Source organism: Anarhichas minor, unplaced genomic scaffold (genome assembly GCF_050575085.1).
Source record: "Anarhichas minor isolate MPS153535 unplaced genomic scaffold, ASM5057508v1 ptg000074l, whole genome shotgun sequence".
NCBI classification, from domain to species: Eukaryota; Metazoa; Chordata; class Actinopteri; order Perciformes; family Anarhichadidae; genus Anarhichas; species Anarhichas minor.
Window position 1 is genome coordinate 8,427,581 of NW_027466520.1, and position 288,358 is coordinate 8,715,938.

Sequence of the window (288,358 nt, forward strand, 5' to 3'; positions counted from 1 at the left end):
TATCCCGTTCCTTCCCGTTGCCTTTTGCGCGCACGACGTCTGCAGCACAGTGATTCAGTGAGCCAGTCCTCTCCGTACGCTGCGAGCTTTTGGATGAAGGCAGGACTCTTTTCCACAGTGTGTTCTGATGGCGAAACCTGAGCTGGTTCCGTCTCGGTGATCATTTGTAGAGGAAGACGTTCAAGCTTTTTTCTTGTTTTTTCTTCTTCTCCGCTTCATTCTTCTCGACTCATTTCCAACAAAATGTGGGACGCGCGTTCTCTGCGCGGCGTCCGCGGAGTGCTCTCTTCAGTCCCGGCCGCTTGACTTACAGGGGGATCCCGGCTCCCTTTTCCCTCCTCTGCTCCCACAGGAACAACAGGAGTTTGCATGCAAAAGGTGGTTTATCTCGGCAAGGTGAGAGAGGCTATTTCTCTGTGACAGTGTTTTCCTGTTATTCGGATACTTTGAAAAGAGTCGAACACCGAACTCGTGCGTTGCGTGTGCAGGTTGTTTAGACTCATTTGCACAGGGGGTGTTGTATTTTAAAAATATTACTGACATCACAATACGTTGTAGAGTAACAGGGTGCAGTGCTTTTGAATTTATGGGACTGCAGAACAAGTCAAGATTTACAGATTATCAACGTGATGCCGCTTTACATATCTCCCTATTCATTTTAGCCCATTTTCATTGTAAAATTGTCTTTTTTTTTGTGGCCAACGTTTGGTACAAATACTCAGTCAGTGTCAAATGTAACTAAAATTGTTGCATTCAAGAACATCGGCTGATCTCAATTCTGCACAATGATGAGCCCTGCTCCTAATTTAAAATGGGAACTTGACTGCCTCAATAAATGATTGAAGACTCTAATTTTTACAACTTTTTAATATATTGTTCAGGGCTTATCCAAGTGTGTGGGGCATTTGGATCATTCTGTTAAATTAAAAATACTACACAGTGGCTCTTTTTCTGTGCAAAGAGGTTATATTTGTCAGGAAATGTGATTATAATTACCTAGACGTGGTAAGGGAACAGATATTAAAGAAATAAGGTAAATGAGACTCCAGAAATTACTGTCACACTTGCCTCCTCCATTAAGAAAACATGAATGAATTTGGCGGCTTCTTTCAGTTCATTTGCTTCCTGACCCACCATTGAGTCCTATTTTTGACCGACGGGGCTGCATCCGGCAGGAGTTCATTGCCTCACTACACAACCACAACAGTGCTGGAGAGGAGTGCAAATCAAAGCAACCATATTGACTGTTAAAACAAAACCATTGATTCCGCCTTCTTAGAAATGTGATGAAATGGATCAATAACACTCCACAGCTACTATTTTTGACTGATAACTTAAAGTAACAGCTGACTTTCTAAGTGCCTCTGGAAAAGAGCTGATTTATGTTTTTGCCTTGAAATATGCTTAACACGTCAACAAAAAGAGACGTTAAATTGTGTAATACATCCAATTTTAGATAGCAAACTGACATTTAGTCATCTCACAAACTGTCTCTTTTTTTTTCTCAGCCATGGAGGGACTTGCCTAAAGAGGATCCAACATAGTTAAAAACTTTTTGACTTTTTTTTTTCGTGTCAATTTTGAGACATCTTCCCCAATAAGTCTCCTTTTCCATCAACATGGCTGAGAAGCTTGGACCAGAAGGGCTCAAGCCCACCAACATCGAAACCGATCCCTCCCTGCCCCCAGAGCCCATCGACATCATCCGCACTAAAGCCCGCTCCCGTAGAGTCCGCCTTAACGTTGGGGGTCTGAACCACGAAGTCCTTTGGCGGACCCTGGACAGGCTACCCAGGACCCGGCTCGGCAAGCTTCGCGACTGCAACACCCACGACTCCCTGATGGAAGTCTGCGACGACTACAGCCTGAACGAAAACGAATACTTCTTCGACCGGCACCCGGGGGCCTTCACCTCCATTCTGAACTTTTACCGCACGGGCAAATTACACATGATGGAGGAGATGTGTGCCCTTTCTTTTGGCCAGGAGTTGGACTACTGGGGGATTGACGAGATCTACCTGGAGTCCTGCTGCCAGGCCCGTTACCACCAGAAGAAAGAGCAGATGAATGAGGAGCTGCGGAGGGAGGCAGAGACAATGAGGGAGCGGGAGGGAGAGATAGAGTTTGACAACACCTGCTGCCCAGACAAGAGGAAGAAGCTGTGGGATCTCCTGGAGAAGCCCGGCTCCTCTGTGGCTGCCAAGGTAGGGAACCGAAACTGGAAGTGCGATCACACCGCCCCCATCTCACATTTCCTGATCACATTCAAAGCCGAACACTCTGCCTTGATCATATCACATTACAAGCACACGTATTAAAGGCCTACTCCCACCTGTAAAGAAATAACCACGAGTTCATCAGTTTGAATCTTAAACAGACGTGCACTGTACTCTCGCCGGGTTCCTTGTGCCATCTGCCTGCTTTCCATCTTTGTAAGAAGCAACAGTTGTTTGTGATGGATTAAATATAGAGAAAGCTGCAGCATTTGTGTTACAATTTGTGTGGATGTAATGGATGGAACAGAAGCAGAAGATGAGGAGTTGAAGTAGGTGTGTGATGTGCAAGAATTGTAAAATAAGATTTATAGCGCTGGCGATGCTAAATTAGTAGTGGAATCACTACAGGAGCTAGATTTAGACTCTATTTGCTTTGACAAAATAATTGGTGGGTGCGTCAGCTTGTACTAGTGTTGCTTTCTTTGTAGGGATAAAGTAAGTCGGTGTAGATCTGTCAAGTCTCTGTGCCATTAAGTGTCTGTGTTCCTCGCTGATTGGATGAGTCAGCGAAATGACAGGATGCTGGCAAAAGTTTGTTGCAGGTGCATCAATGAACACCGTTGATTCTGGAGCTGTTTAGTATCCTAACTTTGAGACAATGTACACTGTTTGATGAGGTAGTCGTCGATGCTTCTCCCCATGTACCACGTGTTTAGATGACTGCTGCATCAGTCAGGTGCCGTTTTCATTCGTACACGATGAATCTTTAAATAAATCAGATGACGGCGTAGCAATGTCCAGGCTGTCCCTGGTAACATGAGGACATCTCTTTTGACTCCCCCTAATCCCAACCCCACTCGGACTTGCTCCCCAATTAGATGGGTCACCCTAAATGAAATCCAATCACTGGCGATTTACCTTTGGTCTCCAGTATCCTGATCTCATCATCGTGGTAGTGCAGGGCAGGGCCGGGTTTATATTCCATGTCAGGATATATTTCATGTCAGCATAAACCCAGTGTCCTGTGTGTGTGTGTGTGTGTGTGTGTGTGGATATGATCATCCTCTCTGTGGGATATCAGGGATCTCATGATGTTTTGTACGTGTGGTGCAGTGTTGAGGCAGTTCTGAAATCCTGCTAGTAGTGCAGCATTCAGCTTTGAAAATGGCAAAACAAATGTTGACAATACTGATTACATAGGTTTCAGATCACTTTATAAGGCTGCTAGACATCTCTTCCTTCCTGTATTAGTCCTGCATGGCTTGTTTACCGAGCATCAACCAGTGATTTGTGATTGACAAAGATCCCGCCTCAGCTTAATAATTGTATTTCCGCCTGCAGCTGTATATCACAAGAATCCATAATAAGGAGGCCACCTCTATCTAATTCAAGGCAAAATCAGGTGACAGCGGTGGGGTGATTTTATACGCTCTGTGATATTTAAAATGATTTACCTCCTCAATGCAGTCACCGTCATTCTCCAGAAACACTTGAGTTTCGCTGACCTGTTCACTATCGCGTGGGGGAAGCCTGTGAAACCTTAAAAGGAAATCCCACCCTAATATCAAATTGACATTCCACTTTGTGCTCTACGTGGAGATCTTGAACGTGACTCTAATGGCTCACCCTTGCGATCGCACTGAGGTTATCTGCAGCTGAAAGAACATTTGTAAATGGACTGCCGGGGGCAGCTCCCCGAGGTCAGGGAAACCTTTTATGGGGCATGCATCGTGCAGTGAGAACCCTTGAAAGCCCTTGACCAAGGAAATGCCATTACTGGGCTGGTACACAGCCATGCGCTTTTATACAAAGCAACCTGAGCCCTTTGTTAAATGCAATCACAGAGTCTTCTGGCATACACACATTCTCTCTCCCTCTCTGTCTTTTTCTCTCACTTCCTTTCTCTTGCACTGCCGTAATCAGATGTTAGAGCCCATTGTGCTGCTATATAGCACCTATGGCCCTCTCTGGCCTTAAATAAAGGTTATGCATGAGAGGACTGACCTTTTCAGCAGGGTCAATCAAGCTAGGATTACATTCATCAGCTATAACAATCGTGCATGCATTGGGAGTACGGGCGAGGGTTAGGCAAGCCCTGAGAGAGAGAGAGAGAGAGAGAGAGAGAGAGAGAGAGACACAGAGAGAGAGAGAGACAGACAGAGAGAGAGAGAGACACAGAGAGAGAGAGAGACAGACAGAGAGAGAGAGACAGACAGACAGAGAGAGAGAGATGTAAGAGATGCAGTCATGTAAGTTATGCCTCGGGATGCTGAGCTGGATCTTTGCAAACATTTCTCAATGAATAATGAATGAAATGGTCAAAACAAAAAGGACACTGGCTAATGCAGTGGCTTCTTTGTGTTACTTCGTGTCTCATGGTTGAGTGCCCCCCGTTGTGAGAGGAGGTGGGGGGGACTTGGTTTGTGTTCAGTTTTATCTGGTGGGTGGCTTGTCACAGGTGACCCTCCAGGTCCCAGGATCTTGCAAGCCCTGGTGCTCTATGTGTACACCTACTGGAATCTTTTAGACCTGAAATATCCTCAGTTGGACTTCCGTCACAATGTTTTGGAAACTTTTTTGAAAATACAATTACAAAAAATGGCCTTTCTTAACATCTCCGTTCTGTTAAGAGTATCTCCACAGCTTATAGCCACTGGTAAAATACTGTCATGTGCTATTAAATTATAGAAGATTAGAGTGGCACTCATGTTTGGAAAAAAACATAGCATCGATGTTGCCGTCGTTTGCTGACCGCGGGGCTATAATTTCTATTAATCCAGTAGAACGTTTCATCCTTGATATTGAGCCAGAAGGATTTGTGCTGCCCTGACCCTTTTGTTTACAATGAGTCACGAGTGTAGTTGCACTGCAAATACACTTAGCACGAGCTCATAAAAGGAAGTCATATCCAAATTGCCGGAGTGCTGTAAGGAGTCTGAAATACAGTGACTTTTCCCTGCGTAAATATATGACCATCATTCCTGCAAACATGGATCTTGGTTCATATAACTTGTATGTAAATGTCCTATCCTGCCTTAGTGTTTCCACTGGAGGCGTGTTTCGTCTACGTGACGGGAAATGTAATGAGATGCATTTCTTTCAGGTAAGCACAAAGATATGCAGACAGCGTGTAATAAATATCCGGACCCAACCGTTTAGCAGACAATTACTGATTTAGTGAGAGCTTCAACATTAACATATGAGTCACGCTGTGTTCCTGGCATCATAAATTCATTTCCAGGTGTTACATGGATGCCTACAGTGCTCAGTTGTAATATATGTAAAGCGTAGTTTGCAATAGCAGCATCTCTTTATTTTTGATTTGTGTTCATGCAAAGCTTCTAGACATGAAAACATTCCGCTCTCTAGGGGTTTCTTCACTTTAGAGTCCTTCCAGTCTGGGCAGTCTGGGAAAATACCGGCAGAGGATTCAGAGCATTTTAAAGAGATCAATGTTTCTACTTGCCAGACATTTCAAGTTGGGTTTTCCATTTCCCCCCTCCTCTCTACATCAGCCATGTCCAGCCTAATGTGTATGTGCACCATTACTCTCCCCTTTATCTAATAATCCAGTCAAGCTAGTGGGAATGCTGAGCAATGGGCCTGTATGGGTGCAGACTCCAGCTCTTTGGTCCTCCCACGCTTGGAGGCAACCAAAGTCAGTCCACCGACCGCAGACACTGTTCATGATGATGACATAATAGCATAATACGGTACTGTAACAGACACCTCAAATGGCAATATTTCTGTCATTCATGTCTTAATGCGCAATACAACCATTTTGTTTTGTTTATTAATTTGCTGAATCAGTGAGAGCAAATTCAGTGAGCACACTGTAACTCCACAGCTGCCTGTTGTTTCAGATCACTGCAGACAGCCTCTAACTCTCCATCCGTCTGTTTCCTTCCAGGCTCTTATAGCACTGGAGCAAAGCATTTGGCTCTCGTGTGTGCGTATTGATGCAGTTTCTGATAGTGGGAGAGTCAAAAAAATAAAGGGAAGCGGGGAAAGTGATGGAGAGTCCTTTAGTCAGCGTTAAGTCAAATATTCTGCCCAGTTGAAGCAGCAGGTCTGCTCCCTTGTGTTTCATGATCAGCCTTTCATCTCTGCATGGATTGTGGTCAGTCTTCAGAGGGATAAATCGATACGCGTTGGCATTTTATGGAAATTTTTTTATTTTTTCAGCTTGTTACTTTCGCTTATTTTGTGATGCAGACGTGAAATCAGATTTTGGTGTTTGTGGGTCATAACCCTGTCACGGTGATGCCTCCGTGCAAGAAGCAGAGCAGCTGATAACAACGCCACCCTGTAGGAGTTATCGTTTAACCACATTATCTTATTTGGCTTTCAGCAAGTTATTGGGATGCATTAAAAAAGGAGTGTAATTTAGGTAGAGCACACCATCTTCCCTCCTGCAGCCTCCTAGTTACATAAGTCCTTCACTGGGCCTCTAATCAGTACAGCCTAGCATTTAGACAGCAGCACCTAAATCCTCTTTACCCTGCAATCATAATCAGATAAGAGAGAACCTCCTAGACCTAGATTATAGGTGGGATGAGTTCTTATAGTCCCTGCATGGCCAGAGGCAGCAGCATTTATCATCTGGATCTAACAGGCCACACTTTAACCCAGTAGCCCTGCTCACTGCTGCCTTTCTTCTCTCTTCAGAAGTCACCTGCAACATCAGTCTTATCTTAAGTGGAAATCAGTTCTGTAATGGTTCAGATCTGAATTAGTTATTATGTAATATTGGGGTTGAAATGATGGTGAAAGCGCCTTCACAATGCACTCTGGTGTCACTTTCATAACTTGTATACGCCAGCTGTTTCATTTGTTTAAAGCGTTTGTAACGGTGCCTTCTATTGTTTTCATGAAAAGTGTCTGAATTGTTGTATATACTCGTTTGTTCTGCTATTTACTCACTCTAAACACAAATTTCCTCATATGGACAGCAAACTGCTCTAGTGGTGTAAGCAGTGGGTAGAGCACTTTCCACTCAGTTGGTGCTGTTTGAATATATGGTTATGTTACTAAGCAGCAAATATCAACTTTCATAACAATAGCGCCGCACGCTTACTGGGGTTGTGATATCTGTTGGCTGTGAACCACTAAGGTCACCTTAAGATCTATGGACTGATGTCGTGTAGCTGAGTTTTACACTTGCATTTGATTCCTGATGTAGTTGATAGACCACTGTATGTAAAAATAGAAATGTGTGTGCCAAATAATACACAAGGGGAACATTAAATCAGCAGTTCATATCATAAAAGCATTTCTTACTGCCTGTGTCTGATTATCTGTCACTGTTAAGAGGCAGACTTGATCTCATTCGGGTTTTCCGGCAGAGGTATACCAAGGTCATGTTTTAAATGAAGTGGAGGTTAGGAAACTGCAGCCCTTTATTGATCTGACTAAAGCAATGTAGTATCTGTGAGTTTCACCCGCAGAGTTGAAAAGGAATTTGAAATGAAGCGAAGGACGTTGTTGAAGATGAACCAGGTGGAGCTATCGATGCTGCTGACCCTTAAAATTGATCTCATGAAACCATGCCGTTGTACATTTTTTTATAATTCCACACATTGGTCATTGATTAATGTTTGCAGTAATGGCAAATCACACGTCCATCCTCTTCTCTCCCTTTTGCTTTGCTTTGCACAAATAGCCCGCTGCTGCTTTTTTCCCATCCATTTTCATGATTACCAGTGGGAACTCGCATGCAAAGGAATTACAGTCTGGATGCAGCTTACCGGCAATGGTGTCCCTACAGAGCCCACTGGCCTGTCTTAAGGCTTATTACACTTGACCATGCATGTGGCGATTCATGAATAAAGACATCATTAAGTGAAACTCACGAGCCACGACCAGTATACAGTATGTTATTCGCACACTTTAAGGAATAGAGATGGGAGAGAACAACAGGCACAACTGGATTCAGTGGAACTTAAGTGGAACAAGAAAAACTCACTTTAGCACAAGTCTAATATGGCCAATGCAAGCCAAGGCTAATGAGTGGCCAGATGGTGTGAGAAGCCTGATGGCTGAAACCTCATAAGTAATTAGTCAGTAGTCTTCTACTGTCATCCCCAGAATACACCCTCACATTTCCTAAGTGAGCAAAGCTGCTATGACAAGGGCTACAACTAAGAATTATTTTCATAATCAGTTAATCTGTCAAGTAATCATTTAGTATAATTGATGTTCATTTTCCAGAGCCCCTGTGATATCATAAAATAGCTTCTTTTGTCTGACCAACAGTCCAAAGATTATTTTTGAATGACATGAAAGATACAAAAGCAGCACTTTTTCATTACTCAAAAGCCAGAACTAGTGGATGTTTGGCATTTGGTTTTGATAAAAGACTTGAATGATTAACCAATTATGATTCCTGTCACTTAACTAATAAATGTCTCAACATCTCCACATACCTATGTCGCTCTCTCCTCAGCTCGTACGCGAAGTAAGTAAAATAAGGAGGCAGCGGAAACCAGCTGTGAACAAAACAGATGTTTTGACGTTTCAAGTTGAGATGGCTATCTTGTTCGCAAACAGTTTGCCATTTACACACCCAGCACAGATGGAGCAACATCAGCATTAATTAGGAGTTGTGTTTGTGTCTACCCGATGGATGTAAGTCCAATAGCTCTGTTTTGGTCTCCACCAACTCCTGAGGGAATCATCTGGCTATTCATCTGTTCACCAGCTACTCGCTAACTTTATCTGTCCGCTGTTTTGGTGCTGAGCAGGTGGCGTACAATAACACTTTTTTTCATTGAAAATAATGCTATGAGGGCTGTTAGAGGGAAACAAAATATGCTGAGTAAAAAGATGCTAAACGCTCCATAGAGCTAAGGGGAACTGCAGATCCAGGAGTTAATTCTCTGTGGGTTCATCACTATCACTAGTATTTAGAGAAAAACTTGTTGCCACTTTGAGTAAGCACTACTCATTACCCTACCCATTTCTTGTTGCACACAATGAGTTGCATATATCATGCCTGTTCAGCCTGCAAAAAGCCCAGGAGATGAAAATAGGCATAAAGCTCCAGGTTTGAGCACCGTCAAAGCGTGACATAAATCCCACTCAAGGCTGGGAGTGGCTGTGGACCAGCAGTGAGCAGCGCTGGGTGGCACTGCCAGCTTGAGTGACACTCCGGGTAAGAGGCTAATGTGTTCCTTCCTCCTCTTGCCTTCCTCATCGCCCCCACTGTCCCCCCCGCTCATGAGGTCGGCTCACCCTGTCTTCTGCGGTTGTCCTCGTCCCAGAAGGCATCAGAAATAGGGGGAGATGTGGAGACTAGGATGCTGGCGGGAAGAGAGACATCATTCTAAACACTTTGAACATCAGGTTTCTATTACGTGCTTCAGTGAACCCCCTTCACACACACTATGTACTCTCGGCATGTCTTCCACAAGTCTGCACAAACATACAATAGTACACACATTATGCCCTTCATAAGTACGGCAAAAGAACGGACGTGCCCATATGCAGACGCACGCACACGCACACACACCTCTTTATCTGAGAGCCTTCAAATACTGCTGAGCCAGCTATCTGAGGGTGCCACAACACAGTGAGTGCCACACTGTTGTCCCCCTCACTCTCCCCGTGCCCTCTCTCTTTCAATATCCGTCACCTCCTTTCCCTGTACCACCACAGCAGCTTTCATAGCCTCCTTTTACATTCGCTTTTTTTTCTATCACCATCGCCCTGCAGTCCTCAATTTCCTCTTATAACTGCGGCCTCCAGTGCCCCTTCATCTCTCTGCTGTTTTCCTCGCAGGGGTGAAAGCTGAATTGTGAACTTGCCCACCGCTCCATCATGGAAGCGGTGATATGAGACTGCATTGGTATTCATTGTGGTGTTTTTACATTCGTCTCTTTATCAATCATACTTTTGATTCAGTACCAGTGGTCGGAGAAGTACTTCCTGAGGGGGTGTCCCCTTCCTGCAAGCGTAGAGGTGCTCTTCCGCTTCTCAATACAAAAGCCGCGCAGCTTTACATGCGATAAATAAACAAACAATGCAGACACGTTGAAAAATGGCGCAAAAGTCCTCACTAACAAAAGGGGATATCCTCTGGAGTCCTGGCAGTCTCCCCTGACCAAGAAAAACCCTCCAAGGAGCTCTTGAAAGGAAAAAAATAATAATGTGTAATCAACGTCATTCTACTTGTTTCCTCGGAAGTGCTGTGTTTGCTTAGTTTCCATGGTGACCGTGGTGGGCCTGCCATGGTGACTTATCGACACCCAAGGAGCAATTCATCTCTATACAGCCTGTGTGAGAGGCAGAGCAGCTGGTACCTCAGCCCCCACAAATAACCCCTTATGCAAATGTACGGGGAACACTTATCAGCACAGCTCAGGTCTCACTAAACGTGCCCTCAGATTGTATGCTTTGTCACTGGGATGATTTTCTTTTTTTTCCCTGATGAAGCGTCTTTGGTACTTCTCTGTTTGTGTAATTTCTCCTCAATGCTTTAACACCGACACTGAAGTTACCTGCTTTCGTGCGACGGAGATGAGTTCACAAACAGTTCATATTCGGCGCAGGAGCTGCTGTTTTTATACGAGATGGAAGAATCTTTTTGTTCAAGTTCAAGTTGGGTTTGTGTTCATGTGAAGAAAAGAAGAACAATGGTGTCTCTGCCTTTTTTTCGCAGCCCGGCTCTCCATCTCCAGGCCGATCACATGGGTCTCCAGAGCATCAGCAGCAGAACAGGGAATTGGTTTTGTCGGGTATAAGGCATTAATTATAAACCTCTGCTCTACGACAGAGACTCCGAGGACGTAAACGACAAAGGAGACAGATAGCGCGGATTAGTTAGAGGTTCAGAAGGGTTAAAGCCACTTGTTAGCTATTACCCCATGGATACTGGGTGACAAAGCAGAAGCTCTTCTGTCCTATTTTTGCTCCTCCGTAGGACCGCCTCCGTTTCCATGCATTGTCTTCCCCTCTTTCTCGCTTCACTTTTCTCTTGTGTCATCGTGCTGCTGGCGTCACTGTGGGCTGTGCTGCCAGCTGTTTGCTGTCTCCCCGCACCCCGGGAAGTGACAGAAGAAATTATTATATTTCGTGCTTTTTGATGTGTGTGTGGGCCTCCCGCGTCTTCTGCTGAACCACAGGAGTTCTTCAGTGCTGACCACAGTAACTCTGCCTGGCTTCAAATGCTCTAATCCACCTTACATTTTGGTTCTCCTATATCTGACATCCATAATGCAACAGGTTCATCTTAAATAGTGTATTCTCATATTCAGTCATAAAAGTTTAAGCACAACATTTAACAATTTCTGCCCACGGCAGGAGATATTTCTGCTCCTTTTAAGAGTTTCTTTACTTGAATTTTCTTGAGATATGTTCCAGTGTTTGTTGTTCAGTCCACTACTTTGGTTCAGACAGAAACATCTCAACAACTACAGATGTCCAGAGAATGAATGTGAAAAATATCATGTTGCATTACACCGTATTGTTTAGGATTTAACAAAAGTTTGATATAAATTTTGTGCTGCTCCTCTAAAAAACAGCGTCCCTGACAGTAATTGAAATCTTTATGTAGCTCAAAGTCACAGCATAATCCTCCTAACAGCAGTGTGTGAAATTTTAGCTAAAAATTAACAACCGTATATGTTCTATTCATTCCATTCATCCTGTGCCATTCAGTTTTTATCAAAGCCATTCATAAAACCAGTAAATCAGTGAAACACATCATTAAATGTGCACTCAACTGGAGCTGTCCATCTGTGTGTCTAGTGAGACGAGGTGACAAGAGGTATTGATACCTTCAGCTCCCTATCATCGTAATCAGCTTACTGCCACTGGATGAAAAGACACGGCTGGCCAGAGGGCACACAGGGATGAAGAGCACATGGCCCCATGTCATCGTCAGGAAGCCAAGCAATGGGCCAAAGGATCAGCAGCTGACACACCCTTGGCCTTCTGCTTTTCTCTGGTGTGCTGTGTGTGTAGATGTGGGTCTGGTCACCTGTCTGTAGTCAAGACATGTATGTGTCCACGAAGTTTAAAAAGGACCGGTCACCCTGGACATTTTCTGGTGTCAGATAATTTGAGTTTTTATCGGTTGCTGCCAGCTCAAGAAGGATCTGTCCTCCATTATTGCAGGATCAGGGAAGATTTTGGTCTGTTGGGTGTTGACATTTGGTTGAAGCCTTGCCAATCGATAGGATGACTCTCAGGTATTGACCGCTGTGTTGAAAGGCCCAACTGTCTGGTTGTATTTCAGAGTACAAGGCTGTGTAGTGTGTGCAGTGTCAACCAAGAAACACCATCGAGCTACCACACTATGCTTGTGCCAATGCTTTTTACCTTGTTTCTGATATTTGCTGTTTCACTCCCTCGACTCCAGCTGATGTTGTGTATTTATGTCTGGATTTTTATTTATTTATTTTTCTGAACTTGGTGCTACTTTTACAGCAGCTCAGCTCTTTTCTTGATGTGATTCACCTTCAGTGACTCACTGGTAAGTTTATTCTCTTCATACCCTTCATTGATTATGCACATCTCTGGTGGGAAATATGCTTGTTTACCTTTTCTTCTCTGCCTTCATCTTACCACAGTGTCCTCCAATCATTTACCCTTTCTCCCATATCACTCGTTTCCTCTTAAGTCTCCTCTCTATTATTTCATACAAAACTAATAAACATGTATGGCACTTCTCCCACCTAAATGTATTTAATTTACAATGCATGCTGGGATATGAATCAGCCAAACCCACTAGAAGTCCGTGCACCCAGACTTACCGGTGCTGACCGCTGCTTCTGGAATTGACCCAACTAAAGATTTTTAAAGTATACTTGTTTTGCAATAAATCCCCCTTAAATAGCGTGACAGTATCTAAAGGCCACCTAGCACTCTTAAGCATCCCTAGTTTTCGCCTCCTATTCCAAGGTATTGAATAAGGTGCCTGAATGCGAATAACAATACTAATATTGATGGATGACTGTTGATACAAAGCAAAGTAGTACCGGCCTTTGCCACGTTTCCAGTGTTGCTATTCTCGCCTTTTTGAGTGGTTGCTTTCACCCACTCTACAGTCCGTAGTCTCGCTCTATGTGGATCACCCTAACACCGCTTTAAAACTGCATTAATGTTGCCATAAAAGTAACGTTATGCCACAGATATACACAGATAGACATCATTAGGCCTAGCATTATAAAGTCTTAACATTTAAAGGCAGATGTAAAGGAAAGCTCACTTCTAAAAATACCCACAAGGCGACCAGTCTCACCACTTTTCAACACACTGAGCGAGAGTAAGCAGCAGTGTGTGCAATCATGCAGGAAATAAAACCGGAAAATCTAGATTATAATCTTCACTGGTTAATATCTGGGAATACAGGGGGAGATTAGGAGGTCTCATTTAGACATATAGCTTTATTGTGAATGGGTAAAAGCTCATGCGGATTATAAAGCGAAGTATTAAATCGGGTAAGGCTATGAATCATCCACCCTTGGATGCATGATTCATCTCCTCTGGTATTACTTCAATATGTATTTATTCCCTTTCTTCACATGTCACAGCTGACAAAACCCTGGCCTTTAATTCTAGTTAAGGCGTGTAATTTTATCAAGTGACGCACTTCCAGGGTGACCTTTTGGCTCCGTGTGCCTGTGTATGTATGTCTCAGAGGTAGTCTCAGGCACACAATAGTACATACACAGATACATGTATATATGCACAGACACCGCACCGACTGAGAAATATTCAGATGACGACAGATGAAAGACAAGATAGCGTTGTGTCAGTTTCATTTCCACTCCTTAGGCAGCAATTTTGTTAACTTGACAGATCACTTTCTCTCTCAGGCCGCTGAAGAAGTACAGGGATGTATTCATCAAAAGATTCATATTTATCTGTATTTTTCTTGACGTCTCAATTTCTTTTGCAGTAATACTTGTATTTATTTTTTGTATTTGTCTCATGCCGCCACTTGAGATTCACTCACTGCTCTTATATCTATCAGCTGATGAATCTCCTCAGAGTTGGAGGAATGTGCCAGGAGAAACAGCACACACTTTGGCAGCGGAAAGTTGTGACAGAGGAATGCTGTTTATGTTTCATAGTTTAAAAGTTTGATAAATATTCATTTTAAAATGTTTAACATTTCGCTGTGTATAAGAGGTGCGCCGATTTAATCACGGCGGTGTAATTTCACCGTGTAAATTCCACAAATTACTCTTTTCCTAATTGAAAGCTCAAGTCTGTCTTCTTGCTAGGATTAACTCTGGTGAGAGGTATAAATACAGCCTCCGTCAGTCAGGAGTGTCTGACTGACAGGCAGACACTCCCCCAACCTGATGTGCTGTTACCCGGCCTAATCCCCTCTGACGACACCACAGAGTCTGAGGACACAATTTTACAGCCCTGTAACATAGTGTCAGCTGCGACGTCCCGTCTGCTTCCCAACGCAACAATCGCACCCTCATGACGATGGCGAATCAATTAGCATTGCTGGCATATATCAGTTTAAGCTAAACGGGGCCAAAGGCGGGCTCATTAAAACGGTTTGTCTGTTTAGCCTGTTTGATAGAAGGCCAAGCAGAGGCTTAGAGTCGTTGTGGGACGCTGAGGACGCTCTGAAGCGATTGGCTTTTCTGTCTCCAGGCGGAACAAAAATCAGAACATGGGCACGAGCAGGTGGAGGTGAACATGTATAAAAAATAGATGTTGCTTTAACTTAAAGCTGCTTTAACCACTATATTTTTATTAAAAAAGGATCAGATGATGATTGTAATAATAATAGTGATGTGAAAGACGTCGCTTGTAGTGACAAACCCACAGACAATTATCACCCAATTTTGTCTCTGCCCTCAACTCTACGGCACATTTTAGCATCTTTTAACTTATTGATTTTGATTTCACAACCTGCAACTTTGCTGTTTTGGTTCATTCTCACTGATCTCATCAGCGTTGTTTTGCAGCAGCAGGCCGCTGATTTAACGAAAAACAAAAAAGTGAGCGACTACCCGGTGAACGTATTACAGTAATGCTAATACTGCTCTGTATCTCGTGGATGTGTCAATAGACTTGCTAACACGTTAGCCATACATACTATTATCACGCAGTGTAAAGTTTGCATGCCATCACAGGGCCCTGTACTGAAAGATGCAGGCGGATGACATTAGTGCACGCTGCACGCACGTGGGTATATTGCGTGTGTAGGACCGTGTAGGACTGCAAATGCGGCACACTGTAGCCAGCCATGTAGAACATTGCACGGACAGCATCATGCAAAGCACGTTGCAATTCAAGTGCTCAGCAAAGTGTGGGGCTCCATTTACAAGAATACATTAAATACCATCTCAATAGCAAATGTCAAACAAATTTAGTTCGCAGTCCTTTTGATTAAACATGAGCTCTGGTTGAGCTAACGTTTTGCTGAGACAGTTTTTTTCTTTTCTACGTGCTTGAATTGTATGATAATGAAATCCCCAATCGCATTAGCCATAGATATCTCTGCCGCCTTGCTCTGACAAAGCACTCATTTGTATTTGGTGGCACCGGCGAGGCGCTGCTATAAAGGATTTTGATATGAAATATTGATAGCCAGGACATCTACTTGAATTGCAAAGAATCTACAAAGTGCTCGCAGACATTAACAGGGAGTTTTGGCTAAAGAAAAGAAAAGGAAAGATCGAGCAAGGACAGGGAAATACCACAAGCAGAGAGAGAGAGAGAGAGAGAGAGAGAGAGAGAGAGAGGTGATCGACAGTGTATCAGAGTAACAGACTGCAGCAGTTGGAGGGATAAAAGCCTATTATAAAGGAGAGCCATAGACACAGCTTCACAGGGATGGTGCTTTGGTTAAGGTTGTGACTCTGTGACCATAAGAGCGAGGTGGCTCCTATCCAAAAGATTTTACAGATAGCTTCAGGGCTCGTCTCGTCTCCTCTCCTCTCCTGCTTGCAACTGCAGCCAGACCCCCTCACAGTGTTTGTTGCTATAGGCCACATACTGTGGAAGACTGACAATGGGAAACAAAACACACCACTGAGGTACAACAATCGATAGTCCATAAATAATTTCCTAACTCTATTTATTTGATGCTTGGTTCGATCCAAAAGTTCCATCAATATTGCTGTCAAATGGATGTTAGCTGGCGACTCCCCCCTCTCTCACTCTTGGTCACTGCAGATTGAGGTAAATGTTTAATGACCATGTGTGTTCAGCCTGCTTGGAGTGCACCACTCTATGCAAGGCACATGTTCCACTCCTGATTTGTACAGTAGCACAATAGAAACCCTGTGCATTTCCCTAACTGTGAGTGCATGTACAGTAATCTCCCCTCTTACGTGTCTCTCCTTCTTCACGTGAACTCTGTTTCAACTGAGCAGTCCCGGTGGTGACTCTTATTTTAGAGTTCAGAGTTTAGATTGTATCTCATATCTGTGTTTATGTATATACTAGACATGTGTGCATTTAGCTGACTGTGCCTAAAGTGTGACAGGGCGTAATGTCCAGTAATACAAACAGAGCCGAGTCAGGTTCAATTTGGGACTGGGACACAGAGTTGTCGACACATCAGGGAATATACAATCTGGAATGTGGGGCAGTGATTCACTGTACCTGTACCCATAATTTATTGATGCCATAAAACACCAGAACATCAATTCTTTAAATCCCTTTTTTAATTCATTTCGTTAACTTCTCCATCCTGCTGCTTCATCTATTTTTCTCTTCTTTTTCTTCCCTTGATGCCAATTTGCATGGCCTCCACCCACACGCCCACCCACTATCCTCCGCTCTTCTATCCAGCAGAGAAAACTGCCCTGAATGTTAACTCTTCCCCTGTGGAGGACACCGCATGTAACCTCTATCCTCCCAAATAGTACGTTACGTTTTGTACTTAGAGCTAGTTAATATTTCATGCAATTGAAATAGAGCTTGAATGTGTTGCTTTTAGAATGTGACCCTGCTTTTTTCTGTGCCTCCTCTACCCCCTGAGTGAACTCTGAATGACAAAACCGCAGGCTCGTGCAGCAAGAGTGCAAGTCATCACACCACCTAATCTGACGCCACCGCGTAAGACAATTTAGGCAAATTAGCCAGTGAGCCGTGCGTGCGAAGGTACTAATCTGGCATAAACATAGAGTGGGCTATTTAAAGTTCAGTTTCCACTGCGACAAGTCAAATTTAGCGCAGCTACAGAAGTCTACGGATATCACTTTATCATCCTGATAACTTAATCCCCTCTTTGTGTTGTCATGCAAGAGACAGCGATGGAGGGGATGGAGTTGGAGGCTGGAAGGGTGTGACTGGTGTGTATTAATAAGCTCATGGAACTCTGCCTGGAGCAGAGCAAAAGGAATACAGGAAGGTGATGGAGAGGGAATGTCTGTGGTGCACTTTAATGGACAACAACTTGTATTCATGGTCTTGGTTAAAACAGTTGTTGTTTTGGGGTTCTTTTTACCAAAAAATGTTCAGAGAGATTATGAAACTTGTCTGGGGTTAAAGTTGAAGCAGCTTCAAAGGAGTCAGGGAGTGCTCGTCTCAGATAGTGGGGCGTTTTAAATACAACGCTCTCCCACACAACGGCTTCCAAGAAACTGAACAACCCAGTGAAAGTGATGTTTACTTTATTCCAAAATACACTCTCAGGCTACTGGGATATGTGTATGAGGTTGTGTCTATGTGTGAGTGTGATATCCACATTTCTCTGAGTCCTATCGCTACTCTCAGTGCCACTGATTAGCATTTCATCTCTTTTTGCTGCAGTGTTCATTTGACTATGATATAATTATGCTTGTATCCTCATGCAGGGCCGTATCATTCTCGGGCGGAGCATATTTATTGCAGCGCAGGAGAGGTGAGGTGGGATGAACTGTAGCACAGAAAAAAAGAAATGTTCATGTGGGGATATAAGATATAAAGTGGGAGAGGCGTGGAGAGAAAGATTGGACGAAATAGCAGGAAGTGAAGGAGAGAACTGAGAGAAGAAATCATGATGGTGGGATGGAGGGCGGGGGGGGACTAATGTGTCCTTCATGGGGTGAGGCCGGACAGAAACGGCTCAGCGTGGAGCTAAATTGACTCCATTACAGGAGCAGCGCACCGGAAAGCGTCAGTGACATCACCCACCCACCCCAGACAGGCAGTTACAACTCTCAGAAGGACTGATGGGAGCAGCAAATTTGCAGGATGCAGCAACCACTGTGGTTTCTGCGTGTTCACTGCTGCTTTGCTTGTTTTACACGTGACACTCGGGGAAAATAACATTTTCACTGCCGCTGGTGTAGTTTCACCTGCAGTGGAATACCCAGGCACAGCTTGACTATGAGATAATTGATATGTTGAGATTATTTGATAATTATGATTTGAAGATTTTGCATCAATTTTCGATGTATCAATGTTGAAAAATCATCCTTATTGACATTGAGTTAAACCAGTATCTGTAAGCCTCGGCAACCTTGTGTGCAATTGTGTCTTCACGGCACCTTGTCGCCTTATCTCGACGCACATCAGGTCTATATAGCCTTGGTTCCACAGTAAACAGGTGCAGTTTCTTACACACTTACACTAAAAGCAGAGCGACTAAATACAAAATGCGCTAAATCCTACCTGCAAGCCAGGATCAACAGTCGCACACTGGAATCCTATCGGCTCACTTCCAGGGTCAGATTTCTCATGCACAGGTTTAAGAGAAGGTCATGCTACCACAAGTATGGGGATCACATGCCATTGTGTCATGTTGCTTTGTTTATTAGTGCTCTAATACACTACACGTCTATGTTCATTGTGTGGTTTATATAGATCTCTTGTGTCCCAAGTCATCTCCTAATCTGGATCAATACACGTAATCTGAGGATGTTCACTTCACCTGGTTTCAAATGTCATTTTTTTGCATTCTGCCATTCATTTTTGCTACTTGATGCTTCACACTGTGTTCCAACTGTTGACTCATACCAATGGGGGCTTCCTCTGAGTTCACACCCTGTAGTGTTATTTATAGAGGCAGAAAAGACAAGAGGGAAGATGTAACCAAGACAACAGTGAATACTTTCACACTTCACACACTGGATTGGGCTGAATGGAAAAGAAAGCATACAATTATGTCTCTTCCCTTACTGCGATACAGCTGCCTGATTATAGAGACAGAACATGCACAAGCTGGTGAATACATCCGAACAGAAGGGACCGTAGAAAAGAGTGTGCAGCATGTAAACGCCTTTCAGACAACAACGTCTTGTAAAATAATTCCACCAGTCTTTGTCTCCGTCTCGAAAAACTGCTCGCGTATCAAGTCCGTGCCAAACTTATACGCGAGCAGTATTGCTGTTGGCGTAGCGTGCGATCCCTGTTGTCCAAAACTCTCTGAGTTGTTGGATGAGCATCATGAGCAAGGTAATGGACAACGAACAAGGGCAGAAAAATATGGTACGCACCAGCGAGCGAGTGATAGGGAAGGTTAGAGGAGTAATTATGCAGCTGTATGGAGAAGTTAATTAACAGGAGCTCTTGGCAGATCAAGCGTGTTAGACACACAGAGCACAAGATGGCCAGGACAGTGGGAATTGTGCAGCTGCGTTCTTTCTGGCCACTGGCCCAGGCATTAGTTGGTGCTCACAGCCTCTTCTCCATTTCCCCGGGCAATCCCAGTTCCTTCTCCGAAGCCAGAACACCTGCTCTTTGTTCTTACCCAGACACATTTCCATCTGTTCTTTTTTTGGATTTCCTGCAGTAAATAAAGTAAGCTCTATGGGATGACAAAGGAGGGAGACCCTCTCATGGTTAATGCAACATAACTACATTGTCTGCTCGTCTCATCTCTCAGACCCTTTCCATTATAATGCCTTTTTCTAGAGGAATTGTAGGGCTACTGATTTCAGCCAGCTGGTCTTGATCCATGAGTGACAGTCATAGATCATAGGTGTCCTTTAGAGGCAAAGCTCTGCACAAAATGTCCGACTATCCCTCGTAGCCGAAGGCAGTGCATGTCCTGTGCATCATATTTCAAATTTGATCCGTCCTACTGTGGATTATTCCCTTGAATCTTTTGTTCCTGCATGATATTTGATACCTCTTAGATCCCAATCCTCATGTTTCTCACGTTGTCGTCTTTTGTGTTGGAGAGAGCAACAACAATAGAGATTATGTTATGGGTTTGTGTTTGCTATGGTGAGCACTATAGTAATTAGTGCACCAGAAGAATACAGGGGGACATTCTGGTCTTTACAATTCACTTAACCCCCATTATCTGCACTGATTTGATCTGATCCCTCCTTCCTCTTATTAGCAGGGTAATTATCAAACAGAGCCCCAAGATACAGAACTGGAGCACAACATTTGGTGGAGCAGGATGGCTCTGTTATCATAGCTCTAATAATTAGACACATCCTGACTCAGCATTTGTTCCCTGAGCGAGTCTCCTGTAGAATGGGAAACTTCTCACACCTGCAACGCTGTGTCTCTGTTGCTGCGCTATCAGTGCCCCTTCCTCTCCTCATTTGCTGATAACACGGTGACCCTGCTGCAAGAGTGATTCTTGTGGCCCTTATTACTGCAGGGCGGCACTCCGTCAGCACAATTAAAGCTTTATGTTTGGGGTCGCCAGGTGTCCTGCTCCATAGGAGGGGAAATGAAAGACGCTATATGTTAAAAGGGGACTCATGGGGAAGCCGGCATTGACGAGGAAATGGAAGGAGGGCGGGTGCGCATTCAAGGAGTAGGGGAATTATATGTCCTTGCATTTATGCTAATAAAGATGTTTCCTACTTCACAGTATTTGACAAAGAGGGGACGGGGTTATTTCATCTGTGGAATGAGAAGAAAAGAAACTGGCTGATGAAGGGAAATGGGGAAATAGAGGAAGAAGTGAGGGAGGGAAGTAAAGCAAAAGAGTGACAGTGAAAGGCAAAGGAAAGGACTGAGCTCCTTTTATGTAAAGTTGGTTTGGCTCTGGTGAGAAGCTCACCTATATTGTTCAGGTGCACTTTGCCCAGATCTGAAACGAGCTGACTCGGACGTCTCTTTGGAGTCCTATGAGGCTTATTTCCTTATCGAAGAGCGCTACCTCTTAGAAACCTTAACTGTGGGGCTGGCACACTGTCTGCCCTGTAAGTTTATTTAAATGAATCCAGCTTTTATGCAAGCTAGTCAAGAGAACAGGACGTGCATTTCATGCAATTACATTTCTGTCTTCACAATGAAGGACCGCCTCACTCCGCTCTGCTTTGTTGTTATGCCTGGCAATGAAACTTTTTCGGGGGGTGGTTTGCATTCAAAATATTCACTTGTATAGCTAAACATAATGTCATTTCATGAAATACAATCCATTGTTTGATCCTATTTATGGTCATGATTTTTTTCAGTAATAACCATGAATTGTATTATTTCTCTGTATAGTAGTTTTCATTGTTAGTGGAGTTAGTTGATGCCAGCCTCACTGTTTACTTTCCACTCACTACAGCCGTATCACAGCTGTATTAAGTTCCTGTCAATGCAAGCCGAACATTTCCAGCATGAAAATGGCTGGAAATTCTAATAGCCAAGCTGCTCAAGGAGTATTTGATGTCCCCAGAATTCTAGGACTGCACTGTTAACACCAGCAACTGATGGGGTTTGCTAAAGCAATCGTGACTGAAATGTTATGGTTTATAAATTCAAGATATGGATTCTATGGAAGCTGATAAGCCTATCCTTATTAAGGTCTGTCCCTGCTCTGTATCCAGTGGCTGAATAATTAAGCTAATTACAAGCTTGCATTTTTGTAAGTGCGTTTTGGCTTTTGATTGTCAGTCATTCATAGTTTAAAGCAGAAATATAGGGAGAAACATGAACACGCCTGTATAGTCTAAATATATGTATAAGGTGGAAACAGTCAAGGCTGTCCCTGTGGGCACTCTGTCCCAGGCTTTATTTTTATGTCTCGGCAGCAGGACTGACTTTACTGCGCTCTACCTGTCCTATGAATGTGGCAGACTCCCCCTCATCCTTCTGTGATCCCGCCCACACAACAGCAAGCCGACATGGCCGTTGGCAATGTTAGCTTTTGCACATCCATAAGAGAGTGTACAAATAAAAAATAAAAAAAACGGACAGAGAGAGAGAGAGAGAGAGAAATAAAAGAGAGTGAGACGATAGAAATGAAAAACATGAACCATCACCTGCAAGATTGATAAATGGATAAAGACAACGGAAAGAAAGACATGAAGAAGAGAAGAACCTAAGTGGATAAACAGATGGAGAAAGAAAACAGCAGGAGAAAGAAAGAAAAGAAAGGAAGAGATGAGACGATAGAATACAGTAGAGACAGCTGAGTCACTTGGCTTCAGTCTGAATAATCAGATATTGTTATTCATGTGGAACAAGCTGCTCCACATTGCCACGGGCCATGTGCAAAAGCTGAATGACTGTAAAGAAAGCGCATGACAAGCTAATGGACTTCTGTTGGAGTGCGAGGAAGCACTCTGAGGGAAGCTGGAGATGTGCACACTGTTTCCTGGTGACATTTGCAACATCATCAGGGCTCTTTATTGGTTTGTTGTTCTTTTTTTTGTTGCATGTTGATCAGTGAGCCTGTCCAAATAAAAGAGAGGCAAAGATAGAGAAAGTGCAAAGGGAGCTATGTGTTTTCTCCTATACTATATACAGACTGGGAGTATTAACCTGTTTTCAGTGAGATGGTGTTGGCAGTTTAGAAAACAATCTCTCTTAGATTATTCCTTTCTCTTCTATTTACTTCAGAGAACAATAACTTCATATTACATGACCTGACCACAGCTGGGGCGTACACACATATACACACACAGACCTACACAGATATACACCCACACCTCTATGTAGAAAAAACATAATGGCTCCGACAATATACTGCAGAGATTCACATTGATATACATACAGTATATAAAGAAATCATCACTGTATGCATAAATGCACATGCCCCTATTACCTTTCTCTTTCATGTTCGAACTCCAAGGTGAACAGACCAAACCAGAATATTCAGACATTTTATCTGAAACCCCCAAGAACAGCAGAATCAGGAGCTGTGAATCGTGTGCGAAGATACTTTCTCTTCCAATTGAAAGTCCGATTTCTATACTGCCTCTTTCTCTGCCACCCCACCTCTCCGTGACGTGAGCCAATGTAAGGTGCCACTTAAAACACATTGAGTGCACCATCCTGATGTTTAAAACCAAACATTGAGAAGGTATTGTATCCTCCTCTTCCAAGTCCCACGATACTGCAGATCATCAATTATGAACAAAGGCAGGAGTTTTGATGTGATACCGAACAGCTGGATATGATAGAAGAGAAGAGTTGGCCAATGTGTTATTCTTTGTGTAGTGTGAATGAATGACTTTGTTCCCAGACTCCTGCGAATTTCTTGCTTCACACCTCATGCAAGTGGATATAGGTTATTACATAAAGTAGGCCGATTCATAGTCAAGTGTTGGAAGAGTTAGCTTAATTGAAAAATGAGTTAGGCCTCTCATAGCCAACTCAACAGCAGAAGTTAATAGTTACTAGTTAAGTTTCAGTTGAGCCTAACGTTACAACATGACTTTTGTTACTTTGTCAAAGCATATAATTATGCTAAATTACATAAAAACTTTTTTTTAATTTTTATTTAATACAGAAAACTTTTTTTTCCACCTTTACCCTTGAAGGTAGAGTATAAAGGTATTGCAAGTTATGAGCTGGTTGGTCTTTTCATCCGATTATGTCTTGCTGGGTTTTAGACTTTCAAAGCATTTTTCAAAGCAATCCTTACTTTGGTGTGGATTTCCTGTTTGTTTCTTGCCGGCAGGCATAACATTATGAATACTAAGATTCACTGTGTATACCCTGAGACCTCTCACAACAGTGAATTGCAGTGAAATTAAGTATAACCTGTCTTTTTTAATAGAATTGTCAAATGAATATCATATGAATTCTATCAAACATGTGATGCGGTTGTCTAATCCATTGAGAAAGGCCCGTGTGGCAAAGGGGTCGTGTAGACTCTAAGTCCGGCTATGGAGAAAGGGTGGGAGGGAAGTTACAGTATGAGGGCCGTTCTATCCCATATTTCCCTCATCACGGAAAACCATTATTCTCTTTCATTTGTCTCATGAGGCGTGCAGGACAGCCCTGTGATTAATGGTGGCTTTATATGGGTGTGCACATCTACTTCATTTTCCTCTTACATTCCTGTCTTCATTTAATCTCTCTCCTTTCTCCTGTTTCCATATGTCCTCACTCTATTTGTGTAGGCATGCTCTGTTTGACAGAAACAGGTGAGCATCTGGTCAATGATGTGTCTTTCGCTCTGTTTTGATGACACTCAGGAGGAGTGTATTGTGGGCAAACAGCTGCCTCCACCTTATAAAGCATACATTACATAGATAGATAGATCAGTTCAAAGCTGACTGATATATTACATGATTAACAGATTGGCAAATAAATGATGTGCTATGCCCCGTTTTGGACTCATCGGTGTAATCCATCAGTGTAATTTGACATTTTAGGAATGCCATGGTGCCCGAGGTTTGGCAAAATTCAAATACAATATATTATAGTTGTCAGATGGATGAGATCTGATCCATAGTCCGTCATCCAATTTCATTTTGTAAGATGATAAAATTAGTCGGTTTTCCTTCTTTCAAACTCTTTGACTTTGTTGTTTTGTAGACAAGCTCCTCTATTAAAGTAACGATGACTACCTCTCCCTCCCTGTGACCTCACATCTCCTGGGGATGAGAGGACGGGTGACAGTAATTAGCCCCCCTGTTGAGATTGGGGTGACATTAACCTTGATCTAATTTGCCGCGAGCTGATTATATCACACACTGACACACCTGAAAGGTTTCATCGCTGGACAAGAGGATGCGAGCGGAACGGGCGCATTGATCGACTCTAGTATGAAGAATGCCCGCAAACGGTGTCTGAGGTCCAGTGCTGTTATAGCAGCTTTGTCCTTGAGCGAGGGGTTGAGAGATGTAGTGAGGTTCAATATAGAGCCTGATACAACCAACTCATCATAGAACATCAACCAAACCTGCTTCCCACCAAAACTGCTGGCTGTTAATAGAGGTAACATCCTCCATGTGGTAGTTTCTCAATGATGGGAGTTAAATATGCGTGATGTGTGTTTGGCAGATTAATGATCGAGAGGCCCCCCCGCTGTGATCTCCAATTACTATTGAATGCTGTAATTTGCTGTATTCAACATGAAAGCCGTCATTAACGCGAGCAGCTGAATGACACTCTGTTGCTGATTGCAGGAAACAGCGCAGAATAACTAACTGTTGCAATGCTTCTTTTAATAGATTCACATGCAAACGCGCTTAGCATGTGCATCGTGTGTTCATTAGGCCATGATCACACAGGATTATCACATAACGCAGCCAGGCGCGTAATCAAAACCACACATACAGATTGCAAAGATGATGTGAGAGGACTGTACATAGAGAGGCTCATCCCTGTCTCAGCAGTGTGTCCCAGGAAATATTGACTTTATTACTGCACCACTGACGGCTCCACCCGCTGAGAACCATCAGCTGCATCAGCCGCTGGTCTCAAGCACGTCTCACTTCATTAACAAGGCCATTATCACTGACGATGCTAATCAGAATGGGACGGACACTGAGCATGGATGTGTGTGTGAAGGTATACAGGGGAAATCATTTTTCGCAACTGTCAAGGACTTGATGACTTTTCTCATCCAGATCCGGACGTCTAATGTGTTTGTGTGTGCGTGTGTGTGTGTGTGTGTCTGGTCTTGTCATGGTCTGACATATAGGATGCGCCAACCCATTCAACAAACAGCGCAGCAGGTGTGGCACCGCGTGAAAGGATCTGTTAACTGAGACAGATAGTTTGTCTGTTTCATATGATGAGACCCATTTTGGGAAGTTAGAAAAGCAAGCCATCGTCAAAGCACAGCACCATTGTCCATCTCCACAGCAATTTGCAGATCCAGTCCAGCAGCCAGCACCAGCGTTTGGTTTAGCACAAGCCAATTGTGATTTATCCATGGCTCGCATGAAAAAGATTCATGGCTCTACTTTATCCAAACCCATGCAGCGTGCATGGAGTCTGGCACACTCCCTGTAACTGCCTGCAATCATAAATCATGTTCTGAATATGTATCGAATTGCTTTTATGGTAGAACTTCATATTGTTTATACGTCACACAATTCAGTGTAGCATCCTCCCCTGGTGTGCCACACCATTTACTGACAGTAACACAGATTTTTGTGCCATTACTTTTTTTTTGTTGCCTTACTTGTTAAAGCGGTTATTAGCTTTTTGCTATGTAGTTAGCCGAGCTATAAAATGATTAGAAATCTAATGACAGTTGGGCACCTTTTGGGTTTGTGTGTAATACATTAGGATGGGCAACACATGAAAACGTGTGCGGTGGCACGATATGTTTTTGCTTCTGCCGATAAGATAACAGATAATAACCTGCTTCTCATGGCTGATACAATACGGTAACTGGTAATTTCACATTTTTGTATTTTAAAAATAAGCTGTTATAGTAGACTTGTTATGCTTAATACATAAATGTATTTTGGGGACAGCTATGCTACTTTTAATGCATGAAAGCTGAAGTACGTTTTCATAGAACATAAAGCCAATCAAATGTTTTACTTAAATAATTCAAAATAGATCAATGCACTGAAATAATAATCAAACTATGAAGCAAGGAATCTCTGTCTGTCAGTATATGTGTGAGTATGTCATTCGCATGTCTCAGGAACCGTTCATGCGATCAACGTTCAATATTAATAGACTTTAAACAAACAAGCAACCAGCGCTCTGGGAGGCGGCGGATGTGAGGCTTCGGGTAATGGTGGACAGAATGCTTCAATCAATGTCTAAATCAGTATTCAAATGCATTGTTTTTCTTCTTTATATAGGCACCCGTGTTTCTGACTTAAGTCATGTTGACCTCTGACTGTGCATTCTTTCCTGTGAACCTGATTGTATTTTGCCGGAAAAAGGCGAGCACACAATCGATTTGGCTTTGATTTATCAGCTCTATTTATCGACCAGATAGTTTATTGAATCATATATGTATCGTGCATCCCTAAAAATGTGCATTAGCGTTATCTATCCCACAAAAAATGTTTTTGTGGATATTAATGATGCACTTTGGTATCCCTATGAGGAAGCTGCTAATTGCTAGATATTGGAGCCTCCCTAAAATGTGTTCTGGGAAATAGAGATGGTAAAAGCTCTTACAGATCACTGCCATCACAGAGGAAAGCTTTCTCATTACAAGTGGCCCTCCTCGCTCGCCGGTACAACTGCTCAACGTATTCTTCAGTCAAAAGCTAAATACACCGTCGGAAGAGATGCACAGAGGGGAAGATCATTATGGGTTGATTGATCATATATTAGTCCATTTATATTACATACTCTTCCATTATTATCTTGAGATGCATTATGCTTACACTCTCAGGATATTACCAGGGTAGTTCCTTGTTCTTTAAACTACCCGACCATTTGTATTTGAGTTTATCTGTGAATTGAGGGATTATTTGAGCAACATCGGAGAGTTTACAATGTTCCTCTTTTGGTGATTCTCTCAACAGTTTAGAGAGAACAATGTCATGACGTACTTTTTGCGTGAGCACAGGTCCCTCAGTCTCAACAGTTGATGCAGGGCCAGTGAGTCGTGATGTCTCCAAGCTCATCGTGCCTTTTATGTTTACTGTACTGAGTGCCCTCCCGAGAAAGACTCCAATGACATTTAATAAGAGGGTGTTGGCATCCAGCCTTCCCGTCACTTTACTGAGACTTGACATAAAGTAACACCCAACATGTGCACACAGTATGACAAAGTCACCTAAACCACATAGTGTGTAGTAACTAATTCACATTTACACATGTATGTACAAAAAACATGCAAGTATACGTGTTCTTATATGTACATATATATACAGTATATATATATAAATACGGTAGATAGGTACATATCGGAACGGTTAAAACAGAGTAGATATGAAGACTTAAAGAATCCTCTGCCCCCTCCCCTGAGATATGACCCAATAGTTGGCACTGCATTGCCTTTTCCACATTCACTACAGACAGTGGTGCAGGACATCCATAATTCATAACATCATTATGGATGTACAGAAGGATACTCACTTTGATTTCTCTTTGCACGTGTGTGTGTGTGTGTGTGGATGTATGTATATGTGTGTGTGCAAGGGATAGTTGGGACATGTTAACAAGCATCATGGTCGGAGTTGCTGTACAGCCCGTCTCAGTCCGTGTTGCATGTTCACTAAGCGTTAAGAGGTTAATCTAGTTAAATGGGATTGCCCCACGCAATGTGTGTATATATGCATGTGTGGGTTACGGCAGTGTTTGTTGCTTTGCTCTTTGGTATAAAATATTTCAAAGAAATAAGTTGGGAAATGTACTTGTGATGCAAAAAGTTCGTTTATTTCAGAAAAGGAAAATGCTTCTATTCCTCCTAAGGATAAATACAGGCATAAATAGGTTCCTTAGGTTCTTCAGAAGCCATTTATAAATGACAGTAACCTGTGAAGTGTGTAATTAGCTGCTTGTGCACTTTTTAACACACAATAAAGGAGAACCTCTCTGGTTTACTAGCAGCAGCTTCATCCATTAAAAGATCAGTGTCCTCCCTCCTTCAGTGGAACAACACCTCAGATGAGACTGTCGCCAATTATAGAAGCCAAACGCCAGAGAAGGGAACTGGGCTCCGGTGTCCCTGAACCACTGAACCACTATGCTGTGTTGGAGGTTCTTGGCATCTACTTTGATATCCTACCACCTCTTCTTGATTTGCAGAGTGCTTCAGCTCAGTGAGCTGGAAGTCACAGTGCTGCTGTGACATTATGCCACCTAATAAACCTTCTCATATGACAAAAAAAAGGATGACCTGTGAACTATGAACTTTAACGAGCAAACAAATACGACGTCTGCAATCACCTCTGTTTCACACCCGATTCTCAGTTCTCATTTACAAAGAACTGAAAGAAAAGCTGATGTAATTCATTTCATTTATTCATTATTAGTATCGACAAAGGTGTTTCATGAACCTTTTCTACTTTAAAGTTGGATATGGGTTATGTTCCTCTACTGTTAATGTTAAACATTTTAAACTTTATTATTACTCCTAAATGCTAGCAACCTTATATAGCATATTTAGCTAGCCTCGCTGTATAAAAATGGTAACAAAGTTTCCAATCAGCAGCTCTAAAGCTCACTAATTCACATGTTAGATCATCTTTGTTTCATTTGTGACAAAACGACACATCAAACGCTCCCACTCAATGAAATCATTCTACCACCACACAAAATTGATTTCACACTTTAAAGTTTCTTTAAGGTTCCTTTACATATTTATCATTCATCTTTTCGAATTCCACATGAACCACTTAGTATAGATTAGATCCAATGCACAGCATTCATTTAAAAAGAAAAGGAGTCGTGTCTTCATTAAAACTAAATTATGACTGTTATGTTAACTGCGTGCCAAAGTAATCAGAACACACGTGCCACTTTCCACTCCTTACATGCAAATTGTCATTTCAAAATAAACTTCCGTCTTTGTTAAGTTCAGGCAACAAAACCACAAGAGCGTGGGTGACGATAGCTTAACGACTCGACTAGCGAATAAAATAAGTCACGGGACTAACAACGCTAACAACTCACTGACGTGATCAAATGTCAACGTTTAATTTTTAGTTTCGCACGTGACACGAACAGCTGTCCCCTGGACAAAAGTCCTGTGTTTGATTGACCCATACACCGCCCCTCTCTCCCGCCCTGTGTGAACTATCTTGGTCTTGATACGACAACAGTTGCTCTGATCGTCTAATAATGATGCATGTGGGTTTACGTGGAGTTAGTTAAAAGCCCAGTGCGTCGCACAGTATTATAAGTGAAGCAACATGTCGTCAAATGTTACTTGAATTTCTTGAGTTAGGTGTTAAAAGGAAGACAGTTTAACAGGCAGAGAAACAATCTTCTTGTGTTCCAAAAGCAGAGCTGATTTGTTCCATCTGTGATTTATGCAGAAGCAAAAAAGTAGGAGCCAGAGAATAATCTTTATGACCTTTATGAGTGCAAGAACAAAAAAATCCTTCTTTCTACTTAAACTTAGAGCTTTTCTCTCATTGTCTGTCTTTCTCTCTCTTTCTCTTCCCATGCTTTGGAGCTCATCTTACACAACCCTAATCTTGTGTTCTGATGGGGATTAGCCCCAAATTCAGACAGTTCTTAAACCCTGGCATCACCGTCTTGCCTCAGCAGGCAGCTCCAAACACATTATGTCGCAAGATTAAGATGTGGCTTCTATGGTTTATTCTCACAGCTCTCTGAGCCTGAAACCAATTCAATTAAAGAACAATTGCAAGCCTAATTGTATTCTAATTGCCATTGAATAACTGGCTTGTTTGCAGAGTCACTAAGATGTCTTGGTGTGTTTTCCGGAAAGCTGCCCACCCGCATAACATGGAGAGATTGTTCCGGAAGTTTTGAGTGGATCGAGAAAGACCCACTCAAATTGAATTACTTTGCCATTACTGACCACTTAACAGTGGAGACTTTGGTTTTCCCCCCACACCGTTGCATCTGGGTTATGAAAGTCTAGATGATAGGCACTCTATTCCATCCACTTTCCGAAGACAGAGGTTGGAGAGAGAAAAATAAGAAATACACATCAACCCCAACCAAAGTCTACTGTTGGGACTTCAAATTCTCTAATGTAACATAAAGGTCAGAACTGCAGGAGACATTGCATCGGAAATTATCAATGTTTGATTCATATTATGACTAAATTGCTCAGGAAGCATTAGAGCTGTGGTTTTTGGTTGATTGATGGTTAAAGGATGGTGGGGTTTCATTATGAGGCATTCATTATGTTTGTGAATTCAATCTAAGTGTTTCGATTATAACCCGCGAATCATCAGATACAGGATTGTGAGCGTTTCGGTTTGCCTCTCGGCTGCCAACATGGCGACGGTGAGCCGCCGTCTCACAAGCTAACAGCGCTAACAGTGCAAACAACCGCAACAGTCCTGAAAGAGCCAGCAAGTGTTTACCTGAGTTGGAACCAGAAAGTGGGCGCTATGCTTCTGTGACGACTCTGTAGGTCGGGACGGCCTTATCGGCTGTAACCGCTGTATGAGAGCCGTGCAGAGCGGCGGCCGGCTCACATGCAGGAACACGCACTAAAATCATCTCTTCTCATTCTGCGCTCGCGACACTTGTGCTAAGGGCAGTGTAATTTCTGTCAAGACCAAACATAAAACCCCTTTCCGATGAGCAAGTGGATTTCCATCAGCAGTAATGATCTGCAGAGAAAAGTGTCTTTTTATTTGGCAGGTCACCTGCTGTTGTTTCCAGTCTAGGGCTCTTATCCTGGATTAGTGCGTTTATGCTGAGGTGACATCGCCGCACAGGTCGAATCCTTGAAGAGAATTGAGGTCAATTGACAAATAACAAAGACCTTCAATGGTGTGCACTGATAAGTCGCGTTACCATGGGGACAAAACGTAAGGGCCCCTGAGTTCTGCCATTGTCTAATGATTTGGATCTTGATGAGATTAAGTGACGGTGCTGCATTGTTAAAGGGACAAGGTGGTTCGTGAAAGATTCACGTTTTCGTCATTTTAAAGACACAACCCAAGAAGCATTTAACTGGTGATTTGAAGGTCAGGAACATGGATGTATCGGATAACAGGTTTAAAGATGCTGCCCCAATCATTCCTTCTTCTCCTTCTTCTTCTTCTTTTTCTTCTTCTTCTTCTTCTTCTATGAAAGCTGCTCACTGAGTGTTGAATGCACTTCCTTACTGGTTTGTTAGACCTCAAGGATACACACAATGAGTTATGACGAGTTACTTTTTGAGTAAGAATTGTTTGTTTAAGAGAGAACACATTTATCTTACCTGTAAGAGGAAAACAACTCTCTCCTCTCCTTCTCTTCATTTACCTGGAGCTGTTTTGCTCTCATTATTTAAGCAAATAAAAGCAACAAGGCATCACCGTGTTTGCACATTTCTCAGTTCCACGGACTGAACCTCCTACTTTTCCTCTGAAGTGATTTATTCATTAATTAGTGCAATGTAGAGACAGAGCTTGTTAGCCCGCTGTGCGAGAATATCATTTATTTTGAGTGGGCCAGCGCTGCTGACCCTTTGCTTGCTGCGCGGATGATTGTTTGCTCCTCGCTTGGAGTAACACATTGTTCTATTCAGTTAGGTCAGCATGGAGACACACTTGTTGTATTGGTTATATAAGTGCTGGTTTTGGAGAATGAATACTTGATTGGGGCCCTTAATGCACAGTGAACGTTCAGATGAGGAGGCGGTCAGTAGGCGGGGAGCAGCGAGCTGCATCGCTGTCCAGGGGCTGGCAGTATGCCAACACAGAGGAGAGCTTTTACTGTACCCACTCTTCTACTCTTCCATCTACTTTCCAATATTCTTTTCCGCTTTTCTCCTCTCTTCTCCTCTCTTCTCCTTCATTTCTTGGCCCGTCATCTTTCTTTGCACTTACGCTGTCAGTTTTCACTCCTCTTCGCCTTTAGATGTCGTCTTTACTGCTGATTTGCGTCTTTCGTTACCTGTTCTCAAACTCCAGCGTAGTCGACACAAAGTCAGTGGGCTTTTGAGTGTTTTTCCAAAACATTGAAGAAAAAAATTTGACATCCTTGCATGAAGAGGTTGTGAAATCTGCATGGTTAGAATGTGGGATGTGTGGATGGGTATGACTGCACATGGCTGGGCAAGTGCTCATGTTTATGTATATGACTACATGTGCATCACAGCTTGGGAGAGACTGGGGGAGTTCGATCACATGTATGACCAGTGAGGGTTTTACGCATATCATTTAAGGTTGTCTGTGAGTAAGCTGAAGCCTGTTTACAATAATATGTAAATGTTAAAAGAGTTATGTAAACATGATTAACATAAAAATAATTGTGTAGCTGATCAGAAAACGAGGAATGCTAAATTAATTGTTATGATGAGATTTAAGGCTAGTGGTGGAGGGCAATCCCTGCGGGTCTTAGCCTTCTCCGAGAAAGGGGTGACAAAGGAAAGCTTTCTCCTGTAATTATCTTTTGATGCTGTTCAAATCCTGCCCAAATAATAGAGGGTTGAGCCACGCGGAGAAGGGAAATAAGCCTCAGGGCGGCATTCAGTTGTCGGAATAGTAAGTGACTTCCCACCTATTGACAGAATGCCGAGCACGCTCAGATACCTCTCTATATTTTCAGATATCCAAGCTGAATCTGCATCATCATGGACATCATTTCTTGAAACAATTGAAGATTAATTGGCTGATTCAACAATTTTGTTGTTTAATCGATTGGTGAAGTAATTTATCAAATAGAAATTAACTGGTTTCACCCTCTTAAATATGAAGATCCTCTGTTGTTTTTTAATATCTTTGGGGTTTCTGACTAATTGAACATGTCATCTTCGGCTCTTCAAAATTCAAATGGCTATCTTTTGCTATTTTTGAACACTCGATAGGGTAAACGATTAATGAAAATATACAGTTTGCTCAGTTTTATTGCTTTGGACGGTGTGTTTGGCTATCAGCTATAACAGCTAATGACACACACACACACACACGCCGCCGCTCTGTCTCCACTCTGCTGCTCGGCAATTGAGAATTGTATTAATTAATTAAAGCAGTGGTTGTTGCAGACACACCTAGTGAGGATCTGTGCTCTACTGAGTTCGCCTTTATAGTTCGATACATATTTATTATTTTTAACAGGTCTACACCTATGTATTTGTTTCTCCAAGATACTTAAGAAAATCAATATTTAAATTTGTTGAATATAAATTTGTCATGCCAAATTGTTCTTTTATTTGGATAAAATTAAATTGGGGATGCATAGGCATAGACTTCCATAGGTAGGCGTTTTTCATTTTATTTGTGTTCCTGCATTGTTAGTGGTGTTCGTGTTTTACATTGTGCTCTACAATGTTACCACTGTTTTTCACATATTCATTGTTCTTATACAATTAGTTATTTCTGTAAGACTGAGACCGGTTAGACGGTGAGTGTTCATCAATGCTGAGATGGTGGAGTGACTCAGGTAGAAGACTAGTTGGTGTAAAAACCCTGGCTCTTCCTCATATCCTACTAACTTCAAAGGAAGGCTCACAGGAACCTTTCCAAGTCATTTTGATGTTTGTTATTTTTTCATTCACGGCTTAACAAAAAACTGAATTCCTGAGAGTAAAGACATAAAAAAAAGCACAAGCCAGCCAGATTAGGCTTTGGTCAGGTGTAGCTGGTGTACTCAAACAATGGGGGGTCAGATTGGGGCAGCTAGAAGTTGTATCACTCCCTTGACTTCCCTTCCACTGTGGACACGGTTGGAAATTTGGACAGCCACAGTGTGATGCATCTATCTCTGTCTCTCCTTTTGTAGGCAGCGTCATTTAGGTGGTTTTATTTTTTTTCAAGGTTACAGCCTTCCAGGAAGGGGTGCAGCTGTGCCCTGTGTGCTGGCACTTTTTCAGCACTTCTCTCTCCTAAGTCACCCGCTTTCCCCATGGGGGAAGTCATGGACAGAGGAGGTTTGACTCACGAGTTTAATTTCTCCCTAATTGTAGCTCCCGTGTGGATGTACGCATAATAGGGAAGCGAATGGGGGGCAATTATCTCACAAAGACTAATGATAGCTTCCCGGACGCAGAAGGACAGACAGGTATTCATCTGTGTGCCCACCCAGTCGGCTCAGACTGGTAAATGAGCAACAAAGAGGGTCCAAAGACACCAGCCTCGGTCACACGGACCTTCACTGCGCAGACAGCTGGCCATATGGAGAGACTGGAGAATCAGCACAACACCGGATAAACATGCATGGACAGAACGATGTAGGAAATGAGAGGGTAGAAGTGAAAAAGGGACAGATGGTGAAAGGTCAACAGCATCAGCGCTTGTATGGATTTATGGTTTTCATAACACATCGGTTTACAATAAGTGTTGCTGTTATGTCACCGTCTTGAATAATCAGGATTTAGCGCAGAGTACAACTCGTTGATGCGTCCTCTTGAATTAATTCCTTCACAATCCAGATTTGTTTAAGACAGATCAAAAAGGACAGCAGTGTTTGTTTTACTTCATCTGAGTGAAATACTTGATTTGAATATTCTTTTTCGAAAAAAGCTTCCGCACAATCAAATCTGTGCAAATATCTTCTTTTTTTTTTTAAATCAGCGAACCAGGGCAAAGAACTGCCCTTGCCTCGAGGAGGGTCTCTGACCAAAAACTCTAGTCTACAGCTCCAGCACCTACGTCTGATACCGGGTGGGCAGTGCTTTTTCTCGTATTTTTAATTTGAATATTCTTTTGATATTTAGTTAGATTTGTGGTGTGAGTTCCCAGTGGGTAAAATGTGCTCCACTTGTGCTGTTGCATTTAGCTGTGGCCATGGTCCTGTACCGTATTTTGCGACTGCGGGCCACAGTGAGTTTATGACAGCTGACAGTGTGTGTGTGTGTGTGTGTGTGTGTGTGTGTGTGTGTGTGTGTGTGTGTGTGTGTGTGTGTGTGTGTGTGTGTGTGTGTGTGTGTGTGTGTGTGTGTGTGTGTGCATATAAGCCCAGGGTTGGGCTTGTGTTTGCTTGTGTATTTTGAGATGTGTGAAATCAAGTTTTAGGAATGTTATGATTGTGTGTCTGTTTAAAGCTCTCCTCTGCCCCTGATGTTCTGTCCTCTAAACTGCTCCCAACAAAGCCACTTCCTATATGAATGCGAATATCTACATAAAGAAAAGGAGTCAAATAACTTCCTGGTATCATAATTAAGAGTGATTGATTTTCTCTATCATTTTTATGAATTTCCTCCTGAAGGGATCATTATGTAAATTACAAGGACTGCATTCATTAAAATGAACTGTCAACGTGAGAGGAGAGACTCATTAACTGGTGCAGCAAATGTTTCTTGTGAATGGTTTTCTGTAGCCCTTGCTCCAAAATCGAGTTATTCTTAGCTTTGGTAGCTCCGGGCAACTGTTGCCATGCATACATATCCATAGATACGCTTGGTAGCTTTCTTTTATTATTTCAGCAGTGGGGGGGGGGGGGGGGGGGCACAGTGGTAAGGCGGTCGGAAAGAAGGTGATTGGTGAAATGAACCCATGGGGACCATTGATTTCCGAAGAGTGGGAGATATAGCAGTTTGTTTCCATAGGGTGTGGAAGGATGAAATGTCCATTGTTTAACGGTGATGCTTGGATTGTCGCTTGGTTCGATGGAAAGGGTCCCTGGTGGTGTGCAAAAGCATGAAATCAAGTTGTAAATAAAATTACGAGGCGTGGCAAAAAATGTACGGGAGTAGTCGATTGTGCAATCAGTCCGGTTGTGTGCGAGCAAGTACCTGTGCTTGTGTTTTGTGCTCAGCTGTGTTGCATGTGTGTATGCACATGTGAGCGTATCAAGCACGGCGGCTTAGTTGTTCCTCCTGGCCTGATGTGGGCAGATGTTTGCGAAAAGCTTCCCGGAAAAGAAAGCTCCCTCCCTCATGTAAACATTTCAACAATACCTTAAGCTTCTTATAGACTTATATGTCATAGCTGTGTTTGACCCGCATGGCTTCTAGTTTACTTTCATTAATCTGCTATAACTCTTATCATCTCAATAGCTATCACTTTTTAATTATGGGGAAATGCAGCTGCAGTACAGCAGCAGTTTGAAAAGGAAACTTGTGATGGAGAGGATGTAAGAGGGGCTGTTTGTAATAAGCCCCTGAGTACATTTACCGTTTCCTTTAATAGAATTCTGTTAGATTACGAGTTGGCTTTCTTTTCGATCTGAAAGTGAACTCTGCAATCGAACACTTTGACAGATCATGTCATGAATGTGATACCGTTGCTATTCTGTTGCACATCATTTCTTGTCATCAAATTTCAGGAACCCAGCTTGAATAAATAGTTTTCTTTGGAACGTGGGCAGTTTAGGGTTAGTGTTTTCTTACTGACAGCTTAGTGGACCACCAGAGCAACACTATGACTACACCTTTCACTTCAGTTTTCTATAACTACTCGGCTGACTGCTTGTACTCAAGTGCACATTGATGTTGAACTTGTTGACTTACGACAACATGGTGCTTACATAAGGCCTCGCTATGCAACTGACCTGAAGTGTGCCTCAACTGCTGTCTTGAAAATGAAAGGCTGCGATGTTATGTTATTTTTCTCTTTTTTCCATCTTCTTTTTACTCCCTCTTTTCTCTTGCTCAGTTTCAATGGCAACGCACCCTCTTGAAACTCTAACAATATGATCACTATTAGAGGGATAGTGCAGAGGGGAGTTTCCAGTTCAAGCCTCACTTACCCAGTCTGAAGACATTCAGATTAGGCTTTAGGTTCTTTTTTGGTTGGTTGTTCTCCCCTATAACTAGTGGATTGATGGAAGGAGGCTGTATCGCCTAAACTCTCTAATGTCTGATGGCCAGTGATCACAAATGAAAAGGGAAGGAGAGGAAAGCCTGTGTGTTAGCTTTGGCGGTAAAGGTTAAGACAGCAGATTGAATTTCCTCAGCTTTGCTTTATCTATACATGGATTTATCCCAAGCAAGGCTTAAGCTGGCATTCTTACCTCATTAATTCTGTTTCGGAAGTGTGTGTGTGTGTGTGTCTGTGTGTGTCTGTGTGTGAGGCCGGTGCATGCTGACAACATGACGTTCCCATTCTTCCTCAGATCAAAGCACAGCAGCAGCATTTGATAGAAGGTGGCAGTGTGGGAAGCGAGGGGAACTCGTCTCTGCCAACTTTTAAACTCATTGATCGGCTCCTAATCAATTTGATTATTTATCTTTCAATTTCATGGTGTGTGAGCTAAGAGACATTCGAAAGGGAGGATGAGGAGGCGTTATTTCCCTATACTAGTGCTGGTCTTGCACTGCAGCACTAAAAAGTGCTGAAAGACAAACCAACCTTGTGTGGTGACATTATTTTCAGATTTAAAAAATGTGTGTAAATGGTTCATAATCATCATAACCCTGCTGCCATTCTGGGACACAGAACATTTTTTGGTTTTACTTCATTTCTGCATGCACTGAGAGACTAATTGTCCCTCCCGACAAAGAGAAACATACTCAGCTAGTTAGTCTCACGGGATGCCACGTGGAAGTTCAGCAAGCACAAAGCCGGAGTGACAGTACCTGCATTTGACTCTTAATTTAATCACATACAATGTAATGTAATCACGTAAGCCATGTTATGGCAGCGGCAATATGCTCGGTGTCATATCAGATTATGGTTCGTTTATATCAGGTTTTCTCACGTTTTTAGTCCAAGAGAGTGAGAGATGATACATCTTCTCTAATGTTGCACTGTACCAACTGTAAACTGTCTTGACAGTGCTTACCTTTGAGGGAACGTAGAGCTAGAGTCCAAAATGAAGGGAAGGTACTGTATTTTAGCGTATTAGCTGTGTGTTTTCATCTACCTTTATCTATTCTATCTAATTACATCAATTTATCTGGATAGCCTTATAGCAAGTTTAATAGGTTTGAGAGTTTTGCAGGGCTAAACTAGAAAAAAATGAATTAAAAGCCACAGTAGTAAGCCAACTAGTCCTATGCGAGTTTCAAAACAGGCTATTCCATGTCTTTTACTTGATCCCATCGTCGTAACTGACTCAACTCTTCATTGCTCAACTCTTCATCAACCAGGTCTTGAAATTAAGCTTTTTAAGATGTTTTATTTGCCAGATAGCCAAACTTAGCTGTCCGAAAATGGAAAACGTAGCACACGAAGCAAAGTTTGACTCCTGAGTATAGAATTCAGATGAAAATACCCAGATCTTCTGGCGATCTTCCGCATCCATTGTCCCGAAAAGAGGAAGCATGTAGCGTTTCCACTTTAAAACTTTAAGGACTGAATGATTTAAATCATAAAACTACTCTTGTGTTCATACTTGAAAGTTGATTGAACTAAAAAAAAAAAATGTCTGCGAGTTACAGACACTTTCCCAATATAAGTATATGGGAAACAGTCTGTTTGGGCGCTCTTCCTCGGGGCTTGCCCTCCTCTTTTCAATTTCAACTGATTTGTTGTAGCATTATCAGGGATCGGCAAATTAAAAGCATTAATCTCAAGATCGCATATTTTGACCCTAATTAAGATCACATTTATTTTTCTCTTGCCTGATTGGACAACTGCATGAGACATTCCACTTGCCCAAACACAGAGTTTACTTGCCCCGGGCAAGCGGGCGAGCGTTGATGTCAAGCCAGATATTGGGTGGGCATGGCTCAACTGGCTCACCTTTCTCTTCACCTCTATACTTTTCTAGCCCAGCCTAAAGAAACACAGTTCAACATCCTAATCCTTCACCTATTTCCATATTGCTGACTGTCTCTTCTTAATCACTAGCCTGCAGTTATGTCCCTGACAATCTGGCCTGACTCCGCCTCCTACCTTGTCATGTACTCTTTGGCCTGAGGGTTCATTTCACCTCTGAATTATTCTACTACCATCTGTCTTCCAGGAGACTCCTAATCTTCCAGTAACTGCCAAGCAATGGCTACATCTTTGTGATTATGCTTTTGAGTAAACATGACGGGACCACACACTACACACACACACACACACACGTTTCGCTACATGATAATATCAGAGAGCTGCAAACCTGCAACCTAAAGACAGGCAAACCACCAGGAGTCTTTTCTTTGTATTTGACTCCCACAACCTACAAAAGAAAGTCCTCTGTGACTTCAAAGTTATTTTTTGAACTGTAATTGTGTCGTCTGCAGTCGGAGCTAATGTTAATCTTTTTTTCATGTGTCAAGCTGGTTTCGACAAGCTTATCATAAAACAAGACCGATTAATGCAGAATTTTACACAACCACGCTGGCATGAAGCGTCATAACTATTTCTACTTATTCTATTTATATTGCTGGTTGGTTTTGTATTATTTATAGCCATCAATTTTGTTTTAAACCGAAACAACACTTTGCCAAATAGAGATATACAGAGTTATTGAAAGCATAAAAGACCGGCTCTCAGTATAAATAATACGACCACTTTGAGTGCTTTGTTTTGCCGTATTGTGCCTTGTGAGTTACATACTGATCCAGATATACGCAGGTGATAAAAGGACTACATGGAGAGTAACTATCTGTCACGCTACAAATCTGTATTTATGATCGTCTGGTGCTGGGGTTAGAGGGTTGAGCTGTGTTGGTCTGTTTGTTCATCTGCTCTGATATTAACAAACCCTGAAAAGATGATGTGTCTTGGCATGGTGCACTGATATTTAAAGCTGCATTAAGCTATATTTCTGAATAAACATTGAGTCAAATGATGGCCTGTAAAAGTCAACAAACCAAGTCAATGCAAGGTCCTATAAAGCTCAGGGCAGCCACTCCCAGGGCAGAGGCCCTCATAAACTGCTTGAATGCTACCTAAGCTGATGCGGTGTAAGGGTCGTTTAACTGTAGTTTTTAAAAATGCTTCGTGCAGCTTTAAAAAGTATGGATGAATGGAGCTCGAACAGTGAGAGAAAAATAAAATTTGGAATTGAAAAATGAAACATTGGCATAAAAAAAAGGTTCCACTGAGATATGCCATTGAAAAACACATCACAATGCTAACATATATAAAAGTAATACAACATATATTTTAATGGCTGTGTTTTATCTTTCAGTGAAACTTTTTTCAGTGCCAATGTTTCCTTTTTCAATGTTTAAAACAACTGTCACTGTTCTAGCTCCATATCTCTCCAGATTTAACAAAAGCTGCATCAACTGGACTGATGGAGTTAAGATTTTAAGTTTTGTCCAACAACTATTTCCAAGGTTAAAGGTTAACTTTGGTATTTTTCAACCTGGACTTTTTTGTGGGGATTTTTATGCAAAAACATCCACTTACACTCAATTTTAAACTGATCAGAATTTGGAGGACAAAGGTCGCTGTAACCTCACAAAACAAAATGTTAATTATGACCATTCTTACACAAATGTAAGATAAAGAATAGGATACAATTATAAAGTGATGTTGTTTTGAAAAGAGATGGATGTAGACTGCAACATGGCGATTGGTGGAGGCATACTACTGTGTGGCAGTAGTAGTGTAGTTGAATTTGGTCCAGTATTGAAGGAGTTAGCTGCACAAAGTAGCAGCTATACAGGCTGCAATTTAATTCCTCGGGGCGTACATTTACGTCGACATAAAGTGCTTGTTTTTGCCACTGATTGTTATAATCAGATAATAAGCAACATTATGGAAAGAAAACCGTTTCTCTAAGTTGATTGGTTATAGAAATATGACTGCCATAGCCCATGTATACTTGGTCATCCTTACAGGCTGTAATGGTCGACTGTTGCCGCTAGTTCATACAGTGCGATAGATGATACTGCTGTACTCTGGACACTTTATCCATCCTCCTGGACTCGGGGCTGCAGAAAACCGTAACCATGGTCACCTCATTAAAGAAGAAGAGGAAGAGAAAGGAAAAAAACGAGAAGAAGAGACAGGAATACAGCTCTACACACCTACACACTCACAAGCACTCTTTGAGTTCATACATTACTGCCACAGTGTTAAATGTGAGTTATTTTGAGTAAGTAGTTACAGGTATTGAAAGCGGTGAGACTTCAGGTCAGGGATATTTTACGGTGCTAATTGAATGCCTTTGAACAAATATATTAGATCTCCAAGACAGTTGCAATGTTGACCTCATAAAAAAATGTGCTTGCTCAGGCAGTCGTCTCCCACCAATGCATTGCCGTTTTAAAAGCGTATCAAAAGAACCGCTTGTTGAATGATTCAAGGGAAACCATCTCTCTCGGACCAAAATGTGGAAAATTCAATTCACCCACTTTGTCATTGTCCCTGGAATAGCTGTGGCAGTATTGATCACGGTATTCTTCCATTTTTGGCAAGGAGTACCGGTCTCTCACTCTGGAGGACAGAGCACTCAAAAAGTATTGCCCCAAAATACACCATCCTTCAGCCTTCATACTCTTACAAACTTGCAGTCAAATGATATCGTTCCATTTTGGGGGTTTTGAACTTAGAAATGGATGTGAATCTTATTATCTGAATTGTTGTCGTATCTTACAAAGTGAGGTCATTGGTTTAATGTTGCTATAATGCTGTGGCTACTTTTAGGAACATTTCATGAGCCTGCTTCACAGTTGCTCTACAACTGATAAATAATTGATTGGGTTTGGAAAATCAAGATGGATGAAGTTTGAAGGTATGTCTATATTTCTCACCACTTTTAGATTAGATTGAAGTTTAATCAGCCCCTCCAGGGAAATTAGGAAATGGAAAACTTTCAAGCAAAATTTGCTTAAAAGGATGCTAATGAAAAGGTAACTTTAATGTAATGTGTTGTAATATATTTTAACCACGTTACAGATATGAAGCAGCTGTAGCATTTATATTAATCAACAAGGTCTTCAATACCTAGATTACTCCAATGACACAGTAGCCTGCACCAGCAACATTTCATACAGATGAAAAAACAACAGGTCCTTTCAAACACAAAATGCAGCATATACAGTAACACAGTACGATCAATAAAAACCCCCAAACGTCCCATTGGCAGCGCAGGTATTTTATCCCCACAATCCCCTGTTAAAATGTTGTCTCCTGATGACCCCTCAGATCTGTCATTTCCCAGGGAAGGGTTATAAATTGATCTAAACCGCTGTGAGAGTAAGGTTGAGAAAAGAGATATATTTCTCCTAGCCATCCTTTGCTCTGGAAATGGGACACAGTGTTTCAGTCAGAAGAGATTCTACAAGGTGGATCAAACAGTGTTTCCCACAGAATTAACTTTAACTTATAGCTATCCTTACTAGCTAGGCTCCTTATATGCTAATAACTTATTTAAAGAGTTGGGTCTCCGAGATTGTTAGTATTGAGTTTAGAACATAGATAAATTAACTTGAATGCATCCGGTTTTGACAGATTTGAGCAGAGGTGGTCATGATACTAACCATCTCTGAACTCCGAATTGATTCTGTCCTGGTTTTCATGCACCTGTCTTCGTGGTGAGGAATAGCCAATAATAATCCTTCCTCCTGTGCATGATCATGTTTTGATTTAGATCCGCTGTCAATGTGTTTATGAGAGAGAGAGAGAGAGAGAGAGAGAGAGAGAGAGAGAGAGAGAGAGAGAGAGAGAGGCTGAGCAAATCAATGTACTGCGCGCAGCTCTACAATAAGATAAGATTTTTACCATTTTTCGTAAAACAAGCCAAAAAGAAAAGTAGAAAGTCAATACGAGGCAGTCAATTCTGATATTGAACGCTGGACTATTTTTCTATCGTCTCTGGTGCCTGACGTTGAATTTATTTGTTGTGTCACAAAGTTAGATTTCGTGTTACTGGATGGATAAGTAGAAACATCTTGTTCCACGCTGACTCTGTACATCACAGTGTGGGAGAGGAACAAGATTACTCTGCAGCAGTGAAAAATTCAAAATGTATAAACACTTATGCATAAGCCATATGATCATTTCAAAGTACGAGAGAGGAGGGTGCAGAACAAAACTGTACGGCCCTCCTGCAGTAGCTGGTTATTAATGATGCTACTTTATGCTGTTTGTTGTGCAAGAATGTTGTGTGGACAAGCTGTTCAGTCCAGTCTGTGCATGATGTGAGGGCCGGCTCGGTGCTGTGCTGGGACGATGTTGGATGTTGAAACTGCATACGGTAGTATTTATTTTTTGTGTCAGGGTTACTGGTTGCTTTAAGTATGCAATTCAACCCTGTAGTTATTTTTGTTGAACACTGGTGCACATTTTATGATCAACTATGCACACCGCTGTTGTCACTGTCAGTGTTAAAAGGAATAGTTTGACGTTTTGGAAAATAACATTCAGAGAGTTACATGTAAATATTGATACAAATTTTGTACATGTGCGCTAAATACGAAGGAGGATTACGACTCTTAGCTGCTAGTATTTAGGAATTTTGGACAGTCCATTCAGCTGTTTCACCCTGCGTCTTTATGCTAAGCTAAACTAAGATAATGATCTCCTGGCTGTAGCTTCATTTTCAACTTATCGATATGTTCTGTACGTTCAAATATATGAACATAAATGAATGTTTGTGAATGCATTCTTCTAGCAGGATGTTGTGTCCCTGCAGCTGTTCCTGCAATTTGGTGTCTCAATTTGTGCGTATGTGTACGGGCTATGTGTAATGTGTTTTTTTTGTTTTCATGATGTCATATGTGGTGCTATGAGAACAATGTGTTCCCTGCAATCTATTGTTGAGTACTCATGATATTGCCGTAACAAGTGATTGCATAATTCAGTGAGAAAAATTTCAAATTACTAATACGTATGCAAAAGTACAAAATGTCCCCAAAACACACACATAGTTTGCGTTTTCATACTACTTTCTCTCTGCAACCTTTTTTGTCCAATTCTGCTTGTAAAAGTGCTTTTGACGTGTGCGCATGCACACCTAAACTGCACACACAGTGAAATCCTGGAACACACACTTATCTCTCCACTCAACCAACTAATTGTAACAGGCTGGACCATGAGGCAGTAAAGTGAAGGTCACCTTGTGTTTGGCCCCGGCTGATAAGCTGTAATGTTGTTTTTTTATGTGATGCCACGCTCTCCAAGGATCCTCTGCAGCCTACAGCGGCTGATCGATGCACCAAATCAGTCTCATTATGGCACCAATGGGCAGGTGTTTTATGTGGGAGTCTGCACATGTGTGCCATGCAGGATTTCATTTTATGCAGGATGTAGTTTTTTGCATGTATATGAGCATTTTGTATAAAATTAGTCAAGGTGTGTGTGTGTGTGTGTGTGTGTGTGTGTGTGTGTGTGTGTGTGTGTGTGAGAAAGAGATTGTACATGCAATTATTTGCTCAGACATTAGCTTGCACAGAATGTATTGAATTAAAGGCAGTTTAAGGTTGCTGAGCTGGATTTGTCTCACTTGACATTTCAAGGAATTCAGCGCTGTTAATATGGTAGGAAATTATGATTTTCAGACAAAATGTCACTTGTATAAGCCATGACATTTGACATTCTTTGATAGCATTCTTCAGTTCATCAGCGAATTGTAGTCTAAGCCCTCTAAATGTTGGATAAATGACAATCAATTGACACGGAAATGGTAGCAAGAAACTTTCCTTTTCACGGAAAGTCTATGCGTAGGTGAGATTTTGTGGTTGTGTTTGTGTTTACATGTGGGTGCACGCGTGTAGGTCTCCATGCACTTTTTTTTTTTGCGTGTGTGTGTGTGGAAGAGTAGAGTTCAGCAAAGTGCCCAGAGCTTGTAATAGCTAAGGTTCACCTTCAAAACTCCAGATTACAAGTTGTACCTATACCTCTTCCTCTCCTCTGATTTCCTCGGCTCTCTTTATGCCCCTGTTCCCCAGTTTCTTTCATCTACCTTTGATGTAATTCATGCATGTCCTCGAAACCCATCACCTCGCTGTCTGGGAATATCACAGCAATGAATGCAGGAAATGCTCCTAAGAATTGTGTCCTTCAGTCTCATTGGACGGTGTGTATGTGTGAGATGCCAGTCTTAAGAGACATATCGATATGAATAGTGTCATTTCTTTTTTCGCAACCCCAATCTCACTGCTCTGTTTCAGAAACTATCGTAAAAGAATCTCATTTAGCACATGGGTAATGTGGAAAACAAGCATTTCATTGTACTGTGGGGACATAAGGATTGATCATAAGTTTATGTTTTTTTTATTGCTCATTGTGTCCTCATCTCACACACCCAGACACACAGGCCTGTAATTTCTCCTGCCAGCTTGTTTTTTTATCTCCTCTATAAATGATAAACATAATTCTCCAGGAGGCTATGTTGCGGGATGTGTTGCTGTAAACAATCCCGTGTCAGTATTTTTGTGTCTCTTCATCTCAGACTTCCGCAGTGGTGTCTGTAGCTGGTGCAGGTGGATAGAGCTGTGTGAGTAAAGGTTGAGAGATTGTGAGCAGGAGTGGAAGAAAGGAGGAGAAAGTCTCGGAGTCAGCCAAGCTAAATGAAAAGAAATCCAAATCTTTCAATTAATCTGCTTAGCTCCGCTGTGGGCAGATGTTGGAGAGACTGCAGCAGGGCAAAGGTCAGAGAAATAAATAGACAAGGAGAATCAGAACTTCATCGCTGCCCCTAAGTTGTTACATACCACGAACAGACATAATCTTGTCTGCCCTTCCAGCCACCTTGTCTAAATCTTTTCTTCTGTTTTGTTTTTTTCTATCCACACCAACCATCTGGGTTCTGTGTGGTACAAATAACCCACCAGTAATGCTGAGTGTCTGTCTTTGTGCCCTAGAAAATAGTTCATCCTTGACTGCTTACGTGTGCTTGAGCACTGAGACAACCTGGATCATGAGACTTACCAAATAATCATGTAATGAAAATGTATCATTTTTAGAGCTGGACAATAAATCAATCAAAAACACTATATTGGCCAATTTTTTTTTACATACACAAACAATCTTGATACGAATCCCTTAATATTATAGGTCTGGCTATGAATGTAATATCGAAATATTTATTGTATAATTAATATACATATATTAATACAAAAACATTCATTTTCACATGGTTGGTTATTATTCTGTCATAATAAATGTGGACATCCTAAAGCAGCCATTATGATTCCCATACTATACTATAGGTTAAAAAAAGATCATGGTTTAGGTTGAATACTGAAATTTTAAACACATACTGTCACTGTTGAATTTTCTAATATTTAGCAAAAACAATAATCTTTCCCTTAATTTAACTAAGTGCTTTGATTTGCCTGAGCATTACATTAAAGTTGCATGAGCAGATAGGGAAGACAAATGAGTCAGCGTCACATTGTGCAACTCTGCAGAAAGATGTATTAAAATATCTCTTTATGATGTAGCCTAGTTAAGAAATCGTAGGCCGTTCTTACTCTTGTCTTTTTAATGCGACTGGTCATTCGATCACGCCAGGATGCATTTACTGTCAAGTCTGTATGCTTAGAGATCGGATATTGCTCGCATTGGGTCAGTTTATCGACCATAAGTCTTTCATCATCTTCCCCCCCCACACTCCCGAGCGAGAGCAAAGGGCAGACAGGAGGTGCTGGAACACTGCTGAGACCCGCTGTCTGTGACACGTTCGGTTACTGCTGATGAATAAATGTAAAATAACAGGGGAAAATGCATTGTTATCCAACAAAATGCGAATCAGATGAGCTTTATTATTGGCCTTTCTTCAACAAAACAAGTCTACTGATACTGGGAGGAAGAGTAAGCAGCAAAGATAAGGGGGGCTTTTGTTGCACAGCCTCTCCTTTGACCACGGAATATTCAATCGCTATTCAATCAGTGTGTGGACACACATCCGTTCACAAAAGTCACACTGAAAAGACAAGAGTAACCACGGCCAAAAATAATTTCTAGGAGAGAGCGTTGATATTTGAGTTTCTCTCAGGATTGCCCAGTGCTATTTCACATGTGGTTATTTTATCAATAAATGGTTTATAAACTTAATTAAATGGACTCAATCACAATAAAATAACATTAATCTTGATAGGAGATTTCATTAATTGATTGATCAACCCTACTGTGCATGTAATGCTCCTGTTCAGCGGTCTCCTCCCATGTTGTATGTCATCACACCACTCTGTTTTTTCTTCTTCTTCCTTGTCATTGTTCATTATAGCATGGGTATTTTTCCTTATTAAAGATATACTGTATGTACACTTAGCATTCATTGTAATCGGAGAATGCAGCCTGATTTTACAGTATCTGCAGACAATAAAAAGGTAAAAGCACTTTCCTTTCTTCCTCCGTCTGTGTAACCAAGAGATACTGAGGCACACTCTGTCTTCCAAATAGCTGCATAGCACTGACAAAGAAGTTAATTTCCTCACCTAGCAGGGATCATCTCAGACTTTAATCATTGAAACTAAAATTGTGCACGCAATTATTAAAATTACATGATTAGATATTACATGATTTCCGAGTGGGGAACTCTTATCCTTATTATTTTCAACGTGCAGTGTAATTTAACATACAGGAGTAGTCTCTCATTTTTAGGAACCCCCTTCTTCTCAGGCAGGGGGTCAGCCTGTAGCATACAGATCAATTTGCTTTCCTGAGGAATAGAGATTGATCAGCAGAGCTTTAATCAGCCCTGACACGCTCTCCACTATCTGATAAACAGGCTAACTTTATTTGAGGTGGATAGCGCTGACAGGGACATCAGATAGGGAGGGGAGGCGGACAGCTGGGAGTTGTGGGTGGCATGAAGGGATGAAGAAATAATAGAGAATCAGGTGTATTCAGTGAGCATATAGACTTGGGACTGCATGAATAGTCTGTTATTTACTTGAATGAGGCTTTTGAATTATAGTAATTATTTCAACCAATAAGCTCAGTTTTGTTTAAAATAATTACCCTCCATACCGCAGTTGATATTTTTCTTGACCAATAATGTTCATCTCCCAAATAACAAGGCGAAGTAAGCTTCACAAACACTGTTGCTATTGCTCAGTTGAACACACAGGAGCTTATACCTCTTGTCTGCAGTGAAGGATTTGAGTTCTTCTTTCATAAGCAATAACATTGTGATAGGTGTGTGAAATGGCTTTTCCTAAGGCATATATCTGCTGAGAGCTCACCACATGTGGATTATCTCTTCCTGAATGTGCTGAAGTAATACCCCGTTTGATAGCGTGCGTCTGTGAGACGGCCTAGGTGTGACATTGATATCGTTTCGACTGGAAATATTCGTAGATCTATTTTCATGGCGAGCAAACCATATTGAGGGCGTGAAAAGAGTGTCTTGAGTAGAAAGAGCTTTGAGGCTCTAAAGAGAGATAGATTAAGCCTGTATTTTTCCTCCTCGTTGCAAATGGAAATGATTGATTTGGCCATTATGTTTCATAGGAAATAAAATTACGTTTTTCTGACCCCAAAAAAAATCTCCTTTTAGGGTTTCCATTAACATTGTCTGGTTTCAGCCAGTCTGTGTGCTGCATTCTCACTGTGGATCATTATATGGATTAGACGAAATCTCAGTGTACATAAATCTTTTCATCAAGGCTTTCCTATACACGCTTCATCACATGGCATCGTTATCTTATTTTATTCTCACTTGCTTTTACAATTTATCATTGTACAGTTTTTGCCACGTCCAAATTAAAGACTAATCTTTCATTACAGATTCAATCCCATCTGCATTAGCAAAACATGCTTGTTACGATAAGGCCTTTCAACCCATTGTGACTAGTAAAGGCTGCAGCAGACTTAGTGTCTTGTCATGTGAGAAAACAGATAAAGAGTCTACAGCCATGCTAGCAGCTCTGTGAGGCTGTACTTGAGCTAAATGCTAATGTAAGAATGCTGACACACCCACAGCGACTATACTATTGATACTTTTGGGTTGTTTTTTTATTTGACTTGTCACTGATCGACTGTGCGCACAAATCCGTTCTCCTCCAGTTTCAAATCTCAAATGATAAACGTCACTATATTTGTTGAGTTGCATATTTTGTAGGTTGTCTTTGGCCTAGATGTCAAGCAAACATTGGACGTCCAAGTCAGTCCTTCTCCCACTCATGTTTCTCGTTTTCCTGTGTACATCTCAACAAATCCCGGCGTGGGCAGCCTTCATTTTGGTTCACTTTCTGTAATTGGGATGGATTATGTTGTCACTGCAGTCGAACCACACTAGCGCTCGCTTGGAAACGGTCAGAGACCATCTCAGGCGAGCATCTCGGACCGGTTGTTTTTGTGCGCATTAAAGTACGTTCACAGCTGCCCAAACAAACTGCACCAAGGGTGTAACCGCACCAGAGTTCGATTGAAACAGACTAGGTGTTGACTTGTGAAAGCACCCTCAAACTGACACTGCTATCCCTTGAGCCATGCAGCTTTTAGCCGTGCTAGCCGCACTTCCTCAAATTCTAGCTTCCCAGCTCACCTATTTATCAGCCGGTCCCTCCGCTCTGTGTGTAGCCATGTTGTGCTTGCTAGCACCACAGCTTGCAGCCCTATTAGCACCAACAAATTTGTTCTTGACACTAATTACAGCTTCACAGTAAGCAGTGCAGTGGGCTAGACAAATGAAAGGCAGCAATCTCCCCATCACCGAGGTCTTTTTGTAAGCACGAACAGTGACAGGTGTGGGGGAAGAGGGAGGAAAACAATGGATCCTATTCAGGCTGCCGGGTTAAAGGTGGCCTCTTCAAAGGAAGGAGAGGAAGAAGTAAAGGATAGAAGGGTGACAGAGGGGAGGTTATCCAGGGGGAATGTCTTTTTGTCTTTATAGAGGGTTGACGGAAGTCAAGAGGAGGTTCCCTGGGAGATAATGCTCCATGCATCACTGGAGAGGCGATGTGTCTGTGTCAGGATCTGTCCTCCCCTTGCTGCAGCTGTACTGCTATAGAGTCCCGCTTTCATTTCATGTGTTTCCTCTAACAGGCTTTTATAACCAACAGTAACAGGAGCTCACCATCTCAGGATGTTTTTCATCGCTGTTGGGTGAGAACAGTCTGCGTTTCCTGCTATAGGTTTCCATTCCAGTCTGTATAGGTGTATCCCCATGTGAAATGATCATTCACTCAGTACTTCCTGAGGAGCAGCGATGCCCTGTGACTATGCAAGTATCTAAAAATGGAACAGTTCCCCTGGTGTCAAGTTACTCTCAACCCTCCAAACATCCACCGTGAAGGCTAACGGTGGCAAAATGTTGGCATCGGTAATGGGCTCACTCACAGGACTTACTACTTTAGAGTAGTCAGGATGCAACTGATGATGAGGAAGGTGTGTAGGCGGGCCCACCAACGCTGCTGCAGATCAGTGGAGAGAGCAGCAGGCAGGAGGAACTCTGCAGTATACACACACATGCAGATGCCAACTTGTGCTCCTATACTCAGCTAAGAGAAAAACAGTGAGAGGGATGAGGCTGCGTTTGTGTGTGTGTGTGTGTGTGTGTGTGTGTGTGTGTGTGTGTGTGTGTGTGTGTGTGTGTGTGTGTGTGTGTGTGTGTGTGTGTGTGTGTGAGAGTGTGTGTGTGTGAGTGTGCTGGGAATTGTAGATCATAAAGAAGATGCTTGATGCCTGTGCTTGTCTCTGGTCAGGGATCATAAACCAGGCTTCAGGATGCCTGGATCACAAGCTGGACAGTGGACCAGCATGCTCGGTCTGGTCTCTTATTTACAGCTGAAGGTGCTATAATGTCACACAAGGGTTGTTATGGTTTGTTTGAGCTGACTGTGTTGTATTTTAGCTGCCAAATGGGTCGGATTTGTCACAAAGGCACCTAGCACCAGCTGGAGTCACAGAAAGTGCAGCCGACCCCTGGAAAGTATGTTTCAGTTAGTTTAATATACATTTCTGTAAGCGACAACATCTGGCACATCTGAATTGTGCTGATATCGTAAATGCCAACCTTCAGACTGTCCACGCAGGGTAAAACAAACACTGGAAATTATTTGGAAAGGCCTTTTATCCAAGGTCCACTGGATGTACACACTGTACTTGAAACTTGGCTTGACTGACAGCGATACTTTGAAGCACCAAATATGGCGTGGTTGCGGCACAAGACTCTTGGGGAGATTCCGTGGTACTCCCACATGTACTTCCCTCTGCTGTATTTTGTAGTAGCTTGTGACTCCCCACTCGCCCTGACCAACTCTCACACACACACATTTGTGTATGAGAGTACAACCACATGTGCAAACAGCCCAAGCCCACTACAGCAAGTCTATCACACCTCCTGCAGATCTCTTATTAGCAGGTATTTGGTCACGTGGCTGTACTCCCTGGTATTTACAATACATCTGAAATAAGAGACTGTGGAAATTTGCTTAGAAAGTTGTCAGTCCAAGCCTGTAAGTGGGTCTATTTTTTTCAGAGAGAGGGAGTTGCTAAAGATATTTATACTAATGTCCTCAGACAGTTGTGCTTATCTTCTCTTCTTTCTCTGATTCCCTCTGTTGACACTCTTCCTTTCTGGATTTCTTCCCCACCCTCATCTCGTTCATAGAAGCATTCAAGAGTCTATTCTCTCTGGGGATTGTTTTTATACTTCATTTATAAATCTGCACACACACCCCTGAAAAAATAGATAAATACAAACGTTTGCATATATGCAAATGTGCACATAGTCTTTTTTCAAATATGTCTCTATTGCAAATGTCCAGTAAACAAACAACTAACGGTCAGTCTCTGTTAGTCCCAGATAAGCATTAATTGTAAATAAAGATAGAGCCAGTTGAGGGTATTTGTAACATTTCCTGACAGGAGGATTAGCATTTTATGTCTCTGTATCCATTTAAGCCACAGTAATTGCACACTTGGAAGATTGAGAGATAAAGTTTCATGTTTTCGTCCCAAATTAATAATTAAGAGAGATTGATATTTGAGTAATGAAAGCTTCTCCAATTCTATTTCAATTGGTCATTTGTCTCTGATAATCAGTTTCTGATTCTCTGAAGGTCCTGAAGGTTTACTTCAATGGCGTTGTGGGAAACAAGCAATTTAACTAATTAGAAAGAATACAGCAGAAGAAGTGAATGTTTCAGCATATTTTTGGTGTTTTTCACGTGTGCACGCTTACATGCTTACGTGTGTGTTTTTGCACGCACATGCAGTATGTAAGCAATCGAGTGCCTAAAAGGCTGCAACCCCCTTTAACTCACAGGCGTACACATCTTCCAAGTTCTCTGGCTTGCCTCACTTCCCAGCGTAGCCTCACAAATCATCACACAGACATCAGAGAAAAGAATATCGCTCGTTTATTCAGCAGCCCACAGTGAAGCCGAACAGTCTCCGGCGCACTGCAGCATATGAGTGGTGCCACTTACTATCATCAATATCTGCCTTGTTGATGTAAATAAACTTCACTGTGACACACAGAGTCATAATGGGGTTTGCTTGACTGGCGCGATTGCTCTTCATCCTCCCACAGATGGCTTGTCTCTTTTCTTGTCCCGAACAGAGACGTCGGAGAAAACAAAGACAGTGTCACACTGTGTGATTCTTCATCCAGACCGTCACTCACAAGTGAGGATGTGTTATTTGGATGCAAGACACGGCTGTTAGGAGTTGGACTGAAATGAGGAGATGAATTGAGAGGAGAAAGGGAAGGAGGCAACCCCAACGGTAGTATTAAGAGAGGCACATTCATTACATGGCATAGCTGTATTAAGCAGACTATTTTTATGTAGCGTGGTAAAAAAGGAAAGGGAGGGGAAGCAGAGGTGGATGGAAAAATAGTTCATCAGACTTCCTTGCAGGAGACTGCAGTTCACGTTGTGTCACAGACATTTATTGATTACAATCTTTCCCTGTGTGTTTAAGTTGATCATTAACCATAACCAAATTGTATTTTATTTATCATAACCACAATCTTATACTAACCTTGACCGTAGTTCCCTGATATTATAGATCATTTTATAGAGTTTTTTAAACCGTTGCCTTTGGATGTAAAGAAAAAACTTGAAATTGTATGTAATCCATGATTCTGCAGAATCATTCTCCTGTGTCGACACACTGTTACCTAGCCTTCACCATGCAACTTTGACCTTAAATTAGAAAGAAGAATTGTATTCGATAGATGCAGGTTTTTGGAGGGGCGTCTAACAGCACAACTCTAATTGTCTTGATGTCCAAAGTCACTCAATATGTGCTCCTCTCTGACTACATCTCTGTCGGGATTGATGAATCTGTGTACGATGGGCAGGTGGCCCTCTATTTCATTTGTGGTGTTTAGTAATAGGTTGCCAGCAAGTGTCAAAACAGACAGAGTTCCAAAGTGAGGAAAAGTACGAGGAAAGACATAGAGTGGATGAATTAGGGAGAAGAGGAAAAGTGGGAGTGTTGTTTCTCATAGAGGTTGTAGCAGGACAGTTTAATGAGACAGAGAAAGGAGGGGATAGGTCGAGGGAAATGCAGTGTTGGAATGTAACGTTATTTGGGTGCCAAGGTTAAAACCACTGTTGTTCATGTAGCAACTGTTCTTAGAGCCTTAGTGACATCAGTGTGTGGTCTGTTGTCTCCAAGCCTAATTTAGCCACATAAACTGGCAGCCATGGGATCTACTGTTCCTGTTTGTCAAGCAGGGACCACTGATGCCAGCAATGACATCATCCTTCAGATGCACAGGAAAGCTTTTAAACCAAAGACATGCACAGACACACACACACACACACACACACACACACACACACACATATACATTAGCACACAGGCATTCTGGATCCCTACAGGAATATCATCCTCTCGTGCTAAAATAAAACTGACTCATTGGACCACTAGTCCCTTTGGTACACCTGATATTTCATACTGTCCTAAAGCCATTATTCCAAACACACGCCTCCAAGTTCATGCGACCACATTTACCAACCAATCCCCATTAATTCTGATGGAAATTTCAGATGGGCTTTTCAGAGTAAAAGCTGCACGCTGGGAGGGCATGTGACTTGACTTAATGAAAAAGAATCAATATTTGACATTGATTGTGGGATTTTCTGAGAGTACGTTCTGCCTCAGTGGGCCGTTCTAGTAGCATACATTTTGTATTTTAACTGGACCTTGAAGCTGAACAGTAAGAGGAGATCACCACAGGAAGTTAGAGGCTTCTAATGCTGCTCATTAGTACTGAGTAATGGGCCAGTTGCTAAGAGCTGCATTTACTGGAGTTTTCTGATTGTCATTCACACACATACCCGAACACAATAGCACATGTACTTGTATGATTTACTTGTAATATTCTCACACAGAAAACCCTGTTGATACTGTAGATTGAACCATACCTCACTATACTGTAAGCCAGAGGTCTTCAACAGGGGGTCCGCGGAGATACTGCAGGGGGGTCGTGAAATCTTTCATATTTTTTTATATAAAAAAAAAAAGTAATTTGTTTTTTTTCTCCAAACATGAATCTGTCCATTATTTTAATAGTTCAGTATTATATGCAAGATAACAGGTATCTTTATGCATGGCAGTGTCTCTAATAGGCCATCACTCATTTTCCGTTCCCACATTTATGTTTAAAATAAAAACGTAAATTTGAATAGCTTGTATGCATGATTATCATGCAATTGACAGACAATGTTGATGTTGGCATTGGTATCAGTTGACAAGGTATGTTTATAAATGGCAGTGGCACGGCCACCCTGCTCACTGTACCTTGCACATGTTTAAAATAAAAACATGAATATAGGAACCTGTGTTATTTGAATAGCTTAGTATTGAATGCACAATAAAGAGGTATGTTTATACATGGCACTAGGCCCAGTTTAATATAAAACACAATTTGTTACAATATATATAGTCGGGGGTCCCTGCTCCATCTCTCTATCAGTTTGGGGGTCCTTGGCCTGAAAAACGTTGAAGACCCCTGCTGTAAGCATTGTGCAATAAAGTCACATTTAAAATGTCTCACATCCTATAACAAATATCCTGTAACAATATTTGTCATTTTAATGACTTCAGTAATTTGCTATGCTATTTCTCATAATAAAATATGAATGTATTCAACCTTGTAAGCCAGGGGCAGAGGTTTGCACTCATTATATTGTACATTATTCAGTTTCTCTGCGTGTGTGTGTGTGTGTGTGTGTGTGTGTGTGTGTGTGTGTGTGTGTGTGTGTGTGTGTGTGTGTGTGCGCATTCTGCAAGAGAGAGCCTGCTGTTACCTAAGACTTGCCCCCAAGCGTATCAATTGTGTTAAGTTAAGTGTCGTAGAGAGTGGCTGTGTTTGTTTGCTCAGCGAAGAATTACTTTGTGAGGTGTTAGCTCGATGTGCATCACTAGCAGGGTGATATAGAGGGGACTTATGTTATTGTAGCCACGTTTATATTATGAAGAGGAAGAGCTCCCCTGCTGTTCGGGGGCTAACTATAATACGTTGTTTACCTGCTACTACACAGCTGACTCAACGTAGCGGAGAAAAAGAACAAGATAAGTGACACCAGAAGAGACACAGCCAATTATTTTGACCTTGAGTTTCTCCCGCTAAGGCAGCTAAAGCAGCCTCACAGTGCGGTGTGTTGTACAACTCTTTTCTTACTCAGATTTGCAGGGCCGGGGCAAATACGTGAAAAATACAAGTTAAAGAAGCAGGCCAATTACTGCAAGCCTGAAAGTTTGAAAACTCTTACTAATAATCCTCAACTTGTCTCATGCTCAATAAGAGTTGAAACCACGGGTATAAAATATACATAACTTTTTGCCTTTGAAAAGAATGACTAAAGCTCTTGCCTCCCTCAAAGCAATGCAATGCGGCAAATATATATATATATATATATATATTTTTTTTTTATATGTCTAGAAGCTGTTACATCAGAAACAAACAAAGTGGTTTATGACGTTAATAAGTAACAACAGCTGCAAAATGAAATACTTTTCGCAGAAATTCACCTTCTATATGAATTGGCCTCATTGGCTCGTACGACTGTTTGAGATCATTCAAGCAAAAGAAGAAATGCTCCTGGCTGCTTCTTAATCAAGATATAATTTACCTTCAATCCAACATTGGCCTGTTTTATAGTGTTTTCTCTCCATGGTACGTAGGAATTATTAGGCTTTTAAAATGTGATAGTTCCCTACAAGGTAGCAGTGTTTGCTTTTTATTAGTCTATGCAATATAAATGATTAACAGACCCTGGCAGTGCGTTGTTACACCAACACAATGTATTATCATCTGACAAAAGATCTGTGATTGCATATATCATGATATCAAAAACCTTTAAACTATGAAAAGGCAGCTAGCAGATATACTGGAATATTAGTTGACATCTTTTGATCAACAGAACGTCTTAACTAAAAGCAGTCCTACAGACTTGAAAGAACTGCTGATTCACTGAATTTAGAGAGGATTGCAAGAGTTTCTATAGCAAGAGGATGTCCTCTGTAACCCTGATGATCTGACAGTAGCAGACACCCTGACCTGGTACACTTCAAGGCCATATTCAGCACCAGGCTCACGCTGATTCCTGAGTGCATCAGGTTCTCAGGAACTGACTGGCAGCATTAGAAGGAGCCTGCGTAGAGCTCATGTTCTCACGATCTTTTCTATTAAGAGTGACCCTCCGTCTCTGAAAGAGTGTGTAAATGATATGTACTAAGTTTACATCATCTTTGTCAACACTGCTGATCCTTTCCACAGTCCACAAATGTAGCACAGGAGTTGCCTCAGTAATAGGATTACACATCCAAGAATGTTAGTGTGTAAAGGTTTAATTGTTTGTTCACTTCCCAGCAGCATGAGCACTGATTATTTTCTGCCCTTGTTTCTGTATTATTTTGTGCATTCAGCTCTGTAGCGTCTTGTAATTTGTTTTACATTTGGTGTTGCAGTGACAACGAATGCATTATTGTTGTTGGGCAATTTTGTTGGGACTTTTAGAATAATATCTATAAAATCCGTTCAAACTGTCCTACATTTTCATCCTCTCCCTCACTTCTCTGGTGCTGATTGCATGCAGTCATCTGTGTGTGTGTGTGTGTGTGTGTGTGTGTGTGTGTGTGTGTGTGTGTGTGTGTGTGTGTGTGTGTGTGTGTGTGTGTGTGTGTGTGTGTGTGTGTGTGTGTGTGTGCGCGCCTGTGAGAATTGCAAGTGTGTCCTCATTTGGATTAATTAAAGGAAATCTCCCGTGAAGAGTGGGGGCGTCCCAATCTGGCCTTCTCAAGGACAGGCAACCTATCAATAATACCCGAGCCTCCACCCCAACCTACACACAAAACTACCACCCACTCAGATGTACACGCACACACACACACACACACACACACTGGCCTACCTCATTCTAACGCCATGGAAACAGTCACCCAGTGCCGCTCCCAAGCCTGGTGATCATCACTCCCATTTGCAGGGGAACAAAGGCTGTGAATTTCTGTCTGTTATTACAGCTCCCTTATCAGCGCTCCCTGCTTTCATCTAACATGAAGCAGCACTCAGCTTAATTGCTCAGTCATTCATACCGCTTCTTTTTTTTTTTCAAAAGTCACATTTCTATTGTGGTTTGTTGGCTGTTCTTTTGTTGCTGAAGACCAATGAATATAATCCAGCATGAGTCATTACTAAAGTCAGCATCATGGCACATTGTGAGGGAGAGAACGGCATGTTTTTTTGTTCCGTAAAATAGTTTCAGTGACAAAATAAGATATCCAAAGCCTTGATGGGCGCAAAACCTCTTCTGATGTTACAGTTTGTTTCTGTGATGACTGCCGCCTTTCAGAAATGACAACCGGGGATTCCATTCACAAGTTTCTATGGTTACGGAGACAAGCGTCAATATGTTGTTGACGCCATGGTCGCTAAGCCTCTCTCTCTTTCCACAGGAGCAGACGGCAATGTCAAGGTGTTGTTTGGTAATTGGGATGAAAAAGGACCAAACTGAACATGTTGGTGCAGGATTGGAAGCATCCACAGTCATGTAGGCTCGTGATATATCAATTCACATGTAGCGGGACAGTTGTATCAAAAGGGGAAGTTGTATGTTTATTTCTTAATTAGTTTTCCTCTTTGCTATTTTTTTGGTGCTGCTATTGTGAATGTCTTGTTTCTCCCCCCTGTGTCCGTCTCACACTCATGAATATATTCATCCAAACATCGTCAGGCTGAATCTCATTAGAAAGGAAACCCTGTGTCAGTTCGGTGTGTTGTTTTTCGTGGTAAACATAGTTTGGGTTCATATTCACCCCAGTCTCCCAGAGGAAAGACAGAACAAGATATTCAAGTGTGTGTGTGTGTGTTTGTGTGAGTGAAGTGAAGTGTTCAAGAGGGATAGTGATGAAGGTGCAGGTCTGCCCTTGGAAGTGATGCTGAACAACAATAAATCAGCCAAGCCACGTTGGAGAGCTTTGCAACGCAAGCACATAACTTGAAAGAGACTTTGTGAGAAGTACAATTGAGATTGACACAACGTGCACGTTTGAAGCCAATAGTCAACAGTCGGGGTAGATGCCGGATGCTGATGTGGTGCAGAATATAAATGAAGGGGAGTGCCATTCAGGACTCATGGTTGTGATTTATTCTTTATACTTGATTAGGATTAGCTGACTCCTCTGTGACCACTCTTCCTGGAGTCCCAAATGAGACAGAGAAAGAAGGAAAGTGTGTGTTTGTAATTCTCTGCGTGAAGGATAGAGAGAGTAGCCAAGGGATTATCTCAACTCCTCTTTTGCGCATCAAAACTGAGGAGCTTGAAAGTGGAGTTTTCTCTCCACCCCCAACTGACCTCCTTGCAAAAAAAGTTGAGAAAATCAAATTACTATGTCACAAAAGGGCATTTCCACTAGTTGAATTCAGCTCCACAGGGAGGAGAAGCTCCATCTTGTGGCTATAGGTACTCTTTGTCAAGCTCTACCTAAACCACAAGGGGACTACTCAAGAGAATTTAAAGCCAGCGCAATAAATGTGGCGACAATTAAAACGTTAAACAAAAGTTTCCCCTGAACTGCAAATGTTATCTCACGTTGTTGGAATTCATGATAGCGTTCATCGGAGCTGACCGTTTTTGATTTGAATTCCAATGTGCTGAGTAACCTCTCTTTACCCTGAAATCTGTCAGCATCATCCCGCTGCTCGCAGGGCTTCTGTGGATCACTCAGCTGAATGGTAAAATCACAAAGCTGCTTTCTGCTCAACTTGCGCTAGTAGTGCTGGGAGACATGCCCATGGTTACAGAGTTTGACTCAGACAGCAAGGTGACGCGTATCGTCATTGAGGATAACAGATAGAGGTACGAGTGGAGAGGGGAGGAGGAGAGAGCGAGCTGGGGGTGGGAACTCTCTTTTTCATGTGAGGGTGTAGCGCCGAGAGCCTGCTGAGAGCAGCTGAAAAGAGAGAAAAGGGATTGTGAGAGAGTCTTTTACAAGCATTTGCGCTGTATGTATTGGTTTGTTTGCGTGTGTGTGTGTGTGTGTGTGTGTGTGTGTGTGTGTGTGTGTGTGTGTGTGTGTGTGTGTGTGTGTGTGTGTGTGTGTGTGTGTGTGTATGCATATGTGTGTGGGAGGTGTAGAGAAGAGTTTTTCCTGTGAGGTTTTCCCGAACTTGTCTGTGAAGGAAAAGCACCCCAGAGAGGTGGCAGGAGAGTACATTTCTGGAAAGCACCACACACACACACACACACACACACACACACGCCTCTTCACCACCTTCCCATCCTCCCTCAGCCTCCAAGCTCAGATGGATGATGTTACCAGAAGACTCAGGGGTAGAGGAGCTTGTAAGAGATCCTTTCGGTGTTGTTATCTGCATACGTACAGACGAAGCTCTGGAGCAGCCGAGCGCCCAGCGAGTTATTTGCAGCACTCAAGGAATCATGATGAATATTAACTGTTACGGGGTCCGGGCTGCGTGTTTGTTTCTCCTTCCTTCCTCTGGCATGTGGCTCAAGGAAGTGTCGATTATGTGGCCTTGGCCGGATGATTAACACAGTGATCGCATTTAATTACACTTAGCCCTGTTGACTGCTCTCTCTGGCGCTCTCTCTCTCTCTCTCTGTCACACATGAAGGCACAAACGCCTGTGGGAAAACAGAGCTGCTCAGCTAACAATTACTCCAGACATAACAAAGTTATCTGTTGTGATTGTGTTGTAGTCATTTGGTGTTATGGCTTTGAAAAATTCATCTTTTGTGCATGCATATATAGTATAATGGCCGCGTGTTTGTATAGTTTGCACAAATGCTGTACATGCATACTGGAAAAACCCTCATGTGCATGTGCATAAGTGTGTGGAGGGAACTGGCTGTACCTCTGGTCTGCCTGCTGTTCTCTTCTCTCAGGGGGAGTAAGAGGCATATAGGTTAATAATGTTATCACGCTATAAGGGCCGAAGGCTTGTACTCCACATGCACAGAAACATATGCACACGCACACATACTTTTTCCACATCCACCACCATCTTTCCTGGCGGGGAAAGGACACGCAGCGAGGACATTGTTTAAATTGTTTTCCAGTGTAAATATATATACCTAGATCATCAGAAAGATTTATTGTGATGGTAAGACATTGCCAAAGCAATTACACAGCAACAAAGTAATGTTAACAGAATACAGAGGCATAGGAACAAGCAGACCTTTAGCCCTGGCTGTCTCACAGCTCACGGCAAGTTCTTACATATTTCACCACAACAGAATTAGTTTTATTGGATTTTCGCCCACTGGGATTAGATTACTGCTGGTTTTAAAGTTATTAGGAATTAGTTTTGTTTCATGAAAGAAATTTGCGCCAATATCTTTGTAATTTGAATGCTGCCTCACATTTAGTACAGCCTTCGCTCCCCTGCAATGCCATGTCTGCCTGTGAGTGCACATTCTCGCTGTCTCTGTTTTCGTTTTTTCTGACATTTGTGTTGTGAAAGTCACGGCCCGTGATTTGCTGCAAGGTGACTTAGAGGGCAATAGTGATGGACGGATTACAGAGGAAGGACAGAGAGAGCCAGATAAAGACAGCAACAAAGATTGACGTGATTGGAGGTTTGCTGAAAGTGAAAAGAGTTCGAAGTGATGATCTCACTAAGACTAATCAAGACATCATAAATGTCAGTTTGTTCTTTGCATGAAATGCTTTGTGGCACAGTGTGCATGACTTTGCTCACCATCCTTCCTGTGAGACTTGGTCTCAGCTGGAACCACTTTTACGTCCAACACTTAATTCACAAAACTGCTGAGTCGTCCACGGAAATAGCATCAGCACACTGAGTGTAATCTTTTTTTAATACCCTGATGAAGTTTTGTTGAACTGCTATATCTGTGCCGAAGACTATACTTGGAGTAGTAATCTGATATCAGAGGAAGAGGGCTATGTTACAGGATTTATAATAGGGCGGACCAAGCATTCGGTATCTTTTTCAGTAAGCGGATGGCTCAAGGATCCTATCGGAGCTATAAATACATTGATCAATACACTTGATTGAGATGAAGAGTTACGGAATGTTGATGTTTTATTTGCATACAGTTAATACATGCATGTGAGTTTGGAGGGTTGTGTCTTTTGTTTATCCTTACAAAAAACACAAGTGGAAAATTATTTTAAAAAAACAGTGCGTTTATTTGCTTTAAGCCGAAAATGTTAGCTCAGCTAACTAGCTTATCACTATAGTAATCTAGCATTAGCCTACTATTAAAGTCTAGTAGTATATCACTAGCAAAGTACATTCTTTTTTGGATTACAATACATTAAAACATCTCAGTTTTAGCTAATTAAAACTGCTGGTAAACCGTTGTCATTTCAGCCGACAAAGTTGACAATATGACAGTAAGATTTCTGTAATCGATTCGTTTTTTTAAAGCTTTTTAATGCTGAATGACTTCATTTCAAGAAATATTTTACATATCTGTTGATTTAATCAACTAAATGATTAGTTAACAGAATCGACGAGGAATTTCTTTGGTCGTGGACAGCCCTAATTCAGTTAGTGTTTGTATTTGACACAGTAGAAAGAAGAAGTGGACAAACATCATTATGGCTGAACTTTTCAACTTCTCGTGCGTATTTAATTTAGGTCCATGTGACTGCAGAGTTAGGCAAAGAGTTTGAAAATGTATCTTTTTTTTCTCAAAGTTGCAGGTAGTCTGAATGTTCTACCAGTGTCACTCCTCCCCTGATAACAACAAACTTCTGGTTTCTCCTCCATACCACTGCATTGGGACTGCAGCATCACAATCAAAGTCTGATTCTTCTCTATGCTGTTGCCAACACTCAGCACTCACAGGGATTCATACACTGACACATTTCCCTGTAAATTAGCAACCGTCTTATTTGGGATTCTGGTCATTTGGGTAATTTGAACAAACACTGACTTGGGAATTGTCAGTACAATGTGTTAACTAATACGTAATGTTTTATGTATAATCGTTTAACCTAAGGTCATCTGTAATAGAGCGCCACATGCTGACCCACACGGCTGTGTTGCTTGTTCTAACCAGGCTCTTTTGTGCTGGCCGGACGCGTGATCGCACTCTATAAATATTTCATACTAGCCCACTTTCCTCCCTGTGGCTACAAAATAATAAAAAAGTAACACAACAAACAAATATCAGTGTAAATAAAGCCTGGAAAGGAGTGAAAGGCCCTTAAGGGGGGGAGAGAGAAAAGCACACGAAAAATGTGTTTACAAGAATGGGAAGAAAAGAGGACACAGTGAACTTTGGTGAAGAGATCAAATGAAACATAGTACAGTAACCAGGAAGGAATACACTCCACCAGTAGGAACAGTGGAAGAACGTGTGCATGGTGGAGAGACGTTCCTTAGTAATGTAGAGGGGCCATTTTTATTTTATTTATTTGTTGGTTCTTCCTCTGTTTTCTCTCCTATAATATGGTGGCGAAGAATTAACTCAAGCACTCTGGAAGCAAAGTTTGTGCGAGGCCTGTAACGCTGCTGAAGAGAATTGGTTATTGATTAAGGCTCCTCTCAAAGGCTGTCAGCCCAATCACCCATATTCTGTGCCGCTGAAAGAACCTCACACTCTCAGCATACATAACATTGGCTGAAAACCCTCAGCATCCCTGCTGTTGCATGCCTCCACCAAAGACAATATGAAAGTGAGAGAGATTTCAGTGTGTAAAGCTTTGTGCTGTGCAACAAGAAAAATAGTTTACTTGCAAAGTTTGTCTGTCATGCTGATTGTCACCTGAGATCGAAAATGTGATCATGCCAATACTCCCGATTAAGGTTGTCAAGCACAGAGGGACACGTAATAGAGTTTAACTGACAAATTAAATTGTAAGTGACGCAGTATGGTGATGCTGCATTATGCAAGACAAATGGATTATATCCACTGCAATTATTGACTGCACTGAGAGCTGTCAGAGATATTATGAAAAGCTCAATAGTTGTTCTTGTAATGATAAGCCTTTGTTATTATGCACTAAACTCCCACTGGAGTTGCCAAAAATAGTTTGCCAGATGGATACTGGAGTGTTTTTTTTTTTATCAGATATTGCAACGTTATAAAAAAAAATAAAAATGGACATATTTCAATTGCACACATATCACACCGGTTTCAAGGGATTCAGTCAAATCAGTTTTGCTATATTTTTATGAACTCAATTATATTGTCGATAGACTAATGGCTTTAGAATTGAGGCCCGAATTGTAATAACTGTGGCATTCCTCCAAACCTATCGGAACCTCGCAGGAGCAGTGGGATAAAACAGTGGACGACCACCAAATATCACATTCCCCCTCTGCTTTTCTCTCTCTGTGAAGTCTTTGGAAAGTAGCCATATAGAAAAGGCACTCAACCAGCAGAAAAATGAGAGAGTGGGAGGGAAGATGTCTCTGCTCCTTGTTTGATTAATGATGAATCCCTCTAAAGGTGCATGTATTCAAGTCATACCCTCAATATCCATGCCTTATAAATCTCTTAAATTATGTGCCAGGTTCCCTAAGAAGCCATATTACATATAGACTCAATTATATAATTAATTGCTGGTAACGGCGTGTTAACAAAATCTGTGTACATCTTAGAGTCAGAGTTTGCCATTTGGGACGTACTGAACCTTTTTCCAGCATATGGAGCCATTGGTCTGAAAAGCGAAATGAAATTCCCCACTGGTTCATGGAAACACAGTGTGATAGTTCATTAAATTAACAAATTATTCTTTGTTTTAGAGCATGCACAAAGCTGTGTAGCCATGTGACACCCAACACTAGTGCTTGCTTTGGTGGGGTCATCCAATGGGAAAAGACACAGTCTCAGAAGATGAAATAGTGCACTGGTCCAGGGATCAATCCACATTACCATAACCATAATCGCCTGGATTGATTCTGCAGGAAAAAAATTATCATACCTGACGAATGGCTCAATTTGTCCAGCACAAATTGATGACACAAGGGGAAGTAGAGAGGATCAGTGGGGACCTCAGAGGTGGATCATGGTCCATAAGAGCTCTGAGTAAGGAGATCAATAGGGGCCATAATCTGATGTGCACACGATCAATAGCCTCCCCATAGCTGGCAGATGGGCCACTGGTGTTGAAGGTGGGTTTTTTTCTTCCACATAGCATCTTTTTTTCCTCAAACTAAGGAATGATGAGGATGCAGGCAGAAGTAGGAGTGTCAATGTGCGGCCACAAGGCTGTCACTAATGACAGGGCATTTAGAGAGAGGTTAGCAGGCCCATTGACTGCCTCCTGCGGGAACTGAAAAGGAGGGGGAAAGGTGATTCTCGCAAGAGAGACCCAGCGAAGAGGCTCAAGAGGGCTCTTAACTCAGTGGCTCTTTTGTCTTTTTTCCTCTGGATCAACTTCATACTCCCTGCTCAGGTCTCCCAGGGGATCTATTATTAAAGGAGCTGGAGAATTGAAATTGTGAGGGTGGGTGTTGGTGGATAAAGCGTGTTCACTCCCTGGATGCACAAAAGATATTCTCCTAAACTGCTGCCGACACTGTCACATGCACTATTTTTTTAAGCTGTCCCTTGAGGGATTTGGCCAGCTGTTTTTTCTTTTTGTGAAGACATTCGTCAAGTGATTTTTTTTTTTTCTGATGTGTTATATAATGTGCTCAGGAGTAAAGACCAAAGTATTCAGGGACGTCCTTAGAGTATTGAAATAAAAGTCATGTGACGTTGAATCATTTTCTCTCTTTCTCCATCTGTCTTGTAAGTCTCAAAGTGAAGCAGTTTTCAGCAGTCATGCTAAGCAGTCTTTGCAGTAGAATTGGTGGAGGGACAGTAAGAGCACCTGCATAGCCACAGACAACTAAAGCATGTCACACATGCCCTAATCATCTGAAGACATTAACCTCTCTAAGCCAATCAGTCTCATGACTGGCCTGACCTCAACCTGACTGCATCCTGAGGTCAAAACCTCCACAGGGACAGGGACAGGGAAGATAGACAGATATTTCAAAGTATAAATCATGGCTTATTATGACAGATGGTCCATGATTTGGCATATAATTTAGCCGTTTATCTTTAAATTGAGCAATTTTGTATTCACCAGTTGTAATCCCGGTTATCTTAGTCTTTGAACTGTTACTCAAAGAACTTTCCCAGAGATTTGAAATTGTCCGGTTCAATGAAATATCTACTGTCTTGTCTCTGTTAGTTTTCCTCTGCTGGGTCACTTCCAGGTCAACTGGCGTGGCTGCACTCATTTCCCTCCTTCAAGACAGCACTCCGGGCATTAGATGCTACACTGAATGCCACCGCACATGCAAATCAGGGGCAAAGAAGACCAAGCAATGTATCTTCTTAACTACTCCCACTCAATTACAGCAGGTTAATGCAGGCCAACTCAGGATTGCTCATCCTCATGTTCAAATGCCTTTTGGTGGTGTCCGTGAGCAAGGCATGCATGGGTGTGTAGGAAGGTGAGATTGCACGGGTGTGGGTCAGTGAAAACATGAATCACTTTACCTCTCTGTCTGTGAGCGTCTTAGTTCTGGAGTCCATCCATTCAGCTGCCCACAGTGCAGTTTTAGAGGGTTCACTTGCTCCAAAGTGTAGATTAAATGTCTCTTCTGAGCCAGGTAATGTGAATCTATTTAAAGAATAGTTGATCTCTAAAGAATGAGTGACCTTTAGCATGTGTTTTCTTAAATCAGGTTTATTCTTAAACCTGTATCTGTAAAACTCAGCTGCGCAAGCAACGCAATTTACCGCCAGTAAGCCTATAAACTGATCTCAATCGTTATCTCATGCTCTAATGTACTCTTCTACCTTTGGTGCTGACATGGTGCCAAGGTGTTCAGCAGCAGGAACACAAGCAAAGGTCCTCTGATCGAGTGGCTTGGCAACAGGGGGTGAGCTTCAAATGTGCTTGCCAAAAAGGTTCAGGGGTATGGAAACTGTGTGCGTCCTTACTGTGACGCCAGTCTTTCAACTCGCTGCCCGGCCAGGCCCAGGTTGCCTCACTTAGCCGCTAATAGGTTTAACCTAATCAGCAGCAGCATTCATTAAGTGATAACGCTTCCTCTGCTGAGCCATGACACCCCTTTGTCTCTATACTTTGCAATCTGTCTAAATCCTTTTTTTCTCTGTTTTTCGCCCCTAATAGAAGGAAGTTCTTACCTCTATTTCAGGCAGTGTCACAAGGCTACGGCCCAGCGTGTCAGTGTTAGCTAGGGGCTAATTGATAGACTATAGAAGTGGCTGAAGACTTTTGAAAAATCCTTGAGCTCCACCCCTGCATGATATTCACTAGTACGTTAGATTTGCTGAATTATAAAGTCTCTCAAGACGCACTGCACACAGACTGCGCTGTGTACATTTATGTAAGATATTCAGTGTGTTCTGCAACTTGATGCAGCTTGTGATTAGTATTCAGGGTGCCTTGTTTTCCTATCTTCACTGAGACTTTCCAATCTTTGTTCATTAGATTTTTATAGGATTTACATTGCTTGTGTTTTAGAGGCCTTTACTCAAAAGAATGCAGATTTCTCCAAGCGCTGGATTTCAGTTGATTGTTGTGGTTATGCTGCACTACAGTGTGTAGGACAGAGACCCTTCACCTGCGTGGGTTGAGACTCCTGGCTGAGCAGAGTTAAGCTGTGGGAAAAGGACATCAGCCAATCCCTGCAGCATTGTATGGATATATCTTCCCAGTGGGGTAAGGCAGAGGCACAGATAAAACATGGAGAGGTGCTATAAAAAAGAAGGGACGAATGATGAGGGAACCATGTAATACGTGTCACCCATACTCATTACATAACATGATGTTACAGTCAAACATTCCCCACGTATTGCTTACACAAACTCATTTTATAAATCACCCAACCCCAGTCAGAACATCTAACGTCAGATTGAATCTATCAATGTCAATAGATCCTGGTCAATGTAAACAGCTGCAGTTGAAACACAGCCTCATGCTGCGCTGACCTCATAGGATAATGCAGGATGTTCTCATCGCTTTTTACTGAGAAGAAGGCACAGGAAACAATATCAAAGCACTATAAATTACAGTACAAACAGAAGTTTCCAAAAACTTGTTTGCAGTTACTTTCCTTTTATCACTGAGAACAATAAATTAGATTCTGAGACAGATAAAGAGGATTTTAGACTGTTGCCAACAGGTGGAGCCAAAATCCTTTTATCCTTTTATCTATTGTAGATGGGTCCACACACACAAACACACTCCTCTTCTTCCAAAATAGATTTGTGGCCTAGTTATTTCCCCTTATTTAAATTCCCCCCTCATTTAATAACTATGCAATGCTGCATTCATTCAAAGATGAAGGTAGTCATTTGCTACCTTCTTTTGTCATTTCACAAATTGCCACGCTATCTTCCATTTGTCCATACAAACAATACTGTGACATGCATTCACATCAATTAGATTATACTCCACACCTTTCAGCCTTTATTAATACAATTTGTTCTGTCCATAACTCAAATCAGACACCTGTGATTAGTCAGTGTATCCCATATCTGTAACTAACTACTTAGCCATCACATGCTGATTGAGAAAGAGAACAAAAGATCTATATCATAAGTCAACATTTTATAGCTCATGCCTAGTGGCTATTTACAATAATATGTATCCTATTTTTCTTTTCTGTTCTCTCTTGCAGATTCTAGCCATCATCTCGATCCTGTTCATCATCCTTTCCACCATCGCTCTGTCTCTCAACACCCTACCAGAGCTCCAGGTCACAGACGAGTTTGGCCATGCCAGCGATAACCCCCAGCTGGCCCACGTGGAGGCCGTGTGTATCGCCTGGTTCACCATGGAGTACGTCCTTCGCTTCCTCTCCTCTCCCAACAAGTGGAAGTTCTTTAAAGGCCCTCTGAATGTCATTGACTTGCTGGCCATCTTGCCCTACTATGTCACCATCTTCCTAACTGAGTCCAACAAGAGCGTGCTGCAGTTCCAAAATGTGCGCCGTGTGGTGCAGATATTCAGGATCATGAGAATATTGAGGATCCTGAAGTTGGCCAGGCACTCGACAGGGCTCCAGTCTCTAGGGTTTACTTTGAGAAGGAGCTACAATGAACTGGGGCTGCTCATTTTATTTCTTGCCATGGGCATCATGATATTTTCCAGCTTGGTCTTCTTTGCTGAGAAAGATGAAGATGCCACCAAATTCACCAGTATCCCCGCCTCATTCTGGTGGGCAACCATTACAATGACTACAGTGGGTTATGGTGACATTTACCCACAGACGTTACTTGGAAAAATTGTGGGTGGGCTCTGCTGCATTGCAGGAGTGCTGGTAATTGCCCTACCCATCCCCATTATTGTCAACAACTTCTCTGAGTTCTACAAGGAGCAGAAGAGGCAGGAGAAGGCCATCAAGAGGAGGGAGGCTTTGGAGAGAGCCAAGAGGAATGGCAGCATTGTGTCAATGAACCTAAAAGATGCCTTTGCCCGCAGTATGGAACTGATGGATGTGGTGGTGGAGAAAGGAGAGGAAAAGTCCTCCCTGGACAACCACCTGTCACCTAGCCGATGGGGCAGCTCAACCCGGCACGCCTCCTCAGAGACTGACCTGAAATCTCCAGTTAAAAGAAAGCTTGAGCCGCAAAGCTCTCCCCATGGTATAACCATCAACACCACTGGAAGTCCCCAGCTGACAAACAGGACCCCACAGCACCTTAATGTGCAAAAACTGGAGGAGATGTACAACCAGATGACCAAGTCACAGTCCTTCACCAACCTCAACACTACAAGCTCCATGAGCACTATGAGCACAACTATGACCGCCCCTGTCTCGCCTAAGAAATCTCAAAGCCCTGAATTTACATTAAAAGAGGAAGTAGAGCTGGAGATGAAGGAGGTCCAACCCTCCTTTCCAGTCTTTAGAGAACAAGACTCCAACTCAGATGAAGAAGATGCTGGGCCCTGTCAGATCAGACACCCCAGGGCACCACCCCCACTTGATTTAAGCCTACTGAGGGCCATTGATGACCACAGCTCTCCTGGCATCATACTCAAAGATGGCCTCTATGAATCCGTCGACCCAAGTGACGGATCGGAGCTCCTCATAGAGGAAGGGGAGAGCTTTAACAGTGCTGTGGAGAATATCCAGAGCTCTCCAAGAGGGAATAACCCTCTTAAAATAAAGGAGTTGAAGATAAACTTCACCAAGACCTCTGCTGAAGGCCCGCCAACACCGCCCAGCACTACCTCTCCTGGAGACATCAGCTCCAGCATCCTGGAAGACGAGACTCCGGAGGGAGAGATGTCACCGCTCATCCCCAGTACAGAGGAGCTGCTCCTAGTCACAGAGGAGGAGACCTGCCCGTTGTCCCCTAAGAGGCTGGTGGTCGACACCCCACCTGGAGATGAAGATCAAGCCACAGAGAACCACAGGGAGAAGCATCTGATGGAAGTGGCGGGAGCTGCAGTTGCACCATTGTCACCTAAGACAGCAGCACAAAATTGCACCCAAGGTGTGGTCGGGGCAAGCGGGGAAGTCAATGCTGACAGCAACCAAAGTGGACACAAAGTAGAGAACCACATGTTTACATCCGATATCCACCTGATACCCGGGGATGGAAGCCTCTCTCCGACCTGTGAAACCAGCATGTGACTGTAAGAGAAGCTCAGAGGGACAATAGACCCACTGCAACCTCAGCCTGGCGTGTGGGAGAGCAGGAAAGAAAAGACAAGGGTTTAGTTGTAATGAAAGATATTTTTGCATGGCATGACAAGTCCCTTTCACTTGTGTTGTTGTGTTTTGCTGAAAAAGAAACTGCAGTGCTCCGTGCAGATTTGAGAATGACTCTGGGGAAAACAGTGGGCTCAAAGAGGAGGCTCTTGAAAAACAGCTGGAATTCAGCAACTTATGTTGACATTTTGGTCCTCCCAATGTACATAATGACAGTCTCCTTTTTCTAGCAAAAGAAGGAAATGCACAGAGGGACTTATCTGTATAAAGCATGCATTTAAAAAAAAGACAGATAATTTATGGTGCTTAGTTTGCTGAAAGCGCTCCACTGTAAATACTAGGACATCTAAAGCAATGACAATGCACAGGATAGCATCGGAAAACTGTCACTGAAGGTACAAATATTTGTAATGTGAAAGGGAGGGGTGGGGGGTGGTGGGTGGCGGGGGTTGAGTTTGAGAGCCCTCAAACTGGGTGTTGCATCGTAGCGACCTATAAAAAAACATATCATTACCTTTTGTGGAAATGCAAAGTGTTCCGATGATGACCCTGTAATGTTTTTTTTCGTGTGAAAAATGGTGTATGAAACTGTAACGTTGACATTATTACTTTTGGTTTTCATAACGACTGTTGAACTTTCAGTTAAGCGTCCGATATTCAGTCTTCGAAAAACACATAATACGTATGTAACTAGTGAGGGCAGGAACTAGCAGATACTACTGCTACTGAAAATATTTATTATGTGGTGTCAGAAGTTACGACAAGGTTTAAGATGTTTTATTCCTTGTTCAAGCCTTTTGATTCCATCCCAATCACAACAATAAATCGCATTTACTCTCCGACATCAGATATATACATCTAAAAGTAAGTTTAAGAATAAATTATGAAATACGTAGGTCTAGATCGGTTGTAAAAAAAATCTATGGTAGGTAAGTGAGATTCCATAAAACAGAGTTAAGACTATTTATTTATTCAGCACAGTAGATCTGGTCATTAAATACACATATATATGCTTTACACTATAATTGTCTATATTGGCAATTCAAAAGAGATAGACTACCACAAAAAAATGACAATATTCCTTCTGATATCAACGGACCAAATCAAGCACACTGACAAGCTTTCAACTCTCTCAGCTGCATAGTAACACATACAGTAATAACATGTATTATGACAGTAGTTATGGGTTTTGTTTTGTTTTCCTTATGGTTTGTTTACCTGCATCGTGTTCATTTTCCTATCCCCAGCGCCCTGATGTTGTTATTGGAATTTTTGTTAATACTACTGCAAGTTTATCCCATTCTGCTGACAAGTTAATGGCATCTTTTTTTTTTGTATATCCGTAGTGTCTTGGACTGTAATTTATTGTGTTTTAATGTGAACAAAACTATTTTCAGTCAAACTTAAACCCAAAGGAGTTCTTTTTTTTCTCTTTTCTTCTTTCTCGCTTTTGTTTTACACTGACTGAAAATATCTGTTGTATGTTGCCTTTGATTCCAATTTTATTGTTGGAATATTTGTTTATTGTTGCAGCATGACACTTGGATGAGTGTACTAGCAGTGTGTTTGTGAAAGCCACACAAACCAGACTGGTACCGGCAGTAAGTACGTCGGTGAGTTCTTTGTTGTTTGTTTTATTGTTTTCTTTTCTTTTTCCCGCATTATTATCATGTTTTTGTGTTCTCACAGAGAGGTGTGGAATGTGCAATACCGCATACTGCAATCTATGCAGGCCAAGAATTGTGGCACTTTATTTTCTGTCTATGGGATTTGTAAGTGTACAGGCAGAAATTACTTGTATTTTTCAAATGTTGTATCTTTAATATGAGGCAAAACAGTATTACAACTACCAGAATCTCAACAAACACTGCAAATGAGAATTTGACTTTTCCTTTTTCGTATTATATGGCTGGCATATGCTGTCTCGCATCTTAATGCCAGATATCAATGGACCTCAAATTTGATTATCTGTGGGAACAGGGATCCAAATTGACCACTTTGGGCCTTTTATATTGCTGTTAGATTTACATAATCTAATAAATGTCTGAGGAAGATATTAAGATAATCTAATTCCAATGGCCACACAAAGGATTTTATGTTTTTTGTGAATTAACGTTGAGAATGATTCTATTTTTTCTAAACCAAAATGGAGCACGACCACAATTTCCTGCCATATGGTGGTTGAAATGATGCGTGCCTTTTCATAACACTGCTGTTTATGAGAAGGTAGCAAGTCATTTTGCTTTGTTCATATAGCACTGTACAGAAAATTCTAATTTTATAGGAGAAATCAGGTCTTTATGTAATACACACAAGTAATGTTATTGAGTTCTCAGGTTTTCTATAACTCTCTAATGTTCCTATTGGATAGATTCTCTGTTTTTTTTTTGTTTTTTTTTCTTTAACAGCTATTGTCAAGTAGTTACTTCTGTACTTTTTGAAAGGTGATGTTGTCAAATCCACATTGATGTCTTGGCTCCCGGAGTAAGGAGCGGCAATATTTCTTCCTCCTCCTGGGTAATCCGTGCACCACCGTTCAGTATCCACCCCCCATCAGTCTTCAGTGAGGCAGAAAGGAGCCCCAACAAAGGGACAGAAGTTTGACTGTTAAGAGTTTAAGATAAATAGCCAGAAGGAGAATGTCTAACTGACCATAGACAGACGGGAAGAGATCCCTACTGTCACTGAAATGATACATCTGATTATTTCCCATGCTGACAGCGCTGAGTGCTCCAATCCCTACAGCTTCAGGGGCTCTAAGTCCATAGCATGTCCTCAGGCATAGTGATCGATGGGTGAAAGGAAGGCCAAGATTAAATGGAGTCGTCCCAAATGGTTCCATCATATCAGTGATCAGCTGTGGTCCATATTTTCTTTTGTCCGTGTACATACTGTATGCCCATACTCCGTAACCAGAGATTCACGCGAGAGCTCGTGGAATTATCTTTGAAATGATTGATCCCTCATTGGAAACACAGATTATTTGGTACTCTCCAAAGTAAAATGCGGGGTCAGCATAGGTTGTTGTGGTTTGGGGTTTTCATTTTTTTTGACGATAACCTTCTTGTTAAAGCTATTTTTTTCTGTACCTGTACGTTCACTTTAACATTTTTCCTTCCATCCCTTGTTTGTAGTGATCATGTCTCCGTGTGATAGCCTCGAGTAATCCTTCACTTTGACAGGTAGGGTAGAGAAACAAGGGATTTGGATTGATCAAATAAATTCCCTTGGGATGATGTTTGTGTGGATACTGAAATGAATTCTGCGAGCTGACAGTGAAGCGACTGTGCTCTGCCATACTGTGTCACAATGGCATTATCATCTGTGATAGCGTGACGAGTGGAAAGGCTGTGTCTTTATTTTCTCTGGGAGAATGGGTATTGTCTGTGTCACTCATGCGTGCTTACCAAACCGTGCTCCCCTGAAATGCATAAAGCTACATTGTTTCTTCTTAAGTCTCTGTGTATTCTGCCTCTTACAGTTTTTGATTTATTTATTTATTTTCTGTTCAACTTTTAGAGAGCATTATCATTAGACACATTCTGAGCTACAGATTGTTTCTGTATGAAGCAACATCATTGTAGGCCTATGCATGTAGTAGTCCGAACAATTATGTGACCACTGAACACTTCGTTATGGTACATGTATGTCAACATTTCTGTAGAGCATTGTTCCCCATTACGTCTATTAGCATATGCAGAATAACAAATAAATGTGTATATAACTCATGTGTTTGTGTGTCTGGTGTGTCTACTTTACAAATGAGTTGTTGTCTAAATAGCATTTTCCACATGCATGTTTTGCTTAATAAGGATCATTGCATAATATGATAAAAATATATCCGTTTATAAATACATAGAATTAATTAAGACTGTTTGGTGTTTGCAGCAAGAAGGTATGCATGTTTTTTTACATCCAAAAGTGCAGACAACTCAGCAATCTGGCGAGACTGGCTGAGCAATAATTGATCACAGAAATGTATTCCATTCCATTAGATGCAATTAATTGATCTCCACATTGCTCTTGTGTACTGCTGCCAAACATCCCTCCCAAAACTCAAAATGAAAATGGCATGTAAGGTCTTTAATATGAAAAGAAAAAACTGAAGGAACCTGAGCACTCTCAAAATAAGTACAGATGTTATGCATTATAGTAATGTGTTTTGGACTATTGTCGGTGTATTTATTGTATCTCATGGGGCTAGAATGACTGTATCTATTACATCCATTGTGTCACATAGGATTACAATAACAGTATCTATTACGTTCCAAGTGTCGAAATAGGTCGGTGGGGATGTTTGTCTCAGTTGTATTGTAAACCGTAAACATGCACACTTTATAGAAAACAATGCCTACAAGGTGCCATCTGAAATGTCATGACTTTTCTTACCTGAGTGAATCCCTTTACTTTTTTACAGTTTTTAAGATTGCCATTAGGGACATTTAAAGTAAAATGAACAAGAACAAGTCTCATTATGTGGCAATATTGTCCTGTCAAAGCCCTAAAATGTTTAATTTTTGTCGCATTTTTGGAAAATGGCATAGTAGAGTTAATCTTATTTTTATGGACTGGCTGCCTGAAAAATAATGTATCCCCTGACTGTGTTTACATACACATATTTCACTGCAATGCAGCCAAAAACAGTAACACCGCTTAAAAGTTTAGAATAATTGCTCTGACATAGTCCAAACCCCCACAAAAAAGAGAAAGGTTCACAGAGGAATTATATTTTGGTCAATGTCATACTCATTTGTTTAAAAGTGGTAGTTACTCCTCCCAACGCCAGAGGGCGCTGCAGGATATCAAGAGGCGCTAAATGGGCAATGGCGCGCGGAAATCAAACAACCACAACAAAGGGGAAATGAATTGAAATATGTAAAACAAAACATGGAACCTGAAATTAAGGATGACAACGCTACAGCTGCAAATCATACAGATGAAAGTGTCAGTTTTTCCCAAGTTACTACTGTTGCTAATCGGTGGATTTTCGACTTTTTGTTTGTAAGTCTGTGTCGGCGGTTCAAGGGAGACAAATTTGATGAATTCAATGAAACGCTTTCGACTTTCCAGGGTAAGTTTTCAAAGCTAGCAAAGCATTAACAGTTAGTTAGCTAACATTACCTTTGCTTATTTAAAGCGTACAGGCAGCATCTCTGCCGAATGTACAGATATCAGGGGTAACTTTTACCTTTAGCGATAAAAGTGTTTAAAATTAGTTTATTCGAATTAACGTCAATAACTCGTGCACTCAAATGGACAACAAACAAGCTGATGTTAAGTTATTAACCGGTAACGTTAACGGTACATTTGTACTATATTCACAGCCCCTAAGCATGTATAATGGCTGCTGAACCAATGTAGAAGTAACATTGTATAAAAACGGTAAGATTAGCCAAGTTAATGCGTCAATATAAAGACATTATGAGGAGTTAGCTTCCTTGCTAAAACGCTGGGTCCTGCTTTAGCGTCAACAACCTATAACAGTGAATTGTGAGTTCCATATAACAACAAACATTTATTTAATTATTTTAAAAAACATAATGATGAAAGTAACATACGATTTACCCCTGATACATGCATTGGAATTCTTTTAGTAATTAGTATTGAAGAATGAAATGGTAATTTCGTTACATTAATGTTAATAATACACTATCTTAATGTCTTTGTTGATTTTGAAAACCTAGTGGCTAACACAGTTTTGTAAATTGTTGTTTACTTTTTGATTTTAGCCATTTGTCCATCACTGAAAGGAAATGGCCATCGTGAGAAAACGATTATTTGTGCCTTCCTTGCAAGAGTCATGCATGGAAATCAATTGGGTAAGTTGTCGAAGTGAGCAGCTGGCTCAGGCCTCACTCTGAAACATCTGTCTGCATCTGCGTTTACTTGTTGAAGTTAGTACTGCATGGAGGTCAGAACCTACAGCAAGCATCCCCATAGCTAGCATCCCCAAGCTAGGCTATAATGGAAAAAATATATATATATATGCAGAAGTTTTCAGCCACTCTTTGAATTTCTAATGAAAAACCTTCTTACTCATGTGTTGGATACTTAACTGGCCATTGTTTAAAGATCCCATTTTGGACATGGCCCCAAATTTCTGATTCTGGGTGTCTGTTTACAGTTCATCCCAGCTGACATTAAAGCTCATGTAAAACACATAGATAATGGAGTCATGGATTTCATGACATGGTTTGCTGTAACAACTGTAATATCAGAAAAGTAACTTCAATCTTAAATTGCTGGTTTTAAAATGTATCCTGTGCTTCTTTACTCTGCATACACACATAAGTACTAATGTCCACACACTCACAAGCCCTCTGCGGCCTGTTTTAACCATATGATACACTGGTTTCCCCCAGATGTCCTGTTTGAAGAGGAAGACCATGTGATGCCTCTGATGTCTGCTTCCAAAATATGGTCAGACCTAGAGGACACTGTGGAAGACGAAAGTTTGTTCAAAAACATCACCCATCTTTTGCTTGTCCAGGTAATCTTATCAATTATTTTTGGGGTGTATTAACACAAGATCAAAGAATGTCCAGACATGGCTTTAAATGTGACTGAAAGAATCAAATTAATTCTGGAGAACGCTACAGTCTGCTGTTAAAGTCCTGATGTCACACAGGGATGCTTTTGATTAAGATTCTGATGCATTTGCCCATCTTCCCAGTCTGTGGCTGTGTGCTTGGAGAAAGGCAAAAGATCTTCCGCCTCCTCTGCCCTCAAGTGGTTTGAGAATAACCATGAATTCCCACAGGTCTGTATGTCCATTACTGTCTCTCTTTTCTTTTCAAAAGCACCGGGTCAATACTGGAATATTTGCTGGCCTAGAATGATTGACTTCAATGCTCAACAACTAATATTTCTCAACAGAACATGATAGTGAAGCTGTCGACAATAGTGACACAGAGGGAAACCTACCACCCGTTCCTCATGAGCTTCAGCTTCAGCCGCCTGCTGGAGACAATCAAATCTTACTTGGACGCCTACTTGGAGAAGAATCCCTCTGACTACCTCCTCAAGGTACAGCGCCTGAGCCAGTGTGTTGTAGGGCCCAACCTGTGTCAAAATGTCTCTCGGTCAAACACGACACAATACATTTCCTGTATTTTTGTATTACCTTAATTGAATGTGTTTCAACATATCGTACACCAGTAGACTATTTGGAAACTGAAAATGTGGGAGAGATGATTGACAAGTGCTGTTTGTGAGATGGAGAATATCTTCGGATACACGTCATTTAATTGGCCAATACATCAGGTGACCAATATTTAGCTAGAGCCAACATTATCAGTCATAGTTAATTGACAATTTGTCATCAAAATGAGTTGGAAGGACAAACCGCCACATGCATCAGAGACCTCCTCGGGGTCGAACAGACTCGCTCTATGCAAGAAAGTTTCAGAAATGATTTACATAGAAGCCGCTGACCAAGGTTAAACGTAGAAGGCTATTATAATGACAGGCCTCGTTAGCTTTGCTTTCACATTATAGCAGTACTTAAAGGAATACTTCACCCACTAAATGACCATTTGTATATCAATCACTCACCCCGTGTTAGCTTGATCTTGAAGATCAAATAATATTTAGTAACTAATATGTTAGTGTGTGTTTTTGTCTGTCTCTTCTTCTATCAGGAAGCCACAAAGATGGCGCAGTCGTCAGAAAACACTGAGGGTTTGGAGGACGTGGTGACACAGGACAGCTCTCTGTCAGAAGAAGCCAACAAATCAACAGAGAACAGAAAGTAGGAAATACTTTAACGCCCTCAGGTTTATTTATTGAAATGTGCACATGGTCCATTTCTGTTCTGTATTGAACAATATCCTGTACATTAATGTCTTAACAGGGAAAGGAAGAAGAAGGCTGTTTGTTTGAGGTTAGTAGAAATTGGTGTTTGGGTAAAAGCAGACATTCGGCCAGCTGTGGGGTTACTAATAGTTATGTCTCACTGTATGACACTTCCACAGAACAAAACGGAAACTGCTGTCAACAAAGATTTCGGACATATGGCAAACTGATTCATGCAAGAAGTCGTTTGTCTCTCTCAGAAGAATCTCCCGCAGCGGTAGGTTTTTATCTTTTCTGTTTTTTCTTTTAAAAACATTGTATTTTGATTTGATCTGATGTATCAATACTTTTCTATAAAATAAAGAACTAATGATAAAGTTAAACCTCCCACCATCAGAGTTATCTGAGTTGACATCCGCGAAGTCAACGGACACCTCGAAGATCGAAAAAACAAGAAAACCACCTCAGGTAAATTGAAGCGCACCGCTCATTCATGACCAGTATATTAATCCAAAATCAAGTGAATATATGAAGCTCAAATGCTAACTTTGGCTCGGATTTCTGAAAATTGCATCCCTTATGTTTTACTTTGTTTAGAAATGGACATACGAGCTGGACAGGTACCTCAAGATTGGCGTTCGACGTCACGGCCAGGGGAATTGGTCTCGCATATTATTGGATTTTGACTTTGACGGCCGCACTGGCACCATGCTCAAAGACCGCTGGAGAGTTCTAATAAAGACAAACAAAGTAGGCTAAAGAGGGGGAGTCACTCTCTAACTTTTACTTTGTAGCAATGTACCTGTAAATAAGGCTTGACCTAACCTTTTATCAGCCCAGAGCTTAATGGCTGAAGGTGTTATCAGTGTGTTGCTGCTGCTCTGTTTGCACCAAGACAATATACCACCAGAGGGCACTCAACACATAATGGTTAATTGAGCTACAGCCATGGCCTTCTATGACGAGATAGATTTAACAGATAGTTAACAAAATCTGTAAGTAGTCACCTCTAATTTATTGATACATGGGATTAGCTACCGCACTCATTCAACCCCTTTAAACACATTGGCTAAACTCTTGAAATAGATCCTTTATGTTGTTGGAGTCAAAGCTATTTCATACCACTAGAGGGCACTCAACTCACTGAACTCAGCTGTCAGTGTTGCCTCATCATCTGGAACAGTTCATGTTTGTTTGGTTTTATTTTCTTGGGGGGGGGATCAGTTCACAAATGTAAAATATTGTTATTTTAAGTTAAACATTTTTGCTATAACACTGTAACAAACGAATACAACAGTGGCTTGTTACAATTAAAATGATGTAAAATCTTCTTTTGATAAATGCTTAATTTGTAATAAAATGTGAAATACTGTACAAGTTACAACCGTGTCTTTACATAGTGTGCTGCAATGGGAACGTGCATGGTGATTGCAGAGCTAAACATACTTTTTTTTTCATATCAGTAGCATATTATTTATTAGAGACAAAATTGCATCGCACAAGTCTTGAGTCTCTTCTTCGAGCTGAAAGCCTTTTTTGAAGCATCTGACCTGAACACAGTGTTTCAGTCTCGCTGGTGAGCGGCGCTCGGCTGTGAGGTGTCATCGTGGACTCCAGATCAGAGAGTGTTGCGCGGCGCTTCGTTTAGATCAGATGAAGACGAAGCTGTGTTGTGGCGGACAGTTGCACTGCTGGGTTTGCTGGATCTTCTTCCAGGTCCCGCTGCACTGATGGTTCCCCACCGCCTGCCAGTGGAGCAAAGCTTCTCTGCAACACAGTCACAGCCACTAATGTTTTTATCACCGCCATGTGCGTCATTTCACACATTCACATCTATAATGGCAACAAAACATGAAATGTAACGTGCTCTTGTATCAAATCTTTAGTAAACCAGGTTTGTATGAACCTGAAAGAACACACACATATATATATATATATATATATATATATATTTGTTCATACTTGTCTGATTCCAGACCGTCTCCTTGGCAGCTGCCACTATTGTTGCGCATGGCAGGAGGTTCACATGCCACACACACTTTAAATCCTTCTGTTATGTAGCGCGTCCAGTGTGTGTGTGGCCGGTTCTCCACTGTACAGTGGGGTGTCCGGGACTCCAGCGTGAATTCCACACAGAACCTGAGGGGAGTAGGCGGCAGGGTCACGAGGGTCACACAGTCGTTCCTGGGATGTTAAGACCAGTGAATCGAGCTGGAGGACTAAAGTACATTCACAGGGATCATTTTCCACACCAGTCAATGTATGAGTATGGAATGATCATTCGACCAATGGGGACCCAGTACACTGCACACAATACCTCACGTACTGTCATCGAGGCCTTTTGTGCGTGTGCTTTTCATGTGACGGTCTTTATTAAAGAATAGTCTCCCATTTCAAAAGGGTTGCCGGCAGCCTCTCAACGTTTGCTATATTTAATGGCTTGTAGACAGACGTGCAGGTGAGCAAACACCTACTGGTACATGGGGACATAGTTGAGCTGTTATCTGGTTGTTGTTTTTAAAGGGTTTAGGTTACAACAGCATAATGCTCAAATGAAGTTTAACCCCTGTTAGCATTCATGAACTTTTGAATTTTAAAGATTTCCAAGTACGTGGGGCTTTATAGGAGCAGGATGTGAAACCTACCCGGGGTCCAGGGGGTTTCCGTAGTTGTCGTGCTTCGGCCTTCCCTTGCCAAACTCCATGCTGGTGATGAATGCAGGACCTGATAAGAAAAAGAAAAAAACAATTCAAAGAAAAACAGTTTGCAGGTACAGTAAAGCAAGGTGAGGATCGTGTATTTGTGTACCTGAGTTTAGTCCACAGTGGCCACCCTTCTGGTCTCTGTACTCCCTGCAGCCGCTTCGTTGCTCCAGACTAGGACAGGGCTCTCCACTGTTACTGGGCTGCTGCTCTACGTGACGAACACGGACCCGCACTGAAGCCTGGCAGGACTTGGCACAGCCGCTCCAAAAGCTCCAGTCGCTCACAGTGCAGTCCTGAGCTGGATGTTGGCGCCCATGTTGTGGGAGAAGGAATATTACAGGATATCCTTTTGTGGTAGCAAACAATCAGAACTGCAGGGAAACTCATAGAAATTGGACCCCAGCACCAACACTGATTGGTTTAGTTTAGTGTGTGCAGAGGTGAGTCACAGCAACAGTAAAAGCTTGCAGCGTTCTTGCCGACTGCATAATTACAATCTCCCTGTGAAGCCGCGTAATGGAGCTAAATATCCAGGAAATCACTTTAGATCAATGAAGCATTGATTGTGACTTGTGGAATTAGTGTTTCCTGCTCTACTCCGAGTGGTTTGAGATCATGCCAAGTGAGCAACCCATTCAATCACCAAATCCTGTGATTTATTTTCTTTCTTTTCAGTCGCTCCCTGTTTTCTCGATGATTAAGCTTTGCTGCATTAAGCGTGCAGATTTAGTCTCTTATTGGCCTATAACGCATATTAGGTACGCTCGGCTTGTTTGCCTGGAACTGTAATTGCTACGACTGATTGACAGAATCACATTCTTCAAATATTTTTACTAATTCCATTATGTGGGCCAGTCCGCTGAAATGAGGTTAGACACAGAGCACACAACTTCACATGCACAGCTCTGTGTCATCAGATAAGCAGCCCAGGTACTAAAAAACAATCTTCTCCAGCTATGTTTATCTTCTGTCTGCTAATCTGTCTTTAGCGAGGGTTATCTCATGCGACAGGTTATCTCTCACTGGTTTCGCATAGTTATGTGTGTGTGTGCACAGAAAACTCCACTTGTGACTCATTCGCACTGAGAGCGATCCCTTCCTGTCCTCCCTCACCTGGGCATTCTGTGAAGTAGTCGAAGCAGCAGTCGTTGGTCCTCGCACAGCCCTCGTCGCAGTAGCACGTCCCGTACACACGGTCCATCCTCCAGTCGGTGGTCAGACAGCTCAAGTCTCTGCCTCGGCAGCATTTCCCCGAACAACCCCCGGACACCAAGTGGTTCTTTCCCAGAGTGGAGACCACCAACAGCAAACAAGCAAACTCCACAGAGGATCCCATCCTGAAGGGGGTCAGGTCAGACCCTTGAAGTTAAACACTAGCCTCTGAGTTTGTAAGTGATTAGTCCCTCCCTGGTCCTACTCCACATCTGTCACACTCATGACCGTGAGAGGGAGAGGTGGGAATAACCAGCCCAACCCAGCCAAGACAGGAGCCCTTGTGACCTGGAATTCCTGCGTCCGTCTCCTGCGTCCAGCCCCTCTTGTTTCCCTCCAGGGACGGGTCTGCAGAGTAACCTACAGCACAGGACGACCCGTTCCAGCGCTGATCAGACTCCCGTGTCTCTCGTATTGTGTGTGTGCGTCCTCTCCCTTCAGAGCTGGTGACTCTCTCCTTGTTCCCAGCTGAGCACCTCCCTCCAGTTGATCGCACACGGGAGGAGACAGTGAGGGCAAGGGAGGGGTGAGTGGTTTTGCCTCCTACTTCTGTTCTCTCTCTCTCTCTCGCTCTTCTCACCTGTCTTATTGTTGTTTACCCATTTTCTTTCTTACCCTCTCCCTGCAGATTTAGTGTGACCCTGATGCCAGTCTCGCCCAGCCACTCTGCCACCCCAGACCTCTGAGTCCCAAAAGAAAGGCAGGAATGTGAGCAGTTGGCAGGTCTCCAGACAATTGTGCCAAGGGGCCCGCTGAGCATTGTAAAGCCACCCTTTGGTTCTCACCTCTCTCTCTTTCTCTCATTCTCTTTCAGGCTACTGTAATCTTCTAAATATCCAGACACTTCTTTGTTGTGCACTGTACCTTCATGTGATCAGGTAATTGAGTTATCAGATTTCTTTTATTTAGCTGTTGATATTTTGGGAAATTCAGGCTTATTTCGCTTTCTCGTGAGTTCAATACCTGAACTATCTGTACACGAAATAGGAATATACAGCCAGTAGCCCGTTAGCTTAGCTTAGCATAAAGACAGTGGGAAGCAGCTGAAAGAAAAAAAAACTACTTATCTGCCTTCCAGCACCACTTTTTAAGAAGTGTAGAAGCAACATGTTATTGCTTGGCAAGATCCCAGGTGCCAAGAAATAGTCCAGCACATAACCCGCCGTAAAACTACAACCTGAAGTCTTTACACTTCTGTTTTTATTTTATTTTTTATTATTATATTATTTTATTTATATGTTTTAAATGGATTGAAAAAATGAAATATATACATGTTAATTAGCTTCATAGGCATAGCTAACTCTTTACAGATTCATTTCATACTGACATTGTAGAGAGGCATGTCTATGACAATCTTATCTCATTAGTATTATTGATTACCCTCTAATGTGAAGATTACAATTCACAAAAGCTGATAACATCATGTTGCTTTGCCCTATTTTTAGGCCTGCTCTTATTCATGCGGTGCAAAAAGATATTTTTCAGATCACTGCAAAACCCAATGTCCAAAAGGAAGCTTTCCTTCATGCGTATTCATTTTAGGAAAACATTGCAAGACATTTTGCAAGAATTTGTCATGTTTTGTTTGCTCAAGGAGCCTGAATGTCTGAGGATGTTGTGAACTCTGCAAGGTCAGCTTTTATTTGAGCAGTTCCTCCTTCATCTCATGGGAAACAAACGAGGCCTCTGCAGGGAGCACTAGCTGGGGATGAGGCCCTCCCTATGCTGACTGCTATAGAAGGAGCCGATATCTGTAATAATCTGGATGCTTTTTCTTCTTGAAAAAACAGCTTGCGGAGGGGGGTCTGTTTGGGTCCTTTGATTCTTCTTCTCGCCATAAGCGGGTAGGTCAAGCGGCAGTAATGGCCTTCATCTTTCACCATAATCATCAGCAGCAGCATCACTGGAGGAGCATGTGTCTGAATCGGTGTATAGTGAAGTTTGAGGGGGTTGAACCCAGACTGACCTCAGAAGTAAAAGTAAAAATGTATTTTGAAAAGTCCCCTAAAATGTCACTAATTCCAACACACACACACACACACACACACAGATTACATTTTCAGTGCTGATTTGATCTGTCCACTGATGCAAGTCTTGAAAGCTGCATCAGTGTGCTGTGGCTCCAGCACGTTGGAAGTGCACATCAAAGCCTGTGTGTTTTACATCTGACAGGCCCCCAACCCTGGACCTCCTGCCCTCGCTGTGCACCTGTCAAAGACAATCAGCCTTCCTACAGTAACGCACCCTGCTCCGCGTAGAGAGGAAAGGAGATTACGCCCATGGTAGCTGTCTCAAGTTGTCTTGAGATGGTGAACAGTGTGTGTGTTTACGGCCTTCAAACTCTGTCACCAGCTGCCCTGTCAGAGGCTGAAGTCACACGACGAGTTTATTTGACGAACCCGAAGAGGTAGTGACGGACGCAGAGAGAGAGGTTGTGTTTAGTGTCTTGAGTTGGGCGTCGAGCAGACGGCAGGGTGAATCCTCGCTCAATCTCGCCTACGTGGGGAATGCAAACTGTGGCTGTCGCCACGGTAACCGCTGACCTGGGTTGCTATAGTTTCAAAACCTTTTGTTGACAAATGTTCACCTTTTCATCTCTCGCCCCACCTGTTGTAAAGGAACGCGGATGAAGTCACCTCCCAACGCCGTATCTGTATGTTACATACACACACACAGAGGTGTGTGGGCCATTAAACACAATAGTACAATGTAGGACAAAAAGACTCTTTAACTAATATGTTGTACATGGTGGTACAGTGTACCATGACCTCAAAAATATTTAACCTAAAACAAATATTTAACGAAAGATTAATAATAGTTAGTTTGTTTCTTCCTGATGAGTCCAGTCAGTTTCTGTCCCATGAATGGAAGCCTTTGTCCACTATCATCTGAATTCACTCAGCTTCCTCCCTCCATGTTTACATCTGTACATTTGCTGTGTGTGTGTGTGTGTGTGTGTGTGTGTGTGTGTGTGTGTGTGACGTTAAGGGAGTGTACATCTTAGAGACAGATAAGTGAGGCTGAGCAGGTTACAAGTTACCTCGAAGAACACAGAGAATTGTATGCGGCAGTGCCTGCTCTGTACCGGAGGAGTACAACTTAAATCATGACCCTGAGTGAGTCTCTTGCTCTTCCCATCGCGCTTACATCATCTATTTGACAAACCATTCTAGTGCGTCCCACTAATGATGCTCCATTCATTAGAGGCAGTTACAGTTTGATAGATTTTGGATGATAACATGCTTCTCCACTGCACTGACGTCACTGATAATTGTCCCCTCATCAGTCAGCTACCTCGGCACACAGTCCCATTTGTGTGTACGTCGATGCGGACATTAGGAGTAGGGCTGGGCTAGATGAGGCAAGACGTGTGGGTGGGGAGATGAGACTGATCCCGACCTCTGAGAGAGGTGAGACGTCAAGTGAGCGAGGTGCATCTGTCACTGTGGAGTCGTAAATCATATTGTGAAATGTCAGAGAGCAGTGGAAAGGTTATAGGCCCCTAGATTTCGGCGCGTGTATACAGATTTGCGGCACAATAAGCCCAGTTGCCATAGATTTGCCATCGTGTTTGGCTCTGCTGTGATGGAAAAAAGACAAAGATTTGACCTCGGAGTGCCCCTCTTGAATACACAGACACACAGGTTACTATGGGACCAGGAGCTGTTGTCGCTTGTTTGCTCTATCATTTATTTCTCATCACTGTGTAAAACTATCTTTTAGGATCTTTTAACAAGGTTCTTTGGAGCCCAGACTGGTTTCACAATAGAGGAGCCATCAGTTGGTGGGTTTTAGCCGTTATAAAGCAGGGATTTTTATTGGTTGACTAGATGTCTTTTATGTTCATTTCTTTGTAAATAGAAGATGTGATGCTGTTGGGTATGTGAGAGATGACTCGCCTGATGAAGACCACACTGCAATGAGCTTGGCAGTCCCACATCTGACGAGAGCCCGTGGTCATCAAATGTCTTGTTTGTCCGAGCAACAGTTTAAAACCCCCAGATATTCAATTTACTAAAATGCAAGAGAAGGAAAAATTACAAATTCTGAGAAGATGAAATCCTAAAATGTGAACCGCTGCACTCTTCGCCTGGCACTGTCCTGGTTAAGTCCTGTGGAACTACAGTGACACGATAAACCACTTGTGGGCAGGCCCCAGTACGGCTCTTATTAAAGACCTGTTTGTTCCAGGTCATTTTGTTTCACTACACTTGAAAGGGACGGTAAAAACCCTGACCGTTTGAGCGTGAATGCAACCCCTTCACTTGAATAAGGGGATGGCTCTGTGTTTCTAGGTCACTGTGCGTCCCCGAAATGCACACCTCTCTATCCGCAGGGAGGGAGGGAGGAACACAAACAGACCTCGACATTTGACAACATCACATTTGCATTTAATAGGGAGCTTAGGGGATACACTTCCTGAAATGAAACACTGTTAACGGCTGAGTTACAGTGTGGCATGTCGACCAAAACCCTTAAACTTAAGCATTTTAGTATTTTTTTTATTGTGTAGAATGTCCTAAAACATGTAATTGTATAGAAATATGTCATAAAACTCATTTTATATTCGGCCATAAAATTCTTACGTTATTTTATGACTATATGATAACTCCTCCACTCCACTAGGTGTCTGTGAGTCTTTGTTTCGCTGACTCTTCTTTGTCTTGCAGGATCCGGATCGTCGACTTGATGAGCCTACCTGGGCTCTATGTGGTTCTGATATGAGAGCTCACCACCCTTCCACGGGCTTTCCTTGCCGGCGCTACTCGCATTTTTCTTTTGTTTGCTGCAGACCTTTTCATAATTCCGTACATGATTCTTGACTTTCAGGTTTGTTCTGTTCTCTGCTGTTTTGTGAATAAATATGCTTATTGATGACATTTAAACTTGTCTGGTCTCCCAATTCCCGGGCGTTGACATATACTTTATTATTTTATTTTTTCGATATTTTCATGGCACATTATAATGTGACTTTTGTTACGACCCTCTATAGCAGTGGTTCTCAACTGGTTTAGCTGCGGGACCCACCATCACCCCTTAATGACAAGCCGCGACCCAAATCAAGGAAAATTTTCAACTTCTCAAATGTATTTAATGAAAAGATGGTGTAGTTTGAACCTGAGCTGAAAATGTCCTCTGCAGTAGTAGTAGTAGTGTCACGGTTTAGGCTTTGCCCCCTGTGTTCCTGTGGCTCCGCCCCTGGTCTCCTCCCGGCTCCCTCCTGTGTCTCTGTGTCTGAGTGTCTCCTGATTGCTTTCATTCACTTCACCTGTGCTCAATCGCCTGCCCCTGGCTCGTTCCTCTGCCAACCCCACACTGCACTCATTCAACTCACCTGCCTGCAATCTACTCATCACCCCACACATACATACTCCCCTGCTTTCCCTATTCTGGTTGTCAGATCATTTTTGTTCTTCCCCCATGTTTTTTTGACATACTATACTATGAGTGTATACTGTTGACTTTTATCGACATGCTATACTATGACTGTTTTTGACTTTTTTGGACATGCTATACTATGACTGTTTTGGACTTTTTTGGACATGCTATACTATGACCGTTTTTGACTTTTTTCGACATGCTATACTATGACTGTTTTTGACTTTTATCGACATGCTATACTATGACCGTTTTTGACTTTTTTCGACATGCTATACTATGACTGTTTTTGACTTTTATCGACATGCTATACTATGACCGTTTTTGACTTTTATCGACATGCTATACTATGACCGTTTTTGACTTTTTTCGACATGCTATACTATGACTGTTTTTGACTTTTATCGACATGCTATACTATGACCGTTTTTGACTTTTATCGACATGCTATACTATGACTGTTTTTGACTTTTTTGGACATGCTATACTATGACCGTTTTTGACTTTTATCGACATGCTATACTATGACCGTTTTTGACTTTTTTCGACATGCTATACTATGACCGTTTTTGACTTTTATCGACATGCTATACTATGACCGTTTTTGACTTTTTTTGACATGCTATATACTATGACTGTTTTTGACTTTTATCGACATGCTATACTATTACTTTTTTTACCACCAAAAAAACATAATACATGCTATGCTATGACGTTTTTTCATTTAAATTTTCGACATGCTATTGTCACAGCACGGCTCAGAGACTGCAACAAAAACAGGGAGACCAGCGAGCCTGCTGCTAAGAAAAGCATTTGACATGCTATACTATTACTTTTTTACCACCAAAAAAACATAATACATTTTTCGACATGTCTTCATAAAGATTGTCCACATGCTATACTATGACTTTGTTTCATTAAAATTTTCGACATGCTATACTATGACTTTTTTCATTTAAATTTTCGACATGCTATTGTCACAGCACGGCTCAGAGATTGCAACAAAAACAGGGAGACCAGCGAGCCTGCTGCTAAGAAAAGCATTTTAATTTCCACAAACAAAAATGAAACAATACAAAGGGTTGTCAGTCTTGAAGTTCATTGTGTGTGTGTGGCAGTGTATAGCAATATCAAAATATGAACCCAAAAGAACAGTGTCATGTCGGTGGCAGAAAGTATATCCTCTCCCAGGCTGCCAAAAGAAGAAATTATTCATGGACAAATTCACACCGGCTCAGGTGGGGCTCATCCAGCTGATGAACCTCCAATCAGCACCTGCAAAAGACAACATCATGCAACAGGGACACCTAGTGTATGGAAGGAGGAGGATCGTCACATTGTAATATGACTTCTTTTATTAAAATTTTCGACATGGTACACTGACTTTTTTTCATTAAATTCTTTGACATGCTATACTATGACTTTTTTTCATGAAAGATTTCAAAATACTCAAATTTTTCTTTATTTCATGGCATCATTCAACATGACATACTATGACTTTTTCATGAAACCTTTTGACATATTACACTATGACTTTTTAATTTCTAAATACTATAATTTGACTGTATTTATGGCATTATTCAACATGCTATAGTATTTTTTTTCATTCATTTTTCGACATACTATACTATGACTTGTTTCATTAATATTCAATGACATACTACAAAGACTATTTTCATTGCATTTTTTTAACATGCTAGACTATGACTTATTCTCATGACATTTTCTATCATCTGCCATTCACACTCAGATGGCAACAGGTCAATCATCTAAAATGAATGACTTTAATTCACACATTAAATCACATCTCCTGTATTTCTGCTTTCGATATTCACACTATGACAACAGGGATACAAATAATTTCATGGAAGACATGATATAACAAGTTCAACTTTTGTCCTAATTGAATTATTACATGTTAAACAACCATGATGACTGCAGCTGCTACATCTTCAAATAATAATGAAGTCCTCATTTCTCTCTTAACAAAAAGATTATGACTGCTGTCTTTGTCAAATACAATGAACAAGACTATTCAGAGACATGAGCTGCCCTCCATACAGCAACAAAACAATGCACTATGTGGGAAAGTACCACATTCTGGGATCTGGGGGCACAGTTTTGTATCTGTTTTGTAGATATGGAATGCAGATTATGTTTCATCGCAATCTTTTAGGCATTCTGATTACCGCACTAGTTGATATGCAGTGTATGTGCCAAAAAGAAGGGAAAGTTCCCCTTACTAGCTCTCTAGAAGCGAAAGAGCAAAAATCATGACCAAAAAATGGAAAAAAGTTCTAAACAAAAGGAGTAACAATAACAAAAATAAATGTATTTAATTCAGGATAACAAGGCACAAAAATGGTAAACTAGTTAATATATACATAAATATTCCAATTACTTAACTGCAATGTGTGAAACACTGTTGTATTGAGATCCAAGCTTGACAGCATCTGCAACATATGCATGATACAGAGAGAAATATGGCAGTATTACATAACAGCCATTTCAAGCCATGAGAAAGATAAAATAAATATATTTTTTATCCATATGTTGAGTGGGGAAATACTAACAGCTGTGAGTCAGAATAGAAAATATTCATCATCACCAGGTGTGTAGCAAATGCTGCAATTTACCACAGTAAATACTACTGGAGAGGAATAGAGAGGAATAGAGAGGAACTCAGGTCAGGAACCCCAAAATGTGAAGAGCAGCCATGTTAAGCAGAAAACTAATACCACTGAGGACAAACAAGCAGTCAGAACAAGCCACTGAAATGACCATGACGCCCCAAATGTTTTATTTTCTTCAGATGTTGTTGGCACAGACTCAAAGGTTTTGATCCTTGACCAGTGTGACTGGGAAGACGGTGATTGTCAGGATGGAGTTTTTTTTGGTTTCCTCATTTTCTTGAGCTTTTCTTGTCTCACTGCCTCACCCTCTAAAGAGGACAGCTCAGTTATCCTGTGGATGAAAGAGCGAGAGGCTCCGACCACTGGGTCCGGATAGGACTGGCCTGTGTGGCAAGAGGCAAGAGAGAGAGGAAAAGAGACAAAGAAAGAGAAAGATGAATGGAAGGGAGAGAAGAAAGAATATTAGGATGAGATCTATGAAAAAGAACAATATATAAAAGGTGCACTACACAGAGTGCAGATGTCCTCCAGCTGAGTCTGCAACGACCACTGCTGTATCGTGTGATTGAATGAATACAGCCAGGGCTGTAAAGCGTTCTCAAACAGACTCGATACAAATTCAAAAACAAGCAGCGATGTAACGTCATACAAGCAAAGAGTGTGTAGAATACACACAGAAGATACTCAAATTCTTGGCTTCACAAATAACTCACTCTTTTGATGGTCTTTAACGTTCGGTAGGTTGTAGGTGGTAGGGTACTTCACCTTAGGCCTGCAGAACAGAGGAAAAGCAAAAGAGGTATAGTTGTGGGAAATAATTAAGAGAACTATTGATTGGCCTGGTGTGATTTAGTTTATACAAGGGCAAAAATACCTGCTGAGCTTGCAGTTTTCCACTGTGAAGGTGTTTCTGCCATTGAGGACTAAAGTGGAGGGAAAGAGGATGGCTGGAGTTGTATTCAGTTTATATCTTTCAGGGTAGCTGCAAGACAGAATGAAGGGCGTTATGAACATATGAAACATAGGGCTGTAAATGTAGATTTGGGGATATAACCTTTGTATTTGGTTTTGTTACTTCCTGTGTAAGCATGAGTCAATTGTATTTATATCTATCTTTAAGAAGACCCACCTATTTTCATATAAAAGGAGAAGATATGCATGTTCTCCCAAATTGTTTAAATTTGTTTATCAAACTAAACTGATAAATTAGTATGACCTCATCATTGTCTAAGCGAACAATGATTCAGTTTTAGCTATAATCATATGCCCGGATGTTGCCAGAATATTAAACAGGCAATTGGCTTAAACCCCTCCCTTTGTGACAGACAACTAATGTGTGTCTAAACATTGTCTGGCCACTTTTTTTCTCTGTTCATATTTTTGTTATTCTTTTCATATATGAGACAGTGACTTAAGTGTAATTAGTGCGATCTGTGCAGCTGCCCTCACAAATACGCTGTGAAGAGTACAGCTGCAACTACAGGGCTGAGTGACATTAATCCACTGGTTACCCCAGGGTGAAAGGCCGCCCTGAATGGCTGTGGGAAAGCTCCTTGGAGAGGCTGAAGGGATGCAGGTTGCCAGGTCTGTGCACATGGTAGTTTCTTGACAGCTGAGGAATCACAGTTCTGGTCCTTTCTAAACTTGCACCTAAAAATAATTGGATGTAGATATTCAGAACTAACATCTGATCTTCAGACAATCATTTTCTAAAAAGGTAAATCAAAAATTGTATGTATGCAAAATGGCAAATGTCTCGTTTTTAAAGATACTAATAGCTTTGATTGCATTCATGCATCAGCGTTATACATGCAGTCACTGAAATGAGACCTGTGCTCATTATGTGCGAGGACAACTCCACCTACTGGCAGTCCGGTTACTATCCAGGAAATGGCCTCAAAAATCATCAAAATGTGTATCCAATTCAATTCTTTAAGGTAAATTCATCAATTTAAAAATAAAGATAATCCTATAAATACACTCTGAAATGGAAACATTCCTATTGTGTGATTCTTACACGGTTTATCAAAAAGAAAGTGTCTCCCACAGATGTCCTTCAGGTCGTTGTTCTCTGGTTCCAGTCTGACCTCACTGGCCAAGTTAGGTGACCTACACAGATGAAAAGAAATAACATAGCAGCACACATGGACTCTAAAGGTGAATACAAACCCAGAATAATGGCACACAGTGTGCCATTTGTGTTTTTATCCTTGGATGCTATCAAGTGTATTACCACTAAAAATATCTATACATTGTGCTTTTATGTCCAACTACTTATACTTCTGTGTCAGACTAACATATTTGCTTGCACAGCTTGTCAAGTAGAAGCCAAATTCAGGACACTTATAATGAAAATGGAGCGCGTAACATCGGGACGCAAGGTGATGTCAAAATGCTAACACATCTTACCCTCCAACTATAAAGCCGTTAACCAAGGTGTTCCACTCCCTGGGCTCTACAACAGAGATGAACGGTGCTCGGCATTAATTTGATGGCAACATCTGAATGAATTCAGCAGGTATACGTCGCACGCTTACTTACTGCTCAAGGGTTGTATCGCAGGCAGTTTCACCATGGTGTTATTTTGTCCTCCAGCAGCCCCCGTCACATAGTTCCTGCACGCTAGAAATCTAGCCGCGTCAGGGCCGCGCTGCGCGTAACATGAGCTCCCCTCCGATGTTAAAGCCTCTGCGGCAGGTAGCGATGGATTAACCTGAACAGTCATCATGGTGGAGCTGCCGTACGATACGCTAAAAACAAGACGCGGTTACAGACCAAATATACGACACGTGGCCGTTTTTCCGGCGAACTCGTGCACGCTACACATCACCGAGAAGCGATGCCAGGGTACAGCTGACCGTCCTGAGTGCAACCGAGTCAGAGGCTCCATGGAAACACGCTTCATGAAGACCGTTACCCAGTATGCAGGTTTTCAAACAAAGTTGTTTTTTCCCTTTTATGTCCCGCCTTAAATCTTTTAGGATTCTTTTAATTTTCACCCCACAACTTGTTATTTATGTGCAATACTGCTGTTATATATTTGTTCATACTGTCCTCCACTCGTCCTGCTCGGGATCAATAATGAGCTTATTACTTTGGAAAAAAAACACCACTACTGTAAACATTTTTTAAAAATTGAGCTATTCTATGCATGAGATGGCATATTGATGAATGAAAACTGGTACAATGACAATAATCAGAATAAGACAGGTTTTTGTCCCAAGTTTTTATTGTACAGTTCGAGTCCTTGAAAACCTGAAAAAAGACCAAAAAGCACATGGATAAATTCAATTGTTCTGGATTTGATACAAAACAATGTCCAATAAATAAGGTCAACAAGTACACAATGTTCATTTTATGTTCCTTTTAAAGTATGTTATTGGAACATTTGTGACAAAGGTGGACGATACGTTTCCAATAAAAGACTAGAAGATATATTTGGCAATAAAATAATTACCATATTGCCTTATTGGATGTCATTTGTCTTGCACAGACTGAAGCATGTGGTAGATCATTTGAAGTTGAATGGCTAAGATGTGGTTTCAGACATAATTGGCTTAATTTCAGCTGGTTTTCACCATAGTCGATAAGATGGGGAAAAAAGATTATGCATCATTAACCACAGCTAATAAGCCATTTATACTTCCCTACAATATTCCTACAACTCACCATAACTTTAGTTCATCCTCCTGATCATTCTGTTGATCTGGTCCTCCCTGTTGCCGGCGTCTCCTCCCTCCACAAAGTGAGTGGTCTTCTTGTTCATACCGCCGCGGGGTGACGACAGCTTGAAGGGCCACAGGAAGTTGTTGGCGGGCTTGAAGTTCTTTCCAACTGTGTAAATCTCATGGATGAGGTCTTCAACACAGATGATGCCATATTTGCCTAAGGATCAAAACGCAATGGGCTTAACTAATTGAACTGCATAGCTTTTGGCACACTCAACGACTTTCACTTAAAAACATATCAGTGAATTGAGCGTATAAACTGAGAACGTGTATATTGGACGACTTTATTTTACCCAGACTGGAGGAGATTATTGTATCCAAACATTTAAGATATCTACCAAGTTATACTGCAAGTTCAGACACTCTTAAAGCTCAACATACAGTTTGCTTTGTGACAAAGTTCGGTCGAACTAAACAAGTCTGATGAGTAAGAGTCTGCCAACAAGAAGTAAAATACATCCTAATGTTCGAGTCACTGTTGGACTGACTTGTGGTTTCAGAAACAACTGGCTTAGTTTTCAGTTTTTTCACCATGGTCGATAAGACGGGGAAAAAATTGTGCATCATTAACCACCTAAAAAGTCAGTTCATCCTGGAGTCCAGGTGGACCTTCGTGCTAAATTTGAAGACCATCTCTAGACTTCCTGAGATATTGCATTCAAGAGAATGGACCAAACAGACAGGCAACCCAAAAACATAATGCCTCTGGCTCCATGCCTGTCGCCGGCACATAAGAATGAAGTTTACATACCGAGGGCCTTCTCCACCAGAGCGTTGTCTGAGAGGGCAATGCGCTGTTTCCTCATCCTGCCATGTCCACGTTTGTAGATGAGCTCACGCACAGACTTCAGGTTGGGGTATCTGGGGGACCAACAGGTAATACACAGTTATGAAATGAGCTCAAATCAGATCTGAGCAATGTAGTTCGCCAAACAGGAGGATTTGCTTATGGGTGTTATAGAAAGTATAGTCCACATGGATTGATTAATTATAATTAGACCATATGTCCAAATTATATCTTGTAAAATGTAGTTCAACAAATAGTTTTAGATGTTTTTACAGCAAAATAAGATTGATATTAGAGAGAATTGACCTGTTTAACATCCAAACACTTGATTGTTTTTAATCAATACAAATAGAGTCTTATGCCCTAAACATTTGAATTGTGTGTTTTTAATGGAACTAACCACTATAGATGACAAAACACATGATTGAGGCGTGACTAAGTTATATTTCTTGTTAAAACAGTCTCCATCAAGACAGTCACACAACTAGTCTTCATACATTAAATCCAAACAAAGAACATTGGACCAATTAACTTACAACTCTCTCAGAATAAAGATGTGTAAATACTGCACACTGCTGTACCAAGGAATGTGGTTTCAGACCAAACTGGCTTAGTTTCAGTCGGTATTCACCATTGTCGATAAGATGGGGAAAAAAGTTGAGCATCATCAACCACATTCCAAAGATAAAGCATGTATAGTCACTAGTACGTGTCGATTTCAGCACACAATGAAGTGCGTCTATTATGAGGTCGGTGATGTCGGCCTTAATTACCCCCAAGCGATGTAAGGCTCTGCAATCCTGAGCATGTTGATGGAAGCCTTGTTCAGTCTGACGAACACACCGTTGAAGATCTGGCGCAGACGCATCAGCTGCAGAACTTTGCGGACCTTGGGGCTGACACCATTGATACTGGAAAACAAATGGGAGGACAATGATTAGCACATAGCTTAGCATCAATGTACAGCGGTCTCATCAATTCTGTCGATTGTGGTTTCAGAATAAATTGGCTTATTTTGCATGAATGTATCATCATAGTCGATAAGTCGGGGAAAGAATTGTTCATCATTAACCACGCAACGGACAACGTATTTGCAGACAGTACATTTACATGGATTGTTAAAGTAACCAAATTTTGGCAATGAATGAAAATGCCTTAACAGCAGCTCACACTCCCAACTAAATATTTACCATACCCGTCTTGTAAAAAGAGGCTCAACTACTACACATGTTCCCATACCACTACATACAGAAGAGCTTGAAGCAAGTCACGAGTAGCATGCAAGACATAGCCACAGTCGTAACATAGAAAAGGTATTTACAATTAGCAAACAGGCAACACAGCATGTGAGCAGGAATAGACACTGCTGCTATAACTGATCCACGTCACCAGCTTGAGCATCATGTCTTATTGGAAATCTACTAATCCATGTAAATGTTACTGAATAGGTTTAGCCTGCCATGCGGTACAAGTCTGTGCACAGATAAGACACCGGCTGGGCAATACTCACCCTCTGATCCTGACAACAAAGGCCAGTTTGGGCTCAGCAGGCACGTAGTAGTTTCCCACTTTGCGAGCAGTACGGCCCAGGCGAACCTCACGCCTGTACATCTGCCTGTACTCCTTGTGGTACTTCTCAGCCCTCTTGTAGATGAGCTTCCTGGTCACTTTGCGGTCCTGAGAAAACATTAGGAATAACGAATGATCATTCAGGGCAATAATTGATGAACCCATTGACATATAAACGAGTCAAACGCACTTATTTTTAGAGCCTAATACACAGAAATGTGATAGAATCTGAATTGTAAGTCGCTTTGGATAAAAGCGTCTGCTAAATGACTAACGTAACTAGTCTTCATAGATTAAATCCAAACCAAGAACATTGGAGCAACTAACTTAAAACTTTTTCAGAATAGATGTGTAAATACTGCTGTACCAAGGAATGCGGTTTCAGACCAAACTGGCTTAGTTTCAGTCAGTATTCACCATTGTCGATAAGATGGGGAAAAAAGTTGAGCATCATCAACCACATTCCAAAGATAAAGCATGTATAGTCACTTTGCAGTCCTGAGAAAACATTAGGAATAACGAATGATCATTCAGGGCGATAATTGATGAACTCATTGCCATATAAACGAGTCAAAAGCACTTATTTTTAGAGCCCAATACACACGCTGGACACGTACCTTTTTTTCAGACAGCATCTTCTTGACGCGCATGGCCTTCATGGTGGCATAGGCCTTTCGCCTTTTTAAAAGGCTCTCAGGGACCGCCTGCACTTTTTTTCTGTTGGAGACAAACAAAACGTTAAGATCAATTTGAAACACATTGACAAACACCGAGAATTCCCATACGGTTTAGTTAAAATGGTCAAAAAACTCATCGTCGCTGGTAGATGCTAGCATGCTAACTGGTCATTTACCGGCTCCCATACACCGTGTGTTGTCTCACTCCAACGAAGACTAGCCGACGTGTCTTGGAAGCATTAACAGCACCACGAAAGTCAACGACATATTAGGTCAGTTGATTCTTAACTTTGTTCTCCTATATGGCACTTTAGCTACCTTCCTATTGAGTGCAGGGAGGCGGTAGAGAAAGCCATGTTGTATTACTACGGCTACACACAAGAAACCATTAAGTGACATTAACAACAAAAATAACCACAATTCTACACAATACAGCTAGGATCACGGTGTATACAAACTAAACAATCTATCATGGACGTAAAATGAACAAAGATGCCTATTTTAACAGTGGATGTGCTTAGATTGTCACAAGGCACAAAACACTCACTCTGCGTCCGCCATTGCGTCCACCGAGAAAGAGGAGGTTTCGTCTGCGCATGTCCGAGTTATGGGATTTAGGACCTCAACTGGCTGTCCTTCCAGCTGCCTGACTTGTACATTTATTTAGCAAGCCAAGCGTTACCATATAGACGTTTTCTAAAGCAATGTGTATACTTTTGTATATTAAAAAGTGGCATCAAGTTGCTAGAGTGCTTTCTTGTAATGTGATTGGTTGAATGGCCTGGAAATGTACGGTGTCATATCTCAGTAAACTTGCTTTTATTTTATTTGGATAGTGGTATTAAAACTTCAACAGACTAGAATGCTAACATTAAAATAACTTTAATATGTTCATTCTGTCATTCATGATCATATTCTTGGCACAATATGCTTTTTATTAATCAATGACAATATACAATTCAAATAGGCAAGGCCACAAGAAGACACACAAAGTATAACAAGGAAAATAACGAAGGACAACAAGGCTCTTCATTCACAAGAATAAATCATAGCATCAACTCCAGTCAAAGATGCTCTAAAATCAGTTGAATATTTCATGGCATTCATGTATACACTGAGTTCGCTGTTAAATACCGGAAATAAGTGATGGTTGTGTTGTGCGTTTGCTGACCCGGCAGAGGGCGCAAGCACTTCATTTTGCAGACCAGGATCACAGAGCGTCTCTTCTCTTTCTACATCCATGGTCTGAGGGGGAAGTTCCATTCGCTGAACCTTTCTGCTTGATCCTGGATCTCACTGGAAAAAAGGCAATCTATTTCAGGTTTTAAAACACAGGCAGTGTGATGCAAAGAAAGGTAATAAAAATAAAAACTGATTTTAGAGGCCATATTTTCCACAAGCCCAAATGCATTAAATTCATTGAATATGATTCAAAAGTGAGACCCAAGTACAGTTTTGCCACACTTTACTTCCCATGTTGGGCTTCTTTAATGCTAAGCATACTTTTGTCTTTGCAAGATCTTATGTACATATATTGACATGCAAAAATAACATACTATGCATATAAAGCTTATGAGCTTATAGGCGTATATAGTTTGGAGAGCTAAAGTATTGTGCGTAACCCACAATATTAGCCTTCCCATCAATAATGTATTGCTGTGCAAGGGAACCTCACATCACTTTGCTTTTACTACTAGACTACATGTTGCTGTTGATACTTAGGCGACTTTTCTGAAGCAACATTTAGAATGATCTTTCACTGAATGCAGTATTTACATTTTGGTATTACATTAGGATCTGAAAAGTCTTCCTCCAGTGGTTTGTCGTCCACCCCCCCCCCCCCCCCCCTCCCAGAGACGCCCATCAAACGGGGGCAAACGCATCTCAAAGGCTTCTGCAAGACGTTGCACAACGTCGTAAGCGCACGTGAAATAAAAAAATGTTGCAAACCGGTGAAAACCATTTTTTTACATTGGGTTATTGTTTTTTTTTTCTAATAATCATAATTATATTCATGTTAGGAATAAAAACAATATATGCAATTGATTTGCCCATAGGAACATGCGGCATACTATTGCCTTAGCCTTGTTACGTGTGTGGGTGCGTAGCTTTCATTATCGGTCCACTATCACTTTACGCAATGAGTAAATCGCAATGGATCATTGACAGTAAATAGGTGGTAGTCTGAGACTACGGATTTGTGATTTTAATTCAGTATTGCGTAAAAAAAACTTGCTCAAATGCCAACAAGTCGGGGAATTATTTAAGGAACAACGGTGGTTTTGCTTTTCCCACGTATGGACGGACATTGACCTGGACTTGCAGCATGTGGTCGGATCTGTGGCATTTCGTGGTGGAAAAACTCGGTATTAGTATGTTGAATGTTCCTTAAATCCTTATTTCAATCCCATTAAAACAATGAGCTATTGAATAACAAATAACTTAAAAATAAAAAATATCTATAGGCCTAATAAAAGCCAACAGATACAAACAGCAGTGGCTTTAAAAAAAAGATGTGAAAGCTTCGCTAATTACTTTGGGACAAAAATCGCCACAGATTAGTGCTAGGTAGAATCTTTTAGGTTACATCACCTCTGAGTGTAATGTATGGACCTGGCGCTTCATTCTGACAGGCGCTCAAGTCTCAGTCCTATTGGGTCCAGGCGTTGATGGGAGGACTGAATAAATAGCGAGTGAGATGCGAGTGAGGATGAGATGAGTGGAGGAGCAGCAGAGGAAGTGGGAGGAACAGTTCGTGGTCGCTGCTAATAACTCACCGCAACTGGACTCTGACTTAACAGCAACCTGAATTCTCTTTCCACTCTCTCTCTCAAGTTGCGGTCCTTCTTCGGCACTTTTTTTATTGCACTAGCGTTGTTAGGGTTTCTGCATTGTGGTGCAAGTTTGCCGGTGTGCCACTACCTGCAGGGGGAAACGTTCCCTGCGCTGCTTCCGACGCTTGTTTGAATTGATTTGAGAGCTCGGTCAAGATGATGATAATAATTGCGGAGTTCTTCGTGGTCATTTTGAAGGTGCTCTGGGCTATTGTAACTGCCGGGGCTAAGTGGGTTGTGCGGCCAAAGGAGAAGAGCGTGGCGGGACAGGTGTGCGTGATCACCGGGGCTGGAAGCGGCCTCGGGCGGCTCTTCGCCAAGGAGTTCGCCCGGAGACGAGCGATACTGGTCTTATGGGACATAAACAGCCAAAGCAATGAGGAAACTGCGGAGATGGTGCGGCAGATATACCACGAACTGGACACTCCCATTACCAAAGACGGTAAGTCTGCTTTCTTTTACTGCAATTGGGATGTCACCAAGTTTTTACGCACGGTCTGTTTCAGCGAGGTCACGTTCTGTTTTGCTTAGGCAGTGAAACATTATATTTCAAGGAGAGAAGTTGCAGTAGTATCGTAGGCAGAGTGTTGCAATGAACACACTGAAATCTTTCAAATGGCAAGATGTGCCTTGCAGACATCTTTGCACATAATCTCGGATCATTAAGGCTGACCTAAAAATAGGCCTTCAGCTCAGGTGGCCTCATTATTTTCCAGAAGTGTGCAAAAAAAAAAGGAGATCTTAACATGCATCATAATCCCTTAATAATTAATTAATGTGCAGACCAATCGTTTTACATCTTTAAGTCCATCTAAGTTTACTTAATAATTCAGATGAACAACTGGCCCGCTGAACGAACATTTTCATTGATCACTTTGGTCATCTCTTTTCCCCCTGCAGGACCTGTTGGAGGGGTAGAGGAGGTTCCTCCTTTCCAGCCGCAGGTCTACACCTATGTGTGTGATGTAGGAAAGCGGGAGAGTGTGTATTCTACAGCTGAGAAGGTGCGTCGAGAGGTGGGAGAGGTGGACATACTGATCAACAACGCCGGCGTCGTCTCCGGCCATCACCTTCTGGAGTGCCCCGATGAGCTGATCGAGCGCACCATGGTGGTCAACTGCCATGCACACTTTTGGGTGAGTTGAGGTCATCTGAAACGAGTAAACTATGCTATTAGGATCTGGGTATGATGGTTTGCTATATCTGCCTCGGTTTCCGTGCGCACAGTTTCAAATGTGTTTACTGTGATGCCAGGTCCACAGGAATGTTTCTAGTCTGACTTGCATCACTATTTATATTCTTATCGTTCTGTGTGCCAAACTCGAGATTTAAAGGTAGGTGTGTGTGTGTGTGTCCGTGTGCCTCCAGCATTGAGAAAGTATGTCCATAAATGGTTGCCTTGCATGTTCAAATTTCAGCTCCGCTTAGTTTCAATCTGCTAGAGGAAAGTCACGGGCTTGGCTTCTTAAGGCTTGCCTTTGCCGCTCTTTGCCAGCCCTTGTCAGTGATGATCCTCGTGGTATGTCAGCCCTTCCCTCTCCTCTGCTCTCCTTTGCCGCACAAATCTGACTTGCGTGATGGAAGCGGGGGTTCTGTACGCAGGTAGGATCTGTGTTGGATCACCTCACCACATTTTTTTGGCAGGCAGTGATTTGTTGTGCATCAGATTTCCCTCTTACCTCTGTTCCTTGGGCCTTTTTTGTCGGTGTAAATATTTATCTGAAAGGCTACGTGGAATTGATGGAGTGAACATGTTGCACTTCAGATAAGCATTTGCTGCAGTGTTGAACAGGCCAGGTGCTATTATAGTTTTTGTGGGTGTGCCCATTAGAAATGCATTAATAGACACTTTACTGAGGGTAATGAGAGTTTAGTGTTAAGCATTTCAGCCCCTCTCCTCCAATCCAGAATTAACGACCACCTCTGCGGGATTGTGCTCAAGGTTTGAGAATGTATCCTTTGCCTGGTGGCATAGCTCTAAAGCTGACAATTTCATCTTTGATTGTATTTGTCACGATGTATTGAGCAGCGTGTCTGGTGAAGCGGATGATGTTCATTTTGAGACTTTGGCCCCCGGCTCTTCTTTTCACGGAGGACTCTCATTCTCAATGATACCATGAAACCACAGTGATTGGAAGCTCCCTAATTGAGCATGGAAATCTCTTGTGTTGTCAGCCAGACAGGTTGTGTATTTCCTCCTTAATGGATGCTCCATTCAACTATTCATGTGCCTCTCTGCTGGTCATCGCCACATTCTTTTATATTCAGGTTTTGGAGTCAGGATCCAGTGGTTGGGTGGCAGATTTAGGATTTTTTAATAGGGTTTTGTGTTTGTGCTCTCCCATCTGTGTTTGTGTTCTCCCATATTCTTTGGAGAGCGTGGTTCCTCTTTAGGGGTGGGGTGGGGGGGGGGGGGGCGGCAGATGAAAGAAGGACTTAATGAATGGCGACAGCCAGAAGAGAGGATGTGGTTCATTAAAGACACAAGCTAGATGAATAGAGCTTAGACTAACAAGGACCTGTCCACTTTCCTCTCTTACACAAACACAGTACAGTTACTCAATGCATTCAGGTGGTACTTCACACAAACATTTTATTTTATTTTTCTCCTTTTTGAACAACAAAATGGCTTAATTGTGGTTTATGACTCAACCAATACTATTAGGGATTAACCATACAAAATTGCAAGTACATTTTAGAAATATTTATTTAGGTTCATGCTTTCAATGCGTTTTATAGAATGCGGGCACTAAAAGGACGTTACAAAAGAGTTTTTCTTTTCTGAAGACAAAGTTTGAGATTATATCAAAGAGTCACCCGGCTTGCTCCCCCTTGTCTTTTCAGCAGTGAACATAGATTATCTGGGGAGCATTCTTCTTGAGGAGTGTTCATTATGTTCAGCTTGTCAAGAGTCACTATTTGGCAAAACATCATAATGAGTTTGGCCACTTAGGGAGACATAAGAGCAGCTATGTCAACCTCCAAAACTTCTCAGCCTCCCTACATTTCATCCCACCCAGTTTCCTACGACAGCAGGTTCAAAATCTAAACGGCACCACAGAGTGGAAAATAATCAAAAGGAAGGCCGGAGTTCAGATGAAGAGAGGAAGACTTGTATTGTTGTAAGTTCTCATATGTTGGACAGTGTAGTGGGAACGAGGCAGGGATGGAGGCGTGAGCAGGAAAAGGATGGTAATTGTAGGGTGTGTGTGTGTGTATGTATGCGTGTGTGTGTGCGCGCAGAGCAGCCGGCCCAGACCCCACACTTCTTCTGTTGTCCTTCCACAGGCCCCTCTGACTCCTCCCAACCTGATTTTGGAGGCAGTGGGTGCAGCTGCATGGCAGTCACAAGGGAGGCCTGCTCTGTTCATCTGGCTCTGCCACACACACACACACACACACACACACACACACACACACACACACACACACACACGGCTATGATTCAGTCCCTCAGTCTTTTAACGTTATTATGAGGCAGGGGTTCACAACATTTAATTTGACGCTTTGATTGGACCAACTGGTGATTTGTGATGTTTGAGCTTCAGTTGTTAGTCATGACAGGATGGGGAATTTGCCTGCATCTCAAGAAGTGTCACCAGAGTTGTTGTTTGAGGATAAGTGTGTGTCTAGTGAGATGACATGAAAGGAAATCTTCCTCTGCATCGTGAGCTGGTTACCCAACAGGTGGTTTGTGAACAATAAGCGGCAATTCCCCTCACGTGGAAATCCTACCGCTCTTGTGCAATTACATGAAAGCGCAGAGCGCTCGACAGTGACATGGCGGGAAAAGAGCAGTGGAAAGAAAAGAGGAAGGAAGGCAATGCCTTCCCATCCACAGGCGAGGCGAGAGGGTAATGGTAAGCTGCTGCTGACCCACTTTATCTGACAATTGGTTTCTTGTCTGTGGATCAGCTTGACAAGATGCCAGGCGACAGGAGCCAAGTTCTGCAGGCTGCATTCCTGCTGTAGTCGGAGAAAGGATGCAGCCAGGCAGAAGGGTCCTACTTGACTGGTTTTATATGGGCCCCTCCTCAGGCCTGGTGCACCTGTACCCTTCACTGAAAGCGAGCCACGGCTACTCCCATCTTGGGCTTTTCCCTGCGCATGTACCTGTTCACATCTCAAGAGAATGGATTGCGGGGGGGGGGGGGGGGGGGGGTTTAAGAGGAAAGAAAAGTCAAGAAATCCATTTGACCATGAAAGTCTTTTTAAAAAGTTGGCCTTGAGGACCAATATTATATCTTGTGATCTATGAATAATTGGTCTTATCTTCCTGAACTTCCAATACTGCATTCATACATAGCTTTTATTTATGGAACACCTCTTAAAAAAACGTGTTTTAAAAACGTGGTGTTAGTAGTGCATTGGCTCTTCCTCCACGGCCTATCGATGTGGTTGCTTTCCAGGTAAGTTGGATACCCGTTGTACAACCAATAGGGGGTTTGAGGTATAGTCAACTGTAGCAGTGGCTTATTGACTAGCATGGCCACCAAAAAGCGACCAATCTTCATCCATCATCCCTGATGACCTGTAAATCCAACCCACTCAAATTCCATGATCTGTTGTAGGATCAGACGAGCGCTTGAGCTCAGGGGTTTTTCTCCCTCTCCTTCATTCTCCCGTCCAGGGAGAAGTCAGCCCAATTAAATGGCCATCTGGTCCGACGCAAAGGCCAATATTTTGTTCATATTCCTGTTGGTCAGGCGTTAGTACTAATGCAGCCTGACACCCCAGCTGCAAGAAGCTTTGTTTGGCTTAAATGCTCCTGGGGGCACACACCAATTAGGGGGTGCAGCGGGCAAGGCACCCCCACATAGGCCAAGGAGGCCCGACTGTGTCGGTGGGTAATTTAGCGGAACAAGGGAGCGTTGAGACCCAATTACGGCAGCTCTGATGTAAGACACGAGCCCCTGGTTGCCTTCACACATTTTGTGTCCGAGAGGTCAGCGGGGGTCATACCCACATGCCAGAGCTGCCATGAGAAGCGGGACATCACGGGAGGGTGGGAGAGAGATGGGACGTTTGTTCACGCTTTAGCCCCGTCCTCCAGCGGAGGGAATCAGCCTTTCCTCCATCAGTTCCAGTTGTTTTCAGACCACTCAGCAAAAATTGTCCAGTTGCATCCGAGTGTTGGCTTTAGTCGTAGAGTATTGTGCCAGATCAAGTAATTTCCCTGCTCTCTGAAAGTTGCTGTGGGAGTGGGAAACTTTGGCATAAGTCAGGTATGGGCATATCTTAAGTTAATGCTTCATTTGCACGCAACTCTCTCCGTCATCCACCGCTATTCTGGCTTGCAGAAGCCTTTCTCAGCTTTTGCCCAGGCCTCATGTTCTCTCGCTCCCTCTCTTTGGGCCCCGTCATTTGATGAGTTGAATATTGCCGCAAACTTGAAGATTTATGTCCTGAAAAGGCGCAGATGTTTGGAGCGGAGTCAGATCAGTTATACTGTAGCTTGCTGTAAAATAAAACTCAAAACGGTGAAGTCATCTGCCTTACACCAGGCTTTCTCTGCGTAGATCGGACTTATTCCTTCCAGTTTTATTTATGGCACACAACAAGGACAAATATGCCTAAATGGTGAAGATTACACTAGAAGTCAGTAGGTCCGATGCAGTTAATCTCTGGTGGCAGTTTTAATGAGGCTTTTCCTCCCCTGCCAGTGGTTTCATGGCTGTACTAGCTGGTACCAAGCGCTCTCTGGCTCTGTGCTCCCCGCCTGCAAATCTTTACAAAGCAGGCTGAATCATTTCTCTGGCCAGGCTTATATATTGTACCAAGCAATGAAACTGTTACCTCTTTATTTATATGACCACAGAATTATTGGAAACTAGAAATTAAACTGTCAAAAGTAATAACAAATGCTCACCCCCAATTCTCCTGAACCCAAAGTGAGTCTTAAAAGTTCTCACAGTTCATACTGTAACCAGCATGTTATAAAGGTGTCGTCTGTGTTTGTATTTGCCTCCCTGACATTTAAAAAGGCTGTTGTAGTCTCCATGCATTGTTCTTCACTATGGCAGCGCACATCTCGCTTGTATGGATCTAGCAGTGCTACCAACAAAAGGCCTGCTGGTTTGTTTGTAGACCTCCTAGTGGGAGAGTGATTGGTCAGTTCCTGTCACTGCCGTCACATGTCACACCTGCTGATTGGCTCATGCGGAGTCCAAAGTCAGCAGACGGGCAGAATGAGGAATGGATCCACAGGTTAATCAACCGCTAACTCTCCCCGAATCCCCTCCGCTGGGCTGCTCTTCTCACCACCTCGCTAACTCTCAATGGACCGGCCGGTGAAACCACTCACGCTCTCACGTGGCACTCCGGTGAAACTCTTTCATCTCTTTGCTCATCTCGCTGCCAATTGTTCTGCTGACTGCTGCTCGGGCAGGGCGCAAGGCTGTGTGGGTAGACGAGGGGCTGGATTGTATTGTTGTTGAGTGAACGGAGGTCTATGATTGGTGTTGTCACCAAGTCTTTAGAGCCAGGCCCAACGATGGGCACCAGATCTGTGTGGGAAAAGAACAGATTGTACAGCAGCGCGCACACCACACACCTGTTTGTTCATTGAATACCTAAGAGGGGAAAACCCTCATCTTTCTCTTCCCTCTACATCAAATTCACACCTACCACAAAGGAAAAAACTCCCCTCAGAAATTCTTCTCCTTTTTATGCACGTTATGAATTCTCATTCAGACGCCTCTCTCTGCATCACCATGGAGAAAAGGGGGAAACAGATGGAGAGGGGGAATAAGAGGGAGACAGAGAGGATCAAAGGGCTTTGGCACAGACAAACTGCACAAGTGAACTAACCTTCCTCTCTCTTTTTTTTTTCTCTTTGCCCTTCTGTCTCTTCTGTCTTCCCCCCCCAGACCACCAAGGCGTTTCTCCCCAAGATGCTGGAGCTGAATCATGGTCACATTGTCACGGTTGCCAGCTCCCTGGGTTTATTCAGCACAGCTGGAGTGGAGGTTAGTATCATACACAACAACACATACACATCCCATCGTTCCCACCATCTGAAACCAGTGCTTTTTTTTTTCTCCGAAGCCCTCAGCGTGCCAGCTAGCACACTGCGCCGGGGGAGGTTAGGCCCCCTTTCTCTAGTTGTCCCTCCACCCGCTAAATTAAGGGACACAGATGAGCATTGGGGAGCCTCTTATAGATTTCTCTATTTGCAGCAGTGGGGGTGTGGGGGGCCCCTATTGGGCTCTGGCCCCGGGGCCAGAATGAGCTGACAGCTCCCCAAGGGACAGAGACATCTTCATCACTGCTTTGTGAACAACTTTGTGCTCACTCAGTATTCAGCTCACAGCAGCTTTCAAAGGATAACGTTTTGGTTTTCCTTCCTATGGTATTATTTTTTTTTTTTTATCTCCCCAGAGCGGATTCATTTTGTTATTGTAATGCATATTAAAATATTAAGTGGAGTCATTTATCTCCCTAACCACAGAGGGAGTAAATTGGTAGCCCTCCTAGAAGGTTTTATTTCAGCCAACAGCCTGAAAATGGTGTCATTTTCAGATGGTCTTCAGGGACCACTACTCCATTTGCCTTTTTTGTTTTTATAGCTGCACGTTTGCTTTTGTTGTACAAGCATTCATTCATAATGATTAAGTCGCCCTTCAAAGGGACTGAAGTTGAGTCAGTTTTTGTTAGGCTATTATGCGTCCTGGAAATGCCTCTACTGTGATTTCAGACGTTACACATTAATTTCAGGGAACCAAAGCCTTCATCTGTCAGGTGGGCACACAGTCAAATCTCTTTATCCTCCCTATGTTTATCGACATGCATCTGTGTTTGCCCAAGCCTCTATATATAAAAACAACAACAAAAAAAATTATTTCCATGGTGAACCACATCAAAACCTTCCCGCCAAGCCGAGCAGTCTCCTGATGCACGGGAGAAGAATGCTAATGAAACCGTAGAACAGCGGACAGGCTCGCTCAGGTTTTTGTGGCTGTATCATTAACAGCAAGGAGAGACCTCTGCGCCCATGGGGCATGTTTGATAATGTTCTCTGTGGTCCCTGGGTGCGGGCACGGGCAGAGTTTTACAGGGCTAACCTGTTCTCTCTTCATTCCCACAGGATTACTGCGCCAGTAAGTTCGGTGCCATCGGGTTCCACGAGTCACTGAGCCATGAGGTGAAGGCCTCAGAGAAGGATGGCATCAACATGACTCTGGTGTGCCCTTACCTGGTGGACACGGGAATGTTCAAAGGCTGCCGGATAAGGTTAGCTTTCCGCACACACTGGCCAGTGTAATTGTGTTTGTGTGCGCGGTTATTTCTTTGAAAGCTTTCTAGCACCTGGGATGAGCTTGTCGTCTGTAATTTTCACCATATAAAATTGCCCCGTAAACACATTTTGAAGATCAAAGCCGCAGCAGCAGCTGATGGTTTGTGTTGTGTAACAGAGAAATTATAAAGTCACTGGTAGACCATTGGTTGGCGCGCTGCTTATACAAAGACTTTCCCATGGACAAAGCTCACTAACGGGTGCACCTGGGCTAACTCCCCCCTTCTGCTGCTCTAATAGTCCTCACTTTGTTTGATGTCTGCAGTCAGCAGGTGGGACGCTCTTAAGCTTTGCCGTGCCTCCACTTTTGGAGCAATCACTATTACTGTGTGTAGCCTCACCACCTTTCTAACCAGTATCACTTTATTCATGGATCGACTAAAAAAAGGGGAATTTTGATTTCAATCAAATATAATTGGCTTTCCTAAAAATAGATTTTTATTTCCCTGACTTTCGAATCTATAAATATAAATGTTTTCTTTCCATTAAGGAAGGAGATTGAGCCTTTCCTGCCTCCCCTGAAGCCAGAGTTCTGTGTGAAACAGGCTATGAGGGGCATCCTCACTGACCAGCCCATGATCTGTACGCCTCGCATCGTCTATATGGTCAACTTCATGAAAAGGTGAGCAGCCTCCTAATCTACAATATCTTTCTATACATCCCTATACCCCCCCCGCCCTCCTTACTCTGTAAACTGTTCAGGAGTATCTTCTGTCGTTAATCTTATCTCTGTCTTGTCTCCGCAGCATCCTGCCCTTCGATGCCATTGTGTGCATGTACCGGTTCCTAGGCGCCGACAAGTGCATGTACCCCTTCCTAGCTCAGAGAAAGGAGGCCATGAACAACAATGAGGCAAAGAACGGGATCTAGGGAGCGCCGTTTTTTAACACGAACAGAGGCACATAAACCTGCAAGCATGAGGAAACAACCACTGAGGATGAAAATGGGGAAGAAGGAAGGAAGGAAAGACGAAAAGACTGAATCTAGACTGGTGCACTTGCATTGAGCAAATGCAAAGGTTTACCATATTGTTCCTCTGGAACAAAGAAAGCTGTGTACTACACAAAGGATTTATTTGACTTTGTTTTGTCTTTTTTTTTTTTTGTTTGTTTGTTTTAAAGAAACCAACATCTATATACTGTGTCACTAGTTTTTGAAATCATACAGAAAAGCTATCCTATAATTAACTATTTACGTAATGTAGTCACCAGCCTTTATCTAGTGTCATTGTGGAAATATACAGTATGTTACTGTACAAACAGTAAAACAAATGTTTTTCACTTTTATTTAATTTTTGTAGACATGCACTGTAATTTCAGATTTTTCTCTACACTGCCAGCATTCTGTGTGTAGGAAGGTTCAATGCAGCATTTCAAACCATCCAACATCTCCCCGAGCAGAGGCTCTTTTTCAGGCAGCTTAACAAGGCTCTGGTTAAAGCTTGTGCCATTTTAAAATGACGCAAGATAAATGTCACTATTAAAGTTGACCATATTCTGTTGTTGAATACTTAAGTTACAGACATGTAGCATAATACTGTATGTTGATGAGGAAGTGAACGCATTCCGAATGGGACATTTAAAGGCCAGGTTGTGGCTGAGTTTTAAATCTTCACCGGAGTTTCCAGTGTAACGGGACTCAACATTGTCCCTTTTTTAATTGTCCAGTTATTTCAGGTCGGTATTGACTAACCTCTCGAATGACAAAGCGGACGAGGGAGTCGATGTCCTGGGTTGAACGAGCATGTGTGACATTCAGAATGTACTGCTTTGGGAGAAACGGAGAGGAAATAAATTTGTATTTCTCTCGTTCGTCTTTATTTTCAAGCTCTGTGGTGTTTATATTGTAAATTTATCTGTTACCAATATTATTTGTTTAAAAAAGACAACATGGGCCATAACTCCAGGCAAACCGCTGTCCCAACACTGATGTGTGGTTGAGGGAATAAAGACACTAGCTTTCCATTATTCGTTCCAAAGTAAAACTTTAACTCTCCTATTCGTTGTCCAGTTAAAGTGAAATGTAAATGTTTAAATGTTGTGAATACCCAAGTATCCCAAATGACTGTCTCCACCATATTTGATGTATGAATATTTTATATAAACTTTGGGATGACGAGAGTTTTTGAATTTCAACTACATTCCAATAGGCTTCATTCCTTCAGTCACAGTGATAAGCCTAAATTCTCTACCTCTTGATTTTTGCCATTTCTTTTATTTTGACAGTATGACATAAGCCTCTTTTCTTTTCTTTTTTTTGTAATTTTCTGAAAACTGCTCCATAGCCGAGCAAATGTGGTTCCAATGTTTAGTGTCTCTACCTAACTTAAATTAATAAAAGTGATTTAGATTATTAAATGGTGTGTCATTATTAACAGCTAGTCGGCATGTGAAATCTCAACCTGAATTGGAAAGAGGAAATGAATACAAAAGGGGAAAACTACTCCTGACCGTCAGTGTTTACATCCACACTCTTGCGTAAAATTACCGTCACTCACAATAGTGGCTGGTATTTGTTATTCCGTGAATCAAGTGACAGGAAAGAGGATCTTCTGCAATGCTGATGAACTGAATAGTTCAAATGACACCCACCCGGCCTTTTCTCCTGGTTAGCACTACTCTTTTGACTGGTATCGGTATCGCTGTCCTCCCACATTGTGGCACACCGTGACTCAGGCAGCCTTTAGATATGGGTGTTGGCTAAAGAGTTCAAGAGCAGTCAACAGCCAGCCTTTGAAACTACTGCACAAGCAGACATGTGATTTCCAAAATAAAAGTTTTACACAAGAGTCCGAAAAAGATAAGACACAGAAAGTAATGTTACAGAAAGGTTAGCAATGGCTCACGTATTTTTTTTTCGTTTAACTGATCTACAGAATAATGCATTAGCAAAAATACCTACTAATGGTACCACCTGAACCCAGTTTTTGGCAACTGTCTGCCCTTCTGGGACGTCTGGGAGCAACAACAGTGAAATTCCTACCATTTCCAGTGGAGCTGTTATGTGGCTGACCCTGAACTTTTACTTCGCTGAATGAAAGCAAGAGAAAAGCAAAATGTCCTAATTGGTGTCAGCATCACATTAAGATGTCATGAGCTAGATTTGGACTCACATTATCAAACAGCTGAGTTGTTTGTACGTATACGTGGCCGTCGTTGCCTTCGAGGTCACGTCTTTAGTATTTGTCAAGCCTAATTAAAAGGCCCCCTTTTTACACATTTCAGAGGGGTTTCTCACTCCAAAGAGGAGCATGTAATCCTGGTAGTTTTATAACATTTGTAGACTTAGTATCCCTATAGATCTCCTGACATTAAGAACATTTTACCTTGTTCTCAAAATCTCTTTCAATTTGATTATTTTCAGGCCAAGAAGATTTAAACAATAACATAAATCATATTTCTTCTATAGACTTCGCTTCCTGTTTGTGTGCTGAAGGCTCTTAAGTTCTGGGGGAAACAACTGCTTTTGAATGAATTATGAAATAGCTGTCACCAGTCATGAGACCAGGCCTGAATGCTTGAACTTTGTATATCGTAGTCCGGCTCAGACAAACAGCCACGTCTTCAAAGCTTTTTAAATCCTGTCTCAGACCTTTCCTTATCGCTGAACCACCAGATAAATTCTAGATGCCTTTCAAATTGAGTCGAACGCAGAAGACTCAGAGCTTAAAGATTGTAAATGCCAATTCATGTATTTGTCTAAATACCAAAAAAACTGAGTTTTCTAGAAGCTTATTAGAGCTGGTGAATCTCTGACCACACAGAGTGATGTCTGTTAGTTACCAGCATTATGGTTTCAAAACCAGATCACGGGAGTGAATTAGGTTTCTTCATCTATTTTGAATGTGTCTTACGAATCCCAAATGGAGTCTGGGAGTGGAGTGATCCTCCACACATCTATTCGTGTGGTAGCAGACACTCATCCCTCCACAGAACAAATTGATTTCTTGGTCAGCGACAGAGAATACACCCATCCTCCAGACTCTGATTGCTCGCTGCGAGCTCTTCGGTACATTACAGGGAAGCGCGGAGATGTCAGGGCTTCAGCACTCCTCTGCCGTGACTAATCGGGGCTGGATAAAGTTGCTCAGTGGCAGATTAGTTCTAATATGAGGGAGAGTTGTACTGACAGATTCAATCCCTCTGTGTACCGAAGCAATCAGCACCAAGTGCAGCCACTTCTAGCTACTGTTGGGACTCCATGTAGATCAGAAGGACCACCTTGTGTGAAATAGCCCTTTATGTAAGCACACACACACACACACACACACACACACACACACACACACACACACACACACACACACACACACACACAACAAGGCTTCTGACTCATCCAAGAAAGAAAACTATTAGGATTTTGGCTTGAATCATCCCTTGGTCATTAATCAATTTATAGGATTCCCTGCACTCTTTTATCCTCCTGTTAATACAGCTCCAATTTAGAGGACTTCAAGGGGGTCGATGGCACATCATTCAGATGGAAAAATCGATGACTCATGCATTTGCTGTTGCATGCCACGGACAAGCTCCACAGCCCCATTGATTTTGTTCTATTTTGGGCGGCAAGGTTCACCTCCCATATTGGCTGGTCAGAGCAAGGCAATTCATCTGGGGTCTAACACGGCCCCCCGAGCTGGTCTGCCGCTACCTGAACAAGCTTCTGGAATAGAGATCTGCTGCTAATGTGTGTGAACAGCCTTGGCGCTCCTCAATGGCTAGCAGATGTAGCTGCCAGCTGAGTCCATTAGTCAGCGAGGTTGAATTAGACACTGCCGCTGTCCCGCTCGCTCGTTCATCTCGCTAATGGGAGAGAGCAGAGTGGGTTTGGTGGTGCAAAAGGCGGTCTGCGTGCTGGAGGACAGCAGAGGTGGTGAAAGTGATGGAATGACGCAACACAAGGGATAGATGAGGCGAACACACTCAATCCTTGTGATTGGTCCAGCTGAGTGTCATGCAGTTAGAGATTAGGTCTGTTTGGAAAACACATGTCATGACATGACATGACATGACATGACAAAAGTTGGAGTTCATTTTTTTTAAAGTTCAAATAGCACGAGTAAAGGACAACATGCAACAGTGTCTGTCCTTAGGAGGTATTTTGATATTCTGGGCTGCATGTTATACACATTTAACTAAGAAATTGTTGGTAAACCAGCAGATTGTCCTGAAAATGCTGCATAGGGATTTAAGTCTGGTGATATTCTATATTTTCGTAAATCCCAAGAAAAGACCAAATAAACAATAATTGATCCGACTAACAAGTCTTGTTTCTGTAGCCAAAGCTTCTTCCTCTCTGGGCAATATGTTTCTTCATTATGATTAACACGCAACACTGTAGGTCATTTTAAGTCAAACCACATACGCTGATATTGCCATAAACACTGATTAGCATGTATTAGTCCGTGCTTCAAAATAGTCCGCAGGATATGCACAATTTACTCCTATTTACTCCAGATTGAGTAACATTTACTAAAAACTTCAATGCCCAGCTGTTTTAATAAATTACTGAGCTTCTTAAAAAAACGATATATTTTAAAAAAAATAATGAAGTTTCTGTAGGAATCCGTGGGCGAAGGGGCTGAGAGCCACAGACGATGTAGAAAAGTCAGAAAGCAGTGCGAGACGGACTCATGCAATATTAGTTCTGGTCTTTTCACAGGACTTGTTGACGGTAGACTTATCCTCAAGATTAGAGATACAGTCATTAGATGACTTATGAACTCATGTACCGCACCATAGGCGTTGGCATTAGAGAAATGAGTTGGAATAACAACACACAATAAAAATCTTTAGTGCACTTTTTTTGGAGCACAACTACCCAATTTGTTGTTATGTGCTTATTAGATGTTATTAGTCATTATGACTAATGAATGCAGTGGCATGGGAATTTATTAAGAGGTAAACGACAATAAATATTATTTATGAGGCTTTTTTCTCTTTGAGAAAGTTTTGAAATACTTTGATGTTTCTTAGATTCTCGTGAAGGCAGAGCTTTGTGTAAGGTGCAATTATTTTACAAACTGCCTTTGGACTGACAGCGTGTTCTTCCCCTTGGGGGGGTAGTAGTTTTACAATTTGATCTTGACTCAAGGTCCCCTTACTAGCCTTTTCCAGAGCTTTCAATCGCATCAGGTGACCAAAGTTACATACTTTGGTCATGTGAAGACAACTAAGTAAACCTTCATGACAAATGAGCAAAATGTATCCACAGTATTGAAAGTACGATAAGAGCCAGTAAGTGGGCCTTGAGTTAAGATTGTTATTGTTTTATCTTTCAGGTTGTTCAACAGATGGTGGGGGGGGGGCAGCCTGTTTATTCATCAACACTACAGTATATGCTGTTAATGTCATCACCCCGTCTCTCATCTTCACTTACTTGAATGTAATTTTGGTTCTAGCTGATGCACACTAAAAGTAGATTTATTTAAGAAAGAGTGATAATTGCAGTTGTGTTTATATGTGTAAAAAGGAGGAAATGAGACACAAAGAAGCAGATTCTTTTTTTTTTCCACATGAACTGAGGTGTTTTTACTGCATTTCAGTAACAGAAACAGCCTTATTACACATTGTACTCACAGCGAAGAAGAAGACACGTCCTCAATGTCAGTGAACAAAGTGGGCTTTAGGGAAGAGAGCCTGCGTATCGGACACAGGCTCTCTCCGCTCAAAAGACGCACTCCAGACAGAATGCAGGCATTAAAAGCACCCAGTTGATGCCTTGGCGGGTCAATACAACACACACAATGGGTGTAGATGTGATCGACAAAACTGTGGGGGAGGGGGGGGGGGGAGATGGGGGGATATTCACTGACACAAAATCACTGGAATGGAGAGGACTTTTCATTCACTGGAGGACATGCAGTCACGCCCGTGAAAACTCTCTGGAGTTTGGACGTTTACTGGTAGCAGAGGATACTAACCACTGGCCTCTGTTTCTAGATAAAAAGTGATACTGTGGTGGCCCCTTTGCCTCCGCTGTTGGTCAGTCGATGCTCCAGTGATGCTATGCCAGTGTGGGGTCATGTTAAACGGGAAAGTTAGACCCTTCAGGAAGTAAAGGTTAGTCCAACCTTCCCTCCTGGGTGGTCGACACTTCTACTGATTACTGCTAACACCAGTTTTGTCCTTTTTGTCCACATGAAAAAAAAAAACTTGTCTTGTGTTATTGTTCGGATTATGATACTCTTGCAAGTCATACACATCCATATAGATAGATGAACTCTTTTTTTTTTTTTATGTCAGCATACAAGGTAAGCTGGGTGACTATATATGAAGACAACAACTACAACTTTCACAGCACTGGCATTGGTTAATTTTAAATACAGTACTCAAGCATTGTTAGATTAGTAAAATAAAATGTAAAAAAAAAAAACTGAAACATAATACCCCCGAAAAAATAAGCTACTGTACGCAAGTTGGTTTCTCCCCTAAAATGTTTCTTTTGTGTTTCAATGGCATGATGTACATATTTGTATTTAACCATACCAAAAGACATTTAACCAAAGGGAAAATTGTCTATGCAGTGTATCACTTTGGACTTCCCTTAATTTCATACAGTACCATGCATTTATCTCATTAGATTGTGTTTCGTTTCTTTTATTTGTTGTTTGTTATAAATTTAGACTGAAATCATCAATAAACGTGTTAACATAGCGTTGTCTTCACATAGACTCAGGTAATGGGGTTTTAGTCGGTCATTTCTCGGTGCACATCCACCCTATTGCATGTTGACAGGTTTTGCAGGATACAGTGGCAATCGTGGGGTGGGGGTGGGTAGAGAGGGTGGGGGAATTGTGGGTAGTGGGGACACTGTGGGTCGTAGGTTATGGGACTTTTGGGGTTTCGTCGGGTTGGTGTATGCCGAAGGAGGGGTTCGGGGTTGTCAGCTCCTTGACGACAGCCTTTGAATCCTTGCAGACCTGAGTGGTGGTGCCTGAGTTAGTCTGTTTAATGTCCATCCTCCCTCCCACATGGTTCACTGGTCTGAAAACACAAATAGAACTGTGTTAGGGCAGATTTCGTCCGAGACTTCAAGCAATGCTGTTAATAATCAGTCACGCGGTTGATAATTTGTTCTCGCTGTTCCTCGGGAAGATCCCGGGATTTAAGTCCTTCAAAGTATGACAAGTGGGAAAACCGAAAGTGCTGCCACCGTTACTCGAGACACTTCAGAAGTCCTTGACCTCAATCTGTTTCACACCAAATGTCTCCTGTTGTGTGTTTTTCTTATCAGAAATGACTGTAATAACTGTGCGGGTTCAGAGAAAAGAAAAGCAGCTGACTTGGAGGAAATGGGTGTGTTTTCATGCTGGTAACTGCGGTCATCTGAAGCCTGATGACCAGGGCGACTTAATGAGTGTTAGAGACCAAGAGGGGAAATACCGGAGTTAGAAATGAGCGATTAACTGCTCAGGTGAAAGTGTAATTGCTACCATATTTCCCCCCCCCCTCTCCTTTAATGATGACGTAATAAAGTTGTTATAACACTGCAATTGTCTTTCCTCTCTTTGTTTCTTTCTGAAGGAGACTCAGAGCTGCAAGAAAACCCCCTTGCCTAAACTTTTTTTTCTAAGGCACACCTATGAAAATACTCAAAATGAAATGCTTGACAGTGATTTCCTCCTTGGTCCTTCCTCCTTCCTTCCCTCCCTCCCTTGCTCGTTGTGGAGGGAAGGGACATTGGAGGGAAAGCCATCTTTTCTGCCATGAGCCTTTGTCGCGATACCCATCATGCAAAGTGCTGAGCACTGGGAGGAGTGTAGTGCATGTAAATATTGTTGCTTTTCCTATGGCAGAAAAATGCTGAGCGGAAATGTTGAACGTGTGCGTGGGTGTGGAGGGAGCTGAAGATGGACCAGCCTGCAGCGCTGAGGATTTGCAAAAAAAAGCCGGATTGGCACAGACACACACACACACATCTGGCTCCTCACTAGACAAGCATCTGTCCGCCCTGATTGGCCGATTGATTAAACATCCAACACCGAGTGAGCGTCTGTCTGTGTTTAGCGTGATCCGTGTCCTACCGTACCTTGATGGGGCCATCCACCGGGTCCAGTCCCTGCTCCGACAGCTGTTTCAAGGCACTTAGAGCAGCCTGAGAAGAGAGGGAACAACAGATGGTTGATTGAGTGAGGGAGGAGGGAGAGAGGGAGATTGGGTGGGAGGAGAGTGAGTGTCACCCTTCAGCTGCTTTTCAAATAACACTTACTCTGGGAAACCTGATGCCAGCAGGACACTTTCCCTTCGTTCTCTGTTGTTTTTGGCTCCTCTCCGCTGACTGTTTATCTAGCGTTATTGGGTTAACATTTCCACTTTATGTTTTGGCTGCTCTGCATTTTCCTAAGTCAGTCTGAGTGACATCTGTATTCTCTGTGATCACAGCTAAACATATAGCAGCAGGTCTGAAATACCTAGAAATCATAAAAGGTAACGCAACACACAGAATCTTAACTGTGCAGCCCAAAACCCACACGAAATAAGTGAGAAAAATAAACAAGTGTGTGTACAATTTTTATTGCAAATTGTTTAATGACTTAATTATGTTCAATTTGTGGTTGAGAAAGGAAGCTTTCACTGCAAAATGAGACTTTCACTACGTCACACTACCAAGGAAAAAGCTTTGAATTAACCGTTTGTGGCACATTTAGTTTATAACCACAACCGGCCATGTGTAGCAACCTAATGCCACGTCATTAAAGAACTATATCCTATCTGTATTTCCACAAATTCACGCTACGTGAAGAATTCACCGGAGCCGTGTGCCAAGCCTCCATCAGAAACGCCATGAGGTCATTTCCTTCCTGCTCATCGCCCGCCTGCCTGTGCCAGCGAGAGGGGGCTGCTGGTGATACGAGGAGGGTCCGGCCTGCTATCATAATATACGCAACATGTGTGGGAGTCGAGAGGTGCAGCGCAGACTGACACACATGCTATGTTAAGTGGGACTGGGAAGATAAACAAAATAACAAATGAAACCCGAGAGGCAGAGGTGTTTTCGTAAAATTTCCTGCACATTTTTGCAACTTCTGAGGGCCGATCCACGCCAGTAGTGACAACCACTGGGCTAAACCCATCGTCACCGTAAAGACCCCCCCCCCCCAATTAATGTCACAAGCAGAAAACCACTTGCGGACCACTTCTCGAGAAGAGCTGTTTAAGAGATCTTAACCAGGTTGCAGTTCCGATCCTGACACAGATCCTTTCTCCATCCTAAAGATTGGCTCCAGATGTGTTTGCCCACTCTCCCTTTCCCTCTGTCTCTCAGCTGGGGAGTATATCCCCCACCAGAACTGACACTACTGGATCTGGCACTGCAGATCTCCATACCAACCGCTGTTCAAACACAGTGAATTACTCATTCAGTATCCGCGCAGTAAGAACTCAGTCTGTTCTTGCGTTATCATGCTGTCTAACAAGGGATTTAATTGGCCTTTCAAAGCACCTCCAACCGTTTTAATTGCATGCTTTACAAATGTTTTTGTCAACGTGGGCTTCACTGCTTTCAAATGGTAGATAGTCAATTATTTTGTGTGGACTAGCAAAGTTAATTCGGCAAATGTATGTGCATGAAAATGATTTATCTGCCTTTTATTTGCATGTTTCATATTTCTTCAGTTAGTCATGTTGAATTTATAAATGCATTCCATCATTATTGTCGATTTAGTATTTTATTTGGGTGCATATTATTTCTACAAACTGAACTGAAACATTCCGACGCTGAAATGTCGAGTCCTCCCACAGTAGTTCCTAAACATACTGTACAGTCTATCTACATAGTAAATAATGTACTAGTAATACAATAAATAAGATAAGAGTACTGATGAATAGTACTTTTACTTAAAGTGAACACTGTTGAAAAAGAACAACTGAAAGAAACCCATTCCATCACCTCTTAAAGCTTCACTTTATTATTATACATCTGGTAGGAGAGCTAGCCTGGATCCCTCACACTATCACTAGTTAATCAGAGGCGAGATAAGGCATACGTGGCTCTGCTCAGTGAGATGTGACGACTGGCTGAGTTTACCTCATTATGGAAAGCCCACCAACTGTGCTTTATTCTTATTAGTTATATCAGCTGGCGCTGACGAATTAAACTCTCCCCACAAGAATATCTGAATGGCAGACATTTTTCCGATACTCTCGCAGACAGAGACGTCTCCATGTGAAGAACCGTCTGTATTTAAGTTAATAAGCACTTAAGAGGCATTTATCACGCTTTAATCCTGAGAAAATATAAATCCCGCTGTGTATCAACGTGTCTCTGTGGAATGTGATACGTAGAGGAGGATGTTACACTCCGTCACCTGTGTGCTCACGTCCAAAATCATTTTCTAAGTGTTTAACTTCAGATTATGAGTAACATAAACCAGGATTCATAATTTATGACTGACAGGTGCAAGGGGTCAAAATCTGGTTTGAATCCATCAAATTGAGAAAAAAAGAAAAAAAAAGAGAGACTAATGCGCACAGGTACTGAAAAATGTGCAACTAAATAGTCGGACTGGTTTGAAAAATTGACACTGTTGGGTTAATACTGCAGATATACTTTTTCTCCAGAGACCCAGAAATCAACTGGAGCCCCTCTAAGTCTGTAACAGACAATTTATGGTGCAATGTGTTTTTTTTCCGCTGTGAAGATCTGACAGCCAGCGAGATTTAGAGCTTGAATATACTTGCAGAGATTTAAGGCGACAACCCTGTAGAACATGACAGCTGGGGGAATGTTTTCACGATTACACTGTTAATAATCATATCGGGACTCTTGATATAACCGTTTTTTTTATTTTTATATATGTATCAGGTGTCATCTCACAATGACCAGGACTGTCTGAAGCGGAAAAAAGTCATTAAGATAAGAGTGGAAACCTAACGCAGCCAGATTAATCCAGGACACACGATCAGGTCGCACCTGATAAACAACAGGGACAGATCAATCAAAGTTTTCTCTGGTGACCAATAAATTGTAATCACAACCAACTTCTCCATAATTACCTTTTGTTTGTTGTAGTTATTCGGGTTTGGGATCTTTCTCTCCCTGAGTAAATAGCTAGAGCCCATCTGTTGGAGGGGTGGTGGGTGGGTGGTTGGGGGGGGGGGGCGCTGACTGGAGACAAACAGCCATAAATCAGAGGCTTTGGCGGTGGCAGCGCTGCTGATATACGACAGGCAGGCAATGAGGGCCGTGGCAGCCGATCCCAGGGCCCGGCAGCTCAGCGAAGGACACAAGAGCCTAAGACAAATACTGGGGCTATCTGTGGAAATGGCAGCCAGTGAAATCATTATTTTTCTAATGAGATAAGTTGGCCATCGTTAGAGGCAGCCGCTACACTGATGCATCAACACCAGAGGAGTGTGTTTAGTCTGAGGCCGAGTTACGCAAGGTGGAGGTGTTCCATCTCTGTCACGGCACAAAGGGAGAGTACGAGGTGGGCGAGGAGACAGTATGCAGAGAGGATGCTGAGTCACTCACAAATGGGAGAGGAATGGAATGGCGGAGGCTTTTGGAAATGATGCTTGGAACTGAAAAAATGTTTCATTGGCCACTAAGGGCGTTACCAAATCTGAAGGCTAGAAATTAACTAGTTTGTTTTAAGTTTTCTCTTATCATGTCTGAAGTGGTTCAGAATGGCCACACTCAAAAAGTTATCCTTCATTGAGCTGCAAGACCCGTACATCTTTTTAAACATGGGTATAATGACACGTCTCCACAGGAAGGTATTCATAGAGTTGTGTAGAGAATGAAAAATAAAAGAAAAAGCTGACCAATCATCCACTTCATAGTGGAAGCTTCAGACCAACATTAGCACTGCGCCAAAACAAACAAACCAGTGCCTCATTCACTTCAATGAAACCACTGCATTGACACAGCAGGGGGGGCTGACACAGGGGGGCTCAAACAACAAAGTGCTGGGTTGTTTAGCAAAAAAAAAAAAAAAAAATTAAACCTTTTGCCGCAACACAATTCATTGTCATCTGGAAATGCAAACATACCTCGTCATAAGAACGGCATTAGGCCGTTTTAACCGAGCATCCTGGATCTCCTGGATCATCTTCCCGCCGGTGCCATTGACAGCATGCCCGTACTAACGCAGCCCTTTGAATTTCCTGTGGAGTACTGAAGTCGCCCTCATCACTCCATCTTCACCTATCATTCCTCAACACAACTTTAGATAACAACCCAGCACTCTCCATCAATCCAAGACTGGGAGCCAACCTGAAGCGCCCCACAGACCACTTGACACATCCATCTATCTATCTAGCTGTCCCGAGTTCAAAGGCTTTGGACAAACAGCGGTCCAATGCGATGGGGACCCGAGGAGGATCTGTGACCGTGGCCGAGCTTCCTGATGCGGATTGACAAGGGCGGCTCATTTTTCTGGGCCTGCTGCGCCCTTAATGGCTTCCCCGACAGAGGCTTCGCTTACGTCAGCGGCTTAGCCAAACAAAGGGCCCGGTCCCCCAGGAGTCCCCGGCACCGGCCTGATGGATCGCTGGATCACACTGACCCTGACAAATCAGACCCCTGTGTCAGCTCTCTCTGCTGGACTACTGGGTTCTAGGGCATTAATGAAGACATTATGGGGAACGGGTGGCTGGCCGAGGTAAAGGTGTAAACAAAAAGGAGCAGAAAAATGAAATGTTTGGTGGGAAAGGAAGCGGAGAGAGGAGGGGAAGGAGGCTTCAATTCTTCGATCTCCATCACTTCACCCTCTGGCCCTAAGCAGCCATCAAAGACAACTGGGGAGGTCCTAATGAGGTGAAGACCACCAGCACATCATTCACTCTCACATACTTGCATCTCTTTCTCTCCTCCCACTCTGAATCTTCAGAGCAGTAGAAGAAAGACAGAAGTTAGCCTAGTTTGAATGTTCTCTGAGGTTTATCAGATCAGATCCTGCCTCTGCTCTGCTGGAGGCCACATGAAAGCACAGACACCCGCTTAAGGTTTAACCCGATGACCCAATCTCAGGAGTACAGTGTGGTATGTCCCTCCTCACCTAGCAGATCCAGACTCCCAGGGCGTTCCCCGGCTCTGTACGGACCAGCTGGACTCTAAACTCTAAACTCGAGGCCAGGCTAAGAGCATCAGTGGCAGCCTACCATCGTCGCCTTGGTCCTGCATCACTGTCTAAGTCATGTGTTTGGACGTCTACATTATCTGAGGCAGCAAGACACAGGAGAGAGGGAATGCTTGGTTTCTTGTTCTTGTTCAGTTTGGCAGGACTGGAAACCACCTCTCAGCAGCTCTACAGGTGCACTACAATAGATGCACGTGGGCCTGTATACAAATATGAAACAAAGACAGTGAAAGAGATAAAGTTTGGACGGCTCAATGGTGTGGTGTTGACGCATGCAAGTCTACTCTGCCTGAAGAGTATATCACAAATACTTCCAAAACAGTTTCTTTTTAGAACCGGACACGACGCTGGGGTGGACCGACCGCAACCCAAGCTACCCGCTTTTGTACAATCACTATTGATCCTCTTATTTTGCAATAAGATGCTGGCTGTCAGGCCTTAACAACACTAGAAAGAGTCAGATTAATGTCGAGTGGCTGGCTCCGAGGCGAGGGGGGGGGGGGGACTTGGAACATGAAGGGGATGCAGGAACGGCTGCTGATGAGGATGATCTAAGGGACTTCCACTAGACTAAACAATGACCAGAGTGGATTTCAAACAGGGTGTTTTACAGTCAGGAACCTGGGAAGTTGGAAAAATGAGTGCTCCGTTGCCAGAGAAGTTCTGAAGCTGATATATTGTTCTGGAGAGGGCTTGTTCTGTTTTCAAAAGGCCACATAAAAACCTTGACAGTGCTCCCTCTTTCTGCGCTCACTCCCCCAAAGCAGAAAGAAACATGAGATCCAGGGAGGAGAGCACCCCAGCCATCTTTTTGTCCTGTGTTAACCCTGTTGTCACGTCACATCTTCCTCTGATGTTTCTTCTTTTAAAACGTTATCTATTGCCGATTTTCCTCATCTCCTTTTTTTTTTCTTCTTCTTCTTCTTCTGTCAACTACTCTCTAACTTCTTCTCATCCTTTGGCTTTCGTTTCTTCTAAATTCTTTTAATTTTCCTTCTAGCCACATCAAAACTCTGGACAGGGATCACTGGAATATTCCCGCATAGCTCGTGGAGAACACCTGTGTGTGCATGAGCGCTGGCAGTCTATGCAGTCTTATTTGTTAATGCGGTGTGATGTGTACATGGATTCTTGAGTAACTACAGAGGAAATGTATTCGGATCCTCTCACCAAATCTCTTCCTCACTCTCTCTCCAGATTTCACATCCTCCTCCACATCAGAGGCATTGATAAAAGAGGCAGTGTGTGTGCCCGTCGGTGGACGAGCTGCAGCCTGACATTACCTTAATTCTTCTGAAGGTTCACTTCTCGTGAAACAGTGTAGCGACTGAGAACGTTGCACAGCTGAATAAACTTCTCTGTGAGGAAATCTATTTGATTTCTGCATACCTCTCAGTCATGTGTGCATGCCGCCACATCACAGTGATCGGAATTCCGACAGTGGATGGTGTGTGTGTATTCAGGCCCGAGATGAGCGCTGGAGGCCGGCTGAGCTAAAAGTTAGCAGGGTAATGGCTGCAGGGCTCCCCAGGGGAGCGAGCCTTCGCTGACATGGGAAGCCATAAATAAGGGCCCAGGGCGCAGCGCCATGTCATGCGTCATTTGGGTCGGAGAGGCCTGCTTTATCCCCCTTCCCATCGCCGAGCTGCTGAGCATGGCACCTCCTAGGGCGTAATACAAAACATATGGGCAAAAGGGCGAGGAGCAGAAGCACCTCAGCATACCAAACTCCTGCCTTGTCAGCAAAGCTCCTCGGAGGAAAAGCAGATACAGCCGAAGACGGCCTCTATGATAACACCGCGCTCGTACGCCACAGTCAAAACTTTGTGAAGAGACATATTGTTGAGCTTGGTTCTTTTTGATGTTTGTAACATCACGTGATAATTATTGGATATCATTATTTATTATAGGGTAACGGCAATGAAAAGGGAGCAAAGTTGAACTGGGAACACTATTTAGTATTTATAACCAGTATATAAGCAATGACGAGTTAACAGTCGTTACTAGTTTATAACATGAACTTGTTGTATAAACAGTTAATGAATGCTTACAACACAATATAACAGTTGTGATCATTCATAATGATTTACCTTAAATACTGTAAAAAGCATATATAACAATTTTAAAACCATTTGTGAATGATTTGTACATTTTGTATAATAGCCCAAAACGTATTAAAACGCTTAAAATCATTGTAAGCCAATATATTCTTATTACTGACAATTCCTAAATTTAGAAAATATTGAAACCAATGTCAGAATACTACAAACAAAGAGAGGTTTACAAGTTGATCTTCCTTTTAAAGACTGATACCAGTGAGCTGTATCTGTGTATGAGATAAAGCAATAGGTCAGGAATGAGTAGACGGTGGCGAAATTAAGTAAGGATGAAACTTTCCCTTTTCATCAAGAGTAGAGACGATGACACATTTTCATAATCTCACAACCTCCTTTTTCAAAGGAATCTGCCACTCACAGGAAGCTACGCAGTGAAGCATCTGCTCGTCCTTCCTCAATACGGCTAATTCCAAGGCTGCTGATGAATCAGTGACTAAATACAGCATGCGATGAGATACGGGGCATGAAGAATGCATTGGTGATGGGACTGCTGCGTGTGAAGATATTGGGTGTGAAGAGAACAACTGCCTCAAGGCCAGTGACTCACCAACACGACTGCTGACCGACGGACCTGAATGAGGAGGCCGGGTGGACTATTCCTTTATGACTCATCCTACGAACCACAACTATTTCATTCACAATTCACGCTTCGCCTGTATGGATGACATAAACAGAAACAATGTCGCTTCTTTATTGTGTCTATAAGTCATGGAACAGATTGAAGATGCTTCCCACATAGGGGTGGTCAAAGACATCATCAAACGTTCACCTCCTGGGCTAAAGTCATGGTGGGAGATTTGGGAAACATCCATCCGACTGTCCTATGGTTAATGTCGGCTTCCTTGAAGTTTCCCCAGTGACTTCCAAGGCAGCGTTACATCACCTCATCTCCACCTGCAGAGATCCTCGTTTCTATGCCAGAGGGAGAAGCTTCTATGATCCTGAACAATTGGACTCGAGTTGCTTTAGGGGAGGCACAGAAAGCGGTGGGAAGAAAAGCCAGCCTTCAGGCACTCGCTCTCTTATCAGCGGGGAGATAGTCATCGGTCCAGAGGGGCGTCCCATTTCTCTCTTTTCTGCTCTTCTCTTTCTCCTAATCTCCCTTTTCTTTCCACTTTTCTCTCCGTGTCAAAGATCGACCACATGATCCTTTTAGCTGCTCTTTTCCTGCCAATTTACATTGTCCTGAACTCGAAGTGACAAACTCATACGGTTTGCTTGGTGATGGAGTGCACAGCAGAGTTAAAGTGGGCAGCGGTACAAGCAGAGGTTGGGTGAGGGATGACAATGTGACGGTTGCTGCACAACCAGAGGCAACTACGTTGTCCGTCTACAGCATGGAAGCATGGGCAGCCCACTCCAGAGCTCGGATCCAAGGTCTCAATCACTTCCCCCCTATTTGCATAGATAATAAACTTAGTAAAGATACAGCCGTGGGCCATATCGATCACTAGTGAGGATATCAGCCTGGATGTCAAAGAGCATTTTTGGCTGTTATCAGCACTTCCTTTCTAAATTGGAATCCAATTAGTCCTTCATCATTCTCTTCAGGGTAAGTGATGGAAGCTAAATTACCGTCTGTATTAAAAATGGTCCTAAATGAAGAGGCGGATCTGATGAGTCATCAGTGCAGCAACTTCACATTACAGAGTAGTTTTTAAAGCCTCGGATGCCCTCATACTGACAACCGCTGCTGGTTGTCTTGAGCTCAGAACCTCGGTGTGAGATATGCTTGAGACGAAGCAGCTCGTGCAACATGTTGTCCGAATATAATGTCGGAATTCCTACATCGGAAAGGTATTGGGGGGGAGGGGGTTTCAGACGCTGCACAGTGATCCCATGAGCACTCTGTTGAAAGTGTACCGACCCCTTTAGACCAACGAGAAAGAGTGACTAGATTTACAGAGGAGACATACAGGTGTGGAAAGGCCAAGAGGAACGTGGGGACGTAGTATATGAAAGGGTTAAGATAAAGGGTGAGGGGCTAAGTGTCTTACTGTGACAGCCGCCAGCTGCATGCAATAATCCCCAACTCTCCATCAAGAGCCCTTTATATCTCCTTGTCAGACACAGCAGTGTGTCTGAGAGAGAGTATGGCCGGTGGACAAGGACTCCAGTAACAAGAGAGGAGCCGCAGTCAGACAGCGTTTTACACCTTTTTCCTCTCTTCCTCCTTGTAGCTCCCCGAGCTCCTTTTTCGGCGTTGACTTTTAATCACCTCGTACACATAAGGGACACGCCAGTAAAAACCTGTTACTGTGTCTTATAATTTGCTATGGATCCCCACAAGGCCCGTGACTGTTTCTCATTACCCAGCATGCTCGCTGGGCCTATAAGATATGGATGGACATTTTGTCTTGTACCAAAAAATACTGAGTGGGGTCTTCAAGTCTGTGTGTTAGAGGGGTCGATTAAAGACCCACTACGCCTAAGGGAGCTCTTGAAGTGTTATGAAAACTCTACTATGTTCCTATGGTAACTGGCGGTGTGTACTCTGAAGACAGATTATGTTTTAGGCATGTTTACTGAAAACAATAAATTCCAGCATGCTTACGTCAAGAGGCTGGGTAAGGCTGGTGCTCTGATGAAGAGGTCCAGGAGGCCGCACTAACTGGGCAAAGATGGAACGCGATGGGGAAAAAAACGTAACGTAACGCACACTGAAAACATGTGTCTTTTAAAAAAATGTTAGCATAATGCCATTACCGAGTTAGTTAAAAGCCGGCAGGCCTGTCACAAAGTGTTAAAAAACAAAAACAGGAACAAAGACATGTCCTGGATTCAGTCTGAACACAAAATGGCTGACGTGATGAGCAGACGTGCAAAATAAAAGCACCGATATATGATCTTCTCCAAAGCAAAGGAAATGAAATGGTGTAGCTTCCTTCGAGTGTCCAAATTGCTTTAAAAGACGTGGCGATGTCAACCGGCGCTACAGTTTCCGGGCACAGTACAGAGGCTATAACCCATTATTAGGCCGTGATGCAGTGATTTTATCCACAAAAGGAGAGCGAGTACTCAAAACCTCTGTGGGCAAGGGTTTTTACGAGCCACCTCACACATTTTAACAGCACGGCAAACAGACAGTAAACACCGGGAAGGCGGTGCGCTTTAACGCGTGATTAAGACACAGCTAATTAGATGGCGGACAGTAAAACTGTGAGGAGAATCGTAAAAACAAAAAAAAAGAGGGAGCGTAGACGGGGCTGAGCGAGGGATCAGGTACAACAAGCAGACGTTTAAGCCGGACACCACAGGCCACTGACAAATGACCGAGCTAGGGTTTCTCTTCTCTGCGGTGAAAATGGAAATAGCAGACTCTCTAATGGTCAAAAAAAACACACACACACACACACACACACACACACACACACACACACACACACACACACACACACACACACACACACACACACACACACACACACACACACACACACACACACACACACACACACACACACACACACACACACACACACACACACACAAGCCCCCCCATGTCCACCATCCATCCATTCTTCTCCTCCCTCTCCTCTTATGCAGTGGTTGGTCCCATGAAACAGGGGTCAGGGGACTAATGGAGGACCTCGTGGCCTTGTGTGCCTCTGGAAACAACCCCCCGCTCCCTGCTCTCTTATAAATCAAGCAGGCTTCATTGAGAGTGGCAGAGTCCTCTGATGTCCCAGCCATGTCTCATTTCAAAGTCCTGCTGAAGGCTCACACGGTTCGACGTTTACTCACTGGGCACAGGGGAGATGTGCATGTGGGGGTGAGTGCGAGACTCGAAAGAAAGAAAGAAAGACGGACGGCAAAAACAAGAGCGTCGAGAAAGAGAACGTGTTCGGGTTAAAAGAGACGGAGAGGGAAATTAGGAATAGAGGAGATGTCCCGGAGGACAACGGGGCCTCTAAAACACATGTTTATTTAGTAACTATGCTGCATTAGAGCTCTTACTTGAACGCGTGTACAATAAATCACACCATATTGGGAAAGTCATTACACCATCACGCCAACACAACGGGCACATGTGAAAGTCGTGTAAAAATCCTTCCTCTGTTGCACATGTTCAGCTTACGAAGCATCTATAGACGTGCAATCAAAACATAATTTCCCTCCCTTCATGGTAAATTGAGGTGTGCGTTCTATACAAGGATACATGATGGCTGAGATAATGCCGCTCTGTGGTTTCCCTTTAGTCTGTGCATTCATAACTTTGCCAGATGAGTTACATATGGATTTAAAAATGAACGGCCCCCCCCCCCCCCACCCCCGAGTACAGGTTTTGTTTCAGTCTTTCAACACACATCCTCCAAATGACGCCAAGAACATTTAATCAAAACCATGAACACATATAGACGTCTATGCAATCAGTATAATTTGAAAAAAAAAAAGGACAAAGGTTAGTGAGTTGAGTATATCGGGAATCCTTAAATGGAACCTTGAGGGACACCGTAATCAATTATCATTGTGTTGAACAATGGGCCCCCAGTGCCTACATTGGAATTCTTTACAAATTGTATTGTCATTTCTGGTGAGTATCTTCAAATGCTTTGTATCCATAAATCTATATAACCTAAGCTAAAAGGTTATCTAAGTCAATAAACCATAATAATATAGAAAAGTATTGAAATTGTGTCATAAATAAAAAAAGAAATACAAAAATCAGATGCGTTTTCATCAAATTTGAATAAATAAACACAAAACATTTATCTTATTCTGAATGTAGAAACATGAAAAAAATATGTCTGTGTAAACGAGCTAAAAAAACCAGCGGAGACATCAGGAAGTCACTGGTTCCAGCACACACAACTCCCGGTAAAAACCTCAACATGTCTTTTTACATTTTGGTTCATCCTTCAAAAAGTGCCAAACTAAATACATAAAACGTAAACTGTGCAGCTGAGAGTACAATGTAGTACAATTTGTCCCATCACTAGATCATGTTCCAGATAAGTGCTCGCTGAATCATTGCAGGCCTCTGAGCTCGTGATAGCTGTCATATGCAACAGGAGAGTGAGCACGACTGCCTTTTGCTCAGCTAGCTGGGGCATGAAAAAGGAGAGTCGATCCTCCTGGAAAAAAATAAAAAAATAAATGCTCTTCATCTCTTGTTTCACTTGCCACTGCAATTACTTCCTCTCACATTTAGGTAGTGACAGTGTGGTTTGTTTAATCTTCCCTTATCTCCTTCCAATGCAAAGGGTTGGGCTGAAATTTGCATATAAAACAGAACACAAGCTGTCACTTGTGACTTTATTTACAGAGGAGATTTGGAAGATCATGAAGATACTGTTATGAGGTGGGCAGACACACACACACACACACACACACACACACTGTTTACTTAAACCACAGGAGTGTGTGACACCTTAGTTGTAACTGGTGTTAACCCCCGACGTGGCTGTTGTTTTGAGTGTTTCAAAATGTCTGCTGTTTGAGGCCTGAAAATGCGTTAACATCCAGATGAGAGGAAGGTGGTTGTGGTGTAGGTGGGGGGGCAGTTAGGGTTTGTGTGTGTGTGTGTGTGTTGGGGGGGGGGGCTCAGACAGACAGAAAAACATTCCCCAGTCGCTACGCTCATCTCCATAACTCAGTACGCAGCCACGGAGCACTGATCCTGACGTGGGACATTAACGACCCGACTCCCACCGCTGGAAGCGTCGTTACCTGCCGGTGAACAGTATGGGTCATTTAGGGCCCAATTTGTGACTGCCGTGAAAGAAAGGCTCCTCTTTTTTTTGCCTCATGGTTGCAGTTAGGGTTAAATAAATCACTTGCAGTAACTCTGCATCAGGCAGGAGGAGGCCTCGTCTATGGACCTGCCAGTGAAATCTGAGTTGAAGGCTTGTCATTTCTGAAATTATAAACTAAAGACCATAATCATATCGTGTACGATGGAAATCAAAAACAACTTTTACAAACAAATAGCCTCTAAGCATCTGAGAGATTGGATTTCATTAAGTCAGGGAAGCAACAAAAGAGTATAATTACAAACAACAATACAGGTCATTGTGCAGTGTGTGTATGTGTGTGTGTGTGTGCGCATCCCTGCAATTACTGTCAGTGTGTGATTTGCTTTTGGAGCACTCTATGATGATTCACTCAGAGGCTTTTAACCACAAGACGTGTGTCACATATCAAGTTAAAGGGCTTTTTAAAATCCAGAGCTTTTCCCCAAGAGAGTTGCACAATCGACATTTGACGCATTGTGCAACTTTAAAAGTTGGACACGACTGAAAGCATCAGGATGGTTTCCTCAGGAGCTGTGGAATAGGGGACTAAGCAGCTTGACGCACATCGCCGTATCAGCTGTGTGTAAAAGTGAGTATTTCCTAAACGCTCATAAAGAGGAATATTCACGACGGCTCACTTTTATATCTTTGCAGCATAACCTCTCACAATATACAGCCTTAACATTCCTCGACTGCAGTAAAGTTGGTATATTAGGACAATAAAATACAACAGGAGACAGGGACACTGTTTGCATAATACCGATTATGAAACAAAGATGAAATGTCAACCTTTGCGGAGTGGAAAGCTAACCGCGTCGGTGTTAGAAAAGGTGTTTTCTCCACAGGTGACATATCTCACATGTTGTCACTTGGAGATGGGCACAGGAAAATGGTGAAACATCCGGCCTTTATCTTGGGGACCTTTTCAGCGCGGAGAACTATCACTCAGTATCAAATGACATTAAGATAATGAGCCAAAGACGCTACAAAAGAGCGGGGATGGTAGCGAGTTAGCAGCCCGGCTTGCTTATGCCTCCCACGGGGGTGATGAGTGAAGAGAGGTGTGATTAGTTTGGAGACCTTCATCCGCGCCAAATTTGTGTGCGTGTGGGAAATCACACACGGAGCCTGACAGCACCGAAGGTTGCAAGGCCACTGCTAAAACATCTTGGTCCTCTTAGCATGGAGGTGATAATGAAGGTAACACCTTTGGCTGCCTCAGAGCGATCACCCTGGTCTGACAGGACCCAGGGAACAACAGGGAGGGAGGACGATTCATTTGTATACATTAAAATATATAGATATGAATTATACTTCCTGTCATTTATATTCCTTGACAATTGATTCGAATGATAATAATGCCTCAAATAAAAATGAAACTTGTGGATATGGTGGATAAGTGTATCACAACTCAATGCAGCTTTTAGAGGAACTCCACGTTCAGGATTGTAATCTCAATTGGCAGGTTAGGGTAACACCATCTGTCATGCTCACCATATATTTGAGCGTCTGACAATTTTACACATCTCTGACAAGTTAAAAGGGTCAAGTTACTTTCTAGCACATACTTATAAAATATATTTACTAAATATGATTTAAATATGAGAAGAAAGACCTCAACAGCGTACAATTGTCTCCTTCACAGTGTTTATTCAACTGATGATTGTCTGCATGTGCCGCTGCAGTTAATCTCACGGCTTTTACTTTAGAATTTAACTCAATCGTGTTGAAAGCGATATGAAAATGTGTCAAGGTCCGACCTAGTAAGTGATCCGAGTGCTTACTCAGACACAAGACCAACATGTTAAATTGACATCACAAAAGGTCCATGGTGTAGTTTTCTAAAATAGTACAACCCTGTGACTCCTTCTAATTTGTTGCTTTCCTTTCGGATCATGTTAAAAGTAAATAAGGCTAAGAGTGTTTGCATGTGTGTGTGTGTGTGTGTGTGTTCAGTTCCACACCATGTCAACCCTTAATAGACATGCTGATGTTCCAAGGGGCCACTTGGAGCTATCAACAAGTCCCCTAATGGGCAAGTTCATGTTTATTCTCTCCACACTGGACGCCGCTTCCCCTGGTGCGCGAAGGAAAAAAAGATAGTCACATCTATCTCCCATTTTCTCATTCCCTGTCCTCATCAATCTCGTGAATCCCCACTCAATCAATTTCTCTCCAGTTCCTCTTCTCCAGTGCCCCCCCCCCCCCCCTCTGCCTCCTTCTCTCTCGCTGCCTCTCTGGATCGTTTACCACCTCTCCCTCCTCCTTTATCATTCTTTCACTGCTCCTCTCTCTCGTCACACTCTAATCTCCTGGTCTGAAAGGTGTTTCCTGAGGAGGGCACGCGGGAAGACAGACGGGAGTGATGGATCGCCCCGTGGATGCTTCACTTTGTCCTCTCCGGGGCGGAAACAGGGTGGGTTTGGGTAAGGGGAGCAGCAGGGGTCGGGTGGGTCTGACAGAGGGAGTGCTGGGTGAGGTGGTGCTGGGGAGGGAAGCAAGGTACAAGCGCCTTTGAAAGGTAGCGTTGAGGGGGAGCAGGGGAGGTCTCTGTGACTGGTGGACCCCTGGTTCTATATGATGTGAGCTAATTGTAGTGAAGAATGAGGGCTCTGCCTTCAAACTCACTCTGATCATATTTAAGTTACTCCTGAACCAATTATATCAGACAACTTTTCAAAAATGTTAAAAACTACTAGCTATATTCTGGCACACAAATGTGGCCTCATAATATTCCCATTTCACTTAATGAAGCAATGAAAACATTTTCAGCTCAAACAGGGATTCATTTCTAACTTTTGCAGCCTCAACTCAGAGCACAAAGGCCTCTCACCCAAGTTAAATATGATGTGCTTTGTTTTTACACTTGGCAGCACAGTTTCCTATTATGTTGAACATTTTTTAATTCAATCTCTACCAGAAAAGGTGACCTTTTTTAAATTTTAAGTAGACTACAACCCCTCAAAGATGCTGCCTTATGTAAACATTATTGTTTCTAGTTGTCTCAAAGAAGCCTGTGTCCTTCATTCAACAAAATTAAATGCTGACACACCAGAAGGTTTAAACATCACACAAGGAAGGTCTTCAGTGTAGTCACAAACGTCTGCTCCATATTCATTGAAAACTTTCAGGCCACGTCAATGCAGATGAGGTCCCACTCCCCCCGTTTTTCTCCCCACGCGGTGATTTAGGATACGTCCAGGTGCCGTGTTTGGCTTCACAACACTGGCACATAAAGAGGAGACAGCCGAGACGGATAAGAAGGGAGGAGAGGCTGTCCGACAGCTGCCTGGTTGGGTAACACTCCTGCAGGACCCCCCTGAGAGGAAGCCCAGCCTGGGGTAACGTCTGCGCCCCCCAGTCGGGAAGGAAGACTTCAAACACGAGGCCTGTGCAACCTCCGCCCCTCTGCAGCTCCCCTCTCCTGCTGTTCCCCCTGAGCTCCACGGGGGATCCCTGAAGACCATCCCAGCAGTCACCACGCCATGAATCAGCCATGTCTGTCTTCTTGCTGTCATTCTTTTTAGTGTCATTTATATCTATTTTCAACAAGACAAACGAATGACGGCAGGAATGTGTGCAACATATGAATGGTTGTACTCCTCGCCACTGGTCCTCATTATCACTCCCCTATGGCCCTGTTCCTTCATCCTTTGTGTCCTCATCGTAACTCTGCTGGCAGCCAAAATCCACATACCAGGGTACAAGGTCAGATGCCCAATTAATTTCAGCAGAGCTGTTCAGTGTTGTGTAACCTGAAGGCATGGTACAGTGCGAGTGTTTGTGAATCTGGCCATCATAAGATGATGAGAGCAAGCATGTGACCAAGTGGTGTTTTGGTAAAGTGATGTCAGCCGTGTGAAAAGACGTTTTCACAAGGGCAATCACAGGACTATCTCAGGGAAGGCTGTTCGTAGACAGGCGATGGGAAACTTGAACTTTGCTTCGCGAGACTACGAACTACAAAGAGAAGAGGGGAAAACTATCGCTTACGAGCACACCAGAAACACACCGCAGAGCAGACCTGGTGCAATTCACAAAACAATTAAAAAAAGTAGGCCCTCATTACCTGAAAGCATGTCTAAAACACATTCTAATCCCGATACACTACGTTCAACATGTCACATCAAATCAGCCAAAATGTGCTCTTGCTGGTAAAAAAAACAAAACCCAAAGCAGCCACAGCTGAAAATGTGGGAGACAGGGCCCCTGGGAGCCGGGTTGGCTCAGCTGAGGACAATATTGCACAAAAAGCTACCCCCCCCCCCCACACACACACACAGACAAACACACACAGAGTCTGGTGGCAGACAACAGTCACCCTGTCATCTTCGATTGCGGGCCGCTCATGTTGGACCAGCGACACCTTCCACACAGCTCAGTGGGCCTCGGCCCCCCTGGTGTCCCGCTGCCGCCACAGAGAGGACTGCCAAGAGAGTTACTTCAGCTCCGCAGAACAAACACAGAAATAAGTCTGTCTAAAAAGCATCTAGCGCTGTCGAAAATACACGTCTAAATATATCCCACTGCCACGGCCTTAAATGCGCCCTTGTAACTGGCAGATATCGATTGAGCGAGTGCGGATTTAACCGAGCAAAACTGATACGGCCTTGAGAGAGTTTGTGCAGCGAGCGAAGCTGGACGTTTGCGGTCACGGAGTAACTCATTTGTTGTTAGTTCGAAGGCGCCTCAAACAAAAAAAACAGCAGCTACATATGGGAACTGAGAACACGAGACTGGCTTTATATAAAACATTCAAAAATTTGTTCAAAAAGCTGCAAACGCTGTATTTTATTAATCAAACATGGTGTAACCTCAGGCTGAAACTATAAGCAAAACACTTTCGAGCCAAAATGCAGAACATATTGACAAACATCTTTGGCTCCAGGCGAGTTTCAGCTAGCGTAGCAGCCTGCGGGCTCACATGTGTTTGGCAGATGGCACCGAATGGATGGCACATAAGGTCAGAAAGAGCACTCAGCTGTATATCTCTCACACATACAGGCCCTCCAGGAATGTCTGCACAAGGCCAAGGATTATGGCACCGCGGTGTGTGTGTGTGTGTGTGTGTGTGTCTGTGCAGCCGCTTCCGTGTGTGTTTGCACTTGCTGATAAAGAGCAGGCCAACGTAAGAATTACGTTAGTGTTTACCGTTCAACAGAAGGCTACGCGGCGGTTTTACTCTCAGATCACCAACTCTGTCGCTTTAACATCTGATCCAGTATGTTAAAGTTAGATGGTTTAATGGTGCAACCCAATTTAGTGAATCACTGGTTTGAAACTAGCAAAGAGTTACTGGGAACTATTATTAATTCATACTTAACATTTGTAATTCTACTTTATTATTTATTTAATTTACCATGGGGAGAGAAAGGGGGTATGACATGCAGGGAGAGAGGGTGTCACAACGTGGATGTTGCGGTTATGTAGCGTGGACCCTAATGATGAGGCTACGAGCAGCTAGTGCAACCCATCCAGGGGCCGAGGAAGAGAGGGGAGCACCCGGGAGGGTTAACTTTGAGTTTAAACCAAAACAACAAAGTTTGTGCTGTAATTTGAAGAATGTGGCTTGAACCATTATTTACAGTCAACATGCTTACTGTTGTTACGACTGCTGCCGTTCAACAGTTAAACTGATTAACTGATTGGATTACATCTTTTCTTTGCTCCGTAACAATAAGTGAGAGGTTGTGGCACCGTGTGTGTTCTTTCCTTCAGTAATTGTTTTAAACTCATTTCACACGGAGGCTAACCAAGTGTGATAATCAATAGCGAAGACTCCTTTTGTATTCACAGCCTGACATGTTTCTGTCACACCTCCGATGCCTAAAAACAAAGACTAAACAACTGGTAGAGACTTGCTTGTGTCGCCAAATAAAGACAAAACCACAACAAAACCCAAAAGCACTGTAAGAATAATGTCTCCTTCATTCATCATGGGCAGAGAGGTGTGCAAAGGATTTCCTTTGGCTGTTGATCTTTATCAATCGCTCTGCTCTACCTAACATAAACCTCTATGACGGCGCAGATAACGCCGCAGGAAATTCCCACAGAGATGTACGATGAAACACACCAGACGCATTACTGTGTATGCGCGTCCGTGTGTACGGGTGCCAAGGCCAACATGTGGAATGAGAATCACGTGGATCTCCTGTGAACTATTAATTGGCAACTCGGAGACACGACAGATCGATCCAATCAGAGGGGGAACCGACACAATAAAATGACAGGTAGCTCTACGTGCCTTATTAGTACGTCAACAACAGGCCCATCCTCGCAGCCAGCAGTATCCATGCAGCATCACGGCAAAGTCGATCGAACGTGCGACGCCTTCGGGCCTACTTTGTTCGACAAGTGTCGGGGTTTTGGGGGGCTGCTGAGGGTGACCCCTTTATTGTTAGTTGCTCCCTTTGTGGTCGTACTCCTCACTGTACTGAGAAGGGTAAAAGAAAGGCCTTCTCCAACAGTCGGTCATGCCCCAGTGCTCCTGGCAACAACAGGTCCCGAGGACGCAGACCTGCCTGGCCTATATTGGCTTGGCTCGCAGCTAGTGGTGGCGGCGCTAGCCCCCTGTCAGCTGTCCCATTCAGGGCTGGGCCCGGCTCTTTATTAAAGCTTTGAAGACTGTTGAATAAAGGGGCGTCCCATGTTTAGGTGATAGAATGTAAGCAACTGGTTTTCTGCTTGGGCAACACGAGACAAAGAGCCTCCTTCTCAATATGGGGAGAACGTGAGAGAGAGAGAGAGAGAGAGAGAGAGAGAGGAAACTAGAGAGGGAGGGAGAGAGAGAGAGAGAGAGAGAGAGGAAACTAGAGAGGGAGGGAGAGAGAAAGAGGGGTATGCCACAAGTTTTTTTTAAGGATACGGATTACTTTGATGAATTGAAAATCAGAGAGAACTGGCGGCAGACGCTTGTCAAGGAGAAATGCAATGAGTGGTAATTATCACAGGTGGTTCTGACGCCCTGGTGATTAATAATAAAGCCAGAGAGCCGAGGCTTCTCAGTTAATTAGAGGATGAGACCCCGACAACGACGCAACATACCCTATATACTACACTATATACACTACGTGCTACACTCCACTGAACAAGGATAAGCAGAACTTAAACAGTAGAGCCCGTCTGATACAGTCGGCCATCACTGGGTTGTCACAGACGTATGGGCGTCGTTGTTTACTGTACTAATGCTGGGAACAAGAAACGGCAGCGCAGTACACTGCAGCAATAAATGATTAGAATGATTAGAATTAGCATTAGAATTTACTTTCCTCAATTCAGTTTTATGCGTTTTCATTTTCTAGTTATTACTCAAGATAATATAAAGTCCATTCATGTTTTTTTTTTATAATATACTTGTGTCCCGGCATCCATAATAATACAGTTAACTATTCAACTGTTACGTATCTTTACCCTGATATATTTAGATTACAAAAGGTTTATTTATTGTTCTGTGCAGTTCTTCATTCTTCCAATTTTTTCACATAAGTTGCCATTTATCAAAGCATCAAGATTGGTTGGCGTCTGCAACCAGCTTCATGCAACAGCCAATCAAATTGCTGATACCTGTATAATCTGGTGGTTTTCAGATTGGCACTGCTATGACCAGTTTATAGAGTCATACCCACTTTGATCTATATTTGATATCTAAGGCCCCATTTTCTACAGTAGTGCATTGAACAGGTGTGACACTCACCCTCCCTTCACATGCCTAACAGTACACACACACACACACACACACACACACGTACCTGGTCATGGCTGGCTTGGAGGGTGCTCCCGGTGCCGTGGAAAGTCATTTGCACAGGGGAGAGGGTCAGATAGGTCACAAAATCCTTGCCACTCTGCGCATCACTGTACTGCACCTGGGAGAGAGGAGCAAATGTGGACAACACTGAGTTACCCCGAAAGCAAATACAGGAAGAGATCAATCAAAAGCACAAAAAGACAAGCGAACTGAGGTTTTCAGCGGGGTACAGTCTTGTGTTTTTGGAAGTGGTTGGCTTGAGGTTAAATCTTGCATGTCTAATTGCCACCACAGAGCATTTGTGGACAATTACCCCACACCATACAGAGATGGCAATGGAGGGGAATGAATGTAAGGGTGTGTATGTGTATGATTTGGGGGGGGGGGGGGGGGATATCAGAGGGGGTAGTGATGACATCACTGGCGACCCCTCATCATTGAGAGGTTAACTCTGCAGGCATTCCTAAATGCTGTGCAATCAGAAGTGTTATGACATGATGCTCCTCTGGGACAGTCTGCTCCTGAGATCCAAGGGCTTCGGTAAAATTGCCTGCTTGTCTGCCCTACTTCTCACTGGCTCTCACTCTGTGCACGTGCGCGTATTTGCATGTGTGTGTGTGTGTGTGTGTCCGTGTATGTGAGTGCATGTGTTTGCCTGGCCTACTTATGCCCAGGACAGCTGCAGGCATCTTAATAAATGGCAAAAAAAGAACTATGAGAACTGAAAGGAGAGAAATATCTGACTGACGCAGAGAGACAAAAAGGACGAGAAGGAAGGAGAGCGAGGACATTACCGGTTCAAAAATGCTCTTACACATCAAAGAGCAAACGGAAGACGTAAGCTAGCAGGTATAGAAGCAATATAGCGATGAACACGACACAGCTCCCAGCTACTTCTGTACAAATGGACTGCACTTCAATCTTCTCAGACAAGTCAAGCTTATAAAAAAGGGGTTTCTGAGCCATAAGTAGAATTTGTTACACCCAAAATAAACAAAAGAAATACCATAACCGTGATGCATAAATCTATTTTACATACTTTTGTAGATCAATGTATCATTTCACAAGCGCACGTGTCTGTGTGTATTTTCCCTTTGAGCATATTAACTTTCCTCTCTGGATCAAGCCTACAATACCCTACAATGTGTTGGCAATACGCGCTGAATTTGTACATATGCACATGCACGCACGGCCATACAAGCAGCTATATATGGTCTGTGACTGAAAGCTTCCAGAGCAAGTTGTTTGTGTCTCTCTGTGTGAGTTATGTACATGTGTGGAAAAGTGTGTGTGTGTGTGTGTGTCTGTGCGTCTGTGTGTCTGTGCGTGCTGCTCCAGCCAGCCAAAAACATGCATGCATGTCTGCCCATTAAGACACAGAGTACATCTTACGTACAACATATGGTACGCGAGAAGACACACACTTACTGACGTGCATGTGCACACACACACACACACACACGCACCTGCTGGTGAGGAGATGGGCCCACAGTGATAAATTGCGGAATGCTATCTGTTATGTGTATGAATGATGAATGTAGTAAAGTTAGCCGTGGAAAAAGCCTTCTCTGACAAGTTAATCTCCAATAAATTCTCCAGACTTCAACATTAAAGAGAGAAAGAAAGAAAGAAATGAGCGAAAAAGGGGGGGGGGGGGGGGGGGGGGCTTTTTAAGGGTTAGAATATCATTGTTTGGCAACAAGAATCCCATTTCAGAGGTTTAAAAATGAGTACATGCGATGAAAATACAGCTTCTTTCATAAACTCCTTCAAACTGTGTGCGGAGGACTGCGTTTGTGTTTGAAGAGATATTAACCTTTGTGTGAGCGTGTGTAATTGTCCGGTGCGCTGGTTAATTTGGGCGGTATGAAGACCTGTGGTGGGCAGCCCGTGATGTATGGTGTAATCATGCTGTCCGATCAGCAGCCACTCCGCTCGGTTCATCTATTGCGAGCTGTCAGGCCTCCAGCCGAGGGCGAGGCCCTTTGATGGCGCTGGAGGAAACAGAGGCGCTCTCCCAGTCTCTCATTGTAAAGAGATATAGGCCTGCATATATCTAATTTCTAACAATTTCCAACTTCGCCCATTGTCTGCGAGTGTATATGCACACAAATGTGCATGTTCGGTTGATGGAAACTACCAATTACCATACGTATCTTTGACCAAAGCGCGTTCAGGATGTCCCTGACACAAGTTTTAAGTTTGTGAAACCAAATACTCATGAAAGTTCTCCTTTGGTTGGGTTGTAATGACATTTATTATCAAATAAATAAAGTAGTTGAATCAGCCATTTCATGACCTAATACTGAGAAATATGTGTTTTTAAAGCATTACGAGTACAATGATTTATGTCAGTAAGGCTGTCCTAAACCAAAGAAATTCTAACACTAAAAGTATACCAATACTAATCGATTATTTGATTTAATCGACAGATCTCTCCACAAAGAGTGCAATGTAATGTACAATGAGTCAGTGTTTTGATATTTTTGGCAGTGTTCAGGGTGGGAAGTCAAAAGGGGGGGGGGGGGGGGGGGGGGGGGGGGGGGGAGGCCCTTATCTAGAGTAAACTATCTAACCAAGAGGATTCCTACTGCTGGTTAATGATCTTTGCTGTATTTTAAATATCTACCAACCGCTACACATTCTGTTCATTCTTTGTCAGTGGCTTTAACCCTTGAAGTTATCTATGGAGAGAGGATGTTTTTTTTTTTGGAATTTCCTCTTGAGGTTTCCTCCACTTTTTAGGCTTTAAAAGGACAAGAGATCTCAACAAGTACTGGATGGATTACCATGAAATCTGGTACACATGGTTCCGAGACAAAGTATCCTAAAGAATTTGGGGATCCCTCGACTTTCCCCTCCAGTGCCATCTCCAGGTCAACATTTTAATTAGTCCAATATTTTGTGTCATGAACAAACACCTGCAGAACATCTCATAACACTGTGGCGCATAAGTACAGACTCACACATCCCGAGCAGAGGGTTGAAGACTCTTAGACTTGTGTCCTTAAGTAACTTTTCCTTTTCCTCAAATCTTAAACTGGGTCTGGACTACATACTCTAATGCCCTTCGACACATTGTATGTGATATTTGTGACTATATAAATAAACACGACTTGCTCCAAACACCAGCCAAATTCTGGTTAAAACGGCACATTTGGCAGATCACCAAACGCCACCTGGAGGTCTTACTTTCTTGGTGGCTTTTTAATGAAATAGTCTAAGTTCCTGGTTACGTTGGGGATTTTCCAGCAACTCTGACCCGCAGGTAGGAAAGAAAGTTGCCTGATGTGCCAGCATCAAAAGAACATCATGGCATTATCTCATTTGCAGTGATTTGGCAGAAACTGAAATAACGAGCCTCTTGAAAAAACAAACTGTCTATTCTCCCAGCCAGGATGTCTGTTTTGAGTGCATGTTTGTATGCATCTGTGAGTGCATGCATTCTAAAACAGGCCTAACTAATCATCCCAGGTCCCAACTCAGAAAAAACGGCCTCTAATCCACTTCCTTTAGAGACAAAGAAGCTGGAGAGTTACGCAAGGCCTGCGATTGATCGATGGCACTAACGTGGAACGACCTTTGACATCTGGCTTCTAAAGCTGGATGGCTCCTCTTCAAATGCTCCTCGAACAAAAAAACGAACACATGCACAAACTAAAAAGGAAATCACAGTCACAGTGTGCATGCGGCCATGTCTAAATTCATGTTAAGTGCACAAATATGCATGTGCACACCCACAAACAGGGGACACACACATGCACAAACACACAACGGACATGCACGCATAAGTCCATATCATTAGGACTGTGTTACAAAATACTGTCAAGGTAACTGCAAAAACAAACACTTATTATGCGTGTTGTCATAAACCTGCAGTTAAAAACCACAGAACACAATTACTGCCGCACTAAGAGCTCGATTCCAGACGAAGCCGAGTGCTGGCTGCGGAGAATCAAAGGGCACGGAAATAACTTTGACTTTACGATAATAAACAAGCGCTGTCAACCGAGGAACGCCGTCATTGTCGGTGAGAAGCAATTAGGGGTCCAAGTCGAGCCACTTCAGTGTGGACATCAGGGGTCAAGAGTGTTTAAAGAACGCTGTTAATATACGTTTCACTTCTCCTAATGGCAGGCGGGTTCAGGACAAACAAAGCTGCCACTCTAGAATCTTTGAGAGCCCCTTTGCCTGAATGGCAGAGAGAAGCCTTAAGACAATGAGATGGAGTGAGTTTGAAGGACGCTACTTCACTATCGAGAACTTCGTGGAACAGCTTTTCTAGAGAAATACATCTTAAAAACAAATGCGCAGAATGACCAAAAAAGAGAAACGAGAAAGACGATCCACGCATTAAATAAGAAATAAGCTACTTTTAGCCACCATAGCTTAGCTTAGCATAACGAATGGAAACAGGGGGAGACAGCTAGCCTGGGTTTGTTCAAAGAACAATGAAAAAATCCTCCTACCAGCAGCTCTAAAACTCAGTAATTAGCATGTTACATCTTGTTTGTTTAATCTGTACAAAAATGAAGGGTAAAAAAATCATGTTTCTATGTTTCTGTGAGGCTGCTAAGCTCGGCTGATGTTTTTTGTTGTGGTTATCTCTGGACAGAGCAAGGCTAGCTGTTTCTACAGCGACTATTGTGCAGATGATGAAGAACATGGTTAACACGCGTGCTGATCTCCGCATGCTGGGACCGGACTGGCACACAGCCGATAGCACTGCCTAGTGTCGAGAATTAAATGTAATATGATCAATTCTATCGAAACACAGAGAGCAAACGCACGTTTAAAAAATAAAAAGATTATGCTGCATATTCAAATTTGCAATATGCTGTGCTGGCACTTGAGGGTATTTGATTTACAGGTTTGCAAATGGGCTTGATTGTGGTGTAAAAACATCATCACTCTGTATTTTGCCAAACACACACAGCCACACGCACCGACACGCACACAGGGCCACCATGGAAGCAGAGAGACTGTGCGCCGAGCCAGCGCAGCATTAACGGTCTGATTTATACCACAGACAAAACTTGTTTTCGAAGATCGCTCTTCACACAAATATGCCGCGGAGCACAGCTGGAAGCCATCACCCTGCCGCAGAAATCAAACATGGTGGGATTAGCCATCCCGAAATGTATTTTCTAACACAAATCCCAGAGTAAACAGAGAGCAGAGGAATGAGACGATGACAAAGAGGTTGGAAACAAACTGTTAAGTCTTTGAACGTTTGTACCAGATCAGGCGTTTGATGTTGATACAGAGAGATGGGAGTCAGCAATGGAGATCAGGAGAGGGAGGGAGGAAAAAAGGGGGAGCGTAGTAAGTGCCGGGCAGGGTACAAGGTGTAGTCGCCACCATTTGAAGTGGTTTCTTCGACACAGCCAAAGAAGGAAGCGAAGAGAGGGAAGAGCAAACAACGTGAAAGTGTGAGGAATCCTGGGAACTGCACTGAATGGATATCAACATCAGCCACCCGCCAAGGATAGTGTTTTCATTAACGCGGGATTTCCAACATGGAAGTTCTGATTCCAGCACGGCCCTCTCCCCCGTCTCTCCTAATCCATCTCCCCAACTAAAGCCCGTCGCTGGCTAGATAGCATCACTCAGCTGATCGCTATCTCTGTGGGGTTATTGAGTTTGGGATTTAGCAGGTGGACAGAACCGATCGGTACAGGAGATCCCGGCAAACCCTTCCAGACACAACATGGAATGTTATAGTACAGTGTGGGAATATTTGATCGCCGTATGCAGGAGGATATTAACAATGTCTGAAACGGTCCAATATCCTGCGTCACTAAGAGTTAAAGTAGGAATGATTGATTGATTTCTGTATTTACAAAAAACAGGTTCCTCATAGTTATCTAGCCAAAATAAAATCAAGATAAATCCCTGACGTCTTTGTGTACACTTCACATAAAGTTCTGCTCGAAACTAATTCTTTATGAGACAATGGATTAAGTTTTTTTTCGGTACTTTCCACAGTGCGAGAGTGATTTGAGACTCTGCACACATCACGTTCACACCAATGACACAACCTAAACTATCAAGTTACGCTTTATGCAAGTCATCAAAAACACTACAGGCTGCTTAAAATATCTGCTACAATACACAAAGTGGTTCTGTCACATTTTCCATTCGCACAACCAAAAACACCACCTCAGGAGGGGTGTAATTCATATTTCGTGCTGAAAAAAGGTGCTACTTTAACGGTACATGCCAGTTCCTTAGGAATATGGTTTACTGCGTTATTCACAGCAAAAATAATGAGATCTCTGCTTCCTGCTCTGTGTCATATTGTGTTTATGCACCTTCATGATGCCTCTAATCTATACACAGTACAACCAAATGGTGACGACATACAGTTTAAATGTCAAGTCGACTGGTCTTCACATTGGACATGATTGAAAGGACTACGAAACCTTTGAAAGATGAAATACCACTTTAATTCATCAGCATTAAAACATATTGATTCTCAATTCTATACACTGGGGCCTTACTTGGTCAGGTACGACCAGTTAGTTGGTTAACGTTAGCTAATGTTAGCTTCATGGAAATATAAGAGAGGTTGGCGTAAACTGAATATTTTCCGTCATGGACTGAATTTGTTTTAACAATGACTAAAAAGGTCTGGAGCGCCTCTATGACCTCTACGGGCCACAGCGATGCTTCAGAAGGAGCGCATGCTGCGGAATTTACCCGGAGAAGCGAGCGCTTGCAGGATCAGAGTATCCCATGTTCATCTTTTCTATTTTCCAACGGGGTTCTTGGTCAAGATGGCAGCGTAAAAGCTTCACACAAGCACCACAGAAATACACAAAACAACTTAAAAAAGGGAAAAAGTTCAGATAAAAGAGACAACAGAATTATTACAAACGTCAAAGAGCTGTTATCCAGTGCCAGAAAATAAAGTACATTCAGTGCTCAAATATCCTTAATCTTGCTTAATGCTTAATTTATGCTTATAAATGAATCTAGTTTAAACGTCTCTGTAGATGGTGCAGGTTCTGGGAATGGCGAACTCAATTTGTCCGCATGATCAGAGGTCGCAGCTACTGATTATATACAAGTAAACAATCACATCCGGCTGCACACATGTGTCTCTCTAATGTCTCAGTATTGGTACAAAAAGCAGCTCGTCATGAGTGAGAGACACACACACACACACACAGGTCTTTCATCCACACTTCCTTTTTCTCTCTCTCTCTCTCTCTCTCTCTGCCCCTTTCACTCCTCTCTTCTTTATTAACTAGCTTAACCACTAAATAAGACCACTGCCAGTCCACATTCAGACATGGATAAACAGAGACAGTGGCTCTGACGAACACTCTAGCCTTCCAAGAACCCAAGCAGGTTTTTGGAAATGCACTGAATGAGAAAAGACCAGAAGGCACGATGGAGAATATCTGCTCAGAAGCAGTATATGTGCTCTTAATGCAGGTGTGTATCATTAGCTTTCCATCAATCATTGGACTTCTATATGAAAAATCTTCGGCCCACTTTAAAGGGAGGTAACAGTTAATAATCTAATGCCGTGGCAGTTTGTGATGACTCCATTAAGTAATGTGATGGCAGAGTGAATGGGCAGCTGGTGACTGCAATGCCGGGGTCAAACCCCTCGACTTCCTTGAACTACACTAACGGCAAATATGCCGTTTCCCTGCATGGTACGGCACGGCTCTACTCGACTCGCATTGGAAACGTTCTTTTTTTGGTTTTCCATTTAAAATAGGAGATAGGAGCTTTTATTGGTATCACCTCGGTGGAGGTTCCAAGCGAGCTGAGCGGATACTGAAAAGTACTGATTGAGCAGAAAGAATCATCACCATCGCGACACTGGACATCCTGCAGAAACACGCCATTATTAAATATCCAAGCGGCCATCGGCTAAGAATCCCAGCTACACTGACAAAAGCACCTGGTACCAAAGTTGAGTTGAGTCGAGGCGAACAATGCAGTGGAAAGCCACTAGAGAGAGAGAGAGTAGATTTGTGAAAGCAAAAGGGGAGAAATAAGAAGAGAGGAAGTGATTTTGATGGAGGTGCAACACATAACAATCATTAACCAACAAAAGCAGAGAGAGAGGGAAATACAGGGACAAAGAGAAAGAGGGAGAATCTGTTACGTGGCTCTTACTCAGTGCTTCATCCGTGGTCCATGTGTTGTCTATTACCTCCTGCTTCTTTGTTTCTGCCCTACTTCCAGCGCACATACCAACCGTGCCAACAACACGCCAGCCAAATTAATAGGAAATACACACACACACACACACACACACACACACACAAACACACTGGAGTGAGTGCCAGCATCCTTGCTCCAAGCTGGCGTGAGTACAACACACTGTTGCTTATCCAGTCAGAGCTTCCACCAGAGGCTATTTTCCAATCAAATCAAAAGAAGGGCTTAGCAGGTAGGCCCGGGTCTTTGTCTGCGGAGCTGGATGGATGAAACAGACACTATGAGAATGTCCTCGGTGCTTTCTTAGTTGCTTTAATCCAGTGTTGGGCGGTCACTGTAATCCGCTCACTTGGATAACATAATTACATTACAAAAACAAAGTTACTAATCAATCAAGGAGATTATTATCAAAAGGACATCAAAAACAATAATCTTGCGCTGGTTTGTTGTGTGGTCGAGGGGAAGCCGACACGACACAAAGCGGTTCATAACGTGTCCAGTGGAAAAGCAGGCAAGTGCACTTTTTGGCAAAAACATTAAAAAAAGAAATCTGTGGTGGTTTAGCCCACAAAAACACATAAGAATACATAAGCCTTAGAGTCTGTCTAACATGGCTTTGTAGGCAACCAGAGGTTCTCATTACAAACCCACATGATATGAAACATCCCCTCAACAGAACACATATTGTCTGCATGTCTCAATTACAGCCTCAACTCTTCGCTTAACAAACACACACACGCACATGGAAATATGCAAAAACAATAAAAATGTGTGCATTTATTTAATTAGACCGATGCAGGCAAAGATGCTTCGACAATAGATGTACTTAAATTGATCCAAAGTGGGACATAGTTTGAGCAGTATGAGAACGACAAGGACTTAATCTTCACACACAGGCTTAGCCCAACTCCTCAATTTCCACTAAACAGAACCTGCTGTGTGCGTATGTGTGTGTGTGTGTGCGTGCATATGTACAAGTGTATTTGGGCTTGGCCAGGCAGCAGAGCTCTCTCTCTCAGGTTACACACACACAGGAAGGCTCAGAGCAATAACAAAGGCCTTTCAAAGGAACCCTCAGCAGGTTAAGATAAAATGTTTTCGCTCAAACTGATAAAAAGCATCTGCAGCTTAAATGAACAGGCGCTGGTATCGGTGGCATGGTATGCACCGCAGATTGGCCGGCACTGATTAAAACAGACTGTCTCTCTTTAAAACACACACACACACACACACACACACACACACACACACACACACACACACACACACACACACACACACACACACACACACACACACACACACACACACACACACACACACACACACACACACACACACACACACACACACACACACACACACACACACACACACACACACACACACACACACACACACACACACACACACAGAGTGCCAACAGCAAGTGTGTGTGTGTGTGTCCAGTCTGGTAATGACAGAAGCACCTGTGAGGTTTAGTTCCAGCTCTAAATCCATAGCCTGCCAATAATGTCCACTGTAGGAAACAGAAAACGGATAGTGTGTTATTGAGCAGTTCTACACTCCGCTGTTCCAGTTGGAGCACCGCTCTCTTCTTCATCCACCTCAAATCAGCTGTAACTGCTACATGAATGTTTGTTTGTGTAGAGTGCATGTGCATCGGTTGAGAAAGCCTGTCTTATGAGGGTTTTAAGTGGTGTGTGTGTGTGTGTGTGTAACTTTTCTTCTTCATAACCACACAGGTTGACCAAGATCACACTCTTATTTACAGAAAAGGCCCAGACGGAACAGAATCAGGGAAGGAAAGTGTGTGTGTGTGTGGTCATATTTATGCGTGGTCATGCTAACATCTGTGCTGTCACATCAGCATGTGTGCATATTGTGCGACTGTAGCACAGGATAACTGCAGCTTTTTACCAAGTCTAAATTATGACTTTTGTGATCTAATTTATGGCAGTTAAAATGAAATACAAGCCTCCATTCCACACGTGGAATAAATGTGAAATTGGAAACAATTGCATGCCTATCAGCACGGAGGCCTTCTTGATGGGGCTTTTAGCCAGAAAACACAAAACACCAACACAGTGCAATGTGCTACAAAAGGAAAACACAAGTATGGTCTCACTTCCCTAATTGTGGTCATCATTTCTGATGACCACATCATTTCTGATGAGTTTTTGTGAGACATATTATTGGGCTTTTTAGGTTTTAGGGAAAATAAGGTCTCATATTTAATGAGACAAATGTTAAAATCATCATCTAGTAACATTGATAACAAAATGAGATGAATCAGGAAATGTCCGATTCAGCTCCCCAGTCGATTGATCAATCACATCGTATTAGTGTAGGTTACACATTTAGAAATCAATTTCTGGGGGGAAACCCTGTGTAAGTAATTTTGGTCAAATTTGAACCAAGAAGTCAGTTTGTAAATTGTGATGATTGTTTACCGCTCACCTTTGTTTTCACTTCCAAATAAGCCTAATATGAACTTTGTTGTAGCTCTGTTCCTGTGTTTCCAGATGTCAGCAATTAAAAGCAATTAAACGCTAAAGTAAGACTCAGAATACTGTATACATTTTAGACCTTTTTTCTTGAACTACAGACACCCTGGAAGTAGCGCGTCCGCCTTCTCGCGTCTCACCTGGAAGCCCTGGATGCGAGCCAGGTAGTCCAGCTGCTGTGCAGGCTGCACCGAGACGCCGCAGGGCAGGGCCGAGTTCTTCCCCTTCATTGGCAGGGAGGCGTCGGCTGTGGGCGACTGACCATTGAGAAGCAGCTCCCTGGCCATGGTAGCGGTCGGGCTGGGTGAGGGGCCCGAGCCGCTGTAGTACGGAGGGTGTCCTGGGGGCAGCGGGGCAGAGCAGGGCACCATGTCTTTGGAAGTCATGTAGTTGACGGAGCCGCCGCCGTTGCTGCCAGGGACCGGAGCGTTGCCCCCTTGCTTCCTGCTGGCCTCCATCTCCTGGTAGACGTCGGGGCTGAGGTGGAGCAGACCCTTCTGGGCTGGAGGGATCAAGAGAGTGGGGAGGACGGAGGGATGGAGATTGAGATAATGGGGAGAGAAAAGAGGAACAAAATAAGGGTTGGATAAATGGATAAATGGACAGAAATGATGAGAGTAGAAGAGCAGATAGAGACGGAATGGGTAGATATAGTGTTTAAGAATCGATGAGGTCACATGGTTTATAAAGGAGGGACAATGATAGGAGATTGGGGGACAGACAAGAGAGAAAAATGGTTATTATGGCTCTCATTATTAACCGTTGAAATGATTTGCACACACATTCCCCTGTCAGTCACTACCAGACAATGCCAGGATGGATGTGTGTGTGTGTGTGTGTGTGTGTATATGTGCTGGCTCCGAAACTGACATTCCCTCACCGAACGTAGATGACAGTTTCATGTGGTTTGGCAGTTCCGAGCACTATCAAAGTGTCTTCTGGGAAAGACACACACACACACACACAGCCTCTTTCTCTCTCGCTCTCAAACACAAACACACAGACACAAACGGAGCATCCACCAATATCAACAGAGCGACTATGACTTCATCATTGATGGGAAACAGCGCTGTCAGCTAACCGGCATCCTGCTTCACTTAAGACGGCTCTTCAAACGCCGATCCAGCAGAACTCGGAAGCTGGTTCGGTCTCAGATCAAGGTTCTTGTGAGAATATTTTGGTGGCTCCGGGGGGGAAACGTACCGAGCTATTTTCATCCGAGAGGCCAAGGCACCACTGACGAGCACCGCTTTAATAGGACGCACCTCGATCCAGATATGGTTCTATCCAGGTGAGCACAGCGGCGATCCAAGACTATGTTCTGATTTAAGATAATACGAATCTCATTCAGTTGTGTTGGCTTCCTTGCACTCGGACGTCACTGTCTGACAGGTGGAAGGAGGAAACACACCAACACGTTGTGGCTGCGGTGACAGTGAGATGAAGGAATATGAGATGTGAAAGAAGAAGAAGAAGAAGAGGAGATCTGAAGGGAGGCGAAGGATAAAAGAGAAGGATGAGCTGCGAGCCAGTAGAGATGGAGGCGGAGGTCGGGATGAATGGATGTGAAAACCACGCGGAGCCTCCGAAGCCCAGCCAAGGTCACCAGAGACAGGAAGACCAGCTGTGTGTGTGTGTGTGTGTGCGTGCGTACATCCATGTGTGCTTGTTTGTGCGTACGGGTCTAGCAGCTGGGAGAAAGCGCTGGAGTGAGCGCATGACTGACGGGCCACTTCCTGTTTGAGTTAACATTACCATCACAGATGCACACACACATACAAAGAAAGAGAGTTTTGCGCACTTGTAGCTTACTCTCGTCTAAGGTTTCTTAGACCACGCAAACAGGATTCCCCATTAGGACCAATGAAGTTCGCTTTCCTTTCCAGAGGAGCAGAAAAGCTGAAGAAAACAGCAATGAAGTCCAGGACTTATTACTCATACTACAACAAACTGGCCCACGCCAGCAAATGACACAACTGTTAGGATTTTTCTCCCCCCCCCTCCCAATCCTGATGACAACTTTAATTAGAATTTACGCAAGTAAACCTCGCAGGCCTGCACATTCTGAATGTTTCACAAAAAATGAAAGGTGTTAGCCAACATGACATCAGCTGTGGACAAAGAAAATTGTGTATTCTTTTTTTTTGGGAGGGGTGGGGGGTTTGTTGGGAAGGGGCAGTGAATGTAAGCCATGTGAGTGTGTGTGATTGTCTGCCTGAGTGTGCGTGGGCGTGCCTGTGAGGATGTTTGCATGTTTGCATGTGATTGAGTGCTTGAGGCCGGTGTCTGATGGCGAGCAAGAGCGTGAGAGCAAAGAGTGAGACAAAGGAAGAGAGAGACAGTCAGAGGGAGAATAAGTGAGAGTGACTGAGTGTGTTTGTGCGTGAGTACGCTGGGTAGAGATTGTGAAACTGTGTGTACATGAGAGAGCAGGGGAGAAGCACAGTGAGACGGAGAAGTTTTGGGGGAATGAAACAGTACGGGAGAGTGCGTTTGTGGTGCTGGTTCCAGGCAGCATTGGAGGGGTCCCACCCAGACTCGACGTCCGGTGGGCCAGGGGAGAGCTGGAGGGAAGCCAGAGCCAAGCATGAGACTGATCGAAAACAGATAGGGCCAGAGCCCGCCGCTATAAATCACCACGGCGGAGCAAGACCTTCACATAGTTCACTCACACACACACACACACACACACACACACACACACACACAGCAGGAAATGAAATGTGGCAACTCGAGTGAAAAGCCCTGCTGCAATACCCATGGGAATAGAAGGGAGAAAAATCACTCTCTTCTAACTTCTTTTTTTTTTTTTACACTCCCTTCCTGTCTCTAAGCCACCCTGTTCGTTACAGCACTGCATCCCTCAGATCACTCAAGGCAAAGGACCCTTTACACAATGCAGCCACGTTCTTTATGTGGAGCACAGCTGGTCGATGACGGCTGTGTAGGGAACAGTCCGTATGTTAGCTCAGGTACAACCAACCTCTATGATACAAGTAACCCATTTTCTTGAGGTAAATATACCACACCATTATAAACCTATATACTTTCATCATATCACACCCATTTGTTATACTGTTTATGGCTGATGTAACTGATTCTTTATTCTAGTTTTTAGTGTTACTGGCGGAGTCCGCCTTTCCCGTGCAGGATTTAAATCGCATACCCAAAACAGAAGACAACTGGATGTCAGACTCCAAGATGGCACCCATTAAATTCTCTTGTTACGAGAGAACAAGCTAAATAATATCCTGCTCTCTTAATAAGTTGCTCTTTTTACAGTGCCTTGCATAAGTGTTCACACCGTATTTCGTTGCATTACAACCTGAAATTAAAATTGATTTGTATTTATGTAATGGACCTACACATAAGAATTGGTGAAGTGACAGAAAAAAACAAAATCAAATTAAAAAAACAAAAAAAAAAATCAGAAGTGTGCTATACTGAATCTGTAACCACACCCGACAATGATGTCACAGTGTACTGGCCCGCCCCCGAAGTACACTTTAGTCTACTGCAGCAAGATGAAATCAGCAAAAACAAGATTGTCACCTATTTTAACTTTAACGTCCCTGTAAAATTCCATTTGATAGTGAAAAGGAGCTTAGCCGTGAAACCGCTCTTGTAATTTAAACACTTGTAAAGTTTATCAAGAGCTGACAAACAATGTCCTGCCATTTGTTTTCTCTAAAATCACACTGAAGCACAAATAACAAATTATCACTGTTTATCACATAAAATAAATGTTACAATCATTCTGATGCCAGAGCTTATTTTTACGGTGCACGCTGCAATTCTGCAAAACTGATTGAGTTCTTCCCACTTATATTCAATAAAGTGCATCGTCAATCAAAACCACGGACAAACCCGAAACATAGACAAAACTGAGACCAGCTGCATCTGTTTGAATGAGCTGTAAATGGTGTTTATGCAATAAACATTATTCAGTCATTAGTGTCGTGTGAGTGTTGTGCGGTTTGGGCAACTTTAAAGAGATAATTAGCAGATAGTTACGCCTCATGCTGAGTCTGAGATAAACTATGAGTGGGAATGGCACGGGGACCACAGACACGCTCCAAACCAACAATAGGAATAATCACCAAATAAGGAAGACTTTGTTTCCCACGGGGCTCTGCTCTGGAGGTATTGGGCAATGCTCAGGCTCTGGGCTACCATAGAAACCACAACCTTCACAATAGTTTATCCAAGAAAACAACCATTTATCTATAAACACAATTTCGATGATATATCTTTCAGAGAATTGGACTGAATTACACATGTGAGTGCTATAAAAGTTGTGGCAGGAGCTCAGTTCTCATCTGGATTGTGTAAATCCGAGTCTGGAGCAGCAATGGGCGAACACAAGAGGACGGAGTCTTACCAATCTGCTTTGTGCATTTCAACACGACAAAGCTGCAATCTCACATTCATTCCCCTCTCTAGGCTGCAGCTGGATGCCCCGTGTCAGAGCGCTGCCAGAAGCCTTCATCGGACCCGCGTGACGACAGCACATTCAAATCTAATAATAATATGTTTGTTTTCCACTCTGCTGCTCCACATCTCACACGCTGCTCATTTGTCCCCCCGAAACTGCTCTGTCTCAAGCTGTTGACATTTACTTCGCTGGCATCCAGGGTGAAGCTCCACACATGGCATCACAACAAATCAAGCTCAGATATTCCAATGCACGTTGATCTGCTTTAGCAACACCACGACTATGAATTCCTTGCATAGCTTATTAAACCTGTGATGAATATTAACCTACTGAACAGCCACACCATGTGGTATAAATGGGAAAAATAACATTGTTGCCAGACTGTGGAGACCAGGAAAACAACTGAAAACAGAATGTGAAGTCCTGAAATGGCGTTTGACTTTGGTGAGGGGAAGACTTTTTCATTGTTTTTTATTTTGATTGCAGACAAGACGGCCAACTTCACAGATACAGCTGAGAGACACCAGCTGCTTCCTACAAAATTGCATTTTTATGCTTTTCAGAGAAGGGTCACCGCTCTACGAATAAAAAACGCCCCTTAAGGCCGTCGCATTCCCATAAAAACTCATACATAAATAGTCATAAAACTATTTAGTATTAGTCTATCGTTAAATATGTCCCAAATGTCTCTGCATATGTTTCATAACCGGTTTCATCCATGACATAGACAGACAAACAGAGACTTAGCTGCACGTTAACATGCAGTTGAATAAACAGGTTATTGTCAGTGAACTGCAGTACGCAGAATCTCATATGATATAACAGCATTTGTCAGTAATGAAAGAGGTCTGTAAGCAGCTCTTTGAGGCTACACTAAGGCACAGCGGTGCTTTGAGCTACATGCTAAGGTCAGCAGTATTAAATGCTCACAGTGATGATGTAAACATGCTGGTCTTCAGCAGGTATCATACAAACCATGTTTGTCATTGTCATTTAGCCTGATAGCATGCTAACATTTGCTAATTAGCACTCTGCACAAAGCACAGTTAAGGGCAATGGGAAGTATTTGGTAATAAACTAAAGTACTGGACAAATTGGAATTGTGACCTGGTGATGGCGCTAGATGAAAAGTCACGGGATTACCAGTGTTACATGGGTCATCCTGAGGGGGACATGAACGTCTGTACCAAATGTCATGGGAATCCATTGAATAGTTGTCAACATGTTTTCACTAAAACCCCCAAAAAAACAACCTCATGATGGAGCTGGGGAATGTCAAGGGATCACCAAAGGATTCATCCTCTGGGGACCACAAACGCCTGCAGAAAGGTCCGTTGCAATCCAACTAATAGCTCACCAGACACACTTTAAAATGATTTAATATGTTGAAGAGAGCTCCCTCTAACACCATATATCATGAACTGCAAACTGCATCAACAAAGATGAAAATGATACATGTAAGGCAAAAATGTAAAGCATTATATATATATATATATATATATAATGCTTTACAGTGTGTATCATTATACTATATTAGTAAATGATTAACATGAGCGTCCTTTGTTGCATTGTTTGTAATGATTGAGTTACTTCAAAGCTCCTGTGCTTTCTTATGAGGTCTGCATCTTATTTTGTCTACAGCTGGTATGTGGTATATCCTCATATCATCATACAGCCTGCCTCAACGTTTTGTGTCAGTGTGTGCAGGATTGTGGGTATGTGTGTGTGTGTGTGCATATGTGCTCCAGGGTGCTTGTGTGTTAATCCTGAGTGAAAGGCTAGTTTTTTTTCTGCACTGGACGGCAGTGGGGGGACTCCCCGGAGGGCCTCAGTGTGCCTGCCCTGTAAGCCTGCGTGAATGAGCCTGAATTCGCAGGCTCCCCACGAGGACGCACGGCCGATTAAGCTGACAGTCAGAGGCCCATTGACCAGTCACAGAGATTAAACGCCGGGCCATCTCGTCGGCTAAAACAACCTGCGGGATTGAGGGAGGGATGGAGAGCGGGAGAGGAGGAGGAGAAGGAAATGGATGGAGACACAGGGAGACGTGCGGACACTCACTGTTACTCGTCGCTTCGGTAAATGACGCCTTTTGTCCGTTCCAGCCTTTGTTGTCCATCTGTAGTGATTGGGAGAGAAAAGGAGAAGGAGGGAGGTAAGAGAGATGTAAATTCTTGAACAGACAGCTTCTTCACGCATGTCAGACGAGTTCCTTCCTACTGTTTGGGCCACAAAGAGACGAGCGCTCAGAGGAGTGGATGCTTAAGAACCTAGTGTCTGTCTAGGCCAGCTACTTAATTGGGGGGGTTTTCAGTGTTTAGTATTTAAAAAAGGTCCCTCGTCAGTGTTTTATTTCTGCTGTGGTATGCGCATTGCCTCCACAAACACAAACACACACGTGTGTGTGAGAAACAGAAAAACATAATTTCTGATGTGCGTGAGAGCTGAGGAGCTGACACGGTTGTAAACAAATGCACCACCTCCCCCCCCCCTTTAATACCCCTCCCAAGTCTCGTCACACTTCTGCACAGATCACCCACAATCCCACGGTGGGAATGTAGTGCAACAGAGGCCCCCAAAAAAGGAAGGGGAGGCAAGGGAGGACAGAGAAAGAGAGAGATCTAAAGAGAGACACCCTATCCTACAAAACAGGAGCTTGGCAAACACGGTTCAATCATTCCATAGAGCTCTGGGTTGTCTGAGGATCTAATGAGAAGTAGGCCGTCCAACTCATTCTGATAGAGATGTTTTCGGAGTTGTCAGGCTAATGCACATGCCGTGTATCAGCCACTAACTCCATTCTGTCTAAATATTCTGCCTCGAGTGTAACCAGAAAGGGCTCACCTCTTGCCAGGAATTAGATTAAACAGTGAGACTCAATGGCCTGCTTTTCTCCAACCTCAGACATGAAAACATAGTAGTTTCTAGGGCTAACACATTAAAACATGCAATGATACAAACAGAAATTCAATACCCCGTGTGCAACATTTGACATTTCCTCGTCGCCGCATGCAACTGGTGCGTGTTCAGTGTGCAGATTTAGACGTGTGTCAAAGAAAAATGGCAGCGCTTGAATGTTTAGTATGAGGATGAAGGATGAATATTGACTGCGAACTGCATGGATCTTTGGAGAAAATGAGACAACTTCACAGAGATTAGAGCAAGTGTCATCCTTTAGCTATATGGTATGGCTGTCTGAATATGCACATATCTAACTAATGAGCTGTCTGGGGAACGATAAATATTTACAGAGCGGATAGCGATGAATATTTACAAGAGCGCCCGGTTATGTAACCTCATCTCTATCTTAATCTGCTCTCTTGAGCTTAGAAAACCAACGAGGTGAATAGAGATGATGCTGATCAATGGTTGCTTGCAAAACACACAGTCGGTTCAGGGGAGCTGAGCAGGTTGCATAATAGGTTGACCATGTCAGCTGCACTGGGGACTCGTGATAAATCGGAGAATCGGCGGAGTCTCAGGGTGTTTTGATATTCTGCACGGTGCTGTACAGATGCGATAGCGTGTGGACGAAATAGGATGGGTGCATTTCTTTATGTAATCCGTCAGCTAGTTTGACTGACATTTTTAACCGGTAAATCGAAAACATTAACGGATTAATCAATAATGTATATGTGAAATATTCTAATGGAACTTACAATTGTTAAAGGGAAACGTTGCTGATTTTCAGTCAGCTTTTGCATCATTACATGTGGGTAGAATATGCAAATTAACCATGTTTAACTTCCCTCCATGATGCTAGCACCCAGAGCTTCCCGCTCATTTTCCAGCAAAGGTCCCCTGGGTGACGCATTGTGCCGGCTCTAGGGTATTGTTTAAACGATTGATTGTACTTCCGCTTTTTTTTTTTTGTTCGAACAACAGCCGGAGGGGGGGAGTCATAAATTCTTCCCTTGAATGTCTACCCACATTGTAAGGATACAAACCTGGTTTTCAAATAATGAATTGTTAATTGTTGCACGTTTAGTTTATCACTCTGTCGTCCCCTTAAATAGATAATGAAAATAACTGTAAGCTGCTCTCCTATGATCACTTAAGCCCCTGAGTAGAGCAGTGACAGCACACTGTTTAAAACTTGGGATAAACTATCTACACTTACAGTAATCAGGCACTTGAATAAATGAGCAGAGCGGGACACGTGTATATAAACTGGCCATCAAACATAAAAGACGTCGTGAGCAGAGGAGAAGATGAGTGGGGTTAGCACCTCGGTGGGGCTCTGAGAGACTGTGGAGGCCTTGTATCCCAGCTGCAGGAGCATCGCCTCGGCTGCGTTCCGCTTGGCCACCTTCTTGTTGGGTCCTGTTCCTGTGGCCACCTCGTTATTCACCTTCGCCTGCAGACACATGCACAGAAACACACACACAGGTACATACACATGAGCTAGACATCCAGAATTAAATATCATGGCCGTGCAGATACACACTGTGACAGTGAATCACTGAATGACTTGCTAAAACAGTAATAAATGTGGAAGAAAATGTCTTTTCTCAGGACTTTCTTCTTCCTGTCGCACTTTCATTCACTTTCGGGCCTCGCTCACTGGGGCCGAGTCAGCCGAGCAATTTACATCACGCATAAAAAATGCTCCGAGTGAAGTGTTTGTTTTTCAGTGGTCCTAAAACATGAAATCTGTCCACGCAGAATGTAAGCAGAGAAATATCAGACGTCGTTATGTTACGCAAACAGACAATTACACTTGTACAAATAACATTGTGGGAGCCAAAGCCTGTGAACAGCCAGACTTCAGTGCACTCACTCAAAAGTGTTCCGACATGCTCACTGAGTGCTCGCCTGAATGCATCAAGTAGGACACAGCATACGAGGAGGAAAGCTGACAAAAAAGATCCCCAAATTGCTAAAACAAACACAATCGCTCTTTTAAGAAATCCTATAAAGATGATCACACACTCAAAAGGCTTCCGACACTAGTTTTTTTGTAACTAGTGATGGGTTCAGGAAAAGAAGATGAAACAATGTGGAAATTTTAGAAGAGCGAGTGGACCGCACAAAAGGAACAACGCACACACTCGCGGGGCCTAATGTGTGTATCAAAGAGGCACGGAGAATAGGTCCGAGGCTGAATTACTGCCCGACGCTAAGAGAAGCTCTGTTCTTCTTATGAAAGAGGAGGATTACGGAAAAAAAAGAGAGACAAAAGAGCGAGAGTTTGACTGAGAGAGACGGACACAGAAAGACAAACAGGAAGAGGGAGACAAAGAGAGCTGCAGTTCAAATGTTGCGCATAAATTAAAAACGGACTACGCCAGCGTTGCCAGTTCTTGTTTTTTTTCTCATACTCGAAACAGACTTGTTGACTGGGGTTGTAGATACACACAGATTGTAGCAACAACAACGGAAGGACAAGAAACCGACTAGCAGAGTATTCACCGAGACCGCAACTCGGTGTTTCCCCAACCAAATCTAAATCTTCACCACTTGTTACTGTCTTTCCCTTGTTTGCCGTCTCTGCAGACAAACACTGTAACGTGGTTTAGAAATAATCCTGACAGATCCAATACGTTGGCATGTACAGTCAGTAATAGATCCACTGAAACAGTAACATGGTTCACAGTACGCCGGGGGGGGAGCAGCTCATTAGAGAATGAATGAAATCAAAATGAAATAGAAAAATCGAATTACACGTTCTGTTTTTTGAGTGATCATTAATGTCTGCAGGATGTTTTTCAAAATATCTTCTTCATTTAGACACTATGCATGTGAGTGTACTAGAGAGATGTAAACGGTAAGTAGATCAAATACAGACAGATAGTGCCAGTTTCTATTCAAAACAAGGCAGATCTAATTTAAGACTAACCAAGAGCAATGAGCCTGTGTCGTAATAATGCAGCTTGTTTTTAAATGCATGGCCTCAAGTAATTAAAGTAACTCTGAATAGAGTAGCTGTGGTTCCTGATGGGATTCCTTCATCCGTGCAAAAAGCCCCTGCTCGGTTTACTAGATTAGTGATGAACAGCAAATCATCCATAACTTAGTTAAGGGTTAAAGGTTGTTGCTGCAGCAGGAGCATGACATTCGATTCTGTTAATGAATGCTGGCTCCTCACTACACAAACCACACAGAGTGCTGCAGGAACGAGCCCTGAGACCAGGAAATGAGTTCGCCTTTCTGTACTTCTGGTGCCCTCGTCTCAAAGTCAGTTGATTGTTTTTTTTGGGGGGGGGGTTAACACAAGCTCAATATATTTTAATAATTTAATTTAAAGATATAAAATATGTCAGTAAATATACTCTCTCTCACTGCCTTTGCAGCCTTGTTGAATATACTCGCGGTCATGCGATTGTGATGTAGTTCGTTTATGGCCTTGTATTAGCTTTTTGCTTCGGCCGATGATCATAAAATCATAGAATTTTAAGTGAATTTGTGAAGATTAGCTTGCTGAACACAACGTGAAGGTATCTTGTGTTTGCCACGGAGCTTATTTTCTGCAATAATCCAAAGTCCAATGCAAAAATCCCATTGGGTTAGCCTAGGAATAAAGGTCATCCCTGCAGCGCTCCATTCTATATATTTCTGCGGTACAGAAGACAGTCTTTGTGCTTTTTTGTTACAGCTTGAAATGTCAATTTAATAGCATAAAACAGTTGTCTGCTTCCCTGAAGAAAACAAGGCTATAAAGATGGATGTTCATCTATTCTGAGCTTTATATGCATAGCTGTAAAAATAACGAATATCAAACAGAACTTTTCAAGAGGGAGAGGGGAGTGAGAGAAAAAGGGAGTGAGAGGGAGGACAGGGAGGTTCCAATTCAATTATAAATCATGTTGTACATGCTAAATGGTACCAGAGCTAAAAGTCACTGTCAGGCTTTCATAAGTAGTGTAACTTTGGTGGCTTTACGCACTAAGTGGAGACAATTTCATCTTAAAATCTGTGTTGCTCGGACACGAAGCATTAATGTTACACTTCATCCCAACATTTCTTTTCATTTCCTTTAAGGGAATTAAAAATCAATGACACTGGGGGCTAAGTGGCTGCTCACGATCTTTGTTATATTTGTGTACAACGCTGATAATTGGGGAGAAATTACAAAACAATTCTGTAGAAAAAGAGACGACATATATATCGGAAAACAGAAAGGAAAGGTCACATTTTTGGAACTTAATAGAACAAAACAGTCCAGAAATTAAATATTTTTTTTCTCAGGACACCAGAAATGGAAGCAGGGTTAAGGGCCGACTACACGCATGACAGAAATAAGAGACTAGATCATAGGACAAAACATAGAAACTTGTGTTTTAATGTAAAGAGGTTATACAACTGCTGCTACTGACAGAGAGACTGACAGAGACTGCCTGAATTCCTCCAGGGAAGCGGGTTTCTTGTAGCAGCATACATAGAATAAGAAATGTGACAAACCTGAGACAAATAAAGAGAATATGAAAGCAAAACCCTCGTTTACCTGCATGATGAACTCCCGGCGTCGGGGCATCCCCCTTTCAGAGAGCAGCAGGTACTCTGGCTCCTTCTCCTTCTTGGCCTGCTGGATCTGGGCCAGACGGCTGATCGGGTTCATGCCCTGGCCATAGTCTGGTCCCGTCTGCGAGGAAAAGGAGGAGACACGGGATGATCAATCCCAGTCATCACAATTATTCAGGGGTGGGCGTAATGGGCATTTTCCAGGTGGGCCAACACAACTGTCTTGTTTTCTTTTTTGTCCGACGGCTCATGAAACAGGTCGATCGGCCCATTGTGTGTTTTGTCTTAATTGACACTGGGCTGACCCAATCACAACTTTAAACCCCTCCCTCTAAAAGACTGCCAAAACGGGTAAGACCAAACGCAAGGGAGGCGTGGGGAAATTATGGGCCGAAAAAAGACATTTTAGCGACTTGCTGCTCAGAGTAAACCGAGTCAAACTGAGACCGGCAGCGTCTCCCCCGTCTCCTCTCATGCTGTGTGCACGCAGGCAGGAGTGGTAACTATGGTTACGGGCATCGGCAGGTCATTTTGTCCAGATGCCTCGAGATGAAATCATCGCGTGTCTGTACACAGAGGCCGCAGTACCTTGAGGATGGTCTTGGTGCGTTTCTTGTAGTGCGTCTTGGGTTTCTCCACGATGGGGATGAAGGGCAGCTTCTTCAGGTCCTGCAGGATGGACAGGGCGGCGCGCTTCTTGGACAACTTCTTGCTGTTGCCCTCGCCCTCGGCAGAGAACTCCCCCACGCTAACGCGGGTCAGGAAGCTTTTCATGTGCGGGGGGCCGCTCTCCTTCAACACCTTGGGGGGGGGGGGGGGGGGGGGGTAGGAATAGGGCAGGAACAGGTGGGAGATGAGTATGTCAATGAAACTTACACATAAGTTTGTTATATACCAGGTCTGTCACAAGATGTTTAATGGAATCCTGATAAAAAAACTTTTTTAAATTGTGCATGATATGTATGAAGGAGTGTGTGCAGCGCACTCTGCTACACCAGGTGGTCCAAAACATCTGTTCTCAATGGTCACAATGCTACCCGCCCATGTGCGCGCGCATCTCACACACACACACACACACACACACACACACACACACACACACACACACACACACACACACACACACACACACACACACACACACACACACACACACACACACACACACACACACACACACACACACACACACACGAAGAGGAACGTGTTCCTAGACGACAGTCTCTGGTGATGAGGGCTCAGTTTCCTTCCTCTAGCCTCTGGTCACCTGGGAGACCTAAAACAAACACCGGCTGGCGTTAGGTCATGCTTCTGCAATCACATCCACTTCCTGTGAAGTCCAAGTGTGAGAGTGTGTGTGTGTGCAGCAGGTGGGGTAATCCCAATCTGATTTAGGAAAACACACTGGAGGAAGAACTGTGTTTCACACACTGACAGTCTAGCAGTACATGATCGGCTTACGTGGACACCTTTTGGATTCATAGCTCTCCGTCTGTCGCTCTCCCTCAAGCTGTAGCTGCCGTGTGTAAATGTCTATTCGGACTTTCTCAAAACTCTTCCTCCCTCCTTCCTGCTCTCCTTTATTTGAGCTCAATTTGCGGTGCAGACAGCACAAATTGGAGCAATCAAATGCAATCTAGAAACCGTTCATTTGAACCTAGTGACCGATAAAACTGATTAAACTGATAAGCGGAACCGTGAGCATTCCTCGAATGCTTCACACATCAACACAGACTAATACCAGACGTTGAGGAGAACAAAGAATAACGTGTGCATACCCTCTTCTTCTCTACATTTCTCTAAGAAATTACAAGTCTGGCGCATTAAAACCAAACAAAGAATGGTGAAGCCCAAATAGTTATTAAAGCTTCAGAAATTGATAAAACCCCGCCCATAACATTGACAAAACACTCATACGCCTATTACTGCAAAAACATATGATGTACATGAAGTAGTTAAAGTAATTTACTTGCTGTGTAATTTAATTTTGACTTTATTAAATACAGGCTAAAAAAAAAAGGTGATGTTTAGGTTTCCTCATCCTAACTATTCCTACTGAGGTAACTGAAGGACATTCTCGTAAACAGGGCCGACTCTGGCCCCCGTGTTTGCCGTCAATGTACCTGTTAGCCTCTCAGCATTCCTGCACAGTTTAACTACACAGTAGGGATGTGTGGTTGTGGAGCACTAGCTGTCCAAGCTAACATCCAAACTCACTCCCGCCCAGGGGACCTGCTCTGGTCTTGCTCGTCACCAGAAAGAGGAAATGCAACATGGCAGCTTCTTGTACGTTAAGACATGCAATGGGACGGGACACATCCAAGTTCTAAACTTTTTTCCTTCAATCGCTGGTGTTGATGATGGATCACTGGCCCTGGTCAGCTGAGATTATGTCACGCTGTTGAAGTGAATGATGAGATGTGCAGGACGATTTTATAGCTGCACTCAATCACTCTTTCAAGCTTCCTCTGTCTCGTGGTCCATCCCACAAATAATCACATTCGCATCCTGGTGGGTGTGCGGCTAAGAGGATTTGAACGTTCCTGGTTTTACACTTTTGGTGTGTGTACCGATTTAACAAATGAGTTGCAGAGTGTTAATAGGTGACCTTTAGAGGTGCTGGCAAGCGATCGAGCAGACGTTACAGAGTCCGTGCTCTTTGGGTTTAGGACTTTTAAGCCGTCTGCTTATCCAAAAAAAAGTGAAGGACAAGTGTTGCACTGATAAGATAAGTCACTTGTGCTGTCTAAAAGTGAAAACATGCAGTTCCCCAACAAGAAGCAGAAGAAGAAATGTGGCCTGTGTGTGTATACGGTGCAGTCGACAAAGAGCATGAGACAAAGTGTGTATCTGTGCACACATGTCACACACACTCTTGGCCCCTGATGCCGGCAGACGAGCTGCAGTCAGTCTCCTGGCAGACGACACGGGATCTGCGCCACACCGATGGGATTTCAGCACTTCTATTCATTTACACGCACGCCCCCACACACACACACACACACGAGCAAACAAACACACCCGTCCACCACCTAATCACAAGGATCAGGTTGTACACAGGAAACACTTGGTAATTCAATGTTGATTTTCTTTTTTTCCCCCCTCAATCCCCTTCTCTTCTTGTCGCTTCATCTCATCTTTTCTCTAACACGGGGCGACTTTTCCGTCGGCTTCTCATACAGACATCGATACCCCGAGCAGTCTGAGGATCCGTGCATGTGAGACTTCAGGTACTCTGGAAGAGGAGGCTGTGGGAGCAGGGTAGGACAATGGTGGGGACTGGTAGAGGGAAGAAAGGCTCTTTTGTGACGAGCGGGTGGATGGACAAGCCCCGAGGGAAGCCGCTTCTTGTAAGATGGGTGGTTCTTGGCCAGGGCCCGCTTCTCTTGTGTCGAAGATCCAACACACAAGCTGTGATTTATAGATTGGTTCCTCTTTGATGCTGACATCTGTTTGATATTGCCTGACGGGGGGATTAAATGAGCCAACTGGCTCTCGGAGCGGCGGCGACCCTCATCGTTGCGGAGGGATGGGGAAAGCAGACACTCGCTAGCGGTGACTCACGGGTAATTTCATGCCCCAGTGAGGGCAGGGGATGAGATGATGTGAAAACATGGCGTCCACATGAGAGATGACCGTTACGGTTCTGTGTAGGATGCATGAATGTGTAACCGTGCGTGCAGGAGTGTACCATTTATTCTCAGCGCATCAAAGCCGACACGGTAAAGGGGATGTGACATGGCAGGGAAAGAGACGAGGCCAAACTTTGTCTAATGAGTTATAATGTAATGGACCCAATGGGCAAAAAAAAGAAAGACCATAGAGGCATGTGTAATTTACACTTGGTCTCCAGCCACAGCGTATGCATGCAACATGCTGATTAACCAGGCTTATGAGGGGGAGAGAAAGGTACGGGACGCCAGCAGAGGGAGAGGATAATTGCCTCGCAGCAGCCCGGCCTTCGGACAGTTTAGGTTGACTCGGCACGGGAAAACAAATGGAGCCTGACTGACGTGCAGGAATGGAGAACAAAAAGATAATCAACAGTTACCAACAAGACTACCCTTGAGGAACCAAAACTGTTAGTCGGGCATGTTTCTGGTACTTTAAATCACGCGTTTATAGCCCAGATGAGGCTGTTGACGGAGATATGGATAAATGGTTCAAATGAAGACAAAGTGGAGGGAAGTTACTGATTCACTGCTCGTCACACAGCAGTAATGAAGAGTCTCCCGGCCTGACAGTGAGCAGAACAGAGACCGTTTGGAGAAATGTGGCTGTGGTCTGCTTTTAAAAACCGCCGCTGTCAGCGTCCAATTTGGAGGGACTGAAAATGAAAGTTAAGTAATTGCTCACAGTGGAAGACATGACAGATAATAAATCACATCAATCCAGATTTAGCTGGCTGGAATTATTAATAGTAGTTCCAGGAAGGTCATGTCATGCTCTGATGAGCAAAAGCGTGTTTTTGAGGGGGGAGAGAGAGAGGGGGCAGCTTTGCAGATAATTATTCCCGATGTTGTGTAAACTCGTATTAGCAAGCAAAAGTCAACAGAGTGAGAAGAGTCTCCCTCCCTCCCTTCCATCCCTGTCTCTCCATTTCCTCTCACCCCAGTGCGCCTCTCCCCCTAGCCTCAACAGGCAACCACCCTCTGTGTGATTTTTGGGAGTGATGGAAGGAGGTGGAAGGCAGGGATTCTGTGGAGGAAGGGAGGGGGCACACAGAGTAAACTGAGCCTCCCTTGTTTTTTTGGCAACTTGCAGAGTGCAGCAGAAGAAGAGAGGGCGACCGGGGAGGGAATATTGGATGAGTCAGCTGAGATACGCTGAAAGCCAAAGAGAACAGACACTGCAGGGTCGTTTAAGGACAAACCAGACTTCCTTGTGGATTTAGAAAAGTTGGGAACAATAACGCCAATGGTTAGAAAAGCGGTGGTAGGATTCTCTGTGATGGCAAAACTAAAAACACCCGAGCAATGCGGGTCGACCCTCGTCTTATCCAGCGGAACGTGCTAGCGGCAGCTCGGACACAGCTGCGAATAAGAGTACGCCATCAGCAAACCGAGGCAGACGCCGCTTAAGATTCATTTCCTCTCACGGTCGCTACATGCTGGGTGTTAAACCCACGAAGAATGTACTGACGTGAAAAGGAAAATCCCAAATACCATTTTCAACAAACACGGAGGTTTTAATATTAATATCACACACACACACTTTCCTGCAGCTGTTCGCCTCAACTTTGCGAAACTTTTAAGAAATATATACACGCATTAGGAAAAAGAGCAGGGGTGCTCTTCCACAAGCAGTTAGTTCAGACAGATTAGATTCAATCATACTGTGATTCTCTAAACTGTGTGGGTCCCAAAAGCCCAAATTTGTCGGTGTCGGAAAGAAAAAAGTAATGTTAGACGTTTAAAAAAAATTATAATTGCAGGGTTCATATTCAACTTCTTTCATTTCCTAATACCTTCATACCTTTCCTGGGTTCAGCAATACAGACTTATATTGGTTATGATGTGTAGGCGAGAGCTGTTCAAGCGCACAAAATGTAATTTTGAATTCTAGTCCAAATCCAGAGGTGCACATGTCATTTTGAATTTGTGAAAACTAATGCACAAGATAAGATTGATGCCATAAAAAACAAATGTCTTAGGTGTGAATATCAAACAGAGGTGTGAGATACATTTTGGTCACCATATAAAAATAGTTTTTTGCTGAAAATGTGTCAAAGACCTTACTTAGACCTTAGGAACATTGGATGTTAAATACTGGTTAGAAATGAACTGATAAATATAAGCCCGTCTAATTTAACACACAAGGCTGACTACTAAAGGAATTAATCTTACAGTAGCGAATGATCGACACTCATCTCCACCGTTGAGTCACCTTAAAATACAAAATACATTGGGACCAAGTCACTAGAACCGATGTCCTACATCAGCCCAGAAACACTTTGAACTCGACACCATAAGAATTTCCACAAGCGTTCTCAGACAGTGAGCCACCTCTGTGCACATATTTGGTTTTACTCTTTTTAAGACCTCACTGATGGGAAAATCAAGCAAAACCTGGAAAACATGCATGTCTTTGCGCAGTTGTCGTTTCCTTATCATTAGGGTTGAGCATCATCAGTGCGACTCCTTCAGATTCCAGTGAGTTCTTTCGTTTTGGTCATACTTACTGTACATCGTGACTACTCATGCATTCTGTGTGGCCTCTTATCCTCATAACAATGGCATCACGTGGGCCGTATTTGTCCTTTTTTTTTTTTTTTCTCACCTCAAAGTTGACAGATAAGTTCCTCTTCAGGGCAATTTCGTAGACCAGGCTGATCTCTGATTTGCTAGCGTCGGTGCCTTCCTCAGACTCCCCTTTTTCCTCTGGGCTCTGGAAGAGAAGGGAAAATATCAGAGGGGAAAATGGTTAAGGGGAACACACTGACTGTTGCTAAACTAAAGCCACTTTTAGGTTATAGGTTTCCAAAGGTCTATTGTTCAGTAAAAACTAGTTTAAGTAATATATTATCTATAATTAATGAACTGTTCAGTATGTCCAGAACTCAACATTTCAAAGCTTTTTTCGGTTCACCGGGCTCACATAACTAGCGTCACTGATATGGTGAACTTAAAATAGAAACCAAAGCTGGAAGAGCAGCTCACATCATTTATAACCCTGCTTGGAAGCCTTTATAATCTCCCACCAAATTAGAGCAAGAACGAAAAAGGAAAAGAGGATTAGATCACAAATAAATGTGGATAGCGTTCAGGCTACTACATGCTAGGTAACATTATGTCTGAGAGAAAAGCCACATTTAAAGATGTAACTCATTTGGAATGGCATCATCTGAAGTGGATATTGGGCTTGAACAGACTTAGGTGCAAGGTGTTCCCCCAAAAGCAATAAAGAAATCCCATTAGAGTTATATGAAACAAATATGAAACCATATTCAGTCGTAGTAAACTTAAAGTGCTGAACACCTGCTATAATGTTCCTTCATGTTGTTAAGTTGGCGCAATGATCGGATATTGTCTTTTGTTTGATTTTTTTTTACTTTGAAAGCACTTTTTTCAAATAAATGGAAAATATTTCTTTACTTCTTCTGATTTTATGTACCAGAAAATACCAGACTGTGACCCCCAAAACTGTGGCACATATCACATCGAGGGTTACACTGCTGCACACATACAGAGTGGAAGTCTGCCAAGCTGCTGCAACGAGAAGCTGCCTGTTTTCTGGCTATGATCCTTATCTGATATCAGATGGAGAACTCAGTATCCTGGTGGTCCTCTGTCTGCACAGGAAGGCCTCTTAAAGGGGGGGGGGGGGGGCATTAAATATGATATTTTTATGTTATTAACTCTCTGTTCTTCATAGCAAAATAATTATTTATTTACATCAAGAATGGTATCGCCCTGTAAGAAGAACAAAGGCTCAATTTAGTGTTTTCATCAGGCGTGATGAAATGGCTGATCCACTAGAAATAAATCATTTTAAGCTCCACACAGATCCGACATTTTCTAAATCCAAAACAAATCCGCTGCCCATGAAACTATGAAGTAATTCTGGACTTAATGCCAGAGGACTCCGGTTGTTTAAATATGGATAAGCCAGACTCTACAAGAATGACGGCTGCATTCACCTCTGAATAAAAGCGCCATTGGTCCCTTCCACTAATAAAGAAATGTAGTTCACGCGACAGAGATGATATCTTAAGCCGTACAACGAGGGGGCTTTTCGGTGGCAATTGTCTATGGGAATGCAGAGTGCTGTCTCGATCTTTATCTCCTCATGTCCAGCTCTTTGTCTGATTACGTATGAATGTCTGCCGTCTTTCCCTTTGGGCTTCTTCCTTTTCGCCTGCCTCATTGTGCGATCCGATATGACGCATGATTCATACTGTGAGATCTCTTGGATTTCATAGAAAACAGTCACGTGGTACAATGCACCTACCGCACCGGGCGAGAGACCTCACATGGACGAGAGGCGCGTGATCGCCTGCTTTGTTTTGTGTGTGCGTGTGTGTGTGCTCAGACTCACATGTTCTGCATCCTGTAACGTATGCATATTTCTTTTCATAGAAATTCTAATATGTATTCATGGTTTTCATGGTTACATATCCCCCCCCCCCCTGACACTTTTTCAAGCGTTCTTAATGTGTGCGAATAATAATGTGAATCCCCTCTCAGGGCTGCACTTAACAAGCCACCGGGTGTGAAGCGTCTGCATCTGTCGGTGGGTGTGTATTAGGCTGCGAAGCGGAATGACCAAGTAGATCGGAGACCTTCCCCCGTGACAAAGACAAATAGAGGGCTAAATATGACTTTCGGTGCTGCCTCTACTTATGGATGTACTGGACAGAGAGTCCTGGGAAACGTACGAACAAGAGGAGACACAGTGTGTGGCTTCACCACTTGTTCGTGAGACATTAACTCTCACGCTGAAGGAGCAAAACGCTTCGCATTCACGTCGATGCTCAAGGGCAATTGATTTGGTAACAGGGCCAAAGGATTCCACATCAAAGGGATGGGAGGAAGCGGCTCCCAATAGACAGAATGACTTGATTCTTTAAAAAAAAAAAGCAACCGTTTATCATAAGAAGTGACAATTTTCCCAGATCTAAATGCATCTTCCTTCACAGCAACCATGTGAAATCTCCTAGAAACAAATGATGCAGATTTCCACTCAACATTTCAAGACAAGAAGCCCACTTGTTTAGCAGCAGACATCATAACTGTATTAATATTGTCAGCATCTAAACCAACCGGCAGGGATTTAGGAGTAAAGTCAGCAGTTTCCTTATATAATCTTTACTGCCTGAAGCGCGGTTAAGTTGGAGGAGGTCTTTGTGTTTCCTATGGTTACATATTGTTGCTCTACTCGTGTACAAAACACAATTGGAGTGTCACTGATATTTACCCGTGGTCTTCCTCAAAATAAAAAGGTTTGACAGACAATGGTTGAAGAGAAAAACTTTTAGCCCGAGGGCATCCGCACATTTACACATGTACGAGCGTACACACACACACACACACACTCGCATGGAGACAGAATGACAGACGTGTACTGGAGACACAATGTGCCTCAATTTGTAAAGCAAGACTCAGAAGCAGCAGCAAACAAAGAGCACATTTATGGAGGCCGACGCCACAAGACAGCGAGTCGGGCAGGTGAGAGGAGCCAAAGCGTTTTGAATAACCGTCGGCGAAGCCAGACGGTGAGCATCGGGGTAATTTGATTTCCGGTGGGAGATGATAACAACAGTTAACAGCTATGCCGAAGGGGAAACTCTGGACACAGAGTGACACAGAAAGCAAAAGGACAAAATAAAAATTAAAGAGAGAAACTACACTCCGGCCAGGTGCGAACTAAACCATGGAGACCTGCCGGGCTTAAATTATACATTAGAATGATTAGAGCTGAAGTGGATTTGGATTCAATTGGATTGAAAGGTTGTTACGCATCTGCAAAAAAAACACCGTGTAACACTCTTAATAGAGCCTCTGCCACCATCAGATCAGCAGCACAAATCCTTTGACTTTTCATTAAAGCAAGAGTTTCAAGTGCGAGGGGGGGGGGCAAGCAGAGCGACAGTCAGCCAAGGTTAAAGCAGTGGGGGGGGGGGGGGGGGCTAGAGGTTTCATAAGGTTGGAATGCACGCAGACAGCACAACTAAGCGTGTATTAAAAATCTATAACAAAGCAACATATTTGCTACGATCCACGTTCTGTCAATCGAGTGGCAACAAACCGCTTAAGCAATTTTCAACAACAAAAATATCACAAATGTCTACAGCCTCTCACATGTGTGAATTTGAAGTCTTTTTTGTCTTATGTGGTAGTTAATTGAATATATTTGAGGTCAAGCATTTTTGACATATGCTGCGTAGAGGATGAAGTGAAATATGTGTGAAAAGCTGAGCGGAGAAGGGGGGGGGCTATTGTACTCGGGCACGGCACGAATAAATTATATCTAATATGAAAACGTCCTGAGAGTTAACATGCAATTCTGTTGAGTACAAGTGAAGACACTTCTCCTAAGTACATGGTAATACATGAGTGGCTACTTGTAGATGGGTAATGAACGGTCCAAGGGGAACATTGCATTTGGAAATCCCACACTTTTCTTTTTTTAGAATGATGCAACATAATTGTGACACATTATGAAAGATCATCTTCAGTACGAATGAATGAGTCGCACAGATTGGCTAACAGCATAGTGCATTGCAGTAGTGCCGAAACTAACAAGCTGCAAAATGTAATAGTACAATCCAGGGCAGAGGTGAAAAACTATGGTTTTGTCCAGACCAGCGAGAAATAGAAGCTCCTTCATTAGACTAATATGGTCCGTCCTACACAAGTCCATTTAAGCTTCAGAAGTAATGGAACTGTGTTGAAGATGTCGGCAGGGATTCACTTGTTAAAACCACTACGCACCGCTAGCGTACGCCTTTCTGTCTCTAAGTGCTCTCGTGTGTGTGTTTACCTGCAGCGGCCGTTCGGGGATGGGTTCGTTGCGCAGCGCTTGCAAGGCCTTCATGGCAGCATTGTGTCTGGCTGCTTGGCGGGTGCGTCCCTCCCCGATGAACTCGTGACTCCCCACAGACAGCTGCACGTAGAAGATCTTAGGAACAGGGTAGTGGTACCTGGAATGAACAAAACAGAAAACATCTATAAATAAATATGTAGCCATAAATATATGGGGAAAACAAGAAGCGGGAGTAGCTCAGACATTATGAGCCAAACCATCAATCCACACCGTTTACACTGTTCCCAAATTAAAGTCCCACCACTTCATCAGGGTCAATTACTACACAATGGCCCGCTGGCTAACCACTTGACTGATGTCTTGCTATTGAATCTCAGCACGGGGACGGCAAACAAAGCGCAGGGACACATATATCCTCTCCTCTTTATTCTGGCCCCGAACATAGATTCTCCTCTCTTTCTTCGGGTCTTGACAGAGCGGGACCGAGCTGTCACCGAGCAGATTTAGAGGTCTGCGAGTCCGCGTGTGTGATACCCCCCTCCTGGGTCAGGGTGAGAAGGGCTGAGAATGTCTGCCGGATCCAGGACAAGGAATGAGAAACAGTGGGAAAGCTAACAAGAGAGGAGAGGAATCCAAACTCTTTTTTTAATATCCGTCTCCCTGTCCTCTTTCTTCTCTGCCACTATACACTTATATTCACAAGGACATACAGACACCATATGTGGTAGACACAGATGGATAGCAGCACATGAGATTCATGGTACCGTGTCTTGACTAGAGTTTGGTGCCAAATGTACTCAATATTCTCATGTTTGGCCAAATCATTGAGCTTTTTAATGACGGAATGAAAATAAGTAATTAGTAGTAGAGTCAGTTAACACAAATGTGGCAATCCTCTTTCCCCGTGAATACGTATCTGTTCATTTTCAGCTGTACCAAAACATCCTACGTGGCAATGCAGCGGCAGTGAGATGTGAGATTTAATTACTCGATTGGAATTTTGGGGAACCCAAGAAGTTAGAAAACCCGAGAGGACGGGAAAACCTTGTATGCACTGGACACGTTCACAGTTTCTTTCAACAGCGCACACATGCACATAATTAAATAAAGTCGTACGGCCATATTCAACAACAGCCAAACAAGCACTCTCTGTGAACACTCCCCTGAATACACTGCATGCTAATGTTTGAAATGACTGCCATCAAATGTTTCAAGTCAACTCTCTTAAAAGTACAACAGGACTAAGAGGCTACAGCCATGCTAGCAGGCCTGTACCTACACACGGTAGTGTTTAGCACAAAATGCTAACATCAGTGTGCTAGCATACTGAAGTTTAGCAGGTATAATGTTTACCATCTTTTAGCATAAAAGCATGCTACATTACAGCTGAGGCTGATGGAAATATCATTAGCTTTACGAAGTATTGGAGAAATTAAAGTTTGACCTGATGATGGCACTCGATGAAAGTCAGGGTATCACCAAAGTTGCTTTACAATTCATCCAGAAAAGCATGTAAACATGTCTTTAATTGCACTCCATCCAATAGTTCATACTATCACTGGAGAAGTGAAAGCTTAGACTTGCTGATGGCATTATATGAAAAAACAAGGGTTCTACTAAATTGTTGGTTAATCCTTGGGGCACCACGGATATCTGCACTAAATATCATGCAAATAGATTCACAGCTGTCGAGACATTTCACTGAAAAACTCCAATGTTAACCTAATGTCATGTTTCCAGACCTCAGCAGTACAGAGTTATCACAACTGATAGGAACTATGACCGAAACTATGACAATATGACCCAAGCTGTAGTAAACAGGAAACAACCCCGAACTTGAGTAAGATCTCCTTTTTACTGAAGCATTTTTGGTATTTTCTTAAAACCAAAATACTGGAAATACTGCCTCTTCACTAACAGTAAGTCTTACGAGATAACGCCTACGAACACATTTGTCATTTCTCTGAATATGCCCCTCTTCTTCCGCCTCCCTTCATGTCTTTCCTAAATCTCCTGCCCAGCAGGACTAACAATGAGTCAGCATTTTTACTCCCAGAATTCCAGCAGGTCTTTTCTCCGGCCCCACAGCCCTCCTCTCGTCAGTCTGCTCCCAGCTCCTCCTGGCCACGGGAGCCTTCCCTGGGCGGGGGCCTGCCTGGCCCTCGCACGTCAAGTGTGGCCCCAGGGTCTCAGAGGACATGCCAAGTGCAACATGGGCTCCGGCCAAACAGCGCTGAGCCGAGATGGGAGCAGCTGGGAGCTGGAGCGCCGAGTACAGGTGCAGAGAGGAGGAGGAGAGAGAGGGATAAGAAAGAGAGAGGAGGGAGACTGAAGGGGGGGGGGGGGGGGAGAGAGAGGGGGACATGGAGGGAGGCCTGTGGGAGACCCTACTCCACAACGTGGGAAAGTAGTGGCTTACACACAAGCGAAGCCAAGAACACAGGCGAGCACACGCACACACGTCAAAATCATGCAAACAACAAAATAAAAAAAGGCAGGAAAATCACGTCAGCGCTCTTTGGCCAGTACGAAAAGAAGAAATCAGCACATGTTGGCTTGAACTGCCTGTTCTGTGTTATCAACTGTTATTTTTGTTATTATTATTACTACAGAGAGGGACCAGGACACCTGTGGGGAGGGTGTGGAGACCGCTGAAAGGGAGAGAAAAAAAATGATTTAAAGAAACACCGCTGTGTCTGTGTGATGACGTGCGTGTTTTGTGTGTGTATCTGCTGTGACTCGGGGATGAGTGACTGAGTGAGAGAAAAAAAACAAAAATAAAAACACAATTCAATCAAATGATAACTCATCTGTGTTTAGCCGCGAGTAATGAATTTGACTTTGAGGAACGAAGCCTCCCTGCAGCTCTCTTTAATGTGGGCGGCGTTAGTTAAGGTTACTCTTTCATCTTTAATCATTCAAAGACTCGTGCGTGTGTGTGTGTGTGTGAGACACATTCAGAGGCATTGGAGTTTCCGAGCCCACACACAGTCATAGACTGGGAAATGGGAGATATGGCATTGCAATTACTAAATGACGGGGTGACATTTCGTCCGTCCTGGAAACTATTTTCTCCTCCGGCACGGAAAAATATTTCCTTTCTAAATTGCCTGTGTAGAAAAAGCGGATCCTCCGTCACCGCATGCTCACACGAGCTAGATTACATTGTAACACATTTACATTAAAAGGCACCAGATAGGCCCGTACGTCACATATATTACACTACGTGACAGGTTGATCATATCACTATTCTATTCACATAATGTCAAAAAAACATGGTCACATGTACCACATGCTGTGTCGGTTAGGTATGGCGTTTTGGGAAATCTTGCATCATTCACAGTGATGTTATTTAACAGTGACCGCGCCAGATGAATTGAATAGAATTTAAAAAAAGCAAAATGCAAACACATGGCGCTTGCAGGAGCTCGTGTAGTTCGACGGAAATTAATGGCAAATATTTGGCCCGTGACTTAACACGTGACCTCGACCAGTTGCAGATGGTAAGTGTATAGAATGCAGTGAACATTTCAACAGCTTCAGCTGGCAAACTTTGTGCAGACCGCAGAAATGAAAACCAAATGCAGCACTTCCTTTTCGTCGTAAACCTGCCATTTTGCCCATGAGAACACATTAAATTAAGCTTTGTTGGGAATATATCGCTTCCAGTAATCAGCCCAGTCAACCGGTGGTTGTTAGAAACCCCATTGGTGGTCACCTAAAACCACTCATTAGACATTAGAAATCAAACGAAATGCGCATTAAGGGTATGAAAGACTGTTTGCCGCAGTGCATGTTCATGAGTTTTTATAATGTAGCACAACAATATCTAATACGTGGGTGATCTTTGTATGGTTGGGCTCTTGCATTTATAGTAGAGTAGGATAGTTTGTTGGTGATTTTTAATTATACGTCTGATGAGTTAGCATTTTCTCACTTCCGGTTCCATTGTCTCAAAGTCAGTGGGGTATTTGAATGGTTTCTGGTTCGTGGTCTGAAATACGATCTGTGGTTATTACAAGATTAAAAGATTTCAATGTATTGTTCTACGGCACAGAATACGTCAGTAAATACCCCTCTCGTGAATTTTGAAACTTTTCCGTGCGCTTGCGAAGAAGTGGCTAAATGAGACTAAAAAAATGTCATCATGCCGACTAGTGCGCCTTTACGGCCTCGTTGTGTATACTAATATTTAAAATCTCTCTATTTAACGAATGTATGAATGCATGAACTAGTTTGTTACTATTTTTAGTAACTAAACATTTGTCCTGGGAGGTGTGATTGTGGTTTGCCATATTGTGTACATATTTTCTACGAGATATGAACTTGGTTCTACTCAATGAGCCCAGTGTATTCTGGAGAAAGGGGAATATCAGAGCCCCATTTCTCCGTTTTTGCTCGTCACGCCACACTAATTTAAAAAACATATTTGTGCCTTTCTACTGCATCAACAGCCTAGTTTTATGAAAAGACCATCTTCTCAGCGCTGAACAACTTATTTAAGGATGGAAACACATGTATTCAACTACAGCAGACAGAAGAAAGTAGGCCAACCAAACACATGCAAACACAAATAGTTGTATGGATTAACCCATAATAATACACACACACACACACACACACAACGGACTCAGAGCCTTGTAAAGGGCTGCGGGGCTGCGGGGCTGTGCCGTGATTAAAAGGGTGACATATATTTGGGGGGAGAAAAGAATGCAAAAACTTGGACGGTCTCCCTCGTCCACCAGCTGCACTTTCTTCCAATCTGTTGTTTTCTCTCCCTCCCACTTCCGCACTTCATTCCCCGTGTCCGTCATTGATTGCTTTCCTTCCCTTCTGCCTCACGCAACTGCTAATGTAGAAAATACACAGTTGTGTTAGAAAAACAGTCAACATGTAGTCAAGTTAACGTAGTGCTCAAAACAGCAACTCCCATGGAGCTATGGGAGTTTTGTTCAAAGCTCCTTGGACCCTGCCTGAGGTTAGAGACCTTCACTGCGATGGCAGAGCTGTGGGTTCACATGAAATCATTTATTTTAGGTTAATTGCTAATTAAGCAGCATGAAACACAGAAAGACAACTTATGGTTGTTTCAGCCCACTAATGGCTCATCCAGAGTCTAATAAATAAATGAAAAAATAAATAAATAAGGAGATTGAAACAAACAGAACATATTTCTAAGCACGACAACAACGGTGAAAAGATCAGGATCAAATGTGTTATTTTACATATTTTGTGGAATGTAATCAAGTTTGTGCTTATATTATATGTCCTTTTTGGCCATTTAGCCTGATGCTATACTGCTAGCATCAAGTTTTATCAGTCTGCAAAAGTTTTGGGAGCTTTAATTCAGAGGATAGTGTGAATACTCTCCATTACCCTCCAAGAGCCTTTATAGTGGCAACTGGTCAACGGTGCATACACTCACACAACTTGACTTACGAGTGTGAGACAAGTCATAAACTATAAAACTGTATACGAACAAAACCTATGCTTTAAATTCAATGCTTTCAAAATGTAGGCTAATTTAGGGTGTTAAGAGTGTAAACAAACAGGTCTAAAGTGATAATGAGAGAGAGTGTGTGCGTGTGTGTGTGTGTGAGAGAGAGAGACCTGTAGCGTCTCAGAGAAGCCACATCCCTCCTGTGTGATGTGCTGCTGGTGTCTCATACGGACTACCTTTACCGACAACGGCTATTTATCAAGAACTTCTAACAGACATAGTTCATAAAAACAGAGGTTTCATAACGGAGAATAATTAAATTGTCCAGTCTGACAGCGTTCATTGTTTTTTACCGTTTGTTGTGGGTTTCATTCTTGACTGGGAGATTAAAGCTCTCTTTGTGCGAGCTCCGTGTGCCCTCCTTCCACGGCCCCATGTAAACTGACCCCAACTCTCCTGTCACACTCTATTGCTGAGTCACAGATGTAAATCAAGTATTGTTTCCAAACATGATAGCTTAACAGCACTGTAACTGACAGGTAGCAAGCTACAGAGGGAAGCATGCAAAGAGGGCTACTCGATTAAAAAAATAAAAGGGCTGATTTAATGCCCGTAATAAAAGAAACCAATGGAGATTATCTGACTAAAAACAGGCATCGCGTGAATAATTCTAACTCCTTAAGCACCGAAAACCAGTGAGTAATAGAAGGCTTGCCAGTGTGTGCAAAGCCATGACACCATGTGTGTGCATTTGTGACTTAGCAAAATAAAATCAAAAGACTTCTTAGCCCTCATGCCCTGCTAGTGCCAACGTTTAAGACTTGGCTGGCTGAGGGGAACGGCTGGCAGGGGATCCGTCTAAAATCAGAGCCCGCTGTCCTCATTAACAATGTTGCACTGGGACCTGCTGTTTCATGTCCATTGTCATTAAGAGAGGAAAATTAATTGCTTTGTTAAAGAAATCCTCCTGTGCCATTTCCTAAAAAAGAAATAACATGATTTTTGTTACGGCCAAACTTGGTTTCCATGAAAGCCTTTCTGACTTTCCTTCGTCAGGCGAGATTTTCTACCGACTGATAAATGTTTCTTCTTAATTGTCTGTTGTCCAGATTGAATGTGTGTCAGAGGTGAATGCACATCTTAATATGTAACTGCTATAGTGTTTGTATAATCTTCTTGGAACATGCTTACAAATCAGCTAATTAGTTAATTTATGAAGAAAAGGGCACATTCTAGTTAATTCTATACTTTGAGCCATTCAGGCTCAAGATGTTCAACAAACTCGCACACTGACGCTCTTGCTTACTCTGTGCATTTTTCAGCTGAAGCGTGGTTTGCTCGTGCTGAGAGGGAACCAATTACATGATGTAAAATACAGTTGCTCAGACTCCTGGAGAGCTCTCGAGTGGTAGGACCACCGAAGAAGAAGTACGGCGTCACTTAACAGAACAAACTTTGTTTTGACTTTTCTGTATTCCTCATTACATCTTCTTGTTACACATCCAACCACAGGAGAGCGATTATTGATTGTTATGAAACAACACAAACACAAACACAGTGTGCGCAATTGTACAGGAAAATGAATACAGACAGAAAAAGGCCTGTTCAGAAATGTCTTTGTAAAGATACAAAAGACTTAAATGTGCGGCGTGATGCTTCTATGCATCAGTATCCTGAGTGGCAATTATCTAATGTATTAGTATTCGGAGCAAGTGCACAGCAGAAGGGAATTACGTTGCCCGGCTCACAAGTATAATAAAAAAAGGCCTTTTTTTCATTATGTAAACATATATAGGAAAGAAAATAGGATAAAATTGCACATATGGGATGAAATATAATTGTAGGGCGAGTTGAAATGACATCACAAACCACTATCGGAGTATCTCTGGAATTTGGGAATTTCAAAGGATACAGGGGATGAATGTGATGAAGTTGCTGCTGTTCTGCAGCGCAACAATGTTGGGAAATAAAAAAGTGGCAACAAGATCACATGCACTCTCTGAACGGCCGTTGAGTCGTGACAGACTTTGAGAACCAATGAAGGCTCCGACGTTCCTGAGAAAAGAGACGCGTGGTGTTTGTTTCTATGAAAATACAGAAGCGAGATGTCGCGAGGAAGGTCACTAGAGTCGTCCGACTCGCCCTGCGAAACATACCGATAGGCAGGATTACAAAAAGGTATTTCTACTGGTGTAACCTGCTTTGTACATAGCGGTCTCGGGTTCGTTTTTTTATTTTTATACATTCAATACATCAAGGCAAACACAGGGATACGCAACACAAAACTCCACTCCGAGGAGAGAAGATGAAAGGGCAGAGCGGACCTCTTTGTCGTTGAGTCTGTTGAGCACAAATCATTCGAAGCATTTGTTTATGTTGGACCTGTGTTCCACTCCTCCACCCCCACAGTCTCCTCTATAAAAACGCTGCTTTATGAGTTTACACCCATTTTTACAATTTGGACGGATTGTCCTTTGTTCTGGCACGAAGCCCATGGAAACTTATGAGCTATCCCGAGTGACAGCATCTGATTTACTGATCTTCACAGATGCATGATAATTGAAAAAAGAAAAAAAAAAATAATGCAATAAATGTACCTTGTGGGCTTTGGCAGTGACGACGGGATGGATAAGAGTGAGAGAAATCATATCTGTGGAATGTCTGAGTGGACGACAGAGCACACAGTGTCCCGTTTAGGCTCTATGAGAGTCTCAGGCCCAACAGGCCAGTAAGCTGTCGAAAAAAAAATAATAAACTTGAGTGGGAGAAAGTGAGCGAGAAAAAAAAACAGCGACTGTGTGTGTGTGTGTGTGTGTGTGTGTGTGTGAAGAGGACCTCAGAGGATATCTGATACGTGCACATAGGAAGAGATGAGAGGAAATGTTGAATATAGAAAAGCGCTCGTGGGCAGATTTGCCTTTTCAGTGAGCCAGGTTGGCCCAATTAGAGATGTAGATGACAAAGCACACCTGTGAATGTGATTGTGATTGTGTGAGCTCTTTGTGTGATGTTATTCTGATGTCCTGCAGGCATGAGAAGGGTATTCATCTTTCAAGGATAATTATCTTTCAATGGCAACTGTGTCTTTAGAGTCCTTACATGAGCGTGGACACGCACAGGACACACAGCAGAACCGAGGCATATAGGCCGTCATTGATTTTACAAGGACACAGTCACACACTTTAAGGCAAGTCTAGAATACAAACATTTTAACTCTTTATGTGCCGAAATCAAAAGCCAAGCTCAGCACTCGAGTATGTAACGCTGTTGATATTCGTATTTAATGCTTGATTTTCATTGTTGTAGGTTTTGACTAGCCACATCGAGAGGGTACGTCTAATATTTACTCTCCTTTGAACTCTAGTTTGGTCTCCACCAACGCCTGAGGGAAACATCTGTCTCTTTAGCTCACACTGGGTACATCCCACCTCTCTTATTAGTCATTTCCTGGAGGAGGGATCTCGGAGGAGGCATGAGCGAGGATGCACGAGAGCAGCCTTCCAGGAAGCGTTTTAACGGCCGACACGCCCCCTCATCGTTCATCGGTTATTTGATTGTTTATTTGATTTGTTAAACAGGAAACAGGCTACAGAGAGGAAACATCTCTACTCTGGCAGTGATGCTAACTGTGTCTTTATTAGCATTAGTACAGTACATGTGGACTCCGTCAAAAGTCTCTCCAGCTGTTAAAGCCGATGACAGCTGATCCAGCTGTGATCAGCGGCCGCCGTCATCAGAAACAGACGTCGCTTCACGTGACGCTACAGACGAAAGGACGTCTCATTTCTCTTAAAACACATTTCCTTGTTTCCTCTCTCCTCGCATGGGTCGACGCACTTGGAAAAGACGCAAGTGAGGAAAAACGTGGATGCAAGTACGAGACTTGGGATGCACCCACTATGTTCACCAGCTAGTCGCTAACTGTGTCTGTCTGCTGTTCTGCTGGGCAGGTAGCGTACAGCGGGTTTATTTGCTCTTCAGTGAGAACAGCAGCCTGCTGGGGCAACAAACAAGGTTGATGAGAGCGATATCAAAGGAAACGGTAAAGATATCGGCCTGAAACATCAAATCTACGATCTGGAAGATGCCAAAAAACGGTTCGTAGAAGAAGCGAAAATGTAGAGTTCGGTGATAATTCCATGTGGGTTCATCATGACAAGTGACACCTGAATAACAAATCATTCCGTTCCATCATTTTTCCACTCAGTTAAGATGCAAAGCATTAAAAATAAATACAAAACAGAAGCTCTGTTTACGCTTCGATAAAAAAAATTCCAGACTGGTACTACAACATACGACCCACTCCTCCTCTCTGTTTCCCGACAAGAGAAAGCAGCTCGGTATCTGAATACCATCGCGGGAGGAAATGTCATGGAGCAAAAGCACCCCCAGTCACTCAGCCCACTGCTCTTGCAGCTAACATGGTGTTACCGTCATAAACAAATGAGGGCCGGGAGGAGGTGGGCGGCTTCCGACTGCTCTAACAGAGAAAGTCCTATCCGAAATTTCCAGCTCTGACTGAACGCAGGATGCAGGCTACCCCCCCCCCCCCCCCCTCCCCCACCACCACCCCCCCACCGGGACCGCAGCAGCGGGAGGAAAGCTGGGAGCGCCTCGGACAGACTGGAGGAGTCCAGTATGAGTCACTGGAATCAGGTGTTCCAACGATAACACACGAGTCGGGGATTGTCCGTGAAAAAAAGGTTGTCGTCATATATTTCATGATAACAAAAAATGTTTTTCTTGATTCAATGATTGAATCATTTGGGCTAAAATGTCCGTATAATGTTTCACGGCAGCCGAGTCACCGAGAGAATAAGCTGATAAACGCGTTGTGCGGTATTTGACAACAATGGTGTGGTTATGACAGACAGCAGGATTACAGATTCAAACGGGGATTTGGACGGTAAGATATTATGCACAGGCCCTTCACCATAAATAAGATTCATGAAGACGCTGATGAATGCACATTTCATATTATCGCCATCTTTTCTCATCAGGGCACTTTCTGAATGAATCAATACTGGTCTTGGCGGTGATTAGAGCGCTGATGGATCAGAGCCGGGTTGCCCTTTTAATGGGGAGATTTTCCATCAACATGACTCCGGATCACTCTTATTCATCATAATAGGGAAGGACATGGGCATATGGAAACCTTCGTTTTACCCGCAGCGTCATTAAGGTGACCGATTGGGAGTATGGCCTGTCACTCCGCCACATAGTCAGTCATCTGATGAAGAGGATTCATATTCAGGAGGTCTCGCCTTCATTAATCCGGGGGCTCGACTACACTGAAAGAAAGAGACCTAATGAAAACATAAGTGACCTTGGGATAATATATACCCCCATGTCTTCACACACACACACACACACACACGCATCCCCTCACCCTACTCTCTTCCTTACAAAACGGCGTCGGAAAACAAAAACAGAAACTCATCCCTGTGACATATGACATTGACAGACAGATGCTGGGAAACACATTTTCTCCTCTACCCCACAGACATTTGTCTTCCACCTCCTGTTTGTTCCCGCGTGGATCAAATAGGAGAAGATGTGAGCCAGATGCTAGACTAGTCTGCTGACTACTACACTCACGTTACCCAACACTGCAACTCAATCACTGACTCTTTTCTGGCAACGTATCCACATTTAAAATAAAATAAATCACACACATTTGGCATCAGAATACCTTACCGTAGGACTTTAATGAGCCAAAGTTTATGCAGCAAGCAAAACAGACGTGCTCTCTTCTCCGTTACGCCTTTTTTGTGCGTGTTTGGCGCCTTAATGAGCAACGCTTTGCACGGAAAACGCTCAACATTACACTGCAGAGACCTGTGCTTATGAAAACCTATATTAATTCACCACATTCCTACCTTGCCTGTTACAAAATGGGTGCTCGATCACCTTATAAAAGCAGTGGCTCAGGATTTTGAAAATGAGCGAACACTGCCACCTGGAGGGGATCCTGAGAATGACCCGATGCGTATCAAACTATCCCGGAGGAACAGTGTGTGCTCTGGAGCCTCACAACTCTGCAAACACCTTGCCTCTGTATTTGAAATGATATCATAATACCTCTTCTAAACCCAAAAAGTGACGCCCTGTCCTTTCTTAACTGAGAGTATCACAGTGTACCTGGATTTGATGTGAGGGCAAGTCAAACACGTCCCAGATAGCATTCCTTCACCGAGGGGAGAGGTGATCATTAATTGCACCTCTGTGGCATTTTTATGGAGTTTTGGAAATGGCTGGATGGCTCCAGTGAAGCAACAGAAAATGAAGGGAAGAAAGAAGGAGGTTGACAGAGACTGAGTGCAAAGGGACCCCATGAGGGCACCGCATTCATTTGTTCAGAAAACACATGGAGTGGAGAGCCACGTCTGCCACACATCTGAAGCCAGTGGGATCAAAGAGACGGTGCAATTTGAGGCCATCCGTAATATATCAAGAACATGTCCACGCTGACTCAGACAAATCTCAAAGCTCATCTTCTCCGCAGCGTTTTTAGCCACATGTCCTTTCAAAAGAAAGATTTTCCAAAGTGGTTAAATTTAAAAAAAGAACACGAGTCTCTCTCTGGAAAACGATAAATATGGGACAGTGACTAGTTTAAAGAATGAGTTAACGAAGATGCACTTGATTTGATTTCACTGGAATAGCTCCTCATGACACCTCACCCCCACTGTCGAGACAATACGTGTCACTGGTTCAGTTTGTGGAGCTCACCTTTGGTTGAACATCCCTCTGAAGTTGTAGTTGGCTCTGTAGTTGGGCATGGGTTTGGGGTCCAAAGGCCTGTAGATAGCTGGCTCCCCTCTCTTCATGGCCAGACCATTCAGCTCCACTGTGGGTGTTATACTGCCTGTAAGGGACAGGAAATATGACAGATTAATGTTGTGAACATTAAATACCAAGCATCGACAGAACAATTTATGACGTCGGCAAATCAAACTGAAGCTCTAAATTCAGTTTTTAGAATATATATCCCAAATTTTCCCACTGATGTTGCATAACCTCTCCATGGTTTTCTTTATTAATTAAACTAAATTAAAGAGCTGGCTTTGAGGTCTTCCACTACTTCAATGCCACAGACGACATCGAAGGTAAGAGGGGCTAGTGGTGTTAATTTGGCCAGAGATAAAAACACAAGTCTGCACTTAAGCTTCATTGAGTGGGTCTGTACTGTCTGTGTTCTAAACATGGCTTATTTAAATATATGCAGCGCCTGGAAGACAAACTCCTGCAGGTGAAAAACCAAAATACTGAAACTTTCCTTTAATAACGGAGACAGAATAACGCGACGCAAATTCATTGTGACGTCTATCCCCTTCACCGTTAACCTCAGCCCTCTTCGTTGTGATTACACAAGCACAAGAAAAGGAAGACGCTGCTCTCGGACTTTTGAGGCCTCTCGACCTCCCTCCGAACACAAGAGGGCACCAATGCAACCTCACTGGTAGTGGTGTCCATGCAGGGACCTTCCGTGCTTGACAATAGATGATAGATTGACATTGATGCTGTTTTTTCTCTCTCTCATGACTCCCTCCATCAGATACTTTGTTGAACAGTTACATGATACAGATACAGAGAGATCAGAGGCCAATAAAGAATTGTAACTACGCTATAAATGTTGTTTTCTGTGTTGGATACTTAAAACCGTTTGATTATATTTTAAGCTGTCATTGTTAAATGTCCTGTCTCACAAGCTCCAGGCCTGCTGGGATACTTTGGACTGCCGTCCATCTCAAAGCAGCAAAGATGTGAAAACTTAAAAGTAGAACAAAAATAATGCAATCTGCCATTCAGCCACATACGGAAGAGAAGACAGGAAAAGAGTCCCTCCTACTCCTCCATACCGTCATGTACCGTCATATTGTTTAGTCATTTCTGTTATGCCGTCAGCTCTAAATAATGCATACGCAGTATGTTACAACTACGGTGTCCACTGCCACACATTTAATTGACGGTATTAAATAAATGATGCGCTCCGTGTTCAATTTACAACGGTTACAAAACAAACAGTGAGATGTTAACATGCTCATGAATTCATAGAGGATTGAACATTTGAGTAAATAAACTGATAAACAAATGAACAAATGTAGTTTGACATCAAATGGGAACTGATTGTGGTGCTTAAGGTTAAGTGTGTGGAAGCTTGAGAGCAAATCTCTCATTAAAAACACCATCTTACTGCAAATAAAATATATACTTAGAAAAGGTAAAATACAGTTGTCTCGCTCTGACAAAATAAGCTCAGTATTGACAACCTAATGAGAAGCTTAACAGGTCCAATTTCTTTCTGACGGGTCATTATCCCGTCTTACTGTGTCTGGCTGCTGCAGCCAGCATCTGTTATCTGCTGCTGAAGCTGAGGCACCGCCAAAATAAAAAAAAGTGGTTCAATATTTGTATTGATTAAAGTATTGAACATAAATTAGACATGGATTAGTCTTTGCACTACGGGCTGTTTCCAATTACTTGAAATATTTCAGTTGTGAAAAAACACTTTCTGCATTCAGGGCTGATGACAGACATTAACTTGCTTTGTTTGATTCTGCCTTACTTAAAATAGCCATTTTGCACCTGTGTAATACCAGCTATTCTGGGCCAAACACGTTAGCAGCAAGTGGGTTGGAACGTCATCCTTCACAGACACATTCTTAGTAAACAGTACGATGACATGTGGTTGCGGCTGCAGTACCTGGGTTGCTGTTGATGTCCACTTTAGGGGAGCGGGGCGCCGGCCTGGGAAGGACACTCTCGTCCAGTGCTTTGGCGGCTGTGGAGTGCTGGGCCTTTTTAATGCTGGTGCCCTCAGCCTCCCACAGCTGCTCCCCAAGAGTCAGCTGCACGGTGAAGATCTGAAGCAGTGACACCCAGAGGGAGAGAAATAAACCGACGGCAGATATTTATTCTTTTAACAACATCCCTCTGGATCCCGTATAGTATGAGATATATTTAATTATGAAAAGGAAGGAGGAAATGCCATAAATAAGTATGTATTACCTCAGCATGAATGGGTATAACGAAAGATGAAAGACAATCAGAGATTTCCTTAAGTTAGTAACACCTTCATCTACACAGCTTTAGACGTCAGAGTCATGTCCCCATTCCTTACCTTAGCATGTGCAGGGCCTCTCTCGTTGAGGAGCTTGTACTGTGGTTGGATCCTATTGAAACGGGCTAACTCATTCACCAAACACATTGGAGTTTTCTCTTTAGGGTTTGCCATGTTCTCCTGGGGCGGGCCTGAAACAGAGCACGGCAGCACACACACAGTATACTGAGTAACATGGTTACAGCACCAGAGACAGAACTATATAGAAGTCAAATGAGCTAATTATCGTGAATGACAAACTATTCTGTTGGCGTTTTTTACCTGGCGATGTAGCAGACACAGGGGCGTCCCCATATCCGACTGCAGGAGCAGGGCAGGCGGGTGTGGGGGCCGGGCCTGTGCCGTTGACGGAGGGCTGCAGACCCAGGGGTCCTGGGCTGGCCATGGCCGTCGGGGAAACTCCGGGGGAGAGGCCAGGACCAGCCAGGGGTGCTGAGGTCTGTACTTTCACTTGAGCCATGCTCTATTCCTGAAAGCAGACAGCAACTTTGAAGTATTTTTTTTTTTTTTTTTAGAAACACACTGATCATTATCAACTTTAATCACGTATAACAGACTGGCGCTTCGAATTGTTTGATAAAAAAGATGTCGATTAATGAAGTGCGCGTCATTATTTCACACCAGTTGTTGCGCAATCTGGATCTGCTCGCTGTCACTTGACAGATTTCCTGCGTGCAAAGCCTGTGGAACTGACTTCAAACTGAGCAGCCCTAGGCCTATCTCACATTCTGATCCACTGGCAGCTAATACACCCAGACAATGAAGCTCTATTTGAAGGAGCTTTGCTCATGTTACTGCTGCTAAGCTCCCCGGAAAAAGGAGAGAATCCTGTGATAGCAGCCTGAAAAAGACAAAAAGGGAAGTTGAATCACATTTTATTTGGGACTAAAGTGAGGTACGAAGGCCTACATATGAAGTAGGTTAACACAGCAAAGCGGGTCAGACGCAGACCTGAACCCCTGGAGTGTGGACACATTCAGTGCCTTGCACTTGGGACACTTCGTGAAATGCTGGCTTTGAACCTGGCACCTCTAAGTGATGGACAACATCTCCCATCAACTTGAAATGAGCTGTAACCCTGATACATTCAGGCTTCACCCTGAAATCAGGATTACAGGTGTTACCTCTGTCCATTGTGTACAGTTGAGGGCCATGATTTGATTGGTGTAGAGACAACAAAGCAGTGGCATGTCCATAAAACAACTGACATAGACTGTTTCCACAAAATAAAATGGATTTTGGACGTTAATTCATTGCCGTCTGTTTATATTTTCGGTACATCTTGCCTGCTGCCCCTGAGGTTCCCGATCTTTCTCCACCTCTCTTGACAGCAACATGCATAAATATCAACCCGACTGCACGGTCGTCCTGCACAGTAACTTGAACGCGGAGGTGGTGTTAAGTTAGGGTCGACTGACAGAGCTACAGGGCTGTCTGCAACCCCTGAACCTAACGTTACACTACACAGCTTCGGCTGTGCCCAGCTTAGCATTAAGCTAACGTTGCCAGCGAGAAAACGGCATTTCCTGCTAATGTCAGCTCCTAAGAACAAACCAACGGAATTGGCAAGCACACGTGCTGTCGTATACATGTCGCTGTGGGGGTTTTTCTGATGAATATACACTATTTAACCACCTCCAGTAACGCTAGTTTAGCCGGTTAACGCTCATCATGGCTGATCGGCCGAGCACCCCCTCTTGCTAGCATCTCCACACCGCCCCATCCTCCACGAAAGTCTGGGGGATTTCAGCCCATTGCAACATGATATACGGACTGGCAACAGCGTGAGCAATCATCCAGAGACTATCCAACAGAAAAGGGACAAATATCTTAGTGTATTTTTTACCTTTGTCCAGGGCCAGACCCCAGTTACACCTCCGACATTGGCAAACACTAAAGAGAACTGGATGGAAGAGGGAACAGACCACGTTATTTGTCTGGGTAAATGTTTTTAAATATGTCCCATTGGAGACAAATGACGGGTCATTTTGATGTTTCTCGCATTGAGTTTGTGTTTCGTTTATGTCGTGAGTGTTAAGCATTGCGTATTGCTAACGTATCATCATTGCAGTTTGAGGTGAAGCTTGAATGAATCATGGACTGTATCAGCCACCCCCGCGACGATGTGAATGGTTCAGTCCTGGTTGGCTTCCTCGGAGCCTGAAAGCGTTGCAACTTTGATTCAGAGCAAATATTGACCTTTTTTAACTTGTTTTCTGCAAACGGCATGCATGCAGGTTGGTTTGGTTGAATATTTTTACTTTTATACTATGCATTTTAAAGGCAAAAGTGAAATAAAGGTCTTTTTTATATGGTAGGGTGATACAAATAATGATTTGGCCTATTTTCTTTTCTCAGGGAAGCTTCTTCATTGACTTTAATTATGAAGTGAATTACAAAACTTAGAGCTTAACTGTTTCATTCCCCCACATAGCACATAACCAACCACAGAACAGCACTCCATGATGCTGGTAGGGTTTACTGCCTTTGCTCAAGGGCACTTCGGAGGACAGGGGTTTACCTTGGTCTTGAATCTGAAGAGGCCTATGGTTGAGTCTCTCACAAACAAACAAGACCACCATGTCTGGACTCTTTGCCTCCAAGCTCTTGGTGCGAGAAACCACATCCAGTCAGCTGACAGGTGGTGATTCTGGGGTCCCACAGCTGCAGAGGGCCCGCGTGAATTACAGTATGGATCTTTTATTTCCAGAAAATGAAGTGTGAATCAGAGATTTTACATGGAAACTATGTAACGTCACGTGACCGCTAGATGGCGCAACTAACCCACTTTTCTTGTGTCATTGTGAGTTGTGTGTCAGAGGGATATTCTACTGTGTCTGATGGTGCTTAAATAGTTGTAACATAGACAAAACTCAATAAAGTTCATGAAGACTAACTGATGATGAACACTCTTTCAAGCTTAGCAAACAACATGCATACACAAAGAACACTTAAGGAAGAAATACATGACGTTTGGCCAATGATGTTGGAAACATGTTGGAGGGTAAGGAATGCATTATTCGCCTTGGTGTCGCTGTACTTAGGTATAAGAATTAATAGTTCGGAAAAAAAGGTATTTTTATGCGTCTAACTTACAGAAATGATATGCATGAAATGCTATATATGCCAGATGTCATTTTACATGCTTGATGATGTGCATGACATTCTTAAAATGAGAAGTTTTTATGTGTTACAGTGCAGATTTCTTAATAGATTTGATTGTTTGACCATTACAGTGACTGAGCATTAGTTTTCTGCTACACTGTCAAGTGTTATGACATTCTTGATGTGACTTCTGTGTCCTCGAACATATGTTTGATATTCTCCTTTGGTCGTAAACATCCTCATACCCACCACGCCCCTTTAGAGTGGAGCTATTCAGTTTTTAATTCATCGTAAAACCATAAAAGGCTTTGAGGCAGCAATCCAAGGTTGAATAAAAGTTAATCTTTTATTATTGATTATGAAAATGAACAGGCACCTTTTACATGGAGCTTGCACGTCCCAAAACAAAAATTTCAAAAATAAATAACACACCCTCAGTGTTGAACACTCACAACAACCTGCAAGCTAAGAGTTCAAAGCACATTGAAAATAAAAAATAACCCTAGGAAGAAAAATAAAAACATGTCACATCCAAAACCTTGTAACATTTTCACTCGCAGGTTTTTCAAATCTCCTCTGATCTACTGCCAACTGGGTGAAGGCTTCTTGTCCCCCCCCCCCCACACACACTCAAATGCTGTTGTGACTGCATCTACACAATCATTTTCTCAAGCACAGTGACAACAGACAAGACCTGCACAATGGAGCTAAAAGAAAAATTAAAAAATCATTGGTTAAATAGATGTCTTTAAGTTATCAATATAGTTTTTGAGATAGCGGTGTGCCGTGGTAATCTCCTCTACAGTATAGAGTATCATAACATTCACTCAAGTCCATTCAAGAAACTCAGCTCAACCCTGGAAAAAGCAAAAAAAAAAAATGCAATACAAACAACCCAAGATGGAAAATTCAAGTATCTCTGACTGAGTGGTGATAAACATTTCTTTAGGAATAGAGTGATTACAGTCTGAAAGGACAAAAGAGCCACACAGCCTCTGGATATCCATCACATAAACCATTACCTAAGTTATGGAAAGACAATGTCTGATTCCAATAAGAAAAAGTAGGGTTTAAAATCGCATGCATCCCCACTGTAAAACTACTAAACCTTTTTTTATTTTGTTTTATAAACAGTAGTGTTTGTTGCCGACTGTACACATCCTAATTAGCGAAAGATGCAGACTAACCTCCAATGAAATAAAGCACTCCTATTATCATTCTGCTAGTAGGTAAATGCATCCTCTGCTGATTTCCTTCACCCAACTATTTAAAGACTTATATACAATAGTTTCAGACGTGTTATATACGTTTACAACATAACAGTCTCTTTTGGTGAAAATATAGTTAAAATGTCTGATAGGTATGTTTTTAGAGGTGATCTCTTTATTGAAAAAAAGTACCTGAGCCAAAACTCTGAGCAGGGGGGAATTGCAAAAGCCTCATCTTTAAGGCTTCTATAAAGACTCTCCTTTTTTGTCATTCATTACCATTCTGGAGATCTAATTAAATAACAAACACAAAAAAAATCAAAAATATACTGGCCCATCAAAAATAACACCCCGGTTCAAAGTATCAGCTAGTTGAAAAGAACAAAAAAAACATTTAAAATCAAAGATTTTAGAAGATCAACGCATGAAATTATAAATCCGTATCATACAAATAAAATTGGATCATGCGACAATGTTCTCCTACAGACATTCGTTAAACGGAAGAGAGGCCGCTGCACATCTTCAAGGCTGGACTCGCGAACACTACACGAGTTCAGCCCAACTTTACGAGGCGGTGTACTCTTGAGCTCTATCGTCACATCCGTCTGATTAATCTCTGTATCGACATATCGTCCAACGGCAGGAAGAGCTGCAACCAGGTCTCAAGTTGGAAGATGAAGAAGAAAGCGGTTTACTCTTTTATACAGAGTGGTTACAAACTAAAAACCCTTTAACCTGATAAATAAGTGGAGGACTGCTTACAGTACAACTGAAAGTTGGGGGTTAACGTACTAAAAGGGCCTTTATGATCTAGATACTTTCACAGTGCATATAATTTAACAAACAAACAAACAGATGAAGCATTTCCTTGGGGTTACGATGGTCAGATCCCTTCACAGAAAACAAGCAGATTTGGATTTCTCTTTGTAGGCCCAAGCATGCATCCATCAGTTATTATTGCACAACACAAGGACCTTAAAATGCACCCACACAAACAAACAAAAGTAACAAGAATCTTAAAACAGGAATTATAATTATCTCACTACAAATCCACCTTTCTTGCTGCATCACTACTTTTTTTTGCCAAAAAACTATCCATCTTGGGTGCGTCTAAAATTATTTGCGTTCTCTATATTACATTTTGACTAAAACATGCATCCAACTGCCAACGCGGGGGGGGGGGGGGGGGGCAGTCAAGAGCATCCAGCGCATGGTGTCCAATGTTCCAGTCAAAGGTCAGAGTTCAAAGACTGAATGATTAAAAAGTGCTTTACGTAGGTCAGTAGGACTTCTTCCTTCTACGCTTATTACAAAGTTTGTACATTAGCATGTATCATCTGTGAAGGCAAACAAAAAAAATATGATTTAAATGACGTCACCTTTACGAGCAATTACTTCTACAATGTGTGCCCCCCCCCCCCCCCTGAGGCGGAAAATACTCACCATGATACCACCATTTTGTCTTCTTTGGATTTTTGTTACACGTTCTTACATAAAAGGAGTTATCAGGCGGTCGTCTCTGCAGAGAAAACAAACAAACAAACAAACAAACTGGCATTTAGATTTATCGTTTAACGAGCATAATATCTACATATTCATCATTACGGGTTGCCTACCTTTTCTTTGCAGCTGGACAACATGCTGATAATGCTAAGACAAACTGATTGCACTGAGAGGGCTGGCGACCAATCCTCCGTTAGAATAGATAGACAGATGTGACCGTTGCTATACACATGAGGGTGGACAGGTATATTCTCTCCTGTGAACATTACCTGCAACAGGACAACAAAGAAGAAATCAGAGGTTATTAAGATCAATCATTGGATATGAGATTTAAAAACAAATAAGGCTATAAAGGTGGCGCCAAAGTGATAGATGGCCATTTCTATATTTTTAAACATTTACGCATTTTGGTGGTCAAAAATACAACTTGGGAGAGCACAAAGTTGAGATTTGTCTCCATTAATGACAGAAAATAATGAGGATTGCAGTATAAGCTCAGGCTTAGCCTTCGACAGCGACATGAGGCTCTGGGATTAGGACAGAGGGGGGCCGGTGATGGTGTGAGAGAGGGTAAGGGAGAATGGGAGACTAAGAGAGGAGACATGTTTTTACAAAATAAAGAAGACATGTTCTATAAATAGGACGAGGGGGGAGATCAGCCAGCAGAAGGGTGCAGGAGTCGTGGCTAAACAGGGAGATACAGGAAGTGTGAGGCGCTAGAGTGGAGAGAAGGGGGGAGTCGGAGTGGCCAAAGAGGGTAATGAAGGCTAACAATGGGTTGAGGCAGTCTGGCACCAGACAGGGGCCTCACAGGAGAGTGCATCACAGCGCTGGAGGGGGGGGGGGGGGATGAGTGTTACAGATAGGGGCAGAAAGTAAAGCTGGCACTGTACTCAAAACATCACGATAACTGATAGCTCCTCGCTTACGGAACGTTCAAATATTTACTGAAACATCAGATACACACAGAGCGCAGGAGGTCTGAATATGAGCTTTGAACAGGCAATCTACCTGTTTTTTTGCAATAGAAAATATATAGTAGAAATATTTACGATAGATATAATTACATCGTTTGATAATACATATCGTCATATCGCCCAGCCGCAGCTACAAGCTGTTAAAGCAAAAAGTTATCAACTGAGTTCCAGTGGTCAGTGTTTGTTTAAGCTCCTCACACAACCAGTAATACACTGTAGCAGTCAACACTGAAGATCCCCGAGGGGCCCCGAGAGATCCAACAGAGGGCCACTTTGACAGCCTGTCCTTCCTATTTGACAGGATGCTGTCTTAAGTAGTTTATTTGATTCTCTCTACACCTACTCATCCTCTATTTTTAGGCTCCTAATGAGTGAAACGATAGTTGAAATAAACTAATCCCCCTCAACTGTGGCTTCAGAGGGAGCTCCGTGCCGGTGTCTCTGTCGGTGATTCCTGGCTCCAATGTTTCCAAGCCGAGATCCATTCCACTAACAACCGCAGAGCCAAAGTGTTTCATGTGATTATTGCAGGCATCCAGTGGATATAGAGGACTGTTTACACAGCTCTCCAGCTTTTGATTTGGTTTTTGGAGAAGAGAATCCATGTACTCTACCTGCGAACCAGCGGCATTAACCAGTTTTGGTAGCCACTTTAATAGTAAAAGAACTTCATTCTTTGATCAAGCGGTCGCGGAAAAATGGATATTGGACATTTAGTCGGGAAAGCCAACAGAATAGGTAAAACCGAATGGGACCAGACTCCGGGTCAGTTCATTCATTGGTGTCAACACCAAGCGGCAACCTCCGGGGCTGAAAGCCAAAGTGGAAGGCCAAAAACTGCAGTTCCTCCAACAGCCACTTGAGGCTGGCTCCAAGAGAGTCGATCCCCATTGAGCCTAATGTTAAAATCAACATCAACACGTTTACAGCCTGGTACAAAAAAAGTGTTTGGTCTCTGTAGCTGATTTCCCTATTCATCACAACTGTACGGTGAATTTCTCTAAAATGATATTAAAGTTATGCATAATTAAGGGCGTGGCCGATTTGAGTGACAGATGGGTGTCGTCACAGGCTAGCAACTAGCTCGGCCGTGTTTGTTGTGTTGGTGCCTTTTAAAGAATTCTTCATGCAAATATCGGACAAATAATATGGCTCGCTATGCGGTTAATTGTACTAGCAGTACAGTCTGCAATCAAGTTATTCTATACGTTAGCACTAATTAGCAGGTATTGGAGTCTGCGCTCACCATACCTGGTTTGTTAGCTTAGCTTGTTGTACTAAGAACTCAGCTGTTCATGTTTACCTGTAAGTACATTACAAACAAGTCTGTTTTTTCGCTAGCCAAAATTAGCATCCCAGTTGATATCGCAGTTAACATGAATTACAGAGGCACATTTTGAACCAAACTAGCTTTTTAGCGCTAGCGTTGGCTGCTAACTTAGCATATCTTATGCTAATGGTGCACGGTGGTCTACGGTCCACATCCAGCTAAGCAGCTTGTGCATCATGGTTGAAGCAGAAGGAACTTTCTAGAGCCTTGAGACGAGATGGTAAATGGACCGCACTTTACATGAGCCAGACAAAGAGCCTCACATATACGCACAAACAAACATACACCGATGGCTGCAGAGCAACTCGTGCTTACCTGAGGTGAATCAAATGGATATCGACTACTAAATTTGAAAAGCAGCTCAAATTTCTCTCCTTCATACAGTGTGCCAGATGCTCCCTCCATGTCTACAATCCACCTAAAAGAAAAGGCACAATATTAAAACATTTTAAACATCCCACTCAAACAAAAAGGAGTAGAACACACATACTGATGATCACCAAACTCATAACAAAAATACCTGCAGTGTCCAAAAAAACAAAAAGGAATATATCATTTGGTTTATAGCTCAGATTGAAACAGTTTAAGCTATTAAACTGTTCATGACCTCATAGAACGGCTCTGTTCTGAGTCCCAACCCCAAAGGATAGTTTCCTTTCTGAGCCACTGGTACACCCTCAAAATGTGGATTTCTAAAAGGTTTTCATTTACACTCAGTTTTTTATACTCTGACATTTAAATAACCAAAGCATCCAGCAGTGTGAAAAGACCAACTGAGAGATGGGCCAGTGATTTTCCACTGTTGCTTTACCTTTATACAACTTTAAGGCTGTTTTAAAACATGTCTAAGATAAAGCCATGATATCAGGTCAACACTTCCTTGAACAACAAACTTTTACTACGCTTTAGGAGGAAATGGGTTTAGGCAATGCAATACAGGTTTGTGAGATGGCAATGTTGGTTAGTCTGACCCGATCTAATGGGAGTGTGTATAAATAGCACAACATTTATGTCCCGAGAAGGCATTTTAGGCTTTTTTTGGTCATTTATTCACCACTTCACACGTGTCACTTAACGCCACAAAGTTTCGAGAAGAGGTCCAGTTATGTTCAGGTAACAAAACAACACTAACGGCCACAGTTAGGTTTAGAAAAAACATCATCGTAGGGCTTAAAATAATTTCCCTCTAACATCCGGTCAAAATTTCAGTTTGACCGGATGTTAGAATTTTGTTTATGATCAAAATACCTACAAAATTAATGACATTCCCATCAGCTGCACTTTATATTAGCTACTTATCAGGGCTGTCAAAAAGGACGTACAAATATTCCTTCTTTAGGTCCAAACTATTCAAATATATATTTTGGGGCATTCATTTGAGCTGAACTTTTGTCGGACACCCTGTTTCTATTTATTTTGTCGCTCGCTTTGAAAGCGCCACAATGGACGAGGAACCGCTGATTGGTGGAGTTGAAATGATCTCTACAATACAAAAACCTAAATAAGGTGACATTGTGTTACTGCGGTCATGCAGTGCATTCAGTGTGCGCAAGGCAGACAGCTGCTGCTGCTGCTGCTTTTTTTCCCCCACAATCGAATATTAATTTTCATATTTGAGTATCTGTTTTCTTTTAACACCCACCAATATATTCAAATTTAGAATATTGTTGACAGTCCTGCTAATTAGCAAATGTTAGTATACTTCTTTATTAAGATGGCGAGTATGGCGAAGGCCTCACAGACTGGCATGTTCTTTATTAATGATTAACAACATGCTGTATGTTATGTCTCATAACTCCGGAGTAGATCAGTTGGAAACATATACAGGATGACTCGCATGGATCACATCTCATTATCTATAGAAAAGGATCATACAAAATGTGAGCAGCCACTGCTGCAGTACGTGTGTAATCAAAAGCTTTTAGTCTGCCTCATTCAAGTGACATTCAATCTTCAGCTGGGTTACGACAGCGGTTTAGTAATAACGTGATACTCTATTGATCTAGTGGACACAATCCATTTTCGCCTATGTGGCCTGGCTACAGGACTGTGCTGACTGAGCTGGGAGGGATTCAATGACTTGCTCGGAATGGAAGACGATCGCAAACACAGGGGCTTGATCCTGAGTCTTTGGGATGAAGGGCAGTCTACCTGCTTAATATACCTCTATGGCTATAATACAGACACTTCGCTGGCAAAACGTCAAACATTTAAGTCCAGTCCAGATCATTAATTGGGATCGCCTGAGCATAAGAGAAGGAAATGGAACACTTGACGGCAGCATCACAATCTCTGGCCTAATTTCTTTCCAGATAGGTCAACGAAGAGACTTGTGGTTGTTGTTCGGGTTTATAGCCTCGTCTCTTTCAGATCTAGCCTCGAGCACACAATCATTCACGCCAACATATGAGGTTAGCCCCGTTTAATACGCCCTAAGAGAAAAGTGATTAGAGCGTCTGAAAATAGGCTCCATTTTTCCTCAGGAAGTAAAGAGGGAGGCAGCATCATTGTACATGATGCAGAGTCACACCTGATGCAACCTACACTGATCACAGGCAGTGACTCCAAGGACATTATGCTGCCCATTTCCTGGTGATCAGCCAATCCAGTCAACAAAAACGACACTGAGCCATTTAGTAGCAGTAGTTTGCTTGTTTGCAATGGCCGCCGACTAATTTCTGCAACTGCACTATCACACAGTCAAACTGAAAGACATTGTAATCTAATGAGCAGCACGGAGAGACAAATTGTACTATAAACAAAAGCTATAAAACTAAAAACACATGGTCACCTTATCACTGTCACACACACACACACACACACAGCATTGTCACTAGTGTTTTTTTTTTCCCATGTCTGTTTAAAAAAAGGATACGGTTCACTTGAATGTCAAGCAGGAACAGACTATTTGTATCTTACTCCTCTAGGACAGGCTGGATAAAGACATGTAAATCCATACTACTGTCAGTCAGTCGCTATGACAAATACAAAGCCAGGACAAACAAACCTTTAACATAGCGGAAGACAAAAGGGCACACCCATACATATAATCTCAAACCTGGGACCCAATGGAACAAGGGAAGCTAGTGGAACTGGTTCGTAGACTTGTCAGTCATACAAATCAAAACACGTTCATAGTTAGCGATTGCTATCGAATGAGGTAGATGCCATTGTAATGGAGCTTTCATTGTTACATAACTAACCACAAGCACTGTAGCATGTATTGTATGTATGGCTAGAAATTTGTCTTAAATCCATTTACAGGACTACAACTCAGTTCATCATTCCGTACTGCTTCTAAGACACAGTGTCATTTATCATAACATAATCGTGGGCTTTTAAGGGAACACCTAGACACCCAGACAGGAAGGTCAGCTAAGCAGCCTCTGTTTCTTGCTACCCTAGCCCAACCGTTACATATTTTATAAGGATGAATAATAAGTGACAGTGTGCATTAGAAAGACTCTACCGAGGGGCAGAGCTGCCAGTCACCGGAATGACCCCGATTCTTCCTCACCACCGGTCACAGCTTTGCCTCTTAATACCTCCTGACACCGGAACATCATGGTGATCAAACGTGACATTCTACAAAGCCACGTTGGATTGGTGTTCATTTATAGATGGAAAACGTATTCAATGGCCCCCAAAAAACGCTGCCACATAGAAACTAACTAATCGCGCGAAATAAAATAAATAAAATAAAATACTTACTGCGTAATGGTGTTCTGTACACTTTTTTCATTGAGCTTCATTCCAGGGGGTGGATCATTTTGCATGGCTAATAATTCCTTTTGCAGCCTTTTCTGTTGGGAGACAATGAGTTTGGGTTTTGTACCACACCCACTTCAATGTTGAAACACGGTATCACAACAATAAACAAAACATAATAATATTAATATAAAAATGGCAAAGAAAAGAGGAAAAAAATCGTAGAGAAAATATATTTTCCTTTATTTTACGAAGAGATTAATAACCAAGACAACGTGGAATATGTTTGGGTGATTAATTCTCGATTATAGTTTATACAAGTGTAAATGTAAGTAAACAAATCTCCACCCCGACAGATATGACTCGTTTACCGTGTACATAAGCCAAACTATGTGTTAAAGAAGAAACGTTACACAACAGCAACAAACCCGGGTCATCAGTAGATTGATTTACTAAATGTGATTGATGTTTTTGGCAAATGTCACCACATCTATCTCCAGATAGGGATGCTCCTATTCAGATCGAGAGGAAACTAGAACTGGTCAATCTGCTGCGTACTGTCTCGTTAGCTAGCTAACGTCAACGTCAGCCAAATAGCAACTAGCACTCGGTTAAAAATATCAGAACCAGTTTAAACTCATAACATCACATTCCTTGGATCATCTTCTATGTGTTGCTGCGATACAAACGCGTCGCCAGTCATCGATGTATTTTCAGGAAGCTGGTTTCTAGCCTTGACTCGGTGCTGGTGATGATGATGCTAACTAGCTAGCCTAGTTGTATTGCTAGCAAACACTAAGCGCTAAACCGGAACAGTTTAGTGTAAATCTCACCGCTTTTTACTTTAACATCATCACTACTTCGAACACATACACGTGCGTGAGTTAAATGGTTAATAAACTACAAGGAAATACCGGACTGAAGGTCAGGTAAATTATAAATATGCGATCGCTGCCAATGTATTCCTACCTGCATCGACGCCATGATGGAAACCCCCCCACACCCCTGCTCCAGCGCAGAAGGACTATACGTCAGGCTGTCACGTGACATAAGTTGTTTTGACAGAGGCAGACACAACCCACCGATGTGCACCGTCAGGTCACCTCTGACTCATTCTGTCGTTCACCGACTAATACACGGGGCTTTTGAAGAAGAATTTCATACCATTGATAAATAAGTGTGGTGTTAAAATTCACGTAGGTCACGTGAGTCAATAACCTCTGCTCAACGTGGGATGACCTGCCTGACATCCCTGATACCAAATATCGTTCTCGTGTTTGTCTTTTAGTTATCACAACCATGAAAATGATATATTAAAGTAAGAATGTGTCAGCATAATGCATAGCAATTTATTCAACTGAACTGTAATTTGAGTAAACCTCCTAAGGTTTCTGCAAATAAAAAATAAAAAAACTCGGTAGCCAATGTCGACTGAGATGTGCTATGAGCTCCCACCGGATATGGTTTTCCCTAGGAGCGAGTAAATAAGCCAGATACCAGGGAAAAAGACACTCATTATCAGCAATAACATAACGATATATCATGCAGTAACACGTAACCACATTGAAAATTTGCTGATGTTTGCTTAAGGACATACAGTATGTGTATGTTTGCAGCAATATCTATTCTGAATTACAGGATCATCTCCATCAACTTGCATGTGTAAAAATGATATTTGATTGATCATATCGCAATTTTTTTCACTTTCTCTAGTGTAAATCAGAAAAGCGCACACCTGAAATATCATGTGTCCATAGCTTTCTGTAACATGTCCCATTTACCCCCTAACCAGCCAATCAGAGAAATCTAAGCATGTACTGTAGCATCACTCCTTATTAGCATACAGTATCAGCATTGACTGATCATTGTTTGGTATATGATCACTTTAAACAACGCTAGCTGTCCTGCCTTATTAGGCATGCAATAATAATCATAACCCGTTTCTCAGTAACCGCAAGTGTACAACCGTATTGGATTACACTCGGTCTCCAATTGAGTTCATAATCTACTTTACACATCCATCTATCTTCCCAAACCCAGAGATGTTCGCAAATCATTTTTTCAAATCAAGTGTCAAGTCCCTGTGTGAACTTAAAATGACATGTTTCTGAGATTATCGACTGTTTCCCAAAATCTATTTCCATCCAACATTTGGAATTCTGTTTGGAAGAACATGTCCTAATTACTTACAAGTATAAGCCATCATATTTGAGGCGGAACATCCTTTTAAAAAGGATACAGTGTACAATGAAACACATTAAGTTAATAGAAAGTAATATATAAAAAAACAAAACATGTTTTTACCTGCTGTTATTATATTATTGTCCTAACGGAGAATTTGACACATTCTACTCGGTATCCATCTCAAGCTGGTGAGCATACAGAACATTTCCTCTGTTATGTCTAACCCCTAGTCTGCAACACAGAATTATGTATTTCAGTATTAAAAATATGCCTGCTGTCCTTTGTGGTCTTTCAAACATTCTGTATTGTTTTACTTGAGCTAGACCAAAATACACAATTAAAGTATGATGCCATTTTTTGATAAAAGAGTATTTAAAGTCAGCGGTACGTCATACGGAACATGCATTTTGAGGTAGCAATTTACAAATAAACTGTGCTCACCAAACTGGTCTTTATTAATCTGGAGAGGTGAGGGAACATTTATGGGGTGGGGGCATATTTATCACATTCTGTGGCAAGTAATGCAGCCTGCCATATCCATGTATTACATTAAAATGAATCCTTTAATACTAATACAATTATGACAGAATGCCAGGTGCAAAAAGAAGTATAACATGGTGACATACATACTTATATTCAGGTTTCATATAAGTAAATGGCAAAACAATTTAAATATTCAAAAAAACAAATCTAAAAATGTTTTAAGCTTCAACGTTGTTTCTGTAACTTTAACAATCCAAAAAGTTTGCAGCCATGAGCAGTTCCAGTGCGATCTCCGGAGCGATGGGGAATTCAGGTATTTCTGTGGAGCTGTTGGTGTAACGGACCTTGTAGGTGAAGTACATGCAGACCTTGGACAGGACGTGAGAGGGAATCTCCCTGAAGTTCACTTCGTTGGTTTCATTTTCAGCAAACTGTCCTGTAGATGGAGGGTGACAGTAGGTGTCATGAGCCAGAAACAATGAACTTAAGACACACAACTCTGAATTTATGCAATATCAGAAATACAACTACGAGTATCCTATCCTGGATAAAGCTATCAAACTGTATATATGCAAAATGCTACCCACGAGCATAAAAAAGGCACTAAACATTTACTAGGAGGTATCAAAACCCCTGTATGGAGGGAGCATAGTGCCACCAACTGGACACTACTCTACACTTTGATCCCAGCATGTGATAAGAGTATATTGTTAATGGAAACTAGGCTGACAAATGAGTAACAATGTTTTTTATAAAAGTAAAACCCTGTTCATAACAAGTTTAACAAGGGGAGATGAGGTTATCCAAGTATTCAAAGAGGATCAACTCTGATTTATATTTGGTCCAAAGTGGAAAATTTAGTATTTTTTTTTCAGACTGCGCACGCCTGAATCAGTAAAGATTCCAGTATATTTTAGCTACTAAATGCCAAGTATAAATAATCCCAGGTTACCCAACTCTACAGGACAGTTTCTTAAAACAGTACTGCCTCAAAATATCCAAGCAACTGTTTTTTGTTCAACCGTACCCTCACAGCTGTAAAGCAGCACTAACTACCAAAAAGCCTAATGCTCTGACACTCCTTTATTGCACAGTCTCTCATTAGGCTCTTGGAAGAGCAAACAATGTCTGACTGCCAACATTTAGTAAATCTTAGATGCAAGCTACTTCTTCCCAGAAATATCGCTCACAATATACATCGTGGTGGTAAAGCATAGACTGTCATGTGGAGTAAGCAATTGCATAAAATATCTTCCATTTCAGGCAAATTCTACCTGGGCAAAATGTATTATTTAAATCTAATCTCCATTTCAACAGGTTAAAGAGAATGACAGGAATCCAGCAGTCTGGATAGAAAACACTGAGCTTATCCCCTACTTATTTCTGATAGCTCCCAAAAATGTGTCACATTGCTTGATCATAAAAAAAAATTAAATTCCAACTGGACTTCTTAGAGTACCACTGAATGTGCTGATGATTCTGTTATGAATGGGTTATTATTAGTCTACAATATCTTTTAGTTTAAGTAAAGTCTGTATGCTACTTATAACAGAAGAAAATACAGCTATACTTTCACCAATTTGCACAAATCCTCACCTGGTCCGCTTAACATGGCTTTGATAGTCCCAGATGTCAAAGCATGTTCTCTTTTCACAATAAATTCATGGCCATCTGAAGAGATGAGCTTCACATACATGGCATCTGGCCCTTCACAGCCACCATAGGTTCTCTCTTCACCGTCTGTGAAGCAACACACACTGATAATCTCAAACAGGTGGAAGCCAAGTGCTGCAGTACCACACACACACATATTTTACCAACTGTAAGAACAGTAGTGATACTCTCATGAGAACCAACATGTAATGAATTGGAAAACATTATACATTTCTGGGAAGGTACAGGATAATATACAGCCTAGGTCAGTTCATTACTTACCCATTCTGTTTGGTAATTTCTGTTAACCCTGAAAGGAAACATGGACAAATAAGATACGAAACATCACTCGTATGAACGACTCTTAATTAGGACACCAAGACCACCACATACACAATATAAAGTCAACTTACGCTGGACACTGGCTGTAATGCCGTTACGTAGAATAATCACTCCTAAATTACTGTTTTCGCTTGCTAACGTTAGGCCTTGGTTTTTTTGTGAATTTCTGACAATCACAACGTAACGTTGAGACGGATCAAACAAATAGTTGAAGCTAACGTTATAAGTAATGTACCACAATCTAACGTAGAGATCGTTTAAATAAATCGCAATAAGTAACGTACAGTTGTAAAATATCTCGTCTAAAATTAGATTAGTGGTCATTTCTTTCTCTTCTTTAGGTGACACCGCAGCCGATAGTGTTAGCCAGCAAGCTAACGCCTTGCCAAACGAAGGACAACGTTATAATTTATTTCATCGACTATTTAGTTTAAAATGAATATCGGAAAACAGTCCGAAACACGGCAACACAAAAAGAGCATGCAGTGACAGAGAAGACACTGTTTCTTACCACTTTGTTGTAGAATGTGGAGTGACGGACTGCGTTTCGGTTTCAGCTAATGTTAGCCACCAGGCTGTTACCCGGAACTAGTTTGTGTGAACACTCGTCCGCGATAAATGTCTTCCGTAGAACGGATTTTCGGGAGAAGCGGACCCCTGCCGTCTAAATCCTGCCCAACGCAAAAATGTCCATTTCAAAATTAAAATGTAGTTACATTTTTTAGCTGAGACCCTTCTTACATTTTCCGAAGAGAAAAACGTTTTGATAAAATTATAACTGTTGTAACGATAATCGCAAAAAGCGCAAGTGATAGAATAATGTGCAAAGCAGAGGCTATTTCTGGATAATGATTATTTACACGTCCACCGCCCAATATAAGTCACTGTCACTAGATAATACATTTAGATAAGAGAGGGGAAATAAGATTATACATTTTTATTTTAATGAAGAGCTGAAATGACTTGTCATCCATGAAGAGTTGAGATTGTCCTGTGAAGCCTAAGGGGGGCGCCTGTGTGTCAGGTTACCCGCTCTGACTGTCTCCATTAGCTATGATAGGGGAGAGCAGGTGCTGATTGGACATGACAAAGATATTTTACAGGCCCATAAATCTGGATTTAAGAAAGAATGAGAGAGGGAGAGAAAGAGATAGAGACGGCATGCACTCTGCACTACATACTTTCTAAAGTCCAGTAAGTAGAAATTAATCAATTCACCATATTGTGCATTATTTTGATTACAAAAGTAAAAGTATTCAACTCTTTGAATAGTATTATACACTTACAGGGCCGCCCAAAAGGCACACATTTTCAAAACTAGATTATAAACCATTACAGTTCATAAAGTCTGTACGTTGTGTCTGCAATAGATCAGAGACAGTTGGGCACATACTGTAGTCACGGTCAGATTCAGAATGTGACTTTGACCTGATCCTGCCTGGAGTTCTGCTCATGGGGGAAAAGTGATGACTGTTGAAATCTGACACTTCCATATGGACGGAGAGTTATCTGAGCTGTGACACGAAGAGCAGACCAGCACAGTTAATATGAACACTCCTCATGGAAGACGGTAAGGAATTCCTTATACTGCTGCTCATTTACACACAGATGTTAAGGTTCTTCTTCAACTGGTGGGATAACGGAGACATTTTATTCCCAGACTTGTTTAATTGACTGTGCTCATTGCTCCAACAGATGTCAATGGTGACTTCTGCAGAGGTGACACCTGACCTGATATTTGTCTTACAGTAATACCAGGCTTAGCTATGCTGTCAGTTTGTGTTCCAGAAAGTTCCAGTAGCCTCCCGCCTGTTGACTGCCAGTGTTGCCTGTTGACTCTCTAACACACACACACACACACACACACACACACACACACACACACACACACACACACACACACACACACACACACACACACACAACCAAAAACAATCACTGACCTTCCAGTCCCCCATTACACCATTAGTGCTTATGATCAGAGCGTGCGGGTGGCGGCAGGCGCTTTGATGTGTCTCTGATACGACTCACCCCGCTGCAGCTGCTCTCAGCTCTATTTCGGGGAGGCTGCTGTGGGCCCTTAGAACAGGGCTTCCTTACACACACCCATACACACACAATACATTCAAACGATCTTGTCACACCAAGGGATATCATCCATCCCTTTAACACATCAACCGTATACTCTCTCAGATCACGCTTTCTTGCACACACCCAGGCAATTCTGAAATGGTGGGATGCAGTTAACTTGCTAGAAAAGGCACTTGTCCATCTTTATGCTTGTTAGTGTAATTACCTGTCGATGTTTGTTGGACATCTTAGACAGTCAAATGGGTCACATTCAGCATGGCTTTCATTCTTATTGGCTTGGGAATGTGCAGATACATTGCTGTTCACTTGGTTTATATGTGTTTTAAACATTTCTCTCATCATCATAGAACGTTATGTAAAGGTAGGTATGGTACGGTAGATAAGTAGACTAGGCCTTATTTTGACTTCCTCATTTTCCACTTCTTTTTAGCACCAGTTTCAATATGAGTTGGTCAAATGTCAATGCACAGGATCATTTATGAACAGAACAATAGCTTAGTTGAAGAGGCCCTGAATGAAACCAGGTCAGAATTTTAGTCATTGTAGGGAAAGATGGGGGGAGGAATGTCTTTGGGCATATCTTTTCTGAAAAGAGGGAAAGGCCTGTCACAATGAATTGGAGGGTACAGTCCCTTTGGCCTGCAGCGAGTCACAGTGCCCTGGCAATCCTCGTGTTGCTCCGAATCTCAAGAACAATTATCACATCAGAAACAATTATATCTCACTGGATGAAAGGTAAAATGACTGCATGTGTAATGTAATTAAGAATATGGATTCATTTAAAAGAGCTCTGTTTCTATTTTTGCATAATGGAATTTGGTTCATTCTTCACAAAGAAAATCAGCTGTAGTTATATTGTGTCATAATGTGAAAAAAACAAACACATTAGACTTTGGCTTTATTGCGTGATTTCAGGTTCAGACATACTGAAGGCGCATCAGCTCCTGTTGCTATTACAACACCACGTATACAGTAATATCATGACACACGTCTGTCCTGTGGGATTCCTGGATGGACATAACATCTGGCAAATTATTAAATCATTCAATAATGCAGGGTTAGCGTTAGGAATGTTATTACAAACTGACTGTTACAAAAGGGCTCACACAAAGACAGCTCAACAAAAAAGTGATACCCTTATGTACCCAAACACAGTGGTTGAGTCTCTCTATCAAGGGTTTATTGGATAAATAGATGCGCAGGCAGCAGAGCTGTTGACAGACATAGAGTCTGAAAAAACCTTTCTGAACAGGTTCAGCAGCGGGAATACTAACACAATGCATTCTTACCAAAGCAACGCTATTATGATCGTCATTAACAGCGCACCCTGCAGTACAATGAATATTCAAAGCCGGCAACTTATGCAACCATTAAGACAAAGGGGTTTGCACATAATACTGAGTCACAAGCAGAGAATGCTGCATAAGAAAAAAATGACCCTACATGTTTGTTTTCTGCAAAACAGTGTTAGTTTATTGTTCATACAGAATGAACGCCTCAAATGGCATACCAGACAGATAAATGGACCTGACAAGCATTTACTCTCAATAGCTTAAGGCGAATGCACCGTGGTGTTTGTTTGAACTATGATGACTCACCCTACGGACCCCTATGATAAAACCCTCACCATAGCTCACATGTCGTTAGATAAACAGGACATGACAAGTCTTATACTGTATCAAAAATGGCATGTGGGATCATTAGCATATGACAAAAAAGGAAAGTACTGCAAGTCTACGTTATAATCGTTTACTTTAGATGACAGAGTGATAGCTTTATGGTTTTATGACAGGTGAAGTGATGCTAAGCTAAGCATGGCAAGGCATGGAAAGGGGATCTGCATAATACTGATGTCTGACCAACAGTTTTTAAAAACACACCGGGCACCGATATCCCCTCACTGCTTACAAGTCTTAATCCAATTTTAGAAGCACAAGCAAGTTGCGTTGTTCGTCAGAAGATGAAGGCTCGGTCTCAGAGGGGGGAGTTAAATATACACATGAGAAAATCTTGCTTTCATCTTAGTGGGTATATTCCAGACTTGTTTGTCCAAGCCAATCCTTACAGACACAGATATATATACACCTTTATATCATGTTATTACAATTATTAATAATGAAAGATTACACTCCATAACAAATGTTACAGTGCGTTGAAGAGCATTTGGTAACTGTTTATTCACATGTACTAATTATTTACTGTTTATATACCAGTTATGGAGGAGTTAAGAATAAGTTATAGTTGTTGACAAATAATAAAGATTATAAATTGCCATTCATCTACTTATAACTACATTTTTATGTGTTACGAACACCTTACTTTATTGTTAATCTTGCTTTAAAATGCCAAAAAGAGTGTATCGATTTGGCTGAAAAACATTTGAATATTTCTGGCTCTAGATTGTTACTTTTTAAGAGATTGTCATCTCTTGAATGTTTCATCATCAATATCTAAAAATCATTGGTAACAAATTCAGCGGTTTCAAAATCAGGTTATTACTGCGTCCAAACTGGTAACGTAATGCGGAGAACCAGAAGTTCATTGCTGAATATAAAGATAATTGTAGATTTTCCACCCTGGTTCGGATCGTAGCTGTCACTGGAATTAGTTATAAGGCTTCTATAAAGGTAGGATATGCTTATAAGGTTTTGGTTTATATTCGTCCAGGACTGCTTATGCTTCCAAAATCTTGTCCAGCATGCTGTGCCATATCAGAATAGTAACAGAGATATTGTATACTATTACTGACAAGTTAGGCTTCACATGGAGGTTGTAAGTACCAGGATTACACACTCTTCTGAGTATTCCTTAAGGCAAAATGTCTGTTGCAATGACACCTGATATTGTAATCTGTGGGACAATGTAAACAAATAGCAATATGAGTGAGTTAGGATCTGAAATGTAGCCCAATCATCTCTAACATTTACACTATGTAACAGTTTGAGACGAGAGAGCGCTGCAGGTTTTGCACTGTCTGCCTGGCGTCAGGGCAGAGGGCACAGCAAGTGCAAGACATGGCGCTGCTGATTCCAGGCAGGTGCCATGGCTGGTGTAACACTACACTAATCCAAGGCCGATCAGCAGTGGAAACAGTACAATCTCACCCGAGACAAACTGGGGCACCTGCCTGCGCCTGCACCGCTAATGCGAGAACCCGACGAAGGCTTTGATTTTGCGCCTACTCCTTTCCCCCCCGGATCTCATTACGAGAAGGTCATCATGAGGCCATCATTGCTGGGAGGCTAAGCACAGATGAGACGATGAACTTCGGCGATACATAGAAGTGAACAAGTGGAAATCCTTGCGTCCATCAATTCCAATCCATCTGTTAATTAAAGTCAGTGTAATACATTATGTTCCATCGATGTTTGTTGTAGAATATTTGGGGTGCTGGAGAGTTTGTATGTCATTCAGTAATCAAAAATATGAGAAATACGCAACATGTAGTTTTAACAAGGCATAACATCTTTATTGTTATACACATAACTTCATCTCCAAAGACTTTGCACAAATCAGTGGGGTAACATGAACCTTGAGATATCAAAAGTCTCGAGCAGTTCCTCGTCATATCCTAAAATACTCAAACAAGTACATCTGCCTTTTACATCCCCAAATGGTACATACAGTACAACCAATTAGAAATACAGTTGTTGTTTTTTTTCCACTGTCAAACATTATCATGTGCATTACATTACCAATTACAAACAAGTTATATTCATTGTCAAAATACAGGTGTGCAAATTGTTAGAAAAATACCAACTCATACCAGATTCTGGATTGTGCTCTGTAAAAATCCTTACAAATAGTATATAATAATCTATATATAAATGACTCCAACATGCAATGTTGCATTTCAAAAGCTATCCCATAAACAGGCTGTTCTGTTAAACCCTCGGAGAACTCCAGTCTTCACCGTGCTCGTGTGAAGACAGTTAAAACAAGAAAAGAGGGTGTAGCAAAGACAGGGTGAAAAATCGTTATTTAATACATCACATTTGTAATATAACAATGTTTTTTCTTTTTTAATAATATAGTGTCTTGATCTGCTTTCATTGTCTATGCCACAATTTGAATATATTCTGATAGTTAGTTATGTGGACAGTTTGCAAACATCTAACAGACTGAAGCATTCTCAAAATGCAATGTGCTGCTCATTGTACAACAGACAGTCAAGTTAAACTTCCAAACTGAATTGCCGCAAAGAAAACCGAGACATAGTAAAGCCCTTTTTATGATGACCAATGCTCACAAACACTTTGAATAAATAATTAACCTTGGTAGTGATGACAGTACATGTCAACCATATAAATAACCACTTTTAAAATCAAAAGAAACTCATGCCATACCTGCAACCAAGACTACGAACAGCTACGATGAGGCAAGTCAAAAGCATGATTCAGGTGATGACAACAGTCAAAGTATCCCCCCTACAAGACAAAGTTAAGACAAGGATGGCATCTCCCAACCCCCCCACCCCCCTCCCACTCCTCATCTTTTTCTGAGGTAAACAGTAGTACTGTTAAAGACTTATAAAGGCATCTCTCAGTCTCCCTGGTGCCACATTTACCATGGCCTCAACCTGAATAAATTCAACTTCCACTATCCACAAGACTGTCTTGATCCAGTCTCACGAGCACGCACGCACTGCTGGGCCTACAGAAGCAGCTGCGTGAACCGCCTCTTTGCATTTGAGTGGTATGCTGAAACATTGAAAGCAAAGAATAGAATGAAGGAATTCAAGCGAAAGGGTTCATTGACATGTGCAACGAAACCGTTTTCCTTCTGATTTAATAAATAACATAAGACATTTGTTACTTCACTCTCGCGGAGCTAGGTAGCTTTTAAAGTGTGAATCTCCTTCATAAATACAATGCTGGCTGATACGCAACACCCTCCCTCAAAACCAGTCTATTATAATTTTGAGAGTCTGTCAAAAATAAATGGAACATAGGATTTCTGTAATGGTACACCCGCACCCCCCTTTTTGGCAAAATATACTATAAGCTTTTCTTTGAAAAAAACCCCAAAACATATTGCACTTTCAGTAACATGAATGTGTAATGTCAAATTACAACTCAATTATTAGAAATGAGTAAAATGTCAAAATAAAAAGGGAAAATAAATGTATTCACTCATTTTGAGAGGAGAATAAATTTCCTTTTCAACTACAAGACTGCAGGTAACCGACATTCACAGAACAACATTGAACAAAAAAACAAAACAGAAAACAAACAAAAAAACTAAACGTTAAAACTGTACCATGCACGGGGAGTGTTTCAAAGCAGTGTATCGTGGGTTACTCGAGAGAAATGGGGTGATGATTGGGCGAACAGAGTAAGACTGGCTAGTGACCGTGCTAGCACTGACTGCTGGCAACGGCCGTGCCCAGTTTCCTGTTGCAAGAGTGGTGTGAACCCCCCAAAAAAACGCTCCGAACACCCGAGCACGCTCCCGCTGCGACCGTTCTCCCCCGCCCCCTGCCCCCCCCCCCCCCCCCCCCGGCCGCCGGGCTCACATCTCCCCATCAAAACGTCAGATGGCAAAATAGAAAGGCAGCTGTTTGCTCCCTTCATCTAAAAGTGCATCTCCACACTCTTCCAGCAAAGTCCATCAGCCCACCGCTATCTCTGCCAAGGCAGTGGCCTACAGCGACCAGTGCTTGGATCAGCACGCGCGTGGGTTTCAATTACTTCTTTTTTTTCAGACTGTGTATGTTTGGTTGCATTTTTTAACTTTTTTAAAATCTTTTTTACAATCTCAGTAGACACAACATTTCACCTCAGCTTTCAGAGAAGCCAAAGGAGTGCTAATTCACAGAGCTGGCCCTTAAAGAAGGCCCAATGACAGGTTTGGTGGTAGCGATGCCTTCCTCCTGATTCTCGTCGGTGTCACGCTGATTCCTAAACACCTACGGCCACCCCCGTGTCTCACTGGCGCCATTTTCGTTTTTCAAGGCCTGGCGATGCAACTGTAACCGGTTGCCATGGTTTCACTGCAACATAAAACAGTTTTCTTTGGCTTTATTTGGCTGCTTGTCACATTTCAGAAACACATTGTGGCACACTGGACACACAAGACATGGAGTGGAGGCGGCAGATTCCTCTTTTGAGATACATTTATTCATCCGCTCCATATTCATTTTTTACAATAAAAGTGTCTAGAAAGATGAACTCACCTGAGAAACAGCATCATCATGTCAGAAAATGGACAAATATAATTGCAAGGCCAATATTCAGCAGCATTACCATAGCAACAAGGATCGAGTTAGGACCCTGCAAAAAAAAGACATTATGATAAAGATCAGATATCGCATAATAATCTACAACAACAATCAAATGATATGAACATGCAGTACATCCATATCCACATACACGATTGTTAACCATCTAGATATGAAGGAGTAGGCAGTATTAAAGGAATAGCTAGATATTTTGGGAAAGTTAGATGAGAAAATTGATGCCAGTCTTATGTTTAAGGGTGGTAGCAATCTTTTTAGCGAACACTCGGCAAGGAAGTGAATAAGCGTATTTCCGAAAATGTCTAAACTATTCCTTCCAAAACTCATTTTTCTATCCTTTCACTGATACTTACTGTTTCTTCCGTGTTTTCTGCAATATCCATACTGGCTTTCTTTGTGTCTGCGAGGCTCTTTGGCTTTAGGGAATCCTGCTTCCTGAGTTTCGGGTCGCTCTTGTTCTCCCGTAGGGAGGATGGCTTAGGAGTGGGGATACTATAGGACTTAGGGGGTTGTGGGGGTATACGTGCCAAGTCCAGGATAGCAGGCTCTTCTTCTCTATCCTCCTCAGGTTCCGGTGGTGGATGGACCCTTGTAGGGGTCTTCACGTAGTAACTGTGGTACTCGCTGAGGAGCTGGCCATTGGCCGGCATTGCCGGAGGATGTGGAGCAGGAGCAGATGCTGGGGTAGGCTGCTGAATATTAGTGGGTTTGTTTGAAGCCTCGACGTGCACATGAGAACTTTTAGGGCCATCAGTGACGGACGGCCTCTCCTCTTTACTCAGCTTCCGACTAGACCGCTCATCCTTGCTGGTCTTATGACTTGACTTCTCTTCTTTGCTTGTCTTGCGGGACGGTTTTTCCTCTTTGCTGGTTTTGCGGCTGGTGCTGTTGGCGACCTGATTTTTCTTCTTGCTGGAGTGAGGCGAGGGGGGAGGCGTGGCTGCAGGACTGGTCACAGGGGAGTGGGGAGGAGTTGTACCTTTGCGGTAAAAGTGGGGAGAATCTTTATGGGAGTTTTCCTTCTTTTCAACAGGGACCTCTTTAATCTCCACCGGCTCCTTCTGTGGTTGTTTTAAGTAGTCAGGTCCTGCAGAGGTGAGAGAGGTGATTCACATTAACATAATACATACATGCCTAAACCATAACCATTCGTCTTACTATTCTTCGAAAGGATTTTGGAAAAAGTTTAAACATTTTTGGCCAGGCCACTGTCCAAGAAGCCAGATTAGGAGAACAGAGCACTAGGGCTGCACTATCGCAATATGGCCTATACGTCAATTTTCAAATCGCAAGAGGCGCAATATGTGTGTTGAAAAATAATTTCAAATTAAATCATATTAAAACATATTTGTTTGGTACAAATCTCTGCAAAAATTACGCCACAATAATTCTAATGTTTTTGAATGAAAATGAGAATAAAGATGTAAAAAGTATCATTCCCGCTAATATCGCGATTCATATCACAATTGCAAAATCAGTCAAAAATAATCACAATTAGATATTTCTTCAAAATGGTTCAGCCGTACAGAGAACTCTTAATCTGCGATCCATCCTGCCTGACTGGAGAGTTCCACCGCAAGCTAGATTCGAATCAGAGCTGGCCCTAAAGCACAGTTGAACTTTCAATTAAAATATTCATGAATCAACATTATATATGCAATCATTCTGCAAAGACTGGGGGAGAGAGGGGAAAATAGACTGATTAATGCAGGGTCACAAACACCATTTCACTGAGTAAGCCTCCTCTGCAGGCTCATTTTTTTCATCAGCCGTTATCTTTTATCAGCATGTTGTTTTCCGGGAAAGGCTCTTGTCACATCCATTCTCAACATCCAACCAACACGGCTGTAAAGATAAAGAGAAGCGACCTTAAGCTGCAGCGATGACTCGTTTTTTGTCCGGGGAAGCTCATACTGTTGGCTACTTCTTTTTTCTCCCTTAGGAATTTATGGACTGAGGTCCTGGGCTAGTGGACACATTATCGTCTAAATGCGCACTGGTCTTTTACTATATGTTTAGAATTTTCCTTATAGACATTATGTCCTCTAATGTGTGGACACAAGGGCCTGAATCTGAATGTAAATGCTTTTTGCATGTGAGAATGACACTTCATCTGTCCCTTTGTTCTGTACTGAATTCATATATATATATATATTAGAGACATTAGGCTCTTTGTTTGCCTGTTTTTTTTCCCCACTTTGCCGAAATGAAATGGTGTCAGAGTAACTAAGAGAGAGACATGGCTGCTTTGTTTGAAGTACATCAGATAGCATGAGCAGAGAGGAATCGTGCACATCCCTTAAAGACAATTTCAAAGAGAAATATGGATAGAAGAAAGAAATAATAAAATATAGATAGAAATAATATAGTCGTATAAGTAGAAAGTAGACGAAAAGACTATCTTGCTTGTTGTTCACCCTAACCAGATACTATATCCTGAGTCAGTGTATGTGATTCTAATGTTGGTGAGTTCAATATTGACTGAGTTATTGTGTTTAAAAACAGGCTTATCTCAGAGAGCAATCAAAAGTATTTACGAGACGCCTCTTATATGCATGCCCCTTATTAAGTTTACATGCTGTAATTCAGTGGAAAATAATTCATATTGATTTAAATTTGACACTTATCCTCTCTAGGAGCAGTTGTACAAACATCAAATACTAAAAGGGAACAAGTGTAGCCAATCCCATATCAGAGTAAACGGCCTTATCGCAGAATCTTTTGGCCCTCGGTACTCATAAGCCCGAAGTATTTTTTAGCTGCATGGCATTCCTAATTTGTTTCATGACGGCCACAACCAATAAGACCTACTACAAGGAGACTAGAGGGGGGACATTTGAACATCAGCGAGGCTTAATATACCCGCCGCGCTTAATTTCACACCATAACTCAATAAGAGTTAGGGCGAGCAGTTTCACTCCGTTTGGGGACAGATTCCTGCGAGGGGTTCCAGGCATTTTCTGAATGGTTCTCGGCTCTAAAATGACCCACAGCCTCACGCTAACATAGAAGTGCAACAACGGCAGTCATTTAAAACTGCTTCCACTACACTTCTGAACAATGCTGGATTCCAAAATATGCTGAACATGCTTTTTTGCTTGTGTTTAAACACTAGAAAGCTGCTGAAGAAACTTTTGGACATTTCACTTTGATAAATCGCACTACTTGTGGTTGTTTTGTAGATACTTTAGCGTGTTGGAGATATTACTGTGATGAGTGAGGGAAGATTATTCTTCCAGGTCAGCTGCAACATGTACTGGGACTCAATTACCCAAATGGCTGTGGTGTTTCTTTCATCTGAACAACACGCTGAGGCTGCAGCCTCCTAAGGAGGGTCATTAAAACGGGCCAGGGTATTAGTCACGACCGAGACAAAAATACTTATTTGTCCAATACGCAAGTTAAGTGCATTTTATTCCTTTTTAAGAACTGTAATATATACTGTTTTTTTACCTCATCGTTGTCTCTTTGGGGCTACTAGAATACACGCTTTTGGTTAAGCTGTGGTTGACAGTTTGCCTCATGTTAATCCACAGCACATTTTCTGCTCCGGTGCACTGTTGGCAAAACACACACGCTGACACATGCGATCATATACTCTCACAAAACACAACAGAACGGCTCTTTAAGACCCAGCCTAACCCCTACTGACCTGAATATGAGATGAAGAGCAGCAGCAGGAGGGGGCCTTCGGTATGCGTGTGCATGCATGTACAGTGTGTGTGTAAATGGGGGGGGAGGGAGTACAGCATGTGCTGCAATCACCATTGTGCATCATTTTTTTCACCATCTGAATCTTGTTTATCATGACATTCAAACACTGACCCAAGGCTGTTGCTACTTTGAATACATTTTCCTGGTTTACGTTTGGTTATGTTCTATTCTACACTGTTGTATATGTATAAGTCTGTTCAGTGGGTTGTGATCTCAGCATGTTCTCCACACTGTTATATTTAATATTCATGACTCAATTTGTAGCTTTTTAGAGCTTCTCTTTCTTCCTCCTACTCACACTGGCAGATGGGCAGGGGGAGCTGTCATTGTTCAGCCAGATTACTTCCGCTACTGTTACATAGGGTACAAGCACACTAGTATCTTGATTATTATCAAAAAGATAAGGCTCAAAACTGGGATACTAATGAGCATGTTAGCACACTTACTCGCATTTGCACTCATACACACACACACATGCAAATAAAGTAGGCCCATTGGTCTGTAGCGACTGGCTGCGTGTAATCAGCGTCGTCCTGTGCTTTGTTTGTAAGGGGCTTCATGCAAAGAAGGACATGGGAGGCCTCACGTTCACGTGAACTGACATGTGACCGATGGAAACAGGGCGCGCTGGACGGCACTCAATGAAAAGAGTCAAATACGGACGTTGAAACAAGATAGCCGAACTGCCGATCTTGTGAATGTATAGCCGAACTTTACGGCTATAAATACATCCCAATATTTGAGAACCATGTATGTTTTTTGGAAATTTGCTTTTCATACTATTCTGACGCACTTTTTAAAATACTTTAGGAATTTGTTTGGAAAAGGATCCGTTCATTGCTATCGTCAAATAATGAATATGCTGTATCCTTGAAAGAAGTTGCTGCATAACTTTGAAGTTCAGCTGAACTGTCATGAAACTTACTCCTCGGCACCTGCTGCAATGAATATAAAGCAGCACCTGCTCGTGTATGGTTTTCAGCCCTGACAGGTCCAGGCTTTTATGGTTTCACCTGGTCAAAGTGTACCTTGACTGGGTCAAACAGGGCGAAGCGGGATCCCTGCTCCCCTTCCAACCCCCCCCCCCCCCCCTAGGCGACTGGCTGAAGGAAGGGACAGCTGCTCTGCGTCAGCCCAGGAGAGTGGCGAGTGCGGGGCCGATCTCCTCTCAGTGCATAAGGATTTCAGCTATGTCTCCATTAGACCCCAGTGAGCACACATCGGCACCAAATATAGCCCAATTAACGTCACCACTCAGGCCACGCCTTGCTAACCCTTGCTGCTCCCCCTCCAGGGTGCTGTGTGTGAACCAATCATAAAGGTCAGGGTCCCATTCCCTACGACCCTCTCTTCCCTTTTGAAGTACACACTCCCAATCTGGGTGATAATCTGCTATGAGTCTGAAATGCCAATTACAAACAACAAGGAGTTTAGACCCCGGTTGTTACCCTTACAGGACTTATTAGAAGCTGTGGGATGTGGGTAAGTGAGAATATTTCCACTGTAGAGGTAGACATTGAGGAAGCAAAGCAGAATAGTTTGGGAAAGTCACACAAATTCTGTCAAATGCTTGGTAGTCAGATTGAGCGGCTTTGTCTCACTGTAGCATCGAGATAGACAAATCGACAAATACAAAAATTGATTCGACACCTACTTGGAATATTTCAAAACAGTGCATTTTTTTCTTTGAAGTTAACAACAGTAATGGTCATTTTGCCAGGAAGCTTCACATAGGAGAAACTGTTTGCACTCAAACATGGTATAACCTGCCAAAGCACAAAGTAGGCCATTCCAGATTCCCAAAACTGCTCTTATGTTCTGGAAGATACAAACTTATATAATAACTTTCATAAACTAAAAATATAATTGATGTATAAGAAATGTGTTTTCTTTTTTTTTGCAGGTGCCTGTCTGGCTTTCGGCTGGGCTTACCAGACACGCTTACGTAACTGAACTGAACACTGCAGCTCAGATGTCGCCCCGCGCTGCACATTATTATGACATCGCCTGCTTTCTCATTCATGATCTGACTTATAAGGCAAGGACACTCTCCGCGCAGACCTGTGAACCCGGATATAACCCCCGGCCTGCCAAGCATGATCGCCGTTTTCCACAACACAAACAAGCCGCAGGATGTCTCTGGCCCGGGCTGGCCATTTCTGCGGCTTAGTGGAGGGACGTGCTTGAATGGGTCCCATTGTCAATCTATGTGTCACCCACTATTTTATGGTGGCTGTTGGCAAGGGCCCAAGGTCGGCTAGCTCATAGGCCTAAATATATTACAAAGAGTGGAAGAGGCAACTCTAGTACAGATCTTATGCTGTAAGTAAAATTAAACAAAAAAATGTATGACAGAGCAACTATGGCACTCCTATCCATGCAAATGACGGATTTAGAACAATTTCAAATGACTAATTTAACCTCTTTGACCAAAAAGGATTTGTACCGCTCACTATTTGTGTAGTATTATATGTCAGGCATTGCCTTGTAAAACTCTGCTTACCTTGTAAATGAACTAAACAGAGTTCAGTCGACACCCCCCTGTGAGCTGCTGTATACTATGGCAGTGTGCATGTTAAACCTCCGCGCAGGGGAAAGATGAGAACTACTTGGTACTGGGAGCAGTCGGTATCATTGACCTTCACGTACATACCGTACCTGAAAGACAACTCTACAATTCACTAAAGTTCAGAGAGTATCTCCGAACTGTAACAACATGCCTTTGAGAGCAAAGAAGAGGTTTCCGTCCAGAATACACATACACAGGCCCCCATTGTGGCATTAGAAGTCATCCTCAATACCTCTCTAGTCTTTGATTACAGTCCTGGAACTGTAATCAGGAACTGTGTAAATGTCCCACTGTCTGGGGTGCAACAACTCAGATGTTAAACCAGGCTACTGTGATAATCTTAGCAAGGAATGCAACTTCATCTCTGGGTCAGTCACGTCTTGTCTGAAATGTCAGAAAACCTTGTTTGCATTCATAGCCTGCCAAGGGTTTATGGAAATGTAGCCACTTGAAATATAGTCAAAGTATTGTATTTCATCACAAACGCCGACCTCCCTAACCCCTCAGTGCACCTGCAGTCCAAGTGTTTCTTTCACATTGAGAGAGTTGGAAAGTATCTAGCATCTTCGTGTCGCTGCTAAGGCTGTGTGATGTCCACACTTTGCCTCTAGGAACACACTTTAAAATATCAGACAGGCGCTGTGTATGAAGACTTGTTGTTAAAGGTTACCTGGCTGGTAGAAGTTGGGGGCGAGCTCCCTAGCAACCGACCTGGCAATTTCCGAGTCGTGCACAGCAGAGATGGCGGCCTGGTCTGCAGCCTCGCTTTTTGTCCTGGCATGGGCCGTTCTGGAAAAAGCACATAACAGACAATAGACTATATTAGAGTTGCACGGTAACTCCAAAGTAAAGACACAAAGAGGATGTGTGGCACCATGTTTGAAGGAGCTGTGATAGATATCGAGAAACATACACAAACTATTGTTTAACTGGTCTGCGACTGTGCCTGCATGCTGCCATGTCATCCGTGACACTTACATCATCATCGGCTTTTCATCCCGTACTATCTTTTTCTCGTTCTTGCTCCTCCTCTCCTTCCATACCTCCCTCTTTCTCCTCATCTTTGAGCTGTATCACTCAGCCTGTCCCTCTTGGGGATAACATAACACCTCCCCCTGTGCTTCTATCGCAAATCCAAATCCTGATTTTCCAAATGGAGCGCAGCCACATCCAAGCAAGACCTTAATCCAGTCTGGAGCTCTGCACTGCTGCTGAACCACACTGGAGCAGAGCCCAAAAGGCACGCGCACGGACACACGCAGGCACGCACACACACGCACACACACACACACACACACACACACACACACACACACACACAATCACATGATATGGTATGACGACATGGTATCATATATATGGAAATTCTTTATTAGGAATAACCCCTTGAAATGTCATTCATGGGGATCGTCCTCAACGACAAGTAGACAATACAAGCACAATTAGACAAAAAACTAAAATAACAACAAGATAATTAAATGATACCATATACTGTATGTGTACATATATACTTACTATTTAATATGTATATAAATATTAAATAATAAGACAAAATCAGGAGGTCATACTCAAACAGAGCATGAAAATGGACAACTGATCCTATAATAAGAAGACAGGAAAGATGATATTTATTTACAGGTAGATTATTCAAATCAGAGAGAGCTTTAAACATAAAGGCGTTCTTAGCTGTTGACTTAAAACAATATAAACTTATACAAACAGCAGGTGGTGTAGTGACGGCTAAGTTTCATTCCCATGCCAGTCAGCAGCAAAATCAATATATATATTTTTTTACAACATTTCAAAGACCGTGGGAATCCTAAGGGAGGTGTTTTCAACTCTACTCAATAAGCATCCATCATAAAAAAGTAATGACAATACGTAGCAGTGCCTTAACACCAGCAGCCTGCATCCACGTGTACTATACTATGCTGATGCTCAAAAACCAAAAGGCAGAAGAGTAATACTTTCTGGAATCCATGTGAGCTTAGCATTAGCACTCAGAGATATTATGGGAGTGTAACATGGTGAGGCAGACAGAGGCCCGAGGGGGTGACCTTCTTAACAAATCCCTTGAAAAGTCAACCGCAAGATACTGTACATGTAAACGCGGTTGTGCAAACACAGAGCCGTTATTATAGGAGGACGTAGTCAGTGGCAAGGAGGATGTTAACAGTTACAACACACTGCCGCCACCAGACTCCCTTCAAAAACCACCTAAATATGCATCAGTTAGAGCTAGTGGATTAGTCGCTTTCAGTACGAGTGCACCTCTTACACAATACACGACAGTGCAACATGGAATGCAAGGATCCAGATGGACTGTCCAAGTATCACTGTAAGTATTGACAGCTGTGCCTTGTGCCCTGCTTAACCCCACTCATCCATCTTCCTCTCCCTCTTTCCTTCACCATCCCCTCTTTCTTTCAATCAATGCTTCCGGTTTTTGTTTTTTTCCGATTCCTTTTTCATCTGTCTATTGACGCTGCATCCCCTCATACTCATCCCTCCCTCCCTCCCTCCCTCTTGTCTTTCTGTCAGAGTGACCCCAACGGACAGATGTCTCTATTTCAGACTACTTCTCTGTCCTTGGACTCTGGGCCGTCCTGTTTTTTTTTTTTCATGCGCTGGGACAGTAAGCCATTAAAATGCATTAGGAGCCATATGCTGGCTGGAGAGAGTCCCTGCTTCACCCACGGACAAAGGACACACTCAGGGTGTGTTAACAGCCTCTTGAAAACACTGACCAGCTGCAGATAAAAATACGATTTAAGAAATTATAACATATCCGACAATGCTTTGCTTCTTTCTATGAGTTATTAAAAACACGTAGGAATTTCACTGGCGTGGCTAAAAGCGGCTTACTTACAGTCTTAATAAAGAGCACTTCCCTGTTTAAAACTGACATTGAAGCATTCTAGTTATATCACACCACTGACATGTATACCGTAGACATCCACTTGCCACGCATGCTGCCACAAGGACGTACATGCTTCTATTTCTGAAATGTGTCAAATGTGCAGGCAAATGAAAGGAGGCATGAATGCCTCATGAATGTATACAGCGTGCCCGGGACATATCCTAAGGATTTTAACAGTTCCCTTTAGGTACAGTGGGCATGAAGTCACGGGCAGACCCAGGAAGCCATGCCGACTGTTCACAGAGAGGATGTCTGGTCGTGGGAGGTGACAGGCAGAGAATGATGGGAGTAGAGGTGTGATCGAGCACTGCTAATGCAAGAGTGAAATGAGAGGCGAGAAAACATGGGCATGTGGAGCGTAGAGGCGAAAGGGTTGGTTGGTTTTCTTCCAGGCATCGGAGAATTTCATCTCACGCTCACTTTTAATCAAACTAGCGAGCGACACCAGCACCTTCCACAATGCATGGACTGTTAAACCTGCAATGATTGATTTTGTTTTGTCCACTTGAGGGCAGCGCAACAAGCGGTACACACAACGTTGAAATGATATAGTCCAATATTCACTGTCGGGCTCTTTAGCTGCTGAAAGCTTCTCTGTGCTCACCAGCTAGTCTCTAACTTTGTCCGTCAGCCATAAAGTGCTTGGCAGGTAGTGTACAGTGAGATTTTCAGAGCTTCTGCATCAACAACAGCTGCCTCAAATGGTTAAAAGCAAAGGACATGAGAGCGGTGAGAGGCTTTTAAACCAAAACAATGAGAAAGATGATGAAATGCTTCGTATAGTTGAGGGAAATTGCGTAGTAAGGGTTCGTCACTTCGAGCAACCCCTTTCAAACTGCACACATTCCTCTGTTAACGTTAAAATATTGCTTGCAGCAGCTTTAATATGCATTACCCTGCGAGCTTGTGGCTTGAAATGCCCATCGACAATGTGCAGGAGCACGCAAGAAGACAGACAAACGTTTTTTCAGGCCAAATTATGTAATGCACTGTCACACATACAAGGCAAAACAAAGTCTGGGTAAACAACAATATGCAAGCTCACGATTGACCTTTGAAAAAGTTTGAGGTTCTATTACTTTGTCAGCAGTCTGCAGCCTCCCTGCTAGAAGCAGATCTGCCTCTGAATATAAAGCAACACCTGTTCATGTCTAGTTTTGGGCTCTGCCGGCACTCCTGTCAGGTTGAGAGCTGGGGATGGGTCCAAGCAAATCAAGGTATTTAAATCCGTAAATGCACCTGCTGGCACAAATGCAAATATCACACAAACACACAAACGCACGCACACGCACACACACACACACACACACACACACCAGCTTGTAGAAATTTGGACAAAGTGTAGAAGAGAGCAAATACTTTGAAGCAACTGTTTTGGACTGAAGCCCCGCTCGGGAGATGATATTGATGAAGGCCGAGTGAGATCCGTGGTTGTTTCATTACTGTGACAAATGAATTGCTTGTTAAAGTGTTGAGTCAGTTTGGCAGGCAGTGTGGCGGGTGCGGCTCTTTGTCTCCGTGGATTGTGTGTCTATGTGTGTGTGTGTGTGTGTGCGTTTGAGATAAAGAATGAGGGAGAGAAAGGTAAAAACACAGACCAAGTAAAAGGTATGGAAATGGCAAGAAGAGACGGAGCTGCAGAGAGGTATTTAGAACTGCTGAGTTATGCTTCTCAGTCCCTCTAATTTTACTGTAGGGTTCAATTTCAAACCCAAGCTCACATGCGGCACGGTGCCGCCTCCTTTAAGGTTTTTCATAACTAGGCCTCCTGCAGAACACCGTGTGTTTGTATCCATATTATGTGACTGTTGTGTGTGATCGTGTTTGTGTGTGCATATTCCCCCGAGTGAAGCTTCAGTCCATCACTCCCCAGGCTGTGGCCTATTTGAGGAATCTCCCTCACATATGCTGACACAGTTCTGCACCCGCCTTCGTCCACTCTTTTGCTTCTTCCAATAACGCCCCCCCCCCCTCCTCTTTGCCTCATCTTTCTTCCCTCCATCACGGCCTCTCCCCCCCCCCCAAGGCGTCCAAGCTTGGTAACTGGAATGCTGACTTGTACAGTATATAATAAGATAGAAGATTAGTCTTGACCTCGCCCCGTGGTAAACATCAGCGCTCAACAATCTTCCTTTAAACGTCATCAGTCTCTTTCATCGCCCACGACTAAGAGAAAACTGCTGCCATACAGCAGGAGTCATATTTCAAGACTATGCTCCATTTGATGCTCCTGTTCTGAGTGAGCGAATCTGCTCATGAAAGGATATTATACAGCAACATAAATGACTGCCCTGTATCTTACCCAAACAGTCCCCAGGTCCAAAAGAGCAGCACCGCACATCACAGAAAGTCTGCACAAATTAGCACTTGGTTTGCCCTGCACATATCTCTTTTATCCGCGCAGGCCTGCTATTGAATTCCCGGCTGGTGCTAATTCAGGATTACTCAAGCGTGACTAACACCATTAGTGGTTAGCTAAAACCAACTCTGAAATTATTCAGGAATTATTCCTGGGTTGAGGTCTGGGCTCACATTACCAGGGTCTGCAGCGGTGGGGGACGAAGTGGCTGTTATTACGAGATAAGCCAACTTTATCCTGAAGAGAGAGCTATGGAGCAGTACAATGAGAATATTTGGGCATGGCGACTGTACTTGAAGCATTTTAGATCTCAGGACATCCTGGTGGTTTGGCAGGCTGGGGCTCTGGGAACATTCCCCATCTTTCTCTGTTTCTATCCTGTTAGTCTTTTCAGTAGAGATATGCAAGCCCAACATAGAAAAGGCACTTGAACAATGTACATGGCGCAACAATATGAAAAACACTTGCAAGGGTGAAAGCATAAGGCGGGGTGCAGGGAAACGGATCAATGAGCAGGGATGAAACGTGGCTGTGTCCAGCAATGAAAGCACCTTTGTCTACAGCAGAATACTGTAGAATGAAGGGGTATACGCGAGAAAGACACACTGACCATCTCGAGAATCCCTTATGGAAAACAACAATCTTGACTAGAAGCACAGCACTGGATGACATAGCTTAAAGGAAATGATGCAATATTTGGGAAATACATTCACTTTCTTGCTGAGAGTTAGACAAGAAGGATGATATGAAGCTTCAGCCAGCAGGTGGTCAGCTGATCAAAACACAGACTGGAAACAGAAGCGAACTGCTTGGCTCTGTCTGAGGGTTAAAAACATCTGCCTACCAGCATCGCTTGAGCTCACTAATTAAGTTATATATTTGTATTAACTGTAAAAAACAACAACAACAACCTCAATTTAAAAACAACAAGTTGTGGTTTTAGTTTCACAAATTTGTGAAAACTTAACTATAATATGCCTTGTAGTATTTTTTATCTGTATCTTCATGATTCAGGATCCATTTTTATTTAGTCCCAAATAATCGTGTTATTCATGATACGAAGGATAAACCTGCCGGTAGAGACATTTCTAGGAAGAAGAATGAGAAGAATCCATTTTGATTAAACTGGGAAAAAAAATCCCCAAACTCGACTGACATTTTGGGCTGTGGATTACAAACATAGCTAATCTTCTCTCACTGGTGTTCTCTATTCAGGAGATCTGCACTGAACCCTCCACTGAGACTCTAACTGGCCTTCATCCAAAAAAAACATGGTACAGGTATGTGTGTGTGTGTGTGTGTGTGTGTGTATGCCTCTGTATCAGCATTTTAGTGTGTGAATGTGTCAAGGTGCTTCTCAGAAAGTACTATGAATATGCGTATACTTTATCCTAATAAATACTGTGCATGCGTTTGTGTGGTACATGTTTAGAGCTCTGTTATGTTTGAAGGTCTGATACGCACTCCTCTGACTGCAATGTGAGACCTCATTGGCGCGTTGAGAGAGTGACACAGAATCCCTTGCTGAGATGATCCCTCTGGTTTTGGTGAAGGGCAATGGCAGGGATTCAGACCTCAGCTCTGTGCTCTTTGTGTCCACACTGCGAGTGAAACATGGCCACAGCTGATACAGCTAATGGCACAAAAGGGGGGAGGAGGGCGATGGTGGCTAAACCATACACTGCAAGGAAAACAGGGATGTTGTAGCCTAACTGTGACGTTTTGAAGCTTGGATTTGATTTTACTGTCGCTTTGAGGCAGACAATTTTAAGGAGGGATGAGGAAACAGACGCTGTTAAAGCTGAGACGCCTGTCAATCAAGCCAACGTGGGCTGAAATATCGACCGGTTTTTAAGCCTTGATGTTATCCGAACAAAACTCATATTTCAAATCACCAACAAGAAACATGTAGAAAACATGAAATGAAACATGAATGGACCCCTTACTGCAAAGTAAAGGACACTTAAATACAGAGCTAGAGGAACTGCATCCCAACGCACCTGAGCGGAGTGTCTGCTCCTGGATCTTTATGATATACAGTGGATTTAACTCACATGTAACTCTGTCACTAATATGAGGAATTGTTGGAAATTAAGATAACTAAGTATAGCATAGTATAGTCTGAAGCGCACATCACTGAATGCAACGCTTACTGGTGAAAGGACGGTTGAAAATATTATTTCCATTATTGATTATTTCTCTGATTCTCTCATAATTGTTTTGTCCATAAAATGTTCGGGTTATCAAATCTGTATTAAACTGATCGGGCCAGATGACTAATCCACGATAAGTACAGATTATTTGAAATCATTATGAAAGTTATTGTCTCCGCTACATTTGTTGAGTGATGGCGAGCTACTCAATCCATTTTTAGCACCACAGGAATCCCTGAGCCTTGTTCATTTTTTTAAAATTTACACATAAGACTTCATAAAATCCCGATAGTTAAAAAAGATAAGAATGGAATAGGAGAGGTCAAGAGGAAGAAGAAGCACACAAAATAAGCAGAAAAACTAACCAATAAGTAAACAAAAATCCCCAAAAAACAAATAACTACATGACACAATACGGGTGAAATAAAGAATAATCATGATGATAAACAATTTCCCCGAGCTAAAAATATTCAATTTAAAATGACAACACACAGAGAGGGATATTTGGTATCCTTGCTTGACTTAAACAATTCATCTATTATCAAAAGTGTGGTTCACTCTCTGTCGATTGACTGAAAAAAACATCACTTAAGTCAACATTCTGAGCTCAAGATGAATCTCAGGACCGGATCTACAGGTTTTGTGTTTGAGTCAGGCAACATGTTTCTGTTTTCACACAAACGCAGACACACACGCACAGGGCTCTGCTGATGCAAATCAAGACTTGTTGTCACACGACTATGCAGCCATTAAACACCTGCAACATTTACACAATGCAGACATGCAAAAGCTTTCAAACAGCATCTTAGAAAAATGGGCTACCTCGCATGCAAATGACTGTGTTCACTCCGATTTACACACACACACACACACACACACACACACACACACACACACACACACACACACACACACACACACACGCACCAAATCTGCATGAGAAGTTGAAAAGGACCATTAGTTAGACGTGCCATAATGAGACCCACTGGGAACGAGTGTGAATAAAGGACACACTGAGGTGACTTCATAGCGCTGTATCTAGTCTTTCAATCTTTTGTAATTCTCCAGCTGGAACCAGACACGTCGCTCATGCCTTAAAGGATGAATAAACACAATGTAGAACCAACGACGCCTCTTCACTCCACTACTTCATAAAGGAAATCAACAAATGGCTGACACGGTGATGACGGCGGTGAGGCAGTAACCATGGTAACCACCCGAGACACTTGAGCAAGCTGTCCAACCAGGCATCTGGTCTGTATTAATGAATTTGCAAATGAACAAACCCACACTACAGCCTACTGTATGGGTAAAGTGTTGCACATACACACACACACAAACGTTTTTCAAAATGTGACAAATCTAAAGTGTGCTTTAGCAAAGTGAATACACTGTAAAAGGTTTACAACTTGGCTGAAAACAGCAGAAAACAGGCGCACACAGACACACACAGACAGACACTCCACGGTGTGTCTCATTTAACTACGAGGCTCAACATCCGAAGCTGGACCTGTGCGAGTGAAGGTCACATTGCCTGGTAACCACTTGAGCTTAAGGAATAGTTTTAATGATGGTCTGTGCTCTCTCTCCTCCAATCTCCTGCCGCCGCTCACTCACCCCGCGGTCTGCGCACACAAACGCACGCACACACTTGAATATACACACAACCATTCATTTCCTCTTCAGTGCAAAGCCAAGAGGAGCATTAGCATTAGGTTACATCTGCCCACAGCTGAAACATTATGATCATGCAATCTATCTTTTAATGCTATTTCATGAGATAAATAGAAGACATGTGACTGAAAAAGCCAACTACTATGAAAAACACATATATACAACACACATGTACAATAATGCCTCACTATGATTGACTGTAACTGTTAACTATGTACGTGTCAGCGTCTGCATCATTACAATAATATAATGAAGTGGATTATTGTGACAGTGAGTCGATGATAGATATATTCAATGCGGAGCCACGTTAACAGCAAAACAGACCGACTTGTGCAAATCCTAAAGAAAATGCATCACGGACTCACACATACAGAGTCAACTATGCGCGTGATCACAAGAGCGGTTGCATGCTTCAGGAAGGGATTCAAAGCGGAAAAGCAATACTCCGAATCAACAAGAGAGACGTGATGATGCCATAATCCAATCCGTGAACATCTGGAGTGAAAGCGGCCTAGCAAGCCAATCAGAGCGGCTGAACAGATTTAGCGGGGCACGTTAGTATCCAGAGGTCAAAGACACACGATTGCGTTAGCAGGTACAAAAAAACAAACAGGACAGATTTTAAAAGAGTCGCTTCAGGCAACACAAACTGAGATGACAGACTCGCTTTGATGCCAGAGGATGCCAACGTTTATGGCTAAATTGTTGCTGCCATCCTTTATCTGTGCATTTTAAAGACATTACCGGTGATATTTGGTGACTCTTGGATTAAAGTATTTGATGTTATGTATGAAATGTGGTTGGATGACAGCAGAATATATACAGTGAGACAATACCAGTCGTACTTGGGTACCGATCAGTTTAGTAGTTCAGTGAGCTGATTTATGGCAGTATTGAACTTTATCTTGATTAGTGCCTGCAACTCCTAATCTATCAAAAAATAAATAAGAAATGATCGGCAATTTTGACAATTAAGTTAATAGTTTTGAGACATTAAGATGATACTAAATATTTCTGGATTGTTGACTGTTGGTCAGACACATAAACCATCTTCATAATATATATGCAAAGGACTAAATAGCAAAAATCTTGACAGGTAACCAAAATACAAAACACACAGTTAGGACAATATGTAAAATAACAATAAAAGAGTGCGTTCTGCTTTTCCACCGCATATCTACTTTAAGTCACAGTCTGCAAGCTGTGGACACTATTTTGAGCAGTTAACAGGTTTATTCCCTACCAACGTTGCTGCCTCTGGAGTGGGTTTAGCATCACAACAGCGTACACTAAATTGACAGTTACTAAGGACCTCTTTGTGATATTGAGCTGCAGCGCCTTTAGCAGAGCCCACAACTCATTATAATGTAATTGTTATGGACTTGTAAATCAATGACTTTCATCTGGATTCACCTCATCAGCAGACTTAAGAGCCATTGATCCGTGTTGCACACGTGTTTGAGTATTGACATACAGCACATAATGAACCAATGTAAAATAACAATACACATAATAACAGTTCTTGAACGGGTGCGTGTAGTGAGACACGATTGCACATTGACATTTGGGATTGTTGACATAATGTCTTGTCACGTCATGGGGAATTCTCAGGAGGATCGCACACACACATGAACACACACGGGGAAACCCTGGGAGAACGAGCTCACTGAACAGAAACGCTAGTTGCTTGTACTCGTTATTTCTGTACATTTCAAAGCACAGTGTGTCTAATACAATATCTAACTCACTCCACCGACTAAGGTTCTTATTATCCACTGTTACATAAAACAGTTAATTCAGAGACAAGTAGATACGCTACAATCACATTCACTGTTTAATAATGGAGGGAGTACAGTGTTGTAGGAAACTCTACATTAACTGAGTTGAGGAAAGATTACAGAAGGAATGGAGGAGTGGGTAAAGCATCTGTATAAGGAGTACTTTTACATTTCTTTATGATTGCAGGTGAACCACTACAGGAGTTAACCTCTTCATAACAGCCTCGGACTCCCCATGACTCCCCCCCTCTGACCACCCGCCTGCCTGACTCATCCTACTCCTTCTTGAGAAGCTGCAGAATTATGTGCCATTCTCAGAGAGATTACAAGCCACAGCCACACGGTGTAATGGCAATTTGGTGAAACCCAATCCTATCACGGCTGCTATCGGCTCAGGCCAGCGCTCCACTCACATTTACACACAGCCACTCCCCACAGAAGCAAAGCTTTCATACAGTGTAAGTCAGACAATATATCTATCTCACACAATGGGTCCAGCCGTCATCGACGCTTTCTTTGCCTTATCAAACCCACTCTTTCGGGGTAAACTACTGCTCCTGGACCTGCAGGCTGAGGGTTGATTTCTGCCAAAATGTTCTCCACTTGGGAACAGAGAGAAGAATATGCTTCGTCTGCTCCCCTCTGCCTGGTATATGCTCTGATTTTGAACATCACCTCCTTTTAAATTGAGTTAGTGTATTGAACCGTACCATGACAGCAGGGACGTGCAATAATCAAAATGACAAGACTAGTAATCCACAGCCATGCTGGTGGCTCTTGCGAAGCCGTATTTGGGCACAGTGGTGCTGTAAGCTAAATGCTAAAGTAAACATGGGAACCATGAATTGCATGGCAAACTTCCCAATAGTTGTTATGTATTTCCAGCTATTTCCGTCTGGATCAGAGTGAATTTGGTCTACTGCGTAACAGTGAGACACCATTAATTACTTTGAACATAAGGGATTATTCTATTATTGTGCGTCATAAAATATATAAATGTGAAAATGTTTCCCTTTTACCAAGCCCTAATAGCTTAGCGCAACATCGCCCTTTCCTTACATCAATTCCTCTAACACTCCTTCCGTGGTTCCATCGACTGTCATCTTTCTTTCTGCTAACTCTGATTTACCATAACGACAACATGGCAGAGTACAGAAGAAGAGTACACTACACAATGTCATTTTGTTTCACTGTGGGTCATTTGAAAGCTGCTCAACTAACTTCCCATGCATGCGCCATCAGCTACATTATTAATAGCTCTTTCGTATGTTCAAGCTGGCAGTGACGTTGGTCATTAATGTCACCTTTATAGATAATATGAGGTGCATGCGGCCGGGTATTTCTTGTGTGTGTGTGTGCATCATTTGACACTGTCAGCAATAAATTGTTATGTTACCTCACACCATCACATCGCCATAAATACGAGACACAAATATACTGTACCATGTGGCATGCTTATGACTCTGACTCTGATTCAGACGACTGGCAGTCCCTTCCACACTTACAGTTACTGTAAGCTTTGTGCCTCATTGCTACTGTACATGTTGCCACTTCATAAAAACTTGACATACTTTTGAAAGGTGTGTGGCGGCACTAATGACAAGAGGTGGCACCGGCACTAAGATCAAACATACACGCCCCCACACACACACACACAAAAATGAACCCAACCTCTGCTCCTATTTGGAGCAGAAGAAGTCATCCCCATCGAGGACAGCCAAGATGGAATCTTACATGATGTACTGTGGGTGTTGGGATTATTTTGTTCACAATTTGAAACACAGGCTGATCTATAACTCTCTCCAAAAAGGGCAGGTGGTGAGTGGCTGAGGTCATCACACAGCAGGTTATAAACAAACGCCCCTGGATACAAACGCACCACACACAACCACACACACACACACACACTGCACACACACATAGCACACACACTTTCTCTGTTCTCTCGCCAAATGATAGCATCCTTATCTCATCTCTTACATCCAAACACACAGTTTCTCTGATTCTCTTCTCTTCTGCCATTTATGTGAACACACACACACACACACACGCACGCACTCACACACACACACACACACACACACACACACACACACGCACAGACATTCAGGAGAGATGATAGTGTGAGGGAGATGGCGGGATGCTATATCAGTGGTGGGACGGGTATATATTCCTGGCTGGTGCTGATAAGCCAAGTGATGCCTTGCCTTATTTAGTCAGTACTCACTGCTGACACGCTAGCAGAGTAGCACACACCGCATGCACTATATATATGTGTTTGTCTTGTGCGTGTGTGAGGTGTTCCTGTGTGGAGAGAGGTGAGTTCTGATTAAATGAATGCATATAGATAGTCTCTGTGTGTGTGTGTGTGTGTGTGTGTGTGTGAGTGTTTGTAAGAGCGGGTGTGTGAGAGAGAGAGAGAGAGAAAGAGAAACAGAGTGGATGGACACACATGCATAATGTTTTACTACTGATTAAAATGGCAATTGCAATATAATGTATTAGAAGTTTGAAATCGTTTTTTGGTACGGTCATCTCCTGGACACCTATCAACATACAGTCAGGTGTGCAAAAGTTATACTTATTTTGGATCGCCACCAAAATCGATCCAATTTCTTAACCAAACGAAATCTATTTACATGTGGGACTTAAGGACACGCAAAACAAAGCCAAAAACAGCCTCGCTTGCATGATGGTTAACGCTTAACACATATCATTAGTCTCAACTTTTTGCTGATTGCAGTGAAGAAAAAATAAGCATCATATAAATATCTTTCCTACTCCAGTGAACCTGCATATTTGGTGTTGGTTAACCTTCCACTAGAGCGTGCAGAGCAAATAGTGCTATCAAATGGACACACACCCTTGGCCTCTACGCACGTACTGGCTGACACTCTTGTTTGTTTTGGCTTTTCTTTTAGCAGTCTCAGCATTGGAAAGGCAGTGTGCTTTATCAACCGAAACTACGAAAAAGAAGCAGAGAGAAGAAGAAAGAAGCTGTGTAGAAATGTAAACCAATATGCAACTCTGCAGCTTTGGTAACGTCATTTTAACACTACACACACGATTCCTTTTAAGACTTCTGCTCTAATGAGATAGCATAGCGAGTTTATGTGGAACAAAGGCCATTACGGTAGATTACACAGCGTATAGACCGACACACCACTGAGCCGCCAGGATACCTAAACTGCTGATCTGTAACAAAAAGGCTTTGTGGGAGAAGCATCATGACACGGTAAACTCTTCAATGGCACTTATCTCAGTTCACAGGCCTCTGAAACACACACACAAACACACACACACACACACACACTGAGCGTTGGTTGTGCAGAAGTGCATTACATAGATGAGGCTGACTACAGTGAATGGGGGTCACAGACACAGAACTCCACTCCACTTCAGCGCACTAGCTCTCTATCGATTGGCTGATCGCAAGCATGACGTCATTAGCTCCACCCCAGAGGCTGATGGGATAGCTCTTCTGTACAGTAATTCACAGGGGAGGGGTGGGTGTGCCCCCTCTGTACCCTTTTTAAAACAATTCTGCTCTTTTCATTTCTGTCCACTCCAGACCTCAGAACCTCTTGCTCAGCACAGTCGCTGCATCCCCCATCTTTTCCAATCACCATTTATCCCCTGGCTCTCTCACTTCAATCCATTCCTACTCCGTCCGTCTCCTCCAACAGCTCTGTCTCCCTCCCCTCCCCGCCCCTCCCTTTGGGTATACGCTCCACATTCAAAGACAGAGAGTCATGTGACGAGAGCAGGATCGATACGAGCGCATCATCTTTTGCCATGCACTGTATAATGAGACTTGCATAACCCACTTCCATGCAACTGTCGCAGTCTGCCATTCTAGCTGTTCGTTACACAAATACAGTCTTAAAAAGATTTCAGTCAGGAGAACGGAGGGAGCCGGCTGCGAGATTTCCAGCAGCACACGATGGAGCGGCACGTACCAGGCAGTAATTTGATAACTTACTACAGTACAGGGGACCTCGTTTACTGCCATAAACACTGTGTATCAGCTTGAATGCTTTTACTGTTGTTGCTTTAGCGCTATGCATCAGGTCAGGTGTTTCCTTCTGCTGGAGATTGTTGCTCTAATGCACAGGCAAATAGGAGATCAGATGGCTCTTTCTCTCAACACATAATCCATTTTTCTAACACCCATAATATTATGGGTGTTATCTGTGGAGCAAACAGTATGCAGTCCTTTCTACACTAAGCATGTTAAATCCACCTTATGTAATCTTTATCTTATATCCCTGAAATCTGCAGAATAAAGCCTTTTCTCTCCCCGCTCGCTGGAGAGGAATTATTCGATTTTAAAAGAATGTCTGGATATTATAATAAAGCCTGCTATTCATGAAATACTGTTATTCATTGTCTCCATCATATTGAGTGTGTTCTTTTATTTTATCAGCTAAAAATAAATATTGATAATCCTTCAGACTAAAGAAAATGTTGAAATAATGAAAGCCATTACAAATGACCAGAGCACAAATCCTTTCAAATCTAATTTCTTTAGCCACGCTAGTGTCGTGACTCTAAAGATGGCTACGTCAACACATATTGGATGGATTGCCAGAAAATGCGGTACCGATATTCATGGAGCACAGAGGATGAATCCTAAACACTTTGGTGATCCCCTAATTCTTATTGTAGTGCCACCCAGCAGGTCGCTCATCCTGAAAAAGACATTCATGGTTACCAGATGATACATCATAATAACTTTGACGTTTTCTTGTAGCGCCAACATGAGATGGACAGTTTTGGTTTTGAGTGAAATGTCTCAACAACCATCGGTTGGTTTGTCATAAAATTTAGTTCCCAACAGGGTGAAACGTAAGAACTTTTTGTGATCCCTAAACATTTCATCCACTGCCTTCGTCAGGTCAAATGTAACTGAGGACATTTGGTATTAGTGACCAAATAATAAATCGCAAATGGTAGCATGCTTACAACATAAACCCTAATAGTGAACAAGGTAAATATTTACCTGTGAAACATCCGCATAGCATCCGTTAGCATTGTCACTGTGGAATGTTAGCATGCTGACGTTAGCATTGCTGCGTTACTGCTGCGTACAGCCTCACAGCATCCTGTGGATGTAAAGTCTTCGTCTTGTATGGTTATACAGAACATAAAAGAAAAAATCGGGGAAATTTGTGAAGCTGTGCACAGCAGGATTAAACTGATTAACTGATTAAAGTTCAATCACAGCTTATTGCGTGTCTTTAATTATTTGATTGACTGAACAATTGTTTTGGAATTACCGTTGTTTGTGTGTGAGTAGTGTACATTTTCTCTGTGCCGGGTGTGTGTCTGAGACAGAAATAAACATGTGTTTCGCTTTGTTTGTATTACACAAGCTTGTCAGTATGTTTTCATGCATGCAAATTCACGTGCACCTCTGGAGACAAAGACAAAAAAAAATCAAAATCAAAATATTTGTTATTGCATAGAGACCCTTTCACAGCTTGTACACATCCTCACAGTCTTCAGTCTAATGATTCCCTGATGCTGTGAAACCATAGGATGTCAAAGGGATGCTGCGTATGCTGAACTGTGTCCCAGTAGGAGGGAGGCTTTAAATGAAAAGGTCACGTCTCATCCACCTGTTAAAGAGCAGATGCCACATCAGAGCAATACTTGGCAGGAGGAGCAGGTATCGTTATTGGGCACACGAGACGCGCTTGGCCCGGGCGCAGGTATGGCTATACTGCTCACACACATGAACTCGCAGGCACACACGTCTCTCTCTCCCACATTCACAGACCAACACACACACACACACACACACACACACACACACACACACACAGGATGCCCGACCCCTCTCCCTGGGAATGAAAGATATGGGCAGAGAATAGTAACAGAATGATCACACTGGCTACACAAAAGCCATGACTGTTGATGATGTATAAAGGTCGGCGCTGTTGTCATGGGACTCCACTTACACAAGACTGAGCCTTCTATCAGACCAGGAGACATTGGTCAGGCCACTGCTCTGACTCTTCAGTGGTGACAATAAAGTCCTGAGGATGTTCGCCCTGTTTTAGGTGTGTACACAGTATACACACCCACATGCACATGCAGAAGCATGAATGAACACATACATAAACACAGTACCTGGAAGCTGCTATTTCCACTTTACTCCTGGCAATGGCTGCAGCCCTCTGTGCCGCCTCCACAGCCCGGTCCACCTTCTCTTTGGTTTTGGGGTTCTTAAGCGGAATCAACTGCTTCCTTATTCCACGCACCAGCACGTTATTTTTGTACTTCCCTTCTTCTTTGGTGCCATCTGGGAAAACTGTGCACCCGTAACCATGGCGCTTGTTGTTAAGCCACTCTCCCTCGTACTTCATCCCATTGGATCTCTCTGAAACGCCAAATCCATTGCGCTTGTCGTTCTTCCATTCCCCCATGTAGGTCTCAGTGGTGGTGGCATCCACATGGTCCTCGAGAGGCAGGTCCTCGTCTGGCAGCTCGCCATCGCCGATGGATATGGTAGAGTTGGCGTCGCTGGAGCTGATGCGGCTCATGGCGGCATCACTGCGCGCCGAGCTGCGCTTGCTGGAGATTGAGGTCCGAGAGTCAGACTTGCGCAGCTGCCGAAGGCTGCCAAAGAGTGAGCCGCGGCGGAACAGGCCCTTCTTCTTACCGGTGACAACCTCGCTGTCTGAGTGGAAGTTCAGGACGAAGCCACCGCGACTGCCTGTCGGCATGTCTGCGGGAGAGGAGAGGTCCTGGAGCACTGTGCCGTTGCTCTGCTCAGAGCGCAGGGAGGCCAGAGACGTGCGGAGAGGAGAGCGGATGACTGTGGCCATGCCATAGGGAACACTCTGACGCACTCCATAGCCGTGTCGCATCCCACCCATCCACTGGCCTTGATAGGTACCTGAAGAACCAAGAGAGATCAGAGTCACTGAATCAGATTAGCTACAACTACTGCTGCTACATCAGATCCTAGTGGGTCCCAACTGTTTTACCACTGCTGAATAGGATGAAACAATGCAGTGTTGAAATGTACTTTAATACAAAAATGGCGTCTTCCACACATGATGTTCAAAAATTGTATTGCTTTTACAGTCCCTAATTTGAAATCCTGTATTTACCAAGTAAATATTTTTGCTTTGTTTGTTTAAATCAAGACTCATTCTCTGAAAAACTCTCTCTATTACCCATCAAATCCAAGAAGAGCCAGTTAGCCTCAGCTGGTATGATAGAAAAGTGGTCTCGCAATGATTTTAAGAAGCAATGCTGCTTGTGTGTGTGTGTGTGTGTGTTTGCTCGTGTCTTAACGGGTCCACTTTATCTAAACACAATCTAAAGTGCTCATCTATGATTAAGTCATTAAGGGGAGTGTTTGCACCAACACTGATGATAACAGAAGAGTATTATAAGATATGTATGTCTGGGTAACATTTACCGTCATAGTTACAGTGAGTTTGGATTTATCTTGGTTCTAGTGGGGACAGCAACAAGAAGGTTTATCTGCTTCCTCTGCAATTTGCTGGCCAGATATTCTCTATATCAGCACTAAGAAACAGTGTTACACGTGGGAGCACAGAGGAGCCTTGCTGTAGGGGTGCAGAGTATGTCAGCTAATGAAATGTTTTCTCTCCTTCCCCTCAGATCTGGGACTGTGAGCATAACTAACTCAATCACCGAGATTTGATTAAGGCACTGATACCGAGGATCACTTGGGATGAATGTGAATCACTCAGCTTGGAGCCTATTTTCAGGCGGCCAATAACTCCCCCACTGACAGTAGGCACATTCACCACCATCCGTTTGTCTCTGACGACAGGGAGTTGCTATGAGTCACATAATGAGAGGAATACTTCATTAATCCCATTTGGTGCTGCTGAGCCTAAAGAGCATGTGATGTCCTACAGTAGCTTCTTCAGAGCATCATATTGCAATACTGATCCTAATAATAAGAAAGGCTTGTTAAGCCAGCACTCGAATCTCATTGACCGATACAATTAGATAAGCCATAATGGTCAGATTCTAAGAGAAAATGATATACCAGCCCGGGCAGGAATTTAGATGGATAAATAGTGTGAGATTAACAGGCTGGCTCTGCGCTACAGTTGAAATCGCTGACCCTGCAGATCAAGTTATCAGGATGTTGCAGGGTCAGACGGCCAGATGTTCTGTAGATCCTAGGATCAGCTGGTTTCCCAAGCCCAGCCCTCTGTAGCCATCAATTGAGAGGCATGTATTCTGCACCGTATGGCGATGATGCTCACACATGTTTCACGTGTTTCATAACCAGAAAGGACCGTCTGTAAGAGGCCTTCTGCATTGCTTGCAAGCACTTGTGTTTGTGGGCCTGTCAGGATGTTTCCTCCGTGATCACACAGGTCTCTAGACAATCTGTGAACACACCCCTGATTAGTGAGATCAAAGCTCTGACAAGGCGGCTTGCACTGACCTCTCACTTTCAAAGTCCAAAAGAATGTCTTGTGTCTGACTTGGCTGAAGGCATTTGTGCATTTCCAATTCATAAAGTTGATTAGAAAATGTATCCAATGTGGGAAAACATTTTCATTATTTCTTCTTTTAAACGTGTCAGGTTTAAATTAACTGCATTAAAAGTAGCACTTAAAAAAAAAAAGAAGTTAATTTTCATCGGGAAAGCTGGCATTTATGCAAAAGATATACCTGAGGAAGAGGTGTGTTATTGCCGTTAGGAGTGGTAAAGAAGTAGGTGATCGACTGGCTATAAATGGCACCAAACAGACTGCTTTGCTTTGCACCAAACATTCCTCTGATTTCCAAACTCCTTCTAGCCGGGGCATGGTGCCACTGAGCTGGCAACAGGAGTCACTCTCCTCCCACAGTCATATGAGGAGCAACCGGTAGTTGCCAAATGAGATGTGCATTTGGAATAAGAGGGGAACTATCAACCTGCTGTATCCAGCAAGTTAACATCACAAGCGTGATAAGTCATTGTTTTTTTGGGGGGGTGTAAATGGTGCGCGCTGACCACGGTGCGCAGTGCGCAATATCAGCTTCAACTCAGATCATATCAGATGGAGATTCATGCACTGGTGTATTTCCAATAGCCTCCATTAGTTTCAGTCTGAGCATCCTCACACACACGCACACACACACACACACGCACACGCACACGCACACACAGGCTATAAAGCGCATCATCAGACACGGCCGTTAAAGTGACACTACACGCTAAACAAACACTGGGCCATGTTTACAAGACAGGGTTTCTTACCGCCATCGCCATAGGTTTCGATCCCATATCCATCCTGCAGCCCGTTGCTCCAGGTGCCGTCGTATCTCGCGGGCGTGTTGTGGCTTTGCCGGATACCGTAACGACCCTTAAAACCGTGACTCCACTCTCCGCGGTACATCCACTTCCCTTTATTCTCCACGCCGAGCCCGTGCCGCTTCCCCTGGGACCAGTAGCCCCTGTAGGTATTCCCGCTGGGCCAGGTGTACACCCCCACTATCTCAAAGCCGTGCGACCAGGACCCGGCGTACTCGCCCTGGCCCTTGGGTCCGGTGCAGATGCCGTGTCCGTGGGCTTTGCCATCCTCCCACCCCCCGCAGTAAGTGCCACCGTCGTCGAAGTCAAACCTTCCGCCCGTCATTCAGATATAGGCTGAAAATAAAGCAGATCGTGCGCTGCTGCAGACTCAGGCGTCTCCAGGACCGTGGTTTGGGGGATCCAGGACCGGTGGTGTGATGAAAGGATGAGCCAACGAGATGATGACTAAAGAAACATAGAATAGCAGGGTGAGGATAGTAGGCTGGTACTTCCAGACACTGACATGCAATAGAAAAGGCATGCGTAACGGTAAGTGGAAAGGTATGAATGGTGGGCGTCATTTACCGGAGGCGCACGCCGGATTCTCCGTTCTGTGTCGCTCGTCTCCCCCCTCTCACCCACTGATCACAGAGGGAGAGAGAGGCGTCGAGTCCCTGCTGAGGAAAGACACTGGGCCAATCGTAACGTCACGCCACAGGGACCTCCCACTCTCCCATCTCTCTCTCTCTCTCTCTCTCTCTCTCTCTCTCTCTCTCTCTCTCTCTCTCTCTCTCTCAGTAAAGACTCTGGACTCCCCTCAACCTCTACAGCCAAACTGCTACACATTTGAAAGACGTCTCACTTTACACATATCTGAATACCCACATTACTATTTCCCATTGCACCCATGTAATTGTACCAATTGTCTGTTATTATCATTAGTGAGTTTAGGATTATACTTGTTTATCTAACAGCCTAGTTACACAATACTATCAAATACTATGACCTACTTTATGAGACTTAAAATATAAATTATATATATATATATATATACATATACATGTATATGCAGGCTAAGTATTTTAGAGAACATTTGTAATAGCCGTATTATTGTTTGATTGTATACTCTATGCTATATATTTCTCAAATTATTAATTCATTCATTTAATAGTGTCTTATTACTACTGCTATATATATATATATATATATATATATATCAGAGCTTAAACACAGTTATTGTTTGAAGTGGGTGGATGGGAGAAGTGTTTTTGGTAATGATTGCAACGACCCATGTGACTTCAAAATGACTCCATAAAAAAAATAAAACATTTGTCAGAAACATAATTTTTGTCAATGAATCAGGTAGGTCATTCCACCTCTAAAACTGATATCAAATATATGTGACACTTATCACTTTCTGCATTGGGCTGACCAAAAACGCGTTGTGTCCACCAGCAGCTTAGACATTGAAGGAATAGATAACAGTGACCTCTGCTGTCCGAATGCTGTTATTGCATTGCTGGAACGATATGATCGAGTTAAGTGTTGAACTGTGTAGTACAATGTGTAAACCATTTGCTGCCTTTATTTCTTACATTGTGAATTTGTATTTCTTGGTAATAATGTTTGCATGCATATGAAACATTAGAACATTTGAATGGCCTATGGGTGAAATACACTGTAGCCTACTACTCCTAAAACTACTACTACTTCCGGAACTGATAGCAACAACGTGTAGCCCTCGACGACGACGAGAAGGAGAGAGAAATGAAGGAGGAAGACAAATAACAAGATGGGGAAGAACATGTGTAAACTGTAAACATATAAATAGCCTCGAAATTCTATCAAATTGAAGAAGAGGATTAATGTTCCACTCCGAGCCAGGAGGGGGCGCATGATTTAAGTGTTGACTGTGATAAGGTGTGCTGCCCTCACTTGTCCCCCTAACGTACTAACAGATAAAATGGCGTCGGAAAACAGACCGGAATCCCAAGATGAGAAAACGGCTCTTATAGAGAAGGACCCAGAACAAGATGTACATCAAGAATGTGGCACAATCGCAAAACAAAGGGAATCAAAACTTACGCTTTATCACTGGACGCAGTCTTTCAATTCTCAGAAGGTGAGCGTATTTACGTTTCAGCACCACAGTCCAGTGGACAGCTCCTCACCACAGATTTGAACAGACGTCCAGACAAATCTTTCTAATGTTATGTTTGTCATGAAGTCAGTGAATATTTAGCAAATCCAGTTGCCCGTGGACACTGCCATTACATCCGTTGCTAATGCAAAATTGTATCTTTCATTTGGTCACAACTGGACGAAAACCTGGAATTAAAAGTGTCTTTTATGATCATTCTTCTGTATTCCTCCAAAGAATAGTCCCTTACTTATAGAAAGCATCTGATCGTTATTTATAGTACCACAAGTAGATGTCTAAATTTGTTTTTCAGGTGCGTCTGGCTATAGCAGAGAAAGGTTTGCTCTGTGAGCAGTATGACGTGAGCCTTCCTCTCAGTGAACACAACGAGCCCTGGTTCATGCATCTGAATCCCACTGGTGAGGTGCCAGTTCTGGTCCACAATGACGACATCATCTGTGACCCAACTCAGATCATGGACTACCTGGAGCAGAATTTCAATGATGGTGAGACTAAATAAAGACTTTGTGGTAACTGTTTTGATGTATTATAGCAGAGCTGGATAGGTACAAGGCGCGCTCCATTCAACAGACGTTACTACTTGTTTTCATACGTTGTTTTCTTCTTTCAGTATTTATGTTTAATCTTTGATTTCAAATCAAAGATTTTAGTTTTAATTTCTCGTAAATTTCATCTTGATTTTTCGATCTTTCATTCCATATATTGTTCTTTTAATTTTCCATTTTTCCTTTGTTTGCACTGATCCATGATACCTTTGTTCTAAGAGTCTCATCCAGTCGCCTTAAAAGGAGAGAAAACCTGGTAAGCATGCAACTATTCAAGCTAATGAAAAATGACGTGTTTAAATACCTACCGTTTTTCCAACTTTTCCCAACCCTTGCGTAGTCGTTCCAAGGCAAGCTTGCGGTGTATAAAACCACTTCGAGTCTCTTCTGAGAAAAGTTGTAAGGAAACGAAGTGACAGCATTGCTCCTTCCTTTTGATGACTTGTTTGTCTCCAGGCACACCCAAGCTGATCCCTGAAGAGGGCAGTACATACTACCTCAGGGTGCAGCACTACAGAGAGCTGCTGGACTCACTACAGATGGATGCCTACACCCATGGCTGCATCCTTCACCCTGAGATCACAATGGACTCGCACATACCAGCATATGCTGCCACCTGTATACGAAGTAAGACTCACTGTGATGCTTTTGAGTAGTGTTATACAGCTTTGGTCCGACAGCAATTATGCACATAACAGTGTCCAATTTGCCAAATTCACCTTCTGTTGTACTCAATGAGACCCCTTGTTGCACATTTGGAATAATTCTACAGAGACCTCACACTGTGTCAAGATGGTATCATGAAAGAGTATTTTTCTAGAGTACACTCATACTGCTCAATCTACTCAAATTCCAAATGTGCTATTTAGTTAAACACCTTTAATTCTTGTCTGCAAGAAAGACACACACCGGCACACATCTGATATTAGCAGACTTTTCTCTAAAAGTCTTAAAAGTGTCTCTAACATGATGCTGTGTTTTTGTGTGACAGCACAGATCGGAAACACGCAGTCGGAGCTGAAGAAACTGGCAGAGCAGAACCCAGAGCTTAAAGATGCTTATATAGCAAAACAGAGGCGGTTGAAAGTAAGTTATTCAAGTTAGCAGAGCGCCAGGTCAGCAAAACTGTTGTTTTTTTGTGATTCCCACTGGACCACGACACAGAGGCCCCACCAGCTGGTAACTGGGGGGGGGGGGGGGGGGGGGGGGGGGCTTTTCCTAGTGAAATCCATGTGTTTTGATGTGGCCACCTACATTTAACTGTATTAAATTGTACATTCATGTATGGTATTAATTTAACTAATAGTATCTGCACCTGCAGACAACTGTAAATAACCAAAACATTTTTTATTTTCTTTAACAAACTATAGCTGAAAGAGTGCAGTATGGGTTTTTGTATTAGTATTATGTCGGTTTTATGGCAATTATTTGTAGGCAAACTAACCAGCCTACAAGGCATAAACTGAAGGCATAGTAACGTAGTAATGTGTCAAGCAGTTTGGCGGCCTGTACAATTCTAAAATGTGTCACAAGGTAAATGTGCACAAATGCATTTCTATATGAAAACGTTTTTGCAGTCCAAGTTGTTTGACCATGACAACATGAAGCACCTGAAGAAGCTTCTGGATGAATTGGAGGGTGTGATGGACCAGGTCGAGACAGAGCTACAGAGGAGGGTGGAGGAAACACCAGGTACACGCCCACAATAGCTCGTCACTTATCAACCAATTTACCATTAAGAGACAAACAATAAATTACACAATTACATTTTATGACTGTGTTAAAATTAAATGGCAGTAGCGTTTTTGAATATCATGTTATCTGTTGCCTTTTGTACTTCTTGCCTCCTTGTCTTCCACTTGTAGAAGAAGGTCAGTCCTGGCTGTGTGGGGATTTCTTCAGCATGGCCGACGTCTCTCTGGCAGTCACCTTGCACCGCCTCAAGTTCATCGGCCTCTCCCGCCGCTTCTGGGGCGACGGTAACCGCGTGAACCTGGAGACATACTACGAGCGTGTGGTGGAGCGCCCAGCCTTCAGGAGAGTGCTTGGCCATGTCAACAACATCCTAATCTCTGCTGTTCTTCCTGTGGCGTTTCGCGTGGCCAGGAAGAACGCACCGGTTATTCTCGGCACCACCCTGTTGATAGGTGTTCTAGGCGGAGCTACGTACCTCGCTTTTCTTTACATGAAGAAGAGGCTGACTGTGTCCTTCTGAGTGTTTGAGTTGCTGTGGGACTGAAAGGTAGATAAACGCAGAACAATTGTCGCCAAAATCATTTAAAAAATTGTGTAAAGTGAAAGTATATTGCACAAAATGCGCTTTCCCCCTCCCCCCATTCTCAATGCACGACTGCTGCATTACACATAAAAGGATAACACTGGTAGTTATTCATGTTTTTGCCATTTTTCCTAAATCACATATAACATACACATGGCTTTGAAGCTCTACAAGAGTCAGATTCCAAACAGAATTGTATTCACAAGCTATGTTATTGTAACAAGTATGAATAAATTAGATGTTAAAAGATGAAAAATTATAAAATGAAAGTTGTCTGACTGTCTTTTGGACCCATATAATCAAATAAAATAAGGTAGAACTTTATTTCTCCCAAGCGACATTAAGGATTGCAGCAGTTGCAGAACAAAGTAGGAAAGAGTGCAAATATAAATCTATACATTAAATAAAATCTACAAACATAAAATCTATAGAACATATATTTTGTAAAAAGAGCGCATGTACCATTCCTCTCTGAAAAAAAGTGATAATAGGTCAGACATCTTTACGTGAACTTAAATCACTATGAGCCTATGTTTTGCCCAATATGTTCTTTTCTTAATTTATTATTTGAATATAGTCCATATCTGCCTGTTAGAAATGAAAGTACATTAGAAGCCCACCGCCTGCTTTCTGTGACCCAGTCTGTCAGCATATAACAAACGGATCAGCTCAGCAGTTAACACACTGTCAAATGCAGACACAAGTTTAATTGTACAAACGCTCTGTGGGGTCTTCCTGTTATCACACATGCACCGACGTTTTACTGTATTACTTATTTGATTGTTTGAAATATTCTCTATGTAACAATATCTGAAGTGATGCTTTTGCAATCTCCATTACATCTTCTTCAGACCATCATATTCAAAATCTGTGTGAAATTAAACTACTCCCAAACAACCTGCAGAGTTTCCTCTTATTCGAATATAATTGAGAACGACAGAAAAAAAATCAGTGTCGTTTAGCAGACTATCATATAGGTCTTGAACATTTTAGGATTCTCACATTTTAGGGAAACACCTGAGAGACTAATCACATTCCCAGGGTCTGGATGTAAATCAACATCTTCAGTAATTTGTTCGCCCAGTCAGAACAACACTGACATTTAGCATAAGCTCAGCTTTGATTTGAAGTCCTCCTCACGTGAGCTTGGCTTCACACTTTGTCTTTAGTGTCCAGAGGGCTGGGTAGTGTAGCTGTCAAAGGACCATAACCTCATACTAGTGTTAGCTCTGGAAAAGCCAACCCCTGCAAATGGCAACCAAAATTACATAATTGTTTGCCACAAAGCTATATCACAAAGTGCCATTTTAATGGATAAGGGTCAAAGTCATTAAGGAAGTTTTACTATGACTTATTCATGACTTTATTCGACATGCTATACTATGACTTTTATGACTTTATTACCACCACCATACCACCCGGCTACGCCACCGGGGCTGCCGGAGCACAATGGCACCGAACTCATTGCAGTAGAGGTGAGGCGTTCCAACGTTTAATTAAATGTTTGTGGATAGGTTGAGTTATATTACACGGAAGCCAGGAGGTTGCTGTTTAAAAGCAGACTCTTAAATCATGATTGCCTCTCAGATCTTGAAGCTTGGTCAAACTTCCAAAATCAACACAAGGATTATTTTCCTACTATATTTTCGAGACCAACCTTCTTATGATTGCAAATTAGTTTGAAATAAAACAACATACATAACATAAAACATAACAAATATGAGAACTGAAACAAACGGTAGATAATTGATACACTTATACAGGCAGGCAAAGGTTGTTCAATCAGGAGAAACTTAATTTACAGTGAACAAATACATTTATTAAATTGTGCAAAGTAAAGATTTTGGAGAGTCGACACTGGTGGGGGCATTGAAGACAGTAGGGGCAGGTTGAAGATCTAGATGATGGCATGTGGAGTGGGACTGAGCTCAGTGAGCTCAGTAGGAGAAACCTTGAGCACCGGATGTGATGATGAATGAGGAGGAGGGTCACATCGGTTCTGAAATGACAACTGACTGCAGAGAAGAGAACAGGTCTTTAAAGTTTGATGGGAAACATATGATTGGCTGAGGGAGGCCGTGGCGAAATCGCCCACTGTCAGCTGATAGAGTAGGAGCCAGAGAGAGTTGTGAGTGAACGAGAGCATACAAACACTGTCCTAATGTTACAGGTCAGATATGCTACTGGTTTACACGACAGGAGTTTGGTGTGAGTATCTTACCACAGCATCCTACATCGGACACACCGGAAGCCTGAAGTGAGCTCTGAGGCAGACTGGCACGCAGACTTCCTGCTCCCTGGTAGCATTGAAGACTGGTCGACCTTATTTACACAATGCTGACGCAGCCTGTGGCTTGCCCCACACAGCGATAACCAACTATGCAGGGCTTTTAAGGGCGCGACTGTGTCTTCCCCACAGTTCGATCGACAACCGTCAGCATTGGCTAAGAGAAGCCAGGGCTACTACCAGAGAGTCCCTCAGGAAGCCTGACCACAATCCCATATATATATAACTGTAATAGCTACTATGAGCAGTGGTTTTGCCGCGGCCTGCCTCAGAGCTGTGGAGTTGTTGAAAGCAGTAGGATGCTGTGGTAAGATACTCACACCAAACTCCTGTCGTGTAAACCAGTAGCATATCTGACCTGTAACTTTGGATTCAGAATAGACTTTGACTGCTACCACTTTACGTAATTTGGTCAGGATGTTTGGTGCCACCATAGTGATTTTAGGATTACCAAATCACTCCTTTAATATCAAATTGTTAACATTGATTATTTACTGAGAGTAAAGTACAGTAAAACTTAGAGAGCTTTGCTTATAGGAGTGCTATTTTGAAATATAGTATTTATAATCATACAGTTGTAAAATAATTAACTATGTAAAATGTTGGGATTTACTCTAACTTCCTACATTAGGACAGTGTTTGTATGCTCTCATTCACTCACAACTCTCTCTGGCTCCTACTCTATCAGCTGACAGTGGGCGATTTTGCCACGGCCTCCCTCAGTCAATCATATGTTTCCCGTCAAACTTTAAAGACCTGTTCTCTTCTCTGCAGTCAGTTGTCATTTCAGAACCGATGTGACCCTCCTCCTCATTCATCATCACATCCGGTGCTCAAGGTTTCTTCCACTGAGCTCAGTCGCACTCCACATGCCATCGTCTAGATCTTCAACCTACCAACTATACCAACTACATCGGACACACTGGAAGCCTGAAGTGAGCTCTGAGGCAGACTGGCACGCAGACTTCCTGCTCCCTGGTAGCATTGAAGACTGGTCGACCTTATTTACACAATGCTGACGCAGCCTGTGGCTTGCCCCACACAGCGATAACCAACTATGCAGGGCTTTTAAGGGCGCGACTGTGTCTTCCCCACAGTTCGATCGCCAACCGTCAGCATTGGCTAAGAGAAGCCAGGGCTACTACCAGAGAGTCCCTCAGGAAGCCTGACCACAATCCCATATATATATAACTGTAATAGCTACTATGAGCAGTGGTTTTGCCGCGGCCTGCCTCAGAGCTGTGGAGTTGTTGAAAGCAGTAGGATGCTGTGGTAAGATACTCACACCAAACTCCTGTCGTGTAAACCAGTAGCATATCTGACCTGTAACTTTGGATTCAGAATAGACTTTGACTGCTACCACTTTACGTAATTTGGTCAGGATGTTTGGTGCCACCATAGTGATTTTAGGATTACCAAATCACTCCTTTAATATCAAATTGTTAACATTGATTATTTACTGAGAGTAAAGTACAGTAAAACTTAGAGAGCTTTGCTTATAGGAGTGCTATTTTGAAATATAGTATTTATAATCATACAGTTGTAAAATAATTAACTATGTAAAATGTTGGGATTTACTCTAACTTCCTACATTAGGACAGTGTTTGTATGCTCTCATTCACTCACAACTCTCTCTGGCTCCTACTCTATCAGCTGACAGTGGGCGATTTTGCCACGGCCTCCCTCAGTCAATCATATGTTTCCCGTCAAACTTTAAAGACCTGTTCTCTTCTCTGCAGTCAGTTGTCATTTCAGAACCGATGTGACCCTCCTCCTCATTCATCATCACATCCGGTGCTCAAGGTTTCTTCCACTGAGCTCAGTCGCACTCCACATGCCATCGTCTAGATCTTCAACCTACCAACTATACCAACTACATCGGACACACTGGAAGCCTGAAGTGAGCTCTGAGGCAGACTGGCACGCAGACTTCCTGCTCCCTGGTAGCATTGAAGACTGGTCGACCTTATTTACGCAATGCTGACGCAGCCTGTGGCTTGCCCCACACAGCGATAACCAACTATGCAGGGCTTTTAAGGGCGCGACTGTGTCTTCCCCACAGTTCGATCGCCAACCGTCAGCATTGGCTAAGAGAAGCCAGGGCTACTACCAGAGAGTCCCTCAGGAAGCCTGACCACAATCCCATATATATATAACTGTAATAGCTACTATGAGCAGTGGTTTTGCCGCGGCCTGCCTCAGAGCTGTGGAGTTGTTTAAAGCAGTAGGGGTAGGTTGAAGATCTAGACGATGGCATGTGGAGTGGGACTGAGCTCAGTGGAAGAAACCTTGAGCACCGGATGTGATGATGAATGAGGAGGAGGGTCACATCGGTTCTGAAATGACAACTGACTGCAGAGAAGAGAACAGGTCTTTAAAGTTTGACGGGAAACATATGATTGGCTGAGGGAGGCCGTGGCGAAATCGCCCACTGTCAGCTGATAGAGTAGGAGCCAGAGAGAGTTGTGAGTGAATGAGAGCATACAAACACTGTCCTAATGTTACAGGTCAGATATGCTACTGGTTTACACGACAGGAGTTTGGTGTGAGTATCTTACCACAGCATCCTACATCGGACACACCGGAAGCCTGAAGTGAGCTCTGAGGCAGACTGGCACGCAGACTTCCTGCTCCCTGGTAGCATTGAAGACTGGTCGACCTTATTTACGCAATGCTGACGCAGCCTGTGGCTTGCCCCACACAGCGATAACCAACTATGCAGGGCTTTTAAGGGCGCGACTGTGTCTTCCCCACAGTTCGATCGCCAACCGTCAGCATTGGCTAAGAGAAGCCAGGGCTACTACCAGAGAGTCCCTCAGGAAGCCTGACCACAATCCCATATATATATAACTGTAATAGCTACTATGAGCAGTGGTTTTGCCGCGGCCTGCCTCAGAGCTGTGGAGTTGTTGAAAGCAGTAGGATGCTGTGGTAAGATACTCACACCAAACTCCTGTCCTGTAAACCAGTAGCATATCTGACCTGTAACTTTGGATTCAGAATAGACTTTGACTGCTACCACTTTACGTAATTTGGTCAGGATGTTTGGTGCCACCATAGTGATTTTAGGATTACCAAATCACTCCTTTAATATCAAATTGTTAACATTGATTATTTACTGAGAGTAAAGTACAGTAAAACTTAGAGAGCTTTGCTTATAGGAGTGCTATTTTGAAATATAGTATTTATAATCATACAGTTGTAAAATAATTAACTATGTAAAATGTTGGGATTTACTCTAACTTCCTACATTAGGACAGTGTTTGTATGCTCTCGTTCACTCACAACTCTCTCTGGCTCCTACTCTATCAGCTGACAGTGGGCGATTTTGCCACGGCCTCCCTCAGCCAATCATATGTTTCCATTCAAACTTTAAAGACCTGTTCTCTTCTCTGCAGTCAGTTGTCATTTCAGAATCGATGTGACCCTCCTCCTCATTCATCATCACATCCGGTGCTCAAGGTTTCTTCCACTGAGCTCAGTCCCACTCCACATGCCATCGTCTAGATCTTCAACCTACCAACTATACCAACCTTCCAACTACATCGGACACACCGGAAGCCTGAAGTGAGCTCTGAGGCAGACTGGCACGCAGACTTCCTGCTCCCTGGTAGCATTGAAGACTGATCGACCTTATTTACGCAATGCTGACGCAGCCTGTGGCTTGCCCCACACAGCGATAACCAACTATGCAGGGCTTTTAAGGGCGCGACTGTGTCTTCCCCACAGTTCGATCGCCAACCGTCAGCATTGGCTAAGAGAAGCCAGGGCTACTACCAGAGAGTCCCTCAGGAAGCCTGACCACAATCCCATATATATATAACTGTAATAGCTACTATGAGCAGTGGTTTTGCCGCGGCCTGCCTCAGAGCTGTGGAGTTGTTGAAAGCAGTAGGGGTAGGTTGAAGATCTAGACGATGGCATGTGGAGTGGGACTGAGCTCAGTGGAAGAAACCTTGAGCACCGGATGTGATGATGAATGAGGAGGAGGGTCACATCGGTTCTGAAATGACAACTGACTGCAGAGAAGAGAACAGGTCTTTAAAGTTTGACGGGAAACATATGATTGGCTGAGGGAGGCCGTGGCGAAATCGCCCACTGTCAGCTGATAGAGTAGGAGCCAGAGAGAGTTGTGAGTGAATGAGAGCATACAAACACTGTCCTAATGTTACAGGTCAGATATGCTACTGGTTTACACGACAGGAGTTTGGTGTGAGTATCTTACCACAGCATCCTACATCGGACACACCGGAAGCCTGAAGTGAGCTCTGAGGCAGACTGGCACGCAGACTTCCTGCTCCCTGGTAGCATTGAAGACTGGTCGACCTTATTTACACAATGCTGACGCAGCCTGTGGCTTGCCCCACACAGCGATAACCAACTATGCAGGGCTTTTAAGGGCGCGACTGTGTCTTCCCCACAGTTCGATCGCCAACCGTCAGCATTGGCTAAGAGAAGCCAGGGCTACTACCAGAGAGTCCCTCAGGAAGCCTGACCACAATCCCATATATATATAACTGTAATAGCTACTATGAGCAGTGGTTTTGCCGCGGCCTGCCTCAGAGCTGTGGAGTTGTTGAAAGCAGTAGGATGCTGTGGTAAGATACTCACACCAAACTCCTGTCGTGTAAACCAGTAGCATATCTGACCTGTAACTTTGGATTCAGAATAGACTTTGACTGCTACCACTTTACGTAATTTGGTCAGGATGTTTGGTGCCACCATAGTGACTTTAGGATTACCAAATCACTCCTTTAATATCAAATTGTTAACATTGATTATTTACTGAGAGTAAAGTACAGTAAAACTTAGAGAGCTTTGCTTATAGGAGTGCTATTTTGAAATATAGTATTTATAATCATACAGTTGTAAATAATTAACGATGTAAAATGTTGGGATTTACTCTAACTTCCTACATTAGGACAGTGTTTGTATGCTCTCGTTCACTCACAACTCTCTCTGGCTCCTACTCTATCAGCTGACAGTGGGCGATTTTGCCACGGCCTCCCTCAGCCAATCATATGTTTCCCGTCAAACTTTAAAGACCTGTTCTCTTCTCTGCAGTCAGTTGTCATTTCAGAACCGATGTGACCCTCCTCCTCATTCATCATCACATCCGGTGCTCAAGGTTTCTTCCACTGAGCTCAGTCGCACTCCACATGCCATCGTCTAGATCTTCAACCTACCAACTATACCAACTACATCGGACACACTGGAAGCCTGAAGTGAGCTCTGAGGCAGACTGGCACGCAGACTTCCTGCTCCCTGGTAGCATTGAAGACTGGTCGACCTTATTTACGCAATGCTGACGCAGCCTGTGGCTTGCCCCACACAGCGATAACCAACTATGCAGGGCTTTTAAGGGCGCGACTGTGTCTTCCCCACAGTTCGATCGCCAACCGTCAGCATTGGCTAAGAGAAGCCAGGGCTACTACCAGAGAGTCCCTCAGGAAGCCTGACCACAATCCCATATATATATATATAACTGTAATAGCTACTATGAGCAGTGGTTTTGCCGCGGCCTGCCTCAGAGCTGTGGAGTTGTTTAAAGCAGTAGGGGTAGGTTGAAGATCTAGACGATGGCATGTGGAGTGGGACTGAGCTCAGTGGAAGAAACCTTGAGCACCGGATGTGATGATGAATGAGGAGGGTCACATCGGTTCTGAAATGACAACTGACTGCAGAGAAGAGAACAGGTCTTTAAAGTTTGAAGGGAAACATATGATTGGCTGAGGGAGGCCGTGGCGAAATCGCCCACTGTCAGCTGATAGAGTAGGAGCCAGAGAGTTGTGAGTGAACGAGAGCATACAAACACTGTCCTTATGTTACAGGTCAGATATGCTACTGGTTTACACGACAGGAGTTTGGTATCTTACCTGGTATCTTACCTGCCCCCTGGTAGCATTGAAGACTGGGCGGAAGTTGTCACGCTGACAACTGACGGGGGACGCTGGTGAGTCCAACTACGCTCAGTCTGGCAGTTTTTGTTTGTTTGTTTTTCCTACCCTAATCACAAATTAACCTACATTTTGGTTTTATTTAACAGTGTCGTTAAGTTCAATCACCGTAAATAGCCGTTATTCTCTGTTTTTGAACTCTACTGCAACGCTTCGTCTTGGATTTGGATTTGTTTGCTTACCTGTTGCACCTGCTCTCCACTGCTACCGTCTACTCCCTGAACAACTAGCTGGCGGTCTCTCGCTAGCCGGCGGCTACCGACGAGCCAGCCGGCTCCCTGCTGGATACTCGTGTCCATGCTCCTTGCTCCTGCCCTGAGGCGGGTTGCCTGGATAGCCTCTCCTGGTCCTGGTGCGGTCAGTCTGACTGCTGCTTCTTCAGCTAGCTGTTAGCTAGCCGCCCTCCAGTCCGCGTGTAGCTAACGTTGGCAGCTGACTGAACTGCCTCCTCCGTTTCCTCGCCTCATCCATCACCACTTTTTCACTCAGCTCCGATCTCCTGCCTGTTATGGATTATCCTGACGTGCCTGTCACTTCTCCAACTCCGGTCATCAGGTCCGTGGCTACCGACAAAAGACCTCAGGCTGGAAGCCAGCTCCTACCTGGGTGTTGAGTGGTTGAAGATACTGAGGTTAAATGGCACAAGCCATCTGGCTTTATTCGAACTTGTGATGGAACACACATGTTCCATCCAGCATTCTATTCCAGCATTCTATTCTATTCTGTTCTGTTCTATTCTATTCTGTTCTGTTCTGAAGGGCAGATAATGTCTCCTTTTATCAATCCACTATTTGCTAGTCCAGCGTTCACTATGTTTTCCATGGCACAGTTTTAACAAAACTCCACCTATTATGACCCATTAGCAGTAATGACATAGCGCTGTATATTACAAAACAAATATTGTTGTCTATTGCTCTGCAGATTGCAGATATTTTAAATCATACATACAAGTCACAACAAAAGTTTAAACTGTTGCAAAAAACTCCACAAATTATCCTTTTAACATTGTTAAGCTGTCTGTTTGCAAATTCATATTCTGCTAATACTGTATATTGCATCCCATGTATTGTATGGTAACTATATCCACACCCAAATCTCACCTGCACCCAGCGTCGGAAATACACGAGGGCAAAGGGCAAAACTGCCCCTTAGAAATATCATTTTGCCCCCGATATCACTAGGAGAAGGGCAAAAAATGCCCCTGAACTTTCTAAACGAATAAATAAATGGAGCGCTTCTTAATCAGACCTGTGACTGCGAGACTGCGGTCAACTCAGCAGACACTTACATTTTAGTGCACCTATATCCTGAAATTCACGGTAAACGCATTCAAACGGCGCAGATCGGGAGCGAGCGAAGGACTTTGAAAGTTAACGGAAAGATTAACGTGAGACAACATCCGGTTTCTTCAGACGAACATCCGGTTTTCAGAATAAGATGCCAACAAAGTATACATATTGCATAATGGAAATTAGATTAAATTAATTATATTCACATTAAGTATAAAACATGCTACCTGCACCTCGTGAGTTAAAGGGAAAATACACCTAAATTGTGCATGAAGTGTCTTTATTCTTTGATTTGAGGGTTGCTGGAAATGAATAATACCTGACTGACAGTCAATTAAGATATTTTACTAAGTAAAAACTCTGAACTGAATTTGTACCTTCAAATGGCACATTTTTAAAAAAATTTTAAGGTGCTATAAAAATGTTTTTCTCAAAAATTCCACACAATGACTAATGCATAAGTTCAGGACAAAAATGGGTAATATCACAATATTTGAGGTGCTACAAAAATATTTTTTCGGAATAATTCCATACAATCACTGATGTATATGTAATCAAGGCATCGTTGACTTAATAATTGTTAATAGTTGTTTAAAACATTTAATAATAACAATAAATAACCACAAAGAAAGAAGAATAAAATTGAATATGATTGTCTGATTTACGTTTGTTTTTTGTTCAAAAAAATCTAAGAAAACACTTTGAATCTGTAGACTACTGCCTAATAGTCTTATTATTGCCATTTGATGACAATTGCTCATATACTGCAAGCCTAAATAAGTATATTTATTATTTTGAACAAAGGTTAATTGTTATTTCACAAGTTTCAAAAAGTGCCCCCAATTTTTTGAAAATGCCCCTGGATTTCAGTCAGTGGGGGCAAAAATTGCCCCCTCAAAAAATATGTAAATGTCCTACCCTGCCTGCACCTGAGTTTGGGAATTAGTCAGTTGATGGATTTAAGACCTTAAAACTGTTTTGAACTGAATTATTTGGTGGATAATAGTTATTAAGGCAAATAATAAGTCTTTCTACTAATTATTTTTTGTTTGCATAGCACGTTTCACTGCTCTGATTGGAAGAAACCCAATTTGCATTTTACAATGACTTTTTTCGACACGCTACTTTGTTATGACTTTATTCAACAAGGTATGACTTTTTTATGACTATCCGACATAATCCATGACTTTTGACAAAGCATCTGGTCCCCAACCTTTTTTGCACCACGGACCGGTTTCATGTAAGACAATATTTTCACGGACCCGGCATTCAAGGTGTGGCGGAAAAACACGACGAAATAAAATGATACGATCGGCATGAAAACAAATATAAAATGCATCAATAAACACAACTCACAATAACGCTGAATCAGTGGCAGCCCTGAGCTTGTTTCTCTGCAACGAGACGGTCCCATCTGGGGGTAATGGGAGACAATGACACCCAAAGTGTGTTCCTGATGTCCAGTCTACTCCGTAATTTTGTTTTCATTGCCGTCACTGCAGAACATCCCGCTTCACAAAGAGGATGTTGGAAATGGAAGCAGGGTTTTCAGTACTTTAGTGGTGATCTCAGGATATTCAGCCTTGATTTTAATCCAAAACACCAGCAGAGTTGTTGTCTCAAACATACATTGAAGGCCACCGTCATTTACAATCTCCAGCAGCTGATCTTCCTCTGTTTCCACATATTCTGCAGAGCGGGTTTTGGCGCATCAGAATTACTCCTGATATTTAATTAAACTCCCGATACTGTCTGTTAAATTAAGCTTTCTTTTTCTTGGAAGTTGTAGGCTCTTCTTCTGTCTCCTTAGTGGACCTTGTCCCCTTTGCAAAGAAGCTCTCCAAAAGTTATTTACTCATTTTCGCTAGTTTGCGGGCTTAATTTTTGAGGTAACGTATCACGTGATGGAGACAAGCGTCTTGACATGCGTGTCAGGAGGCACCGGCGGATGAAATTGCGAGAGAATCCGGTCATTTTTCAAAATAAAACTTCGTTCAGACTCTGATAATCAATAAAACGGAAATAATATAATATTTATTCTTTCTGTGGGGCCCGGTACCAAATGATCCACGGCCCGGTGGTTGGGGACCACTGATCTAATTCATCTCTCCTGATCATTCACTGAAGACTGGATCAGTGGTGTTGTATCACAACAGAAACACTGTTGAAAGACAACATTTAGTGACACACTAGGGAATGTATGGCGAATATGAACAAAACCTATAAAAATACATATTTAGTTGATTTCAAAACTCAATAACTATGTGTTAGACAATCTTAAAAACGAATATGTATCAGTGACACAATACATTTGTTGTCATTTCAAATAGGTAATGAACTCTAATTCTGTTTCTGCCATTAAATGAAAGCTTGAAAATGCATTTTTCTGTCTGATGAATATAAAGAAGTAAACATGTCCCCACTAGGGGACAGTGTTTCCTAAAACAACACTTACCTCTGTGAATAAATGTGAGAATACCACTCATCCCATAATTTACTGGGATAGTCCCTAAGCCTCTATGCTTGTATTTTAACGTTCTTTTAGAAAGCTACTACTCTGTACAACATGTCGAGCGATATGCATCCCATTTAAGCAGCACCTTTATTTTTATTTGCGGAAATGTATTTATTTTTGGACTGCTACATATTTAGACTGCAGTTGCAGCCAAAAGTGAAAATATATACCTCTTGTTGGAGCTGGACGTGGTCACGTTTTGTTTAAATGATTAGTGCTGACATCAGAGTCAATGTCATGTAATATAAGAAGAAGCTGTCAGCTTATTACTGTATCGTTTCACAGTCCTAAACCCCTTAACCCGATACATACGACATATTAAAATGGCTCTTACCAGTGTTTATCGGCGCTGTTGGCAGGTATGATAAAATACCTAAAGACTTTTAAAGAATATGTTTCCGATATTTAAAATAAATGCTCACTTCCAGGACACTTACTAATATGGGGATCAAGACGATGAGAAACTTTAGACAAACATGTCAATTTCCTCATTGAACCTGAACTATCAAACATATTCATTTACCTGCCAAAAGAAGTTTATTGTGACAACCCCAAATTAAAATGTGCAGAGCAAAGATGAATTAGGGATTTAGGGCCAGATTGAAATGAAACATAAGCAATTAAAAACATGATTAAGTGCCCTCTAGGGTGCCTTCTAGTGGAGAAAACATGATTAAGTGCCCTCTCGGGTGCAACTTCCAATGGGGAAAGCATGATTAAGTGCCCTAGTGGGTGCCCTTAAATGGAGAAAGCATTATAAAGTGCACTCCGGGGTGCCCTTCCAGTGGAGAAAATGTGATAAAGTGCCGAATTGGTGGCCTCAAAATGAAGAAAACATGATGCCATATAGGCTGCCCTACATGCTGGAAAACTTCCTGTGTCATGGTGCCCCCCCCGCATGCAGCTGGTGCCCTTTTTTTATCTTTTTGGCCCCTGCCCTTCAGACAGCATGAGTTTGGCAGCTTCCAGGTACATGTACAGATGCTTCAACAGACCCCTCAAAGTTGTACACTGCACTATACATAAGGCTTGCAAAGCCATGTGTAAGCAGTGTCAAAGGTGTAAATGATGAGAAACCTGTTGTACTGTAATGCTTAGTCCAACTGGTGGATTATTTGTATTCCCATTTAGAGCGCCTTTAAACCCCCCCCGGTGTACGTTAGAGATGGTGACTGGCGTCAGGTCAGACCACTAACAGAGAGTTGCATGCAGTTTCTTCGCTGCTATTCAAATAAACAAAAAGCAACTGCATCACAGACCTTCTCTATTTCTTTCTCCCTTTGACTCCCTTTTCTCTGAACACAGCTCTCCTCTTTTACTTTTCCCAGTAGGGAATGTCTACGTCAGAGGGGATGGGTGGGGTAGTGCAGGTGTCTGTTTTGGGAAACGGAGAGTAGCATGGAAACCCCCAGCAGACATGCATGCCCACAGACGGACAAACAGAGAGAGAGAGAGAGAGAGAGAGAGAGAGAGAGAGAGAGAGAGAGAGAGAGAGAGAGAGAGAGAGAGAGAGAGAGAGAGAGAGAGAGAGAGAGAGAGAGAGAGAGAGAGAGAGAGAGAGAGAGAGAGAGAGAGAGAGAGAGAGAGGTGGATGGAGGCCTGCGGAAAAGTATGGTATGGGTTACTGTGAGCGATGGATGGAAATATGCATGTGATGTAAGCGGAAATGGGGGAGCCAAGGACAAAAATGAAGTGGAATTGATTTGCAAAAGTAACAATTTTCAATAATAGTAATTATTTTAGTGTGGGGATTTCTTGCTTGATTGAAACTCTGTTTTTAGTGAGCGAGGCAGGTGGACGGTGGGGTGACGATGTGTGAGCTATGTTGGACGTCCACAGACAGGCAGGCTGGGTAAACAGAAACCCACGCAGCAGTAGCTGACAGCTAAGCCCACTTGATGTGGCTCTTTCTCCGGCGACTATAAGTGAGTGGGAGCATGGAAACTTCCACGGACACTTGTTGCAACCGAGAGCTGTGAGCTGCATGGGTAGTGGTAGATTTAGGGGAAAGATGGGATACTGGTGGAGCAGAAGGTAAAGTGTGATATAAACCAGAGGACCAATGACGCGATCAGGAGAGAGGAACAAAGGGGATGCATCATCCAATAGTCTACTACATCACATCTGTAAAACCAATTCTTCTTGCCCTCTGACTGGTCAAGACAAATGGAAAAGATGTTGGAGAAGGTATAGAGCTTTAGTTGTGTCTAAAGTGACATTACGTAATGTGATATTACGTAACGTCACTGTAGACACAGGAAAGACATGGCAAGATGAACTACCTCAGTGAATGGAGCAGCAGCTGTTTTGCTCTTTGAATAGTGTCAACAGCAGTTTTTTGTCAGCATTGTCCAATGAGCATTTTGGTTGCATCAGTCGTCAATCTTACTCTCTTATATGTCACTGTTATTTTTCCTCTCATGGTTACTTTGGCAACGCCGCTCGTACTCAATGAGGGAAGATGTCCAAAGCCTGTTGGCACAATCAAAGGTATTCTGAGAAAACCTCCGGGCCTTTCCAGAAAGCAGCCGTCACCGCCTTTCAGAGCATCTGCGATATACTGTTTGCTGAGTCGACAGAGGTGGGATCTCACAATGTTGACACTACTTTTAAAATGACCCCCCGTCGGCTTGCCCTTCACAGCTTTATGATGAAATCCTGTGCCACCATTCATCCCCACATGTGCTCCTCAAATATTTAAACGTGTCCTGCATAAACACGGCCGGGCAGGAGAGATGATACCCAATGCAGTTTGGCGCGAACCTACCGCGTTATAGATCTCTTTTCAATTGGCCAGATGTGGCCAAGTCAAACTCACCATCAGCTTTTTATTGTGATCATGGGCATGCCATTATCATTAAAAAACTAACCACGGTGATCTCACCGGGAATCTAAGGTGATGGGAGGAATTATCTTCCCAACTTTTTGAGATCTTCTTTGCATGAAAAGTGTACAGATTTAACCGGTAGTGCCATTAAGGAGATACTGTACAATGTCAGGACAACTGAGTCACTTGTGGTTTGAGTCACTGCAAAAATAAGAAAAGAAAAGAGACTACATGTTAGGAGGTAAGTGTGTGTCTGGGTGTGTGAATTCTTGTATCCATACATCAACTTGACACAGATTAATGTCACTGTTGCTTTAATGTATCGTCTGTCTCGTATCAGAGGTCAGTGAACGTCGCTCCACCTGCTGTGACTGTGAAAGGCGAACAAACCCTGTGAGGGGGCAGCCGAGGACATTCAAACGGATATCCTCATGTAAATACTGAGCTTACCTCACGCTTTGAGAACATTTCCTGTCCTACGATTTCCCGAGGCAATAATGCCCGAGCTTCTGCGGAATAATAATAACAATAGAAGTGTCCTAAAACAAGGGAAAGTCGTGAAAAATGTTGTACTAACAAAAGTGAATTGAAAGAACCATACGTTATGAGACCAGATACTGCATGTGTCTTGGATCCACCTGCCATTAAAGCTTTAGTATTTTTAGCCCATTCCTCCCCATCAAACGAGACAATTCCCAAATGATCAAATAAATGGTTCTTCAATGAGGACGGCTTAATCTACCCGCATCAACAGTTTTCTTACCTGGTCACTACTGGTTGTTGAGGTAGTATTGTACCTCCCGACATGCTATGTCACGTGTAGCCCCTTCCTATGAGGTGAAAAGAAGCTGCTGGAGTCTCCAGGGAGATGGAGGATACACCTGGGGATTTACACTCGTGCCCACATGGACTATGAGTTACCAGCAACAGCCCCTCAAAATGTCTGCACAGCTTCCTGAGTTTCTTACATATTTAGGTGAAATGTATAGGTTCACTACAGTTAGTGTAGCTATTACAAACCTGGCTTGCAACTAGCAACATTCTGAAATAGCATTTCAAAGCTTATCAGACAGGAAGAGAGACTTAATGGTTCTGTAATGGCTTTATGGAGTGAACTGTCTACATAGCTTGTCCTTCTGGCACATGCAGACAGAGGAAATATAGGCTACAATGGTCCAACTTCCTATGAGATATCCAGGACACTGAACTCTCAACGAATGGTCTTCCTGAAGGATTGTTGCTTTATAGTTTGATTTTGACACTGCGGTCATACCAGTAGCATGCAACTACATATACTATGATATAATTAAATACAGATGATCAAAATTAGAGAGTGGCTAGTTTCTAGGTTAAATCTAAATTCAAAATCTTACACACTACTCAATATGTCTTTGTACATGCCCAGTTATGATCATTTGACAACATTTGCTCGGAGCTTTAATACGAACAGAGTACTCACTGTGATTTAAAAAAGTAATAAGTTGCTGCTGACAATTCATTTTCGGTGAAACCACATGCTGTTTAACTTTTAATTTCTTAGAAAAAGGCTGTATTGCCATTTACTGGAGGAGGAAAAACATGAAATCTGAACTTGTTACTTGTCTTTGTGTACTTGTAAGTGGTGTTCTCGATTACAGTAAATCCAGAGTGGCCAATCTGACATCCCGTTGCTGAATATGCAAGATGGACACAAACAGGAAAATAAGTTATTCATTTGTTGCTGACTTTGTTTCTACGGGGAAAGGCCAGTCTCAACCATCACAGATCAATGCGTTAATGCCACTCATAACATAAGCAGCTAATGCTTGCTGCACAAATGCATGCAAGCACCCTCACTACTTATTTAGCCTTTGCTAGTTGATTGATTTTGTTTTAGTCTTATGTTTCTTGTCAAAAATATACATAAGTGTCAGGAACTGAATTGATCAAAGTCAGCTGAGTCATACAACTTGTCCTCTATGACCTGACTGAATACAACAATACAAGTTGCAAAAATGTTTTCCTGGGGGGAATTTTCTGTGACAATATGAAGATTAGAAAACAAATCCACTTTGAGGAGGGTTGTGCATTGTGCGTGTGTTTTAGTGCGAGTCGTGCTTAGATTGTTGCCTGTGTGAGCAGATGCCTCGACACCGATATCGAGGTCATTTTCTAGTGCAACCTTTGAACTGGCGTTATAGTTCTCCAAATGTCTACATATCTTCAAAGAGACGTTCAATTTACAGAGATGGGTCAAAACTGGAATATTCTCGTCAGCGTGTCACAGATTCCACGTCTATGTTACAAACCAACATGCCATTTCCAAGATAGCTGCCAGAAAAAGAGGCTTTGTTGGTAGCAGAGCAAATTAATATTGCCATTGATTCAATTTCAAGACCAACTTTAGGCTCAAAATGATTAAAAAAAAACATTGAATGCACATTCTGCTGTTGTACTTTCCCCCCTAACAAATCATAAAACATGATTAGTAGACTAATTTTGATGCTAGAGTAAATAAATCGAATTATTGTTCGTTAGGGCCTGCCCAGCATTTCTACCCGATGTTCCATGCATGGTTCTGCTTTCTCCAAAGTGCAAAGTAAACAATAATGCCTTTAGTACCAACAATTTGTAGATGTCATTCAGGACCAACCAAGAAACTCAGAGGATTATGCTCCGATGTGGATCAAAAAGAACACTTTGAAAATAGCATTAATGTTAGATTAACTATACTCATATGAAACACTTTATCAGCCATAACATACTTCTAAAATCTTAACAAAGGCACGAGAACATGCTGACTGTGTGGATTATCTCGAAGAATTGAGCAGGATAACAGGTGAAACTATATATGGTATTCTAAGCAGGCGTTGGCAAGCAGATTTTTTCTTTGGCAGGGTTTAAGTGGCCTCCTTGCCAAGCACAACACTCAGCATAATGAGAAACACTTGTTTGAAAAGGAACCATCCACCGAGCCTCGCAGCATTCAAAAGCCACCGAGGGAGCTCATATTTCATTGTATATCGTGAGTATTGATTATATTTGGTAGCCTTGGCTCAGAGCCATAGAAACATATCCATCAAAATGAAAGGTCCGTCTGCTTTGTGGATGACTGAGCGGTGTAGATCATGACTGGAGAACAGCAGGGTGTGCGATAACGTATTTTGAGGGAAAAAAACAAAAGTTTGCAAACACTTTCTGTTCTGGACTCTTTCACAGTCCGACAGACGTGCCCAAAGTTACATAACGTTATGGATAGAAGAAATGAATAAACAAGTTATCGTGTGAGGCCAAAAACAAATGAAACATTAATCAATCGAAATTACAAAATCACAACTGCATCTCTCTGAGCATAATGGCCTCCGCATTTTGAGTATGGTGGCAAAATGGTAAATGGAAGAAATGACATAAGCACAATCGCTCTGTCAATGGGTTTGTTTGGTGCCAAAGGTCAGTGCTTACCATTTCTGGAACAGTTTACAACACTGGGCTTGCACAGCTAATGCATCTGTGCGAGACAGATGAGGAAAATTGCCCTGTATTATTCATTAGTCCAGAAATGAAGGGATCCATACACAGTGCGTCTTTGTTTGTTCATTCAATGCCAATTTCAATTCTGTTGACTTGTAAAAGAAGAAGAAAGAAATGCTGCCTCAACAAAAAATAAAATGGCCTTTTAAAGTTTCTTGTTTGGCTGTGTATCTCAGCAGTATTTCAGTGTAACAAAGAGAGGCATTAAAGGGTTTGAGAGGGTTTTATTGACATGGCTGTATCCATGGAGGATTAGAGAGGTCGGTTTTCTCTAAGTAGCCTGAACCCATTCACACCAGCCAAGTGGAGAGAGACTTTTCTTTTCCACTGTTTGGAGTTCTCAATTTTGAGACTACAGCAAGAGAGTTAGAGTGCTAGCTGTGACCTACAAGGACAAGGGAAGTGACGGTAATGATTTTGCAGTTAAATTCTTCCTGTAAGGTGCTTTCAGGGAGCTTGTGCGTATTAGACTGAGCTTGTTGCATATTATCACTTCCTCGGAACAATGGACAGGAGTCTCTTAGTCGGTTCATCTGAGAGAAAACAGTTGTCGAGGTTAGTCTAACTGGGTTTTGAGATGCATCATCCAGGAGCCTGTAGACTACTGTCCACACTCTAGGCAGAGAGAGTGTAGGAGCCAAACTACATGGCGGTTGAAGCCTACTGATTCTGATTTCAACCACAGAAGCTGAAGTGCTACTAACAGATCACTCTAGATTAGATCCACTGTATGCATCTTTGAGCTGTCGAGTTAACATCATCACATTCTCATTCATAATGAAAAGGTGACGGGCTGACAAACATCACAGTTGACTCTCATTTTTACAAACGGCAGCGACTGCTAACTGAGGATTTTGAACTTTGGCAAGTCAGTGAACTCCACACTGCCAGCTCATTTTCTACAACCAAGCCATTGGATAATACCAAAGGATACCACAGGTTTGAGCAGGTGATGTGATTGTGAGACCCCCGATGGGCTCCAAACAGCTTCCAGCAAGGAGCAACTGCTGCTGTGTGGAACTTGATCTAGGCCAAATCACATACTGCTACTGCACTGCCCTCCATTGGTGGAAACGTGTTAAGCATGTGACACTTTGGCCTCTACACAGACGCTGATGTCACAGGCGCATAGCAGGTGTGTTTCATCAGTTGTCAATGACAAGGCATAATGCTGTGACAGCAATTTTTAAACTGATCAAACTAGGTTCGACAACATGGAAGTAAGAAGAGGAAATGACATGCGTCCCAAGCTGGACTTCTATCGCCGGGATGTCTCAGTCACATGAGACACACCTTAACCAGCAGAGCCAGCAGGACAGTAGTCCCAAGAAGTACTTTTAGTCGTCCCATTCATCAGATACTTTTGACAATCTCTCACAACATTAACCACTTATCGATCTTCCACTTTTTATAGCTGTCCTCCAGAGAAAATGAGCTGAGCTGAGCTATTTTTCCTTTCCACTCTTATCTGCCAGAAGGAAGCATGGGATACTTCAAGCTGTATGGAGAGGGTGACTGGGCGTTGGGAAGGCTGTGCAATGGGTGTCACATGACTTTTAAAGGGAGAGAGGACAGCAATTGCCAGATATGAATTAACGTTTAACGCTTGACAGAAATCATTTGTCCGTAAAACATATTAGTGTAGCTCTGTGTTATCACCATGGCGTCTGAGGTGAGAAGTGGAGGGCCACATCGGGGGCTTTATATGCTTTTGGAGGTTTGGTGTGAGGGCTCAGTTTCTGGATGGCAGTACTGTACTAACAAACATTTGCACCGATGTGGATTTGCACTCACACCAACAAACTGCAAATGCAGCGTTTCAGTCCTGTGAGTCAGGCCTCTCTGAAAATGATACAGCGCTGCCATCTAAGTCATGTCTCCACACACTGTTGTATTATTCGGCCTACAATTGGCAAGATTAGCCGAACTTAAACACTGGGTGAAACTGAAACTCAATCAGAGATGATATTTAGAAAATGTCATGCTCTGAATTGTATAAACAGAATACAGCTGTTAAACGTTAATGGAAGAAAAGCAATTTACATTGTCCTTCAACAACACACATTTGAACGTACATAATGCTGCAATGCAATGTTCAAGTGGGAACGTGTGCCCCTATTCCCCATTCTTAAAAGTAAAGGAGTCAGAAGGGACCAAACAAAGCCCTAAAAGGTAAGCACTAAAGGTGAAGAGTGAGACAAGAAAATGCCAAAAATAGGAATCATGGACGTTAGAGTGGATAAGAGCCAAGAAGTGAAATATACAGTCAAATGAACCACTGTCTTCTCCTTCACTCCTTTGTTCAGAATGGGGCAGTTGTGATGATTCCTGTTCTGACTTGCGACAAAGAAAGAGTGTGCACGACTGATAAAAAGAGCTTTTTGTATGGAAGAGCATTTATGAAAAAGATATTTAAAAAAATCAAAATCCACCTGCATGCTGACAGGGAAGGAGCAAAGAAATAGGGCTTGTTCACTGTCATGGATATCTCAGCAAAACCTCACGCTCCGGCTTTTAACTTCTAAGTTCAGGCGTGCAGACAGATTGTTTTTCCCTCCACTGCTTGTTCCAGCCCCGGCCTGCTCTGTCCATCCCCGGCCAATCCAGACTAGACTCAACCCAACATAGGCTGTGACCGTGTCCTGAAGCTCACCTAGAATGCAGCGACAGGCAAACCAGCAGCAGGAGCTGTGCCCATGGGCACAAGCCAAAGCAAAATACACCCCATCATCAACTGAATGAGGTGAAACAAAACGAAACGCCGTTTGGTGTTGTTGGACAGTATTTTTGTCTTAGAGGTTGAATCCACATCTTATTGAGGAAAGTAAAAGTGGACATCCAAAGGGTAAAATTAGGTAAGGGAGGGATTGTATATCAGGCAGTTGTGTTTGGCTCTAATTGGCCTAAAATGTGGGTAACCATTACTTTGATTTGGGGTTGGATGGTGTTCTGTGCTGGATCATTTTATTTCCATTCTACTCAAGCACGCTGGCTTAGTGAATTAATTATTTATGTACATATAACCATAACCTGAGCAACAACCTGCTTTCACTTTCTCTCAGAGAAGAGTTCATGCTGATACTGGAGAGATCACACTGTGTAAAGAGGCCACCACGTTACTTTAAAGGTATTATGGGCTTCAATGGGGAGTCTGTGGCACACGACTGAATTGTTCCAATAAAGGCTGATACATGACCAAATCCAATAACAATAATGTTGAGAATACTTTCACTTTTGGTTCCCAAATGTCATAAAAATGAATTGGTTTGAACTGTAAACTTTAAAAATTGAAAGGTGTTTTAAACAAGAATTAATTCTGCCAGTGAGGGGAGATGACACTGAACCTCTTCAAATGCTGAGTCATGTGACAAAGTGCATCCAAAAATAAAAGAAGTTTACAAGTAAAGTGTTGAACAGGTAATTATTTGATCCCATTCAAAGATCTTTTTCCTCTTAGAAATGTATGTTCACGTCATCCCCTATCAACTACGTATTTGTAGCAAGACTTGCTCATCTCCATTGAGTATTAATTTACAGTATGCATTCACTCAGTCTCAGTTTCCACAACTAAATTATCCTTTCACTTTGTGCACACATATGAACATAAAATCGTACTTATATTCAAACTTTGCCATGACAAAACAAACATGGCGGAAACTCTTAATTGCAAATTGTAAACAATGTGTTATAACAAATTTGAGCACCTTAATTACCTCAAAGAGAGGTAATTGTGAGGGGAGAGGGATGAAAAAACCAGCAGCACTCAGCTGTCACCTTCACAATTATTCTCATCTGTCATAATTACACAATCATGAATCCACTAATTCATTCAACAAAATGTGTTATTTCTCACACCCGCACAGCAGTCTGTACATGCTAATATGGGCACTTACACACACACACACACACACACACACACACACACACACACACACACACACACACACACACACACACACACACACACATATCGTCTGACACGTAATCCATTTTTAAAAAATTCTCCTTCTGCTTAATAGAGTTCTGCCAACAATCCCCACAGGCCTATTTAACAATCTATCTTCATCACTGTACATAATATGCCCTGGTGTATGTGTGTGTTAACTTCTCTGTGAATTGCACGCATTTGACTTCACCAGCATTAGTGCCAGGCTGCGTCATCTCTCTAATGACTCTTTGCAACAACACTGGCAGAGTTACGTCAGTTACATCCGTGGGGAAACACGTAGATTTGGGAAAACAACCAGTCCTGGGCACACTTGGGTTCGTTAAAAGCACACACCAGACAATGTGATGCAGTTGTTGTAGTTAATATTCATGCAAAGAAACATTATCTGTATCATCTTTCAAAGTATTATTCTTAATGGGAAAAAAGACTAAATGATGATCTTGATTTTATCTGCAGATGAATAAGGTATACTGGAAAGAAACGTGACACTGAGCTGATGCGAGCACATGTTTCCCACCCGTGACGTTCATCCTGTTTAGTTTCTCTGAGACATTTCCCTGAAACAGACACATAAGAGCAGATAACACAAATTGCACAACTGAACAGAAAATATACAAATCTTGACACACTAATATTCTTCACATGTCAGCTTACCCAAACATGAGTAAACCAATTTTTATTGCCATTCAGAGGCACTCAAAAATATTTTATGCAATGCTTCCCGACATGTCCAACCTGTCCGACGAGGCGGGGATGAGCGGGAAAGGCAGAGAAGAAGGGAATGTTGTTTGGGGGTCTTAATAGTATTTTCTTTGAGCATGTTTTACGTCACTACCACCCACGGCTTTTCCTCCACATATGGTGGAGTTCCAGGAATGTGTTTCCTTAGCCTGTTCTTGATGACATGGGTCACCTCACAGACGCTGCACATGCCGGACCGGCAACTCGAAGGCTTAGAGCACTTGAAGGGTGGATACCGTTTTCAATGTTGTTCGATGGTAACCTTGAATTTGCAAAAGTCCGGTTTTCTGTTGACAATGTACTTTCTAGGCTAATACAAAGCAAACATTTGTTATGGTTTTAGTGTTAGAAAAGAGATGGTTTAGATGACAATACATATTGCAAAATGCATTATTTCACACTGTGTTTGTAAATGTAGTGCATCATTAATTACTGACAGTTTAAATTGAACAACACTAGAGCTAATGTATCATATTTATTAGCTGCAAATCATAATTTCTTTAGTGGCAAAGCCATTTAAAGAATGCACGCATTCACTTTTTGGCCGAAAGCCCGATGAGATGATTGATACCAATCTCATCTCTGTCTGTTAAATAAAGACAGCGGCCATTTAGCTTATCTGTTTAGCATAAAGACTGGACAGCAGGGGGAAACAGCTAGCCTGGCTCTGTCCAAAGGTAACAAAAGCCGCCTAAAGCTCACAATATATTGTTTATTTAATCTAAGTGTACAACTAAAAGCTGTTGTTTAAAGTCTTGTTGTCACTTTGAGGTTGCAAGGCATCTAGCAGACACGTCACTGCACCCAACCACAATAGTCTGCCACATAATCCCCTGTAAAACCACACCGTGTCATTTATACACGTATACACCGTTTATTGTACAGATTAACAAAGGAGATACAACTTGGTGATTAGTGAGCTTTAGAGGTGTCGATTGTATTACCTTTGGACAGCTGTTTCCCCCTGTTTACAATTTGTATGCTAAGCTAAGCTACAGTCTCCTGGCTCCAGTTTCATATTTCTCTGTAAGAGAGTGAATAAGCCTATATCCTAAAATGTCAAACGATACCTTTAAACTCTGTATTCAAGAGGAATAAATGAAACAGCAAAAATGGAATTTGTATTCAAGTCTTCATGTCAGGGCAATGATGTGACAGAAGCAGTATGTTAGTTCCGGGGTTCAAACAGATTTACTATTTCAGTTTTTTTTTTTCCATGACAGCTCAATAAATGAGAATGATGGAGGAAGACCAAGCCAAGTACGTCTTCTGCTGGCAGGGAGGCTGACTTAACGGTCTTTGGCTGGACATCTACTTTCTTTTCACTCCATACGAGGAATATTTTACACTCTGTAAAAATAACTAAAAGTCCCAAAATGAGGGACACTGACACAATAAAACTCGCAAGTTCTGGAAGGCTGGAAATCCCCAATTTAGTGTACTTTAAACTAAATCCAAATATGCCATGATGGCCTTTTAACTCTTTACCATACTGCAGCACTATCTCTGAGCCTGGAAGAATCTTGGACAGAAAGCCTATGTAAAGCAAAGAAATCTTTATTGAGTAATCCATTTCACACCCGGTGGTGCTTGGTGTTCTGCGTCCAGCTCAAAGTCTTCCAGTTAAAACAAAGAGCAGCAGGCTGTGGATTCCCACTTAGATGCCACTTGGATGCAGCTGAATGCTAAGTTGAGATATTTATGTACAGTTGGTCTGTGTTTACATTGTGGTGTCTGCACTTTTCCAAGATTCTGCACCACATTTGTAGGATCAACTAATATGAGAGGCAAGTGTTCAAAAACGTAACTTCTTTCTGGTGGCAAGTATACAATTTGGAATATATATATATATATATATATATATATATATATATATATATATATATATATATATATATATATATATATATATATATGATGCCTTGACCTTTCCTCTGGTGCCACCATGAGGTTGACATTTGTTTAGTTTTCTGTAAAATGTCTCAGCAACTATTGGATGGATTTCCATTGAATCTGGTGCGGATATTCATGGGGCCCAGATGATGAATCTTAATGACTTAAGTGATAACAAGATTGGATGGGGTAATTAAGAAAAGGGTTGTTGACTCCATCATGTGCTCAAAGCAGTGTGCAGACAAACATTTTGAAAAGTCCACAGTCTAACTCTAAAGGAATAGTTTTGGGAGAAACAATTATTTCTTTTCTTTTCAAAAGTTAGAACAGTGATACTATTACCTGTACGATAAATAATAAGCAACAGCCAGCAGCCGATTAAATTAGCTCAGCATACAGCCTTGAAACGGGGAAACAGCTAGCCTTGCTCTGTCTGAAGATGAAAAATATGTCCACCAAGACCTTGAAAACCTATTAATTAACAGACTTTTGTCTTGTTTTTGTATTACAGACATAAACAGACCTGACAAAATGACATTTGAAAGCTTTAAAGGCTTAGCTGAGCTAACTTGCTGCTGGCTGTAACTTCGTATGTGTAGACAAAAAAGCTGTACTGATGTTCTCATTTGAAACTTGGAAAGAAAGCAAATAGAACTTATTCCTTTAACCCAGAAGAGAATCTTCAACCTCTTCAACTTTTACCTCATGTGTATCTAGCCGGCTCAGAAGAAAAACAGCCTAGCTGGTGTCTGAATAAAATTATTGAAACACTGGTAACTCAGAATGCCTTAAAAGAAAAGCCTTTGAAAAAGAAAAGATATTTTGCCAACTGTTCTCATTGACAAATTTTAAGTGAAGGGTAATATTTCATAATTTGTTGAGCATATGCGTCCTCACAGCAGTCGACACCATGTGGATCTGAATAAGACCACCTTCTCCCAAGGATTTCTCCCGCCAATAATGAGAGAACGAGAGCGAGAACGGGTCTGCTCCAGATTCAATGATCACTCTCGAGGCCGTCATTCGTTTTTTTACACGGACTAAAGCTTTTTTGGATATGTCTCTTCCTCCCAAAGGTCGCCAGGGACCACCTCTTCCTCCTACCGACCAAAAATCATGGCAGCTGAAGTGCATCCTGACATGTGAATGAGTGTGTTCGAGAGAGCACCTGTTTTTCTTATTGGCGGGCTTGTTTAAATCATTAGCGTAACAATACTTGCTGGACTGGATTTTGAGAAAGGTTCACGGACTGTGTTAATGGCACAGGGGAAATGGAACTGGGTGAGAAGTCATTTGATAGTGTGGACTCAGTAGCCTTAAGCACACACTGTATTGCACATTGATTTGAATGATTTTCACAGAAGCTATAAAGCTTTGAGAGAGGAAAAGGAAAATTGTGTCTCCTAAATGCAACACCTGGTAGTTTTTTAAGTTATGGATTTGATTGTCAGCAAATCTGCATCAATCATACAGGTGACCATAAAAGATTTTTGAAACAGACACCGTTAAATGCAAGTTGGGGCATAACACTAAATAATCTCAATGCATACTCATAACTTCTATGGTCACTGGTCGTACTGGGATTGGAACCCAAAATTGAGACGATGACGTACTAACAGCGACGCCTTTTTCTTCCACAGACTCCCCTCCATCTGGAATCACTCTGCTACTGTGTGTCTGGGGACTGAACTCTGTGGGTCAGGGAGCAGAGAAAGGTTTGTCTTTACAACAGTGCTGAGAAATACCTCGGCAGGACACTGCTACTCTGCTGAGCCATGATCCATCCAATAACAACAATAAACATAGAGGAGGAGGTGGAACACTAGCTGATGGGAATGGGATTCGGGGGAAATTTCTCATTCAAATATTGATTTTAGCTGCTTTTAAACTTTAAGAAGAGGTGAGTTAGTTCCCTAAACTTGCCTGCTAAACTTTGGACGGAATGAACTGGTAGACATTGTGAGTTATATTTATGCTGCTGCTGTGTGGAGGAATAAAACGCTCATCCCTGTCTACATTTCATCTGAATTTCAAGTCAAGTGAAGTCAAGTTTATTCATAGTCCACATCACATAAAGTGGGCTTTACAGGCCTACAACAGCGACAGTTCCCAAACCAGCACAAGCTGTCGAAGAGGACAAGGAAAATCTATACAACGCACCTGACAACAACATTCTGGTGAGATAAAGTGAACTGTAAGTGCATGAGTGCATAAGGGAAAAAACTGGGGTAGAACTCAAAGGAAGGATTAGAGGAAATTTAAAATGAGTCCAATAAAATGGGTCCAAGGAACGATCAATTTTTCACATTGTACCAAGTCCAAGGTGCCAGGAAGTGGGCTAGAGCTTGAAGTCAGGGGCTGGGAAACTTAAAATATGGAGGAGGCCCAACACTTCCAGATGCAGAGGAGCAGCACAGGGTCCTCTAAAGTGAGGAGGAGCCATGAGCGCACATGGCAGACCAGCTGATCTTCACTACCTTGATATAAAGTGTATATCAAGTTGTGTGATAGCTGGGAGTTCATTCCAAAGAAAACAAGCACAATTGCGTCAGGATTTTATATTACCTCTGGGGCTAATGTAAAGGAGCACCAGCTGAGAGCTGAAGTTATGAGATAGAACATAAGAGGTTAAGTTTGTTGTGTGTAGCACAGTAAGATCATGTCATATTTTGTGTGTGTGTGTGTGTGTGTGTGTGTGTGTGTGTGTGTTGTAGGGTGGTGCCTGGGCAGTCATAGCATCAGACGTCTTGATGATCTGTGAGGACAGTTGTGGATATTTTGGCTGGAAGAAAAGTAAATCACTCTTTCACATCTGTCAACCAAATAACCGTGTGTTTTTAAACTTTTTTTGTTGTCATTTTTGGACAAATATCAGCTCATAAAATGACAGACATGGTTTGATTTAGTGCAGGGAAAAATGAGCATGGCTTTGCATTCTCTGCCTTTTCATATCCCATTGAATCCTACCACTGTGAATTTGCTCTCATTCAACTGACAGCTGTAGGTTTTTTAATACATTCCCACCGCTGTTCCAAGCACTACAAATTATTCCTTCACCAGCAGTCTCAGAAAATATCTGCAGTTTAGGTTTGCTCTATTTTCATTCCTCTTGTGGCCTCAATGTCAGTCTTATATTCTGGGATGATGAGATGATTCTCATCTGGCTAAAAACTAAAAAAAATTGACAATAAGACGAGAAAAGACCTTGCACTAATTGTAACCATGTGCAGCTTGTGGGAACACTGACCACTTGTGCAGCAGCTTGTGATGAGTCTCTATAGCACTTTGATATTCAGGAGACAGGGGCAGGAAATGTGCATTGTCTTGGGGATGCTGGGATACATACGCACTCCCCGACGAACAAACCAGAGCAGGAATCCAGCAGCTGATTGGATTTGTCTGGCCCAGGGCTGACCAATCCATGGCCTCACAAGACCCAGACAAATTTCCTGGTTGACAACAAGCAATTTCTGTCACAACAAGCAGCACATCTTTGGGAAGATTGACTATGAATGCTATTTAAACATTTCAGAAGGGTGTGTAAAGATAAAGTCCACCCTTAAACACTAAAGACATGGATGGGACTATGTCCAGCTACTGCTACAAGTTACTTCAAGGTGCTCTAATTTATATTTTTTTATATTGCAATGGACCAAATGACTATGCGTAATGTTAAAGGAGACGCTCGTAGTGACAAACCCACAGACAAGTAACACCGTGCGGTTCCCCTCAGCTCTATGGAGCGTTTTAGCATCTTTCAACTTTTTCAATTGGTTTCACGGCTCCCAATGTTACTGTTGTGATTCACTCTCATGGCTCTCATCAGCATCACCTTCAGCTATGGCGGTTTTCAGCAACAACACAATGGGAAACCGACTTTGCGTTTCCTTTCCTGCAACAAACAACAACCAGAAGAACCGAATTACTGCAAAAGAGATCTTAGCTGCTAAAGAGCCAGATATTACTATATGGTCACCAGCTAGTCGCAAACCAACTATACGCTATGTTAATTTCATCATGTGGGAGCAGCAGAGTATATCTAGAGCTACAGAAGTCTCATACGAGAGAAGTAGCTCGAACATAAAAGACTAAATTGCACAACTTGTTCTCAAAATAACGCATGGAATAAATGTTACATCCCATTTGGAGGACATATGATAGTTTAAACCCAACCGAGTCTGGGACTTTCCTTTAACAGCAATAACACAGTGAAAAGGGTAAAACTTTTGCCAAGCACATCAAAGGCAAAAAGTGATACATTAAGAATAACTCAGGTCAGGTAGAGAGTACAATTATAGGAGCGGTTTTCAGTTTTACAACAATGACGTGGAAAACAATGATGACCTTTGGATGGTCCTCGTTGTAATTGGCTTAGTTTTATACGAACTTTGGATGTTCAGTCCTACTGCAAAGAAACATGTGAATATCGGCCGCCAGTTTAGTAAATATGTCAAAAATTGAGTTGATAGGAAGTAAAGTAATGTGTAGTTTCCTAGAAACGTAGTGATCATTTGCATACACCGCAGACAGTATGTCAGTGGAGGGGTCAATCATGGGATAATACATATACATGTGCCTGCATGATTGGAGATTGGAACGGTGTTTTCAGATGATTAATCCTCAATTTGTAAGATGTGAAACTATTTGGCAGATAGGGTTACCGTGAGACGAATGGTAACGCTACGAAGCAGCGGAGGTTAAAACCACCGCAGCAATTCACAACAGCCAGACAGGCATATTTACGCAACATGGGTCGAAGGCTTATGGAAACAAAGAGAAAGTTTACTATGTGGAAAGATCCAAAAGGATAGAATTACAAAACAGTCCTCGTATGATGTAAGGTTTTGAATGAAAATTTAACAGAGCCCATTAATATTAGAATTTTAACCCAGGTTCAAGACGATGTTGAGGATATGCTACTATCGTTAACATTCATGTAAACAGCAGAAATGGGAAAGGGGAAATACATATTCTAAAATATTCGTTCATACTGAAGCTAATTGTCCTGTTTCGTTTTATTTGCAGTGTACGTGGAAGTGTTTGTCTTTTCTCGAAAACGGTCTGATCAGCCATTATGTATGTTTCCCTTTGTGTTCAGTTTGTTAGGTCACACTCCAGTTCAGTGGGTGGCGGAAATGCACCCGAAAGCTGTTCACGTTAAGTTAGCTGTTAAGTTCTGTTTACCTGTCCTCTTTTATGGGCCAAGAACTATATTACATATTTTGTCAATTGTTTGCTTAATTTTTGAGTGAATAAAAGCTTCTTCTTTTTCAATCCACCTGTGACTCCTCATGCCTGCCAGCTCAGTCTCTCACATCTTCCAAGTGCACCAAATGTGTATTAACCGAGATCAGAAAAAGTGCCTTAAAAATGCACCATTTTCAATGTTTCTTAAACCTACAGCACAGAGCTGTTTTCGGAAAGATTCAGCCTTTTGAAAATTTAATTGTCTTTAGAAAGAACCGCCAATGTTTGGGCCTCCAAGGACTCCACAGCAATCATTGATTTTGGCTTCTACTTTACAGTACGTCTTTACAACATCCAGTATACGAGGGGCAAATATGTCGTACACATGATTTTTTTCATTACGCACCGAATTAAAATGCCTGGACAACAGTAGTTGCGCATTTCTGAAAACATCTCACAGGTGCCCCAGGATATATGAAGCCAGGTTTCTCTGTCATGGTGCAATCAAACTGCAGGGACCATGACCTCTCAGTATTTGCTCCATAAAACTTGGTTTGTTTGCATTGAACCAGAAGAAGCAAGCCGTAAATTCTTATGAGAGATGCCACCTGCCGCAGTGGGTTGAAGCCTCACAAGGGGTGCAAAACATCTGAGGTCACCTTGTTTGGACCAAAAGAGTCTGAGAGAGAGGAAGATCCAGTATCCAGTCTTAAGCCACCACTAAACCCCTAAATGGTTATTTTCAATACTAATTTTGATCAATCAAATAAACACAAAAGTCTCTGACAACCATGACAACCTTCACCCCAAACAACAATTGGGTTCTGGCTCAATGTTTGGGAAATATTCCATGAAAGTATGAGAAACTTTGATCAGTTCCATCAACTGCAGTTGGGACAACCTAGAAACTGCACAAGGCCAACTGCAAGGATGATGAAGACAAGAGGCCAAAGGGGGGACTCACAAAAAGAGGGTCTTTGCTTCATCTTAACTTAAAATCCAACAATTCCCTGGAACACAAAGCACAAGAAAGCTCGAGCTTCTCTGATAAGCCAGATCCAACAAAAGCACTGATGTCATCATAACGACCGCCTGGGCAAGAGCCTGCTAGTGACAGATTGATGATTATTCCTTCGACGTCACTGACCCAAACTCATTTGAGATATCCGTAAGAAGCCTGTCTGATTCTGAACATCATGTTCTTTTATGATTTCATCAGAGTAAAATCGAACATCAATCTGTTTTAATTCCAGCATCATTGCTGTGTCAGTACATAGCTTTCCTGAACTCTCCTTGAACTTCGAGGCTTGATTCACAGATTCCTATTATCCTCAAGGCCAAACTCAAGAGAGAAAACAACAACTGTGGAAGAATGGTGGAAACAAAAAAAGATTTAAAAATTCAGAAAAACACATTTTGTTTTGAGTCTGTTTCAGGTGTAATTGAGGCCTCATCTGCTTCTGAGCTAAAAGAGATTCGATTAGCACACAGCATCACACCAAACTGTATATAGGAAGGAACACATTTATTTCCATCACTCTGAAACACGTTGGAGCTGGACAATGTCTCAGTTAGGTTTGGCACGTCCAATCAACTTACATCAGACTTAAGTCAAACATCTTGTTGAATCTACTGTACCAAATCCATAGCGCAGAAAACTAACCAACGTTAGATGAAGGTTTCTGTAACAATAGTGTCTACTTAGACCATGAAAGGAGCAACCATGCGTGTAACAATGGTATCACTTGTGTCATTGTACTTTGTTGCATGGTCTTCTGGCAGGTAGCTGCTTGAACGGCTCTAATAGGATCAAGGAAGAAAAGCTGACATAAAAAATAATCCAACATAACAATTTGCATATTCTTTAACGATGAATGGTACAGTTCACCAGGTGTCACCGCTGCACTCTGGATGCAAATTCTGCAAGCTGCAGTCCTCGCCTGTGATTTCCAGCCACACAAAAGCTCTTACCAGGTGCCAAGTCAGCAAAGATCAAGTCTTAAGCCACCCACGTAGGGATCGGGACTGAACCTTTTCTTTCACTTTGTGATAATGGCCACTTCTTCAGGAGGAGTAGTGTAAGCTTTAGTTGAATTTTGATTATAGGAAAAACAGACTTTAGCAGCTAATGATTTCGGTACAGGGATCAGAAGATAGGTATATGTATAAAAGTGAACTGACGCATTAGCTGGTTTATGATCTGTTTTCAGTTTTATCCTATAAAATGTCATCAATTATAAGCATGCATTAGAGTTACAAAGGCTAGGGTGTCTCGCCTCAGAATAGACCAGTGCATTTATCATTTCTGCCAGGGACAAGAGTCCTAGAGGCCCTGCCATGCCCAAGAGAGTCCCAGCCACAGGGCCTGTCTGCCAGAGCCCAGCTCATTGCTCATCTGCTGTCTAGACTGCCTCCAGGTCTACCCAGCCACAACCTGATCCAGCCAGCCGGCTGGTCAGCCAGCATGCATCTGACCCTCTCTTGTGCTCCCAACTGGCCAAAGCTTCAAGAAATCCACCTTTATCAGAATAATCAGCAACCGATCTGCATTCATTAGAGTGCTAAATGTGTCCCTGCAATTTGCTTGAGCAGACTGCAGGACAACTTTAAAATAATACTTTTGTAATTTGGGAAAAGCTCTTACTCATTTTCTTGCAAAGAGTTAGACATCACTCTCATACTGAATGTGTTTGCTAAATATAACGATAGAGTCAGGACTCTTAGAGACTACAAGTTTAGCTTAGCAGAAAGTTAGTGAGCATGGGGAAACAGCTAGCTAGCTAAGTTTGTGTAGCATCTAGGGGGATATATTGGCAGAAATTGAATATAATATTAAAAAGTATGTTGTCTTTACTGTATAATCACCTCAAAATAAGGATTGTTGTGTTTTTGTTACCTTACAATGAGGCGTCTATTTCTACATATGGAGCGGGTCCTCTTCACCATGTTTCTATAGTATCCCAGAATGGACAAACCACTTGCTCTTGATTGGGCCATTCATTTTTTTTTGCGTTTTTTCATCAGCCAACAATGTTCTCCTACATGCTTGGCTCATGAGAGAAGTTTCAGTTGGTTGCAATCTGCAACCTCACTGCAAAATAAAGCCAAATCCTTCACACTATCCCCTGTTAAACCAACGCATGTCGTTCTTGTGCTTCGGTCTTTGTACGGATAAGCTAACCGTCTCCTGGCTATAGCTTCATTTAGTCTACAGATAAGTGTCATCGATCATCTAACTCTCTGCAAGAAAGTAAATAGGTGCATTTCCCAAAATGTCAAATGTCAATCCATAAAGTGGCTTGTAAATCACATAAAAAATGGAACATCAATAATGACGCATAATCTCCTGGCACAAAAGTAAAGGTATGTCACAGCTTTCCAGAAAACTATGTATAGGTTGTTTTGGTTTTGGCAGCTCACTCCTGAGTCCCAGGTGATATTTTTGGTTACCTGCTGTCATGAAGATACATCATAAAACGCCTCAGCTAACTTTAGGTCCTGCTGGATTTTTCATGTTTGCCTGTCTCTCTCTCAGCTGACATCTGAACCTCTTGAGAAATGTCTGTGTGTGACCACAGCCCTGTCTCTGTGCAGTCTTACAAGGCCTGAGCATCAAAGATGGTTGTAAATGTCTTATAGATGGGTGAGAATATCTGGGGGCAAAGGAATGTAACATGTCAAAAATAGATCTACAAGCTGAGCGACTTATTCCTGACGAAAGAGCCACCCCTCAAGTAATCCCTTAGTTTTTTTTTCCCACACTCTAAACAGTGTTTCGGGGAAAAGGGTTTTTAATTGTGTATGTTCTGCCGACATTATGTTTGTTAAGATTGTTTAAAGCACTTTACAGGCCCTTGCATGAAGCTTATGGTGCGGCCAATTGCTAGTTTACTCCATTGTCTCTTATCTTTTGTCTTTTTCTTTTAGCCATTTCATCTGTCTTTTTCCCTGTGACCGAGGTTGAGGGCAAAGTCACCTCAGATTCCACTGAGCAGCCAAACGACAGCCAGACTTGTATCTAGACAACAGGGAGAAAACATCCCGTCTGGGGCAGATTTTCTACGGTCATGTTTGAGGAGGTCACACAAGACAATGTGGCTTTGGGTTATATTGGGTAATCTTTCAGCAATAAGCCGTACAGTACCAGCTGGCATTGCAGGCAGTCTCTTGTAAGTTGGATTCTATGAAAAAAAAGTATTTTATCGGTGATGTTATATTAGCACCTTGGTGTAATATTCAGTCTAAACACAACCGGAATTTAATTTTGAATCAAATTGAAGCTCAGCAAGGGCACTCTTTGATCAGAAGACTCAGATATTTATTGACTTAATTACTGTGCTTGTTACTCTTTGGATAAAGGAGGAGTAATAATCCACTCCTGAACTTCTGACGGGGACACAGGGTTGAAACTTTCTCACCCGCAGGTTTTTTTCAGTGTCAACAAGCCTTCGACCCATCGTAAGTTAGCAGACTGTGTGAAACATACAGTATTTGCTATGTAGCTGTATATTGCACTGATACAATGTTTAACAGCTCTGTGTGGAAGAAAGCAGCCTGGACAGCTTGAAGTTAGAGACTGGGCTTCTTACCAATGTAAATCACTCTTGAAATGTCACTTTTTCTTTTTGCCCCCTGGCCAACAAAAACCAACTCATGATATAACAACGTCCAAGCTGCCCCAATACAATCACCGTTTAATATTCCAAAATACAAAAAGACTTACTTTCATATCAATAAGTATTCTCTTTTATCAGATTTATACTTGGCATGGCTGGTTAAAAGAACCGTCCAATAGTTTGGGAAGTGCGATTTGCTTCCTTGCCGAGAATCGGTGAGAAGATTGATGCCACTAACTCTCAGCGAGGATGCAAATAAGGGTATTTCCCAAAATGTCGAGCTACTCCTCAAATTGAAAAAGTAACAGAATAAATGCACATCCAAATGCAAACCACCACGACCACCCTGTGAACAACTTGATACACTCTACTGTCTCATCTTTCAAACTCCTAAAAGTTTTAGTCTCCTTAAAATCACATGAGAGCTCTTTTTTTCATTCGTCCACTCACATGCTACTGATCTGTTAGTGACTTTCCCATGCACCGTGGATGCTGCCAGCGCAGTAACAATAGCCTTGGGTGGAGCGCACAGCTGAGCTGCAGTTTACAGCGTGTGCTTTGATTGCTTGAATACTGGACAGAGCGAGGAGCCATCCTTTAGAGATTTTGTTATTTATTGAATTGTTCAGGTCAGGTCGCTATGCTCCAGACATGGGCCGAGAACTGTCCAAGAAGACTTATTTGCTTTAACTTGCATGAAAAACAGACAATTGGTTGTTTTGATTTATTTTTCACATGCATACTCTTCAAAACCATGCAAATTCTATTTACTCAAAATCTTTTCGTTTTGAATTCTTCTGCCTTCATTGGATGAATCTAGAATCATAACCAATGCAACCCTTGTTGAATCTGTCTATTCTCCTCTTTCTTGCTTTCCCTCTTGCTCACCACTGCACCTCATTCTCTCTCCTGTCCTGGCATCAACACTGGGCTTCGAGAGGCCTCCGGAGAGGGGGAAAGCATGGGGGAAACTTGGAACAATATTTTGTAGGTAAATAAATGCTCCATCTGAAAAAGAATGCCTTTCCAAAACAGACCCAAGGCCCCTTCGTAGCACGTGCCCCAAATAATGCCCTAATTACGCTGATAATATGATAATAAAGCTTCGACCTTATTCGAAGTCACTGGGTTCACTGCGCAAACAAGTACCAGCACTCTGAGACTGAGGGGATATCATCTGGGGCCTTGAGGAGACTGCGCGTGAGGAAACTGTGCGTGTTTGTGTGTTTGTGTGTGGGTGAGAGAGCGAGAGAGAGGGAGCAAGAAAGATACAGCGAAAGAACAGTATTCTATAAAATCCTGGTTTTCCACAATGAATCAGAACGTTTGACTCAATTGTTAAGTCTTTGATCAGAGGCCTTTGGCCAAATAAACATGATAGTGTGACATGCTGTGAAACAGGTGTATGTTAAGCTAATCTGATAACCCTGACAACAATATCGCTATAAACCCGGGGATAGGATCTCAGTGCTGTGCTGATCCGAATCTTTGGCTGGCGGGCCGTGCTGGCTGGAGAGTGGCCTGACTATTGATACCAGATGAGAGGATGAGTCAAAATACTGAGCAGATGGTGCATAACAGAAAAAACCCCCCAAAAAAAACCAAGTCATATGTCAAAAGATATTCCAGGGATTAAATCAATATATTGGAGGTTGGGTATAGTTTGATAACAACTTTAAAATATAACAAAGCGCAGTTTAAAAAACAAAGTATGCTAAACAGTTGCTCTGTTCAAATCGTATCTTTCACTACAAGTATGCAAAGTCACCAGAGCTGATGGTCTAGTTGAGATCTTCACTCCAATACCTTTACATTTTTAAAGTTTTTCCTGACAAAGTGTCCTGGCATTAAGCAGAGCCCTGGAGCAAGTAGAACTATTCAACTAATCTGTCATGATTTATCTGACCACTTTCCATCCCAGTGAAACCTCCAGTCTTTCGAGGAAAAGCAGCAGTGGAGAGAAGGAGAAAATCTTGAGAGATATATCCCTTCCACCAGTTCCAGCACCTGAAAAGTCCATCACTTCCAAGACGACTCTTTCTGGGAAAGCGCCAGTTGTCAGCAACAAGAGAGGAGCGAGAGAGAGCTTGAGAGAGAGAAGAAAAAAGGGAGGGGAAATTGTTCCTGCGTCACGTTTCTTTAATTTGTTCACCAGCTGCCAATGAAAAGACCTGCAGCGCCCCCCCCCCCCCCCCCCCTTTTGGCTCTGCATCTGTCCTGGCAAACCACACAGCTGGAGCTACGCACTGAACAAGTGTAATCTATACAGTATAATGAATATGACAAAGAGGACTGATATGACACATGGACCCAGCTCTGATTTGAGTAATAAAACTGCTGGCTTCCTCCCCACCATGAGTTTATGTGGCTGTCCTGACCGGTGACCAGTGACCAGTGGAGCTTGTGGGAAGTTCAAATTTTATCAGCAGCAAATGTAGCTGTGATGTGACAAAGATTGTCAAAAACTTCAATCAAGTCACTTCCAACAATATTATGAGATTTGGGGAAACCCAGATAAAGTCATATGCTCTAAATACCTTGATGTACTTTATGAAATAAAGAGTTGTCCTTCAACATCCAGCAAGCTTCACAAACCTAAAGCAGATGTCATGATAACATTGAGATTGGCCACGAATGGGTTAGGGTAGACCAAACATATAATGTGTTTCAGGTGACCTGGAGGGGCTGTGCGTCTACCTCCGAGACAGACGCACTTCCTGCGACGTCCACTGCCATAGCCTGCCTATATAAACCCCCATAGACGGACTTCTCCTGAAGCACTCACACAGTTTGCAAAGCGCAAAAGCTCCAGACTTTCCCTCCCTCTCTCCAATCCGTTACTGAGGCTTTCGAGGTGTCACAGCCTTGGCAACGCAGGCACAGGGTACCGCTGCGCAAGAAAAGGTAGGACCAAAGACTGTGTGAAGGAATGCCACTGGTATTTCTGTATTATAAAGTAGTACGTCTAAAGCATGTCTTTTTTTTTTTTGTAATTGCAATGCATCTTATTTGTGCGTCTTCGTGTTTTCTTTTCAGATCACTCCTAGACCCGGGATATTGCGCCCGCAGTTTCCTAAAACCGAACATGAAACCAGAGTTATTTGCAGTAGACTTAATACTGCTGTGCTTATCTTGCGGAGCAAGTGCATTGGCAACGACTATTCCTGCTGTCTCCACGTTCTTGCCTGCCGCCAATTTCACCAATCTTGGCGCAGCGCACAGCTATGGGTCCGATATCACGACTATTTCTAAAACCAGGAGGAAGCGTTATATTAGTCAGAACGACATGCTCGCCATTCTTGACTACCATAACAAAGTAAGAGGGAAGGTGTTTCCCCCAGCGTCCAATATGGAATACATGGTGAGTGAAAGCTTTCCTTCAAACTGAATTATTTTGTAATTTTCATCAATGTGCATGTATTTCCAGTCAATGCAATTCTTGGATCCATGTAGCATATACCTCCTCTAATGTTTCATTATTATGTGCATGTTCTGGAAGTGACCAAAGTGCATGCATTAAGTATAATTTTTAATGATGGAGAATCAGATTTTTACAGCTGCAGTTTTGCACAGAAGTAAAGTGACACATTTCTTGACGTTTCTTGCCACCGTGAGCTGTTAAGCAGATTGCAATACAGGAGACCACCAAAGTAGTCACTTCCGAAGGAAGAGGGGTCATGTATAATACCAGTAGCCTGCTGGCGAGTAACATGGAGAGAGCTGTCGTTGCCCCTTGATGGAAATGTCTAAATCAGAGTTTTAATTTCACCATATTTCAGCTCCAAAATAAACTGTCAAGGTGTGAAGCAGTATAATGCTCATTTTCCTTTTCAATGGTTGTTCCAGCAACTATTTCAGACGAATGAGCTGACATACTTCCATTCATATAATTGGCAGCGTCTCTATCCTCTATAGCTGAACTGGCAATAAGATGACAAAATGACTGTAGAATGAAGTAATCGGAGGCAGTCTCTCCTCATTTCTCCAGTGGCAGTCCATTCCCCAACGAAACCATACATGAGTGTGACTGTTGACAAGTTTGGGTATCTGGTATTCTTAAAGCGATGCTGTCCAACTCCCCCGTCTATTCGGTGAAAGAGTGACATCGGACACGAGGCAACTAACTCTGATTTGATGGATGACTTTTGTGTCTTGCCATGGCAACGCCTGTAACAGAGCTGTGAACTCAAGTGCTGACTCTTATGTCACATCTCACTGCTGAATGAGAATCTAGTGGTGATATTTTCAGTCATGTGATGGGTTTCCATGTTCCCTGTGTGTGTAGGTGTGGGACGACACCCTGGCTAAGACGGCCGAGGACTGGGCTCATGCCTGCATGTGGGAGCACGGGCCACCTCACCTCCTCAGGTTCCTGGGTCAAAACCTCTCCGTCAGGACAGGACGGTGAGTGACCTTTGACTCCCCCCAGCCCCCCCCCTCCCCGACATCTGCTGCTCCTCTGAGGGATGACTCTCTCTCTCTCAGCAGTCATGGTCGTTGCCTTGCCGCCCCCTTCTTCTTTCTCCTAAAGGTTTTTGCACTGTGACCCGGTGACTGCTTGAGGAATGCTCCTGTGACCATTCAAATAAACACAAGTTGTGTTTTCAGCCATGACCCCTGAGGACAAAGGCGCATCCCTTTAGTGGGTCTTGACTTTCCATTTGGAAACACAGGGCACCTTCACATGTTCCTTTTTAGATTTTATTGAGGAACAACCTGAGACTCAAGAGAATACAGCTTATTCTGACTATTCCTTGTGACTCGCTGAGAGTTCTACAGTGAGGTTGTTTCCTAAAAAATCTACAGGATCTAAGTAGTAATACCATTTTGTTGACTTACATGAATGTAGAAAAAATTATTTAATTAGTTTATATAGTTTGACTAACTTTTCTGTGAATTGGAATTCACTGAATGCACTGCACTGTCAGCATTTTCCAGTGCAGAGCGTGTTTGAATATCTTAGAAATAAACCTTGAATTCATTGCTGTTTGGCTGCAAACCCTGAAGCTCTGGGGCATCTTCAAAATGCCCACGTTGATGTGCTGAAATGTGGCCAGTTTGTCAATCTTTAATGTGGTTTTGATAGTGCAGACAGTCCACATTGTATTTCAGAACCTCAGGTGATTTCATTGTTATTGTGGTCAGAGTAGCGTGGAAAATGTAGCAGATGTTCTAAAAACCATAACAACGACCGTTCATGGCGAGTCTCAGTACACAATGCGACAATGTATATCCTGAAACACCGTAATGACTCTGAAATTTGAAAGAAAAAAAATCCAATCGAATTCACAAGATATATTAAAACAAAGTTCGTGGCAAGTTACTAGATTTCAATGACTATTTGAGGAAACAGAAACACCTTGAAGGGTATTGAAAACCTCAAACGCTTCACCCACAGAATCAGGATTGAGATTAGAACCCAAAAGCTTCTTAATTCAAGATCTCATTTTTCTTAAAATATATTGACAAATGACAAATCAGACGTAATCAAGGTTTGAATCTCAGCCCGTATATTAGTTCCTTATCACCAGTTGTGACAAGTTGTGCAGTGTACTTTTCTGAACATGTCTGTCTTCTGTTCACAGCTATCGATCCATTCTCCAGCTGGTGAAGCCGTGGTACGATGAGGTCAAAGATTATACTTTTCCATACCCCCGTGACTGCAACCCTCGATGCCCTCTCAAATGCTACGGGCCCATGTGTACCCACTACACACAGGTACAAAGACAACAATCGGCATCACATGTAACACTGTTGAGCTGGTGTAACTATGGCATTAACTGGCTGTCTTTTTTTTTTTTTGGCAGATGGTGTGGGCAACATCCAACAAAGTTGGCTGTGCTGTTCACACGTGCCATAACATGAATGTATGGGGTTCAGTGTGGAAACGGGCAACGTATTTAGTTTGCAACTACTCACCCAAGTAAGTACGGCCGATCTTGTATGGTGTTAATTACATGCTGTAAGGAAGCCCGTTGTTTCTAATGAACCTGCTAACCTGATGACGATGTGGTGACGGCAAGCTTAACCCCGACACAGGCGGCTCTGTTCTGTGCCGAGTTGTGAAATGCCACCCATGTTGCTGGGAGATTCAGATAACCTCGATACAAGCCTGTGAACTGGTACCGCATTACCAAAGCTCAGAAGAGCCACGAAACAGAAGAATCAAAGCCTGTTTGGACTTGTGACTGACTTGTGACCTAGGTTCTTTAATCCCACTGGTTTGAGACATATGCGAGAGTAACAGGCTCGGGACATTGATGACCTATTTTAGTTTGCCAACTGAAAAAAAAAAGCCTCAAGTCTGTGAATTTGGATGAGGCTGTCTGCTCTGCAAAAGTCACTCTATGTGAATAACTTGATGCAGCTATGAAACCAGCTGGCACTGACATCTAAAAAATGTGGCTGGTTTCCATTTATACATTATAAGATGTCTTGACACACATACTGAAGATTGATTTCTCATTTGCTCACAAAGTACAGATTGCTTAAATAAGTGATATTCTGCTCTGGACAAAACAATCTCATTGTAATATTATTTTAATTTCATCTCAAGGGTCATTTGGTATCTGTTTTGGAGCTTTCGATCACATCAAATGATCTTCATCAGCAGATAGCTTGTCATTGGATTCCAGATGTTTGGATTTACTTTTTTTCTGAGCACTGTAAGGGCTTCAGATGAAGATCATGTGATATGAGTTAGAACCCCAGCACCGCTACTAAATGGACATTAGGATGGGACTGCACTGCCGTCTCCAATGTCTAGAATGAACATCAATAAACAGTATTCTTTAACTTCTTGGGATTAAGTATCTTGACAACCCACATTCATTCATTCATCATCTTTTACGCCTGCATTTTTAGGCAGAATTTGTGTTCTAAAACACGCTCTCTCGTCACCTCTAACTCCATTGACACTGTAAATGTTTCTGTCCTCCAGGGGTAACTGGATCGGAGAGGCTCCCTACAAAGTAGGAGTACCCTGCTCCGCCTGCCCCCCCAGCTACGGGGGCTCCTGCAGCAACAACATGTGCTTCCCCGCTCTCAAGACAAACTACCTACACTGGTTCAAATAAACACAGGTTTCCTCTTGACTTAAGCTGACAACCTTACAGTATCACAGAGACATTATTTTGATCCCGTAAAGATTTGCACAAAAAGTCTTGGATCACACTATTTTGTATATATGGGCTTTATTTAAAGACACAAACATACATTTGAAGGCAGCGAACGATTTTGATGACTTGTACATAAACTGTAAATGAATTTGTTACATGGCTATTTTCTAATTGATGAAATAATAATTTATGTATAGAATGGGTCCTTAGACACAGAATATACTATATGTGGTGCTGCAAATTTCACTGTTCGTTTACCATTGACAATGTGGTAATTAAGGACATAGCACGATCATAGCTGCTCATACCTGCTCACTTTGGTGCTACGGGCATCACACCTCCATGTCGTGTGCTCTGCCGTCACAGGAATGTTGTGATATAAAGATCAAAGCTTCTGACCTCAGAGGGTAAAACCTACACTGTCAGTGTCAACTTTGACATCAACTCTATTGCAATTTCCATTTGTGTCCTGCAACACATTGTTGCCGAAAAGTGCACTTACTATTAATGCTAGCATAGATGACGCCTCTGTTAGTCTGAGCAGTTTAAATCCGTGCAGATTGGTTTTGTTACATAGCAAATGTTTCACAGGTTTCATTTATACTTGTATTATTATTCATACAATAATATTCATGTTGAAGAGAGCACACGCAATAAATCAAGCCCACATATCTGTTTTATAGTCATATTTGTACGCGGTGTATTGGTATATTTTATACCAATATATTGATTTATAGGACAAATCCATTGTTTATATTTTGTTATGATCACTGATGTAGTTTGGTTTTTTGGAGTTAGGCACTCAAGTGCACCTTAATTTTGAAAAAAAATCCGAAATACCAGGATTTGTTTTGTTTTGTACATGTAGATAATCATTATACCTTGACTATCCTAAAAAAAAGTATACTGTAAGTTATTCATTTTTATATGGGAAAATATTTAATTGATATCAATTTTGTATTGTTTGTAAAAGGATTGTAAATATATCTGAACGATTAAAAAGTACTGAATGTGGTTCATTTGCATGTCAGCTTTTATAATGTTGATGGAAATTGACTATAATGTTTTGTAACTTGGTACATTTGAACCAAGCACTAGCGTTATATATCGACAAGCGAATGCCTCAACACTTTTAATTTTGGCAAATGTGTCAGAGTCTCTTTTCCAATCGGGACAGTTTCTGAGAAGGACATGATCCAAACTGAAGTGGGAGATGATGCTTTACAAAATGGGAACATTTACCGCACTGACTATTTAAATCAACAACAAGCTATTTATGCAATGAACTGAGCTTTCCCTGTTGTGACTTGTATTTTTAATAAAATGGTGTATTTTGATTGTGTCCCTTTATATTCTTTAGAGCTGGTCGAAACAATAAAGTTGTTCTTTATACAAGTGGTGATGACGTTTTGACCTCATCAAACCTTTTCCCTTCACCATGCACTTTGAGTTGTACCAGACACCCCCACTCTGCTTTTTGAAATTTTGTTCAACCAATGGCTTTCCTCTGTCCAAATCAGCATCATTGCCCTTTGTCTGTGGCTGTGTTGTCTTAGCTCTTCCTAATGTCTGATATTGATTAGAGGTTCTGGCCACAGTTTCAATCCAGCTCTTTGATTCTCAGCTTTCATTTTCAGAAAAAAACGGTGCCATTGCAAAGTCCCACATCCTGCATATCAAAGGCTGCGAGGGAGAAGAGAAAACATGGTGGGACTACATCTGAATCCTAATAAGCAAAGGTTGACTTTGGCCCCGTCGGTCCATGTCTACACAAATGAACAGACAACTGACAGGGTTTCAGGGGACCGTCTTGTCTTGAGTTTGTCCAATGAAACCACTGACCTCAGAGGGAGAGACAGGGAGCAGAGTATAATGCTAGAAGCAGAGAGAGAGGGAGAATGTGCGACACCATCATACATAGAGACTAAATCAAATGTGGCCAAGTTGAAAGACTGTCTGACAGAATTAGATATTTTCTTGCTCTACAGCTTTACATTTTGTGTGCAGATGATGATGGAGAAGTTGGTAAGAGGTAGGAATAAACAAAAAAGGGGAACCATACTGTTCTGATGTGCTGGGCAGATGCTGAAGTTTCAATTTCTCCAGCTGGGATTGCAGGATATGGTTCTGGGCGCAGCCTGAATCAAAGTTATATGCATGAGATTTACAGGTTTCCAAACAATCAAATTAAACCCCGCGTTATTTCGAGCAGAAAACGTCTTTGAAACATTTGCTGCACTGCAATGCACTTTGGCAGGTTGGAAGACAATGCCTCACATTTTCATGCCAAACTTTGTGAAGCGGGACGTTTTTTAAACCATTTCATGCACTTTTTTTAAGAAGCGTCATCTACGCAAACCAGCACGGTCCCTGGAAACCAACCACCAGAGGTTTTTGAGGAACATATTAGTATGCATGGGAAAAATCCTTCTGTCTGAGCAAAATGCCTGAGCCAGAGCCAAACAGATGATTGGTGGGTGTTTAAAAGGCACACCATGAGCAGGATGCTGCTGCTGACATTTAGCTGGCTTATCCATCAGTGGCAGAGGCAGAGCAAAGGTTAAAGATATGGATTTGGGTTGAGATGAAAGTAGCCTGTGATGGTACCCTGTCACCACAATGTCAACTGAAACTTGTTTTTTTTTTTCTTCAGCTGACACTTGTACTTCTTTCAGATCTCATATTTCCCCTTAATTTCAACTACATACTCTCACTACTCCAACGCACACAACCTCCACAGTTCATACACAACTTGTTCCAACAGCTTTTCAGCCCACGCACTTGAACTGCCTTCAACACTTGCACATCAACTGCTTTCCTCTCTTACTCATCAAATGATAATCCATCTGCTTTAATTTCATTCTTTACAAATGACATTTCAACTGCTTTTACAATGTAACACTAGAATGACATTTCAAACCCGTTCAGGGTTCATAAAAACAACTTCAGCTCGTTTAACTTCCACAACTTCCACTGTTCATCCGCAATTCATTTCAATCTGCACTGAGCTGACTTGAAGACCAAGAAGAGGGAGAGAGGAACGCAATCAGAAAGACAGGAAGAAGAGACAGAGATTTCCAGTCTCCAGTTGCTGCAGCAATAAATCCTATAGTTTTATGCTATCAGCCAGTGCCAACACCCACTGAGGCCACGATGACGCATCTGCAGCTCATCCGAATGTGTACCACTTTTCCTAATAACATACGTGAATTACTGACCTGTCGGATAAACTGTTATTGCTAAAACAGTTTCGCCTCCCTCAAGTGTGAAGGTGGCGAATCGTTTATTTTGGAAAGAAGACGGAGACTTCGCAAGGACTACGGCAGGGTGATAGATTATTAACAGGCAGAGGGTGAGGTTGGGGGAGTCAGTTTACAAAATGTGCAAGCAGCCATCCGATTCCAATAATGGTGAGAAGTGTGAGATCGAGTTTGAGTGAGTACAATGCTGAAAAAGGGGGATAAATCTTTTGTAGAGGGAGCTTGTTAATAGTTTAGAGGCTCGCTGATGTTTGCTGTGCAGCTGCAGAACAATCTCCTCTCCTCTCCTCTTCTCTTCTCCTCTCCTCTCCTCTCCTCTTCTCTTCTCCTCTCCTCTCTGTACTCTACAACCTCTCTGCCCTCCCTGACTCAAAGCGCTGAATGGTTGAAAACTTGGCCTCTCTGTACCTCGAGGGGGATATTGGGACTTCTTTTTAATTCATTGCATTTTTTCTCTGTTGGAAGCACAACAGCTATGTTTATTTTGCTCCCATTGCAGCCCAACCATCTGAAATGTAGCCTGTCCTCAAACCTCCCCAGAATCTATCACTGGGACCACAGTTTGAGGATATCTGAATGGAGCTGGAGTTAATGCTCAATGTAGAAAAGAGCTGCAAAGGCTGCTGTGCATAGCACACACAATAGGAAATTACCTTCACAAAACAAGATCAACTCATGGTCCACCTGTTTGCTTTTTCTGGAGCTTTTGGCCACACACATCGCACGCTCTTCATCAGCAGATAGTGTTGTCATGAAACAATTATTGAAACTATCCATTATTGTGTGAACTTTTAGGCCTTGAAATTAACCTTGAGAGTTCGTTCTTCATCTTGGAAACAGCTGTTGACAATACAGTCTCAACACAAAGTTACTTGCTTGTTTCTGAGCTTTTGACCAGATCACACAGTATCACATGTCCTGAAAAAGTTAAAAAACTGCCCCAAATTTATTTTGTAATTGAATAATTAATAATTTGCAGTTCCACAACTAAGGCAAACTACATAACCTGGTAAAGTGATACTGTCGAAAGCATCAAACTAACCCTTTTTCTGTTGACTACTCGTTCCAAGGCCAAGACTTTCAAACTCACCAAATTACCTTCATATTTATTTTTTATTTGGATGAAAGAGAACATATGGGATGTGTATGTAATATCATTTAAAATATAATGTTTATGTATTGGCAGGATGTTTAATAGAAAGTTGCATCAAACATGCATGCATGTACATGTATCAGTATTTTATGTTATCATAATCGTCATTATTATGGCCACTTGGCCACTTTTTTACATATTCCAGTGAAAACATCCACAGATAATTGTGATAATAACTTTTAAACTGGAAGGCAAACT

General features: G+C 42.6%; 12 protein-coding genes, 1 long non-coding RNA gene and 5 other non-coding genes across 26 annotated transcripts; 6 read left to right on the forward strand and 12 right to left on the reverse strand.

The window, feature by feature from the left end:
- Positions 1-369: 369 nt before the first annotated feature.
- Positions 370-70,684, forward strand: kcnb2b (potassium voltage-gated channel subfamily B member 2b). Its single transcript, XM_076080697.1, has 4 exons — positions 370-396; position 727; positions 1,603-2,204; positions 68,634-70,684. The coding sequence occupies exons 1-4, from the start codon at positions 370-372 to the stop codon at positions 70,593-70,595; spliced, it is 2,592 nt and encodes an 863-aa protein (XP_075936812.1). The 3' UTR covers positions 70,596-70,684.
- Positions 70,685-70,773: 89 nt separating this feature from the next.
- terf1 (telomeric repeat binding factor (NIMA-interacting) 1) lies at positions 70,774-79,797 on the forward strand. The gene is made up of 10 exons (XM_076080698.1): positions 70,774-75,744; positions 76,403-76,492; positions 77,036-77,163; positions 77,347-77,433; positions 77,550-77,699; positions 78,314-78,423; positions 78,526-78,555; positions 78,647-78,744; positions 78,865-78,935; positions 79,065-79,797. Exons 1-10 carry the CDS (start codon positions 75,561-75,563, stop codon positions 79,224-79,226), a joined length of 1,110 nt encoding a protein of 369 aa, XP_075936813.1. The 5' UTR covers positions 70,774-75,560; the 3' UTR covers positions 79,227-79,797.
- Positions 79,798-80,116: 319 nt separating this feature from the next.
- Positions 80,117-82,508, reverse strand: sbspon (somatomedin B and thrombospondin type 1 domain containing). The gene is made up of 5 exons (XM_076080822.1): positions 82,286-82,508; positions 81,276-81,470; positions 81,113-81,191; positions 80,430-80,606; positions 80,117-80,234 (listed from the first exon to the last, which is right to left on the reverse strand). The coding sequence occupies exons 1-5, from the start codon at positions 82,506-82,508 to the stop codon at positions 80,117-80,119; spliced, it is 792 nt and encodes a 263-aa protein (XP_075936937.1).
- Positions 82,509-89,201: 6,693 nt separating this feature from the next.
- On the reverse strand, positions 89,202-93,456 carry cunh8orf89 (chromosome unknown C8orf89 homolog). 2 transcript variants are annotated; one of them, XM_076080295.1, is made up of 7 exons: positions 92,938-93,456; positions 92,806-92,851; positions 92,414-92,505; positions 91,908-92,046; positions 91,271-91,378; positions 91,110-91,168; positions 89,202-90,779 (listed from the first exon to the last, which is right to left on the reverse strand). In XM_076080295.1, the coding sequence occupies exons 1-7, from the start codon at positions 93,122-93,124 to the stop codon at positions 90,640-90,642; spliced, it is 771 nt and encodes a 256-aa protein (XP_075936410.1). In that variant the 5' UTR covers positions 93,125-93,456; the 3' UTR covers positions 89,202-90,639. The 2 variants fall into 2 exon arrangements, with proteins under 2 accessions (XP_075936410.1, XP_075936411.1); XM_076080296.1 differs by having other exon boundaries at positions 92,744-92,851.
- A 151-nt stretch (positions 93,457-93,607) lies between these two features.
- rpl7 (ribosomal protein L7) lies at positions 93,608-97,793 on the reverse strand. Its single transcript, XM_076080297.1, has 7 exons — positions 97,705-97,793; positions 97,098-97,197; positions 96,422-96,588; positions 95,685-95,822; positions 94,876-94,985; positions 94,066-94,281; positions 93,608-93,651 (listed from the first exon to the last, which is right to left on the reverse strand). The coding sequence occupies exons 1-6, from the start codon at positions 97,716-97,718 to the stop codon at positions 94,073-94,075; spliced, it is 738 nt and encodes a 245-aa protein (XP_075936412.1). The 5' UTR covers positions 97,719-97,793; the 3' UTR covers positions 93,608-93,651; positions 94,066-94,072.
- Positions 93,930-94,022, reverse strand: LOC142937840 (small nucleolar SNORD12/SNORD106). The gene has a single exon (XR_012949452.1). It is a non-coding gene; the product is annotated as a small nucleolar SNORD12/SNORD106 (small nucleolar RNA).
- On the reverse strand, positions 94,612-94,701 carry LOC142937841 (small nucleolar SNORD12/SNORD106). The gene has a single exon (XR_012949453.1). It is a non-coding gene; the product is annotated as a small nucleolar SNORD12/SNORD106 (small nucleolar RNA).
- On the reverse strand, positions 95,498-95,589 carry LOC142937838 (small nucleolar SNORD12/SNORD106). Its single transcript, XR_012949450.1, has one exon. It is a non-coding gene; the product is annotated as a small nucleolar SNORD12/SNORD106 (small nucleolar RNA).
- LOC142937842 (small nucleolar SNORD12/SNORD106) lies at positions 95,898-95,989 on the reverse strand. Its single transcript, XR_012949454.1, has one exon. It is a non-coding gene; the product is annotated as a small nucleolar SNORD12/SNORD106 (small nucleolar RNA).
- On the reverse strand, positions 96,853-96,944 carry LOC142937839 (small nucleolar SNORD12/SNORD106). Its single transcript, XR_012949451.1, has one exon. It is a non-coding gene; the product is annotated as a small nucleolar SNORD12/SNORD106 (small nucleolar RNA).
- Positions 97,794-99,914: 2,121 nt separating the features above from the next.
- Positions 99,915-110,807, forward strand: rdh10a (retinol dehydrogenase 10a). The gene is made up of 6 exons (XM_076080294.1): positions 99,915-100,433; positions 100,892-101,127; positions 106,861-106,959; positions 108,078-108,223; positions 108,778-108,909; positions 109,034-110,807. Exons 1-6 carry the CDS (start codon positions 100,148-100,150, stop codon positions 109,155-109,157), a joined length of 1,023 nt encoding a protein of 340 aa, XP_075936409.1. The 5' UTR covers positions 99,915-100,147; the 3' UTR covers positions 109,158-110,807.
- A 3,977-nt stretch (positions 110,808-114,784) lies between these two features.
- Positions 114,785-191,575, reverse strand: stau2 (staufen double-stranded RNA binding protein 2). Of its 5 annotated transcripts, XM_076080137.1 has the most exons (15): positions 191,532-191,575; positions 191,359-191,434; positions 185,864-186,071; positions 185,603-185,733; positions 185,186-185,351; positions 183,211-183,346; positions 171,036-171,195; positions 166,833-166,940; positions 161,142-161,354; positions 160,537-160,674; positions 157,321-157,449; positions 155,154-155,211; positions 148,798-149,159; positions 137,971-138,084; positions 128,383-129,562 (listed from the first exon to the last, which is right to left on the reverse strand). In XM_076080137.1, the coding sequence occupies exons 3-15, from the start codon at positions 186,060-186,062 to the stop codon at positions 129,362-129,364; spliced, it is 2,115 nt and encodes a 704-aa protein (XP_075936252.1). In that variant the 5' UTR covers positions 186,063-186,071; positions 191,359-191,434; positions 191,532-191,575; the 3' UTR covers positions 128,383-129,361. The 5 variants fall into 5 exon arrangements, with proteins under 5 accessions (XP_075936254.1, XP_075936255.1, XP_075936252.1 ...); XM_076080139.1 differs by lacking the exons at positions 128,383-129,562; positions 191,359-191,434; positions 191,532-191,575 and adding exons at positions 114,785-116,272; positions 117,318-117,383 and having other exon boundaries at positions 185,864-187,387; XM_076080140.1 differs by lacking the exons at positions 128,383-129,562; positions 191,359-191,434; positions 191,532-191,575 and adding exons at positions 114,785-116,272; positions 117,318-117,383 and having other exon boundaries at positions 185,186-185,345; positions 185,864-187,385.
- Positions 189,030-198,536, reverse strand: ube2wb (ubiquitin conjugating enzyme E2 Wb). Its single transcript, XM_076080141.1, has 6 exons — positions 198,403-198,536; positions 197,437-197,528; positions 194,041-194,143; positions 191,532-191,687; positions 191,359-191,434; positions 189,030-191,252 (listed from the first exon to the last, which is right to left on the reverse strand). Exons 1-6 carry the CDS (start codon positions 198,481-198,483, stop codon positions 191,239-191,241), a joined length of 522 nt encoding a protein of 173 aa, XP_075936256.1. The 5' UTR covers positions 198,484-198,536; the 3' UTR covers positions 189,030-191,238.
- A 1,518-nt stretch (positions 198,537-200,054) lies between these two features.
- eloca (elongin C paralog a) lies at positions 200,055-202,709 on the reverse strand. Its single transcript, XM_076080142.1, has 4 exons — positions 202,607-202,709; positions 202,036-202,063; positions 201,697-201,840; positions 200,055-200,536 (listed from the first exon to the last, which is right to left on the reverse strand). Exons 2-4 carry the CDS (start codon positions 202,037-202,039, stop codon positions 200,346-200,348), a joined length of 339 nt encoding a protein of 112 aa, XP_075936257.1. The 5' UTR covers positions 202,040-202,063; positions 202,607-202,709; the 3' UTR covers positions 200,055-200,345.
- Positions 202,710-207,630: 4,921 nt separating this feature from the next.
- On the reverse strand, positions 207,631-237,518 carry jph1a (junctophilin 1a). Of its 3 annotated transcripts, XM_076080447.1 has the most exons (7): positions 237,460-237,518; positions 236,839-237,339; positions 233,727-234,495; positions 217,378-217,496; positions 210,778-211,511; positions 210,362-210,458; positions 207,631-210,178 (listed from the first exon to the last, which is right to left on the reverse strand). In XM_076080447.1, the coding sequence occupies exons 2-6, from the start codon at positions 237,215-237,217 to the stop codon at positions 210,378-210,380; spliced, it is 2,082 nt and encodes a 693-aa protein (XP_075936562.1). In that variant the 5' UTR covers positions 237,218-237,339; positions 237,460-237,518; the 3' UTR covers positions 207,631-210,178; positions 210,362-210,377. The 3 variants fall into 3 exon arrangements, 2 of the variants coding, with proteins under 2 accessions (XP_075936562.1, XP_075936563.1); XM_076080448.1 differs by lacking the exons at positions 207,631-210,178; positions 210,362-210,458; positions 210,778-211,511 and adding an exon at positions 213,912-213,981; XR_012949411.1 differs by lacking the exons at positions 207,631-210,178; positions 210,362-210,458; positions 210,778-211,511 and having other exon boundaries at positions 232,594-234,495.
- On the forward strand, positions 229,818-231,965 carry LOC142937490 (uncharacterized). Its single transcript, XR_012949412.1, has 2 exons — positions 229,818-229,909; positions 230,513-231,965. It is a non-coding gene; the product is annotated as an uncharacterized LOC142937490 (long non-coding RNA).
- Positions 237,519-238,837: 1,319 nt separating the features above from the next.
- On the forward strand, positions 238,838-242,742 carry gdap1 (ganglioside induced differentiation associated protein 1). Of its 2 annotated transcripts, XM_076080647.1 has the most exons (6): positions 238,838-238,996; positions 239,328-239,520; positions 240,037-240,207; positions 240,572-240,666; positions 241,158-241,272; positions 241,446-242,742. In XM_076080647.1, exons 1-6 carry the CDS (start codon positions 238,838-238,840, stop codon positions 241,793-241,795), a joined length of 1,083 nt encoding a protein of 360 aa, XP_075936762.1. In that variant the 3' UTR covers positions 241,796-242,742. The 2 variants fall into 2 exon arrangements, with proteins under 2 accessions (XP_075936762.1, XP_075936763.1); XM_076080648.1 differs by lacking the exons at positions 240,572-240,666; positions 241,158-241,272 and having other exon boundaries at positions 238,846-238,996; positions 240,037-240,219; positions 241,452-242,742.
- Positions 242,743-279,680: 36,938 nt separating this feature from the next.
- Positions 279,681-283,705, forward strand: pi15a (peptidase inhibitor 15a). Its single transcript, XM_076080701.1, has 5 exons — positions 279,681-279,990; positions 280,915-281,033; positions 282,215-282,347; positions 282,437-282,552; positions 283,570-283,705. The coding sequence occupies exons 1-5, from the start codon at positions 279,715-279,717 to the stop codon at positions 283,703-283,705; spliced, it is 780 nt and encodes a 259-aa protein (XP_075936816.1). The 5' UTR covers positions 279,681-279,714.
- The last annotated feature ends 4,653 nt before the right edge of the window (positions 283,706-288,358 follow it).

Excerpts from the sequence above, each read along its gene's own strand:
- stau2 (XM_076080137.1), bottom strand. The coding sequence starts at position 186,062 with ATGGCTCAAGTGAAAGTACAGACCTCAGCACCCCTGGCTGGTCCTGGC. Across the intron at positions 185,734-185,863 it reads TGTGTCTGCTACATCGCCAG|GCCCGCCCCAGGAGAACATG; the intron begins GTAAAAAACGCC and ends GCTCTGTTTCAG. Across the intron at positions 161,355-166,832 it reads ACTTATCTGTCAACTTTGAG|GTGTTGAAGGAGAGCGGCCC; the intron begins GTGAGAAAAAAA and ends CCCCCCCCCAAG.
- kcnb2b (XM_076080697.1), top strand. The coding sequence starts at position 370 with ATGCAAAAGGTGGTTTATCTCGGCAAG. Across the intron at positions 2,205-68,633 it reads GCTCCTCTGTGGCTGCCAAG|ATTCTAGCCATCATCTCGAT; the intron begins GTAGGGAACCGA and ends TCTCTCTTGCAG.
- sbspon (XM_076080822.1), bottom strand. The coding sequence starts at position 82,508 with ATGGGATCCTCTGTGGAGTTTGCTTGTTTGCTGTTGGTGGTCTCCACT. Across the intron at positions 81,192-81,275 it reads CCACTGTGGACTAAACTCAG|GTCCTGCATTCATCACCAGC; the intron begins GTACACAAATAC and ends TTTTCTTATCAG. Across the intron at positions 80,607-81,112 it reads GGAAACCCCCTGGACCCCGG|GTTCTGTGTGGAATTCACGC; the intron begins GTAGGTTTCACA and ends TACTCCCCTCAG.
- rpl7 (XM_076080297.1), bottom strand. Across the intron at positions 96,589-97,097 it reads AGATGCTGTCTGAAAAAAAG|GACCGCAAAGTGACCAGGAA; the intron begins GTACGTGTCCAG and ends ATGTTTTCTCAG. Across the intron at positions 94,986-95,684 it reads GAGCCTTACATCGCTTGGGG|ATACCCCAACCTGAAGTCTG; the intron begins GTAATTAAGGCC and ends TTGGTCCCCCAG.
- ube2wb (XM_076080141.1), bottom strand. The coding sequence starts at position 198,483 with ATGTCACGTGACAGCCTGACGTATAGTCCTTCTGCGCTGGAGCAGGGG. Across the intron at positions 194,144-197,436 it reads GTACAGAACACCATTACGCA|GTGGATTGTAGACATGGAGG; the intron begins GTAAGTATTTTA and ends CTTTTCTTTTAG. Across the intron at positions 191,688-194,040 it reads ATCCATTTGATTCACCTCAG|GTAATGTTCACAGGAGAGAA; the intron begins GTAAGCACGAGT and ends GTCCTGTTGCAG.
- terf1 (XM_076080698.1), top strand. The coding sequence starts at position 75,561 with ATGGAACCTGAAATTAAGGATGACAACGCTACAGCTGCAAATCATACA. Across the intron at positions 78,556-78,646 it reads AAGAAGGCTGTTTGTTTGAG|AACAAAACGGAAACTGCTGT; the intron begins GTTAGTAGAAAT and ends ACACTTCCACAG. Across the intron at positions 78,936-79,064 it reads AAACAAGAAAACCACCTCAG|AAATGGACATACGAGCTGGA; the intron begins GTAAATTGAAGC and ends TACTTTGTTTAG.
- jph1a (XM_076080447.1), bottom strand. The coding sequence starts at position 237,217 with ATGACGGGCGGAAGGTTTGACTTCGACGACGGTGGCACTTACTGCGGG. Across the intron at positions 211,512-217,377 it reads CCCCAACTTCTACCAGCCAG|GACCTGACTACTTAAAACAA; the intron begins GTAACCTTTAAC and ends TCACCTCTGCAG. Across the intron at positions 210,459-210,777 it reads CAGAAAACACGGAAGAAACA|GGTCCTAACTCGATCCTTGT; the intron begins GTAAGTATCAGT and ends TTTTTTTTGCAG.
- cunh8orf89 (XM_076080295.1), bottom strand. The coding sequence starts at position 93,124 with ATGATGACTGTTCAGGTTAATCCATCGCTACCTGCCGCAGAGGCTTTA. Across the intron at positions 92,852-92,937 it reads TGCGATACAACCCTTGAGCA|AGCCCAGGGAGTGGAACACC; the intron begins GTAAGTAAGCGT and ends TCTCTGTTGTAG. Across the intron at positions 92,506-92,805 it reads AACGGCTTTATAGTTGGAGG|GTCACCTAACTTGGCCAGTG; the intron begins GTAAGATGTGTT and ends TCATCTGTGTAG.
- pi15a (XM_076080701.1), top strand. The coding sequence starts at position 279,715 with ATGAAACCAGAGTTATTTGCAGTAGACTTAATACTGCTGTGCTTATCT. Across the intron at positions 281,034-282,214 it reads CTCTCCGTCAGGACAGGACG|CTATCGATCCATTCTCCAGC; the intron begins GTGAGTGACCTT and ends TTCTGTTCACAG. Across the intron at positions 282,553-283,569 it reads GTTTGCAACTACTCACCCAA|GGGTAACTGGATCGGAGAGG; the intron begins GTAAGTACGGCC and ends TCTGTCCTCCAG.
- gdap1 (XM_076080647.1), top strand. The coding sequence starts at position 238,838 with ATGGCGTCGGAAAACAGACCGGAATCCCAAGATGAGAAAACGGCTCTT. Across the intron at positions 240,208-240,571 it reads TGCTGCCACCTGTATACGAA|CACAGATCGGAAACACGCAG; the intron begins GTAAGACTCACT and ends TTTGTGTGACAG. Across the intron at positions 241,273-241,445 it reads GAGGGTGGAGGAAACACCAG|AAGAAGGTCAGTCCTGGCTG; the intron begins GTACACGCCCAC and ends TTCCACTTGTAG.
- rdh10a (XM_076080294.1), top strand. The coding sequence starts at position 100,148 with ATGATGATAATAATTGCGGAGTTCTTCGTGGTCATTTTGAAGGTGCTC. Across the intron at positions 108,224-108,777 it reads TTCAAAGGCTGCCGGATAAG|GAAGGAGATTGAGCCTTTCC; the intron begins GTTAGCTTTCCG and ends CTTTCCATTAAG. Across the intron at positions 108,910-109,033 it reads ATGGTCAACTTCATGAAAAG|CATCCTGCCCTTCGATGCCA; the intron begins GTGAGCAGCCTC and ends TTGTCTCCGCAG.
- eloca (XM_076080142.1), bottom strand. Across the intron at positions 200,537-201,696 it reads AGCCATGTTAAGCGGACCAG|GACAGTTTGCTGAAAATGAA; the intron begins GTGAGGATTTGT and ends CTCCATCTACAG.